The sequence below is a fragment of the Leishmania martiniquensis genome, chromosome 16, assembly GCF_017916325.1.
Source record: "Leishmania martiniquensis isolate LSCM1 chromosome 16, whole genome shotgun sequence".
NCBI lineage: Eukaryota > Euglenozoa > Kinetoplastea > Trypanosomatida > Trypanosomatidae > Leishmania > Leishmania martiniquensis.
In genome coordinates, this window is record NC_090151.1 from 41,449 (window position 1) to 282,027 (window position 240,579).

At 61.7% G+C, this 240,579-nt stretch overlaps 63 protein-coding genes across 63 annotated transcripts; all 63 read right to left on the bottom strand.

Moving 5' to 3' along the window:
* Nucleotides 1-1,848: 1,848 nt before the first annotated feature.
* On the bottom strand, nucleotides 1,849-2,355 carry LSCM1_05648 (uncharacterized protein; the record flags this gene model as incomplete). The annotated part of the gene is made up of 1 exon (XM_067323096.1): nucleotides 1,849-2,355. One exon carries the CDS (start codon nucleotides 2,353-2,355, stop codon nucleotides 1,849-1,851), a length of 507 nt encoding a protein of 168 aa, XP_067179731.1.
* Nucleotides 2,356-6,684: 4,329 nt separating this feature from the next.
* Nucleotides 6,685-19,995, bottom strand: LSCM1_05651 (uncharacterized protein; the record flags this gene model as incomplete). The annotated part of the gene is made up of 1 exon (XM_067323097.1): nucleotides 6,685-19,995. The coding sequence occupies one exon, from the start codon at nucleotides 19,993-19,995 to the stop codon at nucleotides 6,685-6,687; it is 13,311 nt and encodes a 4,436-aa protein (XP_067179732.1).
* Nucleotides 19,996-22,675: 2,680 nt separating this feature from the next.
* Nucleotides 22,676-23,461, bottom strand: LSCM1_05652 (uncharacterized protein; the record flags this gene model as incomplete). Its single annotated transcript, XM_067323098.1, has 1 exon — nucleotides 22,676-23,461. The coding sequence occupies one exon, from the start codon at nucleotides 23,459-23,461 to the stop codon at nucleotides 22,676-22,678; it is 786 nt and encodes a 261-aa protein (XP_067179733.1).
* Nucleotides 23,462-26,356: 2,895 nt separating this feature from the next.
* LSCM1_05653 (uncharacterized protein) lies at nucleotides 26,357-27,451 on the bottom strand (the record flags this gene model as incomplete). Its single annotated transcript, XM_067323099.1, has 1 exon — nucleotides 26,357-27,451. One exon carries the CDS (start codon nucleotides 27,449-27,451, stop codon nucleotides 26,357-26,359), a length of 1,095 nt encoding a protein of 364 aa, XP_067179734.1.
* A 1,740-nt stretch (nucleotides 27,452-29,191) lies between these two features.
* On the bottom strand, nucleotides 29,192-30,091 carry LSCM1_05654 (uncharacterized protein; the record flags this gene model as incomplete). Its single annotated transcript, XM_067323100.1, has 1 exon — nucleotides 29,192-30,091. The coding sequence occupies one exon, from the start codon at nucleotides 30,089-30,091 to the stop codon at nucleotides 29,192-29,194; it is 900 nt and encodes a 299-aa protein (XP_067179735.1).
* A 4,134-nt stretch (nucleotides 30,092-34,225) lies between these two features.
* Nucleotides 34,226-35,377, bottom strand: LSCM1_05655 (uncharacterized protein; the record flags this gene model as incomplete). Its single annotated transcript, XM_067323101.1, has 1 exon — nucleotides 34,226-35,377. The coding sequence occupies one exon, from the start codon at nucleotides 35,375-35,377 to the stop codon at nucleotides 34,226-34,228; it is 1,152 nt and encodes a 383-aa protein (XP_067179736.1).
* Nucleotides 35,378-36,425: 1,048 nt separating this feature from the next.
* LSCM1_05656 (uncharacterized protein) lies at nucleotides 36,426-36,821 on the bottom strand (the record flags this gene model as incomplete). Its single annotated transcript, XM_067323102.1, has 1 exon — nucleotides 36,426-36,821. One exon carries the CDS (start codon nucleotides 36,819-36,821, stop codon nucleotides 36,426-36,428), a length of 396 nt encoding a protein of 131 aa, XP_067179737.1.
* Nucleotides 36,822-38,144: 1,323 nt separating this feature from the next.
* On the bottom strand, nucleotides 38,145-38,672 carry LSCM1_05657 (uncharacterized protein; the record flags this gene model as incomplete). The annotated part of the gene is made up of 1 exon (XM_067323103.1): nucleotides 38,145-38,672. One exon carries the CDS (start codon nucleotides 38,670-38,672, stop codon nucleotides 38,145-38,147), a length of 528 nt encoding a protein of 175 aa, XP_067179738.1.
* Nucleotides 38,673-40,952: 2,280 nt separating this feature from the next.
* Nucleotides 40,953-43,244, bottom strand: LSCM1_05658 (uncharacterized protein; the record flags this gene model as incomplete). Its single annotated transcript, XM_067323104.1, has 1 exon — nucleotides 40,953-43,244. One exon carries the CDS (start codon nucleotides 43,242-43,244, stop codon nucleotides 40,953-40,955), a length of 2,292 nt encoding a protein of 763 aa, XP_067179739.1.
* Nucleotides 43,245-46,493: 3,249 nt separating this feature from the next.
* On the bottom strand, nucleotides 46,494-47,024 carry LSCM1_05659 (uncharacterized protein; the record flags this gene model as incomplete). Its single annotated transcript, XM_067323105.1, has 1 exon — nucleotides 46,494-47,024. The coding sequence occupies one exon, from the start codon at nucleotides 47,022-47,024 to the stop codon at nucleotides 46,494-46,496; it is 531 nt and encodes a 176-aa protein (XP_067179740.1).
* A 2,122-nt stretch (nucleotides 47,025-49,146) lies between these two features.
* Nucleotides 49,147-50,634, bottom strand: LSCM1_05660 (uncharacterized protein; the record flags this gene model as incomplete). The annotated part of the gene is made up of 1 exon (XM_067323106.1): nucleotides 49,147-50,634. One exon carries the CDS (start codon nucleotides 50,632-50,634, stop codon nucleotides 49,147-49,149), a length of 1,488 nt encoding a protein of 495 aa, XP_067179741.1.
* Nucleotides 50,635-51,234: 600 nt separating this feature from the next.
* Nucleotides 51,235-54,351, bottom strand: LSCM1_05661 (uncharacterized protein; the record flags this gene model as incomplete). Its single annotated transcript, XM_067323107.1, has 1 exon — nucleotides 51,235-54,351. The coding sequence occupies one exon, from the start codon at nucleotides 54,349-54,351 to the stop codon at nucleotides 51,235-51,237; it is 3,117 nt and encodes a 1,038-aa protein (XP_067179742.1).
* A 1,336-nt stretch (nucleotides 54,352-55,687) lies between these two features.
* On the bottom strand, nucleotides 55,688-64,249 carry LSCM1_05662 (uncharacterized protein; the record flags this gene model as incomplete). Its single annotated transcript, XM_067323108.1, has 1 exon — nucleotides 55,688-64,249. The coding sequence occupies one exon, from the start codon at nucleotides 64,247-64,249 to the stop codon at nucleotides 55,688-55,690; it is 8,562 nt and encodes a 2,853-aa protein (XP_067179743.1).
* Nucleotides 64,250-67,227: 2,978 nt separating this feature from the next.
* On the bottom strand, nucleotides 67,228-67,992 carry LSCM1_05663 (uncharacterized protein; the record flags this gene model as incomplete). The annotated part of the gene is made up of 1 exon (XM_067323109.1): nucleotides 67,228-67,992. One exon carries the CDS (start codon nucleotides 67,990-67,992, stop codon nucleotides 67,228-67,230), a length of 765 nt encoding a protein of 254 aa, XP_067179744.1.
* An 893-nt stretch (nucleotides 67,993-68,885) lies between these two features.
* LSCM1_05664 (uncharacterized protein) lies at nucleotides 68,886-70,763 on the bottom strand (the record flags this gene model as incomplete). The annotated part of the gene is made up of 1 exon (XM_067323110.1): nucleotides 68,886-70,763. The coding sequence occupies one exon, from the start codon at nucleotides 70,761-70,763 to the stop codon at nucleotides 68,886-68,888; it is 1,878 nt and encodes a 625-aa protein (XP_067179745.1).
* Nucleotides 70,764-71,606: 843 nt separating this feature from the next.
* LSCM1_05665 (uncharacterized protein) lies at nucleotides 71,607-72,221 on the bottom strand (the record flags this gene model as incomplete). The annotated part of the gene is made up of 1 exon (XM_067323111.1): nucleotides 71,607-72,221. One exon carries the CDS (start codon nucleotides 72,219-72,221, stop codon nucleotides 71,607-71,609), a length of 615 nt encoding a protein of 204 aa, XP_067179746.1.
* Nucleotides 72,222-72,527: 306 nt separating this feature from the next.
* Nucleotides 72,528-74,555, bottom strand: LSCM1_05666 (uncharacterized protein; the record flags this gene model as incomplete). Its single annotated transcript, XM_067323112.1, has 1 exon — nucleotides 72,528-74,555. One exon carries the CDS (start codon nucleotides 74,553-74,555, stop codon nucleotides 72,528-72,530), a length of 2,028 nt encoding a protein of 675 aa, XP_067179747.1.
* Nucleotides 74,556-76,013: 1,458 nt separating this feature from the next.
* Nucleotides 76,014-79,886, bottom strand: LSCM1_05667 (uncharacterized protein; the record flags this gene model as incomplete). The annotated part of the gene is made up of 1 exon (XM_067323113.1): nucleotides 76,014-79,886. The coding sequence occupies one exon, from the start codon at nucleotides 79,884-79,886 to the stop codon at nucleotides 76,014-76,016; it is 3,873 nt and encodes a 1,290-aa protein (XP_067179748.1).
* Nucleotides 79,887-83,988: 4,102 nt separating this feature from the next.
* Nucleotides 83,989-85,152, bottom strand: LSCM1_05668 (uncharacterized protein; the record flags this gene model as incomplete). Its single annotated transcript, XM_067323114.1, has 1 exon — nucleotides 83,989-85,152. One exon carries the CDS (start codon nucleotides 85,150-85,152, stop codon nucleotides 83,989-83,991), a length of 1,164 nt encoding a protein of 387 aa, XP_067179749.1.
* Nucleotides 85,153-86,607: 1,455 nt separating this feature from the next.
* On the bottom strand, nucleotides 86,608-87,927 carry LSCM1_05669 (uncharacterized protein; the record flags this gene model as incomplete). Its single annotated transcript, XM_067323115.1, has 1 exon — nucleotides 86,608-87,927. The coding sequence occupies one exon, from the start codon at nucleotides 87,925-87,927 to the stop codon at nucleotides 86,608-86,610; it is 1,320 nt and encodes a 439-aa protein (XP_067179750.1).
* A 2,559-nt stretch (nucleotides 87,928-90,486) lies between these two features.
* On the bottom strand, nucleotides 90,487-92,649 carry LSCM1_05670 (uncharacterized protein; the record flags this gene model as incomplete). The annotated part of the gene is made up of 1 exon (XM_067323116.1): nucleotides 90,487-92,649. The coding sequence occupies one exon, from the start codon at nucleotides 92,647-92,649 to the stop codon at nucleotides 90,487-90,489; it is 2,163 nt and encodes a 720-aa protein (XP_067179751.1).
* An 807-nt stretch (nucleotides 92,650-93,456) lies between these two features.
* LSCM1_05671 (uncharacterized protein) lies at nucleotides 93,457-94,923 on the bottom strand (the record flags this gene model as incomplete). The annotated part of the gene is made up of 1 exon (XM_067323117.1): nucleotides 93,457-94,923. The coding sequence occupies one exon, from the start codon at nucleotides 94,921-94,923 to the stop codon at nucleotides 93,457-93,459; it is 1,467 nt and encodes a 488-aa protein (XP_067179752.1).
* A 2,260-nt stretch (nucleotides 94,924-97,183) lies between these two features.
* LSCM1_05672 (uncharacterized protein) lies at nucleotides 97,184-99,676 on the bottom strand (the record flags this gene model as incomplete). Its single annotated transcript, XM_067323118.1, has 1 exon — nucleotides 97,184-99,676. One exon carries the CDS (start codon nucleotides 99,674-99,676, stop codon nucleotides 97,184-97,186), a length of 2,493 nt encoding a protein of 830 aa, XP_067179753.1.
* Nucleotides 99,677-101,669: 1,993 nt separating this feature from the next.
* Nucleotides 101,670-104,639, bottom strand: LSCM1_05673 (uncharacterized protein; the record flags this gene model as incomplete). The annotated part of the gene is made up of 1 exon (XM_067323119.1): nucleotides 101,670-104,639. One exon carries the CDS (start codon nucleotides 104,637-104,639, stop codon nucleotides 101,670-101,672), a length of 2,970 nt encoding a protein of 989 aa, XP_067179754.1.
* A 1,262-nt stretch (nucleotides 104,640-105,901) lies between these two features.
* LSCM1_05674 (uncharacterized protein) lies at nucleotides 105,902-106,960 on the bottom strand (the record flags this gene model as incomplete). The annotated part of the gene is made up of 1 exon (XM_067323120.1): nucleotides 105,902-106,960. The coding sequence occupies one exon, from the start codon at nucleotides 106,958-106,960 to the stop codon at nucleotides 105,902-105,904; it is 1,059 nt and encodes a 352-aa protein (XP_067179755.1).
* A 1,801-nt stretch (nucleotides 106,961-108,761) lies between these two features.
* On the bottom strand, nucleotides 108,762-110,357 carry LSCM1_05675 (uncharacterized protein; the record flags this gene model as incomplete). The annotated part of the gene is made up of 1 exon (XM_067323121.1): nucleotides 108,762-110,357. The coding sequence occupies one exon, from the start codon at nucleotides 110,355-110,357 to the stop codon at nucleotides 108,762-108,764; it is 1,596 nt and encodes a 531-aa protein (XP_067179756.1).
* A 1,295-nt stretch (nucleotides 110,358-111,652) lies between these two features.
* Nucleotides 111,653-114,244, bottom strand: LSCM1_05676 (uncharacterized protein; the record flags this gene model as incomplete). Its single annotated transcript, XM_067323122.1, has 1 exon — nucleotides 111,653-114,244. One exon carries the CDS (start codon nucleotides 114,242-114,244, stop codon nucleotides 111,653-111,655), a length of 2,592 nt encoding a protein of 863 aa, XP_067179757.1.
* A 1,139-nt stretch (nucleotides 114,245-115,383) lies between these two features.
* LSCM1_05677 (uncharacterized protein) lies at nucleotides 115,384-115,932 on the bottom strand (the record flags this gene model as incomplete). The annotated part of the gene is made up of 1 exon (XM_067323123.1): nucleotides 115,384-115,932. One exon carries the CDS (start codon nucleotides 115,930-115,932, stop codon nucleotides 115,384-115,386), a length of 549 nt encoding a protein of 182 aa, XP_067179758.1.
* Nucleotides 115,933-117,727: 1,795 nt separating this feature from the next.
* On the bottom strand, nucleotides 117,728-121,381 carry LSCM1_05678 (uncharacterized protein; the record flags this gene model as incomplete). Its single annotated transcript, XM_067323124.1, has 1 exon — nucleotides 117,728-121,381. One exon carries the CDS (start codon nucleotides 121,379-121,381, stop codon nucleotides 117,728-117,730), a length of 3,654 nt encoding a protein of 1,217 aa, XP_067179759.1.
* Nucleotides 121,382-123,129: 1,748 nt separating this feature from the next.
* LSCM1_05679 (uncharacterized protein) lies at nucleotides 123,130-124,029 on the bottom strand (the record flags this gene model as incomplete). The annotated part of the gene is made up of 1 exon (XM_067323125.1): nucleotides 123,130-124,029. The coding sequence occupies one exon, from the start codon at nucleotides 124,027-124,029 to the stop codon at nucleotides 123,130-123,132; it is 900 nt and encodes a 299-aa protein (XP_067179760.1).
* A 1,457-nt stretch (nucleotides 124,030-125,486) lies between these two features.
* LSCM1_05680 (uncharacterized protein) lies at nucleotides 125,487-126,257 on the bottom strand (the record flags this gene model as incomplete). Its single annotated transcript, XM_067323126.1, has 1 exon — nucleotides 125,487-126,257. One exon carries the CDS (start codon nucleotides 126,255-126,257, stop codon nucleotides 125,487-125,489), a length of 771 nt encoding a protein of 256 aa, XP_067179761.1.
* Nucleotides 126,258-127,408: 1,151 nt separating this feature from the next.
* Nucleotides 127,409-127,888, bottom strand: LSCM1_05681 (uncharacterized protein; the record flags this gene model as incomplete). The annotated part of the gene is made up of 1 exon (XM_067323127.1): nucleotides 127,409-127,888. One exon carries the CDS (start codon nucleotides 127,886-127,888, stop codon nucleotides 127,409-127,411), a length of 480 nt encoding a protein of 159 aa, XP_067179762.1.
* A 2,819-nt stretch (nucleotides 127,889-130,707) lies between these two features.
* Nucleotides 130,708-131,181, bottom strand: LSCM1_05682 (uncharacterized protein; the record flags this gene model as incomplete). Its single annotated transcript, XM_067323128.1, has 1 exon — nucleotides 130,708-131,181. The coding sequence occupies one exon, from the start codon at nucleotides 131,179-131,181 to the stop codon at nucleotides 130,708-130,710; it is 474 nt and encodes a 157-aa protein (XP_067179763.1).
* Nucleotides 131,182-133,287: 2,106 nt separating this feature from the next.
* Nucleotides 133,288-134,187, bottom strand: LSCM1_05683 (uncharacterized protein; the record flags this gene model as incomplete). The annotated part of the gene is made up of 1 exon (XM_067323129.1): nucleotides 133,288-134,187. The coding sequence occupies one exon, from the start codon at nucleotides 134,185-134,187 to the stop codon at nucleotides 133,288-133,290; it is 900 nt and encodes a 299-aa protein (XP_067179764.1).
* Nucleotides 134,188-136,847: 2,660 nt separating this feature from the next.
* LSCM1_05684 (uncharacterized protein) lies at nucleotides 136,848-137,453 on the bottom strand (the record flags this gene model as incomplete). The annotated part of the gene is made up of 1 exon (XM_067323130.1): nucleotides 136,848-137,453. The coding sequence occupies one exon, from the start codon at nucleotides 137,451-137,453 to the stop codon at nucleotides 136,848-136,850; it is 606 nt and encodes a 201-aa protein (XP_067179765.1).
* A 2,071-nt stretch (nucleotides 137,454-139,524) lies between these two features.
* LSCM1_05685 (uncharacterized protein) lies at nucleotides 139,525-140,202 on the bottom strand (the record flags this gene model as incomplete). Its single annotated transcript, XM_067323131.1, has 1 exon — nucleotides 139,525-140,202. One exon carries the CDS (start codon nucleotides 140,200-140,202, stop codon nucleotides 139,525-139,527), a length of 678 nt encoding a protein of 225 aa, XP_067179766.1.
* A 1,178-nt stretch (nucleotides 140,203-141,380) lies between these two features.
* On the bottom strand, nucleotides 141,381-144,989 carry LSCM1_05686 (uncharacterized protein; the record flags this gene model as incomplete). The annotated part of the gene is made up of 1 exon (XM_067323132.1): nucleotides 141,381-144,989. The coding sequence occupies one exon, from the start codon at nucleotides 144,987-144,989 to the stop codon at nucleotides 141,381-141,383; it is 3,609 nt and encodes a 1,202-aa protein (XP_067179767.1).
* Nucleotides 144,990-146,447: 1,458 nt separating this feature from the next.
* On the bottom strand, nucleotides 146,448-147,434 carry LSCM1_05687 (uncharacterized protein; the record flags this gene model as incomplete). Its single annotated transcript, XM_067323133.1, has 1 exon — nucleotides 146,448-147,434. The coding sequence occupies one exon, from the start codon at nucleotides 147,432-147,434 to the stop codon at nucleotides 146,448-146,450; it is 987 nt and encodes a 328-aa protein (XP_067179768.1).
* Nucleotides 147,435-149,237: 1,803 nt separating this feature from the next.
* Nucleotides 149,238-150,179, bottom strand: LSCM1_05688 (uncharacterized protein; the record flags this gene model as incomplete). Its single annotated transcript, XM_067323134.1, has 1 exon — nucleotides 149,238-150,179. The coding sequence occupies one exon, from the start codon at nucleotides 150,177-150,179 to the stop codon at nucleotides 149,238-149,240; it is 942 nt and encodes a 313-aa protein (XP_067179769.1).
* A 1,419-nt stretch (nucleotides 150,180-151,598) lies between these two features.
* LSCM1_05689 (uncharacterized protein) lies at nucleotides 151,599-152,582 on the bottom strand (the record flags this gene model as incomplete). Its single annotated transcript, XM_067323135.1, has 1 exon — nucleotides 151,599-152,582. The coding sequence occupies one exon, from the start codon at nucleotides 152,580-152,582 to the stop codon at nucleotides 151,599-151,601; it is 984 nt and encodes a 327-aa protein (XP_067179770.1).
* Nucleotides 152,583-154,140: 1,558 nt separating this feature from the next.
* Nucleotides 154,141-155,514, bottom strand: LSCM1_05690 (uncharacterized protein; the record flags this gene model as incomplete). The annotated part of the gene is made up of 1 exon (XM_067323136.1): nucleotides 154,141-155,514. One exon carries the CDS (start codon nucleotides 155,512-155,514, stop codon nucleotides 154,141-154,143), a length of 1,374 nt encoding a protein of 457 aa, XP_067179771.1.
* A 695-nt stretch (nucleotides 155,515-156,209) lies between these two features.
* On the bottom strand, nucleotides 156,210-158,393 carry LSCM1_05691 (uncharacterized protein; the record flags this gene model as incomplete). Its single annotated transcript, XM_067323137.1, has 1 exon — nucleotides 156,210-158,393. The coding sequence occupies one exon, from the start codon at nucleotides 158,391-158,393 to the stop codon at nucleotides 156,210-156,212; it is 2,184 nt and encodes a 727-aa protein (XP_067179772.1).
* A 4,077-nt stretch (nucleotides 158,394-162,470) lies between these two features.
* Nucleotides 162,471-163,703, bottom strand: LSCM1_05693 (uncharacterized protein; the record flags this gene model as incomplete). Its single annotated transcript, XM_067323138.1, has 1 exon — nucleotides 162,471-163,703. One exon carries the CDS (start codon nucleotides 163,701-163,703, stop codon nucleotides 162,471-162,473), a length of 1,233 nt encoding a protein of 410 aa, XP_067179773.1.
* A 711-nt stretch (nucleotides 163,704-164,414) lies between these two features.
* Nucleotides 164,415-169,943, bottom strand: LSCM1_05694 (uncharacterized protein; the record flags this gene model as incomplete). Its single annotated transcript, XM_067323139.1, has 1 exon — nucleotides 164,415-169,943. One exon carries the CDS (start codon nucleotides 169,941-169,943, stop codon nucleotides 164,415-164,417), a length of 5,529 nt encoding a protein of 1,842 aa, XP_067179774.1.
* Nucleotides 169,944-171,532: 1,589 nt separating this feature from the next.
* Nucleotides 171,533-171,925, bottom strand: LSCM1_05695 (uncharacterized protein; the record flags this gene model as incomplete). The annotated part of the gene is made up of 1 exon (XM_067323140.1): nucleotides 171,533-171,925. One exon carries the CDS (start codon nucleotides 171,923-171,925, stop codon nucleotides 171,533-171,535), a length of 393 nt encoding a protein of 130 aa, XP_067179775.1.
* An 832-nt stretch (nucleotides 171,926-172,757) lies between these two features.
* LSCM1_05696 (uncharacterized protein) lies at nucleotides 172,758-176,126 on the bottom strand (the record flags this gene model as incomplete). The annotated part of the gene is made up of 1 exon (XM_067323141.1): nucleotides 172,758-176,126. The coding sequence occupies one exon, from the start codon at nucleotides 176,124-176,126 to the stop codon at nucleotides 172,758-172,760; it is 3,369 nt and encodes a 1,122-aa protein (XP_067179776.1).
* Nucleotides 176,127-176,803: 677 nt separating this feature from the next.
* On the bottom strand, nucleotides 176,804-178,753 carry LSCM1_05697 (uncharacterized protein; the record flags this gene model as incomplete). The annotated part of the gene is made up of 1 exon (XM_067323142.1): nucleotides 176,804-178,753. One exon carries the CDS (start codon nucleotides 178,751-178,753, stop codon nucleotides 176,804-176,806), a length of 1,950 nt encoding a protein of 649 aa, XP_067179777.1.
* A 611-nt stretch (nucleotides 178,754-179,364) lies between these two features.
* LSCM1_05698 (uncharacterized protein) lies at nucleotides 179,365-181,281 on the bottom strand (the record flags this gene model as incomplete). The annotated part of the gene is made up of 1 exon (XM_067323143.1): nucleotides 179,365-181,281. One exon carries the CDS (start codon nucleotides 181,279-181,281, stop codon nucleotides 179,365-179,367), a length of 1,917 nt encoding a protein of 638 aa, XP_067179778.1.
* A 1,445-nt stretch (nucleotides 181,282-182,726) lies between these two features.
* On the bottom strand, nucleotides 182,727-183,044 carry LSCM1_05699 (uncharacterized protein; the record flags this gene model as incomplete). The annotated part of the gene is made up of 1 exon (XM_067323144.1): nucleotides 182,727-183,044. The coding sequence occupies one exon, from the start codon at nucleotides 183,042-183,044 to the stop codon at nucleotides 182,727-182,729; it is 318 nt and encodes a 105-aa protein (XP_067179779.1).
* A 687-nt stretch (nucleotides 183,045-183,731) lies between these two features.
* LSCM1_05700 (uncharacterized protein) lies at nucleotides 183,732-184,304 on the bottom strand (the record flags this gene model as incomplete). The annotated part of the gene is made up of 1 exon (XM_067323145.1): nucleotides 183,732-184,304. One exon carries the CDS (start codon nucleotides 184,302-184,304, stop codon nucleotides 183,732-183,734), a length of 573 nt encoding a protein of 190 aa, XP_067179780.1.
* An 853-nt stretch (nucleotides 184,305-185,157) lies between these two features.
* On the bottom strand, nucleotides 185,158-187,044 carry LSCM1_05701 (uncharacterized protein; the record flags this gene model as incomplete). The annotated part of the gene is made up of 1 exon (XM_067323146.1): nucleotides 185,158-187,044. One exon carries the CDS (start codon nucleotides 187,042-187,044, stop codon nucleotides 185,158-185,160), a length of 1,887 nt encoding a protein of 628 aa, XP_067179781.1.
* A 1,655-nt stretch (nucleotides 187,045-188,699) lies between these two features.
* On the bottom strand, nucleotides 188,700-190,652 carry LSCM1_05702 (uncharacterized protein; the record flags this gene model as incomplete). The annotated part of the gene is made up of 1 exon (XM_067323147.1): nucleotides 188,700-190,652. One exon carries the CDS (start codon nucleotides 190,650-190,652, stop codon nucleotides 188,700-188,702), a length of 1,953 nt encoding a protein of 650 aa, XP_067179782.1.
* A 618-nt stretch (nucleotides 190,653-191,270) lies between these two features.
* On the bottom strand, nucleotides 191,271-192,620 carry LSCM1_05703 (uncharacterized protein; the record flags this gene model as incomplete). Its single annotated transcript, XM_067323148.1, has 1 exon — nucleotides 191,271-192,620. The coding sequence occupies one exon, from the start codon at nucleotides 192,618-192,620 to the stop codon at nucleotides 191,271-191,273; it is 1,350 nt and encodes a 449-aa protein (XP_067179783.1).
* An 896-nt stretch (nucleotides 192,621-193,516) lies between these two features.
* On the bottom strand, nucleotides 193,517-195,172 carry LSCM1_05704 (uncharacterized protein; the record flags this gene model as incomplete). The annotated part of the gene is made up of 1 exon (XM_067323149.1): nucleotides 193,517-195,172. The coding sequence occupies one exon, from the start codon at nucleotides 195,170-195,172 to the stop codon at nucleotides 193,517-193,519; it is 1,656 nt and encodes a 551-aa protein (XP_067179784.1).
* Nucleotides 195,173-196,042: 870 nt separating this feature from the next.
* Nucleotides 196,043-198,511, bottom strand: LSCM1_05705 (uncharacterized protein; the record flags this gene model as incomplete). The annotated part of the gene is made up of 1 exon (XM_067323150.1): nucleotides 196,043-198,511. The coding sequence occupies one exon, from the start codon at nucleotides 198,509-198,511 to the stop codon at nucleotides 196,043-196,045; it is 2,469 nt and encodes an 822-aa protein (XP_067179785.1).
* Nucleotides 198,512-199,795: 1,284 nt separating this feature from the next.
* Nucleotides 199,796-202,657, bottom strand: LSCM1_05706 (uncharacterized protein; the record flags this gene model as incomplete). The annotated part of the gene is made up of 1 exon (XM_067323151.1): nucleotides 199,796-202,657. The coding sequence occupies one exon, from the start codon at nucleotides 202,655-202,657 to the stop codon at nucleotides 199,796-199,798; it is 2,862 nt and encodes a 953-aa protein (XP_067179786.1).
* Nucleotides 202,658-203,315: 658 nt separating this feature from the next.
* On the bottom strand, nucleotides 203,316-204,902 carry LSCM1_05707 (uncharacterized protein; the record flags this gene model as incomplete). The annotated part of the gene is made up of 1 exon (XM_067323152.1): nucleotides 203,316-204,902. The coding sequence occupies one exon, from the start codon at nucleotides 204,900-204,902 to the stop codon at nucleotides 203,316-203,318; it is 1,587 nt and encodes a 528-aa protein (XP_067179787.1).
* Nucleotides 204,903-205,941: 1,039 nt separating this feature from the next.
* On the bottom strand, nucleotides 205,942-211,398 carry LSCM1_05708 (uncharacterized protein; the record flags this gene model as incomplete). The annotated part of the gene is made up of 1 exon (XM_067323153.1): nucleotides 205,942-211,398. One exon carries the CDS (start codon nucleotides 211,396-211,398, stop codon nucleotides 205,942-205,944), a length of 5,457 nt encoding a protein of 1,818 aa, XP_067179788.1.
* A 1,307-nt stretch (nucleotides 211,399-212,705) lies between these two features.
* On the bottom strand, nucleotides 212,706-214,922 carry LSCM1_05709 (uncharacterized protein; the record flags this gene model as incomplete). The annotated part of the gene is made up of 1 exon (XM_067323154.1): nucleotides 212,706-214,922. The coding sequence occupies one exon, from the start codon at nucleotides 214,920-214,922 to the stop codon at nucleotides 212,706-212,708; it is 2,217 nt and encodes a 738-aa protein (XP_067179789.1).
* A 900-nt stretch (nucleotides 214,923-215,822) lies between these two features.
* Nucleotides 215,823-217,637, bottom strand: LSCM1_05710 (uncharacterized protein; the record flags this gene model as incomplete). Its single annotated transcript, XM_067323155.1, has 1 exon — nucleotides 215,823-217,637. The coding sequence occupies one exon, from the start codon at nucleotides 217,635-217,637 to the stop codon at nucleotides 215,823-215,825; it is 1,815 nt and encodes a 604-aa protein (XP_067179790.1).
* Nucleotides 217,638-220,616: 2,979 nt separating this feature from the next.
* Nucleotides 220,617-221,612, bottom strand: LSCM1_05711 (uncharacterized protein; the record flags this gene model as incomplete). Its single annotated transcript, XM_067323156.1, has 1 exon — nucleotides 220,617-221,612. One exon carries the CDS (start codon nucleotides 221,610-221,612, stop codon nucleotides 220,617-220,619), a length of 996 nt encoding a protein of 331 aa, XP_067179791.1.
* Nucleotides 221,613-224,603: 2,991 nt separating this feature from the next.
* On the bottom strand, nucleotides 224,604-226,271 carry LSCM1_05712 (uncharacterized protein; the record flags this gene model as incomplete). The annotated part of the gene is made up of 1 exon (XM_067323157.1): nucleotides 224,604-226,271. The coding sequence occupies one exon, from the start codon at nucleotides 226,269-226,271 to the stop codon at nucleotides 224,604-224,606; it is 1,668 nt and encodes a 555-aa protein (XP_067179792.1).
* A 1,639-nt stretch (nucleotides 226,272-227,910) lies between these two features.
* LSCM1_05713 (uncharacterized protein) lies at nucleotides 227,911-228,111 on the bottom strand (the record flags this gene model as incomplete). Its single annotated transcript, XM_067323158.1, has 1 exon — nucleotides 227,911-228,111. One exon carries the CDS (start codon nucleotides 228,109-228,111, stop codon nucleotides 227,911-227,913), a length of 201 nt encoding a protein of 66 aa, XP_067179793.1.
* Nucleotides 228,112-240,579: the final 12,468 nt, after the last annotated feature.

Consider the following 240,579-nt stretch of genomic DNA (forward strand, 5'->3'; position numbering starts at 1 on the left):
ACTATCAAAATCCGTTACTGAGCATCCCCTTCTGCTCAGTAACGGAGGGAGTTGCGGATGCCGTGTGGCACCGTCCCCCGGAGCGTCCCGTACAAGTTGCGATTGCCAGTCGACCGAATGAGCTCATGGACGCCGTGTCGACAGAAGATGTTTTGCCTATGCACAGCCCCTCTCCGGGCGGCGGCCGTGATGGCCATCGATGTCGAAGGCTGGTAGGTGTTAAATGAGCGGAGCTCCTTGTACAGGTAAAGGAAGGCTTCGGCGTTCAGGTGGTGGTACGGGGCTTGCTTCGCCTTGCGCTGCTCGCGCTCCACACCTGTGCAGACAGGGGCGGGGTCCAACTCTGCCTGGATACGAGGCCACTGCGCTACCTCGACTCCACCCACCGGACTGCATGATCTGGTGCCGGATATGATCGCACAATGGCAAGGGGGAGCAGGAGCAGGGCAGCCATACACAGTGGCCTCTCGGCGACCACGAACGGCGCGCGGCCCATGGCAAGATAGGAAAGCGAGCAGAGGGGAGGGCGTAGCCGAGAAGCGTTGGTCTCTTCAGCGAGTTGCCTATGCTTCGTAGGGAGTCGAAGAGTGCCCCCTACCGCAGAGCGCGGGCGCGTCGAAAAAAAAGGGCTACGCTCCATTGCGTGCCAGAGCAGAACTCTTGCAGCGAACGCTGCCATGCATCAGCAACACCTTCGTTGCCTTGGTTGTGAATACGGCGCTACCAGCGTGATGTACACTGGAGAGGGTGTGTGTGTGTGGGGGGGGGGGAAGGGGGGTGATTCCAATCCTTGAGGCCACTGGCCTACGTGGTTATTCGGAGAGGGAGAGGGAAGAAGGGGAGCGTGCGCCGCACCGGCCTACGGAAAGAGCCGCGGAGGGTAGCATCGCGGCCGGGTTGGGGCACCAGCGGGTCGCACAACTGCAGGCAATGGGGGAGAGACGCAGTGGAACGACTGAAAGAGAGGGCGTCGGCGAAGCACAAAGAAAGACCTCAAGGAAATGAGGCTGCCACGCCGCCACGGGGTGGCACGGGGACACAAAGCGATGCGGGAAGGATTTGAGGAAACGAGGGAGGAGGCGCATACAGCGCATGCGGCCTATGCTTAAGGAGCCCGTGCCACTCGCCATTGCCTCTTTCCATAGAAAAGTGAGCCAGCCCTGGGGGAAATAGGAAGAGGCGCCCAGCGGACCCTGCACCTTCATCTCCGCCAGAGACCTATCATGCGACGGCCGAAAGGTCGCACGTTGACTCCTGCTGACCACTTTGTTCCCGCACCCAATCAACCATATCCACCAGTCTGCAGATGCCTGTGTCTCTTTACGGGCGCGCCTGCGGTATACGATCGGCACGTCGCCTGTTACTGTTTGCTTACACACCACCGCACCAGAGGGAGCGCCCCTCGCCATCATCAGTTACCGAAGCCGATTAAACATGGGAGAAAAAAAGGGCAGACAGACAGCGAGGACAGATGCACACACACACAGACACATATACGTAAAGACACAGGCGCACGCTCCCATACAGGATTAGTGTGTCCGAAACGGACACACACGGAGAGAGAGGCAGACAAGTGCACGCAGCCCCTACGCGCTCAGGCACACCTCTCGCAGATACTAAGAGAGGGACCGAAAAGCACAGCGATCACTGCGGCAAGGAGAAATATATAAAAAATGCGAGCCAAAGAAAAGGCCGCAGCTGCCGGAGCGTAAGCGCGCACAAAGACGAACACAAAAGGCGATGAGCAAAGACATAAAAGGGACAAAGGAGAACACTGAAAGACAACGCACACTTCTTTGCGTCGTCGGCGTGTCGCCGTCCACTCTTGCCTGCGAAGCCGCCGCGGCTTTAGAGGTTGTCGAGAGCGGCAAGCGGGTCGTCCATGATCACCTCGTTTCGGTCGATCGCGTTCTGGTCATCGTCCTCGTCCTGCGCATCATCCTCCTCGTTCACAAAGATATAGTCGGTGTTGCCGTTGTTATCGCGCTCCTCGGCAGAGCGGAAGTCGCGCGGGATGGCGTTCTCCTTGACCAATAGGCGCACCTCGGCGGGGGTAAAGCGATGAATAATGTCGACGACGTCGTTCTCATTAAATTCGCGCTTCGCAACAAGGACTACGTCGCCCTGGCCGATCCACACCTTTCGCACCATGGCGCCGCGGATGGCGCCGATGACGGTGGTGCCGCCAGCGAGCTGGAGCTCGAGGCGCAGGTTGCCCAGGGCTTTCTTCACCTGGGCGTACTCCTCACCTTCATCGGGGTTGGCGTACGTGAGGTCACGCTTCTGGTTCTGCATGTTGCCTTTCGAGTTACCAGCCTTGAAGGACTTACCGCCCTTACCCATATTCTTCGGCATTTTCGCGAGTGGGGATGCTTGAAGAGGGGGGAGACGCAATACTGTACGGATGAAGTAAGAGCAGCTCAGTCGCGAGACGGCTGCTTCTGTGACGTGTTGGACGAACGGAAGCGGTGCTATGGGCGAGAGAGAGGGAGAGAGGAGGGCAGCGAGAAAAAGGCGAATAGCGCTGCGTGCTTACGGTGCAATGGCTGAGCAACCTGAGCCTCAGATGCAGATCAAAATGTGAGCGAAACGGGGGAGGGAAGGGGGGTGCAGAGAAAGCTACGAAGGTCGAAGCGAGCGGCATTATTGGAGCGAACAGCGCGTGCCCCCATCTGTGGCCGACGAGCACAGAAGCGAAGACACTGCAAATGGCGTAGGTGGGGCCACTGCCGCACCGCCCTCCACACTTGCAGAACGCATGTCTGTTTGAGCAGCGAGCATTGGAGCGATGCGCGCGCCAGCTTCGCTACGCAGGGGCCCCTCGCCGGGCGCCACGCCGCGCAGCCCCGTCTCCGGAGCGGCACATGCTCCCCGCACCAGTGGCCAGAGTGAGGGCCGGGCGGGATGCACGCCAGTGTCACGCCGACACCCCGCCCTCCGTACCGATCGCGCACACGTGGGCACCGTCGCAGTCCCATGCACGGCCTCGCCACCGACAGGCATAGCCGATACACCGCCCTGCATGCCCTCCGCCCCCCCCACCCACTCACCCACCCACCGGCACCCACATCCAGACACACTCTGTAGGAGCTCGGCCCGATTCCCAGCACCAGCGGAGCTAGCATGGCGTGGGCTGGAGCGAAGGGCCAGCGGCATGATCCGCTTAGCAAGTTCTCTTGGTGAGATGCATATACACAGAGAAAAGGACCTACCACACGCGCGGCCGCATGTCGATGCTCGTTGCCTTTGCGCATTGGCTCACGCCTGCGCATGCAGGCATTCGCACCCCTCGCGCTGCTACCCCACTTCGGTGCGAAGCTGACGCCGCAGCCCCTACGCGCCGTGCGTCTGCGCGATCAGAATGTCCACTCTTCGTCATTTGGGGCCGTCGTACGACAGCTGGACAACGGGAAAGCTCCGAAGAACAGCCGATGCCGGTGACGCCACGTTGAGCTGGATTGCTGATGGTTCCCTCGTCGGTTTTTTTCGGTTCAGCTTTTCGGCGAGGGGCAGTCGATCGTACGTGGCAATCGACTGTGCGGCAGCACCCACTCGCATGCACGCGTCACGCTGTCTGTGGGCTTTCGAGTGCAGCATAGCGGTGAAGTGCTATCGCAGGTACGAGCGCCGTGCCTCTACGCTGTTTGTATGGACAGTGCGCCTAATGTCATCGTGCGACCACGCGAAATTGAAGACATCCACACCGAGCGCCTCTGTGTGTGCTGCAGCTGCGCTCCGTTGCGGGGTACCGCCTCCGCTGTATGGCCCAGGAGAGAGGCTCGGCGCCACTTGCTGGCACGCCCAGCTCGGCTGGTAACCGTCACGCGGGGTTCGCGGCGAGTCGCTTACTACAATGAGAGGCGATGGCGCTCGATGCCGCGACTCTTTCGAAGGTTTTAGCCCAACGCTGCTGTCACTGCCACCAAGCAGCTCCGCTACGTGGTCACGTTTGCCGTAGTGTGCGTGCGACGGGGAGAGGAGCCTTGACCCTTCTTGTGCGGGTCGCGATGGAGAGGGCAGCGGCGTAGGCGACACAGCGACGTTGCTTCGAGACCCTGGGCAAGGGAAGGGAAGCGGTTCGTGCGTGATGGGGTTTAGTTGTCTGCCGGCTGCGTCCTGGCGAGCGCGGGCACAAAAGTCTCGCACACGGGGCTGCTGCGGAGGAATGAGGCACTGAGTGTTCGGCAGCTCCTTCCAATCGTACTCGAGCGTCTGCAAGTTGTACCGGTTCGGCTTCCCGCACACCTCTTCCCTCTTCCTAAGCGGCATTGTCTCCCGTAGCGACAGGCGAAGAAGACGGAGAGAGAGAGAGAGACGCGATGCCTCAGGGAGTTGACAGCTGGCGCCTGCGTGTTGTACGCCAGTTTACGCGTGCGACTAAGCCGAGGGACGGAGGTGCGGGAAACGGAGAAGACGTACAAAAAGAAAACGGAAGCAGAGAGCGAAAGTAGCGCGAGGAGGTCTCCGCCCAGATGGCGGGCCCTTCTCCAAGCCGCTGTCGGCGCCCTGTGCAGCCCGGTGCGCTCTCAAGGCAATCACTGCCGGCGGAATGCTGAGATCGGTAATGCAAAGTGCACCCCATACCTTAGGATGTGTGATGTAGTGGAAGCGGGGAGTGAGAAAGGCACAGGGAGAAAGCAGCGGAAGAAATTTCGACGTCTCACATGTACGAAATGCGGCCCAACTTATGCGCATGGACACGGTGCGGAACTCTCGTTGATGGGGCCCGGAAGCCGATGTGGGCGACAAAGCAGCGCCCGTGTGAGCAGAAAGAGAGGGACGAAGCGCATCTTCGCACTGTGCCATGCGTGAGAAGCAGCTCTCCGATAATGGATGCACGCCGTCGTGCATCCGATCGTACTCGCCTAGATTGACACACTCCATCAGACGTGCGTGCGATTGTAGCGGAGAGAGGCGTGTGCACTCTCTACGCAACCTCCCCCGCGGCAGATGCGGGCACGCGACGGCGCCCCCGTTGTTCGGGAAACACGAAGTGCCCTTGTGGCACTTTCTCTGTGCCCGTCGAGAGATTAGCCGAGCGCTTGTGCGTACACAACAACGAGCGGGCGAGGCGGACTGCACAGCAGTGCTGCATAGAGCAAGTCACTCCCCACAGGGGAAGCTAACCTGAATCTGGAAAAAAAGCACGCAGGCACGGGCGCGCAAGGGGAGAGACCGCACATGAGCCAGTCGGGGAAGAGCCCCGACCGCGACGCAATGACACGCGCACCAATGCCCTTCTTGCGAGGGGAAAGGGAAGGACGAGACAACAGGAAACGGCGATGCAGGTCCCACCCTCAGCGCTTCCTCTGCGGCTCCGGTCCTTCCCCTACGGGAGACGGGGAGCTGCCCTGTCCGCCCCCCTCACCAGCGGCCTCGTACGAGTCGTCGTCCAGGTCGATGTCTTCGAAGTCGCCCGTGTTTGCGAGCATCTCGTTGTGCCACTCCTCCTCTTCTTTCTCCGTCCATAGCGGATCCACGTCGCTCGGATGCGGAACGTTGCGGACACCCCAATAGCGCAGCTTGGCGTGCCGCAGCCGCCACCAGTGGTGAAACTCCTCCGTCTTAAACTTACTCGCCCAACGGTCGAACGCCATCTGCATGTGTGGCGGACGCTGAATACCTTTTTCGGTCTCGACGATGCGCGGCGGCAGGAAGAAGCGCTCTGGCCCGGCTGTGTAGTCCTCGCCCTTGTGGTTGTCGCTCATGTCTCGATTCTTATACTCAACAAAGTACATGGCGACGTTGTCGGCGCGCCGGCGCCCCTTCAACCGCGTCATCATAGCGTACTTGCCATTCATATCACGGAACCGACGCGGATACTCATCAAACGCCTTGTCGACCATGAGAGGGTCGTGCAGGAAGTAGGCCAGATGCTGGCGCGAATCTGTGTCACCGGCCTTCGCCAGCTCGACAACGTGGTCTGCCAGGATGCGCAGTGCCGGGGCGCGAGCCCCGCCCACAATGACGTAGTCCTTTCGAATCAGCTCCGTCACCATGCGGCGTGCGATTTGCTGGCGGTGAAACGGACTGCGAGCGCGAAACTTTGGCAGCTTACCGCGCTCCCAGCCGTAGTCGGCCATCAGAGGCTCGCTGGTGTCCCATGGCTTGTGTGTGATGGAGGGGTTATCGTCGACGCCGGCAAAGCGCATTTTCTTCGCGTTCCCCATCACGGGTGGCGGTCGCCCATGGAGCAGCCGAGACCACCGGAGCATCGCGAGCGCAGCTGTGTGTGTGTGTGTGGTATGGGCTCGCGTGGAAGGAGGGAGGAGAAGACACAAAGAGCAGTAAAGGGGGAAGGGTGCGATGAGGCTGAGGAACAGAGAGGCACAGATGTGCCGCGCACCGAGAAGGGCAGGAAAAAGCAAAGAAGCGCTGTGACGCTACCCGTGTCGCACTATGATGCGCATCCTTTCTGGGGCCGCTGGCGTTCTCGGCACCTCGCGTGAAGTTAAGATTTCGAAGTTTCTTCTTTCTGTCCTCATACGTCGTGGCGTCGAAAGGAGTCGCGAACAGCCGTCGAGGGTTCGCGTTTCGGCTTCGAGTACAAAGTGAGTGCGATCAACGTTTCAGCAATACACACGCTGCCGTAGGCCGGCGGACAAGGTACCGACGGGCACCTACGTGCACACGCGCTGACGCAGTCGAAGAGACAGAAGCACGCGGTAGGTGCAGAGACACCTTCTAGAAGTCAAGCCGCCTTGCCTCAGGGGCACTGGGCGGTTGCGGCAGTGGCGACCCTCTAGCACTTGGTCGAACGTCCTCAGAAGTGGTGGTGGCTGCCGCCATCGTCATCTTGATCGGGCTTCGCTGCGTCACGCGCTCGCTCGCCACATCAGAGAGGGAGCGGAGGAGCTTCTCCAGCTTATCGCACAGCGCCGTGTGCACAACGTGCGGTAGCATCTTCTCCGTCACTCCCAGCCAATTGAGAATGACCTCTGTGTTGACAGACACGTCGCCACCGAAGCGCAGCTGCGGCGAAAATTTAGAGCTGCGCAGCGCCTTGAGGACGCGCGGGTCGACGGTCGCCGCCACCGCAGCAGGCCCCATAGTCGAGCCGGGAGTAGCGTATGGCAGACCCCCGTCCCCCGTGCCACTGACAGCGATTCCGGCGGCGGTGTCGACAAGGCTGTTCCCCGAGTCACGCCGTGCCATGTGACTGGGGGTATCGTCCTTAAAGCCGGCGATGTCGACCCGCCCGAAATGTTGAAAGACATCGGCGTTTTTCTTGTCGGTAAAGGACTTGATGAGCGTAATCATTTCCTCGAAGTCACGGAAACGCGGGTTGCCCGTCCACGGGTGAGTCTGGCGCAGTGTAAGCGAGAAGCCCACCTCTGCTGAGCCGAGCACCTGCCGTGTGTAGAACTCAAAGTGATTGACACCTTGAAAGCCCATGACCACCACGCGCGGCGTCCCTGGTCGGTACACCTCGACATTGTGTGACTCGATGACGAGCACTTTCTTCGCAGCGCTGTAGTCATCGCACGGGCATTCAGCGAACGACAGGCGAGCTTTGGGGAAGCTCAGCACTACGCACCCAACTGCCGCCTCCCCTGACGCGATGGCCCCCAGCAGCACCGTTGTCTCCTCCAGTCCGACACGTACTTGCCCGCACGGTACGCGCAGTAAAGTGTTGCCCATAAAAGGGATGCGGGCGCGCGCTTTTTGCGTGGCCACGCTTGCCTCGCTGAGGGACCCGCTTTGGCTTTCAGTGCTTCGATCCTCCATTGTCCGCGAAGGCCTTTGTGGCCCCTTCACAACGGTCCTTATGTTGCTGACGGGGGCTTGAGCCGTTAGCGCCGGCGCGGTCTTCTCCGTCATTCGGGTCTCAGCGATGCGCCGCTGCTCCGCGACGACGGCGCTGATGTTCCGCACGAAGCCCAGAAAGGCCGGTACAGTGCTCGGAGTCACCCCAAGCGTACCACGATGCAGAAGCACATCCATGTCGATCGTTGTGTACTCCTCCTCGCCAATGCCGTCCATGGAATTGCCGCGGAGACAGCCCACCTTGCACTCAAAGATGTCCTTCAGCTGCCGCTCCTTGAAATTCACGTGCACCTGCTGCATCAGCAGCGCCTCCCGGAAGGTTCGCTGATCAGGGGAGCGAACGAACACCTCCGCCCCGTCGGCATTCTGTATGAGAAAGGCTTTGGCCATGACGTCACCAATCATCACTCCGCCCGACAAGACGCCCTCGGAGCGAATAGACGTGTTCGAGATGCGCCCAAGCAGCAAGCTTGCGGAGCAACCGCTCGCGTGCTTGGCAACCTCCGTCACCACGTTGCACGCGCCGATGGTGAACCGGTGCGTGCTGCCAGCGCCGAGGTCGAAGAAGCAGACCGCGCGGGAGAGTCCGAGGTAGAAGAGGATGCGGCTGTCGATGGGCATCCTCCGCTGGCCCTGCAGCAGCGTCTTGGTCATGGTAGCTCGACGACCAAGCTGCGTACCTGCTACCTGCTTGGCAATCTCTCGGCCGGCGGCGCCTCGCCGCAAGAGGCGCCGCGCCGTCTTCAGCGTCTCCGACGTCGTGATGGACCACAAATTGACGACCAAGAAAAGCTGTGATATGTGCTGCAGTCGAACTGTCAGGTTTGGCTCGCTACCTTCCGCGTTGAAAGGCAAGTAGAGCGTGACAGTGTCCACCACTCCGATATGGCCACTGCGCCGGCTGATTGTGAGCTCCGCCTCTGGTAGGGTCACTTCCATCGACTTGACTTCAAGTTTTGTCTGGCACTCCGCCCGCAAGCGGCGCATCGCCATGACAACGGACGCGTCCGGGAACTTGCTGAGAAAGCGGTCGTCCCCCTCAGAACGCTCAAAGCGCTTGAAGACAAAGTTGATCGTGCCACCTTGATCGAGGTAGAGCATAAAGTGCGTCGAGGCCACCGGCTCCGAGTTGAAGATGAGGCGAAGGTCGCTAATGCTCACGTGCACGGCCATGATCCCGCGCGACTTGCGCACTTCCACGGCAGCAGCGGGGTCTTCCAGCAGATTCCTGGCCTCCTTACTGCCACTGCTACTGTCAAGCGCTGTCTGCTGGAGCACGGTCGCATCGATGTGCCGCAGCCGCACGTGGTTCATGCGCGCACGCGCAAGCACCGACTCATACGCTCGTGGCATCGGGACAAGCACCTCCACCAGAGGACAGTGTAGTGGTACACGCAGCTGCGGCAACTCCGCCTCCATGCTCTGCACAAACGCCATGATCTTTTTGTTGCGCTCCAGACGGTATTGCTCATCGGAGTTAGCGCACCTCTCCACCTCCTGCGCCAGCGCTGTAATGCGTGGGCTCAGCTCGATTGTACCGGCACGTACCTCGACCCGTGCCACGGTCACGTCGTCAGACACGCCGCGTTTCCCAAGCTGCATGACAGCTCGCAAGGTCACACCTGGCAGAGGGATAGACATGATGAGGAATCGCGCGTCTGAGTTGAAGTTGATGCCACCGCTGCCTTGCTCCTGGGCAGAGTTCTGGCTGCTCATCTTCACACTAGCACTGTTGCCCGTCGTACTGTGTGCCCCCCGGGCATCCCGCATCGCGGCTATGCGATTATTTTGCGACGACGGCGTCTCAAAGCTCACGCGGCGACGTGTCACCGGCACTGAGATCGTCCGCAGCGAGCGCGAGCCAGCGTAGGCGCGACCAGCCGCACTGCAGCCGGCGACCCCGGAAGGTGTGGGGCAGCTCTGCGTGCCCCATTCATCGGGATTCACGTACGAGAAGACAGACAAATCACTCGCCTCCAGCCGACCGGTGATGTCGAGATGAAGGGATAGCGGCGCCTTTCGCTCTGCCTGCGCGGCTGCTGCGCCGGCACTTCCATGGACGCCGTGCGGGTCGCTCCCTCTTCTTCGGTCCATGATGTCAGCATTCTTGTCGACTCTCCGCGATAGGAGCGGCGGCGGCGACGGCAAGTGGTGACAACCATGTGTTTGCAGCCGGGCCTGCAACGACACCGTCGTCTGCTCCTGCGACAGCTCGCGCACAATGCTGAGTATACGCGACGACACACGCGCCTTCGGCTCCGACACGTCCACAACGACGCCGACGCGCATCGTGCGATTTCGCTTCTCGATGCGCAGCGGCGCTTCGACGGAGATGACAGAAATGCTGTTAAGCGAGCGCCGGTGCTCATCGGCGGCGTAGCTTGTCAGTTCACCTTGCCCACCAAGAATGGGGGTGTCGCGGAGGAGGCCCCGCAGCGTCGTGGACTTGCCCAGCGGCGACCCGTCTGTGAAGTAGAAATGGCTGTTCAAGGCAAGCAGGCGGCCATAGAAGAAAACAGAGGTCGTGTAGTCCTGATCCGCCGTGCCGGCGCTGGCCTGCATCGAATCGTCGCGTACAAAACGGCGCTGATCGGCGACAAGCACTGGAACAATATGCTTCACCACCTCCAAGTTGCAGATAAAGGAGATGTCGTTCATCCTTGTCTTAAACGCCAACGACGGGATGAACTTCCGCCGACTCAAGCACGAGGCCGTGTGAATGTGTCGGTCCGTCTGCCCACAGGCAAACGTCCCGGGCAGCTCCTCGAGGATGCTGCGATACGCGGCGTCTCCAAAGGGGAGCACCACCATGAAGTTGCGCACCGACGTCACCACCTTGTGCGAGTGCCGAATCTTGAAGAAATCAAGCAAGACGTCACCCTTGTCTGTGTCCCTAAGAAGCATGCTGCGCAGCTTCGCTACGTCGTCTACGACGCGCTCCGTCATAGTGCGCAGCTTCTGGTGGCGCTCCCTTTCCGCTCGCTGTATGAAACTATCGATGCGCTTCTTCTCCTTCTGCAGTCGCTGGAAGCGCTTGTGTTGGCGAAGCCCCACACTCGCACTGAGATCTGCCTCATAGGTCGCTGCCTTCATGAGTCGTATGTCCTCCTCCGTTTCGCGAACACACTGCTGCATGAGTGCGTCGAGTCCAAAGCGCACGACCACCAGAGGTTCGAACACCGTCAGCTCCCACTGGGAGGTCGAGGTGGTGAGGGCGTCCAGCAGCGCTTTCTGCAGCTCTTCGCTATAGGAACCAAGAGACGTACTTTCCTGCAGCGCGGCCCTCGCGCGGTTCTCGTCCACTTTGCCGCTGGACAGCGTAAAGGAGAGGGCGATAGAGCCCCATAAGAAGCCGCTGAGTGGATGCGCCGTCTTCATTATGTTGGCTACGTCAGCGGCACGCTTGCTCGATGACGCGCGTGAACTGCTGTACGCACAACCGGCGCCTTGCCGTTCTCGGCTTGCCAGACGGCTGTGCCGTGAGAGGCTGTTGTACGTCGCGACCATCTGGTCGTGATCGTCACGGTCAACGAGCGCCGCCTGTGCATTCGAGGCGTGAACCACCCAGTGTAGCGTGTGCCGCGTTCGACCCTCTGTTGTTTCCGCTGTCGCGTTTAAGCTGCGGATCGTGAAGCGCAGTGTTGTCAAGGAAGTCAGGTAGGAGAGGCGCACCCCTTGCAAGAGGAACAAGAAGCTCTGCCGGCGCTTTCGCCTCGCAGATAGCGGCGCAGTGGAGGTCGCCGTATCCGCAGCGGCCGTAGACCCAAGGTCCTCCCCGGCGGCACCGGCGAGCTGAGCACCACGACGTTGCCTGTCGAGATGCCCGCCTTTCCCCGCCGTTGCGGTCTCTGAGGATGGAGTGGCGTGTGCCGGAAACTTCGGGCCGCGGCCTGAGCCGCGGCCGCTCCCGCCGCCCCCCGGTATACAGGGCCTGCCGGGCAAGCTCGATATGGAGCTAGTCCTGTCGCGCCGGAGGGTTGCATCGACCGTGTTGGCAGGAAACGGAGCTGCGGCCGCTGGCCTCTCCGCGTCGTCGTCATCCACCTTCGGCGTCGCTAATACGCCGACAATGTCGTTGATCACCTTCTCATAGGTAAGGAGGCTGTGATTGATAAAAAGCGGTGTGATGGTGATGGCGATGGCGCCCAGAGTGACGTTGCACAGCATCTTGATAGGGTCATGTGCGTAGAGGACGTAGACGTGAGGTAGCACGACACAGTAATTTTCACGAGGCGTGTTGTGGGCCGTGATCGTGAACGGGTGAAAGTGCAGCTTCAAATCGGCTCGCCCGTTCGACGACATCTTTGTGAAGAGAGAGACCTGCGGCAGCAGGAACTTCTGCACGATTCCCTGCGGCAGGCCCACAAATCCGGTAATCCCCATCGCCTGCACCTGGAAGGTAACCGCTCTACTCTGCTGCAGTGCTAAGTTGCTGCTACTCCCTCCACGGAGGCTGGGGCTGCCTCCACACTTGTCCGCCGCGGGCCTAGGGCGCATTGTCCGGCTCGCCGTACGCAATGCCTGCCGCCATGAACTAATCAGCGCATGCACTTGCGGGTGCAGCGTCTCTGCAGCGCGCACACAGTGCGGTAAGTCGAAGACGCTTCCATGAACCGTCATGTGCAGGTTCACCTGCTCGCCCTTGAGGTTGACCTGCTGCGAAAACTGTGCCACAAGGGCGACATCTGTGACAGCGGCGGAGAAAACCTTGCTGGTCTGTAGGCGTTGGTTTGCAGACGCTCCTCGCACCAGCATGTTCGGGTCGTGCGATATAGTCTCCATGAGACAGTCGGCTACATAGTGCACGCGGACCTCGTGCGCAAAGAAGGACGCGGTGGAGCGCAGAAGAAGCTGCTCCGTCGTCTCGGGAGGTGCCGGGTAGCGGCTGCGCTTTGCCCGCTCTCGGGCCCTGTTAGCCTTGTAGCGCAGCCGCTCCTTCAGCCTCTCTGATATCGTCTCTGTCAGCGCCTCTGTTTGGACACACTCTCGCGACGCCACGCCCTCAGCGCGAGATTCGGCACAGCCCGTCAGGTCCTTCCCCACGAGCTGAAGATAGTTCGTGTCAAACTGCTGCGCGCGGAGATCCAGTTGGTGCACTGTGAACGTGCCGTCGCAGATAAACGACAGTGACCGACTCTCCGGCTCCACGGCGTCGATGTGACCGGAAGCGCCACCGGAGAACTGAGTGAACACCATCGTGCCCGCGGACGCGGTACCGCTTGGCTGGAGAAAGGGGGCACTGCTGTCGAGGGAGTCCGGCGAGCCACCTGTGGAGGCTACCGCGTCTTGGCGGCGCCGCAGTCCCGGGGGGTGCAGGACGTGGAGCAGCGATGGAAACACAGACGCGTGGACCTCATCGATCTCCCCAATGCCCTGGACGTGCACGTTTCGATCACGCGAGAGGTTCGGAATCACGACAACAAAATTTACAAACGGTCTGTGAATTTCGAGGCGGTTCAGCTTCGTCTGCCTCACCACAATGCGCTGCCCCACTCGCACCGTGTCGATGAGCGTCACTGCGAAATGCCCCAGGAAGCCTTTGCCCTGCACGACCCGCCCCTTTCGCAGATAGAGAACCTCACGCAGTGGAGACGCTGCGGCACGGCTATTTGTGTCGGACCCGATAGACACTGGGGGCAGCGTGTGCTCTCGTGGAAACGCGGGCGAGTCCAACTGGGAGGCGGCAACGGATGGAGAGCCGGCAAAGGAAAAGTCACCGATGGCGTGCACGCGCCGCTGAACATCGGTAGCGACGTCCTGCAGGAGGCACATGGCCCCATGCACGTACTCCGAAAAGTCGCGCGTCACATGAACAGCCACGTCAGACGCCTCTATGTTCGACGCACAGCCGTCAGCGCCGCGCCACAGGTCCCTCTTGGCCTTGGCAGCGACCTGAGTGAGGAGGCAAACTGCTATGGTGTCCTTCTCGGAATTATACCAGAGGCCAGGGACCTCGACGACAAGGTTGCCCTCACGCTTCAGCGGCTCCGACTCGATTTGCGTAATGGCAGCAATCGTATCCAACTTCACAGACGCAGACATCCGATGCGCTGCCTCCGCCGCCAATTCCTCGCCGGTAGGAGGTCGATTGTGCGCCAGAACCATGCGGAGGTTGCGCACCATCACCGTGGACGTATACACACCATCCGCCTCACTCGACTGGCTGGGCAGGTTCTCCGCCGGCACGGGCAGACGCGTGAGCAACTTCGCCTCTATCGTGGGCGCCGCAATACTCACGATGATGCTCTCCCACAGCCAGCGCCTCTGCTGCGTTCGCGCCGTACTCTTCTTCACGCGCGGCCGCAGAAGCAGCGTCTCCGCTGCCGTACTCGGTGCGGTCCTCTGGCTCCCCAACGCGGACGCGTCGGGTGGCATCTCAAAGCGATGCCCGCGAAGGGAGCGGCGAGCGTGTAGGATGAGTCGCACTGCATCTCCCGTCAGGACTGCAGACTCCGGCGTCACCAAGAGTGTCAGCGGATCAAGGAAGGCAATGTGCAGATGGCGCGAGGTGGAATTGCTCTGCGAGCGCTCACGGTTGTCGGCAATGCAGCGGGCCCACCCAAAGAGGTCCTCCTCGCGCTGAAGCATTCGCTGCCTCGCGTACGAGAAAAAGGGCGGCGCGCGGTGCTCGACGTTGTTGATGAGGTAAAATCCCACGATGGGCAGCTGCGCATGAAATCGAGTGCAATCGCGCACCTTACGGGCACTGCTCGGCGGCCGAGGCGGCCAGTATTCGAGGGCGCAGGTGCCATTGTCGTCGCTCTCCGCCTTGTCCAAAGCTCGGTAGAAGCGATGTGCGGCTGCCCTACCCGACAGCAACGTCGCCGTGCCGTGTGCCGCCCCATCGCCTCTGACGCCTGTGCGGGCTGCACGAACCCCGCCGGCAGCACCTGGGTTGCCATCAGGCCGCGCAATTGTGCCACTTGGCTGGTCAACGCCGATATCGTGGTGACCGCTACTCTTCGTGTCCGCAGCACGTTTAGCCTGCTGGCCGCATGTGATGCAGCCGTCGCTCGCGAAGGCTTTGTTTATGACCCGTTGCCGCGACAGAGAGTCAGACGAAGACGTGTCGAAAAAAGAGTCGATATCTGCGCTGCCTACGCCCGAGGAGCATCGCTCTGAAGACGCCGACATGCACGTGGCGAAGTGATGACTCGTATCCGGGTCGTCCTTCTCACCCAGATGGAGAGTGGCGGAGAGGGAGGGGAACGTGCCCTGCAGCTGCGACGCATCGTTTCCCTCTCCGGTAAGCTGTGTGTGGACGACGGTGTCCTGCGAATCAGGGGACGACCGCAGTGACGGGTCAGGGGACCCGCCACTCAAGGCGCGCCCGAGTGGAGGCGTGGTCGCACCCTCGGCAACGTCAGCGCGATTCGACGGTAAGGACAGCGTGGGTGGGAGCCATTCGCGAGTTGTTAGTGGTGATGACGGTGGCGCGCTCGTCTGCTGCGATGGCGAGAACAAGCCGTGCGTAGTAGAAGGTGGCGCTATTGGACTTTGCAGCGACACTCGCGGGAGCGTTGCTGGCTCCGTCACAGATGCGGCAAAATTTGGAGCTCGAGGCACCGTCGTCGGTGTTGCCCCCTCTATCGAGCTTTCCCGGGCGAGGGCGGCCGCCGTCGGCTCAGATGCGTGCGCTGGTGTTGCCGGGGGCTGCGTCGACGTCTTGTTGAAGGGAAAGCGAATGAGGTGCTCGTAGTCGTTCTCCTCAACGAACTGCTGCTGCCGCTGTCGGTGCTTGGCCAGGCTGTTGTCAAAGGGATGCGCCACATACTGCCGCGCACATACCGACGTGTGCAGCGAGAGGACTTCAAGATATTTCCCAGCTGAGGTGTCACCTCGCACGGAGGGAAGGTATGTCTGCGCTACTTCACTTGTGCGGCTTAGCAGCAGCTGCACCCCCACGTCCTTCACCGCTAAGCTGGTCCGCTTATTTGAGTTGCCGTCGTTCACAGTCGACTGCGCAGCCGTCACGCCCAGCGGCAACTCTACAGACGCGTAGCCTTCCTCGCCGATGCGCACGACCCCCCTCACCGTGCCGACATTCACCAAGAAGAAGGACAATCCGTAGTCGCGCGAGTCATCATCTGCCCTATTGGACGCCTCCATGAACTTAGCAAATTCGAGGGCAACCTCGGGCGCCACCTGCGACGCGAAAGGGTGCCAGCCCTGATCACTGTGGTCGTCGTCGGAGGCCTCAGTGGTGACGGCGCTGGCGCCACCAAAGACGCGGCGACGGCGTTTGCGGTCGTTCCTCTGCTTTCCAAGCGACGAGTACCCGCTATCCGATTCATAGGAGTGCAGAATGGGAGCGCGACCGCCGCCGTCTCCAGTGGAGACGCCGGAAGTGACTGCAGCGTCAGCGGCGCATGCACCCCTAATGGCCGACATTGTCAGCGGCGACGTTGGCTCGCCATGCGCGCGGTCATGGGTGTCGGCGACGACAGCGCCGTCGACGTCTGCCCAGTCGTATGCGTGGCAGGCCGCCAGCTTTTCGGTGCGCTGCACTGAGTGCCACGCCTGCATTTCCACCGCGCCGTTCTCGCCGTCATTTCCATGCACACCCTCCCAGTCCTCTGAGTGGCCGGCAAAACGTCTGCCAGCGCCAGCGGACTCCTTCTTCGCCCCAGCAGGGAATCGATAGGTGGTCAGCACGCTGTTCTGCGCCGTATTTCGGCGTCGCATGCCCTTCGTGAGGAGGCCCGTGGTGTTGCGCAGCGGGCCACCGTGGACAACCTTCTCGGCAGACAGCTCCGCCGTCGACAGCGCCTCAGCAACCTCCGCCTCCATCATTGAATCCTCTGCTGCAAAGTGTCTTGCCACCGTCTGCGCTATCTCTACCAACATTGCCAGCTGTTCAGCCTCAACCTCCAGCGACACTCCGCCCACGTAAACGTCGATTGACTCATAGACCTTCGGCTTCAGGGGCATACGCCCAAAGTGCTTTACGAGCCCCGCCGTGATGGCGCCGACGACTATGTACGACTCTGCGTTTCGCGAAAATTTGCCGTGGTGGTCTGCGAAGCGCACAGTCAGTGGCGAGAGGGAGACGGCAGTGTCCGCGACAGCAAACTGTTTCACATACGTGAAGGTGAAGAGCCCAGTGGATAAGCTGACCTGCGGCGCGCTGGTCACCTGGCTGGTGGCCACCACCGCGCTGACATCGACAAGCCGCACCGTTATGCAGATCTCTGTGTCGTTTCGGGCCGGCTGGCTCCGTTCCAGGAATTCTTTGAACTCTCTCCGTCTATTCTTGCCCGTTGTGGCGTGCGACTGCAGCTTTGCTAGCAGCCAAAACAGCTCGTCAGGCGCGATGGTCAATGTGCTGCCGAGAAACATGTTCTGGAAGCATTTCGTAAGAGCCTTGATATGCGTGCCCATGAGTGTCCCGCGCAGGTTCAGGAACTCGAAGTCGAGGTCGAAGAAATTGTGGTAGCGTGTGCGGCCAGTGGTCGTGTCGAGGTTGTTTCGAGGCAGCGGGATCGACTGATTCGGCACCTGCATCGTGAAGAGCCCTTGCAGACGGAACTCCTCCGCGCAAGCCCAGGGAGTGGCGCTGCTCACCTCATGATAGAGAGGGTGACTGAGTGGTAGGCTCAGGTACGCCCTCAGCTCCTGCACCGAGGCTTCTATTGGCCGCGCCAACTCGTTCTCGAAGCTGAGCTGGTACTGGTCGCTCGGATAGACCATGTTGAAGCAGCCGGACTGCAATTTAAGAATCGCCATGACGTTGTGGGAGAGGTCGTTCGGGTCGTCGGCGTAGACGACGTTGAGCGTGTTGGCGTTGAGGTAGACAGTCCCCATCGACTCGACAAAGACTTCAAAGCGTTTCACGTTGGGAACAAAGTTGCGGACGGCGCGATTCACCGTATTGAACATCTCTGTTGTGAGCGGCACGCCGTGGTACATGCACGCTGAGAACTGCCAATCGTTGAGGAGGTCGAGGAAGTAGTCGACGTAGACCATATACCAGTATAGCTTCACCCCCGAGAGCTTCGCCAGGATGTTCCACAGCTTGCGCCCGTTCCAGAGCCGATCGTCCTGGCGGTCGAGGAAGAAGTGCAGCGATTCGGCGTTGCACAAAATCGTCTCCCGATCCAGCACGCCGTTTGCCCAAACGTTGACGTTCTTGGCAATGAAAAGGCTTTCAAAGATTTGCTTCTCCTCCCCCGGAAGGAGAAAGAAGGCGGGCTGGATGTACTGGGCACCCTCGCCTATCGTCGCCACCACCATGCCCTTGCGCCTCGAGTCCCGAATGCCAAACGGCGGCGACGGTACAATGCTGCGCCGCTTGAATGGGATTTCAACTGTGGTGGCGCGCAGAAACATGACGAGCAGCTCGAAGCCGGCGTTGGGTCGCGGCTTGCCCACTTCGAAGTGCAGCGCTTGCAAGGGGAGGTAATTGGGTGGCAAAAAGTACTGCCACAGCTGTGTGCGGCAGTACTCCAGCCAAGGACCGTAACGCAACACCGGGGCATCGATCAGCACCTCAACCCCGGTCGTGGGCAGCGTGCCACGCCGCACCGGCTCCCCTGCATACACGTTCGGGGTGTCCTTGTAGAAGACGACGTGCACTGTACCCTTGTTTTTGCCGTCCATCAAGATACCGTACTCGGCTATCAACTCGGACGGCGCGGCCGCTTCGAAAGGCATGCGCTCGTACGGCAGGGCGACACCAGACACCAGCAGACGCGCCCGCTCGAGCAGCGTCGCATTCCGCATGACCTGCGTCTTGTGCAGCTTGCTGTCCATCTGCGCCATTCGTATGTCCGCCTCACGCAACGTCAGTTCCACCACGGAGCGGTATAGGTCAAGGGCGGGACAGCTGTCCTTCGTCAAGAACACTCGTCCCTCGCCTTGCTGGAAGGTGAAATGCAGGAAGTATGGATGCGATGAGGCGGCGTCGCCAATGTCGATCTGAGCGGCACAGATCTCAACCTCTGCGCACCCGATGAAGTTAAAAAACTTCTGCATAAAGCTGGTGGTGAGGATGTTGTGCTCCTGCAGCATTCGCGCTGCGCGAAGCTCTGAAGACTCCTGAGCGGTCTTTCGCTCGTGCTCGTCGAGGTCGGCCTCCCCGTAAGAGAGCACGTACCTGCCTAGCGCCTGTAGCAGGCCCGAGATTCCTCTTCTCTTTCCGCCCTGCCCACCGCCGGACGCTGTCGATCCGCGGTCGCCTTTCGGCGCGGCGTGCGAGCTGCCTCCGCTGCTCGTCTTGCGATCCGCGTAGGTCGTGTTCTGCGAGGGTCGCTCACCGGTGTCGGCAGCGGCGGCAGCCCTTGCAAGGTCTCGGTACTTGCCCGTGGCGTTATAGAGGCAAAGGCGAACGCCGTTCAAGTGCAGCTGCAGCAAGCCGGCCCGACTGCGTATGTACACATTGTTAAAATCCACCGTCTTCACCACCTCATCCCCGAGACCCTCAGTGTGCGTCTGCTCCCCGTTGAGGCTGCACTGATCTACATTGGAGGATACCCCTGGCAATGCGTTCAACTCCTTACATCGTGTGCGCTGCGGCCCCAGCTGCGTGGGGGAGACAATCCCGCCGCAACGCACATTGTGAGACTCAAATAAGTTCAACGAGGACAAGGCCTCAGCCGAGGCCGAGGGGCGCCGAAGGTTTGCTGCGGCGGAGGGGCGGCGAAGATTTGCTGCAGCGGAGGGGCGCCGCAGGTTTCCTGGAACACCGCCGAGGGGGTCAGACGCGGAGTCGACAGCAGCACTGTCCTCCCCAGGATCCGCAACCTCGTCTTCGTCCAGGCTGCTGCCGTTCGTGTTATGTTCGTCAAGCTGCACAGATACTTTTTTCTTCTCCTTGTCGAAAGCGACGATAGTGCCCTTAACGTAGCGCAGACGGTGCCGCACGCGACAGCGAGTGCCGATAAGGTTCTCACCCATCATATACTCATGCAGCCGACTCCACCTCGGGTGGCGAAACCAGAAGCCCCAGAAGGCAAAGGTAGCGTGTCCGTCAACGATTCGCAGCGACATATTCTCTGTCTGCAGGCTGAACCTTCGGAACAGCACGCGGGCTTGCAGAGGTGCAACGTGAAGCCCAGAGAAGCACAGGCGAATGTTGCTTGGTAGCACGAGTACGCGCAGCAGAAGCACCACGAAGAGGGCCAGCATCTTGTCGACGTACAGCATGAGGGAGAAGCAGCACAGGAAGAGGAACACAACTGAGAAGAGAAACTTAAGAAACAGATCAACGTCGAAGTCTTTCGGCGCCATGGCAGAGCTTCGGGGGTGCGCGCCTCCGCAAGAGACAGAGAGAGAAAGAGGGGCGTGGGTGAGCTACGGCAACACGCGGAAGTGCGTCGCACACACAGACACACACACAGGAGGTCTGCCGCAAAAGAACTCTATCAGAATCCTCTGCGTGGGATTTCCCGGTCCACTAAGAGCGCTACGAGCGACAAGGGTGTGAAGGAAAAAAAATTGGGTAGTAAAGAAGCAGAGAGGGAGAGTCAACGCCAGCAGACACGACCAAACGCAGCGCTGCACAACGAGCAGTGCACCGCGGTTCGGCACACAAAATCGTGCGCAAAACAGAAACGAAAGAGCAGCAGAAATATAAATAATAGGGGAGTGCGCAGAAAGGAAATTACACGCACACACGCACGCAACTGCACCGAGTGGAAGGGAAGGGAGGAGAGAGGACGAGAGGGAGAGAGAGAGAAGGGGGATGACAGTGGCGAACGGCGGCAGCGACAGATCGCGAATCAGCAAAAACGGGGCGCCGTTCGCCGAGGGGGAGAGCGCGCAAGAGCAGTAACAGAGACGGGGTCAGCCGTTGAGTCGGTCAGCCAGTAAGCGTTATGTATGTGTGTGTGTGTGTCGTGCGGTGTGTCTATACTTTAGCGTCAAGGAACACAAGATCGGCGCCACTGCGAACGCGTGGGGAAAGCGCCAAGGCAGAAATGAAACGCAGCGGCCCCCTCCCACCACCAAAGAGAACGCCAAAAAAGAGTTGAGTCGGGTGCAGAGATGCACCCACGACGCAAACGCGGTGGAATTGCGGAGGCGTACAGTATCTGCGAGCCTCGAGCGAAGAGGCTCGCGTTCCTCCCTCACGTGCAGACGTTCGGCCCGTCACCCGTTTTGTGTTCCTCCCTCGTGACTTCTTCGCCTTCCGCTGTGCGCGCCTCGGCACGTTTGGTTTGCCCAGCTCCTGTGCACGCTGATTTTCTGTCCGCGCAGAGAGAAAAGGGCGCGTGATGTGTATACGGTTGGCGTCTTCTCTCTGTCCGCCTGAGCCGCTGCCCCTCCCCCCGACTCTTCCGAGTGTGGTCCAGGAGGGGAAAGAGAGGTTGAAGAGGGGGCCGGGAACCACTATGAGCAAGCGGGGGAGAGGAGAGGCTCCGCGGCAACTAGGGCGTCAGCAGTGTGTGTGTGCGGTATAGAGTGTTGCGTAGAGAAAGAGCACAGAGAGACGCAGAAGCCGTTGAAGAGAGAGGGAGGACGAGAGACAAAGTTGGGGAACGACAAACTTCTCACGGCAACTGGAACGGGGCCGCGACGCGGAGGGGGGAGAGACTTCAGCGGTGCAAGTATAGACTGTGATAAGGTAGAGTTGGTTCGCAGGATGTGCTAGAGGTAAGCGTCGTTGTGCTCAAGACTACGTATACAGGCCTGCGCATGTCTAAGCAATGCCCCCATATACTAATCTGGAACGGGAGGTGGCGGCTTAGTTGGCAGAACGGAAGAGTTGCCGCGGTAGCGTCCGCCACGTTCGGCCGAGCGTGATCCACAGCAGTTGTCGAAGGGGAGCGACAAAAGATAGAGACGGAGAGGTAGAGCACCCCAAAAACAAGAGAAGGTAAGGATATGGTCGGCAGGAAGTGCGAGGGAAGCAGAGAGGGCACACACGTGAGGGAGGGAGAGAAAGGGAGAGTAAGGGAGGGAGGGAAGGAGGGGGGGGCTGGCAACAACGAATCGAGGAAGCGGCCAAAAGAGCGTAGAAAGGCGCAGGAACTCACCCCAAGCGGCACTGCAGACGGAAAGCCCCGTCAGAAAATAAAATCAATCAAGTATGCGATTCGAGGTGGCGCCAACAGCACCGGGCATACCGCCTTCGCCCCGCCTCTCTTCTCCGACAACTGAGAGCAGCAACACTAATGAATCGAACTGTTGATGCGCACTGCTAATAGGACAGAGTAAACCTACGGTGGCAGAATGGGGGCAGCACTCGTGAGCGATGGGCACCGTCCCGCCACTACGTACATAAGACAGAGAACGTTGTTGCAGTGCCAGAGACAGCAGTTAGGAAAAGGGAGGGAGACAGGCAGGAGAGATGGACAAGAAGGGGGGCTTCCACGAGGCAGCATCCACGCAAAAGATCGCCGCCACCCTGAGAGTACGCACGTGCTAAGGATAGTAAGTGCATGCGCGGAGAGGGGAAGAAGCGTACGGCAGGGGGGACGAGAGGACTGCACGGCGATCTCATGCGTGAGAAATACCGTTTCCAACTGGTGCTTTTTTTCAGAGAGCGCTTTTTTTTTCACGCTGCTGTATCCATGACACACGCGCACACACACACTTACACCAAACTGTCTACGAAGGCACGCAAGCGCGTGCACCTGCACAAAGCGAGAGAGAGAGAGAGAGCAGACGCGACAAGGAGAGCGGTTGCGCTATACCGCAAGTCGTGCATGTGGATGACCACAACAGCTCGTGAGGGGCCACCTGTGTCTCCCTCGTGTTCCGTTGTCGGCGTGGGCACGGCGGCAGCAGCGGCGGCCCTCAGCTTCTGCCCCACGAATGGCGACGGGGCCGGGGCCATCGCCATCCCATTGCCGCCTCCCTTCCGAAATAGAGCGCCAGACACCGCAGCCGCCCCCCTCCGCCGCGCTATCGAAGCGATGAGCCGATGTCGAAAGCGGCGCTCTTAGCCCACACTCACCTCTGCCATTCATTGAGAACTTCTTGAAAGGCGATTTCTCCGGGCCGCTGTGTCCCTGCCGCTGTCACCATCGTCTTCCTCCTCCTCGCTGGGTGAATCGTTCAAAGAAAAGCGCGAGCGCTTCGAGCCGAACACAGCAGTCTTTGCCTGCGCAAGCGCCCGCGCCTCGCGGTCCTTCTCCAAGTCGGCGTACTGCTGAGCGACAGACTTCGCCGAGACGCCGCTGCCCATCACATTGCCCGCATTTCTGCCTCGGTTAACGTTGGGAATTGCGCGACTGCGGTGTAGCTGTGCGTAGGTCTCCCGCTCCGAGGCAGTGAAGGCGCCGCCCTTCTTCTGGACGCTGCTGAAGAAGAGAATACTTCCGCCCTCTGTAGGGGAGCTGCCTGAGCGAACGACGGTGGCGCCGTGTTGGGCGGGTTGCGACTGAACTGCGTCGTGTGGGGTGACGTAAGATGCTGTCTTGGTGCGAGGCGCCTCTTCTATCAAACATGCCAGCCCTCTGCTCGCTGTAGCGGTGTTGAGGGGGCGGCGATTCCCACCACCTGTGTGCGGTGGCGCGAGGACGCGTGGCTCGCCGCGAATGCGCGGGGCTTGCCCTCGCCCACCCCCTTCCGTCACACCCCCTTGGCGCGGATAAGGCGCGCTCAACGCAGCAGTGCCTCTTGTGTGGCTGGTGTAGCGATGCGTCCGCTGCTGCTGTTGGCCCTGCGAGGAAGACGAGGAAATGCTTCCTTGCCCACTTGGCGCCGAATAGCCGTTGCAGTTGGCCGCACCTCTGTGCCTCCCGGACATATCTGTGGGCCCTTTGCCGGTCGGCCCCTCTCTTTCTCTCTCTCGTGTGTGTGTGTGTGCCGTCACTGCTCCTGCGTGTGCACGGCTGTGTATGCGCAAGTCACTAAGACGGCAAGGCAGCGGAAGCGGAGTAGAGCGAACAGTTGGAGGGTGCCATCAGCACCGTGGGCTGAACTCAAAGCAGGGACGCTTGAAGAAGAACAGGTGCGCCACGTGCGCGCGCATTCGACCGTGCCGATATGAGATAGGCGCTTGATGAAGTACACCGCTGTCTGTCACCGGCCCATCTGCCTCCCCCGACACAACACAGCGCACGTGTTAAGCGCCACGCTGTCGTGTGGACACCCCGTACAGCTATGCCGCAAATCTAGAATCTCAGCGCCGCCCCCTCCCCCACTTCCAGATAGAGTGAGGCGCTGGGGTCTCTGATGACTCGCGCCCCACGGTGCCTCTTCCCTTCCTGGGAGCAGCCAACAGTAGTGAAGTCAGCGGGTGGCGCGACACGCATGCGCGCCAAATCAGATGAGCAGCGGTGCAGATCGCTCTCTTTGGGGAGTGCTGGTCGGCTGCGCCACATAATGTCGGGGGGATGGAGGGGGGCCTCCGCGGGTGATGCCTTGGGGCCTGCCGTTGCCTCCTTCGGCCCCACTCGCTGTCCACCACCACCACCCCATCGACGCAGCGTCACGATGGGCAAAAGCAGAGAGACGAGCGCCAACACGCGCCGATTGCATCCTTCCGCCGATGGGCGCCCTTTTTTGTTCTTTGGGAAGCGCATGCCCCTTTGCAGCCGAGAGAAGACCGGCAGCATCTCTGTGTCAGAGCCCTCGCACCCTGCACTGCCGCTTGCTTGGCGAGACAGAGTATCGCCACCTGGTGTGTCCTCGACCCGGAGAAGGCCCTCTCCCCTCACGTGGCTCACCACAAGTTCTCATGTGACATCATCTGCAGCGGGCGTCCCGTAGCGAGCAGATGCATGACTCCGTCCCACACCGACTGCTGTGCCGCACGCCGCCATCGAGTTGAGCCTCTGCGCTGTCATGAACATCATCGCCGATGATGACCCAAGAGCTGGCCAATGTGCAACCGACCTCAGAGACATAGAGGTGAAACACTCAATAGAAAACGATGTGTCGCCGGTGACAGGGAGAGAGGGGGGAGGGGCTGCCAGTCATGGCAGAGGTCCCCATGGCGCCCTAAAGGCATGCAAGCTCCGCTCCAATGTGTGAGGCGTTACCCCCACGCAGCAGCCGCAGAAAGGGATAAGTTTCTCTTCCGTCTCCGCCGAAGGCGCAGGTGTCCGAGTCCCCAGGGAAGACTCCAAGCTGTGCCAGCCCTGCTGCTTGCGCCGCCAGCGCGGCTTGGCTGCGAGAGCTCTGTCCCCCCTCCCCACCCAGCGTCCCAATGGATCGTCACTCCCTTCTATGGATTGGCTGGCACCGCGCTGGCCTTGAGAGGGTGAGGGGCATGAGGTCAGGCACCTCTCTCGTGAGGCTGCTGCCGCTCCCAAAAGTGCAAGAACGGTGCGACAAGCCCTTTCTGTGACGCCATCTGTCCCCGCGTGTCCCCCACTTTCTTCCTGCTCGGCCGCCACCGTTTTTCCCCGGGCGCTAAGGCACCTGGAAAGAGCCGGGGCGAGTGGAAGAGAGTCACAGCTGCAAGAGAGCCAGACAGCCATTCAACGCTGTGGCTTCCCGTGACCGCTGCAGAGGCAAGCATGAACACCGCAAGGGATGCGATCGCGTCAGCTACCTCCGCGGCAGTGCACTTACCCTGGTCAAGCCGCAGCGTCTCATAGCTTCAGACGCGCAAGGCGCGAGGCGCGCATTCTTTCCCTCACTTCGGATGCGCCGCGAGACTGCTGAAGAAGCGCCGATTGCCGTCAGCATCCACGTCGACGATGGAGAGTGTACAAGAGTCACCGAGGCTGACAAATCCAACGTCTTCGAGATAACCTGCCACGCAGCTAAGCGGGCTCGGGGTCTAAGTGGCCGGTGGCTGCGAGCAGCTGAAAAAAAAAATGGCGGCAGCACGACAGCAGCTGCCACATGGGGACTAGCACGGTCGATCCGTAGCTGCGCATGCGTTTTGAGGATGGACGCGGCTGTTAGTGCGCGCAGGGTTGCCGTGTCGGTGCATGCGTGTACCCATCCGGCAACGGCATCATTAGGACATGGAGAGAGTGAGCAGGGGCGGAAGTGCCGGATGGGAGGAAAAAAAAAACTGGGGGGTCGTGAAGCAGGTGTGCGCCAGAGATGAAAAAGGCATTCATCTCTGGCACCAAGTGCGAAGCCGCTATCGATGTACTCCGAGCTGGTCGACAGGCGGCAGTGCCAACGGCGCCGTTGACGCCTTCTCATCTGTGTGCGTGGACGCGTCCCAACGGTGGAGCGGGAGGCGTGTGGGGCCCAGAGGGCAGCAGCGAGAGGCGGTTATAGGAGCGAAAGGTCCGGTAGATTCAGTCCCATCAACGGGCACGCGCATTCCTACTCCGGCTCGAGCTCATGTCTCCCTCTCCTCCCCGCTCCGCGTGCCGCCGCTCAGAGGTGGTGTCCACGAAATCTCGAAAAAACAGCGCCTTTACGCTCCCATTGCCCGATGAACAGAGAGCAAGATAGGCAGATGACTCGGGGGAGGGAGTGTTACCAACGGCCTGCATTCAGCCAGCTCACCACGAACGTGATGCCGCACCGGTCGGCCCGCTTTTTTTTCATCACGCATGCGCGAAGAGCGTGGCGGGGAAGGAGATGGATGGAGAGCAGCAGAAGCTTCTCGGTCCCACAAACGGCCCCAGCGTTCAACGGAGAGACCACCACCACGACCACCAGCACAACTAGTGCATGGCTTGCCTCCAGAAGCAGGCCAGGCTCTCCTCTTTTGCGCAACCCTTAATCGTTACGATAGACGCCAGCCCACACTGGTGACGATGGGGGCACCAGAGGTCGTGGCAGGCCTCACTGCGGCTTCGCTGGTCTGTGGGGGAGGAGTACACGACGAGGTGAAGGATGTGGCCGTGTCACTCTCGCCTGTAACTCCGCCCTCTTTGGCGCCTTCGCCGTTGCCGTCCTCATCACTTTCGAGCTCGCGCAAGAGCGCCTTCATATCGTCTACAGTGACAGACGGCAGTGCTCGAGAAGCTGCTGATGAATTTGTCTCGCAGCGTGATGCCGATGCACTCACCTGTGCCGGCTGTCGTTGTCGTGCAGTACGGGGTGCGCCGACCGAGGGCGAGGAGGAGCCCTCTTTCTGATGCATGAGATATACTTGCCGCTCTTGCTCCAACCAGTACTGGGTAAACAAGTACTGCAGCACCAAGCCGCACACCCATCGCAGCTCCGACGTCAGCGGCAGCGCCCCATGAGCCACACGCTGGCGTACCTCCACCGCCTCTTCAGGGAAGTCGATCTGCGTAGCGCGTTTTCGATACGTGTCGGCGGCGCCGCTCGCGAAAGAGCCCGTCATGATGTGCACCACACGCGAGATGGCAGCGCCGTAACACATGCGCAGTGGTCCGTCTTGCAGTGCGTTCTCCTCGTCCTGCAGGACCGCATCGAACAGCACCTCCGTCGCCTCCACGTAGGCAGGCAACTCCCGCTCCTTGCGAACGCGCTGGCGCCACACTTGAATTGTTTCCAAAGCACGCCGCTTCACAGCCGTGGTGGCGGTCATGTCAAACAGCACTCGCTTCACCTCCGCCCACTCACACCAGTCTTCGCCAAAGACGGTAGAGAAGATAGCAGAAGTGGAGCACGTCGCGGTGGGGAGGGGGGCCTTCGTGCAGTCGGTGCCGTCCGATTTCGTGGCCGTCTCCTCTGGTGGCGAGGCGCGGATACTTACCACCGCCGTCGCGTCATCTTTGCGCGCTTTCGACTTCGCTGGAGCGTCGAGATCAGTCAGTTCTTCCAGTCCGCGGCGGATGCGGTGGCCGCAGAACCGCCGCTCTGCCAGCGTCTGGCGGCGCCGCGTCTCGTTCACGTGGGACCTGCGCATAGTCACTGAGGGAAAGGGAAAGGGGAGGGGGGAAGCAAACGCAGGAGGAGGTGTGAGGAGCTGTGCGCGAACTGAGACGTGCGCATGTGCATAAAAAAAATTAACTAAGCCGATCGTGCTTGTGATCCGACGCGCCTTGAGTGCCCAGGCCAGAATGCGGCCCCGCTTCACCCCTGTGGGTCGTCGATGCATCGAAAGAGAGAAAGAGAGAGAAAGCGGCTGCACGATAAGCAGATGACTGCGTGAACACCATGAGCGCGTCGTCGAGAGAAAAGTTACCCACGCAGCCCCCTCCAATGCCCCTGGCCTTATTCTTCTTCGCCGGTGAGACGCAGAAGCCTGTCTAGGGCGGCGATGCACACGCACAGGAAGGCGCGCGCGCTTGAACAAGGTCGGCAGTGCAGCGCGGCACAGCTCCACACGTAGCCTCGTCCCCCTTTGCGGTTCCCCAAACTTATATATGCACGAGTGCTTGAAATGTGTGGGTCCGGCACTCTCTCAGCGCCCTCCCTGTGCCCCTAGGGTGTCGAACACGCTGTGAGGAACGCAGACACCCGAGTAGAAAGACCGCCGAGCCCTTTGCTGATGCAGTTGTGAGGGGGCGAGGTTAGTGCTAACAGGAGAGCGATGATATGCGATGACAGACGGCGAAGTCGTACTATGGAGCGCGAATGGAGGTGAGGAAGCTTCAGAGACTGCGATAGAGAAGCATGTGTGTGCCTCTCCTCCACCTCCGTCGGCACGGGATAAGCGAAGGGGTGGAGATGCTGCCAGAGAACGCCACCCTCTGAGCACACAGAGATGCTACCCTCGATGAAGCGACTGCCCATGCGCACTCACCACCACGCCATTCGCAAACTGCCACAGCCAACTTCCTTCACCACCTCGCTCCGCATCACGATGATGGGAACCCGGCGCGCCGCAGACAGAAGACCTCAGAAAAAGCCACTGTAGTCACAGCCATCCCTCTCTGTGCAGGTTACACCACACTCCACCGCCCTTGCAGCGTGCGTGCCGCTACACAGCTCCACACTTCAACAAGACCGAACGCTTCGGTGTTCCCCAGCACCACAGAAAAGCTCCCCTTCCCGAGCAGCGCGGTGCGTGGTGATATATGAGGCGCAAAGAGGTACAAAAAAAAGAGGCACACACACACACGCAGAACTCAGCTGAAGGCAACGACATTAAACACCCGATTCGATGCAACCGCACTCCCACTACGTCGCCCGCCACACAACGCAGCGCACGTGTCGAGCGCCACGCCGCGCAGCCCCGTCTCCGGAGCGGCACATGCTCCCCGCACCAGTGGCCAGAGTGAGGGCCGGGCGGGATGCGCACCAGTGTCACGCCGACACCCCGCCCTCCGTACCGATCGCGCACACGTGGGCACCGTCGCAGTCCCATGCACGGCCTCGCCACCGACAGGCATAGCCGATACACCGCCCTGCATGCCCTCCGCCCCCCCACCCACTCACCCACCCACCGGCACCCACATCCAGACACACTCTGTAGGAGCTCGGCCCGATTCCCAGCACCAGCGGAGCTGGCATGGCGTGGGCAGGGGAATGGTGAGGCTGCCTGGCCTCCGCAACACACACTCTCCCGGAGAGAGCGAGGCACTGGGGCCCTGACGGTTCACGCCCCAAGGTGCGTGGTTGCTCCATCATTAAACTGAAATGCCGAGGACGATGATCGGCAACGCAATGAGTCCACGCGGCATCACCTCCGCTTACCATGCGATTACGATGCGTTGTGGCCTCCAGGCAGTGTGAAGGGCATAGCTGCCACCGGTGAAGGCGCAGGGGCCAGGGCACGATTACAGCTGTCAAAGACGGCAAAGATGACCGCGTTCGAAGGAAAGGAGCGCGCGGCTGTGAGACTCCAGCCGCGGTAGAGAGCGCGGAGGCCCCCTCTCTGATACACCCGCAGCATTGCCTCCCACAAGCCCAACTTACCATATGCGGGGTCCACTTGTATGCATGTTTTGGCCATGTCGGAAGGATAGAAGGCGGTCCAGAAGGCAACGCCACTGCATCCACCAGCGAGCATCAGCTTCCACAGCGGCAGGCTCTGCGTCGACGCTCCCTCTGGCGTCATCCACGTCTTTAAGGAGTCGTACGTGCCGCACCACGCGATCGAGCCGGGCACCTCGCGGCAGAGCATTGCGAGCCCGCCCTTGTATAGCCCTTTGAGCCCGTGTTGACGAACAATCTGCTGGGCGCAATCCAGCGAGCCACGGTATTGTCGCTGCCCCATGGTGTCATCTGCCTGCATGCGGCACTTGACCAGTTCGAACGGTGTCAAGCACACTGCTGCCGCCACGCCACTGCCGCATCCACCCAGCAGAATCTGCGTAAAGGTGGGCCGTTCATCCGCGCCGATCAAGCGCAGCATCCACTTGTACGACGCAAGCACCCACGCGTGCTCGAAGCTGGAGGCAACAAGGCGCGCTGTCACGCCGCGGTAGAAACCCACAACACCGTCTTGCCGAAAGAGCGTCGCGATGCAGTCTGTGTAACCGACGTACCGTGTGCCGCCGTACGCCTGTAGCAGGACCTTGACGGTGTCAAAGGGGTGCTCGATTAGCACTCCAGCGAGCCCGCCAGCGGAGCCAGCGACAAAATCGTTGCACAGGCTCATCGATCAGGCTTCCCCACACACCCCAAGGAGGGCAAAGAGAAAATGTCAGCAAGGTTGCCAACTGGTCAGGGTACAGTGACGGCTACAGGGCAAGCCGCCAGAGGGAGCGGTGGCGGTGATTGTGGCCGGAGCACCGACGGTATCAAAGCCCTAAGAGACCAGGGGAGCGTGTGCAACCGGCACTCTCTGTCACCGCGTGTGACAAACGAAACGCAACAGTTGATAATCTACAATCTGCGCGCGCACAAGTGCATACGCAGAGGGTGACGTACAGCTGACGTTGCACAAAGCGTGCGCAAGTGGTGCAGCTGAGGCACTTTCTCCCCACCCACCCACCCTTTTTTCACGCTTCCCGTTTTCTTTCGCTATCCGTGCTTAATCGATCAGTGTTTCACGAGGCACCGCGTGAAAGATAAAGGGCGCCGGAGAGTGTGGCACGCGCCCAAGGCATCGCAGCGAAGACGAAACGGGGAAAAACAAAGCCAAAAGCATTGAGGTCCTCAAGTGAAGCTTTTCTGCGTGGCGCGTATTCACACGTGGGAGAAGTCAGCCAAACTCTGCACTGGTCAGAGAGAGAGAGTGGCGGCGTGAGCGATCGCGTGCATACCTACGTGTGTAGTGCGCTGCTGCTCTGAGAAGTGTCGCCGACACGCAGCAGCTGTGGTGACGGTCATGCTTCACGTGGACCAAAAGAGGAAAGAATGGCAGCATGGCAGCGAAACAAACACCCCAAGAAGCAGCGAGGGAATAAAGCTTAGCATTGACGGGAGGCAGCTACTGCAGTCAGACAGGAGACCAGCAGAAAGCGTGCCTTGGGCACGTACGCGCACACTTCGAGCAACCCGCTCGGCAGATGGCTTCAGCTGTCCGTCGTCGAGCGTACTGGGAGCGCTCTAAGCCGTCGCACAAAGGGCGGTGACGCCGAACACCATCGCCGGGATCACTCGCATCACGAGGGATGGGATAGCGAAGAAGCATCACCGCCGGAATTGAAAAAAAAATTGCAGTTTTCCTCGCTGCACTCGTGTGCACTGTCCATTTCATGAGGGCAAGCGATGAGAGGGGGGGTGTGCACTCTTTTTAGAAGGAAGAGAGCGCGGAGCGAGCAGTGAGAGATGACCCGGTGAGACGCGTGGCCCTCGTCGTCTGCGCCCACAGACGGGTCAAATACTCGGGCAGGTGGGCAAAGCAACGCTGCGTGCGTGCCGCTCTCATCGATAGGCCCTCGAAGAAAGGTCCCCGGCACGTATACGCAGTAGCGGTTGGGTACGAAGGAAAGGGATGAAGACGGCCACTGGAGAGAAGACGAGGAGGTTGCGGCCACGACAATGGTAGGCCGCCGCTACTTCTTTTAGACAGCTGGTGTGCACATCTGCGTGTTGGCGGGGGGAGAGAGGAGGGGCGGAGAGGAAAGGCGCGACGTCTACGATGCTGAGTTTCACAGCGCAGAACGGAAAGGGCCGGCTCAGCAAACTTGAGAGGATTTGAGGCCAAGTGCTTTAAGGTTAGATTCAGGGGCTGAGGCGCAAGTGCCCACGTCGCCTCACGCCTGTGCGTGTATTTGCGTTGGCAATACGCTCAACAGCATGGGCTGTTTCACAGCGAGAGGAGGGGGGAAGCGTCGCCTCAACATCTCAGAAGGCATGAAAGTTAATAGAGGGCGGAGGGGGTTGCTGATAAACCTTTGTTCCACGCACGCACTCGCCCCCTGACGGTATGGAAGCCGCCCACACATTGGCCAGCCCACACACGCACACACACACACGCCACGAGAGTGAGGAAAGGCGCGAGCATTTCCCCGAAAAGACGCGGATTGGAGACGGAAACAAATCAGCAAGTGACTCACATGATGGCGGCCTCCAGCCGTGCAGCGACACCTTAGAAAAGAATGGACATTGGGGGGAGGGGGGTAGAGAGCGAGGCAAAGAACGGCGACGGCAACAAGAGCAGCCAAGCAGGGGCGATTCAAAATTATACCACGACGATACGAGAGGCCATCACCAAGACGGCTGCAGAGGCCTGACAGACAGACAAGCGAACACATAGCGGGAAGGGAAAGGTGGGCGGACTTTTGATGAGGATGCGTGCGCGCGCGCCCCACCCACCTCTCTTACTTAAGGCACATGAGCTCCCCTTGCGCAGAGGCTTCCGGAGCACGCGCGCAACGGCTTTATAGAGGGATGCAAAGGAGAAGAAAGGGGAGAGGGAAGGGGGGCGACCTGCCGTGTTGGCTCACCGTTTTATTCTCTCGCCGCTCGCATGCACCTCTTTTATATATATATATATATATAGCGAAGGGAGCGATATGAAGGGCGACCGCAGCCGATGTCACCGAATTGTGTTGCACAGCCATTTGCCTGTGCCGTCTGCCGAGCGATCAGCACGAGAGTTCCGCATGTGGAAGCTCAATGCCGTTACGTGTTCGGTGGGGGAGCACTCCAATCTGCTTCGACAGTCGCAACGCGCTGCCCGTCTATTCTCCCGCGTTGTGCGGAGCGGTGTCGCCTCTCACGCAGAGCTTAATACCGAAAGGCAGGCGCGAACAGATGCACCAACTCATTCCACAGGGAGGGGTAAGAAGAGAAGGGCGAGAGGCAGCACTGGTGAGGAAATTGAAGCGGAAGGACACCGGCGCAGCCACTGGTGTCCCTCGCCAACTCTCCACGCACACGCATATATATATATATATTACATTAGCGATACATATATATGTACCTTTACTTACGCAGAAGAGCCACAGCGGTGTGTCTTCAACCGCAGCAAGGGTGTAGCGTGCGCGAATTAGCGCGCGCGTGTCAGTGCCGGTGCACCACGCACAAAAATAGCGGTTGTCCACCCTCTCTCCACCTCGGCAGGAGCACCTCTCCCCGGCAGGAACGCGAACAGGCAAGCATGCCGGCGCGCAGAGAGAGAAAGGGCGCGTACAGCTGGCTTCACTGCTTCGGAGATGCCTACTGGGGAGGGAGCGAAGGAGAGGGAGAACTCACACCCTTGCGCAACCGCCAGACGTCACCGTCCACATCCAGAGCAGCGATCAGACAGCGCGTCGGGCGGGCCAATCTTTTCGCCCTCCGGCTCGCCTCTCCCCGTCGCTTTCTCTCTCTGTCCTCACCGTTTGTGGATGGCGTTTATTTGGTGGCGCTCCGCCCAATAGAGATGGAGGAGGCGAAAGGGTGATGGGAGGCGATGCGCATGCAAGCACATTCGTGGCAGACCCCATGGAGAGCTGAAAAGGGAGAGGGGAAAGAAAAGGCGGCGGCAGAGAAGACGGTAAGAGCATAAACGAAAAGAGCAACGCAGTTCCGCGCGACGGCGGCTGTGGTGACGTGAACGCCTCGTGGAGAGAGAAAGTGGGGTGGGGTGGACAGAGGAAAGGTGTGGGATGAGTGTCGGCGAGCTCGAAAACGCATCTGTAGAGCAGAACTGAATGAGAGTGGCTGAGCCACCGCGAGAAAAGGCAAGAGAAGCGGCGCGGAGACGGGTTGCAGGCACACACACCCACACGCGCACACACGCACACAGGCGAGAAGATATATTGCAGCACGCACAGGAGAGCATACGAGAAGCGATCTTGGCGCAACTCCAGCAAAAAGTGACTGCATTGCGCGCGCGGGCGGCACAAACGCGCGAGCACGAAGAGGGCCGAGAGGGGGGAAAGAGGGGCGTGACACGTCACGCTGTCACACTCGCTGCCCCTCCCCACCCCTCTATCCCCTTCTGCTTGAATCGGCGACGGAGAGGCGGACAGGAAAGTGCGATGCAAAGACAGTCTGAGAGGGTTCAACAAAAAAGCCGTTGGGGGGGGGGGCGGAGAAGACAGCTCAAAGAGAAAAAGAATCGCCTGAGAGAGGGGAGCGGAGGGGAGGGGCGCCCGCCTGTCGTCGTCGTCGTCTGCGCCACTGCCGGCATAGGAAGAGAGGGAGACAGGGCACAGAAGGGAGGTGGAACACAGTGGAGGCTCAGAGGAGTCGAAAGGGCAAATGGGAAGAGATTCACGCGGAGATCACGAATGGCTGTGACGACTCTTGGCACAGCAGAGAGGAAATGTGGATGGTGAGGAGAGAGCGGGGCGCGAGTCAGGCGTGACGGTCGAAGTTGCAACTCGTCCGCGGCAGCCACCGCCACGGTTTGCCCTCAGTACGGTCGGGTAATAACCTCCTCTAGCGGATCGTAGGAGGTGCTCGATGTGGACGCCACGGCACTGTCGTTTGAAAGGACGAGATCCACCCAAGAGAGGTTCCGTAAGGTGCTGCTGCAGTGCTCGTGGGTAGTGAAGACGATGCTGCTTGACAGAAACGCCCGCACCACCGTGACGCCCCATCCGCAAAACAGCGCTTTCACTCCCCCACTGCGGTACAAGCTTGCGAGCGTCCTCGTAAAGCCCTGCTGCCGCGCTATTGGGCACACCTGCATCTTTGTCTTGGCCACGTCGGCCGGATACGCGATGCTCCAGTAGCAGCACCCACTGACGCCACCGGCTAGCATGGAGTGCCACACCGGTGCAGATTCCCCATCCCGCAGCGGCCCGGCAAACCACTGGGACAGCCACTCTCTGCACTGCTCGTAGGACACGAAGTATGCCATGTTCCCCAGCACAGCACGCGTCATAGTGCCCATCACTCCGGTGTAGAGACCCCTCACACCGTGCGTCGCAACCAAGTGACGAGCGAGGCTGCGCACTGTCGCATGGTGACGCATCCAGCGAGGCCGAGCACTGTCCATCTGCATATTACACTTCAGCATTTCGACCGGTGTCAAGATGAACGAGACGGCGAGACCGGCGCAGGCAGAGGCTTTCCAGTGCGCCGGCGAGCTCCACACAGACGCATACGGCTGCTGCTGGGGCGGCCCATCATTGCTCTGATGATGCTGAGAGCGACGAAATCGTGGCTTGCGGTCACACGAGGGCCCCGGCAACTCCTGGCGCTCTTGCTCCTGGCGCCGAAGCTGCTCTTGGTGCAGAAAGTGCTGGAGAGAGACGTTGTACACCGAGAAGACGACGGCTGCCTCAGCGCCCTGCGCAGCCAGTGGTACGCTCAGGCCTCGGTAGAAGGATCGAACACCGCCGCGCTGGTAGAGTTGCGCGGCGCAGTTCCAATATTTCGCTGGCGCAGGGGCGCTGACGCTCGTCGCGGCCGCGACCAAAGTGAGGTAGTCGCGAGGGGGCACCCATCTACAGCTCCTGACTTGCATGCGCGTTTTAATGGTGTCAAGCGGGTAGTCCAGGAGAACTCCGGTCATGCCCGCCACGGTGCCCGCAGTGAGGTGAATGATGGCATCCGCCATTGAACGCCGTGAGCGACGCCGCGCCCCGCCTCGCTCTTCTGATGGCTGCGCCGCTTGTCCCTTAGCACTACGGCTAATGAAATGCAGCGATGTGCGGCAGTCAACCACGCACGCGCGTACAGCGAGGCCTCGCTGTACCCGTGAGCATCGATATTTTAGCCGAAAGGGAAAAGAGGGAGGGCGAACGCAGCGCGGTCCGTTTTGACCACGAGCGCCGACTCCAAACACACACGAGTACACGCAACTCACTGGAGAGAGGTCCTTCGAGCGCGTAACTCTGAGCTGGCACCCAGTCGAGGGCGAGCGGTGGCGCGCGGACAGCTGATGCAGTCCGTGATTGGGCCCTGTCCTAAATCGCACTTGCAGGGAGGAATAGAGGGCGAGAGAGGAGCCGATGCTCTCCTTCGCAATGCAAAAAAAAAGAGGTAATATCAGCTGTCGTAGGCGCTGCGGTAGCGCAAGAAAAAACTGTTAGCAGCGCTGGCCAGATATTGCTACGGCCACAGACATGTGCTTATGTACAGAGAAAGAGAGAGAGAGAGGCAGGCATGGAAACGGGGAGGGAGGAAATTCGTGTGCGTGCGCACGGAAAGGCATTCGATACGGAGAGGGTGCCACGGTAAACAGGAGAATACAGACGTAACAGTGGCAGCGCCCTACGCGTCGCTGCAGCAGGATCCCTCGGCCCAAGGGGGAAGAAGGCGCTGAGCAACACAGCACACTAGTGCACTCCATCCCCCACACCAACGGGCACACACACACGCACACACACCAACTCTCTTGCACAGTCTTACCTGCACAGCAGTTCGTGTCCCGCGCGGCTTTGTGCTCGTTCTTTTTGTTTTTGTGCCGTTCGCGTGCGCTGCGATGAATCGTGGAGGTGAAAAGGCTGACCAGGTCAGATAGGAGTGCCTCGCTGAGCCGCGCGCGCATTCCTTTGCGCCCGCGCTTAGCAGACGACACTGCTGCTGATTGAATAGATGTGGTCACCTGTGCCTGCCGGTGCGTACGTGGGAGCGAGTCGTGGCACGTGGCCGGGTCATAGCATTCAAGCCTGCAGTCGCTTACGCTTATGAGGCGCTGCACCACTTCCTTGAGTGTCGTCGCCGTCCCCTTCGCTCCATTCACTGGAATTCACGCGGACACTGCAGCTGTCATGCGTGCCCGCGGAAAGCTCCTGCTCAACGCGGTCGTCCACTGACCATCGCATGTTCTCCTCGCCGAAGAGTGCATAGCACTCCTGCTGCGCGCCACTGATAAAATCGAGCAGATCGGTGTACGCCTCCACATGTTCATCTAAAGCTGTGGTTTCGCGGTCCTCGAAGGAGCCTGCAGAGTACGGGTGCGGCTGGTGCCTCAGCTTTTCCTTGTGCGCCGCAGCGTCGTAGCGGAGCAGGGTCTTCGGCAGACGGAGGTGCACCACCTGCAGTAGTGCGTTCTCCATCGGCGTCTCTGGGATCGGAGAGAGGGAGAGAAGAAATTGGTGTATCTGTGTGTGTGTGTGAAAGTGAGAGCGCGCGCGCACGAGAGGGCGAAGGGCCTGCGCACTCTTCCGCTAACGTCTCGGTGCAGACAGAGACACCGTTGACGGACAGTTCGGAGGCGTCACAGCAACGCACCGGCGCTCAACTCTTTCGTGCAGGCGATCGATGACCGTACGGAATGCCCGCAGGGGCGGTGCAAAGAATGGGGGGCGACACGCACTCAAGCGAGAGAGCGCAGAGAGAGAGAGAAAGAGCGCAAGTGCGCGTACGCGGAGAGAGTAAGAATGATGTGCACGAGCACGGTCGGGCATCTGCATCTGGAGCATTACCTCAACCTTACACGCACGTGGCGAACGGCACCTGCTCCCTTGGCAGGAGTACAACAACAGGGAACAGCGAAAAGGTGCTGAAAGCAAGCTAGGCACCGGCCTGTCTCTCCTTGGCAGTCGAGCCCCGCCAGTAGGAGCGTTGCTCCTGTGGCCACCTCCTGGCTCCCTCGATGTGCGGCACGTATGCTTCACTGCGAGTACCCTTTTTCTCGCCCTACTCGGTAGGTCCCTTATCCATCTCCCTTTCTGTGTTTGCGTGGGTGTGTCTCCTTCTGAGGCGCCGTCTGCCGTTACGTTCTTAGAATGTGTCGCTGTCCCCGTTCCGCTTCGTTAACGGTCGCTTCCGCCTGGCAGCGGCGAAGGCATTTAGGGGGCGTAGGGAGGGAAAGGGGAGGGGGGCAGAGGACACCCGGGCCATCCAAGACAAGAGGGGGTCCCTCAAAATAGACGGCGGCCGATTTGAGGAGCGGAGAAACAGCGGGAGCCGTTGGTGCGGCTCCGGTGTAAGCGAGCGAGAGGGACAGGGAAATGCGGGGGGAGGGAGGGGAGGGGGGCCGGTTCTTACATGATGGATAGCACAGGCGCCATCACAAGCCGTCACTTAGTGCGGACAGAAGCCTTCAGACACGCGAACCAGAGAGAGAGGAGCGGCGGGAGAGCCGCACAAAAACACGCGCTTACACACGGGCGAACACAGAAAAAGAAGGAGACAAGTGAGACGAAGGGGGGAAGACCCCTCGAGGAAGCGGCACAACACCGCAGCACCAGTGAGTGAGGGTAGGGTGGAGTGTCACGGCAAGACGTGGCACACAGACAAGCGCCTACCTTTGGGAGAAAAAAGACGGCGGCGAGGAACGCAAGCGAGCCCTCCTCTACGATGTATCTTGCGGGCTTCCGCCACAGGCGGGTGCCTGCGCCCTCAGCGCGGCCCTCCATATGCCTTCCCGCTGGCACTTACATGACCACACAGCCCCCACCTTGGTGGCGACGTCGGTACTTGATGAGCCACTGCATCTGCATCTGATTTATGGCACCCTTTCGCTTTTCGCGGATCAGCGCGATGGCGTCGAGCGCAGGTACGTTGCCGTACTCCACAAGCGCCAGCGCCACCAAAATCGGTGCGCGGCCCAGGCCCGCAACGCAATGCACACCGATAGTCGGCGGGGCCGCGGACGGGTTCTTCTGCTGAAGCGTCAGCTCCGCATCGAGTAACTTAAGCCAATTTTCAAGAGCCGCGCGCGTCGGCGGCGCGCCGTCGTCGAACGGCCAGCTGTGGACGTCAATGCCACCGCTCTTCATGAGTGTGGCGTCATAGGTTGGGCCGCAGACACGCACCAAGTGATGCACGTGGCGGCGCTGCAGCTCCTTGATGTACGACGGAAGGTTGCTCGGGGACGGTGCGTCGAGGATGAGGAAGTGGAACAGCACCTTCGACGGCTGCTGCGGGTCGTGGCAGTCGATCAGCGTACTGTTGATCTCCATGATGGGTGCGGCTCCCCTGGTTCGCGCGTGTGTGCCAGTGAAAGAGCAAGCGCTCAGAATTAAGGAAGGCAAGGGTTCAGGGCCGGGGGAGGGGAGAAGAGGGAGAAGAAAGATGCAGTGAAGCAAAAAAATCTTCTCCGAGTCTCTTCTGTCTCTCTCTTGAAGCGAACAGCCCCTCTCGACCACAACACGCACGCTGATGGCGTCCTCTGGTCGCGGTAGGGACTCCGTTACGCGCAAACGCCTCTGCTTCTTTCAGCGCGGTGGTATGCAGCGCTCAGACGCGTATGCACCGGCGCAGCGGACACAAACAGAAGGAGAGCCAAGGTAGCCACACACAAAAAAAATGAAGAGTAGCCGGCCCGACGGAAAATATGTAAGAGAGGGGGGAGATGGAGGGAGGGGGAGCGCAGAGAAATCAGAGTGGTCAACCCGCCAGTGCAGATACACAAACAGTGACGAAAAGGACGTCTGTATGACACACCGTCCCCGACGAAGAAAAGGTGGGCCAAAAAAAAAAGGGCGCAGTGCGCATAAAAAATCTCAGACGACTAGAAGCGCACGCACACAGCCAAAGTGAGAGAGTTCGTGAAGACGGCCGCGTGCCGCTTCTGACACGACATCAACGGCGCTGGACGCGAGTTCGACGCGAAAGCGCAGACGAGAGGCGGAGGGGGAGGAGATATGGAGGCCGAAAAAACAATTAGGGCAGTACTGTTGACAAAGTATGTGTGGCGAAAGCGTTAGGCGTCCCTGGAAAGCGTGTGTGTGTGTGCGTGTGCGCGCCAGTCTGCCTGCACGTCTTGGGTGCGCCGATATGCCTGCCGTGCCCTTTTTTGGTTCCTCGGCAAGCCCAAGGTACTCACATATCAGCGAGAGCGAACAGCCGGAGCGTGTATCGGAGCCGAACAACGGATGCACGCATGTACGTATTGTGCTGCTGTCGCCACTGTGTCCCGTGCCCACGCGTTGACGCAGACGTCACTCCCAGAAACGCCAGATGGCTGTCAAGAAGGGGAAGCGCTTCAAAGTTCCTTCGCTTGAATTCGGGGGAGAGCGAGACCGAAACGCAGCGGTACACGTCGGTAACTACGCGCCTAATGAAACCTCTACGAGTTTTACGGTGTCTTAAAGAAAGATTAACGGCACTTATCGGGAGCCGACCTGCGCGTCTACGCCTTCACGAGTCTTAAAGAAAACAATATTGAGGGCGGAATGTGTGTTCGTGTCCTTTGGCGGGCGTCCGTCCACTTCCTCTCTTCGCGTTCGCGTCTTACGTGCGTTTTGTTTTTTTTTCTGGTCTCTCGCCGAGTGGGGAGAAAACGACCGACAGCGAAGTGCGTTCGTTTGGGGAGGGGGATGGGGGACGCAGAGAGAGAGAGAGCAACGGCAACGTGCTGCTCTTCTATGTGCAATCAGCAAAGCGGCTGGTGCACCTGCAAGTGTATGTGTGTGTGGGTGTGGGTGTGTGTGATGGGATGGGATGGGATGGGATGGGGTGGGGGGTGAACGTCCTCGACGGAGAGAGGGACAAGCAATGCGAGCAAGAGATAAGCCGGGCGGACAAGATCGTTCGTTGTGTGTGGATGACGTGCGGCTGCGAAGAGGCAAGACAGGAAATTCTGGCGAGACAACGTTTCACGACGGAGCGATCGTGACGTGAAGAAGCGCACATGTTCGTGTGGTCGAGAGGTATGGAGATGTGCACAAAGGGGAGTCGACAATCGTCGAGCGGGAGAGAGAAAAAGGCAGCGTAATGGTGCAAGCAGTGGGACCGCAACAGCAGCAAGGCCCACAGCTGACGAAGGCGCGGCTCTGCTGGGCAATATACTAACAACGTCAATGCATACAACTAAACTGCTGGAGGTAGGCAGATCAGATGACGCAGATTCCTGCGCCAGTCGGCCTTCATATCCGCAATCACTTTTTTTTCACTCTGCCGCCTCCATCCCACCCCCCGTCCGCACGGTGCCTTCAGCACATGTAGTGCACTTCGTTGGGGGGGAGGAGCGGCAGCAGCAGGCGCGTTCCGCAGCGGCTGACGAGCGGAAGCGCTCCCCCCATTCCTACCGCAAAGTGTGCCCTGGGCAAGTTGGGATGTGGTGATGCACTGCTGTAACGCAACGCCGCCTTTTAGTCGATTCGGTTACGCCTTCGGTCGCACGTTTCTTATGAATTCTTACGAAAACACTCACCGTCAGCACCAACACCGACCTCTCCTCGGCACCCCACAAACTACAGCAAGACCAGTCGTGAAAGCTCACCAAAGCGCTGCACAAATCACGCGCTTGGCGCTGCTGCTCGAGCACGCTCTTCCGTGCCGCTCTTCTGTTCCTGATGCTCCTCCTCACGGTCACGCTTTCGCGTTGGCCACCACTGCGCCACACTAATGCGCAGCTGGCTGTACCACGCAGCTGCGTGCGTCCAAAGCGAGGCGGCCGTGGCTACGCCGAGGGGGGACGCCTCCCCCGCAATCGGCGATGCTGCTGCCGAGCGCTTTTCCACGACTCGCCGCAGCAGCGCCTCGTCACGCTCGATCGAAAAATCCAGTGGCGCAGTCTCGAGGGTGGTGGTGCGGGCGCCCGTCACCGCGTCCGCCACCCCGGCAATGCTCTTCACGAGAAAGCCGCCACGGTGGGGTGCAAGCAATCGGTAGCCGTGGCGCTTGTAATAACCACGGGCACCTACGCCGCTGATGACGGCGATGTGACTGTACCCTTCCGCCATGGCGATGGCCTCGGCGCGCTCCAGAAGGCGCTGGCCAATGCCGGTGTGCTGCGCGGCCGGTGCACGCGCACCACCCGCCCCCTCCACGTAGGTGGGCAAGAGGTTGCCGTAGACGTGCAGCTCTCGGATGAGGGCGCATGGTACGAGCTCGCTGAAGGGCGTCTCCCAGTTGCGAATGTTCAGCCGCAGGCGCAGAAAGCCCAAGATCGTCGCGTCCTCTGTCGGCATCTCGACTGACAGAAACACCTCCGTGCCCTCACTCGCCTCGTAGCGCCGCTCCTGCAGGATGGCCGACTTGAGCTTCTCCGCGACTGCTTTGTCACCTTTGACTTCGCGGCACCGAATGCAGCGGCAGCGATCCCCGCGTTCGCGCAGCATGTGCGCGAGCAGCTGCCGGAGGTTTGCCACCTCCACGCCGGCAAGAATGTAGTCCACCGGGATGTCTCGGATGACGCGGTTGATACGGATCCACGGGTGCACGCGTGCCTTGGCGTAGAGCAGCACGTCGATCAAGCTCTCCAGGCCGTATGGCCTGTACTTGCCGTCCTTATACCACTGCTCGATCACCGAGAAGGGCGTCGTTTGGCATGGGTATATCTTCCACTGGTCCGCCTGGAGGTACGGAGACGCGAGTACGTCATCGAACATGGCCTTGTCAATGGCAGGGCTTGCACCGGGCAGGTCTGGCATGAGATGGATGTCCACCTTAAAGCAGCTGTCCTTCAGCAGCTTGATAGCGTTGGCCGTGTCCTCGCGAGTACACTGGCGGTTCACAAGAGCGAGGATGCCATCGTCTGTGTGTTGCACACCGAGCTGCACCCGAGTGCAGCCAAGCCGTCGCAGCTCCACGAGCATCTCCGGGTTGATGGTGTCTGGTCGAGTCTCCAGCGTCACACCGATTATCTTGCAGTGCGCAGACTCGTTTAGCAGCTGCTCCTGCAGCAAGTCCAGCGGTGGCCGTCGCGGCGCCTGCGGGGGGTCGAACATAGTATTTGCCGCATAGAAAAGGTCGCGGATGAAGCGCTCACGGTATAGACGCGGGTAGCTCTCCCAGGTGCCGCCAAGGACGAGCAGCTCCACTTTGTCGGCTGGGTGGCCGATGGCCAAGAGAGAGCGGACGCGCTCTTCAAACTGGCGGCAGGGGTCGAACTGGAGGCGGTTAGCCCGCCGCACTCCCGGTTCGTTCAGCAAGTAGCTGCGCGGCTGGCCCGGCTCGTTGGGACAGTAGTAGCAGTTCCATTGGCAGCTAAAGTTTTGCCCGTCCGGGTAGGCGGAGGTGAACACGGTAACGACAAGCACTCCAGACTGACTGCGGGGGGCCTTGGAGACGAGGTAGCGCTCCAGCATTGGACACCCCATCGGCGTCTTTTCAGTGGGGCTCGGCGAGGTGCCAGGCGCAGACATTTTCGGCGGAGGTGCGACGTTCTCTATGTCCGGAAGAAGAGGAGCAGCGCCCGCAGCAGAAGGAGCGTCAGGAGAGCTTTGCCCCTTCTGGAGCAGCGACGCCGGCGCATCAGCACCGGTCTCAGCTAGCACGGCCTCATGCAGCAGACGCTTATATCCTGCCAGCAGCAGCGACTTTTTGAACACGCGGCGATATTTTTTTTGAAGTTGACGCTGCACCCTTTCCACATCCGCATCGCACTGCGGCTTCGTTGCTACGATGTCACGGACAAAGCGCGACGCCTCCTCCACATCAGCGGTGGAAAAGTCGTTCGGGTCCGGCTCATGCAGGAGACGTTCCAGCGTCGGAAGGTTAGAAAGCTTATTCTCGATCCGCTTCCGGTCCGCCTGCGATAGCGTCTCGAGCGGCGCCCCGTCCTCTGCGTCGCTATCAGAAGACATAGCAAACTGCGGCGAGATGCAAAATTAGAAACGGAAGCGAGACGGATTGAAGGCGGCCGGAAGTGCCCAGTCTCACCGCACAGAGTGGCACACGCCCCCGGCGTGCGACGCGAGACGCTCCGGTCTCGGATGCCTTCGATCCCTCGTCTTTGACTCCTTCGCCCGCGATACAGCGACGTCCTCCGCGGCGAGACCCCACACACACACACACGTGTGCGTCTTTAAGCGGCAACGGTAGTAATAGACTTGAACGAACGCGGGCGGGTACCCCTTTTTTGCGCGCGTGCCGGTCCCCCTTGTCCAAGCAGCAGAGAGCCGAGAAGAGGAGGGAAGGGGAAGGGGGGAAGAAACTTCAACGCACGTCACAGGAGTATCCGCCTCGAAAAGGAGCGATGAGCCACTAATGGGCCATACACGCGTTTCTAAAGCACCGAGTGGGCGGTGGTTTGTCTGCCGAGCACGGCCTCGTGCGGTTCCCTCAAAGCTCACCGACGTCACATGGCGCGACGCGAAGCAGGCCGCCACGAATAAAAAGGCGCTGAGAGTATTCGGCGCCGTTCTGCTCACTGCAGAAACTACATGGACTGACTTTTTTTTGCTCAACGCAGGCGCTATTCTCTGCTGGCAGTTTCCTCTGCAGCCCGAGTATCAACAACGTCGTCGAAGCGAAGGAAGCGGGCAGGGAGTGAGCACCCACGCAAGCGTGCATGTGGCGGTTTCAATGAAAGCCGATGCCCACCCTTTACCTATAGGTTTCTTGGCATTAGCGATCCCCCATGCCCTCTTCAAGAACACGCCACACCCCGCAGCCACCACATTCACGCGGCTGCGCATCGGTCCGTTCCCAATCGCGGGCTGAGAAAAAAGAGAAATCAGGCGTGTACGCATGGATATACACAGGCTGCTTGAAGACATTAACAGTCCCGCTGCAACCGCACTCCCACTACGTCGCCCGCCACACAACGCAGCGCACGTGTCGAGCGCCACGCCGCGCAGCCCCGTCTCCGGAGCGGCACATGCTCTCCGCACCAGTGGCCAGAGTGAGGGCCGGGCGGGATGCGCACCAGTGTCACGCCGACACCCCGCCCTCCGTACCGATCGCGCACACGTGGGCACCGTCGCAGTCCCATGCACGGCCTCGCCACCGACAGGCATAGCCGATACACCGCCCTGCATGCCCTCCGCCCCCCCCACCCACTCACCCACCCACCGGCACCCACATCCAGAGACACTCTGTAGGAGCTCGGCCCGATTCCCAGCACCAGCGGAGCTGGCATGGCGTGGGCAGGGGAATGGTGAGGGCGGAGGAGGAAATCTGTGATCACGGCTCCCCCCTGCAGAGCGAGGCACTCTACACCGCCCCCCTCCCCCACCTCGAGATGTGCGCCTCGCATACGGGGCGGTCAGTGTGTGCGCCGCGCCGTCATGAGGATTAGCAGGACAACGAAAAAAGCAAAAAGAAAAGCGATGCGAGCCTGAGGGCTGCACAAAGAGGAACGAAGGCGACGGTGGTCAAGTGGGACATGCGCAGCGCCCAAGCCACCTCCGAGGGGACCATTCCGAAGGAAAGGGGAATACGAATGACATGTGAGTACGTGCTCCCTCAGATGATCACCTTAACACTTTTAACATCCTAAATGGCGTGCAAATGAGCGTGCGAGAGTGCATGAGCTGCTGCGCAGACATGGGACAAAAAAGGTGGCGTGAGACAGAAAATGCGCGCACAAGTGAGGCGGCAAAAGTGTTCGCGCCTTTAGCACAGCAAAGGCGACACGCGATCCCCACGCGCGCGCTCGCCTGCGCGGCAAAAGTCCAGCAGCACAGGATAACAGCGACGACGGAAAAACAAAAACGCAGAAGGCGTCAGTGATTCAGTGGAGAAATCGTCGACGCGGCCCGAAGCGGCTACGGAGAACCTTTTCTTCCTCTTAACAGACAAACACACGACGAGAAATGCAGTCGGAAACGGTGGCAACAGCGCGCACGTCAACAGCCCCACGCGCGAGAGCAGCAGCGAGACATCTTCTCTTTGAGGGGTCCATTGGAACAAAGGGGGGAGGAGGGGGGCTGCAAGAGAGGGGGAGGAGGACAGCAGCGCTAAAAAAAAACATGTGCCCCTTCAGCGAGATCTGGGTCAGGAGCACCACAGCGTTGTCGCGCACGAGCCAGTCGACGCTGCTCCTCGTTTTCCCGTTAACCCAAGGTCCCTCCCCTGTAGTGTCATTTATAAACACGCGAAGAAACGTCATGCACAGACGCCCCGCACCTCATCACCTCCCCCCCGCACACACACACACGCCCTCTCTTACATCATGGCTATGCTGCAGCAAAGGTGCAGTCAGGACGGTGTGATGGCGCCTCAGGCCAATGCCACCCCACCGCGCGTGCGGAGCAGTCTGAGGTGCGAGACTGCCGTCCAACACTGCCGCAACTACACCAAAGCAGAAAGAGAAATGAAAAAAAAAAAGAAACGGACAAATAAAAGCAGCAGTTGGCGAATGCGTCGTACCTCTCGCGTCGTCGAGGCTATGCGCACAGAGAGCGTGTGAAGACACAGCGGCACGCCTGCCGTGCTCAAATACAGTCTAAGCCTCTACGACGTCATTAAACAGTCTGCACCTGTGCCCATTAGAGGCAGACGGGGGAGGGGGAGACGGCCAAGAGCCGGCATCCCCCTCCCCATAGACAGAGCACTGGACCCCGATGATGCCATGCGGACGTGACGGGAGCCATTAGAGAAGCTGTCACAAAACATGGGGTAAAGCAACCAAAGCCCACACACAGGCACGCATGCAATCCTGGAGAGAGGCGCAGAGAGACGTGTGCAGTGTCGGCCGCCCTGGCGCACCCTCCCTATCATGAAGGAAACCAAATGTCGGTGCACACAAATTTATTCGTGGGGTCAAGCACGCGGAGCGCAAGAAAAAAAAACGCACTGCGACTGAAGCGCGAGGTGAGTCACAGAGATTCATTCTAATAGAGAGGGAGGGAGAGCGTACGCTGGAGAACGAAGGGAAGGGGGCAGGGGTTAGTCTGAGCAACGCACTCCATCTTTCAGCGCTTCCTTGCTATAATAGCTGCTTCTGTGTCACCTTCTCCCCCGCCTCCACACATGCGCTTCCTCCGTCACGACCTCCCCCCCACCCTCCCTTCCTCCTCCCGTGATGCGCTCACCGAGGCGGTTATCCACAGCACCAAGAGCCCGTCAAAAGCGCAGGCCTAAGGCGGCCTCGCCGCCCTCGCACTTCTTCACATGACACCGCAGTTGGCGCAAACAAGGGAGCGATCACTCGCTTGGTGGTGCCGCGGCTTGTACCGCATGAGCCAGTTTAGCTGCACCTGGTTGATGGCGCCCTTACGCCGCTCCCTAACATAGCCGACGGCGTCCAGCGGAGCCATGTTGCCATACTCGACGAGCGCCAAGGCGACTAAGATTGGTGCTCGCCCCAGACCCGCCACGCAGTGAACCGCGACCGTCTCCGGCGGCGTCTTGCCGACCTCCTGGGCTAAAAGGTCGAGCCAGTTGTCGATGACCACCCGTGTTGGCGGCGCGCCGTCGTCAAAGGTCCACCCGTGAACCTGAATCCCATTCTTCTCGACGAGCTCGGCGTTGTAGGTGGGGCCGCAGGCGCGGACCAGATGGTGCACAGTGTGTCGCTGAAGGAGCTTCACGTAGGTGGGCAAGCTGCTTGGGCTCGGTGCGTCGAGGATCAGGAAACGGAAGACGACCTCTTCTGTGCCGTTGCGCTTGCAGTCCACAAAGGTGCCGTTGATGTCCATATTTTGTTTGTGGTTGACGCAAACGAAGAGAGAGTGAGAGTGAGGGAGAGCCAGTGCCGAGACGAGGGGAGACGGGGGAGCGCTTAGCGGCTTCGATGGGGAAATGGAGGGGAGGCGATGAGGGGTCGCGGTGAATGTGTTTTGGGGCCCTCCCGACAACTCGATGGGAAACGGAGCTCAGTTGCGGAATGTCTCACGAGCATTCACGCAGGCGGAAGCGCAAGGACGCGGACCTCCGTGGCAAAAATGGCGGTTCACCGTGTCAGGTGGAAGAGGGAGACGGTGGGAACGTGGAGGGGAGGGGAGGGAGACGCTTTGGTGCTGCCGCAGTCGCGATTCACAAACGATTCTGGGCGATCCCGATAGAGGAGACGTGGGCAGCGGTGATCGAGGTGAATAGAGGAGGAGGAGGGGTATAGAAGGGAAGGGCACTTACATGCACGCACGCACATGCCGTTAATGCAAGTCGGGCGCAGGAAGCAGTGAGGGAGAGAGATGAGGAAGCATTGGGACCCGGACAACTGCATCATCCACGGGAAGCCGTGCAAGCTCGATGTGCCGCCGCCAAAAGAGAGGTCGAGCGCACAAAGCCATAGCGGCAGGGAGAAAGGCGATAGCCCCCGCGGCAGCAGACGAGACGTTGGCTGTGCGACTACGCACAAACGTAGAGGGGCCGCTACCGACAGGATCGCAGTTCCGCACGCAAGCCAGAATGCGTCTACGGCAAAGGAAAGGGAAACGCCACACACGTCCCCCACGTCCCCCACGTCCCCCACGTGGCTCTTTGGTGCGGTTCCTGACGGTTGCTCCCCCCTCGCCATCTCCTGGTAGGGGTAGACGCTGCATGGGTGCGGGCTTCTGATGTCAGCTGCCGAGCGCCACACTCTCGTGGCTACTGAAAGCCCGAAAAGGGCGCAGTTTACTTGCACAGGGGTGTAAAGGCGAGTGAGGAGGAGAGAGCGTTGTGAAGAGTCGGGAGTGCCAGAGGGTAGGGGGGAAGGCGCACAAGCGAGGAGAAGACCACTCGACAGGGCACTAGACGCACGCGCAGACGAGAGGAGCGCATGGTCGCGTAAATAGGGAGGATGGTGGTCGTGGAAGAGGTCGACTAGAAGATGCAGGGGCTCGCCGGCAACACTAACAAAAAAAAACGCCGCTTCATTGCACTCTCTCCCTCATCGATCCGATTGCCGGCAAAAGGACCCTCATCGTGCCCATCACAGCCTAACACACGCAAGGACAGAGACGTGACTGCTCTCGCAGGGACCGCCACTGTGAGGCGAACGACATGTAAAGAGGAAACGCAAACGAAAAAGAAAAAGAGAGCTCGAAAATAAGACACCGAGCGAAACAGCAGCAGCCGATGCTGAGGGTTCGACACACGACTGCGAACGTAGCATCTCTCTGTGTGCGCACACACAGAGAGAGAAAAAAAACAGCACGAATTTCGCTTACGGCAGCGGAAGCGAAGCCGGAAGAGGCCGTCCGAGGCACCCCACCCCTTTTTCCCAGGGGCTTTTCTTCCCCATCCACCTCCATAAGGTTTGTTTCATCGGCGACGTCCCCGCGCGTTCACCAGAGATCTTAACCGATTGGAAAGTCACGCCGGTCCACACCAGTGGGAAGTAGGAATGGAGGAGAGAGAGAGTGAATAGCGATGAGCAAGAGCAGAGCTGCGCTGTGAAGGTGTGCCAGTCGGGGGGGGGGGGGTAAATATGCCCGAGAGCTCACACAAGCCCGTCCATGCGCCCGCGGTGCAAGCGCAGTCTGTATCTGCACTCCTAGCCACAGCAAACCAGGCAACACTCTACATGCCACAGAAGAGCGCAGACCCCCACCCGTACCACGCAAAGAGGGAAGGAGGAGTGGAGAAGGCATTGGCACTCACGCGAGACGTGCATGGCAGACAAGTCGAGGAAAGAGGGAAGGAAGTCAGCTGTACACGAAGGGGAACACCACCGCACACGGCACCTTCAAGTCCTGTTCAGTGGTCCTCATTGTGGGGTGATCGTGATGGGAAACGGAGTGGGAGAGAAAGAGAGAGAGCGCGGCGCACGCTCATGCACGCAAGTAAAATATATAAGGAGAGGGAGGAGCAAAGATGGGCTTAGCAGGCGCCGTCTTACTGGTCTTTCTTGGCCTCGATGGGCGGAGGTGACGACGATGGTGAGGCGGTGCCGTACTTCTCCAGGAACCCGAGCACCGTGGCCTCGTACTCGTCAGGCTTCGTGTTATAGAGGCCGCAGTGGAAGGCACCCTCACACATGTACAGCTGCTTCGGCCACAAGGCCGTCTCGAACAAGATCTCCGAGTGGCGGAGAGGTACCAGAGTGTCGCTCGTGCCATGCATCAGCAGGATCGGCCGCGGCGATATCTTCGCGATGCAGTGCAGCGCCTGGCAGTGCTTGGATGGCTTGTTGCCAATGCGCCAGTTCAGCCAGAAGGTCGCGCACCTCCTGAACAGTCGGAAGACCTCCACACTGTACCGCTTCTGGGCGAAATAGCCGCCAAGCACCATCACTATCTGCTGGTCCAATAGGGTCGCCGATGTCGTGATCGCGTTCTCGGCGACGACGACATCGATATTCTTATCGATGGCGGCGGCCATTAGCACCGAGGAGCCCCCAACACTGGTACCCATGGCACATATGCGCCTGTAGCCGTATCTGGACTGCATGACATCACACGCCGCAATCACGTCGAAGCGCTCCTTCATGCCGAACGTGAAGCCGCGCATCTTGCCGCTGCTCAGGCCATGCTCGCGGAAGTCGAAGAGCAAGCAGCCGTACCCGGCGTTGTGCAGGAACGGCACGTGCCGCTCCCACGAGCGACGGTCGCGGCCCCCGCCGTGCACTAGGACAATGCCCATCTCCTTTGCCTTTTCCTGCGGGGGCGGGACGTACCAGCCGCGGAGCTGGTAGCCGTCAGACGATGGGAACTCGACATCCTCATACGCGAGGCCGAAGTCCGTCTTGGGGTCGTAGATCCACCCCTGCCAGTAGTCTGGGCACCCCTTCATCGTCAGCGTACATGCGCCGGGGTGGTGGTGGTACCAAGGCGGCCGAATAGCCACCTCGGAGACGAAATATGCCAAGGCGGCAAAATAGAAGCACAGCGTCAAGGCAATGAACTGGAGCGCGAAGACGATGCCGTTGTAGAAGATAAGAATCAGCAGCGGCAGTATCAAGCACGCGACCATCTTACGCATCGTGACGGGGCTCACTTTGTCGGACTCGCGCAAATTCCCCACCAACATCTGCTCATTCGCTGTGACGCCCTTCAGCGTTGACTGGTGCTCCCGCGCTTGCCGGTTCGCCGCCATCTTGGAAAAGAGGAGCCGCATGTCACTACGCGACGCCTCCGGTGTGAGCTGCAGCGCCGTTTTGCCATCCCTATCCTTCAATTCCACATCGATGTCCCCGCGGGAAAGGAGGTACGAGACCAAAGTTTTGTTCCCATTCATGCAGGCGTAGTGCAGTGCAGTGCGGCCACACGCGTCCGGTCGCCTGATGTCAATGTTTCGCTTCATGATGAGCTTGATGATGGCCGGCAGGTCCGACACGTGCGACGCCTCACGGAGCCGCTCCATCGTGGACTTCCCCTGCTTCATCGCCAAGAGAAAGTACGACTGCAAAGATTATACGCCTCTGCGGGAAAGTAATCTTGCGTAGGTGACGGTGTGTGTGTGTTAGGGGGAGGGGGGAAGGGGGACACGTATGGGGCTAGTGAATGTTCTATGTGAGCGTGAGGATTGCACCGAGGCATACGCACCGAAAGAAAGGGAGGGGGAGGGAGTGAAAAGAGTGCTGAAGGCGATCGCAGAGCGCTCTCGGAGCTTGCCCTTGCAGAGCACAGCTGCAATGAGAAATTAGCAGCCGCAGCCGCAGCGCGCGGTGCTTTTGAGTGTCTCCATACGTCGATTTGTTGTTCCCCCCTCCCGGTAAAGATTGCGATGCAGCTGCCACAGACGTCGCCGGCGAAGACCTCAGCCTTGGCGTGGGCAGCGACGCGCTCGGGCGCAAATGATTTCCAGGCGCCGAAAACAGGAATGCGCCCACGCCTGCAAGCGCTCCATCGTCTGCCGCCCTCATAGAAACGTTGGGCAGCACCCGAAACGTGCAGAGACGGGACAGGAGAAGACACAAAAGAGCGGCGGTAGCAGTCCCGCCTAGGGGTAGCGGTGAAGCGCCGGTCTCTCAGCGTCCCGCTTCTACAGTAGAGCCACTTTCAGGTACTCGGCCCCCACTCCCTCTTCGACCATCGACTCCGCTACGAGGCGAGCGACATGTGGTGGCAGGGCTGCCTCCTGGTACCGCATGAACAGCCCCCACCCTGCAGCCAGCGCCTTCTTCTGGCGCCGCTGGTGCGCGTTGGGGATATACAGGTGCTGGCGACGCTCTGCCGTGCCGCGCTGCCGCGTTTCAAAAGTGCCGTCGCGCTTCTGACCTGCCGCCACGGCGACTAGGAACGTCTTGGAGGGGTTCTGATTCGCATCCTCCGGTGATGGCACTTCACTTCGTTGAAGTGTGCTGCCTCCGTAGCCGACAACGTCGAAGACGAGCCGCACAGGAGCGCGCAGGTGATCGAGTCCGAGGAGGCACTGAAGCACTACCACTCGACGCAGCACCGCCCGCAGCGACGCTGCTGGGCAGGCCTTCAAAAGAGACGTTAAAGCCTCGTAGCGGTGTAGCGCGAGCAGCGCGCATGCGTGGGCCGCCTGAGCCATGCTTAGCCCGTCAACAGTCAGGAGAGGATTGCCTGACTCCGCCTCTGCTTTCACCGCGAAGTCCCCTGCATCACTATCCACAGGCATGGCGGCCACGCGCGCACTGAAGGACACCAGCGCCTCCTCTTGGCCGTAGTCCAACATCGCCACCGCCGCGACGGCCACTGTCAGCTCGTTGTACGGAGAGAGTCCACGCAGCACCGAGTGCCGGCCCCGCCCACCCTTCAGCGACTGAAAGAACTCAAAGGTCAGGCCGCTGTCCCCACTCCGGGCGGCCGCACACACGCAGTAGAGGTAATTCATGAGTCCGTCCGCCTGGCGCTGCTGCAGGTGCGTCATAAGCCGCAGCGGGACCACCCAGGAAGCGTGCTTGAGTGCCACTAGCTGCAAGTCTCGCAAAACTGATGGCGAGGCCCTGTCTGCCTCTTGACCAGGAACGTAGCGCAGCACGCGGAAGGCGTCCTGCCATGACTTCTGCTTCAGGTTGAGGAGGAGCGTTGGCAAGGTGCGCTCGTCCGGCGTAATGTTGTAGGTCCTCTCAAGCTCAGCGACCGTGCGCAGGGCAGTAGTCCATGTCTGTGTGATAGAAACGCTTTGCAGTCCACTTAGCAGCGCGCGCTCGTGCGCGGCCGAGACGCGGTAAGTTGACTCTCGATGAGCGGAGCTCAGCATCGCCAGCGCATGCAGCCAGCGACTCGATGGGGGGCAGGAGAGGTACTTGAAAACCGGATCGCTACAGCAGCCTGAAGCACCCGAGTCGAGGGGTGCCACCGCCGTGTCCGCCATGCAGAGGAAGAGGCACTGAGCGAGGGCGTTTGGCACAGGCACCCCCAGACCTCGGAGAGCCCTTGCCAACACGCCGAACGTCGACAGGCGAATGAAGCGCACCTGCGGCTCGTGGCCGAGTAGCGGCGAGCACACAGACTCCACCGCCGCCTTTATGGCGTGGCGCGTCTTGTCAGAAAGCGCAACAGGCGTCATGCGACCGCGTTGCAGTCCCGCGCCGTCCTGCGTCGGTCGTGTTGCAGAGCCCCCGCAGCCGGCAGCGCTCCAGCTGGGGGTGGAAGGCGCGCGGTCTCCTGCCATCATGCACGCCGTCCCGTCAATAGCCGAAAGCAGTGCCGACAGAAGCTTCTCCTTGCGCGTTTTTGGCTGCGCGTGGATATACGGGTGAAGAGGAAATAGCAACGCCGCCAGCGCCTGCCAGCACGTCTCCGCAGCTGCAGCCCCATCACATGGTGCAGACTTCCACTCGGCCTGCGCGAGCAGCGAGGCTGTGCTCGCAGGAGCAGAGATACCGAGGTTGTCTGCGCGCGTCCTTTGTAAGCGCGCAAGCGCTCCCGCCTCCTTGGTGAGTGTGGCCGTGACGCCGTCCCCTTGCCCGAGAGACGCCTGCGCCGACGGCTGCTGCTCTACTCTGCCGCCACCTAGGCCTGCGACGCGCCCCATGAGCAGCAGGGTCACCTCCGCAACCGCCGCATCACCGGCGTGGCGCAGCAGCCGATCCACCACGGCTCTGTCGCGCAGGCACTGTGCGAGTGTGATGGGGTGATTTGCAGCGACTTGGTGAATGACTTCGAGATGTGACAGCGCGTATAGCGGCGGCCGCCCGCCTCTCTGAGCTGAGCGCGGCTCAAATGTCGAGTTCAGAGCGGCGGGAGAGCCGCTCGGCCGGCGCCCGCCGTCCCCGGGTGCGGGTACGAATGGAAACAGCACCGACTTCACCGCCTGAACCCCGTCGAAGGCGTCAGAGCGCCGGCCCATCGAAGCCGTCACGGCCGCCTCCCTCGCGTGCGGAAGCGCGAGGTGCCGTCGCTGCCAATTCACTACGCACTGCACAGCCTCCAACGCGGCACCGCGGCGGCGCAGCTCGGCAATGATCGCCTGCTGTTCCGACTTCAGCCCATGCAGGGTCGTCGCGGGCGTAGCGGCCGAGGGGGTCACCACAGTCTCTGTCGCCCGCGGCCGGCACAAACTGTAGGCCGCCCGAACGAGTTCGGTGGTGCGGCAGGACGCCAGGGCCATGCGCGACAGTGGGGCAACTATCCCAGAAGTCTTCTCGGGCATCGACGCTCTTGTGCAAGAAAGCGGTGCTTCTATCGCTGCCGGCTTCGCTATCACCGCTGCCGGAGCACGTCTCCAAGCCTCTCTTACCAACGGCGGGAGCGGCCACTCATCTCGCACCGCTTTGTGTTTCGTGGCCTGCTGCACCGAGAAAGGGAGAGCCTCGACGACGGCAGCTGCGCGAACCCAATCACCGCTCTCGCACAGGAGGCGCGCCACGGCAGCCCACGCACGCGCCTTCACGGTCGGTTCACCGACAAGTGACGAGAAAGGAGACGCAGATGCTGGCAGCAGTGAGCAATACGTAGACGAGCATCTTTGATCCGCCACGGCTGCAGCCTCCTTGTCGCTGGTGGTCGTGCAGGCTGTCGGCTCCACCGAACTCTTTACCCATACCCCGCAGCCTCCCTCTAGGGTGCGCTGCACGAAGGCGGCAATGCGCGGCGGTGCCATTGCGGTGCACTCGTCCATCATTAGAATTGTCCATGTGTGGCGCATCTGCTTCGGTGCGCGCAAGCACGACAGCCGCACATCCATCGCTGTGGAATACTGCTGGCTGCTGTGCCGGCCAGGAAGTGCGGCAGGGGCTTGTAGGTGTGCATATACTTTATCGGTTCTACAGAGAAGGAGGAGAGGGACGGGGGCGGGGGGCTTCGGTGTGCTTGTGCATGTCGGCATCAGCTTAACGGCGCGCCTGAATGAGGACGCACGCATGCGCCTCCGTCGAACAAAGGAAAGCGCCGCCGTACTCAGCGCAAGCCGCGCAGATGAGGGTTGAAATCACAAGCGGCAGTAGTGCGCATGGGAAAGGGGTGATATGTGGCGCAGAAGAGAGTGCACCGACCGCAACAGCCTTGGTCGCGAAGCCATCGTGAATAAGGTCAGCAGTCACTGTGACGGTCGTCATCTCTTGCAGCCGCACACGAGTGAGGGAGGGCCCATGCCGAGAAAAGGAATTGTCTGCGAGGCGCACATCTCGAGGTGGGGGAGGGGGGCGGTGTAGAGTGCCTCGCTCTGCAGGGGGGAGCCGTGGTCACAGATTTCCTCCTCCGCCCTCACCATTCCCCTGCCCACGCCATGCCAGCTCCGCTGGTGCTGGGAATCGGGCCGAGCTCCTACAGAGTGTCTCTGGATGTGGGTGCCGGTGGGTGGGTGAGTGGGTGGGGGGGGCGGAGGGCATGCAGGGCGGTGTATCGGCTATGCCTGTCGGTGGCGAGGCCGTGCATGGGACTGCGACGGTGCCCACGTGTGCGCGATCGGTACGGAGGGCGGGGTGTCGGCGTGACACTGGTGCGCATCCCGCCCGGCCCTCACTCTGGCCACTGGTGCGGGGAGCATGTGCCGCTCCGGAGACGGGGCTGCGCGGCGTGGCGCTCGACACGTGCGCTGCGTTGTGTGGCGAGAGAGACAGCGACGGCACCGCAACACAGAGATGGAATGGTGCGACCGCGCATTACTGTGCGCGTCTCAAAGAGGTGTCACCGCCCCCAATGGCAGCAGCAGAGAATGTCACTTCTTAAGGACTGGTTACGCTGCAGCACACGTCTCGTCGCGTGCTCACACGAGCGTAACCATGCGCGCTTTCGTGATGCAACGAGGGAGGAGGGAGGCTGACCTCTCCGGTGCGGACAAAGAGGTAGACACAGAACGCCTTGAGAAATGCAGCTCGGCCCGTCGACCTTCAATCTCGGGGGCCGCTAGGATGGCAAAGAGCGCTCCATGGGGCTGACCTCATCGGCTATGCTGCGCGCACCAGTCGCGGCATTGTTGCGGTTCCCAGCAGAAAGCCGCAGTGCGCTTTGGGGGAGAGGGGGGGGCAATCTTGCTAAGGCGACTCGAGCCGCGTGACCGGCGAAGGCGCTGTATCGGCGTCTCAGTGGGCATCGCTTTCTTTCAAGTGCCCCTTCGCATCTTCCAGATGTCTTAGCAGCGAGTCGAGGCGCTCTTTCAGTGCGTTTTCGACCAGGGAGGCGATCAGGCGAGCTGCAACCTCGTCGATAGCGCCGCCACTCTTGTCGCCACCGCCAGCAGCATCGGAAGCGCCCGCGGCCGCTGGTGGCACACCACCCTCAGCATCCTCCTCGCCGTCGGCAGCACTGCCGCCGTCGGTGTCCGGCCCATCCGCCGCGCTGCGGCTCTTCGCGCTCAGCGTGAGGGACCGCGCAATGGGGAAGAAGGTTAGGTCCCGCAGCCCAATCCGCTGCTGCACGTACGCCTCCTGCCCTGTGTGCTCACGGGGGTCCTTCTCGGAGAGGTACAGAAAAAAGAAAAGATATTGCCACATGTTGTGCTCCTGTGCGATGTGCGTGTCGAACGCGCCGGGCTGCACCATATCGAATTCGCTTCGCTCAATGCCGCAGATGAAGCACTTCCTCCCCTGATCCGCCTCGATGAGCTGCTGATGGGTGCGGTGCTGCGTAAGGCTGTCGATGATGACACCAAGAAACAAATTTGCCCCGACGAGGCCTACGACAAGGTAGTAGGCAATGCGGTAGAGCATCACCCAGTACGCGTAGCCATCCTTCGAGAAGAAGACAGGCCATTCGGTGGCATCGCCGATGCCCCCGCCGCTGCGCAACGTGTCCACGTGCACAAGCCAGCACTGCGACAACGTGTAGCAGTTAAAGCCGTTCCCACGCCCTCCCAGCGGGTTGAACAGCTGGGAGAAGTTGTAATAACTGATGTTGGCGCCGAGCAGCACGAAGATCAGCAGCAGGGCATATGTCAGAGCGAGGAGCTTGACATTCGCGCGTAGTGCAGCGAACAGGTTCGCTAAAATGGGGCTGTTGACCGTAATCTGCATCATCTGCACAGCATACCAAATGCGATGCTGCGAGAAGCCCATGATGCTCACAAAGAAAAAAAATACGTGCGGGAGGAAACCGGCGTGCCACACGGCGTAATACACACTCAGGAGTGCCCGCTGAGGCCATGAGGGCCTTTGCCGCCGCGTACTGCGCGCCAGTGCATCACCGCGGTCAGCAGCGATGTCGGTGTCACTCATCTTTGCCGACTCCAACTCCCGCTCATAGTACCATGACTGCCAGCCGATTCTGTAGCCCACCACGGCCGGACCGAAGGCGGCTTCGGCCAGAAGAACGCCTTGCATGCACATATTCGCGATGCCGAGGCTGAACAACGAATGATCAATGGCCTCGGAGGTGCCGGACGCATATGGGGAGGTTGGCGCGCGTACGCCAATGACTGAAACCAGGTTGATGATCAGGACAATCCACAACCCGATCACGTTGATCTCTGGGCGAAAGAAATTCAGCAGGTAAGCAACACAGAAGCGGCGCATGGCGCTGTACCACTTCATCTCGATCATTACCCCTAAGGCATCGCTGAAGAATTGCTGAATACGTTCGTTGTCACTCGTGCGGACGGCCGACTGTATCACAGCAGTCCGACGGAAATCGAACAAGTTGTGAACAGCGGAGTTGAGCACACGAAAGTACACGCGCTCGAGTCGTCCATTGCGGAAGATCTCTATCTTCGCCAGCCTCGTCGCCACCTTGCCGTAGTACGCACTCTTCCTCAGCACTTGTCGCATACTCTGGCCCTTCTTGTCCACAAACTCATCGAGTCTCCCAGGGACGTCTTCCGTGGAGATGCCGCCGTCACCGCTGCTGTACCGCGACCGAGCTGCCGTCAAGAAGTGCATGTCGTGGCACGCTCTGAAGAACGCATAGATGCCCACCGCAGGTGCCAGCTCATCCTGCAGCTCCTCGCGGCTCGTCGGGTGATCTACATGGAAGTATTCGCGAAAGTAACGCTGCAGCGCGGCCGCAGACCCCGCCATGTCGCCTCGCGAGAGGCCATTGAGCCGCTTCCGCTCGATTGGGCCGTGGGCCGCCTCATAGGCAGCGGCGCTGCGATCCATGGCCCGACTGAGCAGGGACAAGTCCACAGTAGACACCAGCTTCAAAGCTAACCGTGAGTCGTCGCGACCCTCGATCAGCGACAGCAGCGTTGACAGCGCCATTCGCTGCAATAAGCTGCGGCAGCAACGCCGTCGCTCCTCCACGGCGGCAGCCCGAGAGGTCCCTTCCCCCACGCCACCGGGCCCAGGCTCGTGTCGCGAAGCCGCCGGCAGCACCACCTCCACCGCCGTCAGCGCTGCGCCCCGCTGCGGAAAGGCGTCCTGCTCCGACAGCAGCGAGGTCAGGTAGTCCGCCGCGCTATGCGCGACGAACGCGTCCTGATTCACGATGCACGGGCTCTGCAGCGCCTCCGCGATCGTCGACAGCAGCTGCACCATTAAGTCCAACGTCACCTCGTTCGCCGTCTTTGGCGCCATCGAGAGCAGCTCCACCAGCGCCTCCACAACGTTCACGGACACGTTGTTGTCAGGCTGCGACACCAGGTATGTCTGCAGCGGGGTGTACTCGCCCGCGCACAGCAGCTGCAGCAGCTTCAGCTCCAGGCAGCAGGTCGGCATCTGCGTCAGGTAGTGCTCCGCCTCGGACGGGCTGCTCCCGCTCGCAAGCGCGTCGTGGTACTCCTGCAGCTCGTCCCTGAACTCCATCAAATGGTTGCGTATGATTAGGAACAGCTGCTCCTTCGGGTTGCGCCGGCAGTAGCCCCGGTAACACTCCTGCATCCCGCGGTGGCCCCGCGTGAGCAGCGTGCACCCAGCCAGGAGTGCCGCGCGCCGCACGTCCGCCTTGCCGTGGCCGATAAACGCTCCCACAAGCGCTATCAGCGGCAGCGGCACCTCCAGCGACGCGTCGCCGCCCCACTGCGCCAGCAGCGCCTGCCGCGAGGGCGCGGGCATCGCCACGGTGATGTGCGGCACGTCAGACTCCGGCGCCGCAAGCGGCAGCAGCGCGCTGTCGTCGTACGCGTTGTTCGGCGTCAGCACCACCAGCTGCCGGATGAGCGTCAGGGTGTGCATCATGTCGCTGGGCTCCAGAGACGGCAGCACAGTGAAGAGGGTTCGCATGAATGCGGCGCCGCGCGCGCCCGTGCGCAGCAAGATGCCGGCAGCAGATATCAGTCGATTCTCCTCCGCCATCCCCTCGTCCTCCAAAACGACGGTGCGCAGATAGGCCATCCACGTACTCGTTAGCGCATCAGCGCCACAGCCACCAGCATCGGTATCGCTACTCCGCTCATAGGCGTCGCTGCACTCCAAAACGACACCAGGCGTCGCGGAGGCGGTGCTCTCGCGGTTAACGGCAGCCGTCGTTGCTGCACCAGCTCCCTTGGCCGCCACTGCCATATGCCTCTCCAAGCGTGCATAGAGCCTCTCGAAAGCGTCGCCGCGCCAACGGGCAGTCCCGCTGAAGTTGCTCTCCCTCGCCATCCGCAGGCACTGACGCAATGCCGTCAGGTGCGTACGTGTCCAGCGCTCCTCCGGAAATGGTGCGCGTCTGGCGCGCACCGGCACCGTCGCGCTGCAGGGCAGGTCTTTGAGGACGCCGTCATCCGCGTCGAAAAAGAACTGTAGCACATCGCACAAGGCATCCACCAGCTCATTCACAGCCGCGCTAAGCCGGGAGCGCACGCAACTCGATAGCTGCGAGGCACTGCCGTGGTATTGCGCACACACACGCTGCGCGCACGCGCACAGAGGGCCAAAGAAGAAGTCCTCGTACATGCCAGCACCAAACCGCGCCTCCTCCATCGCCTTCTCCGCCTCGTTCTTTGGCGCACACCGAAGTGCAGCGTCCTCGCGCCGCTGCAGCTCCTCGCCCACCTCCGCGAGCCAGCACCGCCCGCCAAGCAGCTGCAAATACCGCACAGCGTCCAGCATGCACAGCCGCACAAAAACAGGGAAGTCGCGGTGCGCCAACAGCGACGGCACAGCCGACGCGTCGTCGAGCACAAGCGCCTGCAGCAGCTGCACGTACGGGTACCGGAAGTAGACTGGCACCAGCACGTCCGTCGTCACCTGCAGCAGCGCATCCAGGCTGCTCGGCCCGAACACCTCTTGCCGCATATCGTCCGCCCTCACCAGCTCGCTCCCGTTGGCCACAAGGTACAGCAGTCGGCACAGCTCCAGGTGCGTGCGCACGCGCCCCGCCGCTGCGTAGCACTCGTCCGACGTCAGGAGCCGCTCCCGCAGCTGGCAGCCCTGGTCGCTGCACCAGCTCTGCCAGAGCTGGATGCACCGCTCCGCCTGCGGGTCTGACACCATCGCGCGCCACACCTGCCGCTGCCGCTGCGCGACTACGTGCACAGACGAGTGCCTCGCCCTCAGCCAGTCACTCAGAAAATCGATGGCGGCCGACACGGAGTGCTCCCTGTACAGGCATTGGACAACGTCCGTGAGCAGCCGGGCCGGCATCAAGGCCCGGCCATCAGCCTCTGATACGAAAAGTGTCCGCACCAGTGAAATGTAGTTGGTGTTCTGATACACCAGCGGCGCCGCGTCCACAACGGCCACGCGCAGCTCAGAGCCGGCGCACGGGTCCTGTGCCATGATCTGCAGAGCCTTCACAACCCGAGAGACGAGCTGCCGGCTTGCCTCGCTAACAGGCACCACCACGCGCCCCAGCATTCGAGCCAGTTGCATGGGAACACCGACATGCTGCATCATGGATAGCTTCTCCGCCAACGTCCCACACTTCCACTTTGACAAAATTTCGTCCAGCGCATCAAGGGTGCTGTTGGCCCGCGCAATCGCGCCGGTGCGATGGAGCGACTTGTTCGCCAACTGATTGAACGTCGTCGCAGTGTGGCTAATGTTCGCGTAAAGGCCGACGCTGCTCTCGGACGTAAGGAGTTGCACACGACACGCCACAGCGTAAAGCTCACCGAGGAAGTTTGTAGTGCGGAAAAAGACGGAGATGACCTGGCGCTGCAGAGCCACGCTGCGACTGTGGTTCGCCAGCTCCAGCAGAGCGGTGAATGTCTGTGCAATCGGTTGTAGCTCCTCCTGCACCTCGCGGTCATCCTCCTTGTAAACTTCATCAGGCACGCGGTCACCCGCAACACCCGCTCGACGGCAAAAACGCTGGTCGACCTCGTCGTCGCCCCGGCAAGGGGGCGTCCATTCATCAGAGCACCGCTGCTGCAAGGGCACGGCAAAGTTGATGTGCGCCAGCTGGCTGCAGGTTGCTGGCCGCCTCTCCGTACGAAAGCAGTCCACCAGCCACAGTGCCTCCCGCACGAGGAGCACATCAATCAGAGCACTCATTAGCCGCAGCGCGCGCAACTTGCAGTCGTACACAGACTGCACCTCTAGGCACGCTTTCTGGTCATTGCACAATGGGTCCACGCACCGCATCACAAGCTGCATCAGTGCCTCGTACTCGCCCAGCTTGAACGCCCCGGCATTCACAAGCGCGTCCGTCAGGTTCAGCACCGCAAGGTACTCCACAACGACGCCGTCGTCGCCGCTCATCGGTGTCGTCTTCATAAAACGCACGACGAGCCGCTTCGCAACCACAAGCTCATTCGGCACCTTGCTCATGGCCATCTTGTAGGAGGACGAAACCGCCGCATCGCTGCCTGGCTGCGAGACAAGGCACCGGATGCTCCGGATCTGCTCTCGAAGGTTGAGAGCGCCGTCCACGTCTAGCAGCACTTTCGCGAACAGCTCAAGCAGCGCGCTGCGCAGGTGCCGAGGCAGCGCCTCGCTCCGCACCGCCTCTACAAGCACGGCGCGCGGCACCCACTCCAGGATGAACCGCCGGTTACTCGCACAGCCATCCCCATGCGCAAGCGCCGCAAGCAGACGAATCTGCGCAGCAAGGTACGCCACCAGCGTGTCCTTCACCTCAGGCCAGTCCGGCATCACAGCCAGCAGTCCCTCTAGCGGGAGGTATGTCGTGCCGGTCCCATCCTCGGCATTCACGGCCTTGTGCAGCAGGCGGCCAGCCACGCTGTCTTTGCTGCGGTATTGTGTCGAGGTGAAACACGTCGTCCCTTCGCTGCGCGTGGCACCTACAAAGAACGAATTGGGTATTCCCGCCATGAGTGCCTCCACAGATGCGCGCCTCCCCGGCATCTTTGCAGTTGGGCCATGAGGAAGAAGGGCAGCCGCTGGCGGCAGCGGCGTCGGACTCGATGCAGTCTCGATTGCTGCGTCAAGCGGCCTCTCAGGCGTGGCCCTCGTCTTTGGTATCTCGCGCGTGCAGGTGGAAGGCGCGGCGCTGGCCTGGAAGGAGGAGCTCTCTGACTCGACGAAGGCTGGCGTATCCGTCTCCACCGGACTCTTCCGATTCTTTGCTGCGGGGGTCGGCGCACGTGGCGCTGCTTCCTCTGGTGGCGTCTGCGCGATCAGCAGCGTACGAAACTCTTCGCACAAAGGCATCCACTTGAAAGGGCAAAGCACCTGCCGCGCCACCTTGCGGTTCTGCGTGAAGTAGTCAACAATGAAGCGCTGCGCCTCCGTCATCCCCTCACCACCGCAGCACGCGAAGAGCTGCAAGATGTTCAGCACGTTTGGGTTGTGGCCGCCTTCCGCCAGCATACCTACAAAGAAGTTCAGCCGATGCCGCGCCATCGGCAGCTCTACGAGCGCAGGGTTGTTTCTGTAGAACGCAGCAAGGCACGGCAGCGCAGAGGGTACGTGTCGCGTGCACTCCATCACGAAGTCTGTGTAGCCCTGCAGCGCCTCCGCGTAGCGTGGTCGGTCATACAGCAGCAGTCTCACAAGCTGAAAGCACGCGTCCACAAGGTCGCCCAGATCGCTGTACCGCATCGGCGAGAACAGCGAAGAGCCTCGCGCCGCATCCATCGGCGCGGCCACAGCAGAAGCCGTACGCTTCGTGTCCGCGCCACCCGCTGCCGCGACACTGTCGCCAGCACTACGGCAACTAGCCTCGATGTCCACCATATCGGGCGACCCAAGCTTCTCCACGCGAACGTACGGGCACTGCAAAGAAGCACGTACTACGATCAGCGCAAGCTCGCCAACGCCCTGCTGGAAGACCTTGCTCTGCCGCTCTGGGTCAAGAACGCCTCCGAGAGGGATGCGCGCGTTTGTCGCCTCCTCGAACACGTCCTCTGCATCGGCGTCCGCCGCGCGGTGGCAAAGCTGCTGCAGCCGCAGCACGCTCTCACATACCTGCCGCACTTGTTGCGGGCCCCCCACGCCGCACGTCATCTCTCGTGCGTACCGCTGCAAGGGCGGCAGCAGCCGGCGAATCGTGTACAGCTCTTCCAGCGCCGTCGGCTGCAGCCGGCGCACCTCCAGCCCGTCGCGCATCGACTTCCGCGCGCGCCCAAGCAGTGTCACGCTCCCCTGTGCCCTCGCGCGGTTTGCAAGCGACGCGATCGTCACCTCTGAGCCGCAAGGGTCTTCACCCGACGCTGCTACAGACTCGCCAGCAACGACCCACACCCGCCGGTTGCTGCCAACCAGGCAGCTCATCAGCACACGCCCTCCGTTGCTGAGAAACTGGTCGTCGTTCGGCGACGCGCAGTGTAGCTGAAACAGTGTCCCCGCAACATGCCTGTGCGGCTCCAGCGACAGCACGTACGACACCTGCCCCGCACCCCGCCCACCGCTACCAGTGTCGCCGCCCTTCGCGGGCTCCTCCGCAGCAGCCTCGCCGCAGCGCAGATACAGTCCCGACGCAAGCGACTTGAACCGGTAGAAGCCGTGCGCACCGCCAGTCCGGACCGCGCCACCCTTGGACGGGTTCGCGCCCTCGATCACGAACAATGAAAGGTAATTCACCTCCTCCTTTGATGCAGCGTACCACGAAACTGCGTGCTCGCTGCCCTCCGCCGCAACGTCATCGCCCTCCAGCATGTGCGAGTCCGGCGTCCGCAGCACGCACTGCCGCTTGTCGGGGTCCGCAAGAATGTACTTGTGCTCCTCTGTGTGCAATAACCTCACGCAATCACCGCAGCGCAGCGGTGGTGTACCCATCGAAGAAGCGCAGTCGCCATCGTACAGATTCATGAGAAAGCCCTGTACGCTCTCCCCGGCGCTGACCTCGAGCACACCGCTATCGGCCGCTTCCTCGTCCGCGCCAGGGGCCACGTTCAGGTAGCACCCCGTGCCGGTCGCTTGGAGAAGGATGGGGTCGCCAGCGACGACGGGCTCGCCCTCCACGCGCAGGCGATACCGCGGCATGATGCGCCAACGCTCGAGCACCTTGGCGTTTCCCTGCCGCCTCTCGAGCAGCACGCGGAGGTTGCCCTTCATACCCGCCGCGTGGCGCTCTGTGTGATACCCGAGGTACCTGTGGTGAGCATAGTGGAGGAGCCGAATCGTTTGGCCGTATTTGACAACATCGCCGTCAGGTCTTTGGTTCGCACGTGCTTCCACAGGGTCCCCTTGCCGCAAGAGGAACACCGTCTGCTCATAGCGCAGTGGAGTCTCGGGTGTGTGCCTTTGCAAGCCAACAGGCGCATCCAAGGATGAGGTGGCCACGACATAGCCGTCCAGAGACTGCTTATAGAGGTGGATTAGATAGCCGTAGCGTAGCGGATGCGCTACCTTTCGATGGCCAGCAGCAGCTGTGTTCGCCATCCCAGTTGAAAATGCAGAAGGCAGCCCTAATGCTGTGACGTGCTTGCCAGCGAGCTTGCGGGGGGAGGGGCAGGGAAGAGAGTGGGCCCACAACGAGACGGAAAGGTGCGGTGGGAACAGTCGGGGTGTACGATGAGTGCAAGTGCGTGCACGAAGATAGAGCTTCAGCAGTTGAGACGCGCTGCCGCCGGCGTGGGGTACACACGAGAGGAGGCGACGTGGGCTGTACTCAAAATCGAAAGCCAAAGAAGGTAAGAGAGGGGAGGGGAGCACAGAATAAGAAAGCAGAGATGGTTAAAGGCACGAACTTGAACGAGAAATGAGTGACAGAGCAACGGAGCTCCGTCTCTACCCCACCAACACCCCGGCACCTGCTGGCGCACGGCCCCACAACTCGAGTCGCGCGCTAGAGAATGGGCAAATCAAATACATAGAAGAAAGGGCTATGGCCGAAGCCGGCGTCTCACCTACCACCGGCGTCCGTACACGGCGGCGCTCTCTGGCGGGCAGGCACGCGCGGTCGCCGCTGCGAGAGTAATGCCACAATGCGGGAGATTTAAAGTAAACGACAGAACAAACAAAAAGCGCTGAAGACGTGAACACACTCGACAATGCAAGGGCCGATGAGCGGCTGTGTGAACGTGTGTAGGCACGCAGATAAACGCATTCGTGTCTTTGCCAGCGTGACAGAGAGAGAGAGACAGGGCGAAGATGGAAGGGGAGAGAGAGGCAGCCACGATGGGGCCATGAGCGAGTCCGCAGAGGTCGGCTGCAGAGTTCCAACGTCAATGGGCGTCGTGCGCGCGGTCGCGCCGCCTACGCCGAGGCCGTACCGGGAGGAGGACAGCGCGCCTTTCCTACCCGAGTGCAGCGATTCCCACTAATGCGCTGCGCCTGGTGTGTGGTACCGACGAGAGCGCGGTGCCAACCGCTATTCCAGATGTCTTCCCCTCGCCACCATCACCACACCCGCGTCGCCAGTTGAGCCTCCTTTGCGTTTCGTATCCGCGATCACGGTTCGGCCCGCCTGCGGGGTTATCGCCGTATTTGGCGCAGCGGGCTGTGGATAACTCCTGGCAGAGGTAAGCGGTGGCACTCCGCTTTGCAATGCATCACTGAGCGTATATTTCTGTGGAGGAACCCCTCCTCCCCCCGCAGAAAGCGGCGAGGGCAGAGGTGCCAGCCACATGACGGTGAGCCACAGCTTCAACAGGCACAAAAACGTAGACTAAAAAAAGGCTTCCACTTCGGACTGTACCACTCGCAGCTGTGCGGCATGGATACGGTCGGCGGGGCCGTGGCCCCATCGCATCCCCATCATTGCAGCCTCCTCAATCGCCCACTTCGCGCACGTCACTCCCCATCCGGCCCATGTAGCGCCGCTGTAGGAGTCGTAGGCCGCGTCGACGGCCGTCATCGGCGCGATGTGTCGTCACGCATTCGCTGCGGTCCACTGAAGTCATCTGTCCCCACTGCCCGCGGGTGCTCGGAGACAGCGCGCCCAGCGGCGGGCCACGCAACAAACAACGCAGCCACCAAGAGAGCGGCTGCCACGGTCACGCGTGACGCCGCCGAGATCGATGAAGCGGCATCACTAGGACTCGGGACGTGAGCTACAGCCGCCCTCAAGGGCGCCCGAGCAGTTCCCATTGCCAAGCCTCCAGCTCACCTCACCCGCAGTTTCTCACGGGTGCTTGCCCTCCATGGCAGAAGGCCTTTGCCCTGCGGTCGTGCGTACCTTCTCTCGCCCCCCCCTGCGAACCCCTAAGACAGGGGGAAGGGGAGAGGAGGGCAACTTTGGCTCCATCCGTGCTGAGAGTGGAACGGAACCGACCTGCTGCCCTCCATCGCCGACTGCGCCCATCAGCGCGAGCCTGCAGCCTGCATGTGTCCCATTGGCACATCGGTATTGGCATCAACAGCAAGCCACGCCGCGTACGAGGGGCGGTCAAGCAATGTCGCCGCGATCCTTCGCATCCCCTCAGGGCCTTGCGCTTCACCCCACCCGCACAGCCCCGGCCGACCGGTCGTTGCCCACACCCACCCCCCAGCTGCGCGAGACGCGGAAAGGGGTCTTTGCCTCTTTAGGCATGCGTACCGCTCAAAGCACAACGCTTTTAGATCCACCATCCCCCCTCCCCTCAGCCTGCGCTGCACAGGGCGCTCTTACACGGTGAGCACTCCAGCTGGGGCATCAGCCTCGTTTCCCTTTGCGGCGGGCCACCTGTTCACCAGATCTTCGCGCGGTCACCAGATTTGTCTCCCAATACCAGCGCGCTCTTCATCCTCCACGGAGATGGGTGGGGCCCACCACACAACGGCGGAGGCCGCAGCACTCGACGCTGCCCGCTGCCTCGAGTGTCGCAGCGTCCTCCCCCGCAATATAGTGATGGGACTGTAAGATGGCCACGACTCGCGGGCGCGCATACAACACTTCCCACAGGTCAGCCACCCAGCGCTTTCACTGCAGCCGCGCCGCCCGCGGCCTCTACACGGCTGGGACGCAGTTGCGCGGGTAGGGCCTCGCCCGCCACAAAGGAGGACCGTTAGCGCGCCAGTTTCCAGAGGGCGCCTTTGCGGCCGCTCGTTCCTGGCCGCACTGCTGTGAGGTTGCAGAAAGCGGGGTGAAAAAAGACGGTTAAGTGGAGGGGGAGGGGACTCTAGCCCCGTTCTCTAACATGCTGTTGGCGGTGCCACGACGCGCTAGACGTCGCTACTCAGGGGAGGCTGACTGATGCAGGCCACTCCAACGGGGGCGCCTGCAATCCTCTTCGTTATGCCTTGAAAGGACCCGCGTCCACCTCGTCTTGGCGATAGCATATCACCTGGGAGGCTCATGTGCTGGGCGCCGAGGTGGCAGGCACTCACGCGCTCTGAGAGAGAAGACAGCAGGCGCGCCATTCATCCTCCCCCCGGCGCAGGAGAAGAGGTCGACAAGAAGGGTGAAAGACGATCTCCACAACTGCACGAAGGGGCCCTCACGCCGTTTCGTCCCCGACTCTGTCAAAGGCGCAGCCGAGCAGCCCCGGCCCCTGCCACCGCTGCGGCACCACCACAAGCTCACAGGGGTCATCCTCCAACTCGCCTGGCTTCCGCACCCACACCACGATCGGTTCCCCTACGTGGGCTACTGTTTCCCTCGCTAGAGCTTGCAGCCCCTCCGCCAGCAGCTCCGCCCGCGTCACGGCGCCGTACTGCAGGACCAGCATGCCGACCGAAAGACCGGCCTCCTCAGCCGGACTGTTGGCGTCCACCTTCACCACCACCAGACACGGCTGCAGCCGCGAGACGCGATGCAGCTCTGCCATGCGCTGCCCTCTCTTTTCCGCCGCAGCCTGTCGCTGCCGGCGGCCACATTCGTCTTGCACCATCTGAAGCTGCGCCTCCTCCTGCGTCTGGCAGTGCAGCTCATTGAGAAGGCTAAGCAAGCGGTCGCTCAGCGCGCACAGGTCATTGCGCGCGCAGTCCGCCGTGTTCCGCGCCATTCGGACGGCATAGAGGTCGCAGTCGTTTCTTGGAAATCCCTCGTCGTCCAGCAAGGGGCCTCGAAGCCCGACCGGCGTCGAGGCGAGATACTGAAGGGCATCCGTCAGCTTCCTCTCCAGTGCCGCCTTCTGCTCCCCCAGACAGCGCAGCTCTTCACGAATCGCCTCTTTTTCCGCCCCCTCCACGGCGGGGGCGCCACCGGAAGGACAGCCGTCCTCCATCTCAGCAATGTCTTCCACGCGCTCCGCGCTCATCATCTGTGGGAAGCCGTGCAGGGCAGCGGCATGCCGAGTGTGCAGGAGGAAGAGGAAGAGAGTGTGTGTAAGTGTGCGCAAAGGGGGAGGGGCAGGGCGTGGAGGGCCGTCGCGATCAGTGCTGAGGCGCACTGCGCGAAACGGGGTAGCATATCCCCCGCACGCGCCCGGGTGTGGCAGGACTCGGCAACAGGGCGGCGCGCCGCAGACGGGCTAGGTCGCAGTCGCCAGCGCAACGGTGGCAGGCGAACGCGTCGGCTGCGTGCGTCATGTGCTCGCGGGTGTATATGTGCAGCCGAAACGGGCACGCTGGTGAAGGTTTCTCGCCTGCCTCGGCTTGGGAACAGGAGGAGTCAACGCAGTCACAACGCCAGGAACGATGGGGAATGGTCAGCGGCCACCATACGTGGGCGTGCCCCGTGGCGGTAGGCGTGTGTCTGCCGTGCGCCCCTTCGCTGCGCAGCGTCGGCAATACGTAGACGTTTGGCCATCGCCAAGTGATGAGAGGGAAGAAAAGAAAGAGGAGTGCGGCACTCGAGAGGAAAAAAGGCGCGGTAAGCGACTGCACATGGCCACAGACCAAAAAAAGGGAGCAGAGAGAGAAGTTCGGCAACGGAGCACACGACTGGGGCCTCCCCCTTCACCCACACACACGCAAACATACATCCACGCCCACCCGATCACGCGTATTCACCCGGCCTTCACCTGCGTGCCGGGGAATCACCCTACGCTGAGCTGCGTAGCGAAGACGCAGTTGCTAGCGAGGCTGCTTGATCGCATCCTTACTTTCCCGTCGGTGCGGCGTTCCCGCAGTGCTTCTCTTCAGCCTCGTCATCACTGCCATCCGGCATCCCTTCGTCCTCTTGGCAATGCGTCTGCCCGGGTTGATTTTGGCGCTACGCACTCCGCGCGCTCTCGTACGTGGTGGCGTAGACGCTCTTCAGCACTGTGCCGCAGAGCAGCTTCATTCGCTGCGCGTGCTTTGCCTCCGCCCCTGAGACGGCTCGGGTGTACGGGAGGTGGTGATTATACAAGAAGACGTCCCGCACCGTGTTCAGCGTCGTCGTTTCAAAGCAGCGCAGACACTGTGGGGAGAGGACCTCTCCATTGTAGCCCAGCAAGTGAACCGTCTCAGCTAGCGCATCACCGTGAGCGGCGGCGGCCACCACTCTCGCCTCGTGCGAAGTCGGCCCGTGCACCGCAGGGGGCGGAAGCACGGTTGGGGCAGCTCCGCTACTGACCGATGGGGGCAACAGAAACGACGGGTGGCAATAACGGTTCGCAGTGGCTGCCGCGGCTGGGTTGGTGTTGCCGTCTCCAGTGTAGCCGCCATCTAGCTGCGGCTGCAGCGCCCCAGGCCCCCCTGCACGCGACCCACTTCCTCCGACAGCACTTGCCACGCCGCCAGAGGGCACTGCCGCTCCTCCTGCCGTCGCTGAGCCAGACAGAGCGCTGTTGGACGTGGTAGCACCGCCCACGGCGTCGAGGCCGACTCCATGGGCGCTGGAAGTACCGGCGGTGCTGCCACCGAATAAGGCGCGGCCACCCCCGCTTAGTGCATCAAAGGGTACGTCCTCCAGGTGCAGCACTGGCAGCAGCACCAGCCGCCCGCCCAGTGGCGCACCTCGGTCACCAGCGGCAGCCCCGCCGCCACCTCTCGCAGCTGCCCGGCCAGCCACTGGAGAAGCTCTTCGGTGCGGTGTCACGTGCTCATCAATCCACTGCACCGCGGCCTCGTCAATGGGGATAGCAGCAACCCCCTCGCCCTCCTCCCCCGTGCCTTCGTCGACCCCGGCCGCCGAGGACGCCCGTGTCACGATGGTCATGGCAGACGCGTTGCTGCCCCTGTCGTTGTCATCCCGCTTCTCATCCATGGATCGGCGCCGCGCCATGAGTTGCTCCACCACCGCGGCCATATCCTCCTGCGAGGCGACGGCGTTGGGGGACACGAAGGAATCCATCAGCATTGTGGCAGCGGAGGGGCGCAACTCCTTGTCCTTCGTCAGCAGGCGGCGGACAAAGACGTGCATCTGCGGCGACCAGCGCTCCTTGGCGTGCAGGGTTGGCGGGTCGTTGAGCGGGATGAAGAAGACGGCGCGGGCGATGTGCATGCCGAGGTACGGCGGCTGCCCCTCCGCCAGCTCAATCGTGGTAATCCCCAACGACCACATGTCGGCGCGGGAGTCGTAGTCCTTCTCTGTGAGGGCCTCCGGCGCCATCCACAGCGCTGTGCCAATAAACGAGTTGCGCCGCGACAACGTATGCTTGAGCTCTGTGCTTACACCAAAGTCTGCCAGCTTCACCTGGCCGTCCTTGGTGAGCAGCACGTTACTGCCCTTGATATCGCGGTGAATGACGTGACGCTCGTGCAGGTAGCGCAGGCCAAGCAGTGTTTGGCGGCACACATACGCGATGAGCGGCTCCGAGAGCGGGCGGCGCAGCAGATCGTACGCCGTGTCCACCGAGCCACCCTCGCAGTACTCCATGACGATCCACAGTACCCCCATCGAGTAGTACGTGCCATAGAAGCGCACAATGTTTGGGTGGTCGCACTCCTGCAGGATCTCTACCTCCTTTACAATCGTGTCAAGGTCCTCCCTATCCGTGTCACTGAGCGGAACCTGCTTGATGGCGACGATGTCGTCCGTGACGCGGTTGCGAGCCTTCAGGACTACACCGAAGTTGCCGACACCGATGCTCTCAATGATCTCGAATAACTCCTTTGGATCCTCCTCCCGCACGTGGATGCGGTCGAGTGCCGATGGCTTCATCATCGTGCCGAGTGTCGGTACGCGCTGGGTCCGTCTGGAGGTGAGGCCGCGACCACAGCAAACGCCGCAGGAGTGAGAGACGCCAAGAGGCGCGCATAGACGTGCGCAAGCTGAGAGAGAGGGAGCGAAGAAAAAGTCAGGGAGGGGGAGAGAGAGAGTTGATCGACTCCGAAACGGTGGCGCGCACGCGCTCTGTTTGCCCCTCCTTTGCTGAGGACGGTGGTCCCTGTCCGTCCTCGGGCGTCCACCCACCCACTCGCCTCAGTGGAGACAAGATGAGTGCGTGCGTGTCTAAGCAGTCGCAAGGGCGCCACACAGTGTGTTTGTTGGTTGGTCTCTGCAGCAGAGCTGCACATCCAGAGAGAGAAAGTGAGGCGAACGGCGGCGTGTGACCCTACGCCATCCATCGACAGCGCATGACAGACACATACAAAACGGCGGGTCAGAGAGGAGAGCGCGCCGCAAGCGCATGGTCACCCGAGAGCCGCTGTGAGCGAGTCGAGGGGGGGAAGAGAGCGAGAGACGAAGACGCTATCAAGTGCGTCTCCATCAGGCGCACTCGGCGTGAAAGACCGCCACATTTGAAGGGGGCGGCGACTCCTTCTGCCCCGTCTGTCGTCTCTCCGGGCGCGCGATGGAGCCAATCGCAGTCCCTCGTGAGCGATCGACCCATCTATACCGCGGTTCGTCGCGGATCAGCATCTCGAGCAAGCAGCAACGCCACGGCCAGCCGGCCGACAAGAGTGAGTGCTGCGATCTCCTATACCGCCCGGCAGAGTCGCATGAGAAGACGCTGCGCATTCCGCACAGAAACATAAGATGAGAGGCCCCTCCACTTCCTCGAGTCTACCCGTGGTCAACGTCAACGTCCCATAGGAGACCGCTGCAACGCGCAACGTCTTCCGTAGAGATGCCGCCGTCACCGCTGCTGTACCGCGACCGAGCTGCCGTCAAGAAGTGCATGTCGTGGCACGCTCTGAAGAACGCATAGATGCCCACCGCAGGTGCCAGCTCATCCTGCAGCTCCTCGCGGCTCGTCGGGTGATCTACATGGAAGTATTCGCGAAAGTAACGCTGCAGCGCGGCCGCAGACCCCGCCATGTCGCCTCGCGAGAGGCCATTGAGCCGCTTCCGCTCGATTGGGCCGTGGGCCGCCTCATAGGCAGCGGCGCTGCCTGGCTGCGAGACAAGGCACCGGATGCTCCGGATCTGCTCTCGAAGGTTGAGAGCGCCGTCCACGTCTAGCAGCACTTTCGCGAACAGCTCAAGCAGCGCGCTGCGCAGGTGCCGAGGCAGCGCCTCGCTCCGCACCGCCTCTACAAGCACGGCGCGCGGCACCCACTCCAGGATGAACCGCCGGTTACTCGCACAGCCATCCCCATGCGCAAGCGCCGCAAGCAGACGAATCTGCGCAGCAAGGTACGCCACCAGCGTGTCCTTCACCTCAGGCCAGTCCGGCATCGCAGCTGTTAGCAAAGACACTCGTCCGCGTGATTATGGGGAGCGAGGCGACAGCCATTAAGCGGGTGGATGACGGCTCATGTACACACAGACCGCTGCATCCGGCGATGCGCACGGACACCCGGGGGGCGTTCCACGATGCGCTCACATCGCCGCCGACGCCACCCACTCAAGCTCTTATCTCCTTATGTCGCCTACCGCCCTGCATCGTACCGTTTTTCTTTTCTGCGGTGCCGAACATTTAAGAGGCGCGGCGCCTTAGCTTGCAGCACGCACACACACACACAAAGAGCAGCTGCTTCGTGTCTAAAGCACATCTGGTCTCGCCTTTTTTGTCGTTGGCTCCACCCCCGCTCCGACCAGTGGGTCAGACGTCACTGTACGGCTCCCGACATATCCTTCATCGCCCGGCTGCGACGCGCACAAGTTTGCCCAGAAGGATGAGGGCAGTGTGAAGCGGACACACATCATGCGCTTTGTGGGCGCGACGTCGCGCACCATGAGCACCTCCTCGACGTTCTCCGGCAGGAAAGTGTAGCCGAGGTTCGCCTCCACTTGCCGCACAGCGTCGGCGGTGAGGTCTTCAGCGGCTGAGAAGCAGTAGACGTGGAAGACGAGGCGACGGTCAATATCTTTGGGGTCTACATGGTCTGGCAAGCGATTCCACCGTTCATTCACGGCCGCTACGCGAGTCGCGCCGACTCGCGGCTCGTTCGCGGAAGCGCAGCTGCTAGAAAGTGGCTGGAAGACGTCGAGGAACTCCACGGCAATCGCTGGCAGATTCATCGTCACATGGCGGCGACCGGTGCAGGCACATCCTGGGACCGCTGCCGCAGTAGCCCCAGTGACGCTGTCGAAGAGCACAGAGTTCAGGAAGTCGCGCCCGTCCATGTTAAATACGTGGAAGGAGTCGGCAGGCAGGTGGTTGAGCTCCGCGTTTACTTTCATGTACTGCGCTGCAACCGGATTCAGGTCGTTCGCAAAGACCTGCACGCCTTTCTTCGCTGCAGGCACGGCGAACGGGCCCACACCGGCCATGACGTCGAACAGCACGTCCCCTGGTCTCATCTGATCCACCAGTCGCGTGTGCTCAAAGCTCAGCCGCGAGTTCCAGTAGACACGGTTGTATGGAACGCGAAAGTTGCAGCCGTGTTGACGAACTGTCGCCGTCAGCAACCGATTGAGTCGCGCCTGCGCAGGGGAATAGGAGGGCGACGACGCCTCAAGCGCCATCACTTGCTTCTCTGTCGCTGTTAGCGAGCTGTTGAGCTGGCCAGAATCATCGGCAGCGGCTCCCGCGGCAGGATCGCCGTCTACTTCATCGAAACAGTGGCGCTCGGCGATGATCTCCATTTTAAATTCGCGAAATACACTGCTGATCGCGTCCACCTTGTTGACCACTACACTCACAGTCTCGTTGCAATCGAGGACGACCTGCCCAATGATTTCGGCGTACGGCAAATGTGCCGCGGACAGGTTAACGTGGGCAATGTGCCCAACCTGTTCGAAACCGCTGAGCGCCACGAGATCGATGCCCTCACCGAGAGGCAACACCATCGAGAGCAGCTCCGGCATGGTGTAATGGTGGTAGCTAAGCTCTAGCACACGAGAGGTGAAGGCCACTTCCACCACCCCGGTGTAAGGTTCTCGCTTCTTCCTGGTGCAGATCGGCGGTGTTGCAGTCGCATCAGGTGTGCCCTGCGCCTGCGCGCTACCGTCCTCGTCCTGCGTGCAACTTGCCAAGGAGGACCTCGTGGAGAGGCAGTCATGGACGTACTGAAGAAGTTCAGCCGCGTTTCGAGGTAGCTGACCCGCCTGCGTTGCAGCGTCCAGTTGCCGGGCAACGAGTGCGCGCTCAACATCGGCGCCAAGCGTAAACACAGCCGTGGCGGCGGCGGGAAGCAGTTCAGACGCCTCCAGTACGGTTGAATCCAAGAGGCACATCTTGCAGGGACCCTCAGAAAATGCCAACGGGGAAGCCGCCGACGACGAGCGACTCGTGACAGCCGCGCTTGGGCCCTCGTAGAGGGCAGTGCTGCCACTGCTGCTCTTCCCTCGGGTGCCTCCTCCTGCAAGCACTCGGTACTCCACACGCACCTTCGACGCCGCAGAGTCCCCTTCATCGTCGGCAGCAGCGATGACCGCTACCGCATCCAGCACATTGCGCACGTTCCGCCGATGATAGAGCTTGCCACGCAGAATACTAAGCAGCGCGCCAGACGCCGCAAGAGGCCGGTACACGAGAGCCGCGAGTTCGATCGTGGAGCGGACTCTTTCCCGGTAGCTGTGGGCCGTCGCCCTCGGCTCCGCCGTCGAACTGGCTCGCTTGGTCATGAAGAGCAGAGCGAGCTCAAAGTTGCCCCTGCGCGTGGCGGGTATTCGTACTGGGCGAGCGTGTGCGTGGGGATCGCCTACACGTTGGGACCCGGCGGCGCGGCGCAATATCCTCTCATCCGCAGAGCAGCAGAAGAAAAAAAAAGCGAAGAGCAATCCAGCGAGGATACGAGAGGAGAGGCAGGCGTGTGTTGAAGTGAGGACAGACACAGTCAAGGTCGGAGCGCGTAGAGCTGACAGCTGCGGATACTCAGGCGCGAAAAGGGCATCGGCTGGTGAAGGCCATAGAGAGAGAGAAAGAGAGAAAAGCTCTGGGCAGGCGCAGATGACGTCATCTGCGCCGACGCGGCGGGGGACCGCGTCCGCGCCTCTCCCGCTCAGGCGCATGCGCACACCTCCTGTTTGCCGCCCCGCTTCCGCGATACACGTGCGTTGCAGCACTGCGCTTTACGAATCGCGACTTCGTGGGCGCGCGCATGCCTCTTAGCGAACCAGCCGCTGCTCTTCATCTGTTGATTAGGGCTCTAAGAGTACGGTGAGGGCTCTTTTCACCGACGAAAAGCTCTCCTGGCAGGAGCAAGCATGGCTTGAAGACGCGGAAGAGGGAGGGAGAACAAAGAGCCGCCGCGACATGGCACGTCGTCGCCAGGCCCGCAACAACTACCCTGACAAGAGCGCCTTTCGCTTCACCTCCCTACACAGAGACGAGGGCGGCGCAGAAGTGGTACGGGGCATTAGGGGAGTCTTGCATTGCATGGTCTGCAGCACCGCCTCCCCCCTTCCATCTTCCCGCCCTATCACAACAGCGCATGCTCCTACTACCTCATCTCCCCGCGCCACCGTCCACCCAACGCACGCATCATACCGCTGCCTCCCCTCCCCTGCAACCCTCCCACAGGGCCTCCTCTCGCATGTAGCGACGGCGACCATCACCGCGCCGCTGATGCAGAGCAAAGACAGACACACTCGCACTGAGCACGAGAAGGTTCAGCAGCGCAATTTCGCAAAACAAAGAAGCGAAGCAGGTACGTTGTCCCGGCAAGAGAGGAGTCGGTCACCGTCTACGACGTCTGTCGCCCGCAGCCGTAAAGGTGACGAGCCGCGCAACTCGGGAGTGAGGGGGGAGGAGGAGAGGGAGCGTGCGGGCAACCGTCACGCACAAAGGCGAAAGAAAGGGTTAGACGGAGTCGCACGTCAACGAGGTGTAGAGAGCGAAGACGAGTCCGCGCCATCACCGGCCACACACGCGCAAGCCCCACAGGCCCGCCGACGTGACTGCTTCCTGGCAGAGCCACAACGCGAAGAGATGGGGAAGGGAGCATTAAGCAAAAGAAGCGGAGGGGAGGGCAGAGCCGCAACGGAAAATAAAAGCAAAGGCGTCCGTGGCGGAGTCTCCCCCAAGCGCAAAGGGTGCGCCTACCACACATATGCGTGTGCGTGTGCGTAGACGCCCCTCCCTTAAAAAGCACACGTGCGCTGCGATTGCCCACCCTGGGCCCCAGCGGTGACGGAACTGGACCGCTTCTGGTGTCGTGGGAGCATTGTACGTGTGCTCAGGGCGGCCTGAGCACGGGTAACGACCCCCGGTACCTTGCAGCTTAGGGCCCTATAGCATGCCTTCATCTTGCTAAGTGCGTACTGAGATTTCTGCCGCACTTGACGGCACGCGGCGCGAGTACTGCTGGTGCTGTACATGGCTGGTATATCTGGCTCGACGGCACTGATGTAGTTCAAGCACTCTAAAAGGCGCTCCGCCCCCTCCTCCAGCATCTGCTTGCTTTCCGAGTCCATGAAGGCCTGCCGCGCCACGTGCCGCGTCGTCCGCTCCGTGTCACTCACGAAATTGTTCAAGAATATCTTCATGAAGCTCTGGCAGTGCGAGCACAGCTCCTTGTTGATGCGCGAGAACGACTCAGTGGTGCCACTACTTGTGGTCCCCCGGGCTGAGACAGCGTGGCCACTGCGACAGCCAAGAATCTGCCCCGGCGCGGAAAGATTCAACGACGATACCGATACCTTTCCGTTCCCGTGTGTAGGGCTTCCACCGCGTCGCCGGGTACTGCAACGCCGCGCTGAGGCGGTACCGCTTCGGCCCTCCGCCGCATCGCCGATGTTCAGCCTAGGTGTACACTCCTCGTCCGTGGCGACCGGCGAACGATAGCGCTGCGCACTGGTGGATGCCTGGGAGGAGCGGTTGCGGGACATATTGCTGGACGCGCGTGGGGTCACAAGGCGATGCGGTGTGGCCATCTCCCGCATTCGAGAGCTCTCGGAGCGCTCAAAAGGAAACGACGCCAGACGAGTGATAAGAGGGCCGGCGCCCTTGCTGGGCGGTAGTCGGGTAGCGCAGCTTACGGGCTCGCGCCGCACCGCGCTGCGTCGACTGCCCGCCTTTTCAGCGTCGTTCTCCGCGGACTCCGCATAACGAGAGAGGGAATGCTCAAAGTCGCGAGAGAACGACGTGCATCGCTCCAGCACAGACCCAACGCGCACCGCCTCAACGCGCTGCCGTGCCGACGAGACGCTCACTTGTGACGCGGTGTGCACAAGAACATCGCGCTCCGGCGTCGTGCGCCGCTCCCCTTCATTGTGGGCTGAGTGTAGCGAAGAGGTGAGCTGCTCGCCGCCGTGATGACCCTCCCGGTGGACGGGGTCCACATATGAGCTCACCCGCACGAAGCCGTAACGGGGCGACAAAGCCGCAGAGCTGGCCAGGCACTGCTCTCCGCGGCGGATAGAGGGCACCTGATGAGGCGCCTCACTGTCCTTGCCGGTCGCACCATCAGTTGTGCGCTCCCTGTACCGTGGCTTTGGCTGCGCTGCCTCACCTGCCAGTGCTGCGACGGCGGGTACAGCTTGCGCAGCGGCGCTCTTCGGCTGCGCTGTTCGATGCAGCACCGGCGCAGTGGCAGTAATGGTCGTAGTGGATGCGGATGCTGCAGGAGAAGTCGAAGTCGATGGCGGCAGAGGGGGCATGGCGCCGTTCGCTGCTGCACTTTCGGTAGCGCCGGCGACCCTGCGACCGCGCCACCCCTCAAGCGCAGAGTCGCACCAGGACTCTTCGGAGATTGTCTGCGACTTCAGCGGGCGCCGCTCCTCAACTGTCCGAGGGGGCCGGTGAGCGCGCGGGCTTCCAGTCGCGGCCGTCTCAGACGGATGAGGTCCTAAGGCAGCACGGGAGCGCGTCCGTACCAGCCCCTCGCTCTTCAATGAGGTTGCCGCGGGAGAGTGGCCCCTATTGGAGCGGAGCAGGCCACCACTCGCGCGGCGGCCCGACGAGAAGCGGCTGCAGCGGCGCCCTTGCAAGCCCTCCGCATCCTCAGGCTCCGTCGCGCCGCCGGTACTCTTCTTGGTGCTCTCTTCCTCTTCGTCGCTTCCCTCACCACGGTTACGTGCACGGGCGGATAGCGAGAACGGATGCGAGTTGCGCCGTGTAGTATGGCTGCTCGTGCGCTGTGACGCCGACATGGTCCCCTGGACGGTTGTCGCCATCGCTGCGGACGATGTGTCGGCGGGCTTATCCTCGCATCGCTCAGCGGCGCTACGATCACCTCCGCCAGTGCAAGCTGACGACGACGCGGTGGTCGTCTCTAATGCCGCAATTGGGAGGAGTTCTGAAGCCACCGTATCCGCCGTGCGGCATGTCCCGTCCGACGGCGCTGGTGGCGGGGCCGCAGCAGCGGGCGCGATGGCCAAAGCCACGGTGTCAGGCGACGGACAGCTGAGGCCGCTCCGCGGGCTTGTCGCTGGCGCTGCCGAAGAAGGCTGTGACGACGCAGAAAGGCTGCGATCGCTACGGCTTGAGTGTAGGGAGCTTATGAGGTTCGGACTAGTCGGTCGAGACCCTGTCTGACTCCTGATGACGTGGGTCGAGTCCGCCTTCGCGGCGGTGAGAACCGCTGTGTTGGTGGTATCTGCCGTTGCCGTCGCGCTGACCTTTTTGTCAGCTCCGCTGAAGGAGGTGCTAGCACCAGAAAAGGCTTCGCGCGAGCGCTGGAGAACGCTCGGCGCAGGGTCGAGCGGCGCCACGGACAAGGGCGAAGTGTTAGTTGGCGACTCCGACACACGGATGGTGCTTCCGCGGTGGCTCATTGAACTGACATCGGTGACTATACCGCTGCTCATGCCCCACGGGGCGTCCTCCACAGGTGACTGGGTCGTGTCGGCCAACATGTCGTCCGTGGTGCGCTGAAGGTAGCGCGATGTTGCCTTCGCGTTCAGCTCCTTAGCATCATTACGGTAAAGCGCGAGGTGCACGTTCTCCTCCGGAATGAGGCAGACGCCGTACTTGTACATGGTGAGATAGCCGCAGATGGCGGGGCTTGCGTGCTTGGCCTGGAACACACCGCGACCACCGCCGCGCTCGATGACCTCATCCGCCACTCTACGGAAGTCACCATCTCCAACGAGCACTATGGTGGTCCGCGGGAGCGGCGGCGGGGACGGCTGCCGAGAGAGCCATGCGGCAACAGCGTTCGGCGCCACCGCCTCGACCGTGCCGCCACCAAGGCGAAGCACCTCATTGTAGGTCTCCTCTAGTGTGCCCACTAACAGCACAAACGTGCAGCCGCAGAACACTGTTGCCGCCGCCGGGCGACCAGTAGAGAGGAATTCCGTGACAGAGAAAAAGGTCTGAGCAGGGCGGCGGTAATGCACGCTGCGCAGCGCCAGGGACGCCGGCAACGGGGAGGATGGCGAAGGGAATTCGCCAGGCATCAGCGTATCCTTCTTCTCGAGGCTGCGCGCCAAACTCGCGACGTAGTGCGGCGTGACGAGTGTGTAGCCGTACCCGAGTGCGGCCATCATCGTCTCGTCCATCCTGAAGCAGTCCTCCGCGACGTAGAGAAACCCGATGCAGTTGGTGTGCTGCTCGTAGTACCGCAGCGGCGCCGGTATGGTTTCCTCGACGACGAGGGCTCCCATGCCCACGCACGCGTCCACCACCAAGTCCCAGCTCTCATCCGTCAAAGCGGGCGAGATGGCGAGCACGAGCACCACCGGAATTATTCGCGCTGTGATGCGGAGTCCGAGTCGAATGCGGTCCTCAGGGTACAAGAATCGCGAGTTATACCTCCCAATGCGCTCGCGGTCGACAAAGGTGCCATGCTTTGATGCATCCTCGATGCGTACCTCGAGCTGCGCGGACGGGTCGAGGATGCTGTAGCGAGGCATCGGCGAGACGAAGATGGTCGCGTGGTGGCGCGAGATGGACGGCTCAGAGGCTGGGAGCAGAATGCGGCACTGTTTTCGACCTAGTGTATAGGTCTGGTCTGGGAGCAGGAAATGCCGATGAATCTCGCCATCGCCGTAGTTCACTTCCAAGATGTACATGATGAGCGAGGCCCCCTGCGTTACTGAGCGGTCACCTTCTGCGGCGAGCCCCCGACCAGGATCAAAGGACGGAAGAGTGTGTGTGTGTGTGTCGGGGGAGGGGAGGGGAGGGAACAGTACGTAATGCACTCTCTGCAGGGCCGTTTTAGTTCCTCACTCACCCTCCATGCCCCACTTGACGGCTGACGTCTGCGCGCTAGTCAGCGAAAATGCGCCGCAGTAATGGAAAGAAAAAAAGAAACAGAGAACGTGAGAGAGAGAAAAAAAAGGTGCGCCCCTCCCCTCCAACACTGCACACACGCACTCAGACTAACAGACAGACGTGAGCCGCTCCCACGTGAGATGGCGCGCCACAACAGCAACGATGACGACCACAGTCTTCAGGGAAAGACAAGACGCGCACTGGAGCTGAAATGGCGAAGAGACAAGACCAGGAGAAGCGAGCCAACTCGCTTGTGTAGAGCAAATAGAAAAACACACCGCACCGCTAGGAGGGTGCCGGCTTGACGTAATGCGCCCACAACAGGAGAGAGAGGGGGGTGGGAGTGGGGGAGACAAGCACACGTGGATTGTGTGGGTGAGAGAGGATAGCTAGTGAAAGCGGCGCGTGCTCTCACACGCTGACACAGGTGCCTGTGAGTGTGCGCGCGTCCGCGTCAGTGGTGGCGTCTGGGGACACACTGGGGGAAGGCGACAAAGCGTTTCCTCTCCCCCTTGAGACGCACCAGGACTCGCTCCTCTTGTCTACTGTTTCTCTGGTATCCCCTTGACGAAGGGGGGTGAGAGGGGAGGGGTGGGGAAGCGAGTTCTTTCACCACTGGTCTTTGTGTGTCTGTGTGTGCTTGTGTGCTTGTGTGTGTGTGTGTGCCTATGCTGCGCTTTTGAGGTGCGCGCCCTTTTTTTGCTTTAAGTATGCTCTAATTTGTTGAAAGAAAAAGCGGTGAGGGAGTGAAGGTGGAGTCGGTGGCGGTGGCCTCTACAGGGGAAGGGGGGAGGAGGAGGAGGGAGGGGTGAAAGCTCTTATGCGTAGGCGTCGATGGGAGCGTTACAATAGAGGGGAAAAAATACACAGAGAGAGAGGACAACCGTCGAGCACGCGAACAACAGACGAATCGCAAGAGGCAGAGCGAATGCGGAGGAGAGAGGGGTTGAACGGGCGGGGCGGGGTGGGTCGGCGTGCACGCAGCAAGAGAGGGCTAAGGTGCGAACTAAATGAATGAGGAAGACAAGAGAGGGAAGCACAAATCAGTTAATAAAGCCGAGAAGGGGAACAGACGCCGAAAAGATAGAGCAGAGGGGGTGGGGAGTGAGGAAGAAGGGGGGAGGGGGAAGAGGTCGGCGGTGAGGTCCGCTCAGGGAGGAGACGATGAGGTGGAGCGAGGGAAAGCGGCCACGGTGATGGGCGCGCGTTCGGTACCCTGGATTTAATAGTCGCCGTGTCGCTTTCAGCGCCCGTTGGCGCCTGCTCTGTCCTCCCTTACCGTGTACGTACTGAAGAGGATTGTGCGGCGGGCGGCAGGGGAAGTGGGGTCTATGCCAGCGGCGACGGCTTGCTGATTCGCCGAATGCTGAGCGAATGCGCACGCGCGTTAACTTTATTTCGTTGCGCTACGCCGCTGAACCGCGCTCCCGCCTCGTCTCCAACGTGTTATGCGCCGTTGCCTGGTATGCGTGCCGAGCCGGGGGGGTATGGGGTGGAGGTGAAGGGATCTGTTCGTGAGCGCCAAAAAGGCCCAGCGAGCGGCGCACCAGCACGTCGCAGAGGAGCGTTGAGAGATGGGCAAACGGAGCGGATGGCGACAGGGACAATGATGGAGGTTTAAGTCAGTCGCGGTGATGTATGAGCAGAGAAGAGACAGGGCGTGTGCGACGCCGATGAAGCGGCTGGGACGTAGTCGCACACCTACATAGGAAGAAAAGGGCAGACGGAAGCGGAAGGAGAGAGGATGTGTGCGTAAGTGTTGTGTGTGTGAGAGAGAGACGAGAGGTGATAGATATCACGCATTCAAGCCCACGGGGCACACCTTTGGCGAGCGGGGCTGGTGCTGATGAGCCGTGGAGAAGGACACTGCCGCTTTGTTTGCCTGTGTGTGTGTGCGTCTTCCGCTCATCTCAGTTGTGGTGGTGGGGAATAAGCAGTACCGAAACGTACGGCCCCTTTCACTGGCGGCCGTTCGTCGCTGAGTGGTTTACTCGTCGGACGCCCTTCTCAGGCACTCAGTTAGGCAATGGCCGATCCACTCACCTCGCTGCATGCGGCACGTCGGCAATCTACTCCTCTATCCGACCCTGCCGGCCATTCGACTTCCCCTACGGCTGGCACACACCAGCGGCGAGTCGGGTGCGCGATGCGCATGACCCTTATGTGGAAACGACTAGAGAACGCGATGCCACGAGTTTACCCGCGCTATCCACACCCGCACAACACAAACACAGACACCTCCTTCACCTTCCCCCACCCCTCACCCTATGCCCCCGTTTGTGTCACGCTGCGAGTGGAGCAGAGCATAAACCTGGTCAAGATGCGGGCGTCTGAGGTGGCGGACCTTTTGTTTCTATGCAAAACAAGGCGGGCTCAAGGGAGAGAAGCAATGACGCTCCAAGTAGAAGCCGGCACTCGCGGCGATCGCTCCCGTCCTGCGGCGGTGACGATGCGTGAAAAGGCCCTGCCAGCAGAAAAAGGGGTCGATGGCTCACGTTGAAGAGGAGGGGGCGCATATCCCCTGCAAAGGAGTGAGTGTGGTCGAGCCGCAGTGGATGCGGGCCTGAGAGCAGATGGGCTAGTATGCCGGAGGAGAGGAAGGGCTGAGAAACGCACCCAGAAGCGACGACGACCAGCCCCAAAGTGCGATGCGGCATTCGCGGCGGCAGGGGAGCGGTGTTGGGAGAGGTGCAAGAGCAACCACAACGAAAGGCGGAGGCCGTCGAGGCGCACGCGGCACGTCGGTATCGACGACAGACACAAGAACGGGAAAGGCAACGAAGAAACACATGTATATGTATATAACGCGGCAAAGAGAAGACAGAGATGGGCAGCGTCAGGGTGCATACGCGGAAGGAAGTCGACGACACACAACCCCTCCTCTCTTTCCCCTCTGAGAAGATTACACCATGAGGTGGGCCGCTCTTGCCACATGCGCAAGGGCGTGGCCTGCACGGCTACATCGCATGAGCTTTGTAATGCACCACCTCCTAAGGGTATAAGCAAATATATATATATATGTGTGTATATTTTTGTGTGCGCCTGGATGGGATTTTGGCGTTGACGAGAGGCGATCAGCCAAGCGCGGAGCGTGAGAGGGACAGTGCGTGGGATGACGTAGCGGTTGTGAGGGTGAAGTCTCGTTGACGAGCGCACAGCTCCAGTGGCTGTCGGCCTCTGTGAAGCAGGTGAGCTGCATGGAAGATCCTTTGGAGGCCTACTCGTTTGGGTAAGGATGCACGAGGAGGGGAGGGGGCGGGGCGCCAAGGCCAAGGCAGCACGACGCAGAGGAGAAAAAAGGCGACGAGCCACTCAGGTGTTCTGGTGCCGCTGCCCCCTCCCCGACCTCCTGACGGGCGTGTCGCCCCTCAATGCGCTTTGCTATCAGCGGGACGCCACTGTCACCCCAAACTCGCCGCGTGTTTCTCCACTCGGTACGCAGCGGCCACTCAGTGCAGTGGAGCACACACCCGCAACTCCCACCGATTCCATTCAGGTTGTCTTTTCACTTTGCCTTCCGCTTTGTGTTGCTCAACGGTGCGACCGCATCAGCATGGCGGACGGCTCCAGCCTGCATCACGTGGTGCGCGCAGCGACGACGGCGTACGGAGCACGAGGCACAACGTGGTGGGTTAAACAAAGGGAGCGTCCAGAGGAGGCGGAGACGGTCGCGCGAGCGTGAGTACTGCACCTGCGTTTCTTACATCGCAGGAGAACAACACCGCCACCTCACTAGCGCTGCAGCCGCACACGCGGCCACGCACCACCAACCACCCCCTCTCCCTCAACGCACACACGCACACACACTCCATCAGCCGCTGCCGTGGCAAACGCCACAGCAGCGCCATATGCAAATCCTTTGGCCCACTGCATCGAGAGGCGTGTACGCGTAGGCGCCTGTCATAGCACCTGCATACTTCTGAGCTCTTCCAGAGTGGGGCTACCGAGAAGCTCGTGCACTCGCTGAGCTCGATCCATATAGTCCATCGACTGCAAGAAGACCATCTCGAACGCCAGCCGTCGAATAGCCAGCGACGTCAACAGTTTCGCCTCCTCGGAGACCTCCTCCCGCACCTCGACACAGAGCAGCTCCCAGATAAGATGCCTGAGAAAAAACGCCTTGCGCTCTTTGCTCTCAAATGGGCCCCAGCCGTGGTAGGCCTTGATGCGGTGCAGACTTAGTGCGTCGTACAGCCGCTCTCCGTTACTGCGGCCCCAACACTTCTGAGTGAAGTTGGTCATCATGCCAGCCGACATGGGCGGGTACAGTTGCGTGACAATGCGCGTGATGTGCGCCTTCCACATACGCTCCCCGCAATACCAGAAGCCGTTCGGGCTTTGACCTTGCAGGACGTGCGAGAGCGCCTGGTGCGGCGGGTGTGTCAGGTAGAGCAGCAGCGCCTCCAGCTCGGCGCGGCGCACGGCATCATCGACGACGTGGAGACGGTCCGTGGTACGGCAGTCCGTTGCGTAGCGGAAGAGGGACGGGAAGTGCCGCTTCGCCCCGCTAAGGACACGCTCGGGGGTGAAAAGCGGGCCGAGTCGATCTCTGCGCACATGCACCGGCCGAGGTGTGCCAGCGTCCTGGCTTTGGGCCAGCAGAGCAGCCGGTCGCGAAGCGTTGCTCCTATCCTTCGCTACGATGGCTGCATTCTCGCCCGCCGTCGGGGCTTGCGCCGCCTCCGTCAGCAGATCATGTCTCGGGTATGCGGTGTAGAGCAGCAAGAAGAATAGCAGGCTGCTGTGATCGCGGTCGCTGCAGTGGGATGTGGCGTTACTCACTGGCTCCTGGCAGAGGTGGCAGAAGCTGCGCCTGCTGTCCACCCAGACATTCCGATTCAGCCCTTCGAACATGCCCAATGGCAGCGACGACAGCAGACTGCGGCTTTCCGTTGATGACCCTTTCGGGCTTAAGAACCCCATAGACTGATTGGCCGTTTTTGCAGAGCCCTGACCATCAGCGCCGCTTCGCGCCGCACTTTCGCGAAGAAACTGAGACAGAGGTGAGACTTTCGTCGGCGGTGCCAACGCGCGAACCGCACCGCAGAACAGCGTTGCGCGCATTGCATGCGTCGCCTCTGCCCGTGCTTCGCTTTGTGTGAGCGAAAAAAGAACCCTAGCTGGGGGAAGTGGGCCTGGCGAGGTGCTCCACGACGCGAGTCTGCTCGCACCCTGCGCTCGCCAAAGAAAGAATGGTGGAGGAGGAGGAGGAGGAGGGGGGAGGTTAGGCATCCCCAAGCACGCCCGGCGCAAAGAGGCGTTCACGACCGTAGCGTGACAGAGAGAGAGATAGAGCGGAGAGACGCACACAAAGAGGGGCAACGCAGGACGCCGAGGAAGCGTGAGAGGATAAGGCCAAAGGGGGAGGGAGAGAGGTGGGTGAGAGGAAAAGGGGAGGAGGCGGCCAACAAAACAGCGCCCCAGCACCTCCCTCAGGCTCGCGCGCGCCCGTGGTGGGGGTGGTAGTGGTGGCAAGGACGCGACTAACGCTGCCGTCTACTGCGCAAGGCAGCACGAACGTGGCTCATGGAGAGAGCAGTGGCATAGGGCGAAACCACGGAAGAAGCAACGCAGCTCTGTGCACGACCATCTTCATAACGCGGGCGTGCGCACGCACAGGTGAGGAAGCGCAAGATCTGTCGGGGCGTATATGTACACCACCAGACAAGGCGGCGCCGGTGACGGGCATCCGCTGAGCCCGCGCCGTGGGGCATTGCCCCCTCTGCCCTTCCTCTCATCCTCCCTTCGTGGTGTATGTATCGACGATCAAGCCAGCAGCTCGGCGAGGAGTGCTTGTCGCGTGCAGGAGGCGGAGATTGGCAATGGCGCTTCCCCCCCTCCCTCCCTTTCCCCCGTCGTTGGCGTGCCCAAAGAAAGCAAACCTGACGACGTTTGGTGTGCCTCGTCTCCGCTGCGACGTGACATTTGAGTTGTTCGGTTCTGTGCTCCGTCGTCGTCGTTCTCCTCCTCCATTCACCTTCTTCGGAGAAGAGGGCGAGGGGGAAGGGGGGAGCACTGCAACGATGCATGCATACATGATGATGCCGGTGTGTGGCGGTGGTCCCCTCGTCGACGCAATGGTCCACAGCGGCGAGCGAGTCCTTCCGTGCCGAGCTGCCGCTTTCGAGGGGCCGGCTTGTGCGTCGCTTTCCGTCAGCCTGCCCCCACGGCCACGCTCGCCATCGCAGGAGCGATATGGAGTGCCGCATGTCGAAGGCGCAGTGGGAGCGCAGCCGCACGCAGCTCGGGGAGTTGGCAGGCGCAGCTCTCAGCCAAAGATTGCGGGCTACTGCATGTGTGTGTGGGGAGGGGGGAATCAGGAAAGCACACTGAGCGTGAGCCGTTCGGTGACGCGTCGACAGCCCGTAGGCCGAGGTGGGTAAAGTGACGTTGTACGCCTGCGTGGTGCACACAAAGAGCTCGCGCCGTCTAGCGAGCAACAAACTTGGCAATTGTCGCATCCATCTCCGCCGCCTCTTTTTTTTTTCGTTGCCCTTCAGTGACTCGCTCGCTCTCTCCCTATTGGTCTGCACGTGTGTCGACCTCATCCCCGAGGCTGTGCGGCGTGTCGAAGAGACGGGGACACCGCTTGCTGTACACTTGCCGTGCATTGATGTTGATACGCATGTGTCGCATGCAAAGGCGCCAGTAGCGCTCCCTCGCCGCCGCCGTCATGCTGGCCTTGTCCACTGGCGAAAAACTTCCGTCGGGGGTGGGGTGGGCATAGTAGGCGTGCTGGCGATACTGGTCCCTCTCCATATCTGTCAGCTCGTCTTCTGGTACCGTCAGATAGGTAGGGCAGTCGTCGAGGATGCGTGGCGTCGAGTGGAACGCCATCCGCGAGGGCCCGGTGAAGGCTACCATGTCGCCACTCCGCAGTAGAAACGCGTACGGGGCATCCTCGCGGGAATGGGTGCCCATCAAGAAAATAGCGGAGCAGCCTAACGACAAGCTCATTAGCGGCTGCTCCAGCGCCTCCTCGCTGGTGTCCTGGTGGCACATCATCATCGACCCTACAGGAAAGTAGTTAACGATCGCCGTCTGCGGCTCGTAGACGTCGGGGTAGGCGCAGCAGAACCCGTCCTGCCGCACCTCTGCCACGAGTGAGACAAGGTCGCACATACGCCGACGCAGCGCAAACGGAAAAGTTGAGAAGCTGTCGGGGTGGTACTGCTTCCGCGTCCAGTCGTAGCTGTACCCAAGCGTGGCCCACCGCATTGGCGGCTGATAGCAGGACGTACTCTGCGGCGCCTTTGCGTGGGTGCTGAGAATGTTAGGGTGGTGCTTCGAGTCGCCGTACTCGAGCACCGCCTCCCTGCACCAATGCTGCTGCTCCACCTCGCTGAGTACGCCAGGAAACAGCAAAAGCCCGGGGACACCAGCAAAGGTGTAGCACACTGTTTCCGTACCCTGCTCCGCTTCTTCCGCTTCAGAGTACGCGGTGCACCCTTTCCGCCGGGGCCCAGGCGGGAGAAAGACGCGATGAATACGCCGCTTGTTCTCGTCGGTGTTGCGATCGAGGTCGTGCAGATGCACCACATCCGTCAGATCCGTCTCTGGGGGCGGCGGTTGACGACGCGCGTCACGCCTCGAGAGCTCGTAAAGCTTGTAACGCTTTTCAGCCATTCGAAACGGGGTGAAGGATAGGTCGCTCTTGGCACCGTCGCAGGGGCACTTCGCGCCGGCCGCCGAAGCCGTCGTGGCCAGTGATGAGCGCGCACATGAGCGGTCATCAGGAGGACCGGCCGCGGTGGGGCCGGTAGCTGGCCTAGGCAAGTTCCTCGCTAAGGATTTTGGCGGTAACGACAGCGCCTCCTCGCACGCCACGGGATGCGGCATACCGCTTAGAGAAGTGGCAACGGGAGCGGAAAGATCAAGGCAGCGTATGGCACGACTTTCACTGGCGTAAACTACTCGCGAGAGAGCGAGACAAGAGGGGGGCAGTGAGAAGGGAGAAGAGAGGTCTATCGTTTAGCATCGCGCGACGCTCCTCGGCAGCGCAATGCGCAGCCCCACTCCGCCGAGTGTCACCAGGAACGCAGTGATACACATAAAGTCAGATGAAAGAGCAGCGGAGGCCGTCGACAGGAAGCCTTCATCTGGCAAGCGCCTAGGCAGCCAACCTCACGACTGGGACGGGCATGAGCTTCAGGTGCGCCTCAATCGATCGCACAGAGTGAATGTCGCACTGCTCTTGTCGCCCCTACACCCGGCGGTCCCAAGCGCCTCATGGACACGAACACAACACACCCAGGCCACGCCATGAACTGGTCAAGTGCCCTGAGAAGTAGCGCGTGAAGCAAAGAAAGGGGCATGGAGGCGCCTACGTACACGCCGCCGCCGCTCTCACGACAAACCACAAAGGCGTTGGTTCCCCATTACACACTTTCAACTGCACACACACACACACACGCGAGCACATGACGCACGCAGCCGACGCGTTCGCCTGCCACCGTTGCGCTGGCGACTGCAACTCAGCCCGTCTGCGGCGCGCCGTCCAGCGATCAGGGCCGGCCACGCGCCGCACAGGCTCCCACCCCCGCGTCCCCCCCTTCACAAGCGCGCTGCGCCATCGGCGCCACGCGGATCCGGGTGGACGGCGCGCCTAGAGATTCAGGCATGAAGGGGGGGTCCACCCGCACGCCGCGTGTGCTCCGGGACAAGGTCGGCTGGCGCCCTCGGAGACCCGCTCTGCGCTTTGCCGGCATGCTGTGCTTCGCCCACCGTCCCCTCCAGCCGCGGCGCCCCACACCCAGAGGCAGCTTCAGGGCAGCGCCGCCGCCGGGGGCGGCGTGGGCAAAGGGCCCCGCGCCCTCGCCCCACCCCCGCACGCCCATATGGCCGCGGACACGCCCGAAGCGCCCCCACACACACACGCACCGCGACAGGCGAAGCGCCGCCATGGCCCAGCGGCAGCAAGGCGGCCCCGTCCTCACCTAAAGGTGCAAACTTCTCAGCAGAGGGTGCGCCAGGCGAGAAGGTCCCATAGAGAGAGATAAGCAAGCATACAGAGAGCCCAAGGTCGTTTTGTGCTCAGCGCACCGGAGGTAGCGCGATGGACATCGGGCGAGGAAGCCCATGCAGCGCGACTACGATGTGTGACATCACATCACTGCGTGAAGCGAGTTGTGCTCTGAGAGCAAGACGTTAGATCGATCTCGCGTACCTTACCGTACACAACGCCGAATCGGCTTCCATTGTTCCGCAGCCGGCCGAGGCAGGGGGGAGGCCGCGGGCGTACGGCGTTGGTAGGGCAGTGGAAAGTAGCATGCCGTGTGCTCTCCATGCTGTCGCACCTGCCGGCCACCTGCCGCTGCAGAAGCCCCAAGTGCGGACTTGCGCTCGTGAGGTGCTGGGCAAGAGGGAAGGGGAGGAACGTCCCCCTCTGTGGTCTTCTAAGCTCGGCAGCGGGACTGATCGGTGTGTGTGGGGGGGAGGGGGGACGGTGTCACATGGCCTTCATCGCTGGGAGTCGCGTTGTGCATAGTGGTTTCATCGCACTTCAGCCTAGCGTCGGAGGTGTGTGACCGAAGCCGCGATGTACTCAGTTGGCGAAAGCACACGACATATAAAAAAAAAATTGCTGTCGCCCCCCCATGGCTGCACCAGCGGTCGGCTCTCGAGGACGGGGTGGCACGACGCGATGGGACAAAGGTCCTCAGAGCCCCGTGCCGGCTACACCACGCGAACACGAAAACAAACAAAAAAGGGGGCAAATGGCAAAGTAAGAGATGGGCGAGTACTCGCGTGTGCGCGCGTGGTTCGCCTCACCGAAAGCAGTGCTGCCTTGGCGGTCGAGTGAAGGAAAAGGAAAAAGAAAGAGAGGTGCGTGTGCGCGCGCGAGAGGGGAAGAGGGAGGGAGGGAAGACGCGAGAGGGCCCTCGCTGCTTCTCAGACCTGCTGCTCGCGCATGGGCGTGGCACCTTTTCATGTACATGAGGCGCACACAGAGTGCCAATGAACGGTGACCGCATACACATACAAGCACACGACAGAGAAGGCCGAAAGGGAAGAAAAAGGTGTAGGAGCTCCCGCAAGGGCAACGGTTGGGGTACAGCTCCGCTCCATCGACACAAAGGCAGTGATGAAGAGTCGCTTAAAAAAAAATGACGCCACGCAAGCGGCACACAGCAGCTGCTGCGACCCGGGGGGTAAGCTGGTGAGGGGCGTCTGCACGTGTGCCAAGAGGGTACCTGTGTATGTCTGTTCGATATGCCAGGATTGAGGCGTTGAAGATTGGGAAGAGGGGAGGGAGGGAAAGGGGACGAAGGAGACGCGGCAATGTACGGGGCAAGAGCGATACTGCGAGACGACGCGAAATAGCATCAAGGGGCGGCTTCTGTATGCGAAGAGAAGAGAAGCAATGCCCCAGTGGCAGAAGAAGTAGACCCCTGCCTGCTACCGTATCGGGGTCGCCCCGACCCCGCGTGCGCTGACCATAGAGCTCGAGCGCGTGCAGAAGTAACGGAGGAGCAACGCGTGGTGCTGCCATGCACGCCCCTGTTCGTCACAGCAAGAGGCACCCACGGTCGCCACGCGTGTGTGCGAGGCCGATTCCATTGTGGCCGCCGCCGCCGTCGCTCCTGCACCCGTAGCCGTGCGAGACGTGCACACCGCCGCGTTGGCATCCGTCGCCGCAGCAAAAGCGCCGCTGCTGTGCTTCGTCTGATGAGGCGGATGCGTGGAAAGCAGCTGCCGTGATGGCGTCGCGTCACCTGTTCGGAGTGCCGTGATCGATTGGGTAACGGAAACCGCCATCTCAGGCCCCTGGACAGACTCTTCTTCGACGAGCCGCTCTGGGGATTCCCTCAGCAGCTCCTCGGCGCTGCCAGCAAACTGTATCGCCTCACGCTCACCCGAAGCCAAGAGCTCCAGGCCACGACTACCGGCGTTGGCCGCAGCCTCAGGGTGCTCCATTGAGATGAGGCGCATCAGTCGTGCGTAGTGTTCGGCGTCCAGCAAGCTGCTCCAAATCTCCGAGTCGATCTTCTTGGCTATCGTGATCGATTTCTGCGAGGATGTGGTGGTAGTGGATGAAGCACTGATAGACGTGGAACTACTCCGGCTACCCCGTGGGTTGGGTATCGCTGCTGGACACGCCTGCGACCTCTGAAGGAGTAGTGGGAAACATGGGCTGAGGACGATCGATCCCGATGGCGCCGCTGGTGATGGCACGGCTGCCCTCTCGCCGGAGGCCTCGAATGCTCCGTCGATCGGTAACGGCTCCGATGGCGCACTGGTGACTCGGAGCGACGCCTCAGCCCCGGAGGCGGGCGTGAGATGGTCGGCTGACGGCACCTTCACGGCTCCCCCAGGTCTATTTACAGCCGCCATCCTCTCCTCCCGCTCAAGCGCTTTTAACTCGCGCACCAGCTCCACCACGTTCTTCGGAGAGGAGTACCGCTCCACCGGCCATTCCACTTCGTAATAACGGCGGATCGCCGCCTGTGCCTCAGCAGATGCGAGCGCGGCGCCCGCCGTCGCCGAAGGCGCCTGTTCCACCACCAAAAGCTCACAGTTCCTCAGCCGCATCTGCCGCCACCAAAATTTGTAGTCGTTGACATTGCTAATGAGCCCTTGTTCAACGCCGCGTGTGAACTCGACGTAGCGGAACTGGGGCGAATGCACCCCCCACGCATGCCGGGCCTTAAGACAGAGAGTACCCCAGGGAAGCTCACCTTGCCCGGACGGTGTGTAGCTTGAGAAGAGAACCACCTCTGCCGGCGCAGCGCTGTGTCGCAGCACCACCGTCACATGGAGTCGAAGGAGAAGGGCCGGGTCTAGGACGCTCAGCAGCGGAGCCTGAATAACGTCGTCGGCGCACCGCACTGGTGGACTGGCACGCCTGGGAGCCCTCTCGCTAGAAGCACTCCTGCCGTGAGACCGCCGCTGTTGTATGTGGAGGAAGTCCAAGGCCAGCGAGCCAGAGCGAAAAGCGTAGAGGGTAGAAGTGAGCGCGCGCGGCTCCCAAGCCCGTTGCGTGCGGCCCTCCTCAGGCAACGTCGCAGCTGCCGCGGAGGCGCGCGAATCGGTGGTACGCACCCCTGAGGCGGCCCGATGGTGGTCCATATGGTGCGATACATTGTGCATCATCTCTTGCGCTGAGTCTGCAGGTGACCCGTGATGATGAACAAAGGCACCTCTCTCATCATTCGACTTGGCAGAAGGAGCAGCAGGCGCGCTTGCTGCAGACACGTACGCCCCGCCGCGCCTCCACAGGTCGAAGTCGTCTGCATCGTTTAGCACCACGAGGCACGTGGAGGGGCGAGTCTTGGATGGGGCAGAGATTACAGCATCGATCCCTTCTTCCGCCTCTCCCCCTCTTGGCGTATCCCCTTGTCGCTGCTGCTCCGTCACCTCCGTCACCTCGAGATGCATGCGGGTGTTGGCGTTGGTGAGGGCACATGGCAACTTGTACTTGAAGACAGGCCTGAAATCACTTCCCCACGCAGCTTGCACACACTGCACCAGCTCTGTATAGGTTTTCGCCCAGCACCACACTCCCTCGCCAGGGCACTCGCCGGAGAGCACCAGGAAGCGCTCCGTGTCCATATCCACCATCGAGTCACGTCAATCGATTGAAAGAGAGAAAGAGGAGCGACAGGCTGGTGCGGATGGGAACCGAAGCTGGTGAGAGCCGGGAAGACGCAGAGGCACAAGTCAAGGCCTTTACTCTCCTCCTCCCCTTGTATGCCCCCTATGGGCGCTTTCTACGTGTGCGTGGGTGTGCTGAAACGGCTACCATTACAGCCCAAGAAGATGTCAGGAGGAATAGACGTAGGAAGAGGGTCGAGGCTCATCCAACAGGGGGAGGAGAAGAGGGGGGAGGGGCGCGGAGCAGGACGCGGAGGAGCCGAAGTGGCACATTTCAACATCAAAAAGTACGCGAAAGTCACATTTGGACGCCAAATGCGGTGCCTGAGGAGGAGGAGGACGGGGGGGGACCCACAACGGCGGGTACCGGCCAGCCGGTGAAGACGACATCACAGGTGGCGCCCATCCTTTGCCCCTTGTGGCGGTGCTGGCCGTATGAAGATGAAAAAGCGAGAGGCGTGTATGCATGTATATATATATATGTGTGTACGTTTGTGCAGGAGGGACATCCACACACTTAGCAGCTGGGCCGCGCTTGCAGAGATAGCGAGAAGGGGGGAAGCCCCTTGGGTGGCATCGTTTACGTGTTCTCTGCACTGCGGCGCATCCTTCATGAGGAAAGGCCACCACAGGGAAGGAAGAGAGCGATCGACACGCGCCTTCGCAAGCAACAGCGCGTTAAGTTGTTCCCGTAAGCGCATCTGCTCAGGCGTGCAGGAGCATTGCGCCAGCCACATCGTCTCACAGGATCGCGCTTGTAAGCTTGTGAGCAGTTTATAGGGGAGGATCACTGAGGCCGGCCGTCGCATCTTCGTCAGACAACTCCACCCTGGCCCCATCGCTCCAGCAATCCTCGTAGGTATCCGTGATGGGGCAATGCTGCAGAATCACCTGCGCCTTCGTCTGCTGTAGTGCAATGGGACCGTCAATGGCGATGCCATGCGCAAGGACATCTGCGGCCGAGGTAGCGGTGGTGAAGACCACGGAATAGGCTGCCCCCACACCATCAGCTGCAGAGCTCGGGTTCGCCGCAGATGCAGCAGCGCACGCGCCCGATGCTCCACGGAACATCCACGCAGCTCGCTCGCTTTTGTTGGGCCCGAGCAACACGATATGATACCGATTGGACTGGAATGTGCACGCGGATACCATCGAGGCATGGCAGCCGACCCCCTCGTATAAGCCACGGATGCAGTTCACAATGCGCACGTGGTTGAGGGTGCAGCTGCTTCCCATGCCCAAGTACACGCCATCTCGGCCGCTGCTCAGCGTGCACCGGTTCAGGTGGAGACTGGCGCCGACAGTGGCGCTCACAACGGGCATGAGGCTGGCAGCAGCATTTTTCTTCTTCCCGTTTGTCGGGTTCATCACGAGCGGCGGCGGCGCCGTCTCTGCAGCAGCGACGGTGCCGCCACCGCAGTAAGCCGCGCTTCGGAGCTGCATGTTGCCCGGTTCTAGTAAGAAGGCATCTGAGATGGAGAGCAGCGCGCCTCGGCCCTTGACGGCGATTCGCCCAATGATGGTTGCGTTGTTTCCTATGATAGACACGCGTGCTCGGTCGACCACGACGGGTGCGCAGGGGCTCAGTGTGAACAATTTTCCGTCTAGCAGCACCGTGCGCGAGGCGTGCTCGCTGCCGTGTCCGCGCAACGCATCCGTGAGTTCCTCACTAGTGCGCACAATATAGCAGGCGCCCTGTCGGTGCTGGTGATAGTCCAAAGGTGGCACAGGCGCAGCATTGGGGGTGGCCATAAGTGTTGACGCGTGAGCCGCCACTGCCGCTGGCTGGTGCGCCTGCGACGCGGACAAGATCAAGAGCTGCTTGACGGCCTCTCGGCTGTCCTCAAGGGCCTCCTTTAGGTCACTCACCTGCTGGCGGAGCTGTTGTACTTCGCGTATAAGCGCCGATGTCTTTGCATCGGTCAAGGAAGTGTGCGTTTCCGCCTCAATAGAGTCCCCACATGTTGACGGTGTCGGGTTCAGCCCGGTGTCCACCGATGCATCTCTCGTTGAGCCTCCCCAGCTGCCAAACAGCTGCCGCGCTGGGGTCAGGTGGCATGACACGCTACTCGACAGTGAGATGTGAGGATGAGGTGCGTTGCACCGGCGCATCCCCACTACATCGCTGCGCTTCACGCCCGTTGAAATGGCACCGCCGTCAGAAAGCACAAGCACGCTAGCTGCCCTGCCCCGCCACACAAGCTGCGAGCACGACAGAGGCAAAGGCGCTGTCAAGCGCATGGGTGGCTGGCGTGCATATAGCGTGCAACGGAGGGGTACAAGATGAGGGCCCAAGGCGCACAACATTTGAAGAGGGAAAGGGGGGAAGAGAGGAGAAGGGGGGTGCAGGGCGAGTGGGCGGAGGCGGGGGGGAGGTGTCGGGCGGGTGCCCGCCCACAGGGCACGGTGCTGAAAACGAGACGTCAACGAGTGGGCCAACGTCTGCCGCCCACCTGCGAAGACGCGAAGGCAGACGGGTAAAAGCGAAAGGGAAAAGGGTGGCGGAAACGGAGATAAGTCGGGCGACGCGCTGTCGGGACAGAGCAGAGACACGTCAACGGGGCGAAGGAGAGGAAGACATAAAGACAGAGAGGGGGTGGGGTGGGGGGTTGGAGCACCCGTGCGGTTCAAGCACCTTCACACGAGCTGACACACGCTGCCGCCTTTGCTACGATAATGAAAGTGTCTATTGCTACAAGTAGTACGCGCACCAGCTGCAATACGCACAGTTGTCGTGCAGCGGCGGTGGCTAATGCTTACAAAGATGAGTGACGGAGCGCTTCCCGCAGCAAAGGGACTCGCACAGAGGTAATAGGCGGCCCCACTAGAAGCCTCCCTCTTCCCCCTTCCCCTCTTCCCTCCCTCCCTTCTCGCCCCCTACTCACACACACACTCACACACCTACAAGAATCGCCGCGACCTGCCGACTCGACACAGCGAAACGCACAAGAACGAAGCGAAGAGTAAAAGGCAAAAAAAAACAGAAGAGAGAGAGAGCGCTAGTCACACTGTGAGACGCACTTGCGCACGCAGGCACACAAATACGGACAAAAGCGTCCTGCGCTGCTGTGCTCTGGACACCCTGGCAGCTAGAAAGCGAAGCACACGAAGGATGGGGGGCTCGAGGTGGGGGAGAGGAAGGGGGGAGGTGACGTTTTCGTTTTCTTTCAGGTAAGAGGCAAATAGGGGTTGTCTAAGCACGCGCGCACACACACAGGGTGTGGAGCAAACGGAGGGGAGGGCGGCGGCGGTGACGGCGATGGCTGCTACAGCCAGACCGCATATATCAAAGAGGGGAAAGGCGCGCGCCGATGGGAGACGGATGCCTTCGAGACGGAATAAGTTCAAAAAAAAGAAAGTGAAGTAAAAGGCAATGCAAAACGGAAAAGAAGACGTGAGAGGGGACGTGGGGGGGAGGGGGGCAGCGTCACTGGCGCGCGTTTGTGATGATGCCTCTCTCGCTTCGAGCGGAAGGAAGGATTCTGCGTCCCTTCCACTCCTTCATAAACGGTCAGCTCAAGACACAAACACAATGGGGCGACGGTGTTGTGCGCGCGTGTGTGTATGTGTGTGTGCGTCCAATTGGGCGTGCACGAGAGCAGACGACGAAGCAAGAGGTGAAACGCAAACGTGCCTCTCGCACAATCCTGTCTCTCCTGCGCCTCTTCTAGTGCAGCTATGCTCCTTCAGGCACACGCGCAGGCAGACAGGCACGGAAGAGTTCGCCGATGATGGCTGAAGTGAGTGGAACGGCGACGAGGAGGACGTCTCCAGCACAAAGACAAGAGACCTTTTATTGCTCGCGGGGCACAGATGCCGAACGAAAGAAGCTGCGCGTATAGCAGTGTAACTCTGATGACTGCCGAGAGAGCGAGATGTGTGTGGTTGTGCTTTTCTGGAGCCGAAGATGTTGTATGTGAAGCAGGCAAAGAGGGCGTGAAAGGAAGAAGCGGGACAAGCGCAAAGGCGATTGTGAGACGATATAAAGGAATCGGCGGGTGGTGTGTCACAGACGAGTAGACAGGGCTGAGCCGCACAGTGGCGATGGCGGCTTGGCATACTTGACGGGTACTTCTCCCACGCTCACTCTTTCGCCCCATTCGCCAGCCGCCGCCCCCTCCCCCCCCCTACTCTGTTCGACCTGCATGATTGCACACAAATGTGGGTCGGGGCCATCTGTCTCAGGAGCGGCAGATGGGCGTGCGCACCGCCCGCCTCTTTTCTTTCGTGCCGCCACAAAGAGGGGGAAGAGGGCGAGCAAAATGTGCAGTGTGCGGTGCGCACGTCTCGGCTCTCGCACGGGCGCGAGGAGGCGAGAAGAAGCGAAACTGTTCTTTGGCAGGCTGACATGAGTGTCACGCCACATCGCCTAACACTCCGCAGCCCTAATGTAACGCACAAACGAAGAAAAAAATGAGGGCCGACGGGAGCATCGGCAGTGGTGGACCGCAGACACAGAGAGAGAGGCACCGATGACTTTCGAGTAAACGCGTGGTGATGCTCAAAACGCGAGCAGCCTGAAGCCTGTCTGCTGCTGTGTCGTGAGGTCGGTGCGAAGGCGGTACCCCCAGTAGGGCAGCCCTTTATTGCTCGCGGGGTACCCCGGCGGGAAAACTATCTTCATGGTGTCTGTGAGCACCTGCTCCTTGAGCAGTCGGTCCGACACCGTCGTTGTCGACATGGACGGAGAGGCGTTCACCTCGATCAGGTGGGGGTTGATGTGGTCGTCGATAAGGATGTCATAGCCGTAGAGCTCGTAGGAGTGCTTGTCGTTGAACATCACCGGCTCCACCGCCTTGAGCGAGTGGTAGATGAGAAACTGAATGTTCTTCACCAAACCCTCAGCCACGTAGGGGCCGTAGCCCTTCTGCACGTAGAGAAACATATTTTTGAAAGACCACTTGCCGCCGTGCGAGCTGTTGTAGTGCTCGTCACCCTTCTGCAGGGCGACATTCGTCAGGTGGGAGCCGAGGTCCTCCTGGGCCAGGCTGCTGCCGGCGTATCGCGTCGCGCAAAACCTGGCGAACCCGTCCTCGTGCAGGTACGCCACCAGAGGCTTATAAGATGTTACGAGAACATACAAGCGCAGGTCGAACTTTTTGCCGCCAATGAGCAGGGGGTTGGAGATGTAGCGGCTGACAATGTACGAGCCCAGTGCCGCGCCGGCGTTGCTGCTAGCCCCGGCTGTGGCCGCGGATGAGCCAGGGGCGGTCGGGCTGCCCTGTGAGCCTCCGTTGCCGCTGTTCGCCGACGCCCCCGCGGCGTCGACGCTGCTCCATATGGCCGGGCGCTGCGGCTGCAGCGCTGCAGGCGCCACCCACGCGGCCCGGTTAGCAGGGGCAGTGGCCGACGAGGACACGCTCTCCGTCTCCTTCTTTTCTGCGATCCAGCGCTGCAGGGAGCGGACGTCATCGATGAGAAAGATGCCCTTCCCCTGCGAGCGCGATGTCGGCTTCACAATCCACTGAGCGCCGCGCCGCTTTTGGAACTTCTCCTTGAACATGCTCATGTCATTGGGTATGTTGAACGTCAGAGGAACGCTGTCGGCTAAGCAAAAGGTTTTGGCGCCGAGCGGCCGCCCGCGCACGCCGCCGCCATACGCGAGCCCGCAGGAGCCTGCCGACGCCGATACCCAATCGGTGGCGGTATGCAGTGTCAGCCGAGCGTAGTTATCCGCCTGATTCTCTCGCAAGTATCGCTTGATGTTCTTGTACATGAGGTCCTTGCGTGTCAACTCCGCGTGATCGGGGAAGTGGTTGATGATCTGATGCTCCTGCCACCGGAAGGTGCTGGAGCAGACGGTGTGGCGAACGCGTCCGACGTGCATCCAGAAAAAGTGCCAGTCGCCGAGGCCGATGTTCTTATCCTCACCGTCACTGCTCGCTGGAACGCAGACCTCCTCCACACTCACCCGTCGAGCACGCATCAAAGAAGCGGCCGCAGCTGCGGAGGCGGCGGCGGCCTGCATCTCTGCACCACCACTCCTACTCATGCGAAGCCCATCGTCTGCCCGCCCACTCGCCCCTTCGGCAGTGCAGGCGCTGGTGATCGACGACGCTGGTTGCCATGCTGCCGAGCTCGTTGGATGCGCCTGCTCGTGCTGGTAGCGCTCGAACATAAAGTGAATCACCTCCTTGTCGAGGTCTGTTCGGTAGCGTAAGGCGCAGTCTCCGTAATGGTGACTGCCACCGCTGCTGTTGCCCCCAGCGATGACCACGCCGGTGCGGCGGCCGTTGCCAAGTCCATTGCTGCCCGATGCCGCGGCACCAGCGCCGCTGGCGGCCCCTGGTATCATGAAAACCTTTGTGTGCCGCTTGCCGGCCAGCGAGGTCACTGGCACCGCCACGCGCCGCGAGGCACTACGCTTGTCGCTGCTACCACCCACCTCGCTCACAAGGGTCGCAGAAAAAGCGGCATCGACAACATCGTCGCTGCCGCCGTCACTGTCCTCTGGTGGCAGCTCACGCAGCGGTTTCAGATCCATCGCACCCGAGTCTTCCACACCCATCAGCTGCTTCAGCTGCTGCCGCTGCATTGGCTGCTCTTTCGGATCCTCATCGGTCCCCACCCCAGAAGCCCGGGCCACTTCCGGCTGCGGCAGTTGCCCTTCGCCTCCCACGGACCCTTCAGCGGGCCCCATATTTTTCTTTGCTTTGCCGAGCACGAGGAGTGAGGGCGGCGACGGCAGCGTTGCGGCGGAGGCGGCTGACCCCCTTACACTTGAGCGCCCCTTCCGCCTCCGCGCCGATGAAGCCCGCAGCGCCTTTGCCGCAAGCGACCGTGTTGCTGGTTTCTTCTTCGATGCGACCGAAATGGCGACTTGGGGTGTCAACACCGCGGGCGTTGTACGAGCACCACCACCAACACCACCAGCGGGAGCCGTGGCACGGCCGGAGGTCGTCGGCGGCCCAGCAGTTGGTGTACCGCCCACGCTCTCCGACAGCTTGCTGTCCCTTCGCTTGCTGTCGCCCCTGCGGATTTTCGCGTGCCCCATTAGGATCACCCGGCGGCCAAAGAAGGAAAAAGGGGGTGAGAAGACGTGTGTGTGTGTGTGTGCGGCACGTTCGGCGCAGAGATTAAGGTGGCTTCGGAGGACAGCAGCGTGCACGCGCGTCTGCCTACCCTCCGTGGGCCCCTCGAAAGCAGGGTGAAGAAAGGGGAATAAAGCAAAGCGTTGCCGGATGCGTGCTGTGTGTGTGTGTATGTGTTAGTGTGTGTGTTAGTGTGTGTGCGTTGTGTATGCGGGAAAAGGTAGATGGACAAAGAGCGTGAGTGGCCCCCCTCCGGTTCAAGGGAGCTGCGACAGAGACGAAGGGAAAGGGTGATGGAGTAAGCACGAGAGGGAGGAGGGAGGGCAACGGTGATCCGCGGCGCACGTGTGACAGACACCCAAATAATGAACGCGCGTTCTGTCTCCGCTATACACACCTTTTTCCCCTGCGCTCACTGTGTGGTGGCTTTGCTGCTTAACTGTATATGTGTGTGTATGGCGGAGTGCGCCTGTGCGACGGTGCTACGTGCGTGGAGTCGCGGATATGGGGAAGGTGTAGCGGTACTGCGTCGCCTGCAGAGTGTGAGGTGGGGGGCGGTGTGATCTTTAGCGGTCTCCTTTGCTGCTTGAAAAAGACAGGAAAAAAGGGGGGAGGAGGGGATGGTGGAGAGGAGAAGCGGATGGAGGAGGGGAGGGGAGGGGGGAGAGGCGGAGGCGGCATGCGCATTGAGGGTCCATCGCACACAATCCCCTCCGCCCCACCCCTCCCTCCCAAGGGCGCATCGCGAACGCCTTCCGCTATCGTTGAAGCGCTTACATGCGGGGGTGTGAAAGAGGGAAAGGGGGAGGGCAGAGAGCCACGCTGCGAGGCATTACGCTTCCACAACGCAGACAAGAGTTACTGCGGCAGCGCCTCGTGATGCGATTTATTCCGCAACGAATGCTCTACAGGAGGAGCCAAGGACTTGCAAGACCCACCGCTGCCCCCCCCCCTCTTTCTCTCATCCGCACCCGCATCCGCATCTCCCCCCTCCCTCCCTCTCGCGGTAAGCAGCCGCGTGCTCAGCCAACACCCCAGAGGAAGGTAAGGAAGGAGAGAGCGAGATAAAGGTTTGATGCCGGAGGTAGGGGTCACAGTGAAGGCCCTCTCACTCGTATTTTTCCCGCCAATGCGCAACCGTCAGCGTCACGTCGTGCCACGAGCGGCTCCCGCCGTCAAGCTTCCCAGGCCTCTTTCTTTTTTTGCGGGGAGATGTCAGGTGAGGGGTAATGAGAGACGAGCGGAGGGTGAGGGACGACATACCCCATTGCGCCAGCGCGCCGGGACACAGAGAGGTAAAGGGCAGGCAGGTGGTGAAGCACCCGGCAGGCGCACATCAACAGCCCGAGAGCACGCAGGTGCTGGCGCACGAACCAACGCAGAGGGAAAGGGGGGCTAATTAGTTTTCCTTACCGTGTTAATGCGCTCCCGCCTCTCTCTCCCCCCTCATTCCTGCGTCCCTGCTCTGGATGTCTGGGCACGTGTGCCTGTGTGCCGCCTCACTGAACAACGCGCGAAAGGCGTCTGCGAGCAACGGACGCTGCCGGTGTCGCTACAATCGCTCCCCCACCCACCCACCCGTTCCCTTGCACGCTATACGCGGTCGCCGTCGTCTTCTTTTGTGCTCACTTTTTCCGGGTTAGCGCGAAGAGATGAGAAATAAATAAATAAATAAAAAGAGAGTTCGCGCCATCACACGCCTTACCCACTGCACTTCCCCTCCTTCCCTCACCCACCTACCCCAACGCACGCGCCAGGCAACTCGCGCGCGCGCGTCATGCGACACGGCAATACCTACAACACGAGGAAACGGCAGGCGTCGTGTGGGAACGAGCGCTGTCGTCAGTCCGGCGGTGAAGATCCAATCTTCAAACGAATTGGCTCCATCGTGAAGCGCCAGACGCCGCCGCGGTGCATGCACGGCATCAAGTCAGCGCCCCTTTGTCGCATGCCTCCCTACCGCGCCATCCTCCGCTTCTTAGCCTCTGGTGAAATGCGTTGGGTGGCACCCCTCACCGCCTCACAGCCCTTAGCATGCTCTCTCCTGTGCCGCTTCACACCAGCTGATGCCGCGGTCACATCCGTCTCGCTATCTGTATCGGTGGGCGCCATAGTGGGCTTCTGTCGCCCCTTACGAGCCACTCTCAGTGCGGCCATATCGTCCCCATAGCCCTCCGCGTTGGTATGGCTGCCGTCACAGTGGGTGCCCATCTTGAATGCTCCCCGCTTGGACTTCTTTGCGTCTCTCAGCCCCGGCGCCTCGGTCTTGGAAGCGCCGTTTTTTATTAGCGTGGCATTCACCTTCTTTCGGCGCGCCCTGCTGCCGCCTGTCACTACACGGGCCGCGCGCACACCGACGTCCACGTCGGCATGCGACTCCGCAGCAGCGCCCATCAGCGCCGCGACGTCTTCTGGTGGTGCGTCATCGCCCAAGAAATGCCGTAGCTCACTCTCCAAGTCACTCGCGCCTGTCTTTTCCACGCGAGTCGCGTATTTTCGATCCTCTCTAGCAAGCGCGGCCCGTAACTCGGCTGATTCGGCCTGCTGCAAGCGGTGCAGCCGACGCTGCATGCGCCGCTGCTGCGGCTTCGTGAAGTGCTGGCCACGCTGCAAGATATCGGAGGCGATGTCGAGAGCACGCTGCAGCTTCGCCGCAGCAGAATGTCGCTCGCGTCGCCGCAACTCCTCCGCGGCCTCCTCTTTGTTTAGATACACGCGCTTGTGCTCCACTGAGCGGCCTGCGCCGCAGATAGCCCCGTTCGAAACGTCCCCTGGTGTATGACCGCCGCTGAAGCACGAACGCTTGCTAGACTGAGGGGTGACGGCTGCAGAGAAGAGAGAGGGGTGAGTGGATACGGCGCGCCCGTGTACGTGCGTGAGAGCGCCGCCGCCGCCACCGTGGTGAGCGTCGTCATCACCCGTGTCCCGCGGCTGCACCGCTGCCGAGTCGAACGGGCAATAAAAGTCAAGGTACCTCGTGTGCGGCTCGTATGGAACATTCACGTACGGCACGTTCTCCGGCATCGTTATTGGCCGCACCACCGGCACGGGGTCCTCAACTTGTATGTGGCCACGTGTTGCCAGCATGCGATGCTGCTCGTGGCGGCTCAGCCTTCGCCGTGGTGGGTTGACATTCAACTGCACCGGCGACGTGAATTGGCGGAGGTACTGCTCGCTCTTTGTGAGCCATGGTGCCGACACCTCAACGGCATCCTTGGCAGCGCGCGCAACAGCGACCGTGTCGTTGCTCGTCTCCAGTGTCTTTAGGATAGACTGATGCGCAGCTTTGCTGTGCAGCCCCATGGCGATACTCTTCGGCAGCGTCGCCTCCGTCGGCATAAGCGCCACGTACGTCTCCAGTGGTGTCAGAGGCTGCGAGCCCGTCTGTACCTTCGAGAGGCGAATGCGTGCGTTGGTGCGCTGGCAGTGCGCCGCTGCAGCGCGCAGGTGGCATAGCTGTGGCACTGCAGGTGCTGGAACGTAGTGGTAATCCGGGCACACACCCGTGATGACTGTGTAGAGAGACCAGAGCGCCGATTGGAGAAGGTTCATGCCCACCTCGATGCTGGACGAGCCCGTGTACTCGGACGCCTGCACGATGTCTGCAAGGAAGTCAATGTCGATGGCATCGAGGTTAGGCGAGACGAGCGTGCTGTGCGGGTAGGTCGCGCGCACGCTGCGGTAGCGCCGCCATAAGCCCATGGCCACCTCGCCAGCGCCGGTGTAATGATCGCCTCCGTTCAGCAAGAACAGGAAGATGAAGTCAATGCGGATGGACGGGAGCTGCGATGGCGAGAATGGCGTGTCGCCACGGGTAGCGGAGGTCGCCTTCAACCAGCGGTACAAGATGTCCGACACGCGAATAAGCTGCAGCGAGGAGGGGCTGATGATGCTGAAGTTGTGGAAGGCGGTTGCGCCGAGGCATGTCATGACAAGGTCAATGTCATTGCCGATCACCACGACGGAGTCGTCAGGGCGGCCGCGCAGATACGGCGTCGTTGCGGCGTCACTGTGATGGTCGTATTTGCCGTCACCCCCGGCGGTGCCCTTGCTTGGATGACGGCTACCGCCGTCTCTGTTGTTGCCCCGTCGGCCAGCGCTGCTGAGCCGCCTGCCAGGGCGCAGCGCCTTCTCGGTCTGTGGCGAGCATGCGGTGTTTTCTGCCGCGCAGCCTTGGCGATACGCGAGGAAGGCCAACGCGCGAGATATCTTCGCCTCGCCCTCGCCCATGACAGTGGTACCGTAGAGGTACACCGGGCACGCCCGTTGCAGAAAGCCACGGCCGTGGTTTAGCTTAAACTGCGACGCGATGGCGTTCTCCAGCTCGATCATAAACAAAGAACCCGCAGTGATGGCGAGCGTGTTGAGTTGGTGCACGCTACCCGTGTCCAGCAGCGAAACCTTGCGCCGTCTAAGCCGCTGCGTCTGCAGCTTTGCGATAGGGGCGGGGCCGTCGAAGCAGATGCTGAGCGATTGGCGTGGCACCACCACCTCCGTCACCAGAACACGCAGCCGCTCCAGCACTTCCTGGATTAGCTGCTGCTTCGTCTTGTCCTCGCTGCCCTTCTGGTGGAAGCAGGAGTGTACAATACAATTCATGTCAATGAGCACGTGATCCACCACCGTCCTGCTGCTGTCGCTCGCAACAGCCCCAGCATTGCCCAGGCCGTCCACGTGCGAGGAGGACGTTAGATGGCGTCGGCGCGCCCCGCCGCTACCAGTGTCATTCTCCTCAGTCAACTGGTCATCGGCAGCGTACAGCGCCCCAACTTTAGCATCAGCGCCCTCGGCAGTGGTCACGTAGTAGTCCTCCACCCTCAAGCGCCGCTTCACCTCCTCCGCGGCCTCGGCATCACTCAGCGGCACGGGAAGTAGTCGCGTGCACCCGCACGAGTCAATGAACTTGCGCAGCCCTAGAAGCCCCATAAACTATAAAGTAACACGCGAGGGAATTGTCTGTGCCTCTGCTTACCTGTTGGCCCGCTCTAGAGAGTGCGCGCGAGTGCTAGCCCCTCTCCCTTCCACCGCGTGGCCCACGAATCACTCTACACACGAGTGACAAAAAGACACCTGTTGGTCTGACCTGAATAGCACTCCAACATGAACGTTGGGTGAAGCAAGCGAGTCCAGAGGAGGAGGAGGGGAGGGGAGGGGGAGAGGGTAAAGTCAGCTGGCAGTGTGTACTCATCGGATAGGGGGAGAAGGACAGCCAGGCGGCGTACACATATGCGTGTCATCACCGCAGCTGCAGCGGCTCAGACCGGCGGATGCCGAAGGGAGCGCACTCGCTTAAAGAACGAAGAAAGAGGCGACCCCTTCGCCCCTTCTCGGACAAAGCGAGTTCGTGAACTCTGTGCGGCACGTCGCGGGAGGGAGGGAGTGGGGGGAGCATAGGATGGCCCCCCACTCCCTCCCTCCCATCTTCGCCTTGCTACTGTTCCTTCTTTTTTTTTCGGGAGGAGGGATTTCCGAGAGAGCGACACAAAAAAAAACGAAGAGAGATAGAGAACGCCAACACGAACGCACTGGCGGGTGGCACCCGACGTCATCCTTCCCAACGCCCGCCATGATGCAAGCTCGGTGACGCCGGCGCGTCCTTACCCACCGATCCACTCACTCGTACACACCGCCGCGGTGATTGCTGTAAGCTTTCAACACACACACACACATATATATATGTGCTTCTGTGTGTGATTTTACACACGTATACGCAGGGGCGGTGATAGCGGAAGCACTGGTGCACGCACAGAGGATGCCGATACGACGCACGGAGGCGAAAGTGAGTCGAGAAGATGCGCTGCAGAGAAGCGGAGATGGTACACAGAGAGCAACGCGCACGCAGTCACTCTTGGGGGCGCCCACGAACGCGGGCGTGAGGCGACGCAGCATCACCCCCTCCCCTCACTTCCCCCTCTCCATCTCCTTCATGTATGGGCTCTTAACTCCGTCGTCGTTGCCATAGCAGTGGTCGCCCCCTCGTAAACGCCCTGTTGGGGGTTCCCTCCTAGCGGCCGCGCTCCAATATGAGTGCCATCGTACAGAGAGAGAGGGGGCGCGTGTGTGGAGCGGCTTTTGTGCTCCGGTGAGATGAAAGAGGAAGCGGGAAGGCAATCGGGAAGGACTTTGCAGGCCTCCCACCTGCCGTACATGTCCTCATCTTACCCCCATCTGCGAAGTGGAAGTGCTGCTTAAAATACTACCCCGCTAGCAATGCCGCTGCTCACCAGCGTGTAAATGCCGGCGTAGCCGACAAAGATTAGCGCCCAGACGAAATAAATCATTAAGGGGACGGCCATCTGCGGCAGAAACGAGGTACTTAGAGGCTCCAGCTCAATGTTAAAGGAAACCATTCGCACGCGGTAGGCATCCAGCGGGATAGAATAAGCGCGTGGGCGTACCTCAATAACCGGCAGAAACGGGTCATTGGGGTCCGAGGATGCGTGTACGACATGGCGCCTCGCAGCCCCTCCGAATTCGTGCTCGCCCGCAGCGCTATCCATGTCCTCTCGATCGACCCACACACCCTCCTCGGTACTGAACGCAAGCTCGTTGTCGCAACTTGTGGTGAAAACGAGAAGCTCCGTGTCTTGTGGCTGGTCTGTCCATTGATAGGCCGTCTCCAACGGTCTGCCTGCGGCGTGGGCACTGCTCTTCAGCGACTCCTCCACAGTGGAGCGGCGCACTTGGTAGAGCCGCATTTCGAACCCAACGCTTGGCGAGCCCAAGAAGCTGAGTCGTATCAGGTAATGACTGCCCGCCTTCAAGCCCGCCAGGGCAAAGCGCTGAACAGACGGGATGGCCTCTCGAGTACTGCCATCGCGCTCCGCGGAAGCGTGCTCAGAGTTATCGTCCCACAGCGGCACGTCTTCCGGAAGGGTGGGGTTGCGCACGTGCTGCTTCACCCTAGGCGCGCCGGGACGCAGCACCTTGTATGTCACTGCGCCCCTCCGGCCGGAGCTACGGGGCGACATGTTGCGAAGTGGCGCCGCAGGGCCCTTGGCAGTGCTGCCGTCCGCAATGCGGCTCGCGCCCAGAGGCACAGCCCGAGTTATCAGCTGTCGCGTGACGCCCTCAACATCCGTCTCGGAGCCGCTCTGGCCAAAAGCACCTGACTTCTCAATGACGCCGATGCGCACCACATAATACGCGGAAGTGATGGCGTACAGTGCCATGAGCAGCGACACAAAGAGAATAGCAGCACACCGAATGCGGCGCAGGAGGAAGAAGAAAAACTTCTGTGACGCCATTCTCGTACCTGCGCGCAAAAAAAGGGAGGGGAGGGCGCCACGTGGCACACACGTACAAATAGCGGAGCCACAAAGGGAAACTTTCGAGGCGGCAGAACAGCAAGAGAGGGGGGTGCACGCGTCTCTCTGGAGACGGGTGGAGCAGCTGCGAGATGTACGCGAGAGGGACCGTCGGCTCTTCTTGGTTCGCTCCGACCCGCCCGAATTAGCAGCGGCACCGGTGCTGGCACAGGCAGTCGGAGGCGCACAAATACAAAAACAGGCAAAGGGCGCCTGAAGAAAATGTATGCGACGACGCAGCTCGCGCTCTCAGATGCTGAGCCGAGGGGAGCTCGTGACGCCTGTCGTTGTCACATTTGTGTGTGTGTGTGTGTGGTCAAAGAAGAGCGCAATGGTGCATAAAGGCGCACAGGAAAGAAAGAGAGAGACGTGCACGTGGAAGGGGGGAGGGCGTTGAGGCTTGATGCGCTGCGAGCACTCGGCTGCTTGCTCGTACGGTTGCCTGCCCAATGCGCAAGAAGAGTGTGCGGCCTGAAAGGAAGAGGACGAGAGGGCGGCTTAGGCCCCTCACTGAGCAGGTTCCGCCTTAGCGAAGAGCGCCCACAAGCCGCATGCAAGCGTCACCGGCAGGGAGAAAGAGAAGCAGCAGCGAAAGCGTCCAGAGAGCAGCGGAGGTGGCTGCAGCCCCGCGCTAAGCCTCGGGCCGAGTGCCGGTGTGAAGGTGCCAGGGAAAATGTGCGCAGGTAGAAAGACTTCAGCGAGCGGGAATACGAGCGTCTAATAGATCGCACGTGCATCCGCTGCTGCTCAGGTGCCAATCCGTTTCACCTTCGCAGCTTCATTGTTTGCTAAGGCTCATTTTTATTCGTTGTAACGCGCATTGGTGGAGGAGTGCCGCATGAGCTGCGCGCGCTTCCACTGCCGGCGGCCGCGCTGGCTATGCCGAGTACCGACCCGAACGCAGCGACCCCCCTCTCCATAAGAGGGCTCCCTCTCTCTCCCCACCCTCGGCACGAACCTGCTCAGCAGCAGTGCGGCAAGACGCTTATGTCACATCGATCGAGGGGGAGAGGGGGAGGGGGGCTTTCCGCACACACCAACACGATGGGAAAAACACTCGCGGCTATCATAGTGCATCCGGAGCGCGCAACGTGCAGCAAAGCGCAGGCCAGCATGCCTGTGTAGCACACATGGAGGGCCAGCAACGCGCCGAAGACAGCCGGGTGATGGCAGTGCCGTCACAGCTCGTCTATGGTCTCAGCATCTTCTGCACCATCCCACTTCCCCGTTCTTCCCCCCCCACTCCGCCGTTAGGGACAGCAGCCACCTGCGTCGACAGCAGCTGAACAACACGCTGTCGTCCGCGCAGCGCAGCCACCCAGTCCACCCCGCCCCCACTCAGGGTAGCGCCGGCACGCCTGTGTAAAAGCACTAAGGGCCGAAACTTCCCACCCTCTTTGAAAAGAAGGTGGCCGCCGCCGCTGCAGAGCGCCCTTTTGGTTAGGATGCAGAGCCGGTCTGCTGCTGTGCGTGGGCCCAGTCGCATTCGCGGGTTCAATGGTCAGATGCGCTTCACTCGAAGAGATGCGCGTCTGCTTTGGTGGCGCAGCATCGCCCCTCCGGATGCGCTGCTCCCTCCACGCTCACATCCCGCACGCATGCGTCGCTGGCAGCACCTTCACTGCTGTGAGCGGCACGACTCGCGCCTCGGGTCAGCCTTGAAGGCGACGGATGTGGTGCTGATGGGGGGGGGGGGGCAGGCGTCTCGGGCGAGTCGTCCAGAAGCCGACACTGTGGTCGCTCAAGATGCAGTTTCGTCCTTGCTCCTCTTGCGACGGCGACTCTTGTGTACCTCGCGCAGCTCCGACGCTCGGCTGAGCAGCGCGGCGTCGATGTTCTTCTCGAGTGCTGTGACACGGGTGACGTCGTCCTGCTGGCGACTGGTGAAGTACCGGTACTGCTCCGTCGACTCCCCCCCAGCATCGCCCGCAGAGTTGCCGGCTGTCTCGCCCATGCGGTTAGACTTGGCAGTGCAGCCTTTGGGCCGTTTGCTGCGATGTGTTTGGGCAGCCGTTGGCATTTTCGTCGACGCCCGCGATGCGGCAGCCGTCACTCCGCCCCCATTCGCTCGGGCGCCTTCCTCACTCGTCGAAGCGGCCGACCCGCGCTCCAGTGAGTCCAACGCCATCTTGTTGTCAAGCTGCACGCGCCTGTAGTACTCGAGCCACTTCGGATACGACTCGACCAGCAGGCTTGTCGCTCGCATCTGCCAGTCCGTTTCGATGCGGTAGGCAGCTGCAAACACATTCGTTATCTGCTTCTGCGCTGAGAAAGGTGTGGTCAGGTCGTTGGCGCGCAACAGCTGCACAGCGAGGTACGAGAGATCGGTGTTTCCCGTCTCCTGTGCCACCCCGAGAAACAAGTTGGACACGAGCCTCACGCGATCGGTGTCCTTCTCGGGCAGTCCCATCGAGCGCGGCGCGCGACCGTTTGCCAGGCTCAAGATTACTCCAGGCAGCGTAGCCACGGCAGAGGCGCGCTTCGTCGGGTCGACGAGCTCCATCGCGAGCTGTCGAAGTAGCGGAATGTACAGCTCTTCGCGCAGGTTGTGGCGCTGCACGACGCGGGTGAGCGGCATTACATCTTCAAAAGCGGCCCAGTGTGCCTCCAATGCGCGGCAAAACGTGTTCCACCGTCGCCTGCCCATTGCCTCCGCGGTGGCGTGAGGCTGCTTGAGCGTGGAAGGCCCGTCTGTAAACCAGCGCGCCATGATCTCCTCCGGCCTCACTGGTCGGAGGTTGGTGGAAACTGTTCCTGCACTGCGACCCCCGGTGGTGGCGGCTACGCTTCCGCTTTGGCTGCTGCTGCTGCTGCTCTGCACGGCCTCCGAGTCAGTCGTCGGTACCAGCCCCTCCTTCAGCAATAGACCCACCACATCCACGAAAGGCGTGTAGAGGAGTCGGTAGAGGGACGGTGTGTAGCCGGAGACGAGAACCCGGACTCGCGTCTCTAGCTCAGTGGGGGTCAGCTCCTCCGCCGGGCCCGTGGCAAGGCCGGCCGTCGGATCCTCCAACAAATTCAGCTCAAGCGTTGTCGCGCCAAGAGGGTCACTCATGCGCGCTCGGTATTCCGCGTCGAGGGTTACGGCCTCCAACTTGGAAAATACGCGCTTCCCTCCCATTAAAAGAGCTCGCGTAGTGCCAAAAAGTCCGCGCTGATGATCGCCGGCAGCATCCGCTGTTTTACAAGGTGTGCCACAAAGAGTTGAGCCTGCGAGGAGCCCTCTCAATGGCACCAGCAGACACGCTCGAGTCATGAAAGGGCGCATCCACACGGCGCGCACTGCACACGCGGGAGCCGCGTCAGCTATTCGGCGCAGTGCCGTCGCCCGCGACATGACCTGTGGTACCGAAACCCGTCTATCCGAGGGAAGCCCCGTGAAGCCGCCGCTACTTGACGGCGTGCGAGCGCGCGCTGCTGCCCGAAAGAGTAACAGAGAAAAGCACGGCAGTGATAAGCCCTCAGCTATGTGTCGGTGAAAGTTTTGCGTGCGCGCGACGAGCAACACAAAGCCAACGGCTCGGCGTCTTTCCCCATGCGCATGCGGTCTGCCGGCGCCCGTTTCACGAACGGTGAAGCACCGCGAGGCACACCCCACGTCCGCCGTTCCGCGAGCAGCACGTGTGCGGGGAAGGAGCGCCAAAAACGTGCGGGGGGCAACACCCAAAGGGGACCACCAAAAAAAAAAGGTTTTCCACCGTGTACGCCGAATAAGACAGAGACAGACAGACAGAAAGTGAAACCGGAGGAGGGGAGCCCCACACGGAACATCACAGCCTTCAGCTGAAGAGACGGAAACGGCGCCTTCTTTGCCGCGCCCTCCGTCCTAAGGCTCACCAACCACCGTCCATCACCTACTCGAAGTGCCGTGCAGCACGGCTTCGCTACAACGCAACCGTTTTTCTTCTTTTTTGGGGGGGTGGAGGCCGCACTCACACTTTGCATGTAAACGTTCTGTCACAGCCGTCGCACAGGCCCACCACCAACACCACTACCTCCCTCCCGGGGAAGGGGGGAGGAGGTGGTGCCGTGCAGCCGGTGCGCACGCGCCACACCAGTGCACGACGAGCCAGGCACCTCACAGCACCGCCCCACGCTGTGCACGTCGCCTCGCAGCCGCACCCGCCATGCCGACCCCCACCGGCGTGCATCCCGCGCCAGGAGGGCGGACGCGCCACACATCACTAAGGCAGTCTGTGCGCCACGTGAGACGCGTTCGAGTCACCGCGGCACACCCTGGCCCGCCCATCACATGGATTGCGTGAACGTGCGCACTGCCGCACGCAGCTCCAGCGCAGAGGGCACTCAGGGACCTGAGCCACGGCATCCGAAGCATGCATCGCTCTGGCTTGGCTGAGGGGTCCTGTCACCACGGGAGGGGGTCGCTCGGCATGGGCAACGGGAGAGAAGGGGTGGGGGAGAGGATGAGGCGATGCAAAGATTAGATGCGCGCCTGCAAGTCCTGTCCGTTCATCTCCGGCACCCGCACTGCTGTTTGTTCCGCCTCCCGATCAATCCTCCTTAGGGGTGTGAAGATCTACACTAAGTGGAGTGCGGTATGCCGACCCATACCCTACCACTTACACGCGTGCTCGGTGATAAACGCACTTGAAGAGGATCATGGCCCTTCAGCTAATCGTCTGGTGTGGTGCTCACAGCATCCGCAGTGCGCACGAGCGAGGCTGCCTTGTTCAAGGTGTGCTGCACGTAGGTGAGCGCGCGCGTCCTCGCCCTCGCGGTCGATTCCTCTGGCGCAACGCGGCTAGAAGTGCTCTCCGCACCCGTCGCCGAGCATGCTGGCCCGCCCACAGCGGCGTCGAGGAGAGGTCCGAATGAGACGTGGATCCAAACGCGCCGCTGCAGCTGCACCAGGCCTACGAACACCTGCACCGGCGGTGCAGAAGGCAAGCTCCCTTCCAAGTCGCCTGCAGACGGTCCACCGGCATTCGGCACGCTGGAGTCAAGTGCATGCGCCAGCGGCGGCGCAGCATGCTTGTTCGGCAACGTTGCAGCCACGTTATGGGCCTCTATGAGCACCTCACTCCAGGCGCGTGCCAGCTGCACTGTCGCCTCGTCGGCGGCAGTAAGCCACCGCAGGCACACAATACCAAAGGCGGCGGCGTCTATCGAGGCGTCGAAGCGGCCGTCGCTGCGGAAAGCCTGCAGCACCGCACGCACAAACTGTTGGTGTGCACTGACCCGTGTCGCTAGAGCCGATGATGCCGCTGAGACGGGCCGTCCAATCGCACGCGCATTTGCCGCGGACAGTGCGCTTGTCATCAGCCTGCCCCTCAAGCGCTGCTCGCGCAGCCACCCTCCCATGTGTGACAGCGGTGACACATGAAGCGCGTCGCTCTCCGTCACATCAGGGGTGATCCACTGGTTGAAGGTGCTCTGTCGCGCCTCACCGAGGGCCTGGATGGACCACGCCACCTTGCGAATGTGGGCAACGAAGAGTGCCACAGAGCCAGCAGTGGCTAAACCGCCTGCTGGAGAGAGAGGCAGAGCCGTGAACGGCACGGCAGTGGACAGGCCAGTTGGCACCAGCACAGAGTCGGCGAGCGCGGCGGCAGCGTGAAACTCGCGAAGGATGGCGTCTCGCTGCGGCAACGCAGATGGCGAAACGTCTTCCGCGTCACCGGTAAGCAAAGCCGCGCCACCGTGGCTCGCATCGATGTGAAACCACACGCCGAGGCGCTGGCAGAACTCACCAATCGCACGCAGTGGATCGACGGCACCACTGAGGCTGGATCCGAACGTGCCGACCACCATGAGAGGATACAAGCCCACCGCTACATCCTCCACGAGGCGGGACTGCAGCTCACGCGCGTCGACCGCGTAGTTGTAAACGCTGCACGACTCACAGCCAGCAGTGTCGGTACCGGCTGAGTGAGCTGTGGGGAGCGGCAGCGCACGCTTCGCCGCGATTGTTTGCATGACACGCACATGTGCGATGCCAAGCAGCTGCGCGGCCCGTACGAGTAGTGCGTCGCACTGGTCACCGCAGTACAGCACCAGTCGCCCACTCTGTTGCTTGGCAGACTCACTACGAGCAAAGGCATTGTGTTGACCAGCACCACGCGTCACAGCCTGCGTACGCGCTGTGTGAAGTAGAACAGTGTAGGCCTCCAGCGCAGTCGAGTAGAGAGCCCCACCACCATCGGTGCCTGCGTTCGAGGGTGTTGGCCCCCGGGTAGAGGTCTTAGCGAACACCTCCTGAGCAGTGGCTACGGCGGGCAGCGCCGTCAATGCAGCAGTGGCAGCTGCACTCCTCACATTCGACGATGGCGACGGACGTGGCGCGATGAAGCCGCTGGTCGTGCGCATGGCAGTGGGCCACAGCATCAGGGCTGCCTGCGCTGGGCAGCGGCTGCTCCCCCCGTGGCCTGCTGAGCCGCCACTACTAGCGCCGCCGCTGAGCGATGTACTAGGTGACGGAGATGGCCATTGGAAGCGGCTTGAGAGGCCAATGCAAGAGGCAATCGTGTTGGCCAGAGTCCTTTCGACCTCGCTCAGCGTGCCCGATAGAAAGGCGGATAGTGCTGCGGCATCACGTGTCATCACTGCACCACTGGTGAGAGAATGATGCGCCTGAATGGGTTGAGCGGCAGGCACCAGAGCCGCAGCAGCGCCACCGCCAGCCATGGCAGTGGTAGCTGTCATGCACGCTAGCCACGCATGCAGCCAGTCCACCGAGGCGCTCACCGGCAGCGGTGGCGGCGGCGGAGTCGACGCGGGCAAGCAGTCAGGGTCGCTGCCCCCGTCCGATGCGCTATCCGCTCCCTCCGCCCACTCACAGAGACGCCGCACAGCCGCTTCTGCGGTTGCCGAGATGGCAGTGGAGAGGCGGTTGCACGTGGAAGGGTTGGCGCTGGACACTGTAGCACAGATGCCATCAGCCACGGCGCTAGCAGGAGACAGGCCTGCTGCGACAGCGTGCGTGGGCTGGCTTGCGCGACCTCCTGCGCTCTCAGGGTGGTACTGGGGACCCGTGCGGATCGTGGTGAGCTCTCTCCATACGGTTCCTACGCTGGCCGAGCGATCGCGCGGCGGTACAGCAGCTGAGCCCCGCACCCCTGCATCATCTGTAGCCAGGCGTCGGGTCGACGGCTCTGCCGCGTGCTGCAAAGCCGTCGCTCCAGCGTCGAGCAGCAAAGCGAATCGACGCGCCTCGCTGGCCAAAAGGCGGTACAGTCGCGCGTTGGCGACTGGCGCACGTCCCATTCCTCAGCTGCTCGATAATTCGGCGGTCTACAGGTTGGCCTGCACACTGCCTGCGCCGCCACTGCGACCACATACGCACATGCCGCATAGCAGCATGTACACGCGGTCATGTTTCGTTGTTGTTGTGCGGTCAAGAAGGTGAGCAATGAAGGATAGAGAGAAGCAGTAAGCGGGGTGGAGGGCGGCAGGCACGGAAGGCCAACCCGAAGCCAGACACGGGTGGCCACGGCACGTTTACCGCACCCATTGCCGAGGGCGAACGCGCAGAGGCAACGGCAAAGAAGAAGGAGCTGAGCCGCGCGCAGCGCACCGCATGCACGGTGCACTCACCGCGAATGCGGTGTTCAGCCAGCACTCTACAACGCGTGCGCACCGCACCTCAGGTCCTCATATAATTTTTTTTTCGACTCGGCACTATCCCTCTCGCTTGAGCTGCGGCAGCGAGCTGCTCCATAGAGTAGAGAGAAAAACACGCTTACGCGTGCAACATCTCCTGAAATGCGCACGCGCCTCACAGAGCGGATGCGGTCGCTGCCGCTGCTGCTAGGCTGCAGTTCATGCAATCTGGCGTGATGTTTAGGTTCTGCTACGCATAGATGCCTCCGCTCTCGACCTCACTTGCGTGTTGTCGTAGTAGCGTTGTGGTCTGTGCGTGCGTTTATGCGTGTGAAAGGGAGAAGATGAGAGCAAACGGCAATGCGCTACTGTCACCGTACTCCATCAGGCGAAAGCAGCTCAAGCGAAGCAGAGAAATGCGCGCACCAGCAAAGCTGCATGACGGCATCACGGACTTCGCCCTGAAGCGGCCGGTACCGCGAGACAGATGTGAGAGAGAAGCTGAAGTAGGGAAGGACGACGCGCGACAAAGACAACGACGAGTGGGATCGTATGCCGCACGGAAAGCTGTTGCGTGTCGGTGTGCAGACACACCTGCGCAGTCATCCGCGTCGGCGTAAGTATGGGAGGGGGAGGGGAGAGACCAGGGGAAGAGCACAGGAATGCATATGTCAGGCCACGCCGTGAGACTCTTCCTCTGCACCGACGTTAGCACACCACGCGCACGCACATACAGAATTGTATGCCTTTCCCCATCGACATCCACAGTCTCTCTCTCTCTGAAACTCAGCACTGCCTTTTGCCTACTCGGCGTTGGCGCCCCGGTGCTCAGCATCCTCGGCATCGCTGCTGCTGCTGCTATCCGAGAGTTGCACGATGGTGTTCTGCCGTGGCTTCCCACGCGGGTGGTTGACCTCCCCCTTCACCACCCTCACCCGCTCTCTTCGCGCCCGCTTGTCATCCTCACGCCGATCGTACGAATCGAAGCCGTCTCCGTGGTCATGACCCGTTTGCGCTTGCAGCTCCTCGAGAGACGGCGGTGGCCAGTGCTTCGAATGGCTCACAATCACAAACATCGGGTCGTTCACGATGGGGTCGAAACCGGAGGAGAAAGGTGGGGAAGCGGCGGCTGAGGCGGCGCCGGCGGATGCAGCAGCGTCGCCGCCACAGCGCCCGCTCTCCAGCTGCTGGTACATACCTTTCACATCTGCCTTCTGCACGGGCACCTCACTTGCGCGTGGGAGGCGGACTGTAGAGAACTGCCGCGACTCGAGCGCCTTGTTGGTGACCCGCACCCTCTGCGGCTTCCTCTTGGCACTGGCCCGCCGCTCCTGTGCCTGCTTCGGTGCCATCGCTTCGACGACGCGGTGGGGCGTGTGCGGACGTCCTCCGCGGGTGAAGCGCACACAAAGAAAAAAACGTTGCGACACTGCGTCGCGTCGCAGGGAGAAAAGGGAAAGCGTGAAGTATTCGACCGCCAGTGTGAAACTTATCAGCGTTATACGGCGAAAAGTCCCGAGAGGCGTAGGCAGAGGCCCGCTCATGCCCAAGTGGATGCATACACATAGACGCACGCACACACATATATATATGTATATTTGATCGACGTTGAGGAAGGAGGGGAGACGGAGAAAAGCGGTTCAGACACGTGGAGAAATGGCACTCAAGAGAGCAGAGATACGCATGAGAGTAACTGTCGTCTCGGCTGCATCCGCTGAAAGCAAAAAGCGGGCTACGTGCGCATCAGGGCAAGACACACGTGTCCGTCTGCTTGGACGAAGGAAAAGAGTCGGCGACCTGTTTTTTTTATCGTCATTCGGTTGGCCCATGCAAGGCGGACAAGGAAGGGTTAGATTTCGCCGCCTCCCCTTGTCAGCGCACCCTCGCACACGCCACGCACAAGCATTACAAAAAAAAAGTGGGGTAAACCTGAGGTGCCTCCGTTGATCGGAAGGAAGTTTTCCGGGCGAGCAGTCGACGAGCGAATCGCGTGGCACAAACTTACCCCAAAAAAAAAGGCCACATTCCCCTGCCAGCATGAGCTTTTTTTTCTTCCCTCTCTTCGCATGTGTCACCTTACGCACTCATCCTGCCCTGCCTGCTGCGGCATCTGCTGCTTGGCCTCTCAGCCTATAGACCCGCATCTTAGCACCTCCGCTGCCGAGCCCCGAGACGGCATATACGCACATATAAACTTTTCCCACACACCAACGCGACAGCATAGGGGCACAGCGCTTTTTTTATGCCACGAATGTAGAACGCTTTTCGCTTCGTCCACCAGCTGCCCACACCGCAGCGGCGCCGACGCCCTTAACAGATTCTGCAACGCTCCCCACCCCCTCTTCTTGGCGCCCTTCTCCGCTCTCTGAAGACACCGCCTTCCGCAGTGCAGCGAGAAAGCAGAGATGCCCTCCCCCGCCGCACGCCTCTCCCGGAGCGCTTCCCTCAGCCCCACCCGCCCACCCCCCACCGCTGTTTTCGCAAACGCTAACAGAAGCACACAAGCCGCGCGCGACGCTTCACAACCACAGCAAGCGATTCCGTGCAGCACGGCTTCGCTACAACGCAACCGTTTTTCTTCTTTTTTGGGGGGGTGGAGGCCGCACTCACACTTTGCATGTAAACGTTCTGTCACAGCCGTCGCACAGGCCCACCACCAACACCACTACCTCCCTCCCGGGGAAGGGGGGAGGAGGTGGTGCCGTGCAGCCGGTGCGCACGCGCCACACCAGTGCACGACGAGCCAGGCACCTCACAGCACCGCCCCACGCTGTGCACGTCGCCTCGCAGCCGCACCCGCCATGCCGACCCCCACCGGCGTGCATCCCGCGCCAGGAGGGCGGACGCGCCACACATCACTAAGGCAGTCTGTGCGCCACGTGAGACGCGTTCGAGTCACCGCGGCACACCCTGGCCCGCCCATCACATGGATTGCGTGAACGTGCGCACTGCCGCACGCAGCTCCAGCGCAACAGCCACAAGGGGAGGGGAGGGGAGGTGAAAGAAGAATACGCCAGGGTCCGCGGTCGTTGGCGGATGGCACCACAAAGGGGTTCAGAGGGAAGCAAAGGTGCCCTCATCGGCCAGTCGCCTCTCAGCGGGGCGGAGCGCCGCTGCACGTGGCCTGTGCGTCAGCTTCGCAAGCCCCTAGGATCGACTGATCTGTAGGCCGGACGCCGACACGCTCATCTCCACGAAACGGGCATTAGCGTTCGGCGGGTTCGCCGTCAGCAGCTCGCGGATCCGGTGAGCGCACGCCTTGTCCTTTGCGCACATGTACATGTAGCCGCCACCGCCAGCACCAGGCAGCGTCAGACCCCACACGTACGGCTCCACAACGTCCACAATCGACTGCACCGCAGCATTGCTCACCCCATCGTCAAGTCGCTTCTTCTGCTCCCACGACCGCTGCACAAGCCGCGCGTAGCCCTTGTAGTTGCCCATCGTGATAGCGTCGTACATCGCGGCAGTCGTGGGCCCGCCCATCTCATGCAGCAGCTGCAGCGTCGCCGCGCTGTTCAGAAAGACCTTCTGCACCACCTCTGCCAAAATGTCCTTTGCCCTTCGAGTGATGCCTGTGTAGTAGAGGAGGTGGCACGGGGCGAACTTTGGGTTGGTAAACACGCTGTCCGGCATCCACCGCACCGTGGGCAGGCACGGCAGCCCAGGCACGCACTGAACCAGCTTCAGGCCCTCGAACAGGCCGCCGTACTGGTCCTGCCACCCGCCGCCAGCAGTCAGCATCTGCTCAATCAGCAGCACGCGGCGGCACACATCGTGCTTGTCCCATGGCAGCTTGCAGAACTCTGCCAGTGACCACAGTACCGTGCCGGCAACGATGGAGCTCGTGCCCAGCCCGGATCCGGTTGGGATCGCCACAAACAGCGAGATCTCCAGCCCGTGGCCGCCGAACCGCGCAGCCAGCTGCTCCTGCAGCGTCGTGTACTCCGTCGTGCACAGCTCGGGCAAGAACCCACACAGCGCAAGTGCAGCCTTCGGGATCGAAAAGGGGTTCTGTATCGCTGCGTACGTGCGGATGTCGTCGAAGCTCGAGATGTTCGCCTGCTCACCGGAGTCGATCGAGCGCATGACAATGGTCGGGTCCTGGCGTACGCGCACGTACACCTGCACCGGTGGCTGCCCGTTGAGCTCCACGGCAACGTTGATCACGCTCCCGCCGTTCAGAAGCGTGTACGGCGGCGTATCCGTCCATGCCCCGGCCACGTCGATACGGACGGGGCAGCGGCCCCAGATGACTTGGTCAAGGTGCACGCCAAGCTCCGGGCTCTGGCGGTCATCGGGAAAAGAGCTGACAATGGCGGCGCGCAGTGCCGCAAAGGCGGCGGCATCGTGCCGAGTCGCCAGCAGGCGCGCCTCCTCCACGCTCGCCGCATGCAAAAGCGCAAGGCGCCGCGCCTGTTCCTCCGCAGGCAGAGCCGGTTGCGCACCATCTATCGCCTCCAGCGCAAGCTGCATCACGCGGCTCACAAACATGTGGTAGTGCGCCGCCACGATGCGGCCAGGCGCAGAGCACAGCGGCGCACCCCGGCCGCGACCGTGCAGGAGGCGCTCTTCTACGAAGATGTGCGCCCAGCTCCCTGCCATGGAGTCAGTGCCGCTCGCAAACACCTCCATCGGGTCAGGGCACCGCGGCTTCGATACTGCTTTGCCAGCCACATCCACCTCTTCCCATCCCTCCGTCAGCCCGCTGCGCCGCGGCAGCGCCACGCCAAGCTCCACGACGCGGTGCGCAACGCGGTTAAGATCCAGCAGAAAGAACTGCTGCTGCAGCAGTGCAATCATCGCGCCAGAGAGCCCAGACGGCAGCGCAGGCGTGCCCGTCGGCGCGCTCCGCACAGACAGCGCTGAGACGCACAGGTCCTGTGGCATGGGGTCAGCAGCCACAAGCGCAAACAACAGCGTCAGCATCCGTCGCTCGTAGTACTCGCTGTTGCGCAGTATCGCAGGCACGTCTGCCAGCCGCAGCAGGTCCATCGCAGACACGCGTGGCTGCGTCCGCCACACAGCCTGCCCAGCAGCGAGTCGCACAGCGTCCACAGCAGCGCCGCCGCCAGCTGCGGCCTCCAGAGGCAGCGTCGCGACGTATAGGTAGTCGCCAAGCTGCCTCTCCGTCGCGCACACCGGGAACAGCGCAGCCTCGTAGATATCCAGCGGCCCCGCAGCGCCGTCGTCCGCAGCCAGTGCAGCAGGATACAGCTCTGCCACGCTGAGCCCGCGGCTCGACAGCCAGTCGAGCAGGGGCATCCCCATGTACATCGTCGAGCCGCTGCGCACATCGCCGCAGAACGCGTCGTCGATGTGGTACGGCCGCGCAGCCTGCGGCCCTACAACGCCACCGCCACTGCAGCAGCAGCCGAGCGCAGCGGGCAGCACAGGCACAACGCTGACGCACACGCCGAGGGGCAGCGCAAGCACCCAGTCGTTGCGCGGAATCCCCGTCAGCAAGTGCTGACCTTGCAGCGCCCACCGCGCGCCCACCCAGCTGCTCTCCGCCCACAGCTGCCGTACAGGCGGCAGCGACGCTCCCGCTGACGCACCAGCAGCAGCAGACCCGTCCAGCGGCGCGAGAATGACCGAGTTGTGTACAATTACCGACGATGGGGTCGCAAGCAGCGGCATTGCGTCGCCCCTAGCGAAGTCCAGCCTCTCCGTCGCCCCGCTACCGCGCGCACCCGCAGCACCACCGGGCAGCCGCGCCTCCCCGTCACAATAGCGCGAAGGTGCAAGCACCCCATCGAACGGCGTGCTCCACGACCACGACGGTCTCAGCGACTCGCAGCTCTGCAGCGTCTCCGTCGACGAGATCAGCTCCCGGCTTGTTCCGTAGTGCAGGAACGCAGCGTCGCGCAGCTCCACAACGCTCGCCTTCAGTCCCGCCACCTCCGGGTCGACCCGCGACGCGTTGCGGCCCAGCGCAGGGCCGAACTCCGAGTACAAATCGTACGCGTTGTGTACTACCGTGCAGCGGCGCTCGCTGCCGCTCACGTCGTCCGCATACAGCGCACTCCCAATGCACTTGCGCGCCAAGACCTCCACTGCACGGTCACTCAGCATCCACATGCCTACATCCAGAAGAAAAGAGTGACGACCCTCTGCCGCGCGCTTCCGGACCTCCGCCAGCGACGGCTTCTGCAGCATGTAGTCGAGGTCAAACGGCCTCTCACGTGTCATGAAAAATACGCCGTGGCTCTGCAAGAGGGGCGCGTCCGTGGAAATGCCAAAGCACAGCACGTCACTGTCGGCGAACTTCGAAAGAGCCGGCAGTGGACCTCTGCGGCACACACAAATGTCACCGCACGCAATCAGTGTGCGCAGGTTGGCCGGCGCTGTCGTGATGATATCCCGGTACATCGGCACCTGCGTCGACAGCAGCGTGCGTGACAGCTGGCTGCCACGGTGCCACCGACACGGAGGCAGTGGCAGCAGCGCCTTGCTCATCGTCGCGTACGCAAGCAGGCGGCGGCTCAGGCCGCCAGCGTGCACAACCACCCGGCCATCGTTGTCCGAGAGTCGCAGCCACGACAGGAACGACTTCTTCGCAGATGCGGATGCGTGGCGCTGCTCCTCTGCATAGCATTCGTGCAACAGATGCACTGTGCCGCCGCCAGAGCCCAGTGGCCGGCCCTCCGGGTCGCACCCGCAGAACAGCCCGGGTACCACGACGTCACCTCCGGCGCCGCGCTCCTCTACATGGAACGCAGCCGCGTCTGCCAGCATCTTCTTCACTCCCTTGTATTCCGCCAGGCTGGCGGGGAGGCTTAAAAGAAAGCTCACGTTCATCTTCGCTCACACGCCCGGGCGGGTAACGATCTTCTTGCCTTTTTCAAATAGTGCTCGACTGCGTCTCCGCGCCCTGTGATGTAGGCCTGTCGACAGATCCGCCACTGACTGTGTGAGCGTGCCCCTTGTGTAGTCGCCTCCTTGGTGGAACGAGATCACAAGCAAAAAAAATCAGAAAAAAACAATTCAGTCGTAGATATGAAAGTGGCTCAGCGCCGCGAAAAAAAAAGCGTCTCTTCGAGAGCGGCGCCGAATGAATCAGCAGGAGAGACGGAAAGACAGGCAGAGAGAAAGAGAGAGTCACAGTTCATTGCTCGCAGTTGAGCTCGTCAGCGTACCCGTCTTCGAGCACCCCACTTCCCCATTATGCCTGTACGTTTCATGCGCTCGAACACACAGGGCACTAAAAAGAGAAAAAATCCCCCTTGCACCATCACCATAGAGGATCCCCTTTCCTGTACCCTCACAAATTTCGCCGAACACTCGGACACGCTCCTCAGCCAAACCGCCCGCCCGCCCCTTCACAAGCGCGCTGCGCCATCGGCGCCACGCGGATCCGGGTGGACGGCGCGCCTAGAGATTCAGGCATGAAGGGGGGGTCCACCCGCACGCCGCGTGTGCTCCGGGACAAGGTCGGCTGGCGCCCTCGGAGACCCGCTCTGCGCTTTGCCGGCATGCTGTGCTTCGCCCACCGTCCCCTCCAGCTGCGGCGCCACCCCCGCACGCCCACGTGGCCACGGGCACGCCCGTAGCGACCCCACACACACAGACGCACCGCGACAGGCCGAGCGCCGCCACGGCCCAGCGGCAGCAGGAGGCGCCCGCCCTCACCCGGGCCCGCGCGCCCTCCGCGCGACACTTCTCTCGAGTTGACGAATGCAGACGGACGCGCGGCGCGGCCCGACGCCGCCCCTCACGCGCATGGGCGTGTGCGGTCCGCCGGCGTGGAGCGCTACTCCGTGTGCGCAGCAGGAAAAGCGCGGCAGAGGAAGAGAGAGGCGTGGAGCAGAGGCGTGTCATGAGGATGGCAGTCCGCAGTGGCAGGCACCGCTACGACAGATGGAGGCGCCAGGCGCAACATTGGAGGCGCACGGATAAGAGCAGCCCTCTTTCCGCGCCGGCCGTGCACCTCGCGGCTCGGAGAGATCGAGGCGCTCGTAGCACGCGGGGAAGGCCGCAAAGCGCGGCCACATCCCGTGAGGCGGTAGAGGGGCACAGCCCCGGGGGGACCACGGACTCGCGCCGGCGTCACCTCGCGCGAGTGCCACGCGCGCCTTTGTTTTCCGCTGCTTCCGAGTCCATGTATGCAAACGCATCGGAGCACCCGAGGAACAAATAGGGGGGAGTGGAAGAAACGATTGGGCGACGCCGGAAGAATGAAACGATTGGGCGGCGCCGGAAGAAGGAAGAGAGGCTGCGCATGGACAGCGCGGACCACATCCAGTCGCACCGCCAGCGAACCTCTCACTCAATGAAGAAAAGCGAAGAAAAGAGTTCAGGGAGAGAAAAAAAGACGCGGGGTGCACTGAGCGCGCCTATGCAAATCTGACTCTCACAAATGGAAGAGCGAACACCAGCGGCAGGCGAGTGAAGTAAGCGGCAAGACACGCAGAGACCACCTCAGAAAAGCGTCTCCTCTGTCGCCGCCACACTCGCGCGAGAGCGCTGGCGAGCAGCATCCGTGCGTGGAGGGAGAGGAGGGGGAGAGGAGAGGAAAGCAAAGAAGCGGGGAGGAGAGGGGAGGTGCCTCATTCGCACTTGACGGTGTCTCCCAAATAGTTCATGTGGTCTTCGGTCCACCCTGAGACCATGTCGATGCTGCATTCCGAGTCCTCCAAGCCCGGCGAGTCCATGCACATCACAACACTGTCGTTCGAGCGCGTGCGGTAGAACACCTCGGAAGTGGTGTGCATGTAGCCAAACCAGAGCGAAGGAATGCGCACCACCGGGTCGCGCCCATGGGTGATGCGGTACTTGGCCCCCTTCGCCAGCAACGCATCCACCCACCTTGAAAAGGCACTGTTGCCCACTCGCGGCGCGCCAAACGTGTACAGAGACACCGGCTTGTAGCGAGGGGAGCCCCCGAGGTTGTTGAGCTGCACCTGCAGGTCAGCAGCAGCCAGCACCGCGAGGGCCCCACCGAGCGAGTGCCCAGTGACGAGGACCTCGTACGTGGGGTTCGCTCGGATCAGCTGCAGCAGAGCGCTTCTTGTCTTGTCACGCAGGGAAGCGAAGGCATGGGAGAAGTCCAGGTTCACACTGCACCGCCTGCCGCAGATGTATCGCAGCTCATAGCTCACTATCGTGTCGCTGAACTCACGCAAGAATTTCTCAATGTCGTTGGCACCGCGGAAGGCGACCACGATCTGCTTGTTCGCGTGATCCAGTCCCATAAAGCCGCTGGTGTCCATTTCATAGTCGTACATGATCGTCGTTACGCGAAAGTTGCTCACGTTACGGCACGCAGGACCGCACGTCCACGAGCTGATGAGTCGTGTCTTGCAGTAGGACGCACGGGAGAAGAAGTGGGCCCGCCACGCCTCATCGAAGCTGTACGGCTTTTGCGCCACAGCCAATGACGCGAGCAGCGCACAGAGCACGACGCAGGCGCCGCATACAGTGCGGAGCGCGGGCGGCAGTCGGTACATCAGGCCTGGTGGGAGCGTGGGGGCGGCAGTGGGAGCGCGTGTGCAAATACACAGAGATGTCGTCGCGAGCGGGTGCCGATGGTGAGGTGAATGAGAGGTGAATGAGGGGCTGCGTGCAGGTCACCTGGCGGAATGCGCATGTGCGGAGTGTCGCAGGAAAAGAGAGCGGGTGAGGAAAGAAGGCGTAGAGGCGCACACAAGGAGCGCGGTGCATTCGTTGAGTAGAGGCGGGCGAGCCTCCGCGCAGGGCAGCGAGAGAGACACGTAAACGCAAGGAAGTGCAGCGAAGCGAAAAGGGAGGCACCACGCAGGAGCGATGGTGAGCGTTGGGGCGTGCTGTTTCGCTATTACCTAGACGGGCTCGTTTATTCCTGTTTGCCCTCAAGTCGACAGTTAGACAAAAGCAGAAGAATAAGCGCGCGTGCTCGTGTTCATGGGAGTCGGTGAGAAGGTGAACGAATCCAGCAAGAGAGTTCGGCGAACAAGCAACGGCAAGCTCCACATTTCTGAAGATGCATAGCATCAGACGCGCATCCACGCTTACGCTGTGATGAGAAGCACGCACAGCGAAAACAAAAAAAAAACGGTCATCTATTCGTGCAAGTTTGGGTTTAGGGTCGGCATTGGGGGGGAAGGGGGGAGGGGGGCAAAGGTCTGTCAGTGGGAGTACCAAAGAGGAGAGGAGAGGGCGCATCTCGCCTGTCTCAACAGAGAGCGATAGGAAACAACGGAGGCAAGAGTCGGCGCCGACAGCTGAAGGCGGGGAGGAGCGAAGCGTCAGAAGAAATGGTCCGCGCCGGCTCCGGTGAGAGGGGGGGCGGAGCCGACGACGGTGCCGCTTGGAAAGGACGAGAATAGGCAACCAAATCTACTTCACTGCACGTCTGAAGGCGAAATCGGGAGACGTGAGACGACGCTGTCGCGCACAGCTCATCAAAAGCACGCGAGCAATCAGCAGTCCTCAGCGCGATCCAGCGAATGTGCAAAGGTCACGAAGAGGGCGAAAGGAAGTGGTGCAGACATGACGGCGGCAGGCGGTCGCGTAGATGCGGGAGCGGAGGGGAGAGGCGTCCGGTCGAGCGGCAAAGAGGGCAAGTCTCAGAGGCAGAGAAATCGAGCTTGAAAATGTGCTTATGTGGCTCCTGTGGTAGAGGTGGCTGCTATCAACGTTTCCTTGATGTGTGCCCGTGTGTGTGTGTGTATGTGTGTGTTGGGGGAAGAGGGGAATAGAAGGGCCATGTGTGGGGATCGCCCACTCGCGCATCATTCAATATGCAGATGTCTTCCTGCACACGCGGGCGCGATCCGTGGCATCGAGCTGCTGCCCGAGTTCCCTCTTGCCCCCCTCCCCTCACACATCGCCACGTTCAACCATTGCGAGAGCCTCCAACGACACAAATAGAAAAAAAAGAGCTCCACACAACGCCACACGCGTTCCCTTGCGCTGAGCGCCCGGCTCACGCCGTGAGAAAGAGCAGCAACAACAGCAGCAGCAGCACAGTCGCCGCCCCAAAGTCTGTTGGTAAGGCAGTGCTCTGCGCATCGTGAAAGGCCTCCTTTGCTGCATACATGGTTGCTGCCTCCGAGACGAACCCCGGCACCACCGATGCCCGGCCACCGGCGGCGTCACTCTCACGGGCACTCAGGCAGCTGTACTTGGCGTGCAGGATGTGGCTGGAGAAGGCGATAGTGGCGTGCACGAGCTGTGGCGCTGCAGCTGCGAGAAAGAGCCAGAGGGGCAAGAGCAAAATCTGCGAGGTGAGTAGTCCACACCGCCACGCGATGATCTCCACCGGCGCCTTCTTGGCCTGCATGATGAGCAGCCAGCGGTACTGCAGCCCACTCTTCTGGCCCAGCTCCTCCAGCATCGGCTTGAGCACCTCGACGCGGGTCGGGTACTGGCAAAAGATGGAACAGTAGTGCACTATCGTCAGTGTGTAGAGTGGGGTGATAGAAAGAGCCTCGATGAGCGAGAAGTGCCGTGCGTGCATCTCGTCGAAGCGAGTTGGAATGCCTTTAATGAAGGCGTTGTGGCCCGTCAGCGTGTTCGCAAGAAACTCGCCGCCCTTTCGAGGGTACCAGTCAGCTATCTGCTTGGGGAGCGCCCACCCACTATGGTTGCTGCTGCTCGCCCTGCCAGAGGTGGAGAAAAAAGACTGCCAAGGGGCCAGTGCTGCCCTTCTGCACCGCAGCGCCGGCGGCAGCTGCACTACGCTGTACCGCCACATCGCAGCACTGCCCTTCGTGAGGAGGCGGCGGCCACGGTGGCTTAGACCAGACGCGTATATTGACGGAGACGGTGTTGGGAAAGGGGAGAGGCTGGCCGCCCTCCTAACCTCAAAGACGCCTGTAGAGGTGGTCGTGCCTTGTGTCCTCTTGTAATTGCTGAATGCCTGCCCCCTAGCGGATTCGTATGCGGCACCCCCATGCACGCTGGGGAGGAGGGAGGGGGATGTACGGATGCCAGCAGGTGGCAATGCCAAAGGGAGACAGCAGTGGCGGACTTCGTTGAGGTGATGAAGGCAACACCCTCCGCAGAAACACGTGCGTGAGAGCACACACACACAAGCTGTGTCAAGATAGCAAAAAAGGGAGGCACGCAGCCGGGCCCGACCGCACACCTGCGCTCCAACTCTGTGTCGAATGGGTATCGCAAGAGCACGAGCGCGAATGATGAAAGTGTCGAAGGACGTGGAGGAGTGGGGGAGGGAGGGACAACACGTGCATGGGGTGGCATTTCTACAGGAAACGCAAGACGCGCATGCACCGAGCGCGCCGACCCCTTCCTCCGACACGCGTTTCGTTGCCTGCCGGGCTCAGGAGAGGTACGAGGAGCGGCTCGCTGATTACCACTTTCAGGGGGCACTTAATGCCATCGCTACGCGTGCGTTTGGTGGCGCCGCTGCTCTGCCTTCCTCTTTTTTTTAGTCATAACGGGGCCGGTTGGTGGGAAAAGCTACGGAGAGGGCTCACTGGGCGCACCGCATACACCACGTCCGCTCACAGCGGAGTGGAGAGCATTGGGATGTCTGAGGTGCGCCTGCACGGGCGGAGAGCGATCCCCCGAAAGAAAAAACTAAGCGAAAAGAAAATCAGCTATGCTCCAGTCGGAGGGATGAGCTACGAACAACACCTGTCGTCGGCATGCATAGGCACACGTACTACCTGAGTCTGCACCCCGAGCCCGATGCCACCGCCACTTCCCCCCTCCATCCTCCCTCAACGGTCTCTTCCGTGCCTGTCCACACGAGGGGACAGAGCGAGAAATAGTTGAGGAAGGAAAGAGGAGCGAGACGGCAGCTCGGCGGTCGCCAGATGTCACTCAGCACATCTACTCACCTGCACACCAAGTGACACGGTCTCACCAACGTTCAAGCGCTTAGTATGGCAGCATCGCCTCGTAGTCCGCCACGCGACGGGCTAGCGCCTCCACGTTCTTGGGGCGAACAATACCGCCCTGGCGGGTGCTCTTCTTCAGCGGCGGCAGCGCCTTGCCGGCCTTCTTGGCGGCGAGGAAGGCCTGGAACTGGTGCTCCTTCACCTTGAACGCCTCCTGGCAGCGAGACTTGCGGACGTGCTCGAAGCGGACGCAGATGCGCTTGCGCAGGGTGCGTGTGCGGACCGGCTTGTTGATGATGACGCCGACGCCGCGGGGTGTCACGTTCCACACAATACCGGTGCGGCCATGGTAGTACTTGTGCGGCATGCCCTCACGCACTGCAGAGTCAGCAACGACATCGACGTAGTCGCCGACCTTCACGTTCGTCAGGATTGTCGACACGGACGGAGCGCCGTGCTTGCGGAACTTCTTGGCGAAGAGGTGGCGGGTGCCGGACTTGTAGCCGTACGAGTGGACCATCTTGGTTGTCGGTCACGGAGTCGAGTGGTGATGTTCACGACGCGTCCCTTGCTTATGAGCGTAGGTTCCGCGGGAGGAGTAGTCAGAAGTGAGGGCGGGGGGGATAAGCGTTTAAAGGATGTAAGCGGTGCGTGCGTGCGATGGTACGTATACAATTTCAAAGGCGCAGGAGAGGAGGACAGGAAGCCGCAACCAGCGATAAGACAGACAGGGGCCAGCACATGAAAGAGAGAGAGGGAGGCAGGGCGACCATCATACTGCAAGTTTCGCGGAGTGGGTGACACTCGATGCCGTGTGAAAGGCGCTGCTGGGCGACCCGCGTAGCAGAAGCGCCTTCTGAAGACAGTGTAGCCGGTAGGCTTAGTTTTGCTGGCCCCGTGCACTTGAAACACGCCGGAAGCGAGGGAAGCTGTGTTGGGCAGCACGCGAAGAGTGGAGCGCACGCGTAAAGCCTCTCTGCGCGCGACACTTTTTTTTTCTGGAGCCGTTTCCACCGTACCCCATACGCCTGACTGCGCTACGCAGACCCGACAAGGCCCCCATTCGCTCCTCCACCAGCTCACAGAGGCCATAGGAAGCACGATGGCACTCCAGGGCTGCATCTATTGCCACCCTCATCAGTCTTGCACCCTAGTCCCTTCCCGACGCGCTCGTATACCTCAGTAGCCTTCGGGCTGCGCAGGGGATCAGCGCGCATGCGGGTAATCCTGCCGATGGCGAAAGAGGAGTCGGAAGAAAATCGGAACAGGGAGAGGCGCATCAGAGAGGAGCACGAGAGGGAAGAAGAGAAAGGAGCTGCGCAAGCGCTTAGGCAGGAGTGCACCTTAGAAGGGGGGAGGGGAGAGAGGGGGGCGGTGGCACACCCAAACACACGCAGGCGCCAAGTCAATGAGAATGCAGGATCAATGGAAAAAACAGAGAAGAGGGAGAGACGTATAAAAAGCTTGAGCGCAACGCCCACCGTAGACAGGCACACCGGCCGAGACGGAAGCCAAGCAGCATTTTTTCATGTCTAACCTCTTCCAGCACCCATGCCGACGCATACACGAACGGCTACACGTGAGCGGGAGCGCCTGCAACAGAGGAGGAACGGACGACCAAAGCGATACGAGAGGGAAAAGTGGTACATACACTTTAAAATATATATATATATAAACCAATCAATGCAGGGATTCGGAGACGGATGAGAGAGGGGAGGGTGGAGGGGGCATATGCACCACAGCTTAAAGGGAGAGCAGCGGCTTCTCCTCTTTTCTTTATTCTCCACTTCGCTGGGCGGACTCTCTCGCACTCCCTGTAAGAGGCGCGCTTGACTGTGCATTCACCCCTCCTCCCTCTTCCTACCCCCTCCCCTCTGCAGACGAGTGCATCGATGCCAGAGATCCAGCACTGAGCGCCAGAGCAGCAACGGGGGTGGGGGGAGAACCCAATGCGACACAGCCAAGGGCCAATGAAAAGCGAAGAGGCGAAGTGCATGCCCAGCTTGGTCTCCGGAGTGCTTGCGTGTGCGTGCATGTAAGACGGTGGCACGCACCGCTCTCACCGGGGGAGTGGAAGGAGGGAGGAGGCGAAAAAAAAAGGCAGGGGGTCGGCACACGATTAAGAGGCACTTGCGGAGGGCGGAGGCGTGGGCGATCAAAAGATCATCACAAAGGGGCAAACAAGAGAGCGGATCGACGTAAAAAAAGGGGGTGGAGCGGCGAACATGTCGATCGACGAGACGGCGAGGGGTGGAAGAGGGGGGGGCGGGCGTGGGGGAGTGTTCTCTGTGCATGGAGAAGGGGCCGGCAGCCGAAAAGAATCGAAGAGAGGGAGAGGAGACCCCCTTCCCCTCCGCCCCTCACCAAAAAAAAAGAAAATAAATAAATAAACTAACGATGAAATTAAAAGGCCGACAGAGAAGGCACCGGCAAAGGTCACCTCACACATACAGGTAATCCCTCTTTGCACCCACGAATGGCGATCCATTCGCGCGTTCGCCTCTTTTTGTGTGTGTTTAAGTGTGCACACTGATTTGTTCTTCTTTCAGGGAGAAGGAGAGGGGTGTCTGTATGTGTGCGCGTGGGAGGGAGGGGGAGGGGGAGGGGGGCGATTCTGCCTTTTTTTTTCGCTTTGCTCCTCCTTTCCAAGTAGAAAAGAGAGAAGAACGCATTCCGCCCACGGCTCATGGCACACCCACGTATGCACCAGAGCTGTACACGGGCCCACCCCACCCCACCCCCTCCTCCCTCCCTCCTCTGCCGTGGCAGACTTCGCCTCCCTATCCCAACTTACATCACTCATTGGGTGGCTGCCCTCCCCTCCCTCGCATCCGTACATCTACAGGGTGCCGCACCACGCCTACGGCTAGTGCGGCATGAAAAAGGGTGAAGGAAACGCAGCAGAAGGCCACAGGCAAACGAGGAGAGATGCCCCAGCAGCCAGGCGCACGGCCCAACGAGCACGATTGTGGACGCCGCAGCTGCTCACCGAGGGCGAAAAAGAAAATACGAGGAGAGATAGAGAGGGAGAAGAGGGCTAGAGTGCGCAGAGGCGGCGACATGCTGAGCTGCTCATAGCATGCAGGGGCCGAGAAAAATGAACGACTAGAGGGAGAGAAGGGGGGATGGAAGAGAGGGCAGCTGAGGAACAGCGCTGTGAGAAGAGAAGCAAAGAAAAGCGGATGGGGAGGACACACACACACACACGCACACGCATACACTGGGTGGGAGGCGCAGACATCCGTCACATCGAGGGTCGCGCCCCTGCTTCCGTCATCGGAGAACAAAAGGCGCCGATAATGAAGGCGTACGCGGCCACATACCGTCGCTGCACTGCCCTTAGCTGAACACTTCCAGAAAGACAGCTATGAAGAAGCCACCCGCTGCCACACAGATGAAGATGAACCCCTCCTCGAGAATGAAGCCCTGGTCACGCAGGGCCACCGCCCGCTTCGCATCCTCGTTGACGCACATGTCGGTGCAATAAAGGAACACAATAGCCGCGACCGACACGGCTAAGCAGGCAAACGTCACAAAGCAGAGGACCATGATGGAGCAGCAGATGCTGAACTTCGTCTGTGCGCAGAGATGGGCTGCGGCAAGTAGGCAGATGAGGGCGCCCAAGCCGCACGCGGCGACGTCAAGTGCGGCGCTCAGCACCGCAGCCGCCCTGAACCCATCGCACCTGTGGTAGCGGTGGTAGGCGCGAAAGGAGTAATGCTCCCTCCCGATCGTGTACTTGATCTCCTCGTACCAGAGATAGACCGCCTTTTCTGCTGCGTGGCCTTGAACGGCGAGTCCTTTCTTACGCATGAGTGGGAACAGCGCCGCGCATACACCGCATGCTGACAGCAGCGCGACGAAGATGAGAAGCAAAAGACGTGAGAGAAGCATTGATGAGGCGATGCAGTCTGATTCGGCGTTGGTCGATGCATTCGTATACCACTCCTGCCAGATGTGTCGCAGTGCAACGGCGGGCAAAAAGAGAAAAAATGCGTTCCACCTTCTCTATTTGCTTCGCCGTCTCTCTCGTGATCAGTACTGTGCGTGGCCTTCTCGGGATCGTGAGCTGCACGAATGACCCCGACTTCCCCTGAGCGTTGATCTCCTCGGCAGTGGGGTTCGGTGAGGCACAGATGAGCTTACCGCAGCGGAGCGGGAAAAACAATGGAGTGTGGCGCTATGGTCGTTGAAGTTAGAAAGAGATCAGCCAGAAAGTGAAAGGTAATCACGCATGCCGGTGACTACTAAACGCGAGGTGCGCGCAGTGGCTCCGAAAAAAAAAAACGAAATGGACGTAAAGATATGAGTGAACAAGGCCAAAAACAAGTGCAGTGACATCTGCAGAATGGTGGCGGTCCCACACCCTGAGAGGCTGATGCCCCCCATCCACTCCTACGAAGCGTCGCAGAGCACAGCAACAAGGGGCCAGCGTCATCTCAATCTCTTTCAGACTCGTCTCCATGACGCATCTGACGCTTTCGCTTTCTCCTTCCGTTTTTCCTGTTACAGTTCTCGACAAACGCCTCACCAACCAAGCAATGAGCGAAGATGCGTCAGACTTCGCTGTCCCTCTTGCCCGCCACCGTTGCGCTGGCGACTGCAACTCAGCCCGTCTGCGACGCGCCGTCCAGCGATCAGGGTCGGCCACGCGCCGAGCACGCTCCTCAGCCAAACCGCCCGCCCGCCCCTTCACAAGCGCGCTGCGCCATCGGCGCCACGCGGATCCGGGTGGACGGCGCGCCTAGAGATTCAGGCATGAAGGGGGGGTCCACCCGCACGCCGCGTGTGCTCCGGGACAAGGTCGGCTGGCGCCCTCGGAGACCCGCTCTGCGCTTTGCCGGCATGCTGTGCTTCGCCCACCGTCCCCTCCAGCTGCGGCGCCACCCCCGCACGCCCACGTGGCCACGGGCACGCCCGTAGCGACCCCACACACACAGACGCACCGCGACAGGCCGAGCGCCGCCACGGCCCAGCGGCAGCAGGAGGCGCCCGCCCTCACCCGGGCCCGCGCGCCCTCCGCGCGACACTTCTCTCGAGTTGACGAATGCAGACGGACGCGCGGCGCGGCCCGACGCCGCCCCTCACGCGCATGGGCGTGTGCGGTCCGCCGGCGTGGAGCGCTACTCCGTGTGCGCAGCAGGAAAAGCGCGGCAGAGGAAGAGAGAGGCGTGGAGCAGAGGCGTGTCATGAGGATGGCAGTCCGCAGTGGCAGGCACCGCTACGACAGATGGAGGCGCCAGGCGCAACATTGGAGGCGCACGGATAAGAGCAGCCCTCTTTCCGCGCCGGCCGTGCACCTCGCGGCTCGGAGAGATCGAGGCGCTCGTAGCACGCGGGGAAGGCCGCAAAGCGCGGCCACATCCCGTGAGGCGGTAGAGGGGCACAGCCCCGGGGGGACCACGGACTCGCGCCGGCGTCACCTCGCGCGAGTGCCACGCGCGCCTTTGTTTTCCGCTGCTTCCGAGTCCATGTATGCAAACGCATCGGAGCACCCGAGGAACAAATAGGGGGGAGTGGAAGAAACGATTGGGCGACGCCGGAAGAATGAAACGATTGGGCGGCGCCGGAAGAAGGAAGAGAGGCTGCGCATGGACAGCGCGGACCACATCCAGTCGCACCGCCAGCGAACCTCTCACTCAATGAAGAAAAGCGAAGAAAAGAGTTCAGGGAGAGAAAAAAAGACGCGGGGTGCACTGAGCGCGCCTATGCAAATCTGACTCTCACAAATGGAAGAGCGAACACCAGCGGCAGGCGAGTGAAGTAAGCGGCAAGACACGCAGAGACCACCTCAGAAAAGCGTCTCCTCTGTCGCCGCCACACTCGCGCGAGAGCGCTGGCGAGCAGCATCCGTGCGTGGAGGGAGAGGAGGGGGAGAGGAGAGGAAAGCAAAGAAGCGGGGAGGAGAGGGGAGGTGCCTCATTCGCACTTGACGGTGTCTCCCAAATAGTTCATGTGGTCTTCGGTCCACCCTGAGACCATGTCGATGCTGCATTCCGAGTCCTCCAAGCCCGGCGAGTCCATGCACATCACAACACTGTCGTTCGAGCGCGTGCGGTAGAACACCTCGGAAGTGGTGTGCATGTAGCCAAACCAGAGCGAAGGAATGCGCACCACCGGGTCGCGCCCATGGGTGATGCGGTACTTGGCCCCCTTCGCCAGCAACGCATCCACCCACCTTGAAAAGGCACTGTTGCCCACTCGCGGCGCGCCAAACGTGTACAGAGACACCGGCTTGTAGCGAGGGGAGCCCCCGAGGTTGTTGAGCTGCACCTGCAGGTCAGCAGCAGCCAGCACCGCGAGGGCCCCACCGAGCGAGTGCCCAGTGACGAGGACCTCGTACGTGGGGTTCGCTCGGATCAGCTGCAGCAGAGCGCTTCTTGTCTTGTCACGCAGGGAAGCGAAGGCATGGGAGAAGTCCAGGTTCACACTGCACCGCCTGCCGCAGATGTATCGCAGCTCATAGCTCACTATCGTGTCGCTGAACTCACGCAAGAATTTCTCAATGTCGTTGGCACCGCGGAAGGCGACCACGATCTGCTTGTTCGCGTGATCCAGTCCCATAAAGCCGCTGGTGTCCATTTCATAGTCGTACATGATCGTCGTTACGCGAAAGTTGCTCACGTTACGGCACGCAGGACCGCACGTCCACGAGCTGATGAGTCGTGTCTTGCAGTAGGACGCACGGGAGAAGAAGTGGGCCCGCCACGCCTCATCGAAGCTGTACGGCTTTTGCGCCACAGCCAATGACGCGAGCAGCGCACAGAGCACGACGCAGGCGCCGCATACAGTGCGGAGCGCGGGCGGCAGTCGGTACATCAGGCCTGGTGGGAGCGTGGGGGCGGCAGTGGGAGCGCGTGTGCAAATACACAGAGATGTCGTCGCGAGCGGGTGCCGATGGTGAGGTGAATGAGAGGTGAATGAGGGGCTGCGTGCAGGTCACCTGGCGGAATGCGCATGTGCGGAGTGTCGCAGGAAAAGAGAGCGGGTGAGGAAAGAAGGCGTAGAGGCGCACACAAGGAGCGCGGTGCATTCGTTGAGTAGAGGCGGGCGAGCCTCCGCGCAGGGCAGCGAGAGAGACACGTAAGCCAATGAGCGCGGAAACGCACTGTTGCAGTCATATTTCTGCGACTCGCGTGCGCGGCGGTCACGCAGCCGCTCCGACTCACAGGCAAAGGTATTGCCCAAACGAGAGGTTGGCGCTCTCTCTCGCGATGTGCGTCGGGGGAGGGGGTGCAGATCGCGGCGGCGTCATAGAGTGGACCACGAGTGGCACGAGACGATGAGCGATTCCGAGCTAGCCATCATTGAAAGTGATGACTGGAATAGGTGGCAGAGAGAGAAACGGGGTGGCAGCACAGCATGTGGGCGATCAGAAGTCACGAGATCCGAGATGAGGCACGCGGGTATACTCACGCGTGCGCAGACATCGATGCGCCCGTTGCCACCGTGCCTCTTTCTCCATCCACCGTCTTACGGTGCCGCAGCCCTCGCCCTTTGGCCGCCTCTTCTCCCTCCCCGCGCCGCCGTCTGGGCCCGCTCAGCTCGGCCGAGGAGGGGGGCGGCTCGGGCAAAGCGAAGTCGGCTAGACAGAGGATAAGCCCTCTCGCGGATTTTCAATGACGGTCCAGCTTCGGGGGCCGTGTGTGCAGGCAGGCGGGTGCCGGGAGGTATACAGTCACTGGTCCGTCGCGCGCTCGCCGATGAACGCAGGAGAACTGAGAGAGGAACAAAGGCGGCAGTATGCAGCAGGCCACGCGAGCACTGCAGGGAGGCGGCTCAGGAGCGCCCACAGCCCTCTCTCGAGGCCCTTGATGCGCGCCTGTGCCGTCGCCCGCTGTGCCGCCACGTTCTCCTCGCCGCCTAACCCCCTTCGAACAGCCATTCAGAGTGCAAAGAAGAATGAGGAAGTGGTGCATAGCTCTCATGTGCGCCGCCCCTTAGTTTTTTCTCCTGGGGCATTCTTGGCGGCACAGGTGGCGCCCTCTGGGGCCTTGTTATGGCGAGCGTAACGCCATCGACACTTAGGTGCCGATGAGACTCTTTGTCGCGCGCATCCAATCGCTCCAACCGCGGCGCCAATGCGCTCGAGAGAAGGACAGACGGAGGCAGAGCATCAGTGTCAGCACACAGGTTTCCGTCCGAGAAGAGAAGAAAAAAATGGCCAAAAAATAGGCATTGCGCTTCTTACAGCTACAAGAGCGATGCGGGCGACCAAGGGGGAGATGAAAAGTGGCGTGCCACTGGCCGCCTTCGCCACGGAAACAGAAGACGCGAGCGAAGGAATACGCACAAAAGATTTCTATGAGTGAGGGGAGGGGAGGGAAGAGAGGCAAGTGCACAAGCACATTTACTTTTGTTCTTTGGCGTCAATGAGGGCAAAAAAAGAAAAAGGAATGACAAGTGGGCTGCCGAAGTCAGCAGTGAGGAGTGCCACACAGACTCTGCTGAAGAGGTGTGAATGGCAAAGGGGAGAGGAAGGAGCAGCACGAAAAAAAGGGGGGCGTTGTCATGATATCCAAGCGCACATTGTCGCCTGAAGAGTGTGAGGGCAGAAAAGAGAGGAAGAGTGAAAAGGTAATGCAACGTAAGAGAGGTTGAAGAGGGGGAGGGGGGCAAACGGCCTCATGAAAAAAACACCGCACACGTCAATGCACGGCTCCCCATCATCACAGGCATGCCTCTCCTTGCCGCGGAGGAGTACAGTGTGCCGTCTCACCGCACGCGCTAGCAACAACGCTTCTCACGAATAGATTAACACGCCCTTCCACCTTGTGTACCCTTTTTTTATCGTCATCAAAATGTTTCGCATGTGCTGCGAAAATGCAGACAAGGGCCGGTGGGGGGAGGGGGGAGGGAAGGGGGGCACAGCCAACCGCCTACCGTCCCTCGATTCGCCGAGGGGCTGAACCGAGTCGAGGGGCGCCAAATGCACCGACAAAAAAAGAAAAGGGGGGAGAGAGGGCGGCAGCGAATGGATGGGGAAAGAGAGCGGAGAACGGAGAGCGATGCCGGTTGTTTGAAAGGACGACGAAGACGCGGACGCGCTCACAGACATGGCCGCTGTCGACATCCTTTTTTTTCTGTTTCTTTTCGCTTCTGCTCCGTTCCACCGGCCCTGTCACTCCCCATCCGTGAAAGATGTGAGACACACGCGCACACACACACAACAAACGCACAGAGAGAAAGGGAAGGATGCACACTGGGAGATGAGGAAACAATTCTAAATGAGACGCGGTGGTCCGACGCACCAGAGAGGGCTGATCGGGCAAGACGGCGACAACGGCAAAGGCGTATGAGTGGGAGAGGCAAGGCGAGAGAGCAAACGGAGGGACACAATGGCGCGAGAGTGTAGAGGAGGGGGAGACGGAAGGAGGCCGCAAAGAGGCGTTGGGGGAAAAGAGAAGAAGGCAACGAAATAGACGAGAAGTGAGCCTTCGATGCGCATCGGCGCGCGCCCGCACCTGTCGTGCATTCTCTCAGTTGTAGTGCTCGTCGCCCTTATCTTCGATGGTGCAGCACACGGCAGAGCAGCAGAGCACGAAACTGATAATAAAACAGAGGAGAGAGCCGCCGGTTGCCGCGCACAGCAAGTAGAAGCCTTCTGCCAGTGTGTAGCCATCGTCCTTCGCCCCCAGTATCTGCCCCGTCTCACCAGGGCAGAGTGTCGTCAGGTAGGTGTAAACCGTCCAGCTCACAACAGCGCTGAAGCAAACAAAAGACAAGAACGCCATGAAAGCACTCGCAACAGCGAGGCCGTTATTGTAGCGTGCATCGATCCAGCAAGCAGCGAACAGCATCGAGGAGCCGATAAGGGCAGTTGCGGCCACCGAAAGCGCCGCAGCAGCCGTGTGGTATAGCTGTCCCCGAGGGCACAGCAAGCGGTGAGAGTACGTGCGGTTTATAGCCACGCTTTGCGTCTCTGCCACGGGCATGCTGGACTCGCGGTACCAAAAGTAAACGGTGCTTGTTTTCTTGCTCGTGGTGTCCACCACCTTGCGAAACTGTGGGAACAAGATGGAGCACGTTGCACAGGCTGTGAAGAGCATGAGCAGCACGAAGATAAAAACGCGGCAGCCCTTCATTGTTGCTTCTGTTCGACCCAAGTCACACAGCAACGCGGCTATAGATGAACGTTGGCTGAGATGAGGAGGGGGTTAGGTCGGGAAGAGGGGGGCCGTTTGTGCGCCCATAGAAGAAAAATAGAAAAAAAGGAGAAAACTTTTTCTGTGGCTGTGGGGCGCAGTGGCGGTATGGAGCGCTTCTTCGAGCGGGGCGAGGGAGGGTGGCACCAATGAAAAGGGGGTCGCCGAAGGCTGGTGTTGAATGGCGCGGCGGCACCCTAATGTGTGGATGCGTGTGGGCTGTGTGGTTGTGGAGGGCGAGAGGTGCGGAAGGGGCCGAGCATAAGCGTAGAGCATGCGTGCAACTGCCAAGACCAGGAACGTCGAGGCAGTGCTTCCCTTAACGAAATGGGTGGTCGTGAGGGGAGGAGGGAGGGGGGCAGCGAGGCTCACGAAGAGCGCTAAAGATGTGCCCGCTGTCGCGGAGTTCTGCTTGCATCTGCCACGCAGGCAGCGCCTGCCCGCCCCACGCCCCCTTTGGCGCTCAGCAGCGCTGCTGTCGTGGTTCCTACTTGAAACTAGCGGTGGGTCGCTTTAGGCGGGCATACGCAGGTGGGAACGTCGGCCACTTTACTCGTCCCGAGGGCGCCCCCACTTCCGCCCCCCTCCTCCTCCTGCGCAGCCCGCCCATCTGCGACGACAGTCCACGCGCGAAACAGACATTGTCTTCGCTCTTACAAAAAAGGAAATGATCTTTTTCTTCCCTCCCCCCGCGGCCACCAGATGTCAGACTACACGGGGCATACACACACAGTGAGAGTGAGTGAGAGGGGACAAAAAAAAAAGAGCAAACAAAAGGCGATTCGGCAGACATACGACGGATGACCGCGGCGACGGTGACGCGGGTGCAAATGGATGAGCAAAGCAGAAGAGAGGAAGAAGGGGAGGGGGAGAGTGCACATATATATATATATTGATGTATGTGCATGTGTGTGCGTTCAGAAAAAAAAGAGGGCGAGAAGTGATCGCCAGCGAATGTAGAAGTGAAACAGTGCACACACAAAAAAAAGGAGTGCAAGCACCCCACATCGGTGCGAAGACACGCGTCGATGATGCGCAGTGCCTATACGAATCCGCCAGAGCGATAAGAAGTAGCGATATGCAGTCCTCTACACTGATGACGCGGCAAAATCGGCCCCGGAGACGGTGAAGAGAGCGAGCGCAGCTCCACACACACAAACAAAAAAATAGCCCAATAAGCAGTGCCGAACGATGCGCAGGCGGCGGGCAGGCTCGCGTGTGTGTGTGTATGTGTGTAACGAGTGTGGGCAGTACCCGTTCTCTGGCGTAGTTGGGCACCTTCCTCTCTCCCCACTCCTCTTCCGCTCGATGCTCGCTGTGCGTGCGTGTGCGTGTGTGTATTGGTACGCTTCCAAATGCGCCGGGAAGACACCTCTTTCTCTGCAGGCGCGTACGCAACGCCTCCCATCGATGCGTAAGAAAAAAAATACAAAGGAAAAATGCACATATACTCGCAAAAAGGGAAAAAAGATACGCAGAGCGCATTAGCGTAGATGAAGGAGACGTACTCACCAGTCCTTTCTCCCTCTCTCTCTTTCACGTGGGTTGGTGCTCTCTGTATCAGAAGAAAAAAAAGGAAGGAGTAGGGGAAACGGGTTCGGATGATAGGAACAGAGGAATTAGGGGGCCCGGCAGTGACATCAGCGGATCCGCACACGCACACGCACCATAGAAGGATATTAAAAAAAGAGGGAGGGGGAAGGTGACCGGTAAATGATGCTGCGACTCATCGGCAAGTCTCACATGAAGAGAGCACCAACGCATCGCTGCAGGCGAAAGGGAAAAGAGTCCGGCGAAACGGCAAAAAGGCGCCCCGTATAATATGCACGGCGGATAGTGGCAGTCTGCTTGTCTGCGGCACTTTGCGCGCGTGCATACACTCGTGTGGGCTGCTGCGTACGTGTGGGCGCGGCGGTCATTGATGATTCGCGCGCCTTCCTCCCACCCCCACCCCTCCGCGTTCCCCACTGCCGCCGAAAACAGCGAAACATTTTCTTCTCTGCCTTCCTTCTTAGTGGCTCCGGGAGATCGCCAAATCGTCATCACTGCACCGGCTGTCCAGGGTGTTCTTTGGGTGGCGCGCCCGCTCAGAAGACCCCGCCGACGGCTGGCAGCCGTGGCAGAGACCAACCAGCTGCGCCACGGCTATGATGAAGAAGCCGCCGGCAGCCGCGCACGCCAGGCCAAAGCCCTCCACCATCGCATAGCCATCCTTCTGTGGGGCCTTCTGATACCCCGCTGCTGCTGCATCAGCTGCGCAGAAATCGTGCGTGAATATGTACGTTGACAAACCCACCACCGCCCCTGCACACGCCATCGAAAGAAGGGTTGTCATGAAGCCGGCAAAGCTGATGGCGAAGCTGTGGCCGGCCGAGGTCCAGCAAGCGAGTATGAGGCACACAGCACCGCCTACTCCCGCGGCAGCGACGGAGATGGCCGACGACGCTACGTAGAGCATCTTGGCTTCCTGACACGGTAGGTCACGTGTGTAGAAGCGCCTGGTCAGAGTTTCGGAGGAGGGCTCGGAAGTAGCAAAGGTGGTCAGCTCCATGTACCAGTAGTACACGGTGTGCCTCGTCCGCGCGGGGTCATTCTCTTCCTTACGGAATATTGGGAAGAGTATCGAGCACGTCATGCACGCCGTGAAAAGGACTGCGAAACTGAGCAGAACAACGCGGCAGCACAGCATGATTCGAACTGCAAGGCAGAAGACGGTCACGAAGGTAAGGGTCGGAGTGACGAAGTGCAAGCAGCCAGTGGATGTGCTGCGCGCAAGCGGGGGAGGGAGAGAGCGACGAAAAGGGAGATGAGATGAACTGTTCAGGAAAAAAAGAAGACCTTTTTTTTTGCCGTAGCGGAACCACACGGCGAGGGAAGAGCTTAATGATGCGTCTTCGCAGAGCGCACGCAAAGGGGAAGACGATGAGGCTACTGCGAAGAAGGTTTATCTGAGGGCAATGACATGCATACACGCACAAGCGAGCTGAGTGTCCCTTGGTGTGGCTGGATGCTTCTGTGAGGAGAGGAGACGGAGATTGCGGATGTGGCAGAGAATGGTGGGCGTGCGCGCACGGCTCTCGCGCGTGGCAAGGTTGAGCAAAATGTGCGTACGCGTGTAAACGTGCAGCGGTGGGCCATCAGTGTCGGTGGCAGCCACACCATATAACCGTTGGGGAGAGAAAGAGAGAAAGACGAGGGGAGAGGGTAAGGGTGTAGTGGGGGGGGGTAAAGGAAGAGAGCGGCACATCTACACACACACGCACAGAGTAGCAGCAGCAGCAGCCGGTATTCGCGTGTTCAAATTTCTGCGAAGTACGGCTGCCATTCCTCCGCCCTTTCGCGACTTCTCAGCATTTTCGCATTACGCTTTCTGTCGTTCCTCCGCTGGTCTGTATGACTTTTCGCTGCTACACGCAGCCGCCCAGAGGACAGCATTTATTAGTGTACGGCAGGTCCTCTGCATGCCTGTCATAAATGCACACTGGTACACACACGCACACACACACCTCCTCCACCTTGTCGCGCGTCTGCCATCGTTGCAGGTCCGTCGCACGGTTACCCCTTTTTCGCGTTCATCTCCCTCTTCCCCGTCCTTTTCTCGCGCTTTGATGTAGAGCTGGGGAGAAGAAGGGGGTCGAAGCGGTGGAACATCCGCCGCCTCATGAGTGCTCTCTGGCCCATGTCGCCCCCTCCCAGGTGAGCGCCCACGACGCACCTCCGCTCCACAGACTTTGCGGGAGCAGCACACCATCGCCCTTGCCACCATTCATCTCCCCAGAGTTGCCGGGTAGGGAGGCGCTCCATGTGCGTGGTCGGCCCCTGTTTTTCGCCCGAACGGTCCACCCCACGCCGGGAGACGGTATGTGGTTAGCCGCTGCTGACCTCGCGCAGCGCCTCCGTCACGCACAGCCCAGCACGCCCGCTCATGTTATGCTCAGTCAGCAGCAGCAGGCACTCCACCTTGCCTAGCACGAAGTCGGCGGCATTGTTCGGCACACCAAAGGCAGTGTCATCACCGGCAGCGGATGCCGCAGCCTCAACTTGCCACCAGCGGCGAGCGCAGAAACGCTTCGAACTCCCAAGGATAGCGCGACCACGCTGCGCAAGCACATCAATGATCTCCTCCTTCTCCAGCCGCATCATCACTGGCCGTGGCAGCGAGAAGTGGAAGATGAGATCCACGTCAGTGCACTGGTGCACATCACGAAGCACGCGAGGATCAGCCAGCTGCGCATCCGTCACCACGAGCACCTCCGCCCCTGACTCTCGAAACACCTCTGCTCTCTCCGTCACCCGCGTCATCGCAGCGTGTGCGTCGTGCTCCTGTTCGCTGAGAAGACGCTGCAGCTGTGTCACCACCAGTGACTGCTCGCGACGAGCAGAGCAGACGATCACCACACGCGCAGCCGGTGCCCCACCGTTGGCCGCGAACGCAGCAGACCTTCCGCTGTAGTTTGCACGACAGCCGGTCGACAAAATGTGCTTGGAGATGATCGAAAAAAGATGCGCCACCTTAGCCGCATCAATGTCGCTGCCAGATAGGCGAGGGCGTCCACCGCTGCCACTCTCTGGTGGCGAAGCGGCCACCGGCGCTTCTACAGGCACCGCGCACACCTGCACGTTCATGATTGCCCATATCGACCCGTCGTGCTGGCCAAAGTGCACCAGCCGCTCCCCCGCATCCGGCAGGATGGTGCTACTGAGGAAGCCGCGTACCTCATTGCCCATGCGATCAGCTGTCACCACGAACTGGCACTCGACATCCAGTGCGTTCACCAACGACAGCCACCACGAGTGCACAAAAGACTCCTTCAGCGGTGGCATGAGCACCCTCTCGAGGTTGGCGAGCAACGCCACGCGCACATGCTCCAAGGGCGGCAAGGCGGACGCCTCCCCCTGCACCAACTCGAGCGCTGTCTGCAGGGCGTGATAGGTGGTGATCAGCAGTGGCACGCGTTGGTGCAGGTCGTCGGGCAGTCCGGAAAGGATGCCAACCTCAGCCGCTTCTCGCTGCTCCTCGCCATTCGAAGCCGGCTTTTCGGCGACAGCAGCAGCAGCGCAACCCGTCGCCGACACCTCCATCGATACCGCAGGCGGCGCTACATACTCTAGCTCCACAGCGCCCACTCCACAAGAGGTCGTCGGTGCCGCACTGTTATCCGGAACCAGGGGCAGAACCGCCTCCCCCTTCAAGGGCGACCGTGGAGGCGACCTCGCAACCTGAGAGCGAGGAGAGGAGGTGGGCGAAGAGGCTGTGGAAGACGAGAAGGACGAAGACGCAGCGCTGCTCGCTCTCGGGCTTTTCCGGTCCCGGTGGCGGCTGCTTCGGTAACGGGAGCGACGCTCGTCGCTGCGGCTGCGATGTCGGTGCCGATGCTTGCGGCTGCTGCTATCGCTCCGGTGGTGGTGGTGGTGGTGTCTGCTCCTGTTTCGATGGCTGGTGTGCCGCCGCGACGGCCACACCTCGTCGTCGACTGGCCGCCGGTCCGTGCCGCTGTCACCAATGTCCACTTCATCACTGTGATGGCGATGTCGACGACGACTGCGGTGGCCGCTTGCGTCCCGCTCCCCCCGACTCGCCGCCTCCTCTCCTCGATGAGCGCGCTCGTCATGTCGGCTGCGGTGTCGGTGGCTGCTGCTGTAGTGCGGCGAGCGCTTCTTGCTCGCACACGCTCGCTTGCCATCATCGTCGTCGCTCTCGAGGTTGCCGTGGTCGCTGCGGTGGCGATGGCGGCGACGGTGTGAGCGGGAGGACCGCTTCTCGCCGCCTTCTTCGCCGGCGCCTTCACTGCCCTCACCCTCATTGGTCACATCCCGCCCCCGTTTGCGTGTTGCATCTCCGCCGTTGGCGCGCTCCCCAGCCAAGCACGGCGCCGTTTCGGAGTGCGCTGCAGGCAGCGACGCGCCCATGACGAGGGCCGCCAGTTCTGCAAGAGCAGGTGCGCTCGCCTCTGTGAGAAACGGAGAAGGCTCGGCCTGCGTGGGATCCGCCGTTAGCCGCGGCGGAACACCGACAACGCCGGTGGCACCGTTCGTGTCAGTAATGAAAGGGAGCGACAGTAGTGGCCCGATGAAGCGGCGGCCACTCGTGGCGCCGGAGAAGGCGGGCATCGCACCGACCTGGCCAAACACGTCGCTTGAGCAGGTGTCCTCGCCGCCGCCCAGCGCCATCCGTTGCGGGCCAGCCTCCGTGACTTCTAGTAGTGGGCGGAGCGCAGCCTCATCCTTCTTCAATGTGTACGCGGCGAATGCCTCCGGGCCGAAGGTAGACCTCAGCCAGTGCGCAGCGAACAGTGCCTCTGGGTACGATGGGAAGAGCATCAGCGCACGCGGAAGCGGCTGAGATGCAGGAGCAGAGTCGGTAACGGACTTTTCTAGAGTTGGGCGAGCGCCCGCCGCATCCCCGGCGTCGTCCGCTACCGCCTCGTACTTCCCCTCTGTCTTTGCGGGCGAGGGTGGCGCGGGCTTCTCCGCCGCTAGCTGCGGCGTGCCAGCAGCTGCCTCCCCCGCACGCTCCGTTGTCACTGGAGGAGCTTCGGTCTCCTCGGCAGCGCCGGAATCGTGGCTCTTGACGAATGCAAGAACGTTAGCGCCGGCGGAGAGCAGCGCTGCTGTGCGCTTGCCGATGCCGCGCGGGCCGCTTAGAAGCACATGGTCACCGAGCAGTAGCGCGGGCAGAGCGACCTGCTGAAGACCACGAAAGAGAAGGCGCGGTGCAAGGGGCGCCCCTGGAGGCTCGCACACCTCGCGCTCTGCAGCGCAGAAAGACGGACGCGGGGCGCACCATGCGCCTCGCCCTCCCACGTCGTTGTTGCCTTCCTCAGCGCCAAGCACCGCGCCCCGCGGCCGATGACGTTGTGTGGCGCCCCAGTGAGACATGGAAGGGCCGTCGATGTTGGCGGCGGCGGCGTTACTATCCGTGTAGCTCCCCTCGTCCACACCGCGGTAGGGGCGGCCGGCAAAGGCGCCACCGCGGCCTACCCGCCCTCCACCACCAGCACTATGCTGCTGGCGAGAGCTACCAAGTGCTGCGTCTTGCAAAACGGCGCAGAGGCCAGCCTCAACGAGGGGGTGCAGCTGTGCATCACGCACCGTCAGTATCGGTGGCACCAGCATCGACGCCGGGCGTGAGGCACTGATGTTGTGCAACGTCAAGAAGACGGAGAGGAACTCGCTCGAAAAGAAGTAGTCGAGCAGATACGTCGGCGGCACCCAGGATGTGCGCGTCGTGAGCACGGCATCCTGCTGCGCCGCCGACTCGGTCGCATCAGCGTCGGGGCCTTCACCTTCCTCGTCGCTATCTGAGAAGTGACTGAAAGGGGTCGATGACGGGTGCCGCCTCGGCACCTCACGCTGCGGCACCAGACCAAGTCTGCCCTTCGCCTCGATCACCAGCTCCAGCAGCGACGCTTGCGGTGGCTGCGTGTATGCGCTGTCGGTGCTGGCGCGCGTGAATTGTGGAAAGGAAAAGTTCATTTAAGATGCGCAGAAGCAGTCCAAGAGAAAACGGCTCGCGTGCGCGTGTGGTGGAGGCAGCGTCGTCGTTCGTGTCGTGTCGGCAGATATGTACCTCCAGCAGCGCACAGTATGAGTCGGTGTGCGGCTTCCAGGCAATCTGGCATGCGCAGAGGAAGAGCGAGAGAGAGAGACGGGCGGTATAGGAAGGAAGAAAGAGGGTGGGCGAGTGCAGTGAAGGCCCCTCAGCGAAGAACGGCACCTGTGTGTGTGTGTGTATAGAGGGGGGAGGGGGAAGCGGCGTGCACAGAGACCCGCACGGCTGTATCCAAATCCTTAAGAGCGAGTGTGTCGTATGGGCAACTGGGCAGAGGGCAGAGGGAGAAGGGCTACACAGCCGGCCCGCCGACTCCTTCACGAAAGCTTTGCACCTGCTCCTGAACCTCACGAGACGCTGCCTCGGGTGGCTTCCATTAACTCGGATGCTACACAGTGACAACAGTTCGCGGCTGATACGTCTCAGATGACGGCGTGCGGGCCCGCGTCGTTGGAGCGGGGGAGAGGGGGGGCATCGGCACGTCTGCCTGTCGTTCATTTCATTTTTTCTTCGTCGTTGAACGGCTGAGTTGCGCTTTGCTGCGGCTGCAACTGAGGCGTTGGGTCTTCTTCGCAGGCCTCTGGGGCACACAGCGAGTTGCTTCACCTCCCCCCCTTCCCTCTTCACACACACATTCTGCCTCTGTCGCTGCACGTCCTCACACCCTTCAATGAAGGCGGATCTGGTCGCGTGTGCCGCTCTGTGCGCCGGCGGCTCCGTGCACACGGCACGACAGGAGATACGCGCACACACGAAAAGGGAAACAGAGGGGTTGACGGCAGACAAGCGAGCACACGCCGAGGCACCAAGAGCGCGCCGTCTACACGGCATCTGAGGTGTGAAGGAGAAGAGTAAAAGAGGCGCTAGCGCACGCAACACATGCTGAAAGAAAAAGGGGGAGCTGTGGGCAGACGTCGCGCTCATCGATGGGAGGGAAAGGGGGACGCGCGAGACAGAGACGGAGATGAATGGTGGGAGGGGAGAGTGGGACAAGGAGGAGGAGGGGGAAGGGGGACACAGCTGCCGGAATGCACACCAGACGGCAGCGTGCGCGGCACACAGAGCGACAGAAATTTCCACTGGTGGAGGGCGACGAAGCACTCGCGAAGACGAGCGAAAAAAAAGAGAGATGAGGGGGGAGGGAAGGCGGACTGGTGTGGCGGTGGACGAGGGAGTGCGCGCGGTAAGAGGCGGTACCGTCACAGGAAGCTTGCCCCTCCCCTGTGATGCCAGGAACGTCTCCCGTCACAGGCAGCGATCCAACTCTGGCCGGGCTGCTACAACTAGCGGACACAACTGAGCAACCACTACAGAAAAGGTACAGCATCCAAGGAAAGCCGGTGCAGGCCTCCTGCGCCTCATCAAGAGCCCCTTGCATTCCGCTACTCGGGGGAGCGCTGCAGGTTCGGGTGCACGTCCGGGGAGCGGATGAGCACACCGTCGTCGAGCGGAGTCTGGTGGCGGTGGCTGATGAGCTTGAGGACGTCGTCGCTAATCTTTTCCAGCGAGCTGGCGCCAACGTGGACTTCCCCGCGCTCCGGGTACTCAATCATTTCCAAGAGTAGCGGCGAGTTGTCAAACGGGCCATCGTTGAAGGTGGTGGCCTGCACGATCTCCACCGTTGCTGCATTGTACGGCACCTTCATCATGTTCATGTCTTCCAAGATTTTCAACGCCATGCGGTGCGCGTGGGCATGCTTCTCGCCGCCAATGCGGAGGATGTTCGCGAGGTCGTTGCAGACCGCCGTATCGAAGGCATCCTTGACGGCGGCTCTCAGAAATTCTCCGCACGTCGCCATGCGCGCCTTCACCTTAGCCTGCTCCTCCCTTTGTTGGTCGAGGTAGTCTTGCTTGAAGGCGGACAAGCCACGCTTCAGCACATCCTTGATGTGGAAGCCTGTGAGTTCGTGGTGCTTGTACTCCCTGTACTTCATGCGGATGGGGTACATCGTCTCCTCGTAGAAGACGATGAGCGCCTTGGCATCCTTCCAACTGGTCTCCCGAAACTTCTTGAGGGCGCCAGGGGTGGGCTGCAGCTTGCGCGGGTCCTTCAGAAACTTGCTCGCCACCTGCTGCTCGATACTGGTGTAGTCCACCTCCTCCGTGATGGAGTCTATGAGCGGGGCAAAGCGGGTGCGGGCGAGGTCCATCTCCGTAAAGGCCACCAGCCGCGGATTGCACACCTTCTCCAGAATGGCCGCAGGTACCTTGTTCACTGCCGCCACCGCCTCCTTGGTCACGATGCTGCCGAGCTTCTCGGCCGCGGTGGCCGGCGTGGAATTCTGCAGCACGGCGATGCTGTGCACGGTGCGTGCGGACTGGCTAGCTGTCACGCATGTGGCGGCGCTGCCGGCAAGACGACGCAGCATGGCCGTTGTAAATGGAGGTGTGCGACTTTGTCAGCGAAAGAAGCGGCTGGAAGCGCGTCAGCGACTCCGGAGACGAAGTTGACGGGGCCACCGGCAACGTCTCTTGCAGGCACGAGGGTGAGAGGGAGGGAGGGAGGAGTCAACGCAATGGCCACGTACGCGTGTCTCGGTCTCTGTATTCGTGACTTTTCGTGCGTGCGTGCGCGAAGGCGATGGACGGCGCGTTTCTAATGAGAGCGCACACGCTTCGGGTGCTATACTACAGGGAAAGGGGAAGACGAGGGCGACTGTACGATCCAGTGAGGGGATGCGATGGGATGAGCAGACGATTACCGACGTAGTCGTCGTGATGAGGGCTGCCGAGGTTACAGGAGACGGGGAAGTCGGCGGGAGAGAGGAGAGACCAAATAGAGAGAAAGGGGGGACGGCTGTACAGATACACGCGCCTGTATGGACGAAAGAAACAGAAACGGAGAGATGGCCGCACACACCGCCGCAGGAAAGGCGGTCTATCCTGTAGCGATGGCAGGGAAGGAAGGGCGACGAGGGGGGGTAAGCAATGGACGAGCGGTGGTGCGCTTCTGATTGCCCTTGTGCTGGTGTCCGATTCATTTATTTATTTTTGCTTCGTCGCCCCTCTGAGTGATGGCGACTGGGGGAAGAGAAGAGCCGTATGCGGCTGATGTGGCGCAGAGTCACGTGCGCGCGCACACACGCACACTTACACGTTGATGTGCCTCGGCGCACCATGAGAAGACGCAAGGTGAGAGGCAAACTCCTGTGCATAGTTGCTGCCCCGCACGCGCCAGCGGAAAGATGCGCAGGAAAGCATACCGCCGAGATCAGCGTGGTCAGGTGCTGGGAAGGAGTGGCAGCGGCGCAGCAGGGGTACCCCCACGACGAAAGCGGTACCGCGCGTGTGCCTGCGCCTCGGGCTTTGAGGCGACGGCGCTGACGCCAGCAAAAAAAAACGGCGGAGAGAAGCCGGAGGAAGTCTGCTAGAAGAGAGTGGGATGAATACGGAGGAGCCTCTACGCTCCCCCCATGTCGTGCCCGCTGACTCCGATTCGTGGCTTCTCTCCCACTCCTTCCCCTCTTTCCCATGCGCTGCGCCTTCTCGACGGCATGCGCTTGCCTCGTCGCATACAGCAGTCTCCCTCCCCTCCCCCTATGTGTGCACGCATCTCGTTCGCGGTGCAGCGACTGCCTGTAGCGCCTTCTTCTCTTTTTCAAAGATTCGCACTGCCTGTGTGTGCGCTGCTAAGGAGAGAGAGAAGCACCGTGCACAAACGCACACAACACGGCGGTGGTGCCGCTCTCTGCGGTGTGTGTGGGGGGGAGACTTCAACCACTTATGTTTGCGCTTTTTAAATAGTTTTTAGCCGCTTAGCTTATCTCTCAGTGACACAGACACAGAGAGAGAGACGTGTCAGCGCCTAAACACCACTCAGCCCCCTCCTCTCATCCCTCCCTGGGGGCGCGCAGCAGCGGGTGCACGCGCGCTACAGTAAAGAGCTGATGCAGTTGCCTGAGGAAGGGCCTCAGCCTCGAGCTCTGCTCACCACATGTCACCCACCCCCGCCTCGTAGTTCGCCCGGCGCATAACCACCAACGCCTCTAGCAGCCGACGTGAGTAGCGGTGAATCGCTCTGACTTCCCCACGCCGTACATGATCTGACGGTATCGCCACCAGATGCCCGTTCCACATTGATGATGGTGAGGGGAGGGAAGGGGGGGGAAGGTCGCACACCTCTCGCTTCCTTTTCTCGAGCGCGCGCGCGCCACCCCCTCCCCTCTACGCACCTAATCCATTGTCTTGACCTTTCCGCGGAACTCGTCCAACGTCTTGTACCCCTTCCTCGCCATCACCTCCAGCAGCTCCGCCGTAAGGCGCTCAAAGATGGCGGCGCCCTCTTCGTGCAGAGCCGTGCCCACCTGCACCATGGAGGCGCCAGCGAGCACGTGCAGGAAAGCGTCCGCGCCCGTGTACACGCCACCGCAGCCGACGATGACCTTTTGAGGGCAGCGGCGGTAGAAGGCGTTGATGTTGGCCAGCGCAGTGGGGAGGATGTAGCGCCCGCCGAGGCCGCCAAAGCCTTGCTTGGGCTTAATCACGACGGACTCCGTTTCCACGTCGATGGCAAGGCCATTCCCAACGCTGTTGATGCAGGTGATGAATGCCACCTTGGGGAACTCGTTGAGGATAGCGGCGGCCGCATCAAAGTGGGCGAAATCGAAGTATGGCGGCATCTTCACACCAAAGGGGTGCGGGTAGGCCTCCGAGACCGCCGTCAAGTAACGCCCCATCGCATCGAAGTCGTAGGCCACCTGCGGCTTGCCGGGAACGTTGGGGCAGGATAGGTTGAGCTCCAGGATGACACCCTTTTCGGTCGCGACAGTGGCAAGGCGCTTGCACATCGCCGCGTTCTCCTCGGCCGAGAACCCAGACATGGACAGGAACAGCGGCTTCCTGCTGTAGTCGTGCTGCTCAGAGGCGTAGGCCAGGTAATAGTTAAAGCCTTTGTTCGGCAGGCCCATCGAGTTGATGCTGCCAAGCGGCAGGGTCTCGTAGCGCGGCTCCGGATTGCCCTCGCGGAGGGCGGGTGTGCAGCTCTTCGAGACAAGAGAGCCACTCGCCGACTCGGTCATGGCCACCAGCTCCTCCGTCGTGCTGCACATCACGCCAGCCGCGTTCATGAACGGGTTGGCAAACATGTTGCCCAGCATCGACACCTGAAGGCTCATGGTGAAAGCGGCGGCAGCAGGGGGACAGCGGCAGGGAAGACGGGCGTGTCGAAACGGAAGGAGGAATAGAAGAAAAAAAGGGGGAGGGGGGCGGCGGTTGCGATGCGTGAAAGATGCGTATGGCTGTACTTTGCAGCGGCTACCTGTGTTAGAGAGAGAGAGAAGGCCTGTTTGTATGCAAGTCAGTGTATGCGCTTGCACGCGTATGTCTTCTTGGGTGAGAACGTGTGACGGTGAGCAATCGGTGTCGAGGGCGACAACCTCCTTTCTGTCTATCTTTGCCGCACGAGAGATGGCCTCTCATCGCGTGATGAGTGAGGAGACGGCATTGGTAGAGCGCAGAAGACAGAGACGTGAAGAAAAAAAGAAAGAAAAGTGGCAGCGGACCAAGGCGGAAGGTCACGGAGAAGCATGCGCAATCACGCCCATTCGTCATCCACACCGATGGACTTCCCCAAACGCAATTGAGGAAGGCCAGCGTGGCGCCATCAAGACGTCTCCAGTGAACAGAAGAGGCACAGAGGAAAATAGGACGGAGCGCAGAGCTGCCCACGCGCACACACACCGTAGCTCGCCACTTGCTCTCGCCCTCTCGTTGCGGATACAGCTGAACCGCTGCCTACCGCTCCGTCTGCTTCGGCGCGAAGAACAATCATGCGCGAGCGCCCACAGCAATGGCCAGCGTGTCTGCAACTGCTGTGGCCACGTAACCGAAGCCGCAAAGGGGTGGGCAGGACGCAGCGGTGAAGTGGATGAGCGGCACACACACACACAGAGAGAGAGAAGAGAGAGTGCGCGAGGAAGCTGTCGGCGTATTTATGCGTTCACGCTCACTTGTTTCTTGACGTTTAGTGCCGCGATAGAGAGCCGCTGTGGCCTGTCGCTTTGGAGGTGCGTGGGCGCCTCCTCCGGTCTGCCAGTGTGAAGTGGGGTATTGCCCCCCTTTCGTCTGCAAGATTCCGTATGCCGCACCGACTAGCGCGTGCGTACGTGCCTACGGAGATGCCGGAGGTGTCGCTTGAGGCGAGACGCAGACAGGAGAGGAGGTCGCGGGAGAGGGGAGAGGGGCTCCCCCTTCCGCCCCTTTTATAGCTTTTTCCCACCCCATCCCACCTTACCTCCCCCGCCCACCTTCTGCCACTATCTTTAGGAGTGTGCGTGCGACATGTGCAGCGGCATCGTTCTCAGTAAGAACGCCCGCCCCCTCCCTGGGAGAAGCAAGGGCGGTTGATGCCGAGGCACACACACACGGAGAGAGAGAGCTAGGCGAAAGGATGTCAAGACTACCGCGTTGGGAGCCGCCGTCCACTTGACTCCTGCCCCACTTCGTGAAGGCTTCATTTCTGTCCTCCCCCTTTGGGCGGCTGACGTTATCGTTACCCTGCCTTCCCACATGCACACACACCGCCCTCAGGCGAGTCAGGAGAGGACGCTGTAGAGGATTGCCATGCGCATATACAGTCCATAGCGCATCTGCCGAAAATACGCCGCACGCGGATCGTCGTCTATGTCCGTGCTGAGCTCATATACCCGGGGCAGCGGGTGCATGACAATCATCTTCGCTTTAGCATGTGACAGGCGAGCCTTGTCGATGAGCAGCCCAGCCCTCGCAGCCTCGAAGGCGGCCATGGCGTCCGCGTCGGCCGCAGCAGAGGCGACAAATCGCTCCTTCTGCAGCCTCGTCGCGTAGAGGACGTCGCAGTCAGCCACGATATCCGGAGTGAGCTCGCACGCTGTCTGCACGACGATCCCGCGCCCCTCGATGTCCGCTGCGACAGACGCTAGCACCTCCGCCGGCATACCCAGACCAGCGGGGGCGACGAGGTAGACCTTCGTCAGCGAAAAGTTGTGCGCCAGCAGCCTTAGCAGCGAGTGCACCGTGCGACCTTTTTTGAGGTCACCGATCAACGCAATCGTGATGCCGTCCACAGCGCCAAGCTCCGCGTGAATCGTCAGGGTGTCGAGTAGCGCCTGCGTCGGGTGCTCGCCAGCGCCATTGCCGGCGTTCATGATAGGATGCGTTGCCACGCTCATTGCCTGCTGCAACGCCTCCTCTGTATTGTGGCGAAGCACGAGCACGTCACTGTAGGAGTCGAGCGTGCGAACGGTGTCCTGCAGCGTCTCACCCTTGTTCACAGACGACGTCTCCACCTTAAAGTTAACGACGTTGCCGCCCAGCCGCATCATGGCCGCGCAGAAGCTCGATAGTGTGCGAGAGCTATCCTCAAAGAACAGCGGCGTCATGATGCGGCCGCGCAGGGCGTCGATCGTGTTGCCGGCCTCGATGTATGTCTTCATCTGGATCGCAAGCTGAATGAGGGCATCGATATCAGCGCGCGAGAACTGAGTGGCGGAGGCAACACTCTGGCCCTTGAGGGAGGCAACTGGGGTGAAAGTAGGCATAATGGCGCGCACGTGAGCAGCACAGAAAGAAGGCGCGTTGTGTTTGCGGAGGAGATGCGGATGCGTGTTCGGCAGGTGTTGGATAGCACGTGTCTCTGTCTCTCACTCTGCCCTAAAGCCTGACTGTGTGTGTGTGTGTGTGCCGGGCTGCGGCTCTGTTGCGCTTCCAGCAAAAGAGACGTCGCATAGAAAAGTGTCGAGCGCACCAAACAATGGGAAGGAGGGCAGAGTAGACAGGCGCTCCGTGGGCCTGCGCATACGCGAGCTCAGAAACGAGTGCGCCAGCGAGGGGAGGAGGGGAGGGCGGTCTGCAGGTGTGGCACAGTCCCTGGCAGAGCCTTCCACCCCCACCCTCGGCATCGCGGCTCCCACGCATGCACTCGTCATCCCCGGCAGAAGTCAAGGCGGAGAGGCAAGCCGCACACACACGCACGCGAAAACGAAGATACGTCGTCTGCTTTCTCGCGGCGCTGCGGAGAGGAGCAGGCGTGAAGAAGAGGAGGTACGGCAGAGGCGTCGTTCTATGTGAAGAGGGCTGCGCATGTTTCCACGAGGGTGCGAAAGAGAGCTATGGAGGCCGAAGAGAGGGGATGGGTTCCCACAGCGGTTCGTCAAGTTCATCAGACGAGAAGCACACAGAGGAGAGAACTTCCGTGGGAGGGATAGAGAAGGCGGGAGTAGTCAAGTGCACGCACGAGCGCAGCAACTCGCAAGCGCAGACGTTAGTAGCTACACTGCAGCCTCGACCATCATCGGTCTCTCTGTTTCACCAACAAACTGCCCATCCACCCACCCCCTCCTCCTCCTCCTCCAGGTTGTGTCGCGCTGAAACGGAAGCTCCTCACAGAATCGCCCCCTCCCTCTCTTCGCAGAAGCGCCTTGCAGTCACCCCCAGCCGGCACCACCTACGCCAATGCCCCCTTTCGCACCACATGGCATCCACACGCTGCCCTACACCCTCCCCTCTCTCTTCAGCTGTTGTGCGCGATGCTTGTCGCCACTCCTGGTGGGCTTGAGCCACAACTGTGTGTCCTCTGAGACGGGCTCGCTGCTTGGAGAGCGCACACGCGCGGAGGCGCTGCCGATTCTTTTCCATTTCACAACGGCTTATCTCTCATCGGTGCGCAAGTCGCGAAGGCGAACGCGCTTACGTGCGCTTTCGCGCATGCTCAAGAGACGGCATCGGCAAGGGCGAAAGAGTCCTCCGTACTAGACAGAGAGACAGAGAGGCGCGATGCAACCGCGCGCACGCACTTGCACACCTCCGCCCTGGTTAACGTTGATCTTTAGAAGAAACAATAGCATGTTGATTCGATAGTGAAAAGAGAGGAGGGGGGAGGGGATGAGAGGGATGCCGCAAGCGCGCAATGCTCCCCTCGTCCGCTTCGCTTTACCTTTTTCACCTCACGTCTCTTTTTCCCACACATCGTGTGACCGTCGTGTACCCGACTGCGATCGGCGCGCTGCCCTCCGCCCCCGCCCCTCTCTCTCCCCGCTTCACTCATTCGTCATCGTCCACGGCCGCTATTGCTTGCTTGTTTCTTTTTTCGTTACCACTTCACAGCTTACTCACTTTCCACTGGCCGAGAAAGGCGCGCACGTCCGCCTCCTGCTGGGGAGTGATGGCGTTGCTCTGGCGCCAGAGCGGCAGCAGCTGATAGAGTCCCACCACGGCCTCGAAATCGTAGCCAAGCTTCTTCAAGAAGGCCTTGGCACCCATCTCGCGGTCCACCAGCACCACTATCGACACCACCTCGAGCCCAGCAGACTTGAGCTTCTCGATTGCCTCGACCTTGGTCTCGCCGGTGGATACGAGGTCGTCAATGATGACGACGCGGTCGCCCTTCCTGTACTCGCCCTCGATGGCCGCCTTTGTACCGTAGCTCTTCGCCTCACGGCGGGGGTAGATGAGAGGAACGTTCATCTCGTTAGAAATGGCGCTGGCGATAGGCAACGCGGCGTAGGGTAGGCCAGCGATGCGGTCGAACTTGTAGTGGCGCAGTACCTTCGCGTACTCTCGAGCCACGAGGCGCATGATACTTGGGTACGTCACGAGGCGGCGAAGGTCAATGTAGATCGGCGAGCTTTTGCCGGACTTGAGCTTGAAGTTGCCGAAGCGCACGCAGTGTGAGTCCACGAGAGACTTCGCGAGCGCGGCAGAGGCACCTTTGGCGAAGCGGATCGCGTTGATTTCCTCGCACAGCGCCTTTGCAGCAGCGCGCGGGTCGGCAGCGCGGGCAAGGCCGCGAGATACATTGATGAGCATCCCGCTGCCGTCCGCACGGAGGCCCGCGTCGAGGCTCGCCTTCAGGCTGCCCCCCTGGGCCCCGATGCCCGGCACCAGAAACCACAGCGTTGGGGCACGCGCGCGGACGCGAGCCAGCGCTACCGGATCCGTAGCCCCAACGACGAGGCCGACATTTCCGTTGGCGTTCCATGGGCCCTCGGCCCGCTCGGCAACGGCCTCGTAGAGGTACTTGTCACCCACGCGCAGGCACTGCAAGTCGTCACTGCCCTTGTTGGACGTTTTGCAGAGCACAAACACCCCCTTGTTGGCGTAGCGCATGAACGACTGCAGGCTGTCGGTGCCCATGTATGGTGAGGCAGTGACGGCGTGCGCATTTAGGTGCTTGAAGGCGGAGGTGGCATACGCGTCAGCGGTGTCCGCAATATCGCCGCGCTTTGCATCCAGCACGACGGGGATGCCAGCGGGAACCGCACCGATCACCTCCGACAGCGCCGCCCAGCCCTCCGCGCCAAACAACTCGAAGAAGGCCGCGTTCGGCTTGTAGGCAGCGGCGTAGTCGTGCGTCTGCTCTATCAGGCGCCTGCATTCCTCCACCGCGGCAGCGGCCGTTTTCGAACGGGGGTCGAGGCCGACGCAGAGCAGAGAGCGCTTGGCGCGCTCCTGCAGAAGATCGAAGAAGGACATGCGATAGGGATGTGTGGGAAGGGGGAGAGGGGGGAAGGTGTACGGCTGAGTGTACGGGAAGAGAGTCGGTGTCGGCGCGCGGGGAGCTGAGTTAATGGGAAAAGGAGGAGACGGCAAGGAGAAGGGAGAAAAGCGGGGGTGATCGATGAGCCGTGCGGAGGCGTTGGCGGCGCTTTCTGTATCTCTCAGTCGATGTTGCAGACAGAAGAGGACACGCATGTGCGCGCGCGCGTGTGTGTGTGTGTGTGTCGCAGCAGCAGCAAGAGATGAAAGAGGGTAAGGAACTGTAAGGAGGAGCCCTGTCATCAGCACATGTGTCGCCGGTGCACCTTCGCGTGCAGCCGCGCATGCATCGCTCATGGGCACCGAGCGAGAGAAAACGCGCCACACGGGCGCATCCGTGACACTCACACAGAGAAGGGAGCGGAACAAAGAAAAAGCGGCGTCACCGCACGCGGCGGGGCACATATGCCGAAGGGCGGCTGTCCTTTACCAGACTGTGCTGGATGCTCGGGCGCCCTCGTCCGTCCTTTCTTTCGTAAGCCCACTGCTGTGAAGCAGATGGCATCGCCTTTTATCCTGCCACTCCGCACCGCATTGCCTTTCCACGCTTCCGAAGCCGCCGCTTATGCGCTGCCCATGCATGTGCAGCACAGTCCACGAAACAGAGAGAGAGACTGGGGAGGGGGGAGAAGTCAGCGGATGGCGCGTATCGCAGCACTAACGTACGCGACTTGCGTCAGAAGCTCGTCAGAGCTTTCCCCGCGCACATCACGGCCGTTCCATATCGTCCACCATGGACGGGGCACAGCGCGCGGAGCACTCGGGTCGCCACAGCCGCCACCCTCGCCGCTCCTCCCTTCCCTGCTGGTGGGCTCAGCGTCACGGTCCCCCACCATCGAGCGCCACTGCAGACGATGGAGCTGCAGTGGGCGACATACCCGATGGTAGTAAAGAACTTCAAAGTAAAACCAATAGCGGAACTCGTAGTAAAACGGCGCCAGCACTGACGAGATCGTCGCCGCAGACGCCGCCATGCAGCTGTCACCGTCGTCCTCCGCCAGCTGTGGCTCAAGGCCAAGCTCGACTGCGAAGGCGCCCTTAGCACCTGTGCTGCACGCCTCCGAAGAAGACGGCGCGGCAGCCCGCTCGCGGCAAGAGGAGCTCTGAAGCAGTGCAAGACGCCCGCGTTGCGCAAGCATGCGATTCACGTACGCCGCCCCGGCCTCATTGGCAGACAGTGTCGGCTGTGACGGAGACATCGCACGGGGACCGCCACCTGCGTGGCGCTTCTCTTCATCGGCCTGGAGCCCGGCGTGCACACCCACGGCCTCCTCGTCGCAGTGCGCTAGTGAGACCCACTGGAGGGCAGCAGCACCCGCAGCAGTAGTGGGCGACGACCACATCCTCGTCAGCCCGTCACCACACTCACTCTCCCAAAAGCTCTGAAAGGCACGCGTGGGCAGTCCATCAGCAGACCAGCAGTGGGCAGAGACGTCACTCTCGGCCTTCTCCGGGGTCGCCTCAGCACCAACGCCCCCGCCCTGGAGGTGCGCACCACGAACGCCGTCGCACAAGGCCTTAGCAGCGTCAGCGTGGGCCCGCTGGCGCATGCAAGACGGGCGAGGCGGCTCAAAGCACAAAGGGGAGAACAGATGCAGTGCATCGCGCGCCGCCACGCAGGCCGGCGACGACGTGGTCGTGGAGCTGGCGAGGTGCGCAAGCGACTCCCAGCCATCCAGCTGCATCTCCTGCTCCAAGGCAGTCATCAGATCGGTGCGTTGCTGCTCTCGCGACCGCACAAACCACATTTGCTCGATGCGCCGGCGGTAGACTTGGCGCACGACACCCGCCACAGCAGCAGCTCGCACGCGCTGCTGCCGCAGCTGGGCCTCGTCTGTTGGACCATGCTGGTCATCCCATGCGGTGTCGAACACGAGATGCACAGCGAGGTGGTGACGGGGGGTGCGGAAAAAGCGCCGCAGGCACGCCGTCTCAGCATCGCATTGAACATCGATCGCGTAGTCGATGTAAGAGTTGACCAATCGGTTGCACAGTAGTGTCAGGCCCTCCCACACAACATAGATGGTGACATGGCACGCGAACGGCACAACCGCATGCGGCGCTGGCGCGTCGGTGCCGCTGTGAAGACTAGGAGGCAAGCTGCCGGTTTGGCCACAGCGCTCTTTGCGCTGAGTGGACGCGGCAACACTTCTCCGACGTCGTCCGTCTTCTTCGGCCTCCTGTGCGCCGAGAGAAGCATCTCCGTCGTCGCCACTCGACCAGTCACTTCGGTGCGAGCCGGCGGGGTCTGCTTCAACATGTGCGCTGCTGGGCTGGGCAGGCGCGGCAGCTGCTCCCATGGCAGTCCTGGGGGCTTTGGTACTCCATGTGCCCTCTGGTGCGACTCGGCGGTGTTTGCTAGACTCTGGCAGGTGCAGCACTATTTGCGCCCACCATGCCTCGTGCACAAGCTCCTCCCAGTCGCGTTGGGAAGGTGAGGCGGCGCCGCCTGAGAGTTTCGTGGCGGGTGCTGAAGCACACGCCGCATCCTCGTCGCGGAGGCTCACCACGACCGTTGGCACCGCGTGCGCCAAAATTGACATCCAACGTGCCACGGCATCGTAGTCAATACACCGGAAGTCTTCGTAGGTGCGCAGCCGCCTATACGTGTCGTCGAGAAAGAAGCTGTCTGTGCTGATCGGATGCAGCGGCGAGCCGAGGCTGCACGCAATATGATGGGCGACAGTGGATTTCCCAGAGGCACTACACCCAACTATGCCAATCTGCTGGATACGGATGTCGACGTTAATGGCGTCGGTGGTGCTTGTTGTGCCCGCCACGTCAGCAGGTGAGTCTCCCTCGCACTTATTCGGCATGCTTTAGCACACCCGGTAGACGCCAGGGTCCTCCGAACTTCACTGAAGGCGTAGTGGGCAGTTCCCTGATGGGACCCTCGCGCTGAGCCTCGCGGAGCTTTGGGGTGCGCGTGCGGCGAAGAAGGCGACGAAGGATACGTCAGGCGCAGAGGCAGAGCGACACCTTTGGACGCCGGCACCATGCGGCGGGGGATGGGGGTGAGAAGGTGGAGCGTAAGGGAGAGGCAGAAGGGGAGGGAAATATGTCAACGAGGTGAAGCGATGCGCGCAGAGGCGAAGAGGGGTATCGGCCCGCTGACATCGGCCAAACGGCCCCTCAGGAATGCTGCCCTCGCGCAGTCTATCGATCGAGCAGGAGCGTGATCGCTTCCCTTCTCTAGCACCTTCGCCTCACCACAGCCACGTGTGAAGGAGCCGCTGCCCCCATCCCGCAATCGACGGCAACAGACACCGGGGAAAGGGTCAATAAAGGTGAAGCGAGAAGGCGCACGAAAAGGGGACGACGATGTCGCCGACCACACGCGTGCTTCCGCAGCGCTACCGCAGTAGTCTGAGGCACGCCTGAGGAGCGACTTGGCATCAGCACTCAAACATGAGCCCGAGCCCAGTTTCTGCCTCCGCCACCTGCAGCTACGCTGGCTATGGTGTGAAGGAGCCGCCGCCCTCTCACGAGCTTCTTTTCAGCTTTCCTCTCGCTGCGCGCTAGCAAAGGTCAACCACCGATGCGCAGTCATGGGAGTGTCCACTTTTTCCCTTTCGCCCGAGACCGCGACGGTCTGCAGTGGTTGAGACACAACGAACCCGCCCTGAAGCAATTCTCCCGCAGGCGTGCGCGTTGCGTCTATGCATGTGCACCTCTCTCCCCCGTCCCGTAGCGCCTCACGCACGACGCGAACGAAGACACGACGACACACACACACAGACGCTACAGAAAGGCATTCGCCTCTCCGCGCAATCGACAGAGACCAGAGAAGAGGGGGAAAAAAGGTCCGCACAAAACAGAAAATATTCGCCTTCAGTGAACCGAGAAAAAAGTAAAACACAAATGCATCTATGAGGGTTGTGTGTGCGGCTTGGCGGCAGCAGCGGTAACGGCATCGCGCGCGCACACACACAGAGATAACGCACGGCTGGCTCGCGGAAGCGAGGCTGGACGCGGACGGCGCTCATCTGATGAGCTCAGTCGCAGCGTTCCCTCACGTCGCCCCGTCTCGTCTCACCAGCGAGGAGAAACAAAGAGGCACCGCTGCCGTGAAGGCACCAGCGCCCACTCTAGTGGCGCTCACCGCGCAGGCGCATCGCCAGCTGCACGTCCTTCGGCTGTATCGTCACGCGCTTCGCGTGGATGCAGGCGAGGTTCGTGTCGGCCAGCAGCGACACAACGTACGCCTCCACCGCCTCCTGGATCGCCATGATCGCGCTGCTCTGGAAGCGCAGGCCCTCCTTCTGCGAGCTCGACACCTCGCGCACAAGGCGCTGGAACGGCGCGCACTGGATCAGCAGGTTCGTGCTCTTCTGGAACCTGCGGATCTCGCGGATCGCGCAGGTGCCCGGGCGCCAGCGGCGGTGCACCTTCTTCACGCCCGACGCCGCGCTCGGCGCCTTCTTGCTCTTCTTCGACGTGATGCTGCGCTTCGTGCGGGCGGTCTCCTTCGTGCGGGACATGGCGGTCGCGGGGGGGAAGGGGGTGCGGGGGCTGCGGGTGGTGGTGTGGGAGGAGGGGGTAGCGGGGGGTGGGGCTGTGGTGCGGGAGGGTGCAGAGAGCGGTGGACTGTCAGCGGGTGTGTGCACGCGTGTTGGTGCCAGAGGCAGAGGAAGGTGGTGTAGGGCAAGCGGAGGGTGGCGTAGACGAGCAAGTACACGGCAGTGGTGCGTGCAGGGCCCTGCGACCCCAGCGGCCTGCGCAGATGCACGCGGCATAGCCCACATCGCGCACGGAAGCGCCTACGCGCTGCGCAGGGTGGGAGCATGGCAGGCAGGCAGACGCAGTCGCAGTCGCACGCAAAACGGCGGGACACAGCACACAAGCGGGCGGTCTCATCAGTGCTCCTTCTTTGGCTCTCGAAGTTCAATAACACTCTCGCTCTCTCCACTGCCGCGGCAGGGCAGCGCGCGCGAAGTGTGTATGTGCGGCTTGGTGGAAGGAGAAAAAAAAGAAATGCATCTATGAGGGAAGGGGAGCGGGGAGGCGCGCAGGTCCGGATGTCAGCACAGTCGCAGGCGCCTCACGGACCCGCCCGCCCGAGGTCCGCACTCGCCTAGTGGCGCTCACCGCGCAGGCGCATCGCCAGCTGCACGTCCTTCGGCTGTATCGTCACGCGCTTCGCGTGGATGCAGGCGAGGTTCGTGTCGGCCAGCAGCGACACAACGTACGCCTCCACCGCCTCCTGGATCGCCATGATCGCGCTGCTCTGGAAGCGCAGGCCCTCCTTCTGCGAGCTCGACACCTCGCGCACAAGGCGCTGGAACGGCGCGCACTGGATCAGCAGGTTCGTGCTCTTCTGGAACCTGCGGATCTCGCGGATCGCGCAGGTGCCCGGGCGCCAGCGGCGGTGCACCTTCTTCACGCCCGACGCCGCGCTCGGCGCCTTCTTGCTCTTCTTCGACGTGATGCTGCGCTTCGTGCGGGCGGTCTCCTTCGTGCGGGACATGGCGGTCGCGGGGGGGAGGGGGGTGCGGGGGGCTGCGGGTGGTGGTGTGGGAGGAGGGGGTAGCGGGGGGTGGGGCTGTGGTGCGGGAGGGTGCAGAGAGCGGTGGACTGTCAGCGAGTGTGTGCAGGGGAAGGCGAAGCACAGCAGGAGGAACGAGCGGACGCGTGCGCGGAGTGGAGAGAGCAGAGCAGTGGAGTGCAGGGGACGAGAGAGCAAATTGTGAGAGGCGGCGCATCGGTCACAGAACGCACCACGTGCGGTGTGGAGATGACGCGAAAACAGGCGCGCGCCACCAGTGAAGGAGGGGAGCCAACGGGTGGTGCCGATCGGTGACGATGAAACGCGGTGACGTCTGTGACTGGTTGTCATGAGACAGAAGAGAAGCTTCTGTTCTGGTGGGCGAACTCCTACAGAAAATGAACGGCTTCGCCGGATTCAAGAGGGCATGCTCGACAGGGCGAAGAGCATCGCACTGACAGCGCTAGAGTCTCCCCTTCACACACACACGCACACGCAAAAAGGGGGCGCGAGGGATAAGAACGCGTAGTATCGGTGCAGCGCATGACCTTTCCATTCTGTCAGTGGTCCGCACAGGTGCACCGGCAACGACACAAAGAGAGCGCCTCCCCTGATGAAAAAGGCCACGAACTTGTCATGCGGTGCAGCTCTCCCTCCGCCACCCCCCCCTCAACGCTCTTCGCCGCCATCACCGCAGCGGCTCCAACAGCCCAACACAAGCCAACAGCTCATTCATTTTGTCTCTCTTGTAACATGAAGCCCCGACTCGCTCCCTAAGCGAGAGAGCCATCGGTCGATTGCCCCGCACCGGCGAACTTCCGAGAGACGCTCCTATGCATCGCGATGACAGCTTACAGCCGTTTGTGCCGCAGCCCCCCCGTCAGCGCTGCCTTTTTTTTCGTGTTGCTCTCACCTCTGTCTGTGCTTGCTTCCCTCGGCTATGTGTATGGGCGCCTTTCACGCTGACAGCGTTGCCAACAGCCCCCCAGTGGGCCACCTTCGCCGCTGCTGTCCTCTTCGTTGCTACTCGGCCGCCTCGCACAACCTTCGCGATGGCGCGTGGAGAGGGGTCAGAAGTGAGTCGAAGGGCATACGCACACAGATGAAATCGGCAAGGGGCGTGTGGTGCCTCAGCACCCACGACCCCACTCTGCGTGTAAGAGGAGAGGCCATGCAACCCCCTCCCCGCCGCCCCTCTGTCCCGTTGCCCATGCCGAGCGTCCCCCACCTCCTCTGGTGGTGGCACAAGGCCACGCAGCAACAGCGCAGCGGAGCCGGAGCGATGCATCGCTACGGATGCTGTGGAGCAGGCCTCTGAGTAGCCTTTGCGCCGGAGCTGCGTGTGACAGTGCGCACGTTCGCGCAACCGATGTGATGGGCTGGGGGAAAGGGAGGGAAGCTGCGGGAATCAGCGTCCACGCAAGGCATTCGTCGCCACTGGCCGCCCGCGCAGGCACCAGCCCTCGTACGGGGTCCACTTGCATTTGGAATGCAGCTCCTCGCCGCGAACGGTCCACTCGCACGCGAGATCGAATGAGCGGTGCGGCGCGTCGGATTGGTGCAACTTGAAGATGCGATTTGGATTTGTATGCAAGACGCGCACAATGTCATCCACAGTCAGCGTGCGCCCTTGCCGCTCCGCCGCCGCGAGTGTGGCCGGCTTAGGCGCCGTCGGGTGCGGCCACCGGCCCTCCACCACGGTCAGCAGCAGCGGCACCACAACTTCAATCGACGGCATCCCACTAGGAGGCTGCGCGGCGGCGTCGCAGTGGTCCTTCTCGACAAGCGTGTGCGGCGCATGGTCAGTGCCAACGCAGTCCACGGTGCCGTCCAGGATCCCAGCCCAGAGTGCTTCGTGGTGCATTGGTGGCCGCACCGGCGGGTTCACCTTCACTCGCGCGCCACAGCACGAGTAGTCGAGGGTGGTGAGGAACAGATGATGTGGGGTCACTTCGCAGGTAAGCTGGAGCGTTGGGTCAGCACTGCGGGCCTCACGGACAAATTCGAGGCTCTGCGCTGTTGAGATGTGGGCAAGGTGAAGCGGCGTGCGGTAACGACGCGCCATGGAGATGGCCTCCTGCACCGAGGTCGCCTCCGACTCTGCGGGGCGCCGCAGCGAGTGCGAAGCAGGGCCATCGTAGGGGTGCTGGGCAGCTGCGGCATCGTTGATCTGCGACTGCTCACAGTGCGCGACCAGCACAATCTGAAGGCGTCCGCAAACCTCGAAGCTCTTCTCCACCACTGAGTCGCTGCACTTCATGTCTCCGGTGGAATTGTCGAGGTACAGCTTTAGTCCGCAGCAGTGCTTCTTCAGCTCTGCGTGCGCCGGGCTCGTCCAGAGCTCCTCCAGCTCCTGCAGGTGCGTCTCAGCTGTTGCACCAAAGAAGAAAAACAGCTGGAAGTCGGAGTGGGCAGTGGCCCTGGCACGAGCCACCTTGTCTGCCAACGCGTTAATGCTCTGCGTTGGCGGGCTCGTGTTGGGCATGTCGCAGGCGACGGCAATGCCGCCGTAGTATGCCGCGGCGCTTTCACTGGCGATGTCTGCCTTGTGCTCGAGGCCAGGCTCGCGGAAGTGCACGTGACAGTCGATGAGAGGCGGCAGCTGCACCACCGCCGACAGCGAAGAGGGGGCGTAGGGCATCTCGGTTCCTTTGACTGATCAGAGACGGGGGCGAGAGACCAGAGAGAGGGAGAAGGGGGAAGGGAGGGCGATTGTGACGAATGTGTCCGCGTGGCCTTGGACGCGGCACGTAATGTGTGGAAGGGCAAGAGTCAGGAACGCCGTAGGCGGGTATGGTGAGCCTCGTGAAGTGCTCCCTTTACAGCTGCGGGTGCCCAGGTGTCGTACGACAACGGCAAGCGGGCGCGTGCGCGGGGGTGGTGGGTGGTTGGCGAGCACAAGTCGCGTGGTCACGAGTGTCGCCCACAGGGGGGGAACAAAACGAGTCGAGGAGGAGAGTAGTGTGTGCTTATGCGTCTATGCACGCCTCGCCATACCTGGTGGGGAGAGGGGGGCGTTCGGTCCGGCATTCATAGCACAACCCGAGACACCATTGAAGGGAAGTTGGGGTTGCACCGTCTCCCCTGTCCACGCGTCTCTCCTGCTCTGGAGCAGCACAAGCAGACACGCGCGCACCTCCTCCTCCTCCTCCCACTGCCGCTCATCCCTACTCCGCTTTTGTTGCCTGTCTTTCCAATTTTATCGGTTTACGGACTTAGTACTCTTAACAGCGCACAGACACGCACGCAGGCACACACGCACAGAGAGAGAGGGAGAGAGAGGGCCGCGCACGCGCCATTCGCATCGCCCTTTTTCACCTGCGCGTGCGGGCGCGCTTGTGGCCGCACGCGCCTACCACTGCACGTCGCTAAAGGAGCCGTTACCGGGCTGGAAGACCTCCTCGAGCTCTTCCTCGGTTACCAGGTGCGGTGCGCCGCGGCGATCAACGCGGTTCTGGACATGAGACAGCTTTAAAAAGATTATCTCGCCTTGGTGCAACTCCAACTCGACCACGCCGCTCACGTCGCTCGTCAGGAAGCGCACTGCCTCGATGGCGGACTGCGTGTGCTTCTCCGACAGCTGGCCAGTGCCGATGTTCTGCGACACGTGGCGCGAGTACATGCGAAACAAGTCCGCGGCAGAGCGGTCGAACGAGACGTCGTAGAGGTACTGCAGGCCGACCGAGAGCAGGTTCATGCCCGGGGCCTCAAACATGGCGCCCTCGCGCGTGCGGGTGACGCCGACGCCGTTTCGGCCAGCAATCTCGTTCGCCATCTGCAGAGCCAGCAGCGGTGTCGCGTCAATACCGTTGATGTTGACACAGCGCGCGCCGCGGAAGGTCAGGGACACAAACTCGGGCGTCGCGCTGCAGTCGCGCAGTGGCCTCACCAGCGACGGCGGCGGCAGGCTATGTATGTCGTCGCAGTAGTACGTGTTACCGCACACGGAGCTATGCACCTGGCCGTTGCTCTTCACAGTTGCCTTGATTCCGTGCCTGCGCAGGAAGCTGATCTGATTCGCCGCCGTTACAAAGTCTTCCATTAGCCGCGCGTCGCGCCACGCGTTGTAGACGCCCATTTCAGGGCAGTTGCTCTGCACATACTTCTCAAAGCCCGCCTCCTTCTTGTTCTGCTTCGACGTCTGCGCCACCACCGTCATGCGGCGCTCGCGCATCACCGGAATGAGGTGCTTGCCGAAGATGTACCAGCTAAGCTTCGAGAGGTGCCAATTGTGCTGCTCATCGGCAGACTGGCACATGATGAGATCGAACGCTGCGTTAGCGATCTCGGAGCGCAGGTCGACCACTTCCACCGGCACATTCAGGCTCTGAAACGCCTGCTCGAAGTGATCGATGTTCGACCCGCCGAGGTAGGCGTGAAAGCATGTGATGCTGAGCCCCTCTTGGCTCAGACGCAGCGCCAGCACTTTGCTGTCGTTGTTGTTCGTGATCATCAGCCCAACCTTGTGGCGGCGCAGCATGGCGCAGTTGTTGTTCTCGATCTTGTGGTAAATCTTGGGGACGTAGTGGCGGAACGGCTCAATCTCGATAGCCGGCAACGGCATATCCATGCACTCGCAGAACATCTTCACAACGCTCGACTCCGTCAGCAGGGGGATGTTGTAGTCGATGGCGAGGCGGCGCACCCAGTAATCCGGCGAGGCAGTCTCGCGGGTGCAGCGGCGCAGCACGAAGTCCCGCTTCTTGTCACGAATCTGAATGACCAGATCGAACAACTCCTTCTTTGCCACCTCGTCGTCGTACACCGCGAGGAGGCCGCTGTCCGACAAGTCGCTCGGCGGCAGCTCGCTGCGCAGGAGAAGCACTTCGCATGAAATGCCGTACTCGTTTAGCACTGCCGCCGTCTTGGCTGTGCAGTACACCTTCAGCCCGCGCCGCACGAGGTGCTGCAGGTACGGGCAGAGCACCTCCGTCTCGCTGTCCACGTCACTGCTGAAGAAGACGCCCTTCTCCGGGATCTTGAAGTTCTGGCACATCATCGCCTTGAGGAATACTTCGTGCTTGTCGCGGCCGAAGACACCGATCTCTCCCGTGGATGCCATCTCGACTCCGAGGATCGGGTCCGCGCCGGCCAGTCGGTTGAAGCTGAAGGTGGAGGCCTTGCACCCGATGTGCGTCATCTTGGCGCGCTTGATTGGTACGAGGTTCTGATCCTTGCGCGCCAGAAACGCAGACACCATCACAGCGGGGAACGAGATTCCAAGCGTCTTCGACACAAAAGGCACGGAGCGAGAGCTGCGCACGTTTGCCTCGATGACACGGAGCTGGCCCTCCGCCGTGAGCAGGAACTGCACGTTCATCGGCCCCACCACATCGAGCCTCTCGGCGATGCGATTGACAGAGTCATATATACGCTTCATGGTGTCCTTGTCGGTGTTCTGCGGGGGGAGAAACATCGTCGCATCGCCCGAGTGCACGCCGGCGTTCTCAACGTGCTCGCAGATGGCATAGCACAGCACGCGGCCGTGGTGGGCGACGATGTCGACGTCGTACTCCATGGCACCCTCGTAATACTTGCTGACAACCACCGGGTGCTCTCCAGAAACTAAGGAGGCCTCCTTCAGGTAGCGCGTCACGTCCTCTTTGTTCGCGATGACCGCCATGGCTGACCCGCTCAGCACGTAGCTCGGGCGCACCAAGGCAGGGTAGCCGACAGTGTCGCAGAACTCATGCACCTGCGCGACCGACGTGGCCGAGATCCACTCCGGCTGCGGCACGCCGAGGTCGTCACACATCTTAGAGAACTTGTTGCGGTCCTCGGCCATGTCGATGTTTGCCGGGTCCGTGCCGAGGATCGGCAACCCATGCCTCTTGAGGCTCAGCGCCATGTTCTGCACAATCTGGCCACCCAGCGAGATGACGACGCCACGCACACGCTCCTTCGTCAGGATGTCGAGGACCGTCTCCTCGGACACCTCGTCGAAGTAGAGCCGGTCGCACTCGTCGTAGTCCGTCGACACCGTCTCGGGGTTGTAGTTGATGAGGATCACCTTGTTGCCGAGCCGGCGTAGCTCGCGTGCCACGAGGACGCCGCCGTAGTCGAACTCGACGCTGTTGCCGATTCGGTAGACGCCGCAGCCAAGCACAGCGTACATGCGCTCGGTGAAGGGGACATCATCACGTTGGGCGTTGTAGGTTGAGTAGAGGTAGCAGCACTGCGCCGCTGGGTACTCGCCGGCGACCGTATCGATCTGCTTAATGAGCGGCATCACGTTCAGCTCCACACGGCGCGCGCGCACATCGTCGGCGGTGCTGTTGAAGAGCCGGGCCAGTTGCCGGTCGGAGAAACCGTGCGCCTTCATGCTGAGTAGGTACTCTCTCGGCACCTCTGGAAGCTTGTTGGCATACACCGTGGCCGCGGCCTTGGAGAGGTGCACAAGCCGTTCCAGCTTGTAGAGGAAGAAGCGCGTGATCTTGGTCATGTGGTACAGCTCCTCGATCGAGTGACCGTCGAGCAGGGCGCGGCAGAGGGCGAAGAGGCGGTACGGTGTTGGGTGGCGGATGTGCTCCATGTAGTCAAAATCAGCGCCGCTGAAGCGATCAGGGACGGAGAAGCCGGTGTAGTCCGGGTCCACCATTCGAATCGCCTTCTGCAGGGCCTCCTCAAAGGTGCGGCCGATGGACATCACCTCCCCGACGCTCTTCATCATGGAGCCGACATCCTCGCTCACCATGTTGAACTTGTTGAGGTCCCAGCGGGGCATCTTGATGACAATGTAATCCATGCTGGGCTCGAAGCACGCCATCGTCGTCTTTGTGACGCCGTTCGTGATCTCAAACAGTCCCTTGCCCAGAGCAATCTTGGTCGCGACGTGGGCCAGTGGGTAGCCGGTCGCCTTGGAGGCCAGCGCCGACGAGCGCGACAGGCGCGCGTTCACCTCGATGACGACGTAGCGGTGGCTGAAGGGGTCGAGACCGTACTGGATGTTGCACTCGCCCACGATGCCGAGGTGGCGGATAATCTTGATGGAGGCGCTGCGCAGCATGTGAAACTCGTCATTGCTCAGCGTCTGCGATGGCGCGACAACGATGGACTCGCCTGTGTGTATGCCCATGGGGTCGAAGTTCTCCATGTTGCACACGGTGATGCAGTTGTCGTAGATATCGCGCACCACCTCGTACTCGATCTCCTTCCAGCCAGCCACGCTCTCCTCCAGCAGCACCTGCGGCGACGCTGCGAGCGCGACCTCGACCTTGCGGCGCAGCTCCTCCACGTCCTCAACGATGCCGCTGCCCTGCCCGCCAAGGCAGTAGGCTGCGCGCACCATCATCGGGAAACCAATGTCCTTGCTAGCCACCACAGCCTCCTCCACAGACCTCACCGCCGCCGACCGGGCCACCTGCTCGTTGATCTGCAGCAATGTGTCGCGGAACAGCTCACGGTCCTCTGTCACGGATATGACGGAGACGGGTGTGCCGAGCACCTGCACGTTGTACTTTCTCAGCACGCCGAGCTCGTCCAGCTTCACGCCGCAGTTCAGCGCTGTCTGGCCACCCCAGCCGAGCAGAATGCCATCTGGTCGCTCCTTCTCGATGACACGCTCCACCGCCTCCACCGTAAGCGGCACAAAATAAATGTGGTCGGCCATCTCGTCGTCCGTCTGCACCGTCGCGATGTTCGGGTTGATGAGCACCGTTTCCACGCCCTCCTCGCGCAAAGATTTCAGGCACTGGGAGCCGCTGTAGTCGAACTCGCCCGCCTGCGCAATGACGATGCCGCCGGCGCCGAGGACCAGCACCTTGCGCGGCTTGAACTTCGCCACCTCCCGCACCTTCGACTCCCGCACGCGGCGCACGTACTCGCCGAAGAGGTACTCTGTGTCCTGCGGGCCGCAGCGCCCCTCGGGGTGAAACTGGACGCTACAGAACGGCTTCGTCTTGTGCCACAGACCCTCGTTGCTCCCATCGTTCGAGTTCGTAAAGTACTCCTCCCACTCACCCGGCGGAAGTGTCTTGAAGTCGACGGCGAAGCCGTGATTCTGCGTCGTGATGACGACGCGCCCATCGCGGCTGCACTTGCACGGCTGGTTCTGGCCGCGGTGGCCGTACTTCATCTTGTAGGTGGAGCCGCCAGCAGCGAGGCAGAGCATCTGGTTGCCCATGCAAATACCAAAGATGGGCTTGTCCTGCTGAAGAGCCCAGCGGACGCTGCGAATGGTGCTCGTGCACATCTGCGGGTTGCCAGGGCCGTTCGTGACGAAGAGGCCGTCGTACACCTCGGTCGTGATGTCCCAGTCGTGTGGAACGACGATGAGGGTGACGTCGTGCTTCAGAAGGCAGCGCAGCGTGTTCAGCTTCACCCCCATATCAATGACGAGGATGCGAAGCGTCCCGTGGCCGTGCGTCACGCGTTTCGTGGTGCTTACCTCCGCGACCAGGTTGCGGGTGTTGGGGTCCATGAAGGGGACATCGTTGCCGGCTATGAGCACCTTGCCGAGCGCCGTACCCATGTCGCGCAGCTTCAGCACGATGCTGCGGGTGTCCACCATCATCATGCCAGGCACCTTGTTCTCGCGCAGCCACTGGCCGAGGGTCTCGTACATCTCCCAGTGATCCGGCTGGTCGCAGTACTCCTGCACAACCACGGCACTCACGTGGATCCGGCCGTTCGTACTCTCAAAGTACTTCGTCACCCCGAAAAGATCCTCCTCGATGGGCGGCACGCCGTAGTTGCCCACCATTGGCGATGTCAGCACCAGAATCTGGCCCTGGTACGAAGGGTCCGTCAGGCTCTCCGGGTAACCGACCATGCCCGTCGCGAAGACCACCTCACCAGCGACACTCTCCTCATAGCCGAAGGAGTAGCCCTCGAAGCGCTCGCCGCCGTGCAGCACGAGCTCCGCCTTGACGAAGCGATCCATTCTGTACTTCCTTCTCCTTTCAAGGACGCGGTCTTCCTTCAATGCGCTGGTGTGTGTGTGTGTGTGTGGGTGGGTGGGTGTGTCTGTGTGGGTGCGCACGCGGGCGTAAGTGCGGGAGGAGAGAGGGTCGACTCTTCTCCCCTGCGTACGCGTTTTGCCGTTGCCGATTTTTTTCTCCTCTCTCGTCGTGGGATTAGTTAACCGCGCTGCGTTTAAAAAGCTCACACACAAAAAAGGGGTGAGAGAAGGAAGACCAACAGAAGCACAGCGAGTGCTGTGAGAGGCGCTCGTTGTGAAAGAAATGAGAGAGAAACGGTGGTCGATGCGTGTGTGTGAGAAGTGGGGGGAGGATGAGATCCGGTGCAATCCGCTTGCGTCCGCGCGCTTGTGCTATGACAGTTCACTTCCTTCGCGTTCCTGGGGCTATCGAATTCGATTACGGCTCTTTTTTTTGCTCCCTACTGTGGCGATGTCTTCGCAACTCCGTCGCTTCACATTTCTCTTCGCCTGCGATTTCGCTCTCTCGCCGGCACAAAAGGAAAAAAAACACCGTGACGCGCCGGGGGAGGGGGCGGATATGCGTTCCTCTCCCGCTGCTGCACCGCCGCGTGGCTCCGGTGGCTCTCCTCCGTCCTTCACCTGTTGCGTCTGTATCGGCTTGTGTGTATGTGTGTGTGTGTGTGTGCGATTCCGCGCACTTCGTTGTCAGGTTCGCGCTCTTCCTCTTTTTGTTTAGTCCGTTTAGATATGGCCGCTTACCGTATGTATGTCCGCGTGTGTGTGTGTGTGTACAAGTGCGAGCGTACTATTCATGCAGAAAGGGTGGGGGGCAAAGCAGTCCCATGACAGAAAGATATGCGACAGTGGAAAGAGAAAGGTGGGAAGGACACACAGGAGCTGCAGAGAGAGCGGGTGGCATACTTACATGCACGAATGAGCCTGAAAGCTTCACAACAATCTCTCTGCACGGGCACTCCTCGGTCACAGGATCAACTCCTCGCACCTTCCCAGCATACACGCACACACGCCTCGCGGCTCTTAATGCAAGTTGGCGCTTCCGCTTTCGCTTTCCTTGACTTCTCTTCCGCACATCGGCCACTTCCCACGCACACACGAACTGCATCGGTCAGCGCCGACTCCATGCGCGTGCCGACAGGCAGCGACGTGTCGACGCACACGGAGTGTCACACACACAGAGAGAGCTCATCACGCACGCAGCCGGCGCACAGTGAATCAAAGAATGTGTTCGCGCATTTTCAGCTCCGTCACTGAGTGCTTCACTCGCTGTGTGTGCTGTGTACACATGGCCGCAAGAGCACGAAGAGCGGCACGTCAACACAGCAAAGCTTAGATTTTAAAAAAATGCATCTATGAGGGTTGTGTGTGCGGCTTGGCGGCAGCAGCGGTAACGGCATCGCGCGCGCACACACACAGAGATAACGCACGGCTGGCTCGCGGAAGCGAGGCTGGACGCGGACGGCGCTCATCTGATGAGCTCAGTCGCAGCGTTCCCTCACGTCGCCCCGTCTCGTCTCACCAGCGAGGAGAAACAAAGAGGCACCGCTGCCGTGAAGGCACCAGCGCCCACTCTAGTGGCGCTCACCGCGCAGGCGCATCGCCAGCTGCACGTCCTTCGGCTGTATCGTCACGCGCTTCGCGTGGATGCAGGCGAGGTTCGTGTCGGCCAGCAGCGACACAACGTACGCCTCCACCGCCTCCTGGATCGCCATGATCGCGCTGCTCTGGAAGCGCAGGCCCTCCTTCTGCGAGCTCGACACCTCGCGCACAAGGCGCTGGAACGGCGCGCACTGGATCAGCAGGTTCGTGCTCTTCTGGAACCTGCGGATCTCGCGGATCGCGCAGGTGCCCGGGCGCCAGCGGCGGTGCACCTTCTTCACGCCCGACGCCGCGCTCGGCGCCTTCTTGCTCTTCTTCGACGTGATGCTGCGCTTCGTGCGGGCGGTCTCCTTCGTGCGGGACATGGCGGTCGCGGGGGGGAGGGGGGTGCGGGGGGCTGCGGGTGGTGGTGTGGGAGGAGGGGGTAGCGGGGGGTGGGGCTGTGGTGCGGGAGGGTGCAGAGAGCGGTGGACTGTCAGCGAGTGTGTGCAGGGGAAGGCGAAGCACAGCAGGAGGAACGAGCGGACGCGTGCGCGGAGTGGAGAGAGCAGAGCAGTGGAGTGCAGGGGACGAGAGAGCAAATTGTGAGAGGCGGCGCATCGGTCACAGAACGCACCACGTGCGGTGTGGAGATGACGCGAAAACAGGCGCGCGCCACCAGTGAAGGAGGGGAGCCAACGGGTGGTGCTGGCAGAGGAGTGAGAGCGCAGGGTCCATCGCACGCAACCGGAAACTGAGGGTTCGTTGCACGATGCGCTTTAGTGCGGGCGAGTGTGTGTGTGTGTGTCCTTGGGGGGTTGAAGGTCGTCGAAAAAGGGGTCGAACTAGCGCAACGGCAACGATCTCTCTGTTTCTGTGCCACGCGCAGATCGCGGCGGAGGAACAGGATGGCGTGTGGACGTCGCGATCTGTACAACAGGCAGTGTGCGAGACGCTCATAGGGCAGTGAGGCGATAGCTGCATGTAGGGGTGGTCAGCTGCTGTGCAGAGAGCACGAATGTGGAGGGGAAAGAGCGCAGCGGCAGGCAAAGCCCGGCAGCGCACCCTTCCCCGCCCTTCAACGCTCTTTGCCCCGATCCCCGCCTCCCCGTATGGGCATACGGCTGCCGTTGCGGCTCGATGCAGTCCACTCTGGGGTCTCTCCTGGGAGTGCAGCGACTACCTCGGGGGCGTGTGTGAAGGGGGAGAGTGGGAGTGCTAATCGACCTCCAGCGCATATGTCGCGCCATCCGCTACGTGGAGGACTCCGCACTCATGGTGGTACAGGCCCAAGGGCAGTCGGACGTGACCAGACGAGCGGGGTGGCTCCGTCACAGCCTCTTCAGCAGGGTCCCCCTCAGGTGCATCGTGCGCGCGATGGGGGCGACTCGCGCGCCTTCTCAGATCATCTCCCCCTTCGCCCGCCGCTGCGCCATCGTCATCGCTTTCTGGCACTATGAGGTCAATGCTAGAGACCGCTGCAACGCTCATGCGGTTCCGCCCATAACGCCACGCCGACGCGTCCACGAGCGTTCGGCCTGCACAGACGGCATCGATCGTGGCAAGCACCGCACCCACCTCCTCAAGCGGGTTCAAGATGTCCGCAGAAGCGCGAGACTCCGACTTCTCCGTAGCAAGCATCGGCCCAAGGACACGTTGAAAGAGCGCCGCCGTAGATGTCTCTACCACCTGCGCCGTGCGCAGCGGCGGAGGCGTCGGCGCACTTTGGCCATCCTCTGCCTGACCTACTTGCCAGGGATGGCCGTGTGCGTCTGAGAGCAGGAGCCACTCGACAGCTGGGCGAGAGAGAGGTGATAGGGGTGCCACCTGGTGGGTGTCGGCCTTACACTCTTTCAGTGGATCCTCTCGCAGCGACTCTGCATCGAGTGTGGCGCATGAGGGTTCCCCGCGTACGGCATACGTATCAGCGGTGCTGTCGGTCGGCAGCGAAGATAACGCATTCACTCTCTGAGGATGACCACGGTCGCCCTTATCCAAGCTCGTGAGGCTGTCAACCGCGTAGTCGGCCTCTCCCGTCTCAACAACAGGGCGCACACTCCATCGTGCCGTCGTCCACGGCAATTGGTGAGCCACCGCATCGGCCGCCGCTGTCGCTGCGCCAGCTGTTGCCACGTGCCCGTCACCGACGTCCTTCGCCGAAGAAGTCTTCGGCAACGCCAGAGTCGCCTTGCCTGTCTCCAGCGCGTAGTCAGCGAGCAACTCAATCTGCGGGTTCACCGAAGAGTTGCGCAGACGTCCAAAGAGAGCTGCAGCAGAGACCGCAAAGCTCGACTGCCTCGTGCGTGGCGCAGTGCGCCAAGACGTGCTGCCCCCAGTCGGCAGCGCGAAGGTGGTGCAGGCGAGCCGCTCAAGCCCAGCGCACCACTGCCTCACAAGGTAACAGCGCGCGTCTTCGGCAAGCCCATGTGAGTCGATGCCCTTGCCGCTCTGAGCATTCGTCACCCCGCTTCCACAGCCGCCGGTACCACTGCTGCCCGCAGCACCTACCGAGCGAAGCGCCTCTGTACCTGCACTGCCCCGCGACGTCGCAGCATCAGCCTCGCCCGTCATGGCAGACGCCAGTGCAGAGCACAAGACCCGGACCGTGAACGTTGTCGCGCGCACGGCCGCGTTCGCGATCGTTAAAGCAGCGGGCTCGGTGCGGGCGGATATGTTGCAGCCGCCAGTGTGCGGCTGCACATAGAAGCAGCTGCGGTCATGAGCCTGTGCTTGCTGTACTAGTGGCCCGAGCCGCTCCTCGGCAACGCGCCACGACCGCTCTCCATCCGCAATCGGGTCTGACGGCGCACTTCTCGCTGCTGTTGCCGGCAATCCATCTCGACGCGAGGCGCTCGCGCGTAAGGCGCCGGCAGCAGCAGAGGCAGAAGGCGCGGGCGTTGGCGAGCGAGAGACAGTCGCTGATGTCAGTATCAACTGTAGCTGCTGCTGCTGCTGCTGGGCCTGTAATGTGCGTCGATGACGATCCTTGAGCTTCTCTTGCACCATCCGAAACGTCACTGGTGTACGGGTCGCGTTGGCGATCCCCTCCGCGCCTGCCATCGATTCTCCTTGAGGCCACTCCTGCCAACGGCAGCAAGAAGCGGGTGCCTCGCCGCCACCACCACAGTCGGCCTGCAGGTGCGATTGAGCTTCGAAATGGTGAAAGGGCACGGCGTGTGCCGCGACTTGCGACGGTGCCAGGCAAGAATGAGATCGACTCTGACTTAGCGCCGAAGGCGGGGCATCTTCTTGCCGCCTCGCCGTCTCTGCTGCTTCTTCACACCCCGCGTCACCAGCGGTAGCGAGGCACAAGGGGTTGAGCAGCTGAGCCGTGTGCACGGCGGCGGCGCGCATGAGAGCCGCCGAAACAGAGGTAAAGACAGCGTCTTGCACCTCAGTGGGCAAACCTTCGAAGACGCCGGCTTCTCTGCTGCTGTCTTCCCTGGGCTCGTGGGCGCCGTCAGGTCTGGAGCAGGCCTCACCTCGATCCCCTCCGGCAGTCTCGCGCCATCGCATGTGGGCGATAGAGACTGAGGGAAAGTGAAAGCAGAGAAGAGCGTCGGCGAGCATGCGCGCTGGCGACGGCAACGGCGGCACTGTCTTCGAGCGTTCCTGTTCTTCACTGCGCTGCTGCTCAGCTTCCATGCGTCTCCGCACCTCACCTTGCAGCCAGCTGAAGCACAGCCCGTCAATCAGTGTCGCCTCGGCCAATGCCGCCACCGCCTCCCACAGCACCGCATTCGGCACTGTGAAGCAGAATGGGTGGGCAGCCGGCGCAGAGCCAGGCAGCAGTGCAGCTAAACACGCAAGATGTTCGCCGGATGTATGCGCAGGCGCATCTTTTTTGAGGTGGGGAGCCCAGGTGCATGCCAGCGGTGACCGGCCACGCTTGCGCAGCGCCGACACAGGTGCCTCGACGGTGTTGGCCGACTTGGAGGGCAGAGACGGTGAGGTAGTGTTGCGCGGAGACAGCGGATGTGATAGGGAGCAGGGAGCGACAGGCTCTGTCCCATCAGGACTGCATAGGGCTGTGACAGCCGTCCTGGCACCGTCGCTGTCGACGCTACGTCCATCATCGCGGCGCTTCGCGTCGAAAGCCCCTCGAGGAGCGGCAAGCCCCTCTTCCGCCGGAGCACTGGCTAGTAGCTGCTGCACTCTTCTTCCGTCGCCGCATCCTTTGCCAAGGTCACCTTCAGCCTCGTCCTCCTCTGCCACGCTGTTCTGCAGCGGTGCCGAGTCTCTCGCAGTCTCGGGTGTGACGGCAAAGCAGGTGCGGACTACGCCCTGCGACACTGTCGACGACGCAGCAGCCGCAGTGCTCGGGGAATCGCTGGTGTCTGGGGTGTTCGGCGTGGGCGCCGCTTCCACTTTGGCACCTGTCTCGCCCTTTCGCACACACGCACTGGCGCGCGGTCCTTCAGAATAAGCCGCACGGCCCTGCGGCGTCACCTCCAGTGGTGTGACGGCGATGGCGTTGGCCAGAGCATCTTCTAAGCACTTAAGCAGCGGGTGGAAGACGTGTAGGAGAACCTCGACCAGCTCGCCCGAGTCTGCCATTGCCGTCTCTGCCACGCGTCCGCCCCTCATGTTTACGCATCACAAGAGGAGGTGCTGGAAGACGTCAGAGAGAAAAGGCGGGCGCAGCTGTGTAGAGAAAGAGGGTGTGGAGAAGTCACATTCGATGGGCGTGTGCGTGGGTGCGCACAGGCGTTGAGCAGCGAGCTTGAGGACCTGTGCATGTCGGGGTGAAGCAGCGCTAAAGAGAGGGAGAGGGAGAAGAGGGGCACAGGAGCGAGCGAGTGCATTTCATGGCAGTGTCGAGAAGTAAACACGAATCGCTCCCTCACTCTGCGCGCGCGCGTGCGTGTGTGTGTGTGTGTGTGTATCTTCGTGTTGGTGTACACGCGCCCAACGTCCTCGGCGTATGGTTGGACGGGTGGGGACGGAAGGGAAGCGCGGTGATGCCTCACACGACTCATACCCTCTCGGTCTCCACCATCAATCCTCTCGCGCTCGCTCTGCTGGGATCCAAAGGAGTGCAGTCGTGGGCTCTGCTGGCATGCAAAGGGGGGGAGGGGAAATGTTTCTGTGCAAGGTGCGGAAGCGTACGAGTCGTTCAGTCGTAGCAGGTCGTAGCAGGTGAGGCGCCACAGAGGGACACGGAGAAAAGCCGCCGAGAAGCCGCGCGATGCACTGCTAGGATCGACAGGCATCGCAGCTATGACTTGGCGCGCGCGCTTTCTGATGAGCAGTAGAGGGCGTGCTCAAGTGTACTGACGGCGAAGGACTTGCTGGCAGACCCACTCGGCAAACTGCGAGGGCGGCGGTGGCGCGCCGGGTCGCCGCGCACGCATGGCTGAGGCAGCCCCCAAAAAAAGGCTCGCGTAGGGCACCGTGTAGAGAGCCTCCATCTCGCACTTGACGCTGAGTCGCTGCATCTTGCGCGCCTCGTCGAGCCACGCAGCCGCGGAAGCCCGATTCGCCTGCTGCTTGGGGTCCGCCTCCCAGAGCATGCAGTGGCTTTCGTGCGCTGCATCAAAGTTGACTGAGGTACGATCCGCCCACTTCACATGATGCTGTTCGACCAACTCACGGTCCCCCACGTCCGCCGCCGCCTTGGTGCGGAGAGCTTCGCTTGCCGCTGAAGGCGTCGCTGCATGGTGCAGGATGTATTCCAAGCGCTTGATCTGATGTCCCATCACAACGGTGTCTCGGTGGGTGAGCTGTTGAAAAGGCGCGATGCTCATCCGTGACGAGGCGACTGCCGCATTTTTTTCGGCATGCAGAGTGGAGGAGACAAACTTCGGAGCACAGGAGGCGGCGACTTCCTTTCCGCTTGCCCGGCTACCATTGTGAGTGCCACCCCAAGGCTCACCACGTGCTCGCAGAGGAGGTGGTGTGCTGTCGTGCAGGTAACGATTCTGTGATATCGAGGAGTCGCCGGTGCTCGCAGTGTCGCTGTCTCTCTTTTCGATCACACGCGTGACATGGGCGGTGCGCATGCCCAGCCACCGCAGGGCGGGCACCGCGTAGTACCGGCTTTCCATTGGGGCCGAGCCAGCTGGAAGCGCGTCGAATGTAGCAGCCCAGCGATACGCGGCGAGGATGGCAAGCCCATACGGGTTGTAGTCTACAAGCCCCACAACTGCGGCACGAGGGAGTGCCGCGTGTAAGTGGGCCAGCAATCGACGCGCTGCATGGGTCGGGAATCCTTGAGCCGTGAGCAGCACACACGGCAGACGCCGCGGCAGTCCTTCGCGCAGCAGCTGAACGAAGACTGCATGCTTCTCCACGACGAGGATTGCGCACACTTTCGGTGATACTTGAAAGCCGTCGGCGGCAGCGATAGATGAGCGGCTGTTCAGGCTGGGATCGCGCGTGTAGGCCGAGCGGCTTGACTCCGAGAGCTGCGGCGGGCGGGTGTTCGCCCCATTCGGTAGAGGCGCTGATCCTGAGATCCCACGATCATCGTCATCCTCGGCAGCCGCGCATTCGGCGATTGCTCGGACAGAGACAATCAAGTCGGCGGCTAAAAGTGGTAACGGCATGCCCTCCTCCGCTGTCACCCCCGTCCACCCGCTCTGCAAGCTCACCCCGCGGTACCAGAGCCAGCCCGCAATGTAGCCTCGTCCGCCTGCGGTCACGCCCATCATCTCGCGCGGTAGCCGCAGCACACGCGAAATCTGCTGCACTGTACGGTTCACCACCACCTGCGCCGATATTTCGCGGACAAGGTGATAGTACACGTCACGCTGTGTCGCCACGTCACCGCGCACCACGTTGAAGAACAGCACTGCAAGAACTGCAAGATGGTGACGAGCGGTCTGCAAAGTATGCATATTCCTGGTGTGTTGGTCATTGCCCGAGCGCGCCTCTGCACCCTCGTAGCCCGGTGCGGACGCCGCGTGCCCCCACTCTTCACGTATTACGCTCACGAGCGTCGCCGAGGTGGCGTCACCAGCTGCATTAGTCCAGGTCTGCAGTTTACGAGGCATGACGGGTTGAGCGCGCCTTGGGCAGCTGCCAGACGCCCCTCCCTCGACGGACATCACCCTGTGGCCTCTGGACGGCACTTGCTTGGCGGGCGTCGAGAGAAGCGCGTGCAGCAGCTCAAGCACGTACACTTCCATGCGGCGGAGAGCCTCATCGCGCAGCTCGTCTGCTCTGGTGGCCGCCACCACTGCAGGGGAAACCTCCGCAAAGCTGTCCGTCATGGGCGCAGCTGATTCGAAGTTCTCCGGGTGGAAAGACGAGCCGTCCAGCGGCCGGTGTGTGATGTGTCTGGCGACTGGGCGAGAGGGAGGGAGACGGCGATGAGGTCCCTCACTGCGTCGCCCGCTTGTGCTGCTTGCCGACAGAGTCTGCCCGTGCGTGAAGCTCACGGACGGCGACTGTTAGGAGGGAAGAGGTGAAGGAAAGGGAAGAGGCGTGCAGCGCGCCAAAGGAGGGAAGCGGGTGAGCACTGGTGAAAGAGCGAGGCAAAGGGCAGCCGTAAGAGTGTGTCTGCAGAAACGAGCCCGCATGCGCGCACACAGAGAGAGAGGGGGAGGGAGGGAGACACAGACGGGCAGGCAGGCGCAGGCTGGCACCAAGACAGAGCGCGCGCCGCACATATCCCCTTTTCGTGAATCTTCGGTGAGGTGAAAGGGAACAGGGAAGCACGTGAAACGCGCTAAAGAGAGAGAGAGCGGCAATGCACACCTGTTCGCTCCTCCCTCTGCTCGTAAGACGAGTTGATTTCGCTTAAATCTGGGCTTGTCGATGGCGAGTACACCATCACAGTCAATCGCCTCCTCTCCGTGTCCTTCATCAACGCCACCGTCACTCACACCAGAGGAACGCGGCAGCGCTTCCGCAGTTCACGCTGCCGCTGCGCCCACAGCTTCGAAACGGACTGGGAGAAGTCAACGTGAATGCGGCAGTCGTCGATGAGGGCCTTGTCCATTTTTTGGAAGGCCCGGAAGCACGCCTCAGCGCTCTCAAACGTAACAAAGCCGTAGCACAGCGACTCCTTTGTCGTGGCGTCGTGGATGACGTCAGCGGAGGTGACACGGCCGAACTGGGCGAAGCAGAGCGCGAGCCCCTCCCCTGTCGTCACAGGGTTGAGCTTGCACACGAACAGAACATTGTCTGGCGGCTTGATGTCACCACGCACGTCGGCCACGCCGTTCAGCACGTGTAGCATGAGCGACAGCGTCTCATTGGCCTTCTCCTGGTGCTGCTGCGCAAAGCTCCTGCGGCGCTCCTCCAACTGCTTCGCCGAGAGCGCCGCCGCAGCACTGTGACGAGATAGATGGCCGCCGTCGCGAAGCCCCTCGACGTCTTCGTCCTCGGAGCTTAAGTACTCACCGGCGTAGTGCGGGTTGCACACCAGCTCAGGTGTACCGAGAGAGGCCGCTGGTTCGTCATTACTCCGCGCCTCCGCTGGGGCAGCGCCGAGGATAATGAGTGGCTGCGCGGTGCACCCGCCCCCCGGCGGCGTGGGGGTCGGCTGCAAGTAGAGGGACGCATCGGCAACGGTGCGAGGGCGCTTGATGCCTGTATACCCGTGCGCCCAAAGACTTGCGTGCACCAGCTCCACCAGCTGAAGGTGCGCAATGCGCACAGCCGCTGGCGAAGCCCACCATTGGAAGCACCCGGCCTCATGCAGCGCCGCTCCGATGCGCTGCCGTTGCTGTGACCGCTGCTCCGCCGCGGCAGAGCTGCCTGTCATCGACGAAACCCCCCACCACGCCGTGGGGGGAATAACCACGTACTTTTCGGTGCCGGCTGTTGGAAGGACAGTGGCCCGCTTTACGCGCAGCATCCGCACAGGTCGAGGCCACGACAACGCCGACCGACCCGCCACCACGTCAACATCCGCCAAAGCGCTGGCGTCAGTCGTCGTTGGTGCGCCGTCTCCGAGGCGATTGCGGATAGGGGCGCGACGTATCCGGCGCAGCACCGCATCGCCCTCGCGCACCACACCGATGGTGATGTACTGCTGGTCGAGAAAGTCCATTGCGCGGTCCGATAGCGTGAGACCGAAGCGCGGCGTCGGCGCTGATGTATCGACCAGCAGGCTCCCGGCACGGCATACTGTGCAGGGCGAGCAGGAGCTGCGCAAGGCACTTACGCCAGGCGCAGAAGCCGAGACAGTGAAACTAGAAACGTGCGCGTAAACTCGTTGATAGCCGCCTTTGGCGCGGCTGTCCCCAGAACTGGACGGGGCGAGCCCGGCGCACCGCCGCCGCTTGCACACCCGTGCCTCTTGCTGCATTGCCTGTTGTACTGCAGCCTCTTGCTGCTCGACTAGGTCGGCTGTTATATAAGATGAGGCACCACCACTGTCGCGCCGGGGCTCGCTCGCAGTGGACAATGTTGGTGGCGCGTCGCCCTCCGCACGCCCCTTCCTGGGAAGCAGCCTCCAGAAGTTCAGCGGGCCCGGGCACGGCAACGTTGCCGGGGTGGTCGAATGTGAGCACAGCAGCCTCTGGAGCAGCTCCGCGTACACCGAGTCTGCCGTGAGGGAGAAGAACACCGCCACTTCCGGGACCACCTCGGTAGCCACCGCGCCGTTCCACAGCTGAGCTCTGCACAGGTTCATGAAGTTCCCCGTCAGCGCCGAGCAGTCCGCGCCGAAGAGGTCGATGGTGAGCGGCCCGAGGGATGTCTCCAGTCGCAGGCCTGCGGTGACCACCCCGACACCGGCGTCGCCATGGCGGCCGCTGCTGTGAACAACGGTGGCGCTTGAGCGCTGCATGAGAGGAGCGACGGGGGATGAGAGAGGGAAGCGTTCGTTTCTTCGAACGAAAAGCGGCGGAGCTCTGTGCGTGAAGAGACGACTGTGACGGTGTCTGTCCACGCACACACACACACGCAGGCATAAATGCATAGATAACGTGTATGCGTGCGCGCAGCGGACACGCAAAGAGAAAGAGAGAGAGGGAGGGAGGGGAAGGTGAAGTGACGCCGTGAAGTAGCGCAAGAGCCTGCAAGGCGACACCGAGAGAGAAAGACCGAGAGAGCTCACGGCGAGCGGCCCTTCCCTCCCAACCTCCGGCCTTGCGGCACTCGAATGGACGGGCAAGTAGGGCCTGTAGAGGCATCGATACGCCGATGCTTCGCCAATCGACTAGCGGCAAACGATAGGAGAGAGGAAGAGGCAGGAATGTGCAGCACGCTGTGTAGACGGCACTCGCTCTGTCACACCCTCACGCCTGGTCTCCGCCGTGCACGCAGTCCTCGGTTTCACCCCACGATGGCGCCATAGCGCCACCCTTACTGGCACGCGCACGCTGCTGGGCTGTCATCCTTTCTCGGTCCTTTTTTTGCCGCGCATGGCGAGGAGACAGTTCAAGCGCAACACAAATAGAAACAGACACGCAGACACAGACTTGGAGACGGAGAGGAAAGGCGCGCTTATGTGTGCCCGGGTCTTTGCGCCTGCGCCTGTGTATGTGTGCATGTGAGTGTGTGTAGTCGGAAGGGCGTATCTGCGTCTTGGGGGCAGGGGGGATAAGGCCCTGAGACAAGGCCCCATACGCGCACACACAAGTACTTGATAAAGGGCAGCACAGCGGCCACGGCACATGCGCCGCATGTCCGACCGCGGCGATAAGAGGGCGCGCAGGCAGGCGCACACGCCAAGAAAGGGAAAAGGCCGCATACCTCGGGAAAGGTCTTCTCGAATACGGCCGTCAACCGTTTCAGCACGCCACAAATGTCCCCTGCCCCCTTTACCCCCACCCCTTCTACATACAGTGAGAGAGAGGGAGAGGGAGGGAGGGAGGGGGCACGCGTACCTTCGCTCTCTTCGGCTCGCCTCCTCGCACAGTCTTTCACTTACTACCAAAGCGTAAGCCTCTCACCCCACGCGCCACACAAGGGCGGAGACGGCAGGAAAAGCCAATGAAAGAGGGCTAAGCACAGCATCGAAGAAGAGTGTGCGTGCACCGGCGCACGCAGACATCAAGGAGCAGCGGCAGCTGTCGCGATGGCCGCAGCAAAAAGTAGTGAGAGGTGCTCTGAGTCATTGATGGAGATAGAGAGAAAAAGCGCGCTCACGAAGGCGATGGGAAATGAGAAGCGAAATGTCGGCGCGCGGTGCACGTCATCGGGGCCAGCAAAGGCGGACCTCCTATGAACGCCGCCCGCGAAGGGAGCCCACCCCCCGTCGCACGGCAGCTTGGCCGGCCAACGTCTCTTCTAGTTCTGCTGAATGACGCGTTCCTGCTGCCACTGATTTCGACAGAGCGGGCACGTCCCTTGAAGCCACTGCTCCAGGCAGTGCAAGTGAAAAATGTGGCTGCACACACCGACGACGACAGAGCACTCGTCCATAGAGGAGGTGCATTTCACACATGGCTGCCCGAGGGCGCTCTTGCAGATGGGGCAGTCCCCTGTCATGAGCAGCGTTTCGCGTGGTACACTTCGCGCAGTGACGTACATGTATTTGGTCTCAATGGGAACAATGAAATCGTTGTCAGGCACCGAGGGGCTCCTGGCGGTGGACGGGCTCGCCATGGCTCCTCGAGAATCCGGTCGATGATCACTCTCTTCCCCATTCCGCTCTTTCTCCCCGCGCATATGTGCGTGTGTGTATGTGCACTGTGGGAGGAGGAAGGAGGGGTGCGTGCGTTCGTGCGCGAATGAAGTGCCTGCGTGATTGTCGGCCGTGCTTGTGACTCATGCATGCGCATCTATGCGCTAGTGAGAGGGCCACCACACAGCCGAGGATGGGGAGAAGGGGGAGGGGAGGTCAGTGATACACCGCAGCGGTCATGCGATGAAGGCATATTTAAAGGCAAGCTGCACGGCTACATCGACCGAGGGAGGGAGGGAGGGAGCCGAATGTGCAAAGACTCCCATCACGTGGTGCACAAGCCTCGGCTTCACTGGCGCACATGTAGCATAGATGTCGGTGTCCGCACATGAGATGGAGCAAAGCTGGCCACGGCAGCGTACGCATGGTGTCACACGGACGTCTTGCAAACGAGATGGGTCGATGATAGCGGGCATCTGTGAGGGAGGAGAGGAGGGGGAGCTAGCCGCTACTCGAGTCGGAGTGTGCGCGAGGTGGTTCATCGACGCACCTGCCGCTCCCTCCCCCTCCCCCAACTCCTTCCATCGTCGCATACCCTCAAGGCCCCTCTGCTTAGCAGCACTGCTTCCGCGTTTCCTCCCTGCGCCGCTGCACTTTGCCTGCGCGCGCTACTCGTTCGAGGTGATCTTGTGCAGCTGCCATTGCCGCCCACACACCGGGCACACCGTGCGCATCTGAAGCCATCTTGAGACGCAGTGGTAGTGGTACACGTGCCCGCACGTTCCCCAAGCCACGCAGCACTTACCTGAAAGATCTGCCAGTCTTGGCTGAGCCGAGTGCTTGGCGGCAGTGGCAGGCGGCGGTGATGGTGTCGATACTGGGGTCGCCCTGGACGCACTTGGCCCTTCGCTGGCTGCCCGCACCGTAGAAGCTCTGTGCTGCGAGGAAAACGCGGGCTGCGCCCCTGCTACTGGCGATGTCAATGCCCGCGCTGGCACGGTGGACGATGGCGGTGCCATGGCAAGGCAGTTGATGCAGCGATCGGCCAAGTTGGCTTTGCAGATGGCGCACACACGCGTCTGCACATCCCAAGACCACACCGCGACAGTGTCCCACTGCTGTGCTGTTATCTTGCACGGTATGTGCGGCGTCACGACGGAGATGGCGTCGCCAGCGCACCTAATCCGATCCGCAACGGGCGGGTTCGCGGGTCCTGCCATAGCCGGGGCGGGCACGCTCATTTCACGCGTGTTTTTTTCGTTGTCTTGTGTCCTCGCAGTGATCGGCGTATGCTTGCCTCCTCCTCCTCGCCCCTCCCCCCTCTTCTCCGTGGGGTAGCAGCCCTTCCCTCCAGGCAGCAAGGAAGTGTTCTGCGCGTGCTCTTGTGCGGAGAGGCAGGTATCAGGAGGGGGCTCACCGCAGCCTCTACTTCTCTGTCGCACGCACAGGGCCGTGAAGCTCGCTGTGATGATAATGCGCAGGAGGGCTGCAGTGGCGGCTGTGCGCGCGAGTGTTAATGCGCGCGTGCCCACAGCAGCACGAAGCCACACGACTGGACTCTATCCGAGCCAGCGGCATGTCCAGAAAAGCAAAGTGGCAGAGAGGGTGTTCGCAATGGGAAAGGATGGGAAGGGAGACATGGGCGCGGAGCAGCATTAATGCACGTGGGAGCCGTGGAAGGGAAAGCGGAGGAGGGAGGAGGAGCATCCTCGCATCGGCGAGGGCGGGGAGAGGAAGGGGCGCACTCCCTCCCCCTCTCCACCCACCGCCCCTCGAGTGGCCCGCGGATTTGTCGCCAGAGAAAGCGAAAGGAAAAGAAAAAAACAGTGAGGAAAGGGGAAGGCACTCTCAGACTGGAAGACGGACAGCGGCGCCATCCGCCGCAACGCATCGAATGGCAGAGCCCCCGCAGCCGTCGATCACTTCTCCGGCGTCTGCTGAGAGGTGAAACGCTTGTCCACTCTGCCAAATCCACACGTGGAGGAGGAAAAGAAAAAAAGAGAAGGCAAGACGGAGCAGCAGTCCACACTGTGCTTGTGTGTGTGCTTGTGTGTGTGTGTGTCGAGGTGTGCGCCTGCACATCACGATGCACCCCTACGAGGAGCGCGCCTGCAGCATCTCTGCCAGCTGATCTCGCGTGCGCATCAGTTGCGTGTTTTGCAGTTTAACCTGCTCAAGTGATAAGAAGCTGTCCCGCTGCTGCTGCCGCGTTTCCGCCAGCTGCTGCTCCAGCAACTGCGCACGACGCTCGGACTCCAGCACCCGGCGCTTGTGTGCCTCAAGGCCGTCCTCGAGCCGGCTCATCTGTGCCGCCAAGATGCTGCGCTCGCGGTCCTTCTTCACCAGCGCGGCCTCGCGCTCGCGAAGATGGTCCTGCAACTTCGCATGTTGCGCCCGCAGCTGCTCATATCGGCGCTGCACCTCCCCCACCTCCGCGTAGGCGCGCTCCCTCGCTGACTGAGCCTCCTGCAGTGCCCCAGCGACGTTGGCCTCCGTCTCGCTCGCCCTCTCGCGGGCCTTCCGAGCAGCATTTTGATTTTCCTCCTGAAGGGCACCGAGACGCTCCTTCACCTCAGCGAGTTGTTTCTCAGCAGACGCCAGTTTGTGTACTTGACGTTCTGCGCTGAGACGATGCTGCTGACCGTCCTGCTTGGCCTGGCGCAGCTCGTCGCGCGCCTTTCGCAAGGAGGTCTCCTGCGCGGCATTCGTCTCCTCAAGCGTCTCGCATCGTGAGCGTACCTCTGAGAGGCTGCGCTGTGCACTCTGCAGCTGGCGCTGCACATCCTGTACTTGTTGATCGCACTCTCGCTGAAGGCGAGCGGTGCGCTGCTCGCACTGTCGTATCGCATCATTTCGCTGCAGCTGCAGCGCTGACACCTCCCCGTAGAGCCGCTTCACTTCCATTTCCTGCGCCTGCCGCGTCTGCGTCTCCAGCAACTCTGCCGTGCTTTGGAGGCGCAGCGACGATGTAGGAGCAGAGGCTGCAGCACCGGCGCCACCCGTCCTAGATGGGTGTGCCGTGTCCCATCGGGCCAGCTGAGCGCGCAGCTTTAGCACCTCCAACTCCTGGGTACGGTTCGCATTGCGAAGGTCCTCGACAATCATGCGATGACGCTCTTCCACGATGCGGAGGTGCGCGGCGTGGTTCTCACTTGCCTGGCGCAGTGCCTGTGCCAACTTGGCGCGGAGTCGATCGAGCTCGTGCGACTTGTTCGCATTCTCCTCGGTCATCAGCTGCAGCTGAACCGCTTGTACGGCTGAGCCCGTCTGCTCCTCTTCCGCCTGCTGCTCCCACAACTTCAGCTTTCGTTCCGCAGCCTCCCGGGCTGCCGCTGCGGTCGACGCGGTCTGCTTCGCCGCCTCGAGAGCCCTCTCTAAGGAAGTGGCGCGCTCCGCCGTGCGAAGTGCATCTTGCTTAGCGGCGTTTTCTGCGTCGAGCGCGCGCGCCATCTCGATGCGGAGGCGCACCAGCTCCTCCTGCAGCCCGCGCACCGCCTCGAGATAGCGCTGCACCTCTGACGTCGCCTTGCCCTGGACGCTCTTCGCCAGCTCCTCGGCCATGCGCACGGCGTTCGACACGTCCAGGTGGTCCTTCTGAAATGCGTCCAGCCGCGACTGCAGGTCCGCTGCTTCGCTGCGCAGTCGCTGAACCTCCTCCGTCTTTTCCTGAATAACCGCATCGTAGCACTGGAGCAGCGGTATCGCAATGTCAGGGTCCTGCATGCGCTCACGCATTTCCTCCACCTCGTTGTGGGGCAGCCGCAGGAGTGCCTGGAGCTGACACTGGAGGCGCACATTCCACTCGTCGCTCACGCGCAGGCGCTCGCGGAGCTGCCGCAGCTCGGCTTGAAGCGCATGGGCACTATTCACGCTGGCGGCCGCAACGGGCGACGCTGCAGGAGAAGAGGACGTCAACCCTGTCGGCGGGGCGCCGTCACCGCCGGTATCGTGCGGCGGTCGCACAGATGTCGAGCCCAGCATAGTGCGGCCCCGTTGACCGCCCCTCGGCGGTGCCTTCTCCACTTCTTTTTGCTCTGCTGCTTTCGGTTGAGCAGCACTGTGCTGCTGCGCGATGGCGGTGCAGATGGGGACGAAAAAAAAAGAACTCGAAGCGGCGGCGTCGGGAGTGGGGGAGCGTGCAGAGGAGAGGAGGCGTTTGGGCAGAGCAGTCCAAAAAGAATGTCTGCTGCTGCTAAGGATTCGGGCAAAGGCGCGTGGCTGTGTGTTCAGGTGACTGCTTGTCTTCGAATGCGCACCTTTTTTTTTGTTCCGTGCGAGACGGGTGTGTGCGTGTGTGGGGGGGGAGGAGAGGAGGCCGCCGTTTGTATGTGTCTATGTGTGTATATCTTTGCGAAGAGGAACGTGTGTATGCACGATTGTATGCGGGCAGCGCCGTCACAGCAAAGACCTCCCCCCTCTGCCCTGTCGGGTACGTCGAAGGGGCGCCGATAACGAACGAACACCGCAGATCGAAGACTTCAAGGCAAAATGTTTTTTTCTCCTGTACGATGAGAGAGCGGAGCGGCGATCAAAAAGAGGCGAAGCTGAGCGAACACGAGCGAACAATACCGCACCGTGTCTCAGGTGTGCCCATCCTCTCTATTTTCTGTCGCAGGTGTGTGTGTGTGTTAGCGGAATCAAAAAGGGGACAGAAAGAGGGGCGGGAAGAGGAGTGAGAGCGAACAACAGGCCGATTCGGCATCTTCAGCAACAGAACCTTGTGCGGGGGGAGGGTAAAAGCTGCACATGGCGCCCCTCCCCGCGTACGCGCTAATAGACATGCACACGCCATCGTGAACGGGCTTCTGCGGCCACGCTCACTCATGGGGCAGGTCACCGCCTGCTGTGCGAATGCTGCTGGTGGCAGTGTCTCCACCTAAGCCTCGCCTCCACTCATGCGTCGTCAGCCTTTCGTATAGGCGTCGATGGCCCAGCTGATTGTTCTCAGGGGGGGAAGCAGAATGCGGTGCGACGTGGTGGCTCAGCGAGCCTCACCGTCCATAAACAAATAAAAATTGGGTGGGGTGGGGAGCGAAATTCATGAGCAGAGCCCCATGCAGTGCACACACACACAGAGAGAGGGACACGCGACATTTTGCTCCACTTGTGTCCACTCCCTTTCAGAAGAGGCTCGCGCATGTGCAATGCTCACTGCGTTTCTCGTGTGAGTGTGTGTGTGTGTGTGTGTGTGTCTTCTCGACCATCCATCGATTTCTGTTCTGATACACGGCCGTCGCCCGCCCCCCCCCCTCACCTCCACTCTCTAACCTCCGTCGAGGTCTCGGAGAGGAATGCATACACACACGCAAACAGAGAGAGGGAGAAGTGCAGCTGTGCATCGCACTGGAGGATCTCATGGAGAACTGAGCGGGAGAAACAGCAGTTCTTTAAGGGCAGGAAGGAGGAAGTGGGGGGGACGAATCATGCTGTAGGCAGACGCTTACCATGAGCACATGTCACCCCTTCGACTGCGTGTGCTGCTGTCTGCCACCGCGCACACTTCCTCTCTGCCCATGTAACTTGAAAAGGGGTTGAATGGAGAGGCAGCCGGGCACAGCAGGAGCTCATCTGCGCGCGCACACCCTCAGCTCACTTTCCCCTGGACCCCCACACCAGCAAAGCCGCAGATGGCTGCACTACACACAGTAATATCGTGAACGCCACTTGCTGAGCTCCATTGTGCGCATGTCGCCGACGCGAGCGAGAACGAGATCGGCAATGTTGGTCTGCATGACGTTGAACAGGCTCACCACATCACCCTGTACCTCCATCGTGAAGGGTGGCGGGAGAACCCCCGCGTCGGGCGCTGTAGCGCTCGTGCCATCTGCGCCGCCTCGAGCGTTGTGTCCGCTACACGTACCGGTGTCCGCGCCACCACACGCTCGCGCCACACTGATCTCTTCAAAGGAGGAGGGAGTGGTAGAGAGAGGCGGCCATGTGCTGCTGCTGCTGCTGCCGGCGGCGGCGGCGGTGTCAGCCACTCCGCCTGCGTGCTTGCGCGAGATGGGGTGGCGCTTTATCGGCATCACGCTCCCACCGAGCTGATGAATCTTCTCCATCGTGAGGAAGACAATGCACGGCGTGCCGGCCAAAGGAAAGTGGTAGCGAGCACAGTATTCCCACATGAGCCATGTGGTGCAGCACTTGTACCGGCTCCCGCGAGAGTTAAAGCAGCGCGCCAGCCTGTCCCTCACCGGGTTCAGCTCAGCAAACCGCTGAGGGTCGTCCAGCTGGGCAACGCTGTAGAACCGCTCCATGAGCGGCCCAGGGCTCGGGGAGGCCGCCCCACCGGAGACCGAGACGGTAGCCGCACCGGCGCCTCCGTCGTCCGACAGCCCGGCGCCTGCGTCCGCCCTCGCCGTGTTCTGATGGAAAGGCAAGTGCAACCGCGTGGGCGCCAGCGCGTAGAGCTCCACCTCTTCGGGTCTCACGACCGCCCCAATCGCACGCACCTCACGGTCCGAGATCCAATATGGGCTCTCCCTTTGGAAGCGGAGAAAGTGCCGCGAATGAGTGATAGCGCTGCCGCGCCCGTGCGAGAAACCATTGCCGGCGAGGTCCAGTGGCTGCATGTCAATAAAAACGCTCTTCCGATGGCATGAGGCAGGATAATACCTAAGCACGCGCAGATGTGCCAACACCTCCATGACAGTGGACGCACGGTGCTCAGCGGCCAAGGTCGTCTGCTCCAGGTTGAAGAGTCGCACCACTCCGGGCGTGCAAGTCTGCACCACAGTTGCATCCTCTTCCTTCGCTGTCACAGTCGCGCCGATCTTCTCGAAGGCTGCCCGAGGGGACCAAAACGGTGAGATAAAACCGCGGGCCTCCGCTGCGCTCTGCAGGGAGTCGGCCATGCTGCCCCAGTAACGTGCACCGTACAGGTTCACCGGCTCTCCGGCACCGTGCGGGGTAGCACCAGGATGTGCGGGTTGCTGCTCGCCTGCGCCTTCCGGCTTCTGTGCTGCAGTCCAGTGCGGCTGTGAATCCGCTTTGGCAGCGGCGGCAGCCCATTCCTTCTCCTCGGCCTCTGTATCGTCCGCGAAGGCCTCGGCACTCTCCAGCAGCTCCTCCTCCCCGTTCGATACGCCACTCCCCTCCACCGCATCACCGCTACCCGCGGCAGGTAGCTCGCTGTGGTCACGCGGTTCGCCCACGCCACGCCTCACCTCATCTGCACCGTGCACGCGCGTATGCGCTGCCGGCGCCCCCGCATCGGTCAGCTGCGTCTCACCTTCACCATCGGCCGAGACGGCGGACGAAGATGGACGAGAGCATTCGAGCAAGGACCGTAGCGCGGCGGTAGCCTGGTTCGCCACAGCGTCTGTGTGTGCCACAGACACTGAACGCCCCGGCTTGTCCCCTTCGATGAGAAGGTGGTGTGCATCTTTACCTTCGGTGCCCACATTCAAGTCGTCCATGGAACCGCATCTGTCACGAAGCGGCGCCGGACGCCGCGGCTCCATGCCAGCCAGTCCATTTGTGTACAGCCGCAGCGTACGAGACGGGCGAAAAGCAGCGGCCGGCGCCATCACCTGTGCGGCCGCACAGCCAGCGCGGAGGTGTTGCGCAGCAAGGCACGTTCTGAACATGGGTAGCAGCGGTGAGAGAAAGAGAGAGAGCGGGCCGAAGGGAGGGGGAGGGGGTCGAGCCTGAAGTGAATGACGGAAGTGTGAGGGCAGAGTCACCCATGCCAGTGCGATGGTGCGGGTTCAGAACGGGTGCGGCGTGGAGAGGGGTGACATAGGAGGAGGAGGAGGAGGGGGGAAGGAGGGCGAAGAAGACGGAGGTGTGGGAAGGCACAGAGGGAAAGTGGAAGCAAAGAGGCTGGCGGAGAGGTCGTACGCACAGAGAGAAGGCGCGTTTCCGGAGATGGTGCGAAGAGGGAGGAAGGAGAAGACGAGCGACGAGAAGTGTCGCCTATACTGCGGCAAGGATCGCCGCGAGTGCGTCGCTGAAAGGCAGCCGCCGCAGGTCTGGCGTCATAGCGCTTGTGCATGCAACTCGCCAACACATTTTTCTTCATCTTTTCAGCACGCGCATGAGGGAAAGGTGTGTGTGTGTGTGGAGCGTCTGTACTCGCTGCGAGCGCGTGAGAGACGGATGAACGGAGTACGCGTATGCGCTATCACGTCCTCTGCGCAGCGAGCGTGTGCTCATTTTTTATTGGCCGCTGCCGCCACTGCCGTCGGCCGACGCACCGCCCGCAGTCATGGGCGCCTCATCCACATCTGGAACGGGCAGTGATCACTGCCCATCACCGTCGGCATGGGGAAGCAGTCCACGACGTACGATGCCAGCCGCGAAGAGACGATGAAGTAGTCGAGGCGCCACCCCAAGTTCCTCGGACGACCGTTGATACGCTGAGACCAGAAGGAGTAGACCGGGCCAGCCTGGGGGTAGAGTAGCCGAAACGCATCCACCGAGCTCGTCCGCCGCATCGTCTCCCGCAACGACATCCGCTCCTCTGGCGCGAACCCGCTGCACTCCTGCATCGACTTGAACGTGCCTGCATAATAGCGGTCGTAGTCGCGCTCTGCCACGTTGAGGTCGCCAGTCCAGATAAAGCCATGCGGGCCTCCCCCGCCACCCGCCGCCGCCGCGGTGGACGGGGTGGCGGCACCTGTGGTAGCCCAGGCATCCAGCTTGTGAAGGTACGCCCTCATGCTTGGATCAAAGGCTTGGATGCGGTACGGCAGCCGCGTCAGTCCCATCCCGCTGTTTGCCACGTAAGTGTTGACGAGGGCGATACGCGATGACGCCGACGGCGCGGGGGAGCAGTCAGAAGAGAGGAATGTCGTCAGCACGCGGCCCTCCTCATCGCCAACGCCCTCTACCAGTACCGTTGAGCCGGTAGTCGCGCCTGCCTGTGGTGCGGACGGCAGCGAGAAGCCACGGGTGCACTGCGCGTGAAGCTCTTGCACTACAGTGCTCTTCTTCATGTAGGTGCGCGTGCCCGAGTACCCCCGCTTGAAGGCGCACGGGTGATCCACAAAGGCGTAGCCGTCCACCACGCCGAGGGCTGCATTGGCCTCCACCTCGTTGATGTTCAGCTTCGTCTCCTGTAGGCACAGAACATCTGGCTTCTCAGCTTCCATGAGTTCTCTCAGCGCTGAGGCGTTCTTCCTCAGCAGCCCACGCAGGCCCGCCACGTTCCACGTGATGAACTTGTACATGTGCGCCGGGTCGAAGTCGCTGTCCGTGGTCTTGCGCACGAATGGCACCACCTCCGACCAGATCTCTGCCTCAGACTTCTTTGTGTTGAGGGCGGCGAGGGCCTCAGCGGTGCGGATGAGTGGGCCGACATCGCCGTTCGTGATCTTCGGTGCGCTGCTCGTGCGACGTACGAGGTTCGTAGCCGCTGTCTTCGCCTTCGCTCCGCCTTTAGCCGTGAGCGTGGCAGACGTGGCGACCGCCGCGGTAGGCGTTACCACGCATTCCGCCTCAACCTGCTGGCCGTCAGCAGCTTTCTTCAAGGGCGGCAACTCGGACGGCGATGACGAGGAGGCTGGTGAGGACGTCGCATCACTGCTAGACTGCCGGCGTCGCTTCGCTGCCATGGTGACGCGATGCTGGAAAGGAGGGGGAGGGGGGGAAGAGCTGAAGGTGTGCAGCGCAGCGCGCTCAAATACGCGGTGAATGAGCGGCACGGTGGAGAGGAGGGGCGAGAGGAGAAGAGGGCGAAGCCGAAAGCGGAGAAGACCGCGCATGCGGACGCGCACGCGTGAGTTTTAAAAGAGAGGGATAGGGAGAGAAAGACAGGCAGTCAGAGAGAGAGGCAGAAGGATGGGGAAGCGTGTCGAGTGTCCCAAGCGGCGGCTCATGCGCTGCGCACACATGCGGCGTCGGCGCGATCGACAGAAGAATGGGAGGGGAGGGGGGAGGTAAAAGGGAGGAACGAAGGAGTCACCGCCACGCACTCGCGGATGCGTAAGCCGCACTGCATCCCACCATCGAGCACTGAGCAAGGCACACAACACGAGAAGCGCCGGAGCGTACACGTCTGCAGCCCTCAGCACCAGCAAAGACGCATGACCGCGCAGGCGCTGCGACGCCCTTTTCCCTGTGCATTCTCTTTTCTTTTCTGTACTTCTTACTTACCACTGCTGCCCGTCGTGCGCGGCCGTCCCTCTCTTTCTCCCTTTACTCTGGGCAACGAAACGCGCAGTACACAAAAGGCAGCAGTGACCGTGTGAGAGGATGGAGAGGGGGAGGGGGAGGCAGGGGCCCCATCGGACACATGCGTGCAAGTCCCTCTCCTCCGCGCTCTCTCCAGGCACACACGGAGAGCGGCACCATCAAACGCCGAAGTAGAGGCCCTCCTCCTCCTTCCCGCGTTGCGAGATCATGTGCGCGGAGGCAGAGGCGTCCCGCGCATGCGTGTCATCCGCCTGCAGGGCGCAGCCATCACTGGCAGTGTCGCTCGCGCGGCGGCGTGCGTCGCCCCCCTCCCTGTTTAGTGCCGGCGCTTCTTCTTCTGCACCGCGACCGTCGCGCCGACAGGCCCGGCGGGCTTGGCCTGCGACGCGATCTCTGGATCGCGACGAAGCAATGCTGCCGCGCGAGAGGTGCCCCCTGGTGGTCGGTACGCCTGCGGCTTCGGCTTCTCCTCCCCGGTAGCGCGCGGGGAGGCTGCACGCGGCAGATATTTGTCGGGCGCGCGCATCGCAATCCAATGCGCCCCGTACAGCACGGGGTACTTCTTTGTCAGCACCCGCGCCCCATTCAGCTTCGTCACGACGATCTTGTTGTCCATGCGCAGCCGCGTGAAGACGGTGGAGCATAGAAAGTTGTAGCTGTCAGGGGCCCACTTCTGAAAGCTGCACTTCTCGTTGAACTCACCGGTGCAAGCCGCCGAAGACGCTACGGGAGCGGTGGCGGTGGGGCCCGCGCTGACCCCTGCGGCCTGCGCTAGCTGAGGGCGAGCGTAGAACTGGTAGTCGCCTGCGAGGTTGCCGCTGCCACCCACCACGAACCGGGAGCCGTTGGGGGCCCACGCAACCATGTTGCGCGGCGCCTCACCGAAGGTCATCTGTGCGACGCCGTTCTTGTTGAACAGTGTGCATTTGTTGCGCGGCATCTTTCCATGAATGACAAGCAGCTCATCCGACGTGGGTGACCACTGACAGTCATGCACTGTCTCGCCCTCGCCTTTCAGCTTGACATCCGTGACGCTTCGATTCATGACGTCGATGATGTGCAGCTGCACGGTGCCGTAGTAGCTCTTTCCGCTCGGGTCCCGTTCAGACTTGACGAGAAGCACCACATAACTACCGGACGGGCTCCAAAAAAGGCTGGCTGTCTCGGCGCGGCCGAAGTTCAGCTGGTACAGCGGGCCGTCACGCAGCTGAGGGAGTCGGTAAATGCAGAACGTGGCTTGGCGCTGCTTGTAGAAGGGCTTGAACAACGCGAGCATCGGGCGACCCTCGGCCGGCGCCGTCGCGTACTCGATCTCCTTGTCCTGCGCCAGCATCAGGTCTACCTTGCTCAGTCCCCCGTTGACGGTAGCTGCGCCGTCCTGATCGGCGTCATCTGGCTGCTCGCCTCTATCCCCGTCGGTGCCTTCCACCAGCACCGTAGACGACGCCGTGGCTGCGAGGCCGCCGTTCATTGCGTGCATCCAGCCCTGCACCGGCCGTACCACGTACGCCTCGTCCGCCGTCCAGACCATCGCCGGCCAGCGGGCCTGCATGCCGCGGCGCAGCAGCACCCCTTTCGCGGTTTCGAAGACGCTCAGGTTACCGTCGGGGGTTCGCTTTGGATCCATGGCGGCGTACGCGACGAGGTACGTGCCCTTCGGCGAGAAGGCCAGGTGGACCGCCACATGGGGCATGGGGACGGAGAAGAGTGTTTGAAAGCGGAACCGGCACGGGTCGTCCTCGGCGGCGGCGGTGTTCTCGACCACCTCCGTGTACGTCAGCGTGGTGGTGGTCGCGTGGGCGAAGCACGTGGGCCGCGCAGGGTTGAAGGCAACCTCGCACTCGCGATAGTCACCGGTGTAGCGGTTCGCCTCGCCGTCGAGCTCCGTCAGACTCGCCGCCTTCTCGCTGTAAACGGCAAGGACGATCGAGTCGTCCTTGCGCAGGACCATGGGGAGGAGCTCGGCAGGCATGATGCAGTCACCCTTGTGATGTCTCTGTTGGAATGAGCGAAGGAGGAGGAGTGCGCCCACACACACATACACAGAGAGAGAGCGAAGGGGGCAAGATGGTAGTCCCTGTGATAGGGGGACGTGAGCGATGGCGCGTGCCGAGGCGTGGCGGTGACCTTAGGGCTGCAAAGGGGAGGGGGGAGGGGGGAAGGGGGGAGGCGATCACAGCGTCGATCCGTAGCTGCGTCCCATGCTGATGGTTGGCACACCCGAGCGGAGGGAGAAGAGAGTCACAGGAGGGGTTAAGAAAACGGGAGCAGCACACAGCGGCAGACAGAGAGAGGCACACGCATGGGCACCTTCGCATTCGGAGTGGGGGTTGAAAGGCGTCGGTGAACGTGTCCGCCGCAGCAGCAGCAGCCTCGGCGCCAGTGAGTGAGAGAGAGAGGAGCAAGACGCTGATGTCGAGAAAGGCGGGCATGGCGCGTGCACGATTGTCCCTCTCCTCCGCCAGTCGCGGCGCGGCATCATCTTCACACTCCGTTCAGCCCGTGTGTGTGTGTGTGCTTTCGCCTGCAAGACACATGGATGCACGCAGCGCCCTTGATTCCAAACCACCGCCAGCGCTGTGGCCACGGGCAGGCCCTTCTATTATCTTCGCGCCATATCCCGGACTCCTTTCATGAAAGGGCGGCAATGCGTGGGGACCCGGACGCCACTCTACCCGCTGGCCGCCACCATACGGGATGGCCATCAAGCGGCGCCCCTCGAAGCGACACAAACGAAGTGAAATCGCGCCGATACAAATGTAATGACGATCAGACACATACACACACACTCTCACTCACTCACTCACACTCACACACACACTCACGAGGAGAGGGAGGACACTTAAAGCGGCGGCAGCGGCATTGGTGAATCGTCTGAAGCGACAGAAGGGGAGTAAGCACCCGGGGTCCGGTTCCCAAGACGGAACTGCGGCTCCACCAGCTGCCGCTGCTCTCGCTCTTGTGCATACAGCTCGCCCGCGCTGCTGCTCGTCTCTTCGTCGCCCTCCTCATCCGCGTCCGACATGGGCAGGACAATGGGCAGGTCTGGTGGGAGCGGCTCACTCGGCCGGTAAGTCTTCAGGTAAGGATTCCACTCGATAATAGTGAGCACCGTTAAGTTGTAGGCTGCAGCAATGCCCTCGAGCGTGTCGTAGTCGTCTCCGTCTGCCATCTCCGCTTCATCGAGGGCGCTAGCTACATCACCTCGCTTCCGCAGGTATTGCGGTGGCGGCTCGACCACGCGGCTAAGCGGCGACGTGGATCGGCAAGCACCAAAGCTACCGCGCGGCCGCAAGCGACTCAGGTTCGGAGGGGGACTGCAGGCGTTACGTCCTAGCATGGCCGGGGGACGCATAGAGGGGGTGTCCTCCTCCTCGTCTTCCATGAAGCCGTCTGCGTCGCTTAGCGGCGACTCGGCTGCCTCAGGCTGGGCCCCTGAGCGACTTTCAGAGGAGGAGAGCGGAGAACTGAGAGGACTGTGGTCCGCATCTGAGCAGCTGGTGTGAGAGCGAGTCGCGCCAGTCGTGCGCTGTGGGCCAGGACAGTCTCGGTGCTGAATTGGGGTCCGGAAGCGGCTCGGGCTGTCGATGTTGCAGCTGGCCACGGCTGCCCTGCAGACTGTGGCAGCTGAAGCCGGGAGTTGCGCCTTCGTCACCGGGGAGCCGGCCGAGCTGTCGGACGGAGCAGCGAGGGACGGCGACAACGTAGAAGCTTGTTGGCGCTGTTGCGACGATGAGCGTCGCCTGAGCCTCTGCACATCTGTGCCGCCACCCTCTCCGCCCTCTTTTTCTTCCCCGGCGCGCGTACGGCCGTTTGCAGTGCTACTCCACCCCTCGTCACCGAGCGAGGAGGGAGGTGAAAGGGCAGAGAGCGACACGCTTGACTGCCGCGTCGGCGACGGCAGCGGCAACGCCCGTGCTCTGTCCTTCGCCTGTTGACGCTGCACCGCAGACGCTGCTGTAGCAACACCGGCAGTGCGATGTCCTTCGCCTCGCCGATCCCCATCCCCGTCGGTGGTACAAGACTGCAATCTGCTCTGGGAAAGCGCGTTGCTCGCACCAGATGTCGCTATCGTGCCACTGATAGAGCTCGGCGATTTTGGTGTGACGGCAGGGGCCCCCAGCACCTCTCCAGCTAGGCTGCTCGAGGGGAAGCGGAAATGGCCGCGCGCGTAGATCGCTCGTGCACTGGCAGCGCAGTCGCCACTGCCAACAGAGTCTCGGCGATGAAAACAGTCGTGTGACGGTGTCGCATCAAGGCCCGCCACTGCTGCCGATGGCGACGTCGCAGCCCCTCGGAGGTGCGACGGCGCCAGGGAGGGTGCAGGTGGCGAGGGTGAAAGGGCTTGCGCTGTGGCGCGGCGGCGGCGGGCCTTGCTGCTGGAGGTCCCATCGCTCTTCGGACTCGGTGACAGCTTTGAGACGTCCTCCCTTAAGTCGATCAGATCGCACCCGTCGGGAGCGGAGGGCAGGCTGACAGACATGGACATCAGCAGAGGCGCGGGGGCGCAGGAGGGGGGAGCAGCGTCAGCGCCGCTATTTGACATCGACAGCTCTTGCACTCGAGGAGACTGGCTCGCGCCACGTCCACTGACCACAGTCCAGGCGCTGTATCGCCCCTGACTCGCACCGCCTTCGCTACTATGCGGAAGGACGCCACTGCCCACTCCGCCACTGGAGCCGCCTGCGCCGGCAGCTCTGTTTGCGGAACTGTTCTGACGGCAAGCGGCGCTGGAGTTGTGCCGGCGATACGCGACGCGCTCGCCGGTACCCGCATCACTCCCCTGCGTTCTGGCAGACGTGGAGCGTGCCACGGAGGCCGAATCGCTCACCGCGACTTCTAACGGCCCTGTTGCGCTGACAGCCGGCCTTGTGCGTGACGCCGATGCCGCTGACGGTCGCAGCGGCGAGCCCGAGGAAGGTGCAGGTCGCACCTTGAGGAAGGTGTCGGGCGGCAGCACGTCCTCCTCGTGGAGGGTAGGCGGCAGCTGCGGGTTCCAGTGAAGGATGTCGGCGACTGAAACCCTCAGAGCTGCAGCGACACTGCGAAGCGTCTGCTGCTGAGTAGGGGCACACCATTGCAGACCCTCTGCGCCGCCGTCGCTACGCGGAAGTGGTTGCAACGTCTGTTCGCGTTGCACCGCGGCAGCCCAGTGAGCCAGCGCCGTTGCACGAGAAAGCGCTAACTGCAGTTCCGACGCCACCTCGTCCGGAAGGGTTGGTGGCTGTTCGTGCCGGTGGCCGCTGCGACACACACCCAGAGGTTGCAGTGCTGCGTGCAGCAGCTCCACCTGTCTCCTAAGGCCCTCCATTGGTCGGCAGCCGTCCTCCTCTGCTGTGCGTGACGCCTCTCGCCGCAGCTTTTTCACTTTATCGCTCGCCTTTTCGGCCCACTCGCCCACCCCGCACACTTTCTCCGCCGCGCTGTGCCTCACCTGCGCGCTCGCGTACGTCTCACTACGTAAGAGGAGGAGGAATGGTGGTCTACTTGAAGGCGTGTGGGTGTATATATATGTATATGTATATGGCTGGGTGTTCACGGTACTGTGCTGAGGTAAAGGAGCGGTCTTGGATGAAGGTGGTGTGGGCGCCAGTGATGAGGTCGGTGCGGAGAGGGGGGTGCATGTATGTGCATTGGGGTGGTGGCCTCAAGGTGGGTGGCTCGAAGCGAATCAGTCGCGCCGTCCAGCATCTGAGGCAGCTCACACACACGCACGCGCACCACCACCACCAGAGGAGGTTCCACGTCCCTCGGCGAGTGCTGCTGAGATGGCCGCGGCCGTTGTCGATCGATCGTCGGACTTGCCGCCTTCTAGACGAAGAAGAAGTGAAAGCCAATGGGTAGAGGAATCCGGTATGCCTCGCGTGACGAAAGAGCAGTGAATGGGTGAGCAGAGGGAAGGAGACAGTTAAGAAGCGCGCGAGACGAGCGCAGGTGCCGCTTTACATGCCGGACGAAGAGCACGTCGGCCCCCGCACCCCTCCCTCCCTTTCCTGTCCTGTGCGACGGTGCATACCACACGAACATGTGTGTGTGCGTATATGTGTACCGTTCATGCACAAATATGGGCGATGGAGGGGAGACGGTGGCTGTGTGTTTCCACAGGCCAGCAGTCCCTCCCCATCCCGCAGCCCAGCGAACTAGGAAACTATGCAAGCGGGCGTGCATCCTTGCGTGAAGGGCTTCAGGAGGAGGGGGAGGGCGGCCGTAGAGGGTGCCTCCGCGCTGTCTTGGGCCCTTTCGTGGCTCCTGATGGACTTGGAGGTGGTGCGTGCGCTGCCCAAATCACGCCGCTCGTTGCACCCGCAGGCTTCATGCGTCACACTGGGTTACGTGCACTCTATGTGTCTTGATCCATGTCAGCTGTCGTCTCCTCCCCCACCCTCTCTCACCCTCCTCTCCTATACGCTCGGCTTTGTTGCGCCTCGCATCCGTGATGGTCGCATGCTCTCACCTACCGAGTGCGAGACCCGCTAGTGTGTGGCGGGCGGGGGGAGGGAGGTAGAGAGCAAGGATGTGGAAGATTGGCAGTCACTCAAGGAAGCACCCTCCCCGCCCGCTCGACCGCGCTGCTCTCCCTCCGCCTCGAGGCTCCTTAGAGCGCACGTCTCGTGGCGTGTTCGGCTGCGGTCTTCTGCAGTTTCCCAATCGCTTTCAGCAGCTGATCATGTCGGCGAATGTCGCGCTCCAGCTGCTCACGCGCAACGACAAGCTCTGCGGCCTTGGACGATGAAGGAGGGGACTTGTGGGAGAGAAAGCTGTGTGGGCAGGGCAGGAGCGTCTCCGGCGTGGAAACGGGAGGCGATGCTGACAGATCCATTTGGCGCTGATGTGAACGAGTCGCATCGAGCAGCCAGTGTGAGGTGATGCTGGACGCATGTTCGTGGTCCTGCGACGCCCCACTTCTGCCCACGTCCCCCCACGTGGCGGACGCGCCCGCGTCGAAGGATGGCGCACCGGGAAAGACGGAAGTGATCGCAGGAAAAGCAACGCCGGGGCTGTTGCTGTGTCGCGGTGCGTTGCCGGACGGAGGTGGCGCGGAAAGGAGCTGGCGGGGCCAGGCGGCATGCGAGGCGGTGTGTGTGATCAGCGATGCGTACCCGGGCACACCCACGAAGAGAGGCGGCCTCGCTGGCGAGGGGTTCGAAGAGGATGCCGCGAGGCGCGAGGGCGTCACCAGCGGCGGCGTGGGAAACGAAGCATCGAAAGTCGTCTCCACAGCGGAAGGTACGTGCGAGCCGGCATGGGGGCGCGGGGGGGCGTACGGATGATACACCTGGTGAGCCGATGAAGGGGCGGCTCCCACCGCTGCCTCGGCCGGCGACGCACTTGGCGATGGCCGCTGCGCTACCCGCGCAGCCACAGATACCGGTGTCGAGGCGTAGCTCGGCAGCGGTAGCCGTGATGGCTTGCTGTGCACCGCGCAGTCGATGAGGTGCGCCGCTGCTGTAAAGGAATCCCTCTCGCACGCGCCATCCGCGCCCCCATGAACAGCAACTGCTTCTACATCCGCCATGGTGGACGTATTCACGCTCATCAGGGCCTCTGCCTCGCTTGAAGTAGGAGCAGCGAAGGCCAAAAGAGGTGGCCGCCCCGCTGCCGCCGATGAAGGCCGCTGCGGCAACGGCGCAACGGAAGCATCACTGGCCCACGTCGCCTCCGCCCCTAGCCGCTGCTGCTGGAGGAGAGTGAGACAACGCTGTCGCCACGCGTCCGCCTCACAACGCAGCACCTCAACGTACTCCAGGGAATCATGTACGGGAATTGCCGCGTCACCCGCGGTGGCATGGCCGCGAGGCCCACCGACATCGTCCTTGATGCGCATATTGCCACCGTCGGCTGTGTGCGCAACCACCTGTGGCGTCGCTACGGCGAGCTCGTCACTTGCAGCACCAGCCTCACCAACGATACCTTGCGCGCAGTCGTGTGACGCTGCCCCATGTCGCAAAGGCAGAGGCGTACTACCCTCTGCTTCACACTCCACGGTCCGCGTGTGGTGGCGCTGACGATGGGAATGCTGAGACTGCTCCTGCTCCCAGCTAATGCACTCGATCATTTCATGGATATCAGCCAAATCGGCATCCCGCCGCTTTCTCTCGTCCGCGCACCGGGCCAGCAAGTCATAGAAGCGCCTCTGCCACACACGCGTACTTTCCGGTGTGAAAGATAAGCCCCGCGTCCCCTTCAGTGCGGGCAACGCCGCTGGCGGAGGCGGCGACCGCGAAGCGCGGACACAGCGAGCCGCCTCCGCTGCAAGGCGTCGAATGCGGCGATGTCGGCGAGACCTCGTCACTGAAGAGCGACGATAACGGCGGACCAGCGAAGCAGGAGCGGCATGGGTCTCGTGGCGCGCCTCGTCACCTTCTCGACCTTTAGGTGTCGTATAGCCGTCGGTGAGGTGCGCCTTGCGATGATGGCGCTTCTGCGAGCGGGTGCGCGCCCGATGGTGCGCGGCACTGCTCCTGTGACGCGGCTGCTCAGACTTGTGTGATGCACCTGTGATGGTGTGGTGACGGTTGACAAAGCTGGAGCGCCGCCGATGTCTTGGCCTCTCTAGAGCAGAGTGTGTTCGTCGAGGCCCGTGTTGTCTTCGTGACGCTATGCGGCGTCCATGTCGCGAGGAGGCAGCGGAGGAAGCCCTGTTCGGCGCACGCCGTGATGACGGAGAGGGAAGCCCGCAACCAACTGGAGACTCAGCGATGGAGGTAGATGGACTTGTGGACGGCAGGCTGCTGCTGGTCGCAGATGCGTTGGTGGACGCCGTAGCGGCAAACGACGACGTCAGCGACGAAGTGCCGCGATGTGGGCTGCGAGGAGAGCGGGAGTTGTCCGCGCGAGACTGGCGAGTGGCTGCGGAGACACTGCTCGTCCTCTTTGACGCCCTCACACAAGTCGAGGATGCCGGGCGCGGCGGCGCACTACCTCGCTCGTTGGCCGTGCACCGCCGCCGCCCCCCGCGCGTCGTCGCCTCCCGGGCACGAGAATCAGGAGGCGGTACATGCACTGCTGCAGTGTCGGCCTCTGCCTCACCACTCGTAGCGAGACGCTCGCCCGCCGCCTGCGCGGCTGCAGTGGTGCTTCGCTGTGCGTGGGCATCGCTCATGGTGGAGTCGCCGAGTGCAGTCGCATTCACGTTGAAAGAGGACTCCATCTGACGGACGCGCTGCTGCAGCTGCCGAGTTATGTATCGGGACTCGGCAAGGTGGCGCACAAGCTCAGCGACGTCGCGAACGCCGATGCGGGGGGCGATGCTAGAGGCGGCGGAGTGGAGAGACAGCAGGGTGGAGTCCGGCAGGGCAGGGAAGGCCGGAGAAGGGACAGCTGGCGGCGGCGTGAAAGCTGACACCACAGGAGACGCCACCCTGAGTGAGGAACGGAGAGGCTGTAGCGCGAGGGCAGCATTCGGCAACGCTGAGGACGACGGTAGGTACGTTGCGTGCGGGCCGGACGTCGGCATACCCATGTCAGACGAGGGCCACCGAGGGGGCGGCGGTGGCAGCTTGCCGCAGTGTTGCCGCGGCTGCATGGTGGCTGAGAGATAGAGAAAGGGGGGAGGCGGTGGCAGTCCGAGGGAGGAGACGGTGGGGAGGGGAGGGGGGGATCGGCGGGTGCTGTTGAAGCAGGCGGTGTGCGTGGAGCAACGGCGCTCATCTGCAGCGCGGGCAGAGGTGCCTCTTTGTGCGCGCGCTGTGCAGTGCTGAGGTGGTTTGGAGGGCAACTGCTTGACTCGAGTGGGGGACTCCATGAGAGATGACGCAGCACGTACTCCGACATGTGGCAATCTCTGCTCCGTCTCAGTGAGTGGGGCGACACACACACACATACGCACAAGCAACGAAAAAAAAAAGCTGAGGGTCAACGAAAGCGTTTCACAGGCAGGTGACAAGACGCATAGAGGTCGCGGCGCGGACCTGCTGTGCTGCCTTTGGCGAGGCGCACGTGTGTCGCGGTTGCAGATAGCAGAGCGGTAACCAGCAGGCGTGAAGGCACGTGCAGCCCATTCACCTATACGTGTGTGTTTGGTGCATACGCTTACACGCGTGCGAGCGGCGGCGCGCCCCCCCCTCCCTCCTCCTTACCACAGACTTCGTGAACATCGGCGGGGCGCGCCCTGTTCAGGAGAAAGAGAGGTCTAGTGCGATGCTCCGGACGAGATGCTGCACAAGGCTCGCCACCTCGTCGGTGGTCCATCGTCGCTCAGCCGCAGGAGAGCCAGAAGGCTGGCTGATTGTTGGGCCGGCGGTGGAGTGAACGCTCTCCAGTCCACTGCATGTGGACCCTATCGCCCCCGATGCATTCGGGGCTTCAGCAAGGATGTGGCCGAGAGTGCACCGCAGTCGGTGAGTGAGTACTCGTCGCACCGTGGTCGATGCGATAAGCTCCGAGGACGCGGTGGGCGACAAGCCGGTGCCGCCGCCTGCGGTACGATGATTGGTGCGCAGCTTCGCCTCCACGTACTCCAGCAGCGCATCCGGCAGGCCGTTGTCGCGCAGGTTCAGCTCTGCTATTGCGTTGTTGAGGTACAGAGCCGTGACGAGTGGAAATGATGTCACGGCCTCGTAGACGCCGACGTGGCGGCCAGCCGAAAATGTCATGTCGCTCAGGAGAGTCGCTGCCAACCGTTTCCCTCTAGCGCCATGGTGCAATGTCGTCGCCGAGAGAAGGAAATAAGTGCCCAGTAGGTTGTGGGAAAGGTCGAGGCGGCGCAGCGGCTGCCGGGCAACCACCGCGGCGGCTGATATATCTTCTCCAAAGGGCACGGATGCAGGAGCACTCGCCCCCACGAGTGGACGTGTCGCCGCTAAAGACCGAGCGACAATCAGCTCAGCAAGAGCCGCTATTGCCAACCCGCCACGGCGGCCGCTGATGCTGTTGCGACTCAAGTTCAGCACCTCCAGCGAAGGATGCAGCTGCAGCGCGGCGCACAGCAACGCAAGCCCAGGTTCGTGTGTGCCTAAGCGGTTGTCCGATAAGTTGAGTGAGTGCAGATACGGGCATGATGCGAGAAGCGACGACAGCGGTCCGCCGTCTGCGAGCTCCGCGCCGCTGAGATCCAGTAACTGCAGCGCGTGCATCGCGCAGAATTCAAGGATGGGATGCGGAGCTGAGCACGGTGTGGACAGCGGCAGCAGTCCCGGTAGATGGGCACCACTTCCTTCGCAGCTGCAAGCTGGTCCTACCGGTGCCGGCTTCAAGGAAGCGGTGGCCGCTTGCCGACAGAGGCAGCGCAGTCCAACGTCGCCGAGAGCCGTGTCACGCAGAGATAAACTGCGCAGTGGCACGGCAGTCACCAAACTTCGAAGAGTTGCGATCCACTCCGACGACGGCATCCAGAGACCGCACAAGTCAAGCGACAGCCCGGCCTCGAGCCCACTTCCTTTCCTGCTGTCGATGTTGCACAACGCGATCGGTGACGTCTTTGTCTCCGTCGTGCCATGAACTTTGCTGCTACGGCACGCACCAGTCGCAGTCGTGGCAGCAGGTGTGCCATCGTTTCCTATATGAAGCTGATCTCGGCTCTGATCAACTTCCAGAGCCCGCAGGACACGAGAGAGCACCGCAGGATGCATGCTCACCTCTTCCTCTGTGCAGCAAGCGCCGTATAGAGAGAGCCACGCCCGCACCCGTGCCGCTGCAGGCGATGCCTCGACGTCTTGGGCGCCGGCCGCGATCGGCGCTGATGGCGACAACGAGGACTTCATCGCTTTTTTCCTTCATAATCACCGTCGGGGATCCAACGGGGCAGGAAGGGGGAGGGGCGCAGGTGGCGTTCAACGTCGAGCAGAGGATGCGGGCGGGGAGTGGGGGTGTCATGCGGTGTGCAGCGACTCGCCGTTCCCCCAAGCGGCGTACGATTTGCTATGCACCAGGTGTATGTGTGTGTGTGTGTGTGTAAGCGTCACAATCATGTATGGCAGCGACGGTGAGCACGCGCAAAGCTGCAGAAATTATGGGAGGTGACAGGGGCTCGAGAAGCGGGCGCCCCACATTGCTCTTCCCTCTCCTCCTTCAAGCACAGAGAGAGAGAGCAGCAGCAAAGGTTAGGATGCACAAGCACACCACTGTCAGCGCTGCCACCACCGACGCCACGCATGCATGCATCCATGGGCAACGCCACAGTCCCATAGGGCACAAAACGGTAGGGGATGAACAGAGAGGTCAAGTGAACGATGCAGAAGAGTGGCGCACTGGCGCGCGCGCGTGAGCGCTCCGTTTTCTTTTTTTGTTGCTGTTACGTCGCCTTTCGTTGCTGCTTGCGCCGATGCTCGGCGGCCACGCAGAGGAGAGCCCTGTCGCTGAGAAGGCGGCGGGGTGCTCCACTCGAGCCTCCCCCCGCTGTGTCTCCCACCCATCCATCATGCCTGCCCGCGTTCTTTGCTGACGTGACGCGCACGCACACACATGTGCATGCCGTCCCCACCCCCGCTTCAATGGGCATGCGACAGGAACGTGCACCTCGATAGGAAACAAGAAGAGGAGGGAGACATGCGGAGACTGCGCGGTGCTTGCACGCTCGATGAGGCATGTGGGCGTTCCGGGCCTGCGCAAGCAGGCCGCCCCTGCATGATGCAGCTTATTTGTTGCTCGGTTGCTGCTTAGGCCCGTAACGACCGCTGACGCCTTAGGTGTGTAGCCTAGCCAACAGACATGCACTCCCATGCACGCGCGGAGCCGCTCCTCACGGCACCTCCTGCCGGCGCCCATACCCTCTCCGCTACGGCTGTGGTGCGCCGCCGGACTCTACGCACTGGGCAGCGGGGCCTCGCACATCTCGCACACCACCATGCCGGGTGCATTAAAGAAGGTGCACACGGCGCATGACACGCCCTGTACCTCCACGGAGTTTGAGATGCCTGGCGAGGGCGTCGCAGCAGCCACACCAACAGCAGATGCCGCCGGCACGGACCCACCGTGGCTGCCCTGGAGTCGCGTCTCACGGAAAGCCACCGTGTGCTCGCGGAAGACTGGCGCGGCAGATGTGCCACTGCAAGCGCCGGCTTGAAGCAGCTCTGGCGGAATCGCCTCCCACTCCTCGTCGAGCGTCGCCGTCGTGGCGCATGTCTGCGCGATGGCATCGACAGACTGGACCGAGAGCGTCTCACCGTCTCGGATGCCCAGCTCCTGAAGTGTGGCGTCGTCGAGCGATGCATCCTCCGACGCGGTTCCGCAAGGGTGCTCTCCCGACGCCTCCGTCGCCTGCAGTAGCGGCGAGCGACGCTTGAGGGGCTTGCCCTTTCCTCGGCTGACCTGCAGAGCCTCGGCGGGCACCAGGTACCCGTGCCTCTCGCGCAGGTGCGCGCTTATGTAGACCTTCAGCTGCCCGAGCGTCGTGTAATAGTGAATCCCCGCAGGGATCGCCGCAGTGCCAGCGGCGGCGGCGTTGCTGCCGCCTGTGTGCTGTACCGCGGCCGAGGTCAGCACGCTCACGGCGTCGTAATAGTTCTTGCGGCTCTTCTTCACGTGTATGTTCAGCCTCAACGATCCATTCACGAAGGACTCGCAGTGGGCGTCGAAGTCGGCGAGCATTGCCGCGCAGCACGGCGCGCACGCCGAGGGCACTAGCTCGCGTGCGCCTTTGTGAAAGCGCACCTGAACTACGGCGTCGGCGATGGGAACAGTCTGCGCACGAGCCTTGGCGACTGGCACCGCCGCAGGCGACGCGACCCTGCGATCCTCGTTGATGGAGGCAAAGGGCTTCGCTTGCTCCTTCGCTGACTCTGCCGAGCCCGCACACCCCTCCGCTGCCTCAGCGTCCACGTCCGTCACTTCCGCGTGAGGCTCCGCACCTCCCACTGTCGCCTCAGCAGCGGGCACACCCATGCTGACGCTAGCCGTCGACGTCGCGCGCGCCAGCATGCCCGGCTTGCCATACTGCGTCAGCACCGCCACATACTCGTCCATCGGCAATATCACCATCGGCGGTAGCCAGCACTGACTGCGGTGCTCTGCCGCCGTGGGGCCCGTACACGGTGCCGCTGCGGACGACGCTCCGGCCCGCTCTATCTGCATCCCACACCAGAGCAGCTCCGCCCGCTTCGCCCGCGCCCCTTGCCAGAAGCTGTCAGAAGGATTTAGCCACGATACCTCCAGCAGACTCCCGCAGTGCGCGCACTTGAACTTGTCGAAGGAGATGCGCGGCAGTGCCAGCAAGGGGTCGCTGGCGACATCATCGCCGTCTTTGCTGATGCCGGACGCGATGTCCTCGCTCTGCATCGCCGCGTACCACTGCGCCACCCACCAAGTCGGCACACATCCATACGTGATCGTGTAGTCCGGCACCGTCTGCAATTTCATTTTCTCCAGCGCCTCCTCCGCGTAATACAAGCGGCCCTCCAGTGTCTGCGGATCGGGTGGTGGCAGAGCCGTAGGAGCGGGAGGGATGCCTGTGGCTCTTTCTCCCCGGCCACCATCCTGGCCCCCTCCACGCCGCCGCATCTTCACACGCGCGTTCCAGGAGGCATCATGCTGCCGCTTCTTCTCTAGCGCTGTGTGCAGCCGCTGCACCTCGCTCGACTGGAGGGCCACTCGCTGCTGATGTGACTCGGTCCAATTCCTCACGTACTCGCGGTACTCACGTTCGCCGTGCTGCTTGAAGAAGAGCCGATTCGGGTGCTGGGCAGCGAGCAGCTGCTCCTCGTTCTCTGCGCCACTAGCTAGCAGCAGTTTCGAGACCCCGGCGGGGGAGGTCATTGCCCCGGCAAGCCACAGAGACGGGTAGCGCTTGCGCTCCTCCATCCTCTTCATGCGCCGCTGGTGGCGCGAAGTGAGATGCTGTACGCTTGACCGCATGCACTCGGGGCACGTCGTGCTTGCTTCCGAAGCAGGGATGAGTGGAAGTAAGAGGCGCTCCACGTCGTCCTCGCTCACGCTCCAGTGCGGGTTCGACGTACGCAGGGAGCCAGAGCGATGCGCCATCGTGAGCACCTCCACGAAGCGGCGCATCCAGTAGCGCCGCAAGGAGTCTGGGATGGCCAAGAGGTGCTGGCCAGGTCGCAGGACACCGTGCGGACATAGCACCTGCGCCGACAGGTTCAAGTCACCTCGGTCCACGTTAAGGGTGGTCAGGCTAAACAAGTTGCCTGCGTTCATGAGGGACGTAGAGAGCGTCTCGGGTACCGTAGGACACGCGAGAGAGGAGGCGGAAGAAGCGAGGGCGGTCAATGCTGCTGCTATGGACGACGTTGACGCCGTCGCTGCCGGCGGCGGCGCCATACATGCCTCGCGCATCACCAGCACACCCGTGTAGCCTTCAGCCTCCCGCACGCGGCTCCATCGAAGCTGGCTCGCGTAGAACGAAGCCCACGCCTCGACAACGGTCTCACTGACAAGCACGCGTCGCTGCTGTCCATCTTCACTCGCATGCTGCCACGTGTTCTGCGTACCTGCAGCTGGCGTAGCGGCACCGAGTCCAGCATCGCTGCTGCCCTGCTCCCCTTCCTCACCCCCTGTGTGTCTCTTCCACCGCTCAGCCTCTTCCCACGCACGTGTGAGGCTGCGCTCCGCCTCCTCATCCTCAGCAGTGCGCGAGGCAAGCGCCTGCACTCCGGCAGCCATGGCAGTAGCGCATAGCGGGCACATGTTGGTGTCCGTGATGGCGCAGTTCCACGGCGCGTCGCGGGCGGCGACGTACCCTGCAACCGACTCCCCAAAGCGAGCCGTCTGCGACGCCCCCGCTGTGAAGGCCGATGCGGGTGTGCCGTCGTCCTCCACCGTAGTCAAGGGCACGCCGCAGAGAGCGAGAAAACGGGCAAGCTTCGCAAACGCAGATGCCGAGACCAACTTGTACGATGCCCACGGCGACAGATAACCGTGCGCGCAGGTTAGCGCGGGCATTGCGTTCAGCAGCGAGCACTGGCGCACCTGCTGACGAACCTCTTCAGCTGTCCGCATATGGCCGTGGCGGAGGGGGCCGGCCGTCGCAGTGACTACGGTACCTTCGACCGCGGCGCCGCAGCGACTGTCAGACGTGTCCTCCTGAGACTCAGCAGCAATCAGGCTCGCACCAATACCGGCAGCACCGCTCGCAGGCTCCAAATCGGCATCGTCCTCGGCACTGCCGGGGATGGTGTCCGAGTCCTTCTTGTTGCGCTTTAGCTGCGACTCGGCACCGCCGCCGAGCGCTGCCGCATCCACGTAGGCGGGCAAGAAGAAGCGGCCAAAGTTCTGCAACCAGCGAGTGGGAAGTACGTAGAGCGACTGCTGTGTCGTCGCTGCCGTCGATATCCATGCCGGAGGACTTGGCGCGGCCGCGCCGCTTTCGAACACGGCCTTCGCTGCTGTGGCCCACTCGTCGAAAAGGGTCGACGCTTTCGCACGCTGCTCCACCCAGTCGCGGCGCTTGGCGAGGCATGCCTCGTTTACGCGATCGACGTACTGGCGCAAGTATACGGGGTACTCTGCCGGGGTGGGGGTGGCGCTGGTAGGTGGAGCGGCAGCAAGGTGCTGTGGCTGCGGCGGGTTACCCGTGCTGGAGGGCTTCAATAACGACGCAGAGTTTGGCGATGACGATGGAGTGGCGATGCGGTGATACACAAGCAGGTAAGCGTCTGGCGACGTGCCGCGCTGTCCTTGGTAGCGATTCAGCCTCGAAACCTCTGCGTCGTTGAAGTTCAGCCACGAGCTGCCACTGTTGCACGACTCCGCCGAAGTGATGGAGACCTTGCCGTGGTAGGTGTAGTGGCCAGATACAGCGGTGTCGCCAAGATGGTTCACCACACCGCGCAGCTCGTACAGATAGTGGATCTCAGTCTCCTCCGGCGCCGCGCCGTCACCGCCAGCAGGTGTCGATGTGCTGCTCTGCTTCTGCTCATGCCACTGTCTCATGTAGGTCGCCATGTCGAGCTGAAGCGGGAAGGAGGAAGTGGTTGTCACCTTGTGCCGCTGGAGTGTATGCACGTCGAACTCGAAGCGGTTCCAGTGGATCACGAGCACATCAGGCAGGGTGCGTATGTACTGCAGCGACGTGGCCACCGCCGTTTGACCGCACTTATCGCACATGAACCCATCCACCGCCTCTGGCTTTGAGAACTGCGACAGAGACTCCTCTAAGGTGGAGCACACAGGCAATGAGAGGTACAGGAAGGGCTCGGCTCGCTTGGCCGACCGGCCGCACGCACCACACCGCCGGTCGTACAGCAGCGTCCCAGAGAAGGTGCGGGTGACAGCAGCCTTCACCGATGGGCCGCAATGGCACTGCAGCCAGTCGAGCAGCAGTGTGAAGAATTCCTGTGCGTCCTGCTGCACCTTTACATCAAGGGAGAGGTACGTGGCGAACGATTGCGGGTCTGCCCCGGCGCCCTCGCGACTGAAGGCCATGAGAGCAAATAATTCCTTTAGCCCCGACTCGGCCAGCTGGTCGGCGCCGGTGCTGCCCTGTGCCTCTGAAACCGTCACGTAGTGACGCTCATTCCCCGTCGCGTCGTCGTTCAGAATCGCGCGGCGCACGTAGGTGATGCTGAAGATGAGCTGCAGAACAGAGCTGAAGTAGCAAGTATTCATTAAGTTGCGCACGCCACGCCACAAGCACGGAAAGGTCGGATCGCTCATGACAGAACTTTCCGCAGCGTCGCCGGCGGCCGTCGCCCTCCGCTCGCCCTCGGCTGAGTCTCCGCGCGAGCTCTTCGTGGCTCGTGCTGCACCTTGCTCGCGCGCTGGTGAGGCGGGCAGTGACGACGCTGCGCCGACACTTGCCGCGGTCGTGCTGCTGCTCCTCACCTTAGGCAGCGGCACCACGTAAGGGCCGTCCCCCATCATGGCCTTTAAGCAGTCCTCACGCGCTGCAGCGTCGCTACCGAGCAGCTGGAGACCTGCCATGCAGTGCGGCGACGCTGCGCAGTTCAGCAGGCGCTCCTTCTCGGACTTATGCTTCGTTATGCACGGCATCTGCAGCCGGTACGCCTTGCGAAGCAGTGCAGGCGGCAGGGCAGCGCGCAGCATCCGCATTTCCTCGCATGGCGCGGGGTGCTCAATAGGGTCAAGAGGGGATTTGTGAGGCTCCCCTCCCCCCTCAGAGCTGGCAGCGGCGGCAAGGGGAGTCGCGCCACCGGCGGTAGCGCGCGACGGTGGCGCCAGCATCCCAAGCAGGTCTTGCCGAGGGGTGCAGTGGGCACGCGCACATCCCTCTAGTACCTCCGACGCCCAGAGATCGCTCGCACCCAACTGGGCAGCGGGCGCCGTCTTCGTCACGCAAGCATTCATGAGTGTGCTCGCTGTGAGAAAGCTATGTAGAGAGAGCGGGAGGGAGGGAGGGAGGCGGACGAACACGGCAGACGGGAAGAGATCGGCGCGTGGGCGGGTAGGCAGTGAGGAGAGCTGCGGCGACTAGACCCGCCACAGCGAATCGAAGAAGCCAAACGGGGAGGAAGTTCAGTCGGTGGGCGGTCACGCACGCAGAGACTCACACAGCCACTGAGAGAGGTGAAGAGAAGACAAATTGGTGACCCGGAAAGGGGGGTGGAGAGGTAAGGTCAGGTGAGGAGGGGGAAGGCGCTGTGCCTCTGCCACCTCCGCCAACGTCAGCTCTTCTCTTTTTTCTTCTCACGCGAGGCAGAGGTGGGTTTCAGGTGAAGCAAGCGTCAACGCGCTTATCTATATTTATGTGTGTATGTGTGTGCGCGCGCACGCGTGTCTGTCGTTCAAAAAATGATGTCCCCGCGTACGTGGATGAAGCCAATCGAATATCCGTCAGCATCACACCAACCCTGTCGAGGGATGCGAAGAGGCAAGGCGAACGCCGCGACTGCGCCCCTCCCTCTCGGTCGGAGAGCGGCAGGGAGGGGAAGGGGGGTGAGTAGAGAGCCGCGTCGCGGGCGAGAAGGGGGCCGAGACTGTGCCGCAAGCACGTGCGACAGTGAGCAGGTGGGGGGAAGGAAGAACGGAAGCCGACATCGCGGTAGAGAGTCCAGAGTGCGACGACATGACGTTAGCAGGTGACCCGATGTAAAGCGGGGGAACAGAGATGCTAGAAGTGAGGCCGGTGTGGAGCACCGGCCTCAACTCCGGGCCTGCTCAAGCACGCTCATGCCCGCAGTGCTCTTCGGCGTACAAGCACGTGAGCGTGGCGAGCCCCTTCTGCGTCCCACCTCTCATAGGCATGCATGGGAGCAGCATCCAAGTTGCTCTCTGTGCTCCATAGAATCCTGAGATACGCCTTGTGTGTGATGTCCCTACACAGCCACGTGCGAGAGCACGCCGCTGCGCTCTCTCCCCCCTCAGACTCGTCCACCCCCTCTCTGGAGGTGCTCGACGGACTTAGCGAAAGAGAACGTGAGGATAGCGGGAGCCCTCTTTTCTTTTTTCTTTTTCGCAGCGAAGCCGCAGATTTACGCGCATCGTATCGCGATGCAGGGGTTCCAACACCCCCTCCACCCACCCCTGGCGCTGCGCTGAGTAGAGCGAGCACCCGCCCTGATTATATATACGCAAAGAAACCGCACCAGCCCCACCCCCACGTCTGTGTACCCCAGACGTAAGGGTCGCCCTCGAGCTGCGAAACTGCCGCGCACTCACGCCAGTAGGGTGAGCAGCGGGTACTGGTCTGACACGGAGCAGCGCACGCGAGAGCTGACCCGTGCCTGTCGGGGCGGAAAGGACAACGCCTCCTCAGCGCGTGTTATCGGGGGCGCGTCAGCTACTGCAGATCCAGGCTCTTCTGCCTCACCCTCAGGATCGCCGCTGGCAGTTTCGGCAGTTGCCGAGAGTGCCGACGTTGCGGGCCTACGCTTGGTGTTCTGCAGATTGAGATACCGCGCATGCCAAGCCTGCTCAGACGCCGACAGGTCGACCTCCACGGTGGGCCGCAGTACCACCACGCGGCAGTAGCGATATTGCCGCAGAAAAGGGTGGGCGGAAAGGTGCCCGCTTCGCGAAGGTGGGCCACGGCGCACCCAGCCCCGCAGAAGGCAGCGCTGAAACCGCCCAGCTACCTCTGGCATGCCCACGGTAATGTCATCCGACGCGCAAACGTCATCGTCGGCGCCCTCTGTCGTTCCATGGGCCCCCGCCGCTGAAGCCGCCGTGCCATCGTGCCGATCCCCAGCGTGTTCGACAAGCGTGGCCGCGCGCACTGAAGAGGAGCGTACTCGCCACGAGCCCGTCGTACCGTCCCGAGAGGCGGTGAGAGGGATCGGTGTGCCGACTGGGGCGTCCGCGGCTACGGCAACAACGGTGGTGGCTATCGCCTCCATGGCCTGACTCTCCGTCGTCTCTGAGGCAGCCGCCTTCTCCAGAGCACCGTCAGCCGTTGAAGGCTGAGTTGGAGGCGTCGATTGCGGCCTGCTGCTCGCCGCCTTGGACCTCACCACGCGCGCGAGCCTCTCCGACACCCCGGGCGACACCACATTTCGAGAGGGCTGGAAATAGAAATAGTTTGTCGTCCGATCAATACGGTGCCGCGCGCACGTGTTCGTCGTCCGCTCTTGCAGCGCCGGCGACCCTGCCCGCACCCACGTGTCCTCGAAGCCAGGGACGTGCTCGCGAGCACCGGTGAAAAGGTTGCCGACCACCACGTCAGGCCGCACATGATGATACACCCAGTCGAGCGCCATCGCACGGTGTGCGTCCAGCTGGCCCGGAGGCCGTCCGTACCGCTTGGCGGCAGGCAAAGAAGACGGCTGCTGAGCTTGGAGCGTGAAAGGGCTGCCCTCCGCACTGATCGCGGCGTCGGCGAGCAGTCCCTCCGCGTTGGTCCCGAGACTCTTGCCACGGTACGAGAGGTCCAGGGTAGTAAGCACGCAGCGGTGACACACCGAGCCAGCCTCGCTGCCCCGCTTCGTCCCGGGGCTGGTTACATCGCAGGGTTCAGACGAGGCGGTGTCCGATGCTGAGGCGGCACTGGCTGAAGATTGTGGAGATGGCGCGGCACAGGTGCGGCTGGACAGCTCAACTGTGAGGCCGCCACCCATGCCGGGGAGCAGCTTAGCATCCCAAGCAGAGCCCTCCTTGATGAACAGCTGCACCTCGCCACAACGGCCGTTGCGAGCACGGCCAACAAGACGGTAGCGGCACGAGAGCGAGGAGGCAGCTGTTGCCCTCGGAGAGCCTGCAGCAGGCGCAGAAGCGTCCGTGCTCTGCTGCCGCTGCTCATGACAGCCAGTAGTCACTGGTGCCTCGGTGGCTTGAGGCGCTACAGACGCAGGTAGCGATGACGACGTCGGCAAAGCGCTGCTTGAGAGCCGGTTCTGAAGCTCACGCGCTAACTCAGCGCAGTGGATGCGGAGGCGCCCTTCCGCTGCCGTTGTGAGCAATTTTGGTGCGGTACCCTCGTGGGGAGTGGCCGTGAGCGCCGCCGCCAACTGCGGGGTGGAGTCTTGCAGAGCGACTACGTCTGACCCGGCGTTTCGGATGGTCTCGCACAGGAGTGGGAGGCGCTCCGCCATGGAGAGGCGACGCCGGCAGCCGCGATGGGTATGACAGGAGCCATCCACGGCCCACGACAACAGAGACAGTGGCGGTGGGCGTGCAATGTGTGATGGCCGTGACGTAGTCAGTGGCGGCGACTCCAACGAGGGCGCCGCGCCAGATGATGGTGGCGGTGGAGGCGGCGCATCCGACAAGGCTGCCGTCGATGCGTGGCGGCACGCAACCACCGCTGTACTCAGGCTACAACTCGGGAAGGAAGCACAGGTACGCCTGAAGGAAGCAAGGAGACCATGCGCCCAACAGACTCCATGACGGCGCGTGCGGTGCGCTAGTCGATCACCGCGAATTTGCCGTCTAAGCATGATGGGTGCGTGTTTGGTGCTCTGCGTTGTGTGCAGGCATGTGCTTGGGAGTGTCCTTGCGAGCCTGCAGCGATATGGCATCCGCGGTGGAAGAGGAAAGGGATGCGGAGACAGCACCTAACGATGCGGATGCGATGGTCTCCATCGTGCACACGCGCGGCATACACACACCGGCGCGTGCGATGCGTAAGGAGGGATAGAAGTGGAAATAAAAAAAAAGAAATATGAGATACCAGCAGAGCCGGCGTAGGTGTTGCTGGGTAGCACAGAGAAGCAGCCGCATAGAGACAAGAAACGTGAGGAGGCGGATAGAGGAAGGAGCGAGAAGCGCAATGGTGTCGCGGATGCTGCGCACCATGCGTCTCTGTGCCCGGCCACCGTCAGCGCAGGCGCCGGCGTCACCGGAGCCCTCCTCCCCACCCACCCCCCACACACACACCTTTGGAGAAGCAAAACAAGCAGCGCACCTCTCCTCCTGCTCATGGGAAAGGCACTGCCCCCCCTGCGCCACGCTCCTCTCAGAAGAGACGGACATTCGTCCACTCCTTCACTCACACACACAAACACATACACACACACACGGCACGCATGAGTGAGGAGAGGAGACTGGCAAGGCACAAGAGAGGCCCTTCGTCACGTGTTTAAATATTTTCTCGTTCATGGGAAGAGGAAGCCGATTGGCACTCAGCGTGGGTTTGTGTGTGTAGGCGTGTAGTGAGGGGGGTGCGAAGGCATCCCTCGCAGCCGTCCTCGCAGAGCACCTCTCAAAGTTTGGCAGAGCAGTCCAACACACCCGTCAACGCCGTGAGTAGGCGCAGGCATGGAGAACGACGCGCATGCACATGGCGCCTCGTTATGAAGGAGGCACACACCCGCCTCCCCGCACCAGGCAGCGGTGGTCTACTCCTTGGTGCATGCACTGCTGCGTTGCGGCGTCTGCCGACGCTGAAGCAGCTCCTCCTCCATTCGATGCCGCGCGCGAGTCGCGCAGGCGGCCACGCGATCAGCAGTGAACCAGTTAGCCACCCCTGCAGGGCCTGCATATGTGGTCGGTGAGAGTGCCGCGCTCCGCTGCTGCTGTTGCTGCTCACTCGTGCAGCTCAGCAGGAGTTCCTCCAAAAACAGCGCCGTGCCTTCCTCTTCGCCCCCGACGTGAAACATGTGAAGTGGGCCGTCACTAAAGCAACGCGGCGGCTCCTGCGGCTGCTGGTGCGGCCGCTTGGCCTGCGCTCTGGTACACTCTGCATGAGCCGAGCCGGCAATCGCCCCTCGTTCGATGTCGGCCAGACGCGCTGCCGCGCCGTCTTTGGGCGAGAGGGATATGAACTGCATAGGGGGGAACGCTGTCAGAGGGGCGTCGACAGATTCCGGCATATCGCCGAAAGCCAGCGCTCGCGGGAGCTCAAACAGAAGCTGGTGCCGCTCGTGCTGTGCCAGCAACCATCTCACGCATGTGCCTTTGTCTACGCCGTGGCAATGTAAGCAGACGCTGTTCGGCTGGCTCTTCACTTCCAGCCCGGCAGACTCGAGGCGCCGACGGGCCCCCGCGCCTGCGGCCGCGCATCGCGGGCAGCCGTACACGCTCGGCGAAGTTGCCGGGGAGTTGCCAGAGGGTGAGGCGCCCAGCGATGGAAACACGTGGTCAAAGAAACGCATGGGAATACCCATCACAACCACCTGCACCACCGCAGCTCCGTCAGCCACTGTGCCGTCTGCTCGCGGCACCGGCTGCGCATCCACCAGCGCGTCACCGGTGTCCCGGAGAAAGAAGCCGTGCTGGGCGAGGGCAGCGGGACTGAGCACTTTCGACGCCGCAAAGCAGATGTGAGGCGTCCCCACGTGCGCGCCGGAGGCGTCCCTGCGTGCACTGGGAGCAGCCGCCTGCGCCTCCACCAAGAGTTGCCGCAGGAGGTCCGCAAAGGCGCTGTGATACTTGGTGCTCAGGCATGCAGCGAAGAAATCCTTCGCGTGCGCCACATCGTGGCCGCAGACGTACGAGGCATGCTCGAAGAAGCGAACGAGAGCTTGACGGCCCTCGTCCATAGCGAGTTCACAAGTCGCCGCGTCCATCGTCGCCAACCTGCGGGTGGCGCTGCTCGCTGCGGTCTGCAAGCCTGCAGCAGCCAGCGCGGCGCCTTGCTCACGGTACTCGGTCCACTCCTCCAGTCCCACTGCCGCGGGTGGCACCGCTGCCAGAGCCTCGGCCGCCTCTCCTGAATGCAGCTCCTTACCCTCATCTAATCGCGAGGGGTGGGGAGCGGAGGGCAAGCGCCATCGAGGGTGCAGTCGATCCATGTCGGACCACACAGCCTCCCACGGGCGGCTGCGGAAAAGCGCTGCCCCACTGAAGCCGCAGAGACACAGCGTCCCCGGCGTTTCGGCAACGCCCGTGGAGGGAGAGGGTCCGAGAAGCGCACCATTACCCTGAGCCGCAGTTGCACCGCCTGCGGCAGCAGCCCTCAACCGAAAAAGCGATGGCGCTAGATCTGAATACAGCTGTGACCACATGCGCTTGCCGGCCGTGGACACGACGCAGAGAGAACCGCCGCGCTCCAGAAAGCAACGAAGCCACGGCAGGCAGCTATTGTAGCGAGCGCCGCACTCCAGTCCAGACTGCATGCAGTGCGAGAGAGACAAGTACTTGCCGTGCGCTCGGGTGGGCGTGGGGGTCAGGGTGCCGTCCATGTCGGCCACAATCCAGTGGCCGCGGAACATGATGGGCGATTTGGCGGCAATGGAGGCCCTGGGAAGTGGCAAGGGCAGCCTGCCGCGCGTATGTGCGCGTCCGTTCTCTGCCCTTTACGTGTCACCCCGCTCCCCCCCACCTCCTTCCCCCTCACCGAGGCTCTCCAAAGAGTGGGCGTGGGGTATAGCCACGGCGCCAATAGATTTGTGGCCGGCCAACAAAGACCCGCGCGAGGGGGAAAAGAAAAGGCGAGAAGGCGGAACGATGGGTTCGAAGACGATGCCGAGCCCTGCCAGGCTCGCCTGTCCGTGTAGGGAGATGGGGAGGTATAAGAGAGACTGTCACGTGTTCGCGCCTCTCTCCACATGTATGTGCGCGGCGCACATGTCACGCAATGACGGACCGGGTGACTGCAGTCTAGCCGCTGCCTTCCCTCCCGTCCCCTTCCCACGTAATATATATGTGCGTGTTAGTGTGTGAGACGCACTGGCGAGGTGGTATAGTGCACACCTAAAGGAGAGGGAGAACGACAAGGGCAACACGCAATGGCGGTATCGAGAGTGAAAGCAAGGCAAAGACGCCGTGTGTGCAGTGCGGATGAGTGGAGGAAGGAGAGACGGAAGGGAGGGGCAGACGTGGCGCTCACCGTCGGAGGAAAGATAGCATGATCTACGGTATTGCTCGGCAGATACTGCGCGCGCGTCGCTGTAAGGCTGCGGCCCCGAGAGAGGGAGAGAGCTGAAAGCGATGCACCAGGGCCCCTTTGCATCGCGCTCGTATCACCTTGCTCTGAAGTTCCCTGCATGTGGCTCTCTCTTTCGCGCGCGCGTGCGCGCGCTGAACCCGCAGTTCGTGCATGCGCGTGCGGGTGCTGACACGCTGGCATCAGCGCATCTCCGCCCTTCTGTCAGCACACCCTCTTCATCGTCTTTCGCATCTTTTTTATCTCTTGCTGCCAATGCTGCACTTTGATGCCCCAATACGCTGCGCTCATCGCACACACACAAGCCGCACTCGCACCTCCCTCAAGCTCGCAGCTCTGTCTCCACACCCGCGCGCTTGCCCCTCATGCGCCACCACCACCCCTCCTCCCACCCACTCAGCGTGACGTGAGAAGGGGGCAGCTGCCGAACGGCACACCCCACCCGTCATTCATCGAGCTCGACGCAGGAACCGGAGAGGGAGTGAAGAGGTGGAGAGTGGGGAGAGAGGGGGAGGGAGGGCGGACAAGTGCGAAAGAGTCCGTGAGTCTTCAACGGTGGGGAAGGAGGATGGAGAGCACAGGGGGGAGGGAAGAAGAGAAGGGGTAATGGCGAGGGAGGGGGGTGGGGCCTTCACTGCCCGGCCCTTACACCCCCCACATAGGGAAGTGCAGGGGGGGGCACCGCGCAGACACAGAAGCCGACACACACACACAAACAAAGAGAGACGGCCATTCATACAATAAGAACCGCAAAGGAGGGGCAGAGAGCAGCGTGTGCGCGGTCAGCGGCACTGCTTTCACCTGCGCACTCGTCATACATGAAGTGATCACGCACACACACACGCACACCTCTCGGTGTCCGCAGGGGGGGGTTGGAGAGTGGCAGAAGATGAGAGAGGAGAGGAAGGAGGGAGAGACTTCACTGAGCGCAACGAGCCGGAAAACGAAAAAAAAACATTTGGAAACAGACGCACGAACACGCGCGCACGGACGGAAAGGCGATGCCACAGCAGTCGCCCAGCTCTGCTCGCGGAAGCACCAGCCCTCGCAGAAGCGCCGTTGTTCGCTTGCTACGAGCGCGCCCACTCCCTGCCACGCGGCGCACACGTCAGCTCCGCTCCACCCTGCTCGGCCTGCCACTGAGCCATCGCGTCGTGCCAGGCGGCGCTGGACATGCACCACAGCAACGCGCCGCCTCAGCCCATCGGGCGACGGCCCAAGGCCTTGAAAACTAGACACGCCCGCCTCGCGGGGCGCCTCAGAGCCGCTCCCGCCGTGCTGGCCGCCGCCTGGTGCATCCCTCTCAGGGGTGGCGCAGGCTCCTCGCACCAGTGGGCGGAGTGGGTGCCGCGCAAGCTGCTCCCGGGCCCCGCTGAGACGTCGCCCAGCATATGGGCAGCACAAGCATGCCAATCGTCGCAGGTTGCTCCAGCGCAGCGCCCCCCCTCCCCTCTTCCCTAGCCCCCGGCATGAGTCGCGACGAATCACTCTGACTTCGCTATCTTGTAGGCACCTGGCCCTGACACCAGCCAAAAGGATTCGGCACGGGGCAGGGACTAGGGGAGGGGGGAAAAGGGGCTGCCTGGCCTTCTTCGCACAGAGTGAGGTCCTCGTGCCGTGTGATGCCAAACCCCGTGTGGAGTAAGCGTGTGTGTGTGTGTGGCACAAACTTGCATACACCACCTTCCCCTTTCCCAGTCGTGGGGGAGGGGCGAATGCATCTTCATGAAGAAGGAAGCGAGGCCAAGTCACAGCAGCCCGCCATCTAAAGAGCGGCGCATCCCCACACGCACACACACACATACGCTTTCCTTAGTGTAGATGCGTGTCGTTGCTTGAGGGGTTGCTCACGTGAGCGGAATGATCGTCGCATGTGTATGTGGCTTCATGTCTGGGGCGCTAGGTGTATTTGTGGCTGTATCCGTCATCTGGCCGGGCGGGTCGGTGCGTCAGCGACTCCCCACTGTGTGCCTTCAGACGTGTTTTCTGCAGCGCAAGCATCTGTCTGCCACCCTGCACGGTGTAGGCGTGGGCGTCGTGGCGACCTATCCTGCGAGGTGTAGGAGTACGAGCGGGTGACGTTGCAACGCCGCCTGTCGGGTGGGGAAAAGGGGAAGGAAAACGTATGGGGCATCAGAAGCAGAGAGGCGCTCGGCGACGCTGGGGAAGAGATAATAATAATAAAAAGACTGCTGCAAGCCACGTCTACTTGGCCGACTAAAAGATCTGTATCCCTCTGCGACCGCGCCTCTCCTCAACTGGAGCAAGCAAATCCCTGCATCTTTTGTTGTTGTTTTCTGCGCTCCTACAGCTTCTCACGAATGGCGCTCGACAGCTTCATCGTGTCCGCGTGGAAGTTGCGGATGCCCTCGGCAAGCTTCTCAACGGCCATCGGGTCCTGGTTGTGCATGAAGAGGAACTCTGCCTGCGAAAGCTCCGCCATCTTCTCCACCTTTAGCATGATTCTGGTGGGGTCGAGCTTGCGGGCGACCTCGCCATCACTGGCTGCCAGCTTCGTCAGCAGCGTTGGGGAAATGGTCAGCTTGTCGCAGCCGGCTAGCTCCAAGATCTCGTCGGTGTTGCGGAAAGAGGCGCCCATGACGATAGTTTTGTATCCATGCTGCTTGTAATAGTTGTATATCTTTGTCACAGAGACTACGCCGGGGTCAGCCGCGCCGATTAAGCTGTCCGCCGTGGACGGCGCCGCCTTCTTGTGCCAGTCGAGTATGCGGCCAACGAAAGGAGAGATGAGAGAGACGTTTGCCTGAGCGCACGCCACCGCCTGGGCAAAGGAGAAGAGCAGCGTCAGATTGCAGCAGATGCCCTCTTTCTCCAGCGTACGAGCGGCCTGAATGCCCTCCCAGGTGGCGGCCAGCTTGATGTAGATGCGATCGCGATGGACGCCGGCCTCTTCGTACATGTGGACAAGGAGACGCGCCTTCTCGATCATCTTTACCGCGTCGAAGGACAGCCTCGCGTCCACCTCCGTACTCACACGGCCCGGCACGACCTTCAGTATCTCGAGGCCGAAGCTGACGGTCAACTTATCGAGGGCGAGCGCCACCACGTTCTCGTCCTCGCAGTCGCTCGTGTAGTGGTCTCTGTGCTTGCAGGCGTTAGCCTTGGCGTAAGCGATGGCGTCCGCCACGAGGTGCGCGTGTTCAGGCATCTGCGAGCCGGCCAGCACGAGTGACGGGTTCGTTGTCGCATCCTCTGGCTGAAATTGTTTCAACAGAGTGAAGTCGGCGGTATCCGCGACGACAGTCGTCATCTTGCGGAGTTGCTCGAGTTGGTTAGGCATGGTGCCTTGTCTGTGAATGTTCGCTGCACTTACCGCTACTGCACTGGTGACCTACGTGCCTTCTCTTTGATGTGGCGCGAGGTAGTGTAAGGCAAGAGGGAGGGGGGTGCACGTAGGTGTGTGTGTGTGTCTGTCTGTCTGTAAGTCTGCAAGTACGCGCGGGGGTAAACTAGACAGAACGTTGCGTTGTTGTTGTCTTTCGCTTCGTTCGTTGTTGGCTTGCAGCGTGTAGGGGAGTGGTATATTATGAGCTGTTGAGGCAGTGCCGCAAGCACATCACACGTCATGAGGCATCAATGACCACGGTGGGCGTGGTAATGCGCACGGGTGCGAGTAAGCGATGACAGGAGAGGGACGGTGCGGCGAAGATGGTGAGCAGGAGGTAAGCGCCAGTCGAGTCGCACACGCCAAAGAGAAACGGCAACGGACAAAAAAGGGGGCAGCGTATAACAGGATGGAGAAGGGAAGGGAGGGAGCGGCCACAGCAGCAGCGGCAGCGGCCAAGCGAGCGAGTGAGAGATGCATGCGTCGCTTGGAGTGCGTAGGGGAAAGGGGCAGGGAGGAGCGGGGGGGGTTGCGCACTTCAGTAAGGGTGAAGGTGTGCGGCAGGGGAGAGGCACACACGCCGACCAGAGGAGGGGGAGGGTACACGGAAGAATGGCGAGTGAGCGAAGCCGCTCTCTCCCTTGTCTTCAATTCCTCACTGTTCGAGTGCGCGTGCGCCCCCCTCCTCCTCTCAGCACTCCAAATGGCCCGCAGCTGTCCTCCTCTTGCTCCTCCCGTCGTCATCTTCGCACTTGTGCTTACCACTGTCGTGCGCGCGCCCACCCCTTTCCGTTCGTATGGCGTACGTTTCTTGCGTCCCTTTACTGTTCTGTGTGGCAAAAAAAGAGAGATGGCTGTCATGACACCAACGTCAATGCCACCCTCACCGGCATCACCATCGCCACCCCTTTCGGCGCTCCTCCCTTCACATTCAAGCATACATACACACAGACACACACTATTATGCGCCTCACCCGGCTCTACCGCTCCCTTTCAAAGAATATGTAAGGCGTGCGTATAAATATATATATATATAGAAATCAGTGAATCGGTGTGCCACGGTGTTGTACCCCATCTCACACGCACATAAACACATACACCGACCCATCCACCGACCGCCTAAAGAGATGTTCAAAATAGGAAAGCGCGCGAGCACACACGTGCACGCTGATTGCGGGCAGATGCGCAGGGCAGCCAAACTCCCCCACCGCGTAGAGAGGGACGCTATCCATACGTCCGCCAACTTTCCTTCCCTCTCTCGCCCCACCCCCCTCACTCACTCACTCACCACACACACAGAGACGAGACGAGAAACATGGGAGCGTCCCCACAAAGGTCGAGTCGACACACGCACCCACACATGCACACACGAAAAAAAAAGCGAAGAGGTTTTCTTTTGTGGCATAGCCAAAGGGGCGGGAAGAGGTCTGCCTCTGTCTCCATGTGTGGGGAGAGAGAGAGCGGGGATAGCGAGGAAAACGCCCAGCACACAACAGAGGAAACGGCAGGACGGCAAAGGCGAAGGTGAACAGGAAAAAAAAGAGAGAGGAATGAGGAGAGCACAGAAAATGAGAAGGCGCGCACAGACAGACAGATGCGCGGAAGGAAGCGTCGATGGTGCAGCTCATAGATGAAGAGACAAGTACCATCAAAGGGGAGAGAGCGAGAGAGGTGAAGAGGAAGCGGGTGAGGAGATGCGTGTGCGGCCGCGTGTACGCATTTCAGGGTCCACCCGCCGATGCTTCTCCTGCGGTATGCTCCTCACGGAGAACCTCGTGCGGCCCCCTCTTGGGACTCCCGCTCTCGTGCGCACGCGTATCAGCAAGTCAGTGGTCCCTGCGCTATCCCTCTTTCCCTCTCTCCCCCTCTCTCTCGACGTGTGTGAGGGCCACGCGAACAATGAAAGCGAGAAAAAAAGAGGGGGGAGCGGACGTCCATGAGCGGTTGGAGGCGCGGCGCAGACAGAGAAACAAAAGAGAGACGAGCGAAGAGGCGAAGTCCTCTGCGTGGGCCCTCTCGCCGCAGGAGGCGCGGAGGTCCGGGGAGGGGGGAGGGGGGAAGAGGGAGAGGAAAGCACGCGCACAAGTGCGAGGCAAAGGCGGTGCCGTGATGGGCTATGGAGCCCATAGAATGAAGAGGGAAATGAGGGGAAGGAGGGTGTACATATATATATACCAACGTACACGCAGCTTGCGAGGATACAAAACATGCACCACCACCACCACCCCGCGCCATCGTATCGCTTCACCAGCGCTAGCGTCAGCGCCAGGCACGACCATCTCTCGTGCACCCCGCCTCAAGCGGCTGCTGGTGTCAGCGCTCCTCGGCAGTTGTCACTGGCCCTTGCGGCTCACGGCCGCACCCGTTGCCATCAAGATCGAAGTGGCCCCTTGAGGGCAAGAAGGGTAAGCGCGGCATAAGTGGACGCCAAAGCGGCGACGCCCTAGCTTTCAGAGGGGCGACGCTGAGCGCCAGCACCTCCACGTGACGCTGCCGTCGGTGGTGCCCACTCGCTCACGCACAGCGACTGAGCTTCGCGGGTGTTACCAGGCCTCAGCGCGCCCCCAATGTGACCGAGGCATCGCGCGTGCGTGCGTGCTTCCTTGCTTTGCCACCGTTCGGGAGATCGGTGAGCAGGAAGCCGCCACTGGTGCGGCAAGCAAACGACTCCGTCGGCACGCATCTCGTGAATTTGTTGGAATTCAGGCAGACTGTCGGCGTCCCACCCACTCCGGTCGTCGCGCATGCCGTCGGTACCGTACTAGTGGCAGGAGCCGCTGCTGGTGATAGCGGGGGTGCTCGCCGCGGGAGGGGGGCCGAGTGAAACGGCGCGGCATCTATGCGTGGTCGCCGCTGTTGGTACTCATGCACCGCTGCGACGTGGGTGGAGAAGATGGCAGGATGCGCTCCTGACGCGACACGGAGCCCAGGAGAGGGCCTCGCCGACTAAGCGCTCTTTGCTGTCGGCCTCTTGCTCGCGGGTAGCACCAGCGGTGCGACCGCGAGACCTGCTTTCTTGCGTCTGTACGCGTCGACAACGCGCTGGCGTAGCACGCGGCAGCCGGCCTCGATCATCTTCGCATCGAGCTCGCCACAGTCCTCCAGCTCCTGAACTGTGGCGAAATCGCCGATCAGCTTAGTGTCCACAAAGAGAAGCGGCATCTCAGGCATGTTGTGCATCCCAGTCGCACTTGCGTAGAGCTTTCGCAGACGCCGGTGAAAGAACTCACTATCAGCAATGTCGATCGTGTGATGCGGAATAAGTTTGATGAAGAGCAGGTTCTCCATGAGCCGGCAGCGGTCCCGAACCGCACGCTCGCCGGTCATGCTGGTCGTGAAGAAGAGCACCTGACCTGGACCGTAACGCGAGAGGCCGTGGTCGAACATGGAAGTGTCATCGCAGTACCAGTAATACATCATGTCGGCCTGCTGTGCCTCGAAGATGGCGCGCTCCTCCGCCGTGGCCTGCTTCAGCTCCGACAGCAGCGGCTCGGGGTCGCAGCAGCCCTCAGCTTCTGAGTCCTCCTGCCCTGCTGCTTTTTGCACTGCGTCATCATCAGCCACGCCCTCGCTGCAGCCTGGGTGCGGTGAAGAGGGCATCGCCGCAGACCAGGATGGCAGCGGCCGCCTTGGAGGAAAAGCAGTAGACGAAGGAGAAGCTCTAGCTGCTGCTGCTGCTGCTGCGCCGCCGTCGCACACATCCTGCACCGGCCTTGATGCGCGTGGTCGCCGTGCGGCGGATGGCGGCGCTTCAGGTTTGCCACTTTCACGTACCGCCGATTGTAAGAGCGCGGGTGGAGTGCTCGGCCCACTAAGCTGCTGATTCTTCGCCTGTGCGATGGGCTGGGAGGCCTCGCGAAGGTTGCACAGCTCACTGAAGTGTTGGCCCAGCCGCTCTCGGCTACGTTGGGAGAGCGCGTCCGCTCCCGACTTGATCACGCCGCTGGTCGCGCCGTCTGAGGTGCGGGGCTCGCCTGGCCCTTTCCGCAGCAACTGAGGGCACATCCCTTCCACAGGCGGCGTCGCCTTCTGTGCAGGAATGGTCTGTGTGTAGTGCCGGTGTGTCGCATTGCGAGTCGGTGTGCGAGCCTGATTCAGCGTGTCCTCCAGCATTGGTGGTGCAGCCACTGGCATTGCCGAGACAGACAGCGACCGTGTCGCTGCCACCGTGCCGCCCATAGTCGCCGAAGGCTGCACGTGCAGTGACGGGTACCCGTGAGAACACGAGCGTCCGCCGTTGTCGTCGCCGGCATCGCCACCCGGCCGCTCGGAAGCGCGCGGTCGCGCAGTGGACAACCGTGGCAAGTGCGGCCTAGGCGGGCCGCCTGGAGAGACTGCCGAAGCTTCGCCTGCCGCAGACATGGTGATCCGCGTCGCACCCGTCGCTGCAGCTCTTGCGCGCGACGATGTCATTGTGAGGCTCACTGTGGTGACCGCGCTCCGATGCTTTTCTACTTCGCTTTTCACATAGTCGATAGCTTCGTCGATCGTCATGCGCCGCTGCGAGACGAGGTATGCACAGTTCTCGCGCAACTCGGCGTCGGAGCCGGGGCAGGCGAGCTCAAGCACTCGTAGCGTGCGGCGCTCCGGGGGGTAGAACGAGGGCTGCGCCATGGCGTGCGTGCACCTTTTCCTCTGAGGCGTTGATACAAGATGGACGGGTGGATGCGGATGGGATCGGAGGTGCGATGCACATTCGCGTGCGCTGACGCGCACGGATAAAGGCTAGAAAAGACGCAGCAGCGCGGAGGCCCCTCGGTGGTGAGGGGGCGGGGGAGGGGGGCAGAGAACACTGAGAGAGGGAGGCGTAAAGGATGTGTCTCTGATAGACACGCACACGCACACAGAGAAAAAGGGGGAGGGGGGAGGGCGAATAGTCTTCTCACAGGAAAAAAAGGAGAGCACAGTACAACACAAACACAGAGATATCGGCAAGATGAACGTGTCCGCGAGCGGGCGAACGAGGGGGCGGGGAGAGAGCTGCGCTACGGATGAGGTCGGAGTTCTGGTGACGACAGATGAAGAGGAATGGACAAAAGGGAGGAAGGGAAGGGGGGCGGCACACGCACTCACAAAGAGAGAGAGCGAGAGAGAGAGACCGAATACAGACGCGCACGCGCTCAAAAAAAAAAATCAAATCTGAAGTGTTGAAGGGAAATAATGTTGTTTTCCTCGAATAAAAAAGGGGGCGAGTTAAAGACAGCAGGAAGGAATCGATCACGAGGGGAAAGGTGGGGTGAACGAGGGCGGCAGGGAGCGAGTGGAAGGGTGGGGAGGCAGGGGGGTACGGAAGCGCCTTTAGCGCAGGTGCACGCCGACGGACTCTTTGTTGTTGTTGTGCTTTTTGGTGTATGTTCCCTCTTTGTTGGGCTTGCGGGGGGGAGCTGCAGTATGCACGTGCGTGCCTGCGAGCGGAGGCCCACAGAGAGGGTGAGAGCGGGCGGGCGAGTTGAGAGCAGCGCAACGATGGGAGGGAGCGGCCAGGAGACTGGCGAGAGAATGGTGAAAAAGACAGAGAACGAGAGGGAGTCGCACGAGTGAGGAGCAGCTACACGGCCACGGGGAGCGCTGTAGCCGCGGTGTGTACAAGGGGGGAAGAGGGGGGGAAACGCCCAATGGGGCCGATCGTGCGCACCGGCGTAGACGCGGGCGTACACGATCGGGGTGACTGCATCTTCAGTAGAGGCGGCATCGGGCGGGAGGGGAGGGGGAGAGGGAGGACGGGGACTCCATCATGACTTCGGAGTACATGTGCAAAACTGCATCTTCATGAGACAGGCAAGTAGGCGCTGCCACATACAATCCAATCCACATGCCCTCCACGATAGACCCTGGCCCCCTCTCCCTCAGCAAGCGTATGCCCTCTTCCGATTTCGCCATCGAGCGTTGCAAATGAACTGCCCGGGGTGACAGAAAGAGCGGCCGCGCACCTGCGCATGTCCTCCGGCGTGCAGCCCTTCGTTTCATCGTTTTGGTAGCTATTGCGCATGCAGAAAGACCCTCAAAAGCAAGCACTAATACAGTTCCAGATGCTCACGCGTGTGCGCGCATGTGCACTTGGCTGAGACACATTTCACGCGAGTACCAGTCATGATCGCCCTCATCTTCTCCCCTCAGGTCATGCGTATGGACATCGTTTTCAGCCGGGGAGGGCGCGAGACGCAGGGCAGCAGTGGGAGAAGAGAGTGAATGGAACGGGATACGTGGGGGCGCCCCTCCGTCATATGCACGCCCATCACGGCCTCAGCGGACTTCAGGATGACGAGCCCACGCTCTGCAGCGTGGGTGCGGCCATCGGTGAGTTTGTGTCCGCTCGCGACGTCCCCTGGCAGCGGTCCGGTGTGCTGCTGGAGGGGCGGTGCCGAAGCATCGGCTCCTGCTTGCGGGGTTCGAAGAGCGCTGTCGGAGCCCCGACAAGGTCAACGGCCGCCGTTGTCGATGGGTGGGGAGGCATCTGGTGATTTGCCTGAAGTTTCACGCAGATGGGGTAAGGGGAAGAGGGGGGAGGGAGAGGGGGCGGCACACGACAAGAAGGCTCCGTGAAACAGCGAGCGCGGTAAGAAAGGCGGTGCCGTTGCGCACTGCCACCGTCGTATGGGTCTCTCCGGTTCGACGCCAAAGTGATGTGACCGTTTCCTCTTCCTCCTATGCTGCACCTGTGATGGGCTGGTTTGTGTGCGCGTGTTCCGTGTTGAGCTGTGATGGCGTATGCGTCAGTGTATCAGTCGGCGAGATGTTTAGAAATGCATAAGGGTGTGGGCGAGTCGGTGGGCTTGTCGGTGCGGCAGCAGCAGGTCGAAGGGATTCGCTATCGCAGAGAAGAGGATGCAGAAGGTGGGCGGGTGAGGGGCGTACGACGCGGTTACCCCACACACACACAGACACAGACGGCAAAGAGAGGGTCGGCGTGGCAAAAGTGCACCAGAAAGAGATGCAGCGCGCTGGCCGTTCATCTCTCCCCCTCCCCCCCCCGCCCCTCACGGCCACCACCTGCGCCCCGTCAACGTGCCATGGTGACAGCGGTGCGCGGGAGAGGGGCGGACGGGGAGACAAGGTGGGACTATACCGGCTCGAGGAGTTGGGGGGAGGGAGGGCTGTCACCCGATCTAACACGATAGGGATCTCGATGGGAAAGAGAAAGAAAGAGAGGGATGAGTTCGTGTGCACGCGAGAGAGCGGGACAGGAAGGGACGGGAAGGCGGCCCTCTGTGGCCACCCATCTATTCCGTCCCTCCTCTTCTCACGCATGCGACGCTTCTTCGCCGTTCCGCTGATGTTTCGATTGGGTCGACACAGAACCATCCATGCAAAAAAAGGGGTGAGGCGCAGACAGAGCGAAAGAGAGGAGGGGGGAGAGGAAGACTTATTCGTACCGGAAGAGAGCGACTGATATGGGGGCACAGACGCATAGCGCCCTATTCGCCTCTCCATCCCTTACGTGTGTGGTGGCGGCGGAACAGTTTTCTTCGCAAGTCGCCTCTGCCACATGCGACGCCGTAGATTGCGCTCCCCCTGGCTCACCATCGTCCACCCGTCCTCGTCACCACCAATGACAGTCCACTCGGTCGTCCAGACCCACCCCGCCGGTGCGTGTATCTCCTTCCGAGACGGTACCTCGTGGCCGTGCGCGTCCTGCCACGCAGGGAAACTGGACGGCAGGTAGCGCTTCCCCCACCCCAGTAAAGACACCTTCTTTTCGTACTCGTACACCTCAACGATCGTGTTCGGCGTTGGCGTGCTTGCGTTGCTCGCCGTGCGCGGCAGTGGAACCGGGGACGCGCCCGGAACCGGTGCCACGGCGCCGACCGTGTCCACCGGCAGCCTCTTTCCACTGGCGCTTCGGACGACGCGAGTCGAATCCGGCACCATGGCGCGTGCCGACTCGTCAGCCGATGCGGCGTCCACGGCCTCCGCCTTCTTTCCCCGCTTGCTCAAGCTGCGAGAGCGGTAGCGCTTGTTGCCGTCCTCCGTGGGCTCTTGGTTACTGTCGGGCATCGCCGGCAGCGAGACCGCGTCAAGCTCTGAGTTGCTGCGCGAGTGGTTCCCTCGCTTCGTCCTTTGCGCGTGGCGTGGCGCGTTCGGTGGGAGCAGAGCGCTCGTGTTGCGGTCAGCTGCGGACATCACCCTCGATGACAGCAGAGCGTCGCCGTCGCCGTCGCCGTCACGGGCGGGGAACCCACTCACGCCGGCGCTCAGCAATCCCATGTCGGGCAGCTCCGCGTCGTTGTCCTCGAGCATGGCGGAGTGGCTGCGCAGGGTGGAGGCCTTCACGCCAACGTTGCGGCCGGTCGCTGTCCAGCTCCGCAGGCGTTCATGAATCGTCTGAGTCTTCTCCGCGTATTCATCGTCCGCAAAAAACTCGCCGGAACGGGTGCGGCGTGACTTCGCGGACGACCTCTCGCCTGGGCCGCCAGCGCCAATCTTACTGCCGCTGCTACCCCTCTTGTGGCTGAAGGATCGCAGACCAAACACACGCCGCTTGCCTGCCGCTGACTGCTCCGCCGTCGTCGCCTGCAGCACACCAGGCGTCGTAAACGCAATCGCGCTCTCCTGCGTTATCGTCATGGTGCCGGCGAAGATGGATGACGCTGTGCGGCGTTGCTGCGTCTCCATCCCTGGGCACACACGCAGGTAAAAGGCGATGCGTGAGTGTGGCAGCGGCCGGATCAGCGCCGTCCAGCGCATGCGCCGCATTCGCACCTCTCTGGTCATTCGGTCTGTGTAGATTCCGTAATACTTGGTGCTGTACGTCCATCCCTCGAAGTTGGTTTTGAACCGGTCCAGCGTCCAGCGGTCCTGCGGTATGGGCACCTTGTTCTTGCCGTACGTGGCGCCCTCGCGTTGCGACGGGTACCACTCTGGGCCGTCGACGCTGGAGATGAGATGGTCACCAGACCAGGTGCCAGTGCTGACCTGGATGCGCTGATACTGGTAGACCACCGCCACAGACCGCCACGAGGCGACACCGCCGTTGGCGTGGAAGTCGCGGATCGGCCGCAGCCGCCGCGTTTGTGGAACGTACGTGTCCGTGACGAGCTTTGCCAAGGTGCCCGTTGCCCGTGACATGTCCGAGAGCAGCCCTGAGACTGGGTTCGCCAGCACGCCAACCAAGCCCTGCGCTGTGCCCTTGAGGAGTCCAGCGGCACCCGACTCAGCCGCACCCTCCATCGGGCGCTGAACAATACCCTTTATGCCGCTTGCGAGCCCAGTAAGCACGTTCTGCTTGCGACGCTCTCGCTCCGAGACACCGCCGCCCATGCTGAGCAGCCGCGACCACGAGCCCGTGATGTTTGAGACGGCGCCGAGGCCGCCACCAGCGAACTCCTGCGCGAAGCCGGCAGAGCCACGCGCCAGCCCTGTTGCGAAGGCCGACGGCGACGTCGACAGGCCTTCGATCGGCTCTCGGAAGAGGCGAACGGCGCCGTTACCGAAGCCGGAGGCGAGCTTGAGCGGTGCGCCAATCATCGGTAGCGACGACGCGTACTGCAGCAAGAGACCCTTCAACTGGGCAACCAGCCCTTCTGTGTAGGTCTTGCCCACCCACTCTGCGAAAATGCCCAACCGGCTCGTCTGCTTCGCCGTGACGATCCCAGGCGCTGCGACCGTAACGTCTTCACAGGACGACACCATCATGGAAAGCAGTGCCGCGTCCTTCGAGTTGATGTTCTCCCGGAAGAAGTCGTGCTCTTCCACATCGCGTGTCAGCCACACGCGGACCACTATAGGGTTCACAATGAAGCGCTCCAGCGTAAGCCGCGAGGCCCAGAGGTCCATCTGCACAGGGGCCTTTTCGAACAGAGCCACTAGTGTTGGACAGCGCTCGTAGGCGGCGGCGGCGGCCTCCTGCAACGCGACTGTGCTCCTGCTCACCACCAGGATGCTCTCGTTCGTCACCGGCGCGTGCGGCGCATCCTCGCTGCTGCGCACTGCCCGTAGAAAGGCTGCGATCGCCACGAGAAGTGTGTCCGAGACGCGCAGCGCCAGCGGCACCACGTCCAGTCGCACCTCCTCTACGCAAATGAGGCCCTTGGCGGGCAGCAGGATGCGCTCCAGGTAGCCCGAGGCGGCTGCCACAGCCTTGGACATGCGCAGCGACAGGAGACAGGAGTCGTACCGCGGCGACACCTCCGTCTGGTTGTCTACCTGGAAGTTCTCGATGCTGAACATTGTCCGTTCGCGGTCTTGCTGCCGGTCCCAACTGAAGCGCACGTCTGTGACAGCACAAAATAATACGTCTTTGTTCGGCATCACCACCGATAGTGTCGCAACAGCCATGTTGAGCAGCATATTTATTGGAATGGGCGGCGCCGCGACGCTCGTGTAGGCGATGGGCAGAGCCGCCGTGGCCGGCGTGATCTCGATAATCTGCTGGCCTTGGCCGCCAAAGCCGAGCGTGTAGAGCACCCCCGCAGCGGACGTGGCAGCGGTGTTCACCTCTTGTCGCGTCATTGGTCGGCCAACGTCAAAGCATGCCTTGTGCAGCTGACGGCTGCCGTCCGAGCTGAAGAGCTCCAGCTGGATCAGCGTCGTGACAGTGCTGTCGAGGAGCAGCTCCGTGCCGCAGCCCGGGGCGACGCGCGCCATGAGCCGGCCCTTGCTCTTCGCGGCGGTGTCCCGCACATCGATAGCGTAGCCTGTCCGGTTCAGCAGAAGATACGGCGCATGCTCCGGCAGCTCAACCACAACGTATGTGTAGGAGTCCCGCGCCGTGATCGACACCTCGAGGAAGCGGTCGCGCTGCGGCAGAGGTGTGCGGCTGCGTCCCATGTTGCCGTCACCACGGACCTTAACGCCGGCCGCGCGGTCGTCGGAGCCTGGAGGGGGGTTGTACGCAACAATGAGCTCGCTGTGGATGCTCTCGATCCCTATCGGGGTGCCGTACAGTGGAGCAAGCGGGCTCTGCAGGATATGCAGATTGTAGCCAATCTCAGGCCCGCAGAAGGGGGTCTCCAGAAGTGGGGTCGCGCTCTGCGGTGGCAGCGCCAGCACCTCAGTTCGGGCGTCAGAGAGAAAAACGATGCTGCCCTCCGTCACCATCTCCTGCAGTGCATGCGTCATGGCGTCCACCTCCCTTTGCTGCTGCATAGACGTCCCCACCTCCGGCAGTCCACCGCTGCCCCCAACCTCGGTGCGCTCCTTATGAGCTGCCGCCATGACCGCCGTGGCCGCCGCTGCTGCCGCCTCCTTTGCCGTGATGCCGCTGTACGTGGACGGGGCCGCATAGAGTGGCAGGTTGGTGCGGTTCACAAGCACCCAGCGCGGTGTGATGATGACCAGTAGGGACCCGCTGGGGTCCACCTGGGAGGAGTAAGCCAGGTGGAATACCTTCGGGCTCGGTGCATGCGCAGACGGTACCGAGCCCCTCTTCTTGCCGCCACCGCCACTGCAGGTGAGCGCCGGGGAGCTTTTTTTCCGGCTGGCCGGGGCGATGCTGCTCTGCATGACGACGACGCCGCGCTGCTGTGCGTGCAGCGGTACGCAGGTGCCTCGGTACTCCTCATGATAAAGGTTCACGAAGAAGTCCTCACTCTTGCGGATATCCATCGGGCAGGCGGCGATGCTCGCGCTCATCTCGGCGCCCAGGACGCTGTAGTTCGGCTCCACCTCGTACAGCCGGTTCTCCCCGCTCCGCGTGCACTCCCGCAGCGTCAGTGGGATCGGTGAGTGGTTCAACAGGACGTACGGAGTGGAAAACATGACGGAGCAGTTATTGGTGACGAGCGATGCGCGAATGACGAGCTGACGGCGGTGCTGCGAGCGCAGAGCCACAAACGGCTTCTCACGCGACACGGCGAAAGGCGTCAGCGTAGAGAACACCTCCTCCTCATCCGCCTCCCCCTGCAGCCCCACGGGCGATGAAGAAGTAGGGGCAGCAGACACGCCGGCGGGCGCAGTACGACGGCCACGCTGCCGCACCTCTAACATGAACACAACTTGGTTCAAGCTGTAACTTTTCAGCCCGAGGTCGGCGCTCTGGCGCACATCCAGCACAGTGCTCGCGAGCGGCTGTACCGGCCGCGACGTCGTCTTTCCCTTTGCCAGCGACCCGTCGGCATCTGGGATGACATTCACGATGAGCCGGTACGGCAGCTTGTTGCGCAGGCGGAAGCGGGACTCCACGACGATGACAAAGGTCGGCACACCGCCGCGCATCTCCTCCTGCCGCACGTACACAACAACAGTCATGAAGTTCGTAGCTGCTGTTTTGGCCCGGCATGACAGAACCCGGGGGGCGCCGCAGAGCACCTCTTGCAGCGTCGGCAGCCTTATTGGATCGGTCGAAGAGCTGCCGCTCGGCGCCTCTGCGACCGGCTTGCCAGCTTCGTACTCGACTCTGTCGGGTGTGTTGACGGGCTGCAAAAAGATCGGAGTGTTGAGGTTGGTGGTCGGCGCCACGTACGAGCGCTTCCCTGGTCGTACTGGTGGGCTGTTGGGCGCAGACACCAGTGGACAGCTCAGCCGGTTCTCAAGGCAGATGATGGTGCGGGAGCCGTGCAGCGGGTACACGATTATCGTAACAGTGCGACGCAGGTGGCGTGCGCCCTCTTCCTGATCCAGAACTACTCTCGTCTCCAATACCATGTCCTCCGTCTGGACGTACAGGGGCGGGTTAGAGATGCTTGTCAAGTAGCCTTCGTACTGCGGCTCGTCCGGCTTCGCATCGCGGCGGACCGTCAACGACGAGCTTCTGGCGACGAAGCGCAGCGTTCCACCGCAGGGCGCAATGCTGCGGTCGTCCACTAAGAGCTTGACGTTGCAGTTGTTCGTCACGTGCACCTGCGCATATCCGCGTTTTGGAGACTGTGTCAAGGCACCGTCTGCTGGCAACACACACCCCGTCGCAGCGCTCTGCCGCCGAAGGTTCATCGGCGAGAGGACGTCAAAGATGGACGAGTTCAACAGACCCGCCGGTGTGACGCTAAACTCTCCCGACAACTCGGCAGCGGCCCCGAGAGGGCGGAACGGGCGCAGCTCCGCTGCAGAGCTCAGGTCCGCTGAGCCGAACTCCTCCCCATCCCCCCCCTCCCGCAGCCACACCTCCTCTTCGAGGGTGGCGGTGTCGACGTACATGGGCACTCCCTGGTTCGGCGCTGTCTGCTGCGTGCGCAGCTGCTTCTGCCGGCGGAACTGCTTACGCAGGTGCTTCTGTAGCGCCGTGGCGGCGCCGTAGTCGGCCGCCATGCCGCTCAGCAAGCGGATGTTCTGCGGTGAGAGGACGTAGTCGAGGCGATCGGTGAACACCTTATAGTTGTGCGTCTTGACGCTGCCGGTAATGTTGGCGTCGAACTGCTCGACTACAGGCTCCCAGACAGCAGCAGTATTGCTGAAGCTGTAGAGCGACATGCGCAGTGTCAGCTTCAGGTCCATGGATGGGTCTACCGAGAGCAGCACATTCCGCAAAAAGATATGCGCCATGTCGCTCTTCGACCCGACCACAACGCCGTCGATCAGCGGCACCTCTACCCAAAAGTTCATCGCCGGAACATGCTCATGGCCGGTGCAGCACTTGTAGCACAAGATCCCAGGCTGGTTGGCCGCCAGCGCCAGGTAGGCGTCGCGCTGGCCGCAGTGCTCACACTCGCCAGGCTCCAGCACCGGCACCAGTGGGTCGAGCGACTGAGTTTCGTACTCGATGCGCGGAGTTACACGCGAGACCGTTGTCTCCTCAATGAAGGCAGCGCCGAAATCTTTGCCAAGCTCGACAAGCGACCGCAGCAGAGTCGCGCGCGTACTGAATTCGAGCGAGTCGAGCACTAGCGACACGCTCACGCTCTCCACCCCGCTCACGTGCATCACCATGTCTGTTGGCAACAGAATATGCTCCTCGTTCTCCCCAGAGCGGACGTTCAGCAGCTGGACCGACACGGTCCGCCGCGCCGGCTTCTCGTTCTCGTTGTCCTGCGCGAGCTTTGCGCGGCATTGCATGCACAGAGCAATGGACAGATCAACCACCTCCTCCGAAAGCATCTGCACCTCCATCGCGTCGCAAGAGAAGCTGGCCAGTAATCGAACAGTGCGGTCGCGGAGCTCGACGGCGGTGCTCTGCGGCATGCGTGGTGGTGCTGCCGCCATCAGGGTGTCCTTCGGCGAGATCTGTGCCGGCGCCGCGGAGCTGGAAACACGGGTGCTTACAGGCGACTGCGGACTGCCTGAACTTTCGCGCCGCGCCACGCCTTCGCGCGGGGTTCCCGTTGGCCGGGGCAAGAGTGGGCCGTAGAATGCCTTGTTCGGCAAGTTCAAGAATTCCTTCTCGATCTGCACACTGTCTGTGGTGAAGAGCGCCGTCGACGGCGCAAAGCTGACGTATGAGCCGATTGTGTACATACCTGGAATATGAACGGTGCCGTTGGTGATGGTCAGCTCGCAGCCCTCGCACAAGATGATCTGCCCAGACGGGGGACCGGTTAGCACCAGCCTGTGTCTATTGAGGTCCAGCACGTAGCAACAACGCGTCCGACTCGCTGTGAGCAGCACATGCTTGTTATCCAGCACCGCATTCTCCTGCAGCACCGTCGTCTCTTCCGTCAGACTCAGGATCGGTATCGGGTCTATGGGCACGCGCAGCACCTTGTAGCAGAAGGGCAAGTAGAGCAGCTCGCGTGTGTCGAACAGAATCGTCGGCGAGATGGCCACGTTGAAGACCTCTGCAGAGACGTTGATGGAGTTCTCGACGATGCTGGAGCCGGCATCCGCGTCGATGATGGGCTGTGGCTGCTCATAGAGCACGTGCAGCTTTGTCACAATTAGGAGGTCCACCAAGTCCTGAACACGCGAGGTGCGGTAGGCGCCGCTGCGCGCGACTGTGCTGAACGATGGCGACGACACCACCCCTGAGCCCATAGTCATCGGGACCTCCACCTCGGCACCGACGTGCTGCACCTGCATGGAGCTGACGTGGATGTCTGTAAGCTTGCCGGTGGTGCTTATGTCGGCGCTGCGCACGCGCGCCTCCTCGACGCGCAGACGGTACAGATCAGCCACGTCGGCTTGCAGCAAGCCGACGTGAGCGGTGAGGATGAACGACGTTATCGGGGCCCCCTCTGCAGGGATGTAGAAACGGGGCGCCTCCACAGACTGCGATCTGGCCATCGCTGGAGAGTGGGTCAGCGCCGTCGCGTTGCCCCTTCGCCGGTCGGCCCCCGCCCCTGACACGGCATGTGCCGGAGAGCCACGACCGCTGTGCCCCGTGCGGGGGGAGGTGTCCGACAGAGGCGGCACGGTGGATCCGGCCGCAGATTCGTCGCCGAGGCGTTGCCGGCCGGCGCTCTCTGCTGACTGTCCAGACGTCGTCACAACGGGGCGGTCGGTGTCCGTCCCGTTCAGCAAAGCACCGATGACCGTCATGGCAAAGTCCGTCTGCTCGTGGGTAAACGCCATCGAAAGCGCCGGCACGTCGACCGTCAGCACCGATAGCTGCTGCACGGCGTCTCCGTCACCGTCGCTCCCCTTCGCCGCCTCCTCTTTCACCGGTTTGGCAGCACCGGCCGCTGTGGCAGCCGTCGCTGTTGTGAATGAGTCGATCGGCATCGGCAGCGCGCGCTCGAGCTGCACGAAGATACTGCACTCCTTTCGAAAGCAGTTGACCTTCTGCAGCAGCATTCCCATCTTGCGCACCTGCACAGCAAACACCTCCCGCGCCATCGCCGCCAGCCTCGCCTCCGGCCCGGTGTGGGGCGGTGCTGGCGACGTCGCTGTCGCGGCCGCTTTCCTGCCATCAGTGGGGTCACTGGGAAGCACCAGCCGACTCTTCACAGTCAGACTGCCTGGCGAGAGCAGCGCACCCGTCGTCGCAGTGGGCTTGTCTATCAGAAGTAACTGCGGACGGGACACCACCACATCCACCTCCATCAGCTGCTGTGCCTCATTTCTGCGCCGCATCGACTCCGCAGCACGGTCAGAGACGTAGTTGAAGGCCTTATCGCGGTTACCGTCGGAAACATGCGCCTGCGCCTCGCTAACGATGCTAGCAACAGAGCGCACCACATCAGGTACGAGAATGAAGGACAGACTGCCAACACGGCACTTCATGTGGCGGGTGTACGCCGGCACTGCCGACGCTGCCGACGCCGCGGCGCTGCTGCCGTCAGACTTCGCCGTGAGCGCGGTGCTGGGCGGCACACTCTTCACCTCGTACGTCACTAGCGCATCCACTGGTGCGAGCTCGCGGCGCATCGCCGGGCCAGCTTCTTCTGCCCGGTTCGCACCGGTCTCCCTCTCATCGCCACCCTCGGTATCCTCATATGGGTGGACGAAGGTGCGGTAGTTTGTGTTCACGCTAATACTGTCGACCATGAAGAGACTGCCTAGTGTCACAGTGAGCTCGTTGCTGCCGTCAGGGTACGAGGTAGAGCCGCACGCAAGGTGTTCGACATGCAGCACCGCCACCTCCCGATCACCCTGGCAGAAGCGGACGCGGCACTGTGCCAAGGTGGCAGTGAAGGCGAAGGGTGTAACTGAGATATCCGCGACTGCTGCAGCGGTTCCGTTTGCCACTTTCATGCCGCCGTGGGCACTTGTTGATGCAGCTGCGTTGGCGGAGAACAGCTGAGCAGTGGAGGAGTCGGGGGTGTCCGACTCGTCGGGGCTGGGGATGTGCACGGAGAGAAGCGTATTCACGAGCGTTCCAATGCTGCGTGGGATGACTGTGACAAGCACCGCACAAAGCTGAACGTCTGAAGTGTGGTGAGCAGGATTGAAGGCGACACGCACCGCTGCGTTTGCGAGGGCGGTGGCAGGGCCTCCCTTGAGATTGGTCTCTGAGCCGGTGTTCTCGCTGCCACTCACCGCAGGTGCCGCTGTTGATGCCGCCGCACGTGCCGTGGGGCTTCCTGCGCCGATGCCTGATGGGAATGGCACGCTTTCACTCTGCAGCATGCACCGGCCTGTAAACTTGTCGAGCATGGTGAGTGACGTAACAGTGAGGGCGACGCTGCCGTCTGGCGAGACGGTGGTGTCCAGCGCGGCGAGCGTGAGTGTGTGTGTGTTCACTCCAGCCGTGTCGTGAATAGCAACCAGCAAGCCGTCAATGTGCACGTGAACAGTGCGTGAGGGGGCTGACGCCGGCGAGTCTACGATGGCAGGTTCCTTGCCCTCGTTTCGGGGCGCAGTTGCCCTGCCCGCGCTCAACTGCTGCCTTTCATCGGCTCGCGTCGGCGCGGCGGATGGTGCGTCAGGGCTGCCGTTCTGCAGCGCGACCGCCCTTTCGTATCTCCCGTAGTAGTTCACGTCGCGCGGCATGAGCACGTTTCGCTGCGCAAGGCGCACAAGTCGCTCCACCTCTGCGGGATGAAAGAGCGCCGTTGTCTGCTCCATGTGCAGTTCAATTTCCTCGGACCCACGACTGGCCTCGTACGTGATGCGCAGCGCGGAACGCTTCAGCAGCGAGGGAATGCTGTACTCCTGCAGCTTCACTTGCACAGACAGCGCAGCAGCACTGGAGTCCATTCGCACCGCCGCACGCATCACACCGAGCCGCATCTCCAGGTTGCCCGACCGCCGCTGCAGCCGCATCGCGTCGCCAGCCAGGATGATGCACGGCTGCCGCCACATGACTTGCAGCACAAGGATAGAGGAATTGGCCAGCTGCTGGGCTGCGGCCGCCATGCGGGCCCGCTGCTCCCGCATCACGCCAAGGCTCGCGATCTTCGCGACCGGCTCGGCTGGAGAGGTGAAGTAATCGACAAGCCCCTGAATGATCGGCATCGACACCAGCGCATGCAGCTCGCCGATGCCTAGCTGCATCGTATTGATGCTCGTCACTGGGTCCGACCTGAACGTGAAGTGAAGCATCTCCGCTTGGTCCGGCTCGATGGGGGCAGTCGAAGACGAGGCACCGGCAGCAGCCGAAGATGGCGACGCACTGTTTGACTCGGCGGCCGCAGCGCCACCACTGCACCCGATCAGAAGCGAGGAGGGCAGGTTCGAATCCTCCCATCCCTCGCCCCAGTCCCTCTGGGGGACCGGGGCTGGCGCCAGAGCGGGGCCGGCGGGGCATGCCCCCCGGCTGGCGGAATGCTTGAAGAGGATTTTTTCTCCTGAGCGCGCGTCCACCACGCTGAGCTCGCGCACCTTCACGGCGACCTGCTTCACTGCTGGCAGCTGCACCACATCCGCGAGAAGGGCGCCAATGTTTGCTTCGATGAGCGTCTCGCATCGCGAGTTCAGGAACGGAATAACAACGCTTGGTGTCGCGACGATGACGCGCATCCCCCTGCCACTCCCCGTGGCGACTGTTCCGTTGCTTTTCCCTTCCTCGTCACCTCCGCTCTCGCCCCCGGCGCAAGTCTTCGCGGAGGATGCGCGGTTGGCATCCATCAATCCTGTTTGTGCTGCCGTCCACGCAGAGCACACCGCCTCGTTACAGACAAGGTCAGAAAGCGCCAGCCACTGGCCCGACACGGCAAAGCGGCGCAGCGTGAAGTCGACCGAGAGGACGGACATGGTGAGCAGCTGCGTGTCGGTGGACGAGTCGCCTTCGCTGTTGCTCAGGTCTAGAGCAGCCGCACCCGTCGACGTCGGCAACGCGCCAGCAGCGCTGCCGTTTTGCCCACGGTTGTCCTTCCTGCCACTGCACCCCACGGAGCCCGCGAGCCGCTCCCCACACGCATCGGTGGTACGCAGGGCAGTGCGTCGAACGCCAAAATCGCGTGCGAGCATGCTATGTGTGGTGAGCGAACTAGCGAGCTGCAGCGAACCTGCCTCGCACAACACCAGCGTCGAGCTGTTGCTGCCACGCACGTCATTCAGTTCGAGACTCTTCCACTGCACGCCAAGGCTGTTGGACGGCAGTGCGACAGAGATCGAAACGCCTGTGCTGTCTAGCTGGAAGCAGGAAGACGCCGCGGTCATAGCCTTGTCCGCCGTCTCGGCAGGTGTGTCGGACAGAAGCATTGAGATTCTGCCCAGCCGCAGGAACATTAGC